Source organism: Molossus molossus, unplaced genomic scaffold (assembly GCF_014108415.1).
Source record: "Molossus molossus isolate mMolMol1 unplaced genomic scaffold, mMolMol1.p scaffold_m16_p_5, whole genome shotgun sequence".
Classification (NCBI taxonomy): Eukaryota; Metazoa; Chordata; class Mammalia; order Chiroptera; family Molossidae; genus Molossus; species Molossus molossus.
This window is the reverse complement of record NW_023425388.1, coordinates 76,432,893-76,721,250: the sequence shown is the minus strand read 5'-3', so window position 1 is coordinate 76,721,250 and position 288,358 is coordinate 76,432,893. Positions and strand designations below refer to the sequence as shown.

At 39.8% G+C, this 288,358-nt stretch overlaps 3 protein-coding genes and 1 pseudogene across 3 annotated transcripts in view; 1 reads left to right on the top strand and 3 right to left on the bottom strand.

The window, feature by feature from the left end:
* Positions 1 to 53,837: 53,837 nt before the first annotated feature.
* Positions 53,838 to 87,889, bottom strand: GUCA1C (guanylate cyclase activator 1C). Its single transcript, XM_036242517.1, has 4 exons — positions 87,574 to 87,889; positions 72,148 to 72,297; positions 67,608 to 67,695; positions 53,838 to 53,989 (listed from the first exon to the last, which is right to left on the bottom strand). The coding sequence occupies exons 1-4, from the start codon at positions 87,775 to 87,777 to the stop codon at positions 53,838 to 53,840; spliced, it is 594 nt and encodes a 197-aa protein (XP_036098410.1). The 5' UTR covers positions 87,778 to 87,889.
* Positions 87,890 to 91,969: 4,080 nt separating this feature from the next.
* Positions 91,970 to 232,913, bottom strand: MORC1 (MORC family CW-type zinc finger 1). The gene is made up of 27 exons (XM_036242516.1): positions 232,908 to 232,913; positions 232,578 to 232,761; positions 228,575 to 228,628; positions 216,946 to 217,014; positions 213,816 to 213,906; positions 212,814 to 212,922; positions 209,245 to 209,404; positions 207,315 to 207,420; positions 191,735 to 191,860; positions 184,258 to 184,337; positions 182,857 to 182,930; positions 180,551 to 180,615; positions 177,772 to 177,915; positions 175,342 to 175,496; positions 160,164 to 160,292; positions 157,803 to 157,908; positions 152,567 to 152,705; positions 139,831 to 139,896; positions 138,617 to 138,856; positions 134,303 to 134,407; positions 122,385 to 122,454; positions 120,288 to 120,351; positions 116,233 to 116,379; positions 108,190 to 108,277; positions 106,607 to 106,660; positions 95,900 to 96,094; positions 91,970 to 92,125 (listed from the first exon to the last, which is right to left on the bottom strand). Exons 1-27 carry the CDS (start codon positions 232,911 to 232,913, stop codon positions 91,970 to 91,972), a joined length of 2,982 nt encoding a protein of 993 aa, XP_036098409.1.
* Positions 168,173 to 169,500, bottom strand: LOC118617571 (annotated as a pseudogene).
* A 48,419-nt stretch (positions 232,914 to 281,332) lies between the features above and the next one.
* CUNH3orf85 (chromosome unknown C3orf85 homolog) overlaps positions 281,333 to 288,358 on the top strand; it is a 16,469-nt gene continuing 9,443 nt past the window's right edge. The window contains exon 1 of the mRNA XM_036242515.1: positions 281,333 to 281,381. Within this exon, the coding sequence (XP_036098408.1) occupies positions 281,333 to 281,381 (49 nt within the window). The remainder of the gene's footprint in view (positions 281,382 to 288,358) is intronic.

Here is a 288,358-nt window from a genome sequence, read left to right as displayed (position 1 = left end):
TTAGTGAGCCTCAATTAGCACTTCAATGGCCCACAGGGTACTCTCCTTACCTTTTGACAGCATTCCTCTAACGTAGTCCAGGTCTAGTTCTGAAAACTACTCAGAACATCATCAAAATCTTCCCTGAAATAGTATAAAATAATTTTTTAGAATACCTGGGACTATATGCAGACCTTCCTATGACACCAATGAGCATCCTGAATGAGTCTGTTAAACAGCTTCACTGGATGTCAACACTAGCATCTAAGCAGAGGTGGCTCAGTCACAAGTCCACTGAGGACAGAAGGACTGAGGGGTTCAGGCTGGCTGGGGCATCAGGAATGCAGAGCTGAAGGCACAGGCTGTACCCAAGAGAGCCCCTAAGAACCTGATCACTTTGGGGATGTGCTCTCAAATTGCTGCTCCTAATCCTTAAACAAACAAAAACCCCCAAAATATGGGGAATCCATGTTTTCATGTGGCATGTTCTATTTCTTAAACTTAATTTAAAAGTCCTTCTTTTCTTTATAAACACTGTGTGAACTATGAATCAAACAAACATGAGACAGGCCAGACTTGGTCAGGGGCTGCAAGATTACAAATGTTGTTGTAAGAATTCCTTTATTGATCACATTTCTCTCACTCCTCTGAACTGGAATTCAGTCTTTCGTTGCCAATCACTCAGTCTCCCTCTGCTACACAAACTGTTCCCGTTGTTCTATTTCTTCTGCCTTCCGATTTTACCTGCCCTCCACTGTTGAATGAATCAGTGAGACAATTTAGAGGAGAAGGCAGTTGGCAAAATAGACACCTGGGTTCTTTCGGAGTAACACATGTCTTCTTTCAAGTTACAGATAACAAGTTGCTGAAAATGGACATTCAGTAGGAGGAAGGACTAATGGACACCAAGGAGCCTTGCTGCAGAGATGTGGGCAAAACAAACAGCAGCAGCCCTGGAATCCTGTGGAGAGACTAACCACGAATGTCCATGAGTCTTGGCCCCTTCCCATTGGCTCCTTCTAAGTTGAGTTCAGGGCTTTCCTAACCAATCAACCTTATTCTTTTTCTCCTCTCCCCACCTTTTCTCTGATAACTGTCATTCCACTAGTTCTACACAGAGAGAATTTTGCATAAGGAGGAGCCAGTGACCTTTTACTCAGTACTGGGCATTGCTGTGCAGAAAGTTCCGGATGGCTGGTTAACTGACTACATCCACATTCACACTCTGTCATCTTCCTTCTTAGGCCATAGGTGGGGGCCAAATGCAAAATGTTGAAATCCATTTGTCAAACCTGTGGCAGGGAAATTGGGTCTCTCTACTGAGATCATTGATCTATTAACCACCTATTACCTCCTGGGTAGATTGCTTTCTGCAGTAAAGGTGAGTAAAATTGTCTATTATAGGAGTATACAAATATACAACAAATTCAGTGTCATATTCAAGTAGCTGAACAATGACTCACTCCCAAGACCCAAAATACTCTCAAGTGGGCCTTAAATTGTTAGAGAGGTGTCTTTAAACATCACTGCCTTTGTCAGAGACAGTATAATGGGTCTGGGGAGTTCTGAAGCCACAATGACAAAATGTGACTCTGGCTCTGCCAATATCAATTGTATGACCCTGAGTCATCTACCATCTCTGTGCATCATCGTCCACATCTGTAGAATTGGGATGATTACAACCACCTCAATGGACTGTTGTGAAGATGAAGGAGCTAATACCCTTCTATAAGGTGCACAGAACAGGGTCTGATATACAGTAGAAGGTCAACAACAATGATCTCTTTTCTCCTTAACTATGCCATTTGCTTAACTATGCAGACTTCAATAAATGCCCAAACCCAGGTAGAAATTCTTGAGACACAGCACATTTGATAGAAAACTCAAAAACATCCACATGTAGAAATAGACATCCATTACCTGCACAAGAGACAAACTGAATATTCTTCCTCTCACCTGGATAAATAATTTTTCTATATTACTTTGTTTTTATAGCCAGTCAATTCACAAAACATTGCAGGTTCACAGAAAATCAATTCTCAAAATACTGTACAAGGGGGAAAAGGACATTATCTTTGCATCTTTAAAGATAAAAATCCTGGATCTGTGTGAGGTTCCCACAACAATCATCCACTGATGAGGTCCACCTTGCATTGTCCAGCAATTCAGCCAGGGCTCCAAAAAAGGAAAGGGTGTGGCACTGAGGAATAAACAGAGGGAAAACCAAAAGTTAAACTAACTCTGCAATCAGTGCAAAAGGTTCAAGACGGTTGCAGAGAAATGTTCTCCAGGTCAAGCCAGATACTCCTTTAAGGAGTTCTTCTAGAAACAACTTTCTCAGCACCGTCAGGATTCGGCAGTAGATGTTCCACTGCAGAGCCAGGGCTGAGAGCATGAGACCACAGCATCCTGTCTACGCCCAATGGAACACGGCTTCACGGGTCTCACTGTACTCAGAGCAAATGCTGGCATTTTAAACTGCTTTGTAAGCATTTGGTCAAGATTTTTCATTAAAATTATATTTTTTAAGGCTGATTTATTTCTGAAAATTTCTGATCAAAACTCTGGCACACTAACAGGCCCATAGACAGACTCCTTACATAGGCACAGCCTCTAGCCGGGGACCCCTGTTTGCCCCACTGATCTATTTTTTTCTGTAGAAACTTTTCACCTCTGAAAAGTCTGCTCCTTAGATAACCTCATGAATTACCTGTGGTCGCCAGTCCTGTACCCACTCATGCCAGGCCCTGGACAACAGAACACACCAGACAGCCATCACCACTTACACCCTGAGGGCTGAATAGTTGTTTGTGGCCGAAATCTGGCTGCCTTCAGGGCTGTTCATTTTTTTCTTTTCATTTCTTGATGTGTGTATCTGATGAGCCACCATATCACAGAACTAAGAGAAGATTCAGTATGCAATTTTATTTTTATATTTAGTAAACAGGGAGCAAAAACAATAGACACCATTTATCAAAAACCCTGTGCTCATGTGTACAGGAGGAAGGACCATCTGCAGTGTCTCAGGGAGCCAATACCTCAGGCCACAGGACATGGTAGCTGAAAATTTATTTTAAAAAATATGTATACATATATCCATTTGGGGGGAATTTTGAACTTCAAACATATGCTGATGAGAGTTCTCCACTCAAGTCAGTTTTCAAGTTTGTAATTTCAAAAAAAAAAAAATACTAGATGATATTGTTGTAAAAGGGTGCTTTTCATCCAAAACAAAGCTAGTCTATAAAAATCTAAAAAAACAAAGGGGAAGTGTAGGTAACATTCTTTACAAAAGCAGTATTTTAACCACAAGCCTTTCTAGTGGATTTAAAACACAAGATTCAAAGTATAAAAATTCAAGAAATCCTTCAGGAAAGTAGTTGCAATCATTCTGACAAAAATAAAATATCATATGAGTTTCTGTACTATCTGACTCAAGAGATTGTAATGTCTGTCTTTCATGTGCCAGTGGGGAGGGACAGGGTCTTTACCTTTGGGAGCTCAAGCTAGTGGGGGTATGGAAAATACACAAGTCAGCAAACACATTAAGATGATGTGACATTGTGATTCGGAGCTATGAAGACAGGAGATGGGAAGAGGAACTGGTGAGGAGAGGGCATGGTGGTCAGGGAGAGACCCTCCTCATGGAAAGCATTTATTTCTAATTTTTTTTTAATCTTTATTGTTTAATGTATTACAGATGTTCCTCATTTTTCCCCCCATTGACCCCCTCCTCCCCACTCCTGCCCCCCTTCTGCCTTTCCCCACACTGTTGTCTGTGTCCATTGGTTATGCATATATGCATATAAGTTCTTTGGTTTATTTCTTCCCAAACCCCAAACCCCCTTTCCCTTTGAGGTTTGTCAGTCTAGCAACCAATCTGTACTTCTTAATCCCTTCACCTTTTTCACCCATTCCCCCAACCCACCTTCCATCTGGCAACCAACAAAATGTTCAATATATCTATGAGAATGTTTCTGTACTGCTTGTTCATTTTGTTTGTAGATTCAGTTGTCAATAGATATGTATTCATTGCCATTTTGTTAGTTCATATTTTTTATCTTTTTTTTTCAAGAAGACCCTTCAACATTTCATATAATAATGGTTTGGTGGTGATGAACTCTCTTAGCTTTTCCTTGTCTGGGAAACTCTTTATGTGGCCATCGATTCTAAATGACAGCTTTGCAGGATAGGGTAATCTTGGTTGTAGGTTCTTGCATTTCATCACCCTGAATATTTCTTGCCACTCCCTTCTGGCCTGCAAAGTTTCTTTTGAGAAATCAGCTGACAGTCTTATGGGAACTCCCTTGTAGGTAACCAACTGCTTTTCTCTTGCTGCTTTTAAGATTCTCTCTTTGTCTTGAACCTTTTGCATTTTGATGATGATGTGTCTATCATAGAAAGCATTTAAACAGAGCCCAGAAGGAGGAGGAGACCTCACTTCTTCTCTCAGCCAAACTGGAAACTCCCAGCAAGAGCAGGGATGCCAAGACCTTGGAGCAGAAAAGAGCCGAGGAGGCCGTCTGCTCTGGGTCTGGTGAAACGGGAGATGGTGTGGACAGTGGGATGGCTGGGTCAGGGTTAGGAGTTTCTCTGCAGTTTCCGTGCACCTGGACACCACTGTCATTTTTAAGAAGAGTGACATGTCTGGTTTATTTTTTTTAAAAGCTCACATTGACAGCTTTCAGGAATATAGACCATTTAGGGAGCAAGAATAGGAATCAGAGAACCCAGTGTAGAGGCTATGTGGAGGAGTCCTGAACAGAGACGGCAGTGGTGTGGATGAGTCAATGGTTGTGGAGATGGGGAGGAACAGATGAATTTGAGACCTAGGTAGAGACAGCGTAAGGGGACATGACAATGGACTGAATAGGGGGTGAATGAAAGAGGGAGAAATATGAAATCACCCCTGTGTCTACTGAGAGACGTCTCAAACAAATGACCTAGGGGAGCAAAGGAGAGGCCCATTTGTATCTGATTTTGTTTCTGCTGCTCAGCTGCTCTCACTTCTGTTACTCAGTTTCCAGACCATAAACTGATGATGGGGGTTTGGGAGGAAGAGGAGGAGGAGGAGGAAGAGGAGGAGGCTGGAGCAATACCTGCAGAAACTCTACAGAATTGAGGCTGAGGAAACTTCCCAAGATCAAGTTCACAATCCTTCCAGCACGCAGCTTATAATTTTTCTAAAATGCAGCTCACAATTGCCATTTCTTCATTTGTCTTCCACCTCTGTCAGCTTTTAATTAACTGTCTGATGGCTTCCAGTTTGAAATCATTATCCATGACAGAGAAATAAAAATTATATACCTGCTGAATATTGCCCATTTCGCTCGTATTTTCTGTAGAGATTGTAATTTCCCACACAGCAGGGCTGGCTTTCCCTGGTTTTCTTTACATTTTTCCATGGTTTCAAATGGGATGTATCCCTTTATCAGCGATTTCCCACTGGTGAGCCGCAGAATTCTTAAACATGCAATACCTGACTGTTTAGTCAGGGGCACGGACCACACTTCCCAGCCTGTCAAATTTAAAAATGACAAGAACTGATGCAACAATAGTGGTCCATTGGGAATGAATAAAAATTATACCTATTTTTTGGTCAGATCAGCAAAGAATAGAAAATATTTTTTGGTGTGCCGCAGGATTTTAGTAAATAGTTTATGTGTGCCATGAGATGAAACAGGGTAAAATCACTGCCTTATATCAATGAGCATGTTTAGTAAATCCAAAGCACAGAAAGACCCAGGAAACAACATACCATTGGGCATTGCACAGCACTCTGCCCTGCTTGGCTGTGCTGGCAGTGACGGTGGTCGGGAAACCGCCCTCACCTTCCTCTGCAATCAGAGTGCCTGAAATAACACCTAATCAGTAGCCAAGAGGCATCTGAGAAGTAAGACTGCCGTTGTAATAACTAAAAAGTGAGAATTTTACCCTCAGACAGGTTACATTTTTGGAAAGGCTCTAGAGGCCAAAGAGACTGGAATCAATAAATACAAATTATCCTCTGGAGGCAACTTAATCTTTAAAACGTCAGTATATTGAGCAGAGAAAGCACTAGAGATAGACAACCTTGGTGGAATGAAGGTTCTGCTGTCCTACAATTACGTAGTTTTGTTCAATGTTAAAATAAGGGCCATCCTGCCGCTTGGTGTTATTGGGAGAAAAAAGTTTGGTGGGAGGCGTTTGTCTGGCCTAGAATATACATCTTTATCGTTTTTCAAGCATAAACAACTTTAGACAAATAATAAAATTTCCACAAGTCAATGGTACCAAGTGCACGTATTTCTCTAGTAGATAGACCAAACTTTTCACTGTGAGACCCTCCCCCATTCAGGCTCTCCTGAATCACTCATGAGTGGGCGTGGATGAAATCCAGATGCAGTTGTGCCCGCCACAGAGCAGGAGACTTGTTGCCCGTGTCTTCCAAAGCCACCAGAGCGCCCCTAAAAGACCTGGATAGTAGCCCTATAGTGATTCCCTCACACCAATACCTCCATGCCCTGAAACCGCCTCCGCGAACACCCGCTCCCCCTGGAGGCCAGAGTGAGAAGTTCATGCTGGGCTGTTGGCTGGTGTCTAGCTAGGTAACTTGTTGCAGGTCTTGGATCCACAATTGTGCAAACTAGGCATCTGAGATTTATGTTGTTGTTCCTGCAATTCCCCGATTGGGTCATGGAGCCCAAGGTTGGGGTTAGAATTTGATCAGCAATGGTTACACACACACACACACACACACACACACACACACAGAATGTGACGAATAGGGTGTGTGGGAAATAGAAAAAAACCTCACAGATACAGAGAGCAAATTGATGGTACCAGATGGGAGAGGAGGTAGGGGGATGGCTCACACTGTCAGCATGGCTATCATCAATAAACGTACAAATGATAAGGGTGGACGGGGATGTAGAGAAAAGGAAACATTCATATATTGTTGGTGGGAATGCAGATTGGTACAGCCAGTATAAAAACATTATTAAGTTTTTACAAAAAAATTAAAAATGAAATTGTCTTATGACCCAGTGATCCTACTTCTAGGGATTTATTCAAAGAAACCCAAAACACTAACTCAAAAGAATATATGCTCCGCTATGTTCGTTGTAGTACTATTTATAATAACCAAGATATAGAAGCAACCCAAGTGCTCATCAGTAGATGGGTAAATAAAAAAGAGTGGTACATACATAAAATAAAATATTATTCAACCATACATAAGAATGAAATTTACCTTTCACAACATCATTGATGGACCTGGAGAATATTATCTTAAGTGAGATAAGCCAGTCAGAGAAAGACAGACATGACATGATTTTACTCACATGTGGAATCTCGAGAACAAAATAAATGAACAACAAAAGTGAAACAGACACAGAGAGCAGACGAGTGGTTACCAGAGAACCGTGGGGTTGGGGGCGTGAGTGAGAGTTGAGAGATTTAAGTACAAATTGGCAGCTACAAAAGAGTCATGGGCATGTAAGGTACAGCATAGGAAATATAGTAAAAAATATTGTAATCTATGTACAGTGCCAGTTGGGTACTGGAAATATCGAGGGAAACACTGTGTATAGTATATACACAAATGTAACTAACAAGTTGTACATCTGAAACCAATACAAAATAATATTGGAATTTAACTGTAATTGAAAAAGTAAGAAAATAAAAATAAAGAAAATGCATGTTTTGCTACATCTGATAAATCAGAAACTTGGGGAGGGAGGCTGAAAGCTTCTCTGAGTGTTTGGAATGCCTATCAGCACTGAAGACCAGACTCAAGCTTCTAGAAAGAGCAAAGTTGTCCTGCCTCTAACCTCTCCCAAAGGATGATGCAGAGAACAGAAGCTAATCTGAGACATGAGGAAGGTCCAGAGATAAGACTTCCTGCAAGTCTTTCAGTATCTAGACATGGACAGCAGATTGATGGAGGCAGGAACATGAGGTCCATTGAGCCTCCAGGGCTCTAAATACAGGCACCCATGGCCAGACTAACATTGTCCATAACAAGGGGTCACAAGTCCCAGAGGCCACTAGCTATTAGCTGCTTCTAGGCTAACTTGGTTTTAAGAGGAGAACTCTTAACAAGGTCTAAAAGGACTAAAAAAAAAAAAGTGCTCTGGACTCTCTCTGCCATTTCAGGCTTATTTCAAGTTCTCTACTTTCTGTTAGTGTCTCCAAAGTAGCAAACGCTTCATGTCTCTGAAATTCATATAGTCAAATTCGATCCCTTCATATGAAAATAAAATATCCTTTCTAACACACAGTTCTATCTATCCATCTGTGTATCTACATACCTATCTATCCATCTATCTATCAATCTACCCATGCAGCCATTGATTCATCTATTATCGAGGTTTGTACCTATCTATCATCTAACTTTCCATCATCTATCATCTATCATCTATCTATCTATCATCTATCAATCAATCATGTATGCATGTGTCTATGTATCTATCATATATCTGTCTATCTCTTTACCTATCTATCTCTGTATCATCCATCCATCCATCTCCAAAGCACCCTTAAAGCCCCTTTCAAACGAGCCCTTCAGAGAAGCCTTCCTTCCACGCCCTCTCCACAGTGGCCTCGGGGATTGGCCCCTCTTTTATTTCTCATCCCACTTCCTTGGCAGCACTGTCCAGATTCTTCTCTGACATAGTTATTGGTGGGACTCTGGGTTTAATTTCTGTCTCCCCCATTCAAATCTAGGTTTCAGAGAGTTGGGCTGGGATCATTCAATAAAAAATTTTAAATTCCTCTAACATTTAATGAGAATTAAATGATAAATCAGGTATAGACTCTTTCACTGAGGTCCTTAGAGTCTAGCGGGTAATAAAAGATATGTATACAAGAAACTACGTGCAGGAGCCTACAAGGGAAATGGCACATTGTTAGTGACATCAAGTTTCAGCCCTCCCTAGTGGTCAAGGGACGAGGTCCCTGAGAGAAGGGCTGTGACTCCTGAGGCAGCAGGATGGGAACCTTCCTGTCACATCGTGGCTGCTGGGCCCCTCACCTCTGTGCAGCCTCCTCATCCGCAAAATGGTCCGATGTCTGGTGGGAAGGGAACTCTCTTCACATGAAATGTGTTTAGCGAGTGCCATAGGTCCACTAACACTGAAGAAGATGGACACATGCAAATAAGCTCATGAAAAGACATCAGCAACATTAACATCAGGAAAATACAAATCACATCCACAATGAGGACTTACCACACAGCTACCAGAATAAATAAAATAAGAATGACAGCACCGAATGCCAGTGTGGATGTGAGAAAACTGAATCACTTAAGCAGTGCGGGTGAGACTGTGAAATGGTACAGCCGCCCTGGGAAACAATACTTAGACAGTTTCTTTAAAAAACAATACTTAGAACTACCACATGGCCTGGGAACTCCATGTGTGGGTGTTGAAGCCCACAGAAAGGAAGACGTACACTGACACAAAACCCCGTACACAGATGTTCATAGCACTCTGATCCCTAATAACCCCAGACTACACACAACCCAGAAGTCCCTCAACAGCTGGGTAAACAAACTGTGATACATCCCCTCACGGGCCTCCCATGTGATACAGAGTAAGGAACTATTCACTCCTGCACCAGTGCAGATGCATGTCCCATTATGCTGAGTGGAAAGTGTCAATATAAAAGGTTACAAACTGTATGAACCCATTTATACAACATTCGTGAAAGGGAACTATTATAGACAGAAAGAACAGATGAGTGGTTGCCAGGGGTGAGGGAGGTGGTTGACGGGGGAGGGACGTGTGTGTGGCAGTAGGGGGGACACAAAGGGCCCTGTGGGGATGGTAGTGACTCGACCAACATTAATATCACAGTTATGACGTGGCCTACAGCTGAGATGATGTTACCATTGGGAAAACTAGGTAAAGTGTGGATGGAATCTCTGTTTTATCTTTTACAACTGTGAGCTAGTTTAGAGTTTCCTCAGAATCACACAATTAATTAACAGTCAAGATGGAGGACAAAGCAGGGAAACTGTCCATCCACTGGTCAGTATGGTGTGAGCCTTAGAACCTTGACATCATAATGGCCAGTGGTCCAGACGACTATGGAACCCTCGGGCTTCCTGGCATTCTTGACAGTTTTCTGCCAAGTGCTGGAGACACACTTGTTTTTCTGTGCCAAAATTTGGAGAAAGAAGGATGTTGGTGTCAATTGGAAAGCATTTTGGGCTTCTAGATGGCATTTCAAGGCTTTGCTGTATAAGGTCGTCTTTGAATATCCTACTTGTGATCATAGAAATGGTCTGGGATTCATGGGAAGTGTTCTGTTTTGTTTCCTCTAAAACAAATTGGCTAATTCTTAACTTCAGCACTGGTTTCAGGAAAAGCTACTTTATTTAGTGCTGCTGAGCACAAGAGAGCAGGCTTTTCATTGTCGGGGAAGGGGCACATTCCTGACTCCAAGGAAGAGAATTTTCTGTAGTTCTATGAAAATATCTGTCCTATTATCAAAGAGTTTTCATGTTCCGTTCAATTGAGTTGCTTTACCCGTGATGACCAGAAAGTCCTGTTAGGCTTAGTCATCGCTCAACCGAATCATAGCTAAGCACTTGCTTGTGTTTAAAAACTCTTTGAAGTTTTCAGTATTATTTGCTGATTATTGAGACTTTTCCTCAATTTTTCATTATTGACTTAGATAAGATTGAGGTCAGTTATTCATAATCCTCAATTATCTAAATTTGTACATTCACATGAAACCAAATTGTAATATTATTCTATTTACACAACATTAGACCGTAAACTTTCCCATTTTGTTTTGGTTTTGCCTTCTTGTAATACTCTCTACCTCCGGCCTCTTGGTTCTTCCCTCACAACAGCTCTGATCTGATCCATTTTACTGCTTTCTCCTTTCCCACCTCTAATAACTGGCAGTGCCCAGCACAAGTCCTGGAAAGAGTTCTCCATCTACATCAGCGACCTACGTGACCTCCTCTCTCAATCACTGTCTATGATGCAGTGACTCCTGCATTTGGGTTATGGAGCTCTGGGTGGGGGTTTGAGACTCACTTTTAGTTTTGTGCCAACCTTGACCTTTAGCATAAAACTTTAGTGTATGTTTGTCCAGTGACTAGTTGATCTGTGGCATTTGTTATGATGCAGGAGAAGCCCTTCTGCTGAGGTAGATACCGATATCGAACAGTGTACAACATCTGAGGATGCCGAGATGGAGCCCTCTACAGGCTATGAGGATACCATCCTCGAATCCTCTTCCAGCTGAGGACACCAGATGCACTCTGCTGATGCACAGCCCAGTGGTGCTCAGAAGAGGCTGGAGGAGGAAGAGGCGGCACCTCTTCCTGTTTAGCGATTTGTTGCTTATATCGAATACCAAGTATGTCTACACTAAACACTCTCTTGATTACCACAGAATTGCATTTTCGCTAACCCTCACTGTAAAAAAATATTCATTTCATGAAAACCATTGGAGTTTTATCTGTAAATGTTCCCTGAATCAGGGGAGTCATAAGAACATTTGCACATGGCTTTCTTAGATCTCATTTTATTTTTGGTGTTTCCACAAGTGGTTTCTGAATAGCAGGGTGTTCCAGATGTGTGCCCATATTGCCTGAGCATCCTTCATAGGTTCATAGGGCTTGTGACTATTTAACCCAGGTTACCTGATCATCAGAGTTGGTCACCAAGATATGTGCTGATTTCCATGTCAGAGGTAAAAGGAAGATTAGTCAGAAATAGAAAGTGATTTCACTGTTGACAAAGTTTATCACTTTCTGGGTTTCCAGAGGTAACTGGGAAGTATGTCTATCAATTACATTTAATACCCCTTGGTCACTGTTCTGGGATGGATGGATGAATGTAAGAATGCATGGATTGATTTCTAAGTTGGGTTCTGACCTTAAAATAATAGTTTTGCAGGTTCAGTCACAATCTACGACAAAATGCTGTTAACAAAAATTTTAGAAAGGAATTTTATAACAACGTATGCCTTAAAAAGTAGAAAATATTTTTACAACTTAAGTTCAAAAGGTATTTGAAATCCCTCCAATCCAAGCATTTATTTTCAAGTTTTTCTCTCTTAAGAAAAAGGTTGAAGGAATATTTTATACATCATGTATCTTTGTTCAGCCTCTCAAATAATTTTGTAGTAAACACCACATGTATACATAATAAATTAATGATAATAAATATAAAGATAACATAATATATAATAAAGGATAAAATAAACAAAATTAATTAATTAATGGTTCTCTAAAAAAGGTCTAAAATATGAAGATGATCCATACCCAATACTCAACTTTCAGAAAAATAGCTATTTGTTGCCCTCAATGAAGTGAGCTCAGGGCCCCGCTGAGCCAGGCTTATCTCAGCACCTGTGGGCAACCCCACCCACCTCATCATTGGCTGTGCTGTGCACAGAGGGTGACGAGGTGGAGGACCCTGCTTCCCTGGAGCAGTGGGAACGGGCATCTTATGATGAGCACAGCTGTTCCCACAATATATAAGAAGGTAACAGAGGCCTTGTTTGGTTTCCTTTCTAGGTATAAGAAAATCTTTAAGACGAAAAATAAAATACCACTGAACACAATGTGGATTGCCGACTGCATGGACCAAATAGGGAAAGCCAACAAAGGTGCCCGGAGGTCCATTGCCTTGGGCTACTCTACGGGGAACTTTGTGGCCATATTTAGTTAAGGCCTACCCCTTAGTCCTGTATTTACCTAGGTTTAAAATGGAAACTATTTCTTGATTGTATATTCAGCCAGGGCCTTACTTTGTGCGGTCCCATAATGACATTTATATACCTTATACTTTCCCCAAAAAGTTGCTTATGTGCCAAAAATGTATGCAAGTGTACATGGTGGGAACTATTGATGTGATTCTCATTGGTTTGGATCAGTGGTTTTCAAAAAGGCTGTGAGTTCCACTTGGGGAGAGAGAACAAGGGCCTGGTGCCCCTCCTGGTGCCTCTCCTGGTGCCTCGTCCTGCCCTAGTCTCCGGGCAGTGTCTGTGTTTTTAAATTACTGGAATATCGTTCTTCATCAAGCACTATCAAGGGGTTCAGGTCCGTTTGAAACATTCCTTTTATACTCCCAAATTAATTCCCTTAAAATTACAAATGAAAGTCATCATGTCATCAAACTCTGGGTACCAGGTTGGCTGTATACACATCTTATTTGGTGTCTTTAGAGAGGTGACAATCTAAAACAAATGTATGACTCATGGAGTACAAGTTACTTTTCCAAGACATATTTTTAGGCTGCCATGAGGACGGGGATGTGGCCCCAGCTCTGGACCACAGAGCCTCATTCTTGTTTTATTTGTCAAGTGTTCATCACCTGCATTAAAGGCTCTTGTTTCTCCCTATCCCCGCCCCACTGGTGCAAAATCTCACCCTTCACCATAATGAGGAGACAACTAAAATGTTCCCAAGTTACTAATTTACTAAATTTTTTTATGCGACTGCTGATTTAAAAATTATTTCAAAGGTTATTAAGAAACTTGCATTTATGTCATCCTCTACATTCTCTACATGTCTGTTTCCCGTGACATATTTCTCTAAAGAGTATCAGTTTCACTTGCCTCATGTCGTCTTCATATTGCAGGGAAGAGGCACTCTCAATGGGGCACAGAGAAAGTCGTTGAAAAAGAGTTTCCAAAAAAAGGTTTTTGTCTAGTGAGGGGGAACTGTGGAAGCCAGGTTCATTGAAATATTTAGATTTCAAAACAACTTCTCTCATACTTAAGATCTACCTCCCATCAATGTGAAACTGCCCGAGAAAGAACAGGTTCCCTGGGAAGTCCTCATGAGGAGGGGACGACTTACACACACATCCACATTGCTAACTACTGCCTGCTGATATCATTATCTGGAATGACAGTCTTAACGTGATAATGTATGCATTTTATGGAGCTTAATGGTTTTCTCCCCTTTTAAAATTGCAATTCCTCAGAACTAAAGGATAAATGGCTCTTGCTCCTTCAAAGGTGCTTTGTCAGTGTACATATTTGACATCTTTAACCCCTAATAAAAGAATGTAAATCTCTGCAAAGCTGTGTCCCCCACCTATTCTCCCTGTTCTCAGAGAAATCCTCAGCCTGTTTGCACAGAACTGCCTGTTGAGACTGACCCTGCAGTCAAGTGCTCTCACTGACATGGGTGTTCGCTTTTCATGAGGAAGTTCATGTTTTTATTTCCTCTTCCCTTCTCTGCAACCCTATGGCAAGAGCTAACATTAGGCACAAAACATATATTAAACTTCCCTAAGGGCAGGTTACACTGCTGACTTGATTCTCCAGACAACTGCTGTTTTCTGCCCTGGAACCCAGGGGAGTTGGGCCCCCAATCTAGGCTGGAAAGCTTTGAGGACTGCATTTGCTGCCCAGATTCACATGACAGGGGCAACCTGTTATTTTGGGGCTAGGATTTATTTTCCTGTAATACTTTTGCATATTTTCTCTCCTTCAACCCATATATTTATTGCTGAGCTTATATGTGATTTAAAAAATTGTGAATTATAGTAAAAATACTAGCAACATAGACTAATTTGAAAGTAAGCTATGAGCTAATTCATCCTCCTCTCTTTTGGGTTAATTTTGCATTTGATTATGTACGTTGACCTAGCCAAAGAGAAGGACCAGCAGAAAAGCCTTCCTCTCAACATCTCCATGGAGAACATCAAGAACTGTGTACCAGTAGGCATTGTTAAGACCCAAAATTAAATCCAAGTTCCTGATTTAGGCAGAATGAAAGGGCAGGGGGGGGGGAGCAGGATGGAAAGGAAAAGAGAAGAGAGAGGAAGAGAGAACATTGAAAGAGAACTATGTGGGAAAATGTATTTTCTAAAGTACATGTATGTCTTTGTATATATAAAAAGTGAATCCAGGCGATAGGAACTAGGGGAATGCATGATAGCTACAATTCTTATTCTTGGAAAGAATATTACATAACATTTCTCTAAATTCTTCCAAGATAAACTTATAGTGGTTTGTAATAATATGATTTTCACAAGCAGATACTTCCTATGAGAATTAAACATTTTTTATAATAAATTAGGGAGTGCTTATTATTGTCTCAAAAGAAGACTTTTTTTTTTTAGAAAAAATTTTATGGGAGAGTTTTTAAATTTTGAAAAGAGAGGAGAGTGACCTGCAGATGGATGGACCTGCAGGGGTCACTGTCCAGCTCTGCTCCTTCTACAGACCCCTGACTCGCGGGAAAATGCCTTGCTGTTATGACCTGGGGTGATCATAAGATTTGTACGTAAGGTGTGTCTTACTCAATGGTATATAGGGACCCTTGAAAACCCAGTGCAACCAGAATTTAGCACAAGACCATCAATGACTGATGTGCTAGTGGAACTGAATATGCGTCAAAAATAACATAGAACTGAAATGCACTGAATAGACCACCTTCTGCATGGACTTTGGACCTACAGAATATACATGCCCTGAGTAACAACTAAACAGTGGAAGACAGAGAATGGTTTTGTGGATAAGATTAGGGAGATTGTGCTTTGGCCGGTTGGGCTCAGCGGTTAGAGTGTCGGCCCATAGACTAAAGAGTTTTGGGTTCAATTGAGGTCAAGGGCATATACCTTGATTGTGGTTCAGTCCCCTGCCCTGATTGGGGTAGTGCAGGAGGCAACCAGTCAAAGCGTCTCTGTCTCACTTCAATGTTTCTCTCTCTCTTTCTCTCTCTCTCTCTCTCTCTCTCTCTCTCTCTCTCTCTCTCTCTCTCTCTCTTTCCCCCTCCCTCCCACTCTGCCTGAAGATAAATGAAAAAAAAAAAAAAAATCCTTGAGTGAGGATAAAAAAAAGATTAGGAAGATTGGGTCATGATACAGCTCACTTCATTTCATATTTGTAACTCTCCTTTGCTTAAAGTGATCAATCTCAGCAGACGAGAATGTTCTGTTCAGTGAAGCACTGAGGTCACTAGGCTATATGTGTATGCAGATAACTGCTTCCAACACAGTGTTCCCAACCCTACCTTGAAAGAACAGCTTCTTATGAGCTCCCACTTCCTACTTGCAACACATTTTTTAGCCAACTTAGTTGTGTGTCTGTGTGATTGCTTCGGGGACCCTCCTTCCTAAAGACAAAGCCATGATATTTATCAGGAGCCAAGGCAAACAGAGTACCCAACACTAGCTCTAACTTTATTTCAAACCTTCTCTGCTTTGTCCTCTCCTAGAGGACTCGTTAAAATAACTCATCAGTCCTTATAATTGGACTTGTTTCAAATGAATTTCCTGTGTTACTAGGTCTCAGTTCTGCTGGGTTAAATGTTTTCTGCTCTGACCTATACTCTAGAGTCCAGTCCCTGTCCCTTCTCTCCCTAGAATGGGGCTCATCTGCACCAAGGGCAGTGGGCTGACCTCATTCTGCCATCATCTGTAGGCGTCTTGAGCATCTTTGACATGTTTCTCAGGGCTGCTGACTCATGATATTTTTCATGTTTGACTTTGTTCAGAAACAGTCAAAGGAGAGTGTGTTGCTCTCTGGACAACATGCTGTCTGGGCAGGGACATCAAAGAGAAAACCTAACCTTCTCCAAGGGGACAAGAGACAGCAGAAAGCAGAGCTCTTGAGACTGGACTTTTCTTCTTTCTCTGAGGACCATAACTATGATTTCATATGCCATGCGCCATCCACAAAGTGAGGGGCTGACTACACTGTGGTTCAGAGATCCCCAGCCTACCAAAGGGAAAAGGCAAGAATCAATCTGGAACGGTCTATCAGAGGCTGGGAAAAAAACAAGTGTTTACTAAACTCAACTCTGTTAACTCAAGAACGGTAGACAACCCCATGGACCAAATAGTATTTCCACTGTTCCCTTTTCTGCCTCTTTTTTGGAAACATTAAAATTCTGAGAAAATAAGTTCTTCAGGTATACCTACTGTGAATGATGGGTTGTGACATAGTTTTTTTGTCCCCAAGGTCCCTGGGAGAGATGACCAGCTGTGGATCAACTCTGGAAAGGCTGAGGCCCCATTCCCACTCATTGGTGAGTGTCAGGAAAAATATATGTTGAGTTGACTGGGTTCCAAATTATAACTCAAAAGTCTCAGAGTTGTAACTATTTGGTCCTGAGCTTAAATACTCTTAAAAGTGAAACTCTCATGCAATCTTTATCCAAACACTTAATAATCACCAAATACTTATTCTCTCCCAGACACTAAAAACTTCTTTCATTCAGCAGCTCATGGTCTAATTGGTAAATAAATATGAATTTGTCTTCTCTATTTTGTACTTGAGAAACAGAACTGTCTTGAAAATTGTTTCTGTTTCCCTGGCCGGTTTTGCTAAGTGGTTAGAGCATTGGCTGACAGACCAGAGAGTCCCAGGTTCAGTTCCCACTAAGGGCATGTACCTCCATTGCAGTTTGTTCCCGGCCCAGGTTGGGGTTGTGTGGGTGGCGGCAAGTTGATGTCTCTATCACATGTCAATGTTTCTCTCCTCTCTTCCTCCCTCTCTATCTGAAGATAAATGCAAAAATGTCCTTTGATGAGGATAAAAACAAAAAACAGACAAAAAAAAAAATGTCCTCAGGTGAAGATTAAAAAAAATGTCTCTGTCTGTCTGTATGTGTGAAAGTGACAAAGATTAGATTCTTTTCCCCATACTTTTGTTTTTCATAACCCGCTCTTGAATTCCTCTGTCTACTTTCCTAACTACTAAGTAGCCTCTGTTTGGTAAGAATCTTCTCATTTCTTTCCTGCCTCCAAATCCAAGTACAGATACTTATATAACACCTGCTCTGTGCCAAGAACTTTTCAGTGGCAGAGAGAAAACCAGCCCATCACCTACAGACTACTCAGGACATCACTGCCTGAACCACCTGTACTGGGCTATTTCCCAGACTGAGTTTTATGGCATGGTCTTGAGGTCATTCACAGATTACAGCTCTTCTAAAATAGTAATTGCTAGATTCCAAAATGGTGGCAGAGTGAATGGAAGCTACACAGACCATCTCCAAGGACTAAACTGGATTACAACTAAAATAAAGACAAATGGTCAGGAAAAAGCAACAGAAAAGCAGCTAGCAAGGACAATATAACCAGGGACACTGACTCTATCTTGGTAGGATTGTGGAGGTGCATTAGGGGGGCTGGGAGCCCACAGACAGCAGCAGCCTTAGCTGTGAGCAGTGACCTCGGGGTAAATTCCCAAGAGGCTCTACAGTGCAGAGCTAGTACACACACTAAAATAGCCACAGCCACTCACCTTGGGCTCTGGCAGAGGAAGGGCAGACTAGACTGGAACTGTGTGGGGACACTCGGGATTTGGAGGGCGCTCAGAGCTTTTGGTGAGTCGCAGCCACGCAGGACTGTGGCCATCTTAATCCTTCCCAGGGCTCTGGGGAGAGGGGGCAGCCCCTCCCTCAGAGATTCAACCCCACCAGCTGGGCCATTGAAATGCAAATTGAGGCTCATTAACAACCAGCATCTGCCTCACCCTCGGGAAATCCCATTACTCTGAACATCTGAGGGAGTTTTTCATTCAACTGAGAACCCAAGGCTCTTCAAGTAACCCAGACTAATAGCCTCCAGAAAAAAGGTAGAGGATAACTGAACCATTCCTGGACTTGCAACTCTGCCCAGGAAAGTAAGACTTGACAGTGGTGTTTAAGGTGGATCTTCCAACGCTCATCCAAACCCAGGAGAGGGAGACACAAATATCAGAATTCTAACACCAACAGGGAAAATGTGGCAGGCTCCAAAGCCCACTGAGATAGCCAAAATGGTGAAACAAAGAAAAAAATTCCAAAGGAAAGAACAAGAGATCTCTACCAAGGATGAGATAAATGAGGAGCAGTTAAATAAGTTAACAGAGCTACAATTCAGAGCCACGATCTTGAGGAAGCTCAACAGCATGAGTCAGGACATCAACACCATGAGTAAAGACATAGAAATGTTGAAAATCAACCAATTGGAAATTAAAAACCACCAAGAAGAAATGAAGAATGAGATATCAGAAATAAAGAACACATCGGAAGGTATAAACAGCAGAGTAGAGGAAGCTGAGGACTGGATCAGTGAATTAGAAGAAAGGGTAGAAAAAATCAACCAATCAGAAAACCAAAAGGAGAAATCCATTTAAAAAACAAGAAGACAGCTTAAGAGAACTGTGGGACAACTGGAAACACACTAATATTTGCATCATAGGAGTCCCAGAAGTAGAAGAAAATGACCAAGGGTTAGAGAATATATTTGAAGAAATAGTGACGGAAAACTTCCCTAATTTGCTGAAGAAAGAAGGCATTCAAGTTCAAGAAACACAGAGAGCCCCAAAAAAGAACCCAAACAGGCCCACACCAAGACACATAGTAATTAAAATGCTAAAAATTAAAGACAAAAAGAGAATACTAAAGGCAGAAAGAAATAAGCAACAGGTTACCTATAAAGGAACCCCCATAAGGCTCTCAACTGACTTCTCAACAGAAACACTACAGGCCAGAAAGGAATGGCACAAAGTAGTCAAGGTCATGAAAAACAAGGATCTAAATCCAAGACTACTCTACCCAGCAAGTCTATCATTCAAAATAGGAGGTCAAATAAGAGCTTCCCACACACACAAAAAAGGCTAAGGGAATATGTTAGCACCAAATCAGAACTGCAAGAAATGTTAAAAGGACTGCTGTATGCCCTGGCCAGTTTGGCTCAGCGGTTGACCATCGGCCTGTGGACCAGAGAGTCCCGGGTTCAGTTCCCGCTAGGGGCACATACCACAAAAATAAAAAAATAAAAATAAATAAAAAAATAAAATAAAATAAAGGACTGCTGTAATAAGTAGAAGAAATAGGAAGAAAAATATAACCACACTAACCAAAATTGGCAATAATTAAGTACATATCAATAATCACCTTAAATGTAAATGGACTGAATGCTCCCATAAAAAGACACAGAGTAGCTGATTTGATAAGAAAGCATGACTTGCCCTAACGCGTTAGGCTCAGTGGTTGAACGTCGGCCTGCGGACCAGAGAGTCCCAATTTGGTTCCCACTAGGGGCACATACCACAAAAAAAAAAAAAAAAAAAAGCATGACTTATCTATATGTTGTTTACAAGAGACCGACCTCACAACAAGACTCATATAGGTTGAAAGTGAAGGGATGGAAAAAATCTACCAAGCAAACAGAAAGGGGAAAAAAAGCTGGGTAGTAATACTTATATCTGATAAAATAGATTTTAAATGAAGGCCATAACTATAGACAAAGAAGGCCACTACATAATGTTGAAAGGATCTATCCAACAAGAAGATATAACCTTGATAAACATATATGCACCCAATATAGGAGCACCAAAATATATTAAAATCTTATGGAGAACTTCAAAGGAGAAATTGATAGCAATACAGTCATAGCAGGGTACTACAACACCCCACTGACATCCCTGGATAGATCCTCTAGACAAAAAATTAGCAAAGAAATACAAACTTTAAATGAAGCACTAGACAAAATGAATTTAACAGATATCTACAGAGAATTACACCCCAAAACTACAGAATTTACATTCTTCTCAAGTGCACATGGGACATTCTTAAAGATAGACCACATGTTAGGACACAAACTAAATCTCTACAAGTTCAAGAAGATTGAAATCATATCAAGCATCTTTTCAGATCACAATGGCATGAAACTAGAAATCAATTGCAACAAGAACATGCAAAGACATTTGAACACATGGAGGCTAAATAGCATGTTATTAAACAATGAATGGGTCACCGCGGAGATCAAGGAAGAAATTAAAAACTTCCTGGAAATCAATGAAAATGAACACACACCACCACAAAATCTATGGGATGCAGCAAAAGCAGCTCTGAGAGGGAAGTATATAGCACTACAGGCCTACCTGAAGAAAGAAGAAAAATGTCTAATAAACTATGTAACCATACAACTTAAAAAACTAGAAAATAAACAAAAAGAAAACCCCAGAGCAAGTAGAAGGAAAAAAATAGTAAAGATCAGAGCAGAAATAAATGACATAGAGACCAAAAAAACAATTTAAAGGATCAAGGAAACGAAGAGCTGGTTTCTCGAAATGATAAACAAAATTGATGGACACTTAGCTAGCTAGACTCACCAAGAAACAAAGAGATAGAACCCAAATACACAAAATCAGAAGTGAAAGAGGAGAAGTAACAACTGACACCAAAGAAATACACAGGATCGTTAACAAATACTATGAACAATTATGTGGCAACAAATCTGACAATCTAAGCGAAGTGGACAAATTTCTAAAAACACATAGTCTCCCAAAACTGGACCAGAAAGAGAGAAAATTTGGACAGACCAATAACAACCAAGGAAATAGAAGATGTAATCAAGATTCTCCCAGCAAACAAAAGCCCAGGCCTGGACGGCTTCATGGGGGAGTTTTACTGGACATTCAAAAAAGAACTAACACCCATTCTCCTCAAACTATTTCAAAAAATTCAAGATGAAGGAAGACTTCCAAACTCGTTTTATGAGGCCAGCATAAATCTAATTCCATAACCAGTAAAAGACACTACAAAGAAAGAAAACTACAGGCCAATATCCCTGATAAACATAGACGCCAAAATCCTGAACAAAATACTAGCAAATTGGATCCAGCAATACATCTAAAAAAATTATTCACTCCGGTGTGGCTCAGTGGTCAGAGCATTGGCCTGTGGTCCGGAGAGACCCAGATTCGGTTCCTGCTAAGGGCACGTACCTTGGTTGGGGTTTGTCCTGGGCCCTGGTTAGGTCATGCCGGTAGCAGCCACTCGATGTGTCCTTTTCACGTCAATGTTTCTCTCTCTTTCTCTCTTCCTCTCTCTCCCCCCTACTCTACCTGAACAAAAATGGAAAAAAGTCCTCGGGAGAGAATTAAAAAAAAATTATTCACCATGACCAAGTGAAATTCATCTCAGGGATGCAAGGCTGGTACAATATTCACAAATCAATAAACGTGATACACCACACAAACAAAACGAAGAATAAAAACCACATGATCATATCAATATAAGCTGAAAAAGCATTCCACAAAATCCATCATTCTTTTCTGATAAAAATGCTCAGCAATGTGAAAATAGAGGGATCATATCTCGACATAATAAAGGCCATATATGAAAGACCTATAGCCAACATCATACTCATTGGCAGAAACTAAAAGCATTTCCCTTAAGAACAGGAACAAGACAGGGATGCCCACTTTCGCCACTCTTATTTAAGATAGTACTGGAAGTCTTAGCCACAGCAATCAGACAGGAAGAAAATATAAAAGGGATCCAAATTGGAAAGGAGGAAGTGAAACTGTCATTATTTGCAGATAACATGATATTATACATAGAAAACCCTAAAGACTCCATGAAGAATCTACTAGACTTAATAAATGAATTTGGCAAAGTAGCAGGATACAAAATTAACGTCAAGAAATCGATGGCATTCTTATACACCAATGATGAACTCACAGAAAGAGAAACTGGAAAAACAATCCCATTTACCATCATGGCAAGAAAATTAAGACACCTAGGAATAAACTTAACCAAAGAAGTAAAAGACCTATTTCCAGAAAACTACAGGACATTAAAAAAAAGAAATGAAGAAAGATATAAAAAAGTGGAAGCATATACCTTGTTCATGGATTGGAAGAATTAACATCATTAAAATGTATATTACCCAAAGTAATCTATAGATTCAATGCAATCTCCATCAAAATACCAACAATGTACTTCACAGAACTAGAACAAAAACTTCAAAAGTTCATATGGAACCAAAAAAGACTCCAAATAGCCAAATAGCCACAGCAATCTTGAAAATGAAGAACAAAGTTAGAGGGTTCACAATACAAGATATCGGGTTATACTACAAAGCTACTGTAATCAAAACAGCCTGGTACTGGCACAAGAACAGGCATATAGAACGTGGAACAGAACAGAGAACCCAGAAATGGACCCAAGACATTATGCTCAATTAATATTTGACAAAGGAGGCAAGAGCATACAATGGAGTAAAGACAGCATCTTTAATAAATGGTGTTGGGAAAACTGGACAGTTACAAGCAAAAAAATGAAACTAGACCATCAACTTACACCATACACAATAATAAACTCAAGATGGTAAAAGACTTAAATGTGTCCCATGAATCCATAAAAATCCTAGAAGAAAATGTAGGCAACAATATTTTGGACATCATACGCAGCAGAATTTTCACTGATACATCACCTAAGGCAACAGAAACAAAGAAAAAAATGAATACATGGGACTACATTAAACTAAAAGGCTTCTGCACAGCAAAAGAAACAACCATAAAAATGGAAAGGCAACCCACTGGATGGGAGAGCATCATTGCCAAGGATACATCAGATAAGGGGTTAATTTCCAAAATATATAGAGTACTTATACAACTCAACAAAAGGAAGACAAAAAACCCAATTAAAAATGGGCAGAGGAGCTGAATAGACACCTCTCCAAACAGGACATACAAATGGCTAAGAGACATATGAACAAATGCTCATCATCACTAATCATCAGAGAAATGCAAATTAAAACAACAATGAGGTATCACCTCACGCCTGTCAGAATGGCCGCCATAAACAAATCATCAAACAACAACTGTTGGCGAGGGTGTGGAGAAAAGGGGACTCTAGTACACTGCTGGTGGGAATGCAAACTGGTGCAGCCACTATAGAAAACACTGTGGTGTTACCTGAAAAAATTAAAAATTGAATTGCCATTTGACCCAGTGATACCACTTCTAGGAATATACCCTAAGAAGTCTGAAACACCAATTAGAAAGAATATATGTACCCCCATGTTTGTAGCAGCACTATTTACAATAGTTAACATCTGGAAACAGCCCAAGTGTCCATCAGTAGACAAATGGATAAAAAAGCAGTGGTACATATACACAATGGAGTACTATGCAGCTGTAAGAAAAGAAAGATCTCTCATCCTTTCGGACGACATGGAAAGACCTGGAAAGTATTATGCTAAGCGAAACAAACCAAGCAGAGAAAGGCAAATACCACATGATCTCACTTATTTGTGGAATATAATGAACATAATAGTCTGAGGAATAGGGTAAATCCAGAGATATGAAAGTAGGGTACAGACTGACAACCCTTGGAAGAGGGGGTGGTGGGGGGAGGTAGGAGATAAACTATAGAACTTATATACATGTACGTATAGCCAATGGACATGGACAACAGAGCCGGGGATGGGGAGGAGGGTGTCAATGGGGTAAAAAAGGAGAAACATCTGTAACAAAAATAAAATAAAATAAATAATAAATAAATAAAATAGTAATTGGCACAATTTAGCTAAAAGATAATGCTAGATCTTGGATCAATAAGTCTGTTCGGTGTGGTTAAGGGAAACAGAGGATTAAAAGGGTATGGCTAGGATCTGTAGCAGACCCTGCACTGCAGTGATGGTGACGATGGTGGCTTCTGCGGGAAGTCTGAGAACATCCCCTCTGGCAGGCATTCTCTTTTTTATCCTTTAAACAATTTTGTGAGGCCATTATTCCTTTTCAAGTCATCTGGACATTCTGAATAACCAAATATTTACTATGAAATACACATTCCCTGTGTGAAATCAAAAGGAGTCACTAGGTACATACCTGAGGACAAAGTCCCTGCAGCACCTTTATGTTTTTTGTGTTTGCTTTTTATCAAAAAATGAAACAAACACTTAAACATATTTATATTAATAAAATGTGTTAGTATGGACACAAGAATGTAGATGACACCTGTTAGGTTAGGACAGCCTCCTGCAGCAAGGCAGGCTCTAAATCCTATCAACCCCTTAAGCCCCTGTTCTGAGTACATTTTCCAACTGCTCTCAATTCTCAATTGTGGATTAAATCCTGCCTTTCCTTGAGATTTTTTGTTATTTTATTGCTGACAAATCATTGCCTCCCAGGCAGTGCAATGTGACGCAACATTTTTCCTTTTTCCTTTTTAAACTTTAGTTCATGGACACTAGCTTTACAGGATGTCTTCAACAAAAGTGTCCATGATGCTCACTGCCTTCTTTATCCAGAAGCCCCAGGAGAACGGCACACCAGGGTGGTGCCCATGCTCATGGTAAACTATGTGTGATCACTCTCATCGCCATCAGTCTAAAGTTACAGCTTGATTTTCTCTGTCTAGGTCATGAACATCCCTATCACCTAAGAGACAGCCATCTTCTGGCCACTGATCTCCTGCCTGAGGGACCAAAGGAATCCATTTCTCCTTCTGTCCTGGGGTCCCCAAAGAAGCAAGACCAGTTCATCCTGAACCCAGTCGAGCACCAGCAGGAGAGAGGTGAGCCTTCCCTTCCTGCAGGTGTCTTCTCCTGGCTCAAGCCTCCATTCCTTAAACAATCTCATGCCATTCTCCATGTGCAGGTGGGTGGGTGGGGGGGACAGTACCGGTAGGGACCAGAACCCACTCAGAATCAAGCAGAGAGGAATCTCAAAGGTCTGAAATCAAGATCCACGTCTCTTCTAAAAAGAACTGACCATGAGCCTGATGAAGTCTCTGGATTCAAATACTGGTTTGTGGAATAAGGGGAAGAAAAATATCTAAGTGCCACAAGGATGCGATCAGCAAATTCAGAGTGTTGGAAATTCTACACAAAAATAACTCAGTTTCTCCTTTTTCTAGACTCCCAACAAAGAAGTTTAAATGAAAATGGGAGAAGTTAGGTTAAGATAATTAAACTACTACTGGTAATTATTTTACTTCTTCCTAGATGCAGGACAGAAGAGAGGTAACATGAGGTCACTCAAAACATCGTTGTGGGGGGACCCTGGCACTAGCCAGGACAACCATGTTGCAACACCACCATCCTCAAATCCAAAACAGCTCTTCAGAGCTTCTCTCAGAGAGCTGTGTGAGGGTGACGCCCTGCCTGGCCCCCTTCTGGTAGGTCTCATTTTGGTCTCTGTAGCTCTCTTGAATGTATGGGGGAGAACACGGAAAGATCATATTCTCACCAGAATCTATCCCCCAATAGTTGTCATCCACAGTCCTTGGCTTTGGCTGAGAAGCTTTGTAAACATGACTTCAAAGAATCAAATCTGACATAGGTGTCACTGAGTCCTAGGGCAGGTACAACAGAAAAAGACAATCTTGTCCATTCCATGGATTCAGCAAAGAGCCAGCACACAGAGTCAAATCAGAAGGAATGGGTCTGTGTGCAGGAATCTAGAAATGGCTCCTCCTTCACCTCTCCCTCCATCTCCTTCCTTCACTCCTCTTCTATCACCGTTAATTAATTCCATCTTCAGCTGAGTCTATTCAACCTTAAAACTCAGGTACCTCACATGGATTTGATGGTATTTCATGTGTTTATGCATGAAGTCCCATCCTCTGGCAAGTGATAATCTATTCATCCTAGCAGTGTGTGTCCAGAAAATGAGCCAGTGTTTGCCCATGTTGTCTCAAAGTGAATCTTTGGTGTTAACACCGATTGAGTCCAAGGTCCCTTGAAACCTGACACTAGATGAAGGGAATCTTTCTAGAGATGAAGAAGTGTGCTAGGTAGGTCCATTCTAGCTATGACCACATTCTGTATCTTTCTCAGCATCTTTAGGGGCAACTACAATTATCATCACCCCATCTCACAAATCTAAAGAGGAGCCTTGTGAAGAATGTACCATGTCCAAGGTCACAGAGAAAATGATTAACATAATAAGTTTCAAATCCATGGATTCCTGATTCCAACCCCCATGACCCTCACCACTGTGAGCAGAGGACAGGAACATGCAGCAAAGGACATGAGAGACTGATGGGAACGGAATGTAATCAGAGGAGGACAGGGATTGTACACGAAAAAGACCTCTGTACATGTTTCAGTCTGTGAAATAAGAATGGAATGTTGGGCCGAAAATATATTGAGACACTAAAGGACAAATCCAAATTTCCTTCAGACATGAACTCCAGCACTGTACCCTCACTTACCCAGGTCTGCCAGTTTGTGCTCTGGGCTTGTGGATACTAAGGGGCACATACTTTTCTTTCCTATGGGAAATGCTTTCTTGCATTAAGGAAAAAGGGCTGTTCACAGAAGGCATTTTTAGAAAGTCGGCCAATATGGATGTATGCAGAGTCCTCAAGGAAAAACTCAATTCTGGGCAAAAAGTCAGCCTGAACAGTGAATGCGTGCTTGTGGTTGCATGTGTCCTAAAGGTAAGGATCCTTCTAGAATTAGCCACAGACAGCATAACTCCGACACTACATGACTGGCTTCCTTCGCCATGGCTGCCTAAGAACCAAAACAGGCATCACAGAGCAAGAATCTGAAAACCTGAAAAACACTTCACCAAGTCAACATTTAAGGACTTCCCTTTGGGTATAAAAGGCCCATATGTAGGATTCACTTTCATTTATCACACACCACACTACCCCTTCACTCCTGAACACTCTCCTGAAGATAATAATAGTAACAATAATATTTATCATGATACTGATAAAATTTTCAAATTCACATACATACACAGAGTTTAGAATAACAAACATCCTGTTTTTGATGAAATCCTCATTATCACCCTGATCAAGGCAAAGTTTCCAAAGAAAATTCATATTAAATGTTTGAAAATACTTGTAGAAGTTTATCCGAGTCAGCAAGGATTTCCTTATGGTGAATCAAAACATACTGGACAACTTCCCCTCAGTCTGGAACAAACAAGTCATGCTTCATAAATGTTACGGACCTTCACTCTATGGTATTTGGACTTGTTCTTCAGCCACCTACAGTGACCAAGTGTCAAGGCCTCCATTTAGGAAGCTCACATTTGTGCTACTGTACCTCGGATATTCATAGATCTGAGCTGCCATTTACCTATATATATATATATTTTTTTTTTAAAATATTTTTTCTTTATTGATTTTAGAGAGAGGGGAATGGAGAGGGAGAGAGAGATAGAAACATCGATGAGAGAAAACGTCGATTGGCCACCTCCACTGAGACTGGGCCCACAATCTGGGCATGTGACCTGATTCGGATTCGAACCTGGGACTTAGTGGTGCATGGGTCAACGCTCAACCACTGAACCACACTGACCAGGCACATTTACCTATAATTTGATTAAGTTTCTTTTGGAAGAAGATATATCTGTTCCACTCAGGGGTTGCCAGGGGTAACAGGTCCTTACCCATGGGGGATTGGATAGAGATTCCACACTTGCTGCTGTCACGTCCGCAGAGATGAACTTTCATATGGGGAAACGTAAGGAAGAATGAAGCTATTCTCAGTCGTTTTCTCTCCAGAGGCACCTACACTTCAAGTCACAAGGCCCAGTTCTCTCTTCATATGTGTGCAAGAGCACTGGCTGTGTGGGCTTCGAACTCTCCTGCTGGGAAATAAGTGTGAGCACTGTGTTGACCTGCACATGCACAGGGGGACGTGTATTTCTTCCCCAGAAATGACTGGGTTGTTCTGTAGCAACTGGCTAACGTGCACGCAGAGAGGAAGAGCCAGACAATAGAATGGCTTCACCTTCATTCCCACCACCGTCACACTCTGATTTTTGAGCTACTCAGTTTAGTTGGAGATCTCCTAGCTTTTGCTTCTTGGTTGGGGCTTTAGCTAGGACCTGGACCTGCCATATTTCGGGGGTCACATTCAGGAGGTTTATGAAGAAAGTGGGAACTGAAACAAAGTTTTTCAACTGAATATTTTCACTTTAAAGTCTCCAAATACACATTTACTAAAACAATACTATTCCTTTTTACCTATGTAAGGATTTCCTTTGGAACATTCCAGGAAGTATATTTTCACAGAGTGCCTATGACCAATGGCTCGGTGTCATGAATGAAGGGACTGAGGAGGAGAAAATCACCTTGCCCTGGAGGTCAGGAGGCAGTGATGACTCCACTGGGTCACACTTCCCAACACAGCCCACATACCCTTAGGAAATGTAGCTCAGAGTTCACAGCCCTGTCACTGCAGTGATGACCAGTGTCTCAGCGTTCATTCGCTCACACCCGGGGAGGCCAGTTTAATCCCAGATGCATGTAATATCTAGAGCTGGTATTGAATTCTTGTTTTCCCCTAATCTGATTAATATGGAATCCCTGACAATCATATACCTTCTGCATACATGGAACTCATAGGAGATGAAATCCACTGGTCCAAGAGAGGTGCTAGAGGACCACTCTGTCAGTGGTAAACTCTTACCTCTGTCACTAACTGAACCAGAGAAGTTCTGATCTGGTCCAGGAACTGAGTTCACTGAAGCATGTTTACTTGCATTTATGCCGGGAGCTCTGCTAGTCTCCAAGATCATCAGCACTGCTCAGCTCTTACCATGAGATACCGCTAACTTAAAAATAACAGAGCTTTTACTATTTAATTACACTTTAACTTAATCAATATGCTCTTGTGCACTTTAGTTAAACACATTTTAAAATGTTTCACAGTAAAAATATTCTTATATTAAATGAGATATCAATAATTTTGGGGTTTGCTCCCCAAGAACACATTACAGTACTCTCAGGAAACTATTTCAGGCAGTATTGCAGGACACATATTTCTACATTATTTTGACTTTTCACTGAGTTTGTAAATAATATCCAGAGAAGGACCCTGTTTCCGTGTCTCTGTTATGACTTCCTGAGAGAAATGGCTGGTCTATGAAAGGTGTGTTCTGTCCTCAGGCTCCTGGAGCAGCTGCCCAGAGCCAACGCTGGGCTCCTGCGCCACCTGTTTGGGCTGCTACTCACCATCCAGCAGCACTGCTCCTCCAACCAGATGACAGCTCGCAGCCTGGGCTCGTGCCCCGCCCCCAGCATCTTCTGTCTGCCCAGTGCCTGCAGGTCAGACTTAGTGAGGGACTTGAGAACAAAGGTAATGAGAGCTCTCACTCTGATGCCCTAGGCAGGGTCCCCACTTGGAACCCCAAAGGTGGTACCTACTCTGAGGGACCAGTGTCTGGAAGTGGACACTTCAACCTCAGGCCTCTGGAGTGGCAGGGTCCTTTGGCCTACCCTGTGGGGTATGGGAAGGTGGGTGGTTTGTGGGCTAATGTAAAGCCCTTCAATCCTTACTCCAATCTCACCCAGGAGGCCAAACACCAGATGAGTAAAGGACAGGGGTAAGTTGGTGTGGCATCACAAAAAGCACCTTTGCTTTTGAGTCTGATAAGCAGGTTCCACTCTGGGCCCAATCACTGAGGGAGGTGTAACCTTGGGCAGAGTTTCCAGGAGTTGGTTCCATCATGACACAGTGACACCACCAGCCCCTTTGGTTTCAGTCTGGCACGACCTCAGTGTTGGGGAGACGTGAGCACCCATGGCCACATTCACATGGGCTTCCCGCCAGGGAGGCCCATTGAGAAAATTATTTGGCGACCCTTGACCTCTGCTATGGGTGAGGAAACCAGGGTAAGAGAACATGGCACCTCATGCAGCCACCACAGGCCTGTGAAGGTCCCAGCTCTTCCCCACCCGAGAGGCAGACAGTGCATGAGGACCGTGAGCAGTTAGACAAATGGACATGCTCCTCCCCACCTCCTGCTTCCTCTACAAGAACCACAGACCTCTCTGCATCCCATGCTTCAGACAGGTCTTCACTTAAGAAGTAATTTCACAAGTTTTGTCTATTGGATGCTTTACAAATGTTCATAAGAGGTTATATGTTACATAACTCAATAAAATTGGGAAAATTTTAAATTATAACAATAAACATAAATAGATATAACTTAAGAGAGTATATATTTTTACCCCCAAATTTTTATATAGGTTTCTTGAAAATTAACTCTTGAAAGTTATTTCTTTGAGTAAACCATTTTAAATATTTTTTATTCAACTCTGAAGTTATCTCAGAATTCTTTCCCATTTTCTTAGATCCAGGACTCATGTGTGCCATGTCATTTACATGTGATTAATGGGATTCTCACTTTGCTTTAGATGTTACAGTTTGATCTTGCACAGTTTCTTATTGAAAATGGCCTCAAGATCTTTGGAGAATACATTGCCTCCCTTTGCAGGGAAATCCTCATGTGAGAGGAAGAAGTAAAAGGTACTATGAATAATGGAATTGGCACTGGGGAGAAACAGACCCTAAGGCGACCTGGGGGTGGGAGATGCTTGGATGGCGCTGCAGAGCACATCACTCCATCTTCAGAGGGTTGGCACAAAGGTCAGGGAGGGTTCACACTGTCCTGAGAAGGAAGGGAACTGACATTGGGAGACCTCATGGTGAGATAAGACAGCACAGAGATCAGAGGCCCAGGGCTCTGCCCCTCCCCCCCCCTTCTAGGTTAGGACAATGGGGATGTGATCATCTGTTCCCTCTCTGCCCCCTTCCAAATTCCTGGGGTAAGAAACAGTTGAGACAAAAGCAAACTAGTCTCAGCCATATTTCTTCATCCCTAAAATGTGGACAAAAGTGATGGGGATTCTTGGCAAGATTATATAATATAATGGATGTAAATGTAAGGTGTGGAGAAGCAAACAGGGCTGGCAGAAGTCCCACTGAGCGAGAGCTCATGTCCTCTGAGCTGACTAAGCAGAGCACACCGGCCACAGTCCACTCTCTCAGGCTCCTAAGGGGAGAGCAGAATCTGGGTCATGGATCACAAGTCCCTTCATATTTTTGACATTTCTTGTTCGTTTGTTTTGTTTTGTATTTTGTTAATCCTCAACCCAGGATATTTTTCCATTGCTTTTTAGAGAGAGTGAAAAGGAGGGAGGGAGAGAGAAAGAGAGAGAAACATTGATGCAAGAAAGACACATTGATTGGTTGGTTGCCTCCAACATGACCCAGGCCAGAGATCAAACCTGCACCCAGGCACATGCCCTTGACCAAGAATCGAACCCATAACCCTTCCGTCCACACTGACACTCTAACTGCTGAGCCAAACTGGTTAGGGGAACATTTCTTGGTTTTATGTCATATACTTCAATGCTTAATGCCAGTTTTTAGGAAAATGCATTCCTTGACAAACTGAGATGAGTCTAGTGCCTGAGAATATGCTTATGCTACGACAACTGTATTCATTTCAGCAGTGACCACAAAGCAACCCCTGGACTCCAAGCCGGTGAGTGTAGTGCTGTGAGCAAAGGCAGCCTCCAGGATGTGCCTTGGCCCTGATGGGCCTTGCCCACCCAGCTGCCTGGAGACAGTTTTCCAAGACACTCAAGATGAGCATCTCCAGCCCTGGCCAGTTTGGCTCAGCGGTTAGAGCGTCGGCCTGCGGTCTGGAGAGACCCGGGTTCGGTTCCCGCTAAGGGCACGTACTTCGGTTGCAGTTTGTCCCCGGCCCTGGTTGGTCGTGCGGGTGGCAGCCACTCGATGTGTCCCTTCACGTCGATGTTTCTCTCTCTCTCTCTCCCTTCCTCTCTCTCCCTCCTACTCTATCTGTACAAAAAATGGAAAAATATCCTCGGGTGAGGATAAAAAAAAAAAAAAAAAAGATGAGCATCTCCAGAATCCCACTTGACCTTCTTTTCCTGCACTATCCCACTGAGAAACATTTTTCTAAATATTTTGAATTGGGATGAAATACTCTGGCTTTGCACATAAATAAGAGATTTTTCCTGCAGAAGAATGAACTCAACACCTGAACGTAAGATTGCCCCAAGATCATTTGTTTATAGTGGGAACTTTGCATAAAATGGGAGACTCTTTCATGGCCCCTGCTCATCCCAACTGATATATTTTTTTCTTTGATCCCATTTATCCATATTTGAGAAAATCTTCCCACACTATGTAGTTCTATCTTTCCCTTTCTACCATATTATATGATATATATATTTAAATTTTATTTTATTGTATATTTTTATATAGATGCAATAAAAGTCCTTCTATAACGTAGTGGCTGAGACACCTATTTTATCTGCTCACAATTCATATTCACACATTGGTGGAGGCTCCTTTGTGCAGTTCTGGTCTAAAATGAGGTCACTCGTGCACCTGAAGTCAGCTGGCAGCTCAACTGGGGTTCCCTTATGTGTCTGTCCGCTGGTGCTGGCTCTCGGTCGGTCCCCAGGTTTTCAACAAGCTGGCCCAGCCTCCTTTACATGGTGGAGGAAGAGTTCCAGCAGCAAGAGATTTTTTTAAGTCAGCGTGGAAGGGGACTGGGAAGGGACTCGCATATGAAGGAAGGCTGGGGAGCAAGGTCATTGCCCCCGTACCTCAGCCGGTCACGTGTAAGAAGGTGGGCTGTCCTCAGCAGGGCAGTCTGCATGCTCTCAGGCTGCTGTGCTCTCACCCTCCTGGACCCTGCTTCCTTCACACAAAGCCCCTCTGGAGCTGCAGGTGGACATCTGTCCATGTGCCCAAAGACTCCAGCAAAAGGGGATAGAGAGGATTCTGTGGACGAAAAAGGGGCCGCATCCTAAACCTGACAACCTCAGGGATGCTTGCCTGGCAGCCTTACAAACTCAGAGACCGAAAGTAATCACATAGGATGGTCTGAAATATAAACTTCCTAATTAAAATTGAGTCATGGAGGGTAGTCATGTCCCATGCTGGTATCTTTCTTGGCAAAGGTCAATCTTTACCTTAACTGAGACTGCCTATTGCCCTTTTGCATCTGTGATGACCTTGGAACTTCAAGAATAATCTTTTTTTTCCCCCCAGACCCCCAGGGCACAATCTCCCAGCAGAACATGTTACTATAGGACTGCTCATTGTTACCTGTCTCTTCGTATATTATCGCTATGTTCTAAAAATGTTCTTTGTTGACTATCCTACACCCACCAATGTAAAAGAAGTATTTGTCTCTTCATTTTACTCCTTATGCAGTCTCAGAGATTTGCCTGCTTCCCTTTCTTCTGCTTCCCTAATCTACCACCAATGAAATTCTTCTTATACCCCCTCCTTTTATTATGATGTATAAAATAAACTGCAACACTGCCATTCTCAGAAGTCTTTTCTCAATTTGTTGAGATTTCGCTTGTCAACACTTTGAGTTGAACTCATAAAAATTCATTACAGATTTAGACATTTCTTACATTGACAATAAAAAGGGTCTAAGTCCCTAACACATTGAACTTTCTTCCAACCTTGAACCAACTCTCTCCAGCTTTTTTAATGTAAATTAGAAATTTCTGTTCTAATTAAGCCATTATTATTTTGAGTTTTCGGCTACTTCCTGGGAGAGTTAATCTAGTTAATACATCCACAAATATAGTGGTTTTACTTACTAGTTCACTTTTCTTTAAGAGGTGTAATAAGGAGGGCTAATAAAATAGTGTCATTTACATCCCTCAGAAGAGGGAGTGGAAGAGGGGAGGGAACAGATAAACCACAGAACTTATATGCATGTACGCATGACCAATGGACATGGACAACAAAGCTGGGGACGGGGCCGGGGGAGGGGATGGAGAGGAGGGTGTCAATGGGGTAAAAAAGGAGAAACATCTGTACCAAAATAAATAAATAAATAAATAAATAAATAAATAAAATAGTGTCACTTAGGGTGAGGGGGTGTTGGCAGAGTGAGATCCGCTCACTTTCTGTTTCGGGACTGAATCTGCTCCGTGACTCTCATTCTTCTTAGAGATGAGGAAGCCAGTTTTGGAGAGGATAATATTGAAATTTCTCACAAATGCATAAACTTGTTTCCTCTCCATTAAAACTTAGACTATTTTATGGACTATGAAAATTAAATTTACATATAGTTATTGGTGATATTCACAAATACTGAGGAAATATAATCAAAAGACTAAACGTGGGCCTTGAGATCACTTAAAAGAAAATATTTGGTGAGATATTTTAAATAAATATTATACAACCTGTTTTTTAAAAGACTCTTGGTTATTTATACTTCATCCACTCTCTAAATCTTACCATCAAATTATTAAGGACAATAATACCTGCTACATTTTTAATTTCCAAGTTGCTGTCCCACCAAATTCGGTCAACCTGGCAGACCCTGGGAAATAAGGTTCCGGCAAAGATATAAATCAACTGGCCTGTTAGAGCTCAACTGATACAGGTTAGAGGAAAGGAGTAGAAAAGGGCAAAGGTCAGTTTCTATCCAGAAGGCAGGTCTGCAGACTCTTGTGGGGACTTTAGGAAGCAAGGAACCGGCTCCCCTGGCCAGGAGTACCTCAGTTTGCCCTGCTCTCCAAGTTTGAAACCTTTGAGTGCCCCTAAGAAAGGAATACCTTTGCCCTGGCCAGTTTAGCTCAGCGGCTAGAGCGTTGGCCCATGGACCAGTCCTGGGTTAGGTTCCTGCTAAGGGCATGTACCTTGGTTGCAGTTTGTCCCCAGCCCAGTTGGGGTTGTGTGTGTGGCAACCACTCGACGTGTCTCTCTCACATCAAAGTTTCTCTCTCTTTTCCTCCCTCTCTTCCTCCCACTCTATCTGAAAATAAATGCAAAAATGTCCTCAGGTGAGGATAAAAAAAAAAAAAGAAAGGAATACCTTTGTACCTTTGTCATTAGCTGTCTGTTGTCATCTTTTTGTCAATTCCACCATTCTTGAATTCTTTGCATTCAGTGAGGAATAATAGCACATTTCTCGTTTAGAAAATCAGAATGTGGAAGATTTATGCTACCTGCACCTTCTTTCACTGTTAATAAGTAAATCTGGTTCACTTCTTATTCCATTTCTGCAAATAAAAATAAGGTCTTTGGCCTGCTTTTATTTCTTTTTATGTTAGTAATAAAGTTAATAGATTCTCACCTTTAGAAAAAGTACAAGTCCTCACAATTAACATAAGCAATCTAAAGGAGATATCCTCTCTCTCTGAAGTTATAGAGATAGAGTTTCTGCATCATAAAACACGTTCAAACAGTTTTATTTGATAAGGTATTAAATTGAGAACATTCTCAAGATCAACCTTCTTACCTCTGTAACGGGATTTGTGTGAATATTCATAACTGTTACCAACTTGTACTGTTCTATTATTAACAATAATTTGTCCTTGGAAATATCATTCAAAGAAAAACATTCTTGTAAGACTCTAAAGAATTTGAAAATGTTACCAGGCCTGGTAACAATAAGAAAAAACAAATAAAACAAAACAAAAAACTTGCTATTTTGATTTGTTATCTTACTAGGCCTGGTAATATTATTATAACTGATAGGTCAGTGTTTTTAAAAAATATAAATACTTATAAGATTTGTAGGTCATATCAGAAAGAATAACTGGCATTTTCCTCTTCTCTGACAGGCATGATGAAAAAAAATTAAACCTGTGCCTGCAACTCTTCTTGTTTTAACAAGGGAGATTGAGTCAGGAATAATATTTCACAAATATTGTGAAAATGGAGGCATAGTCTACCCATATGCTGCCTACAAGTAATATATCTAAAACTTAAAGATACAAAAGTTGAAAATAAAAAGATAAAATATATAATAAGGGGACATTCATCTGGCAACGTCTGGAGACACTGTGACTGGAAACACAAACTGGGGTGGGACTGACTCTGTATGTAGTGGGCAGGGGCCAGGATGCTGCTCACATCCACAGTGCACAGCACAGCCCCGCCCAGAACCACGGGACTCACATTGACCCACATGTCAAGGCTGAGGAGCCCTGACGAGACGGATAAATAAAGAATTCTAGAGAAGCCATTAGGAAACAATATTAGGAACAAAAAGGCAGTCATGTCTACAAATACAGAAAGACATTAAGTACAGAATGTTAATGAGAACAAATAAATGCAAAAAAAATGTGTAAACATCTAGACAAAATGTATAAATCCCTACAATAGTACAAATGACCAGAACTAACTTGAGAAAAAAAAGAAAAACTACAAGGTTTTTTAACTGTTAAAATTAACAGACGCGAGGTTCAAGATGGTGACTCTTGCTGCCAACGCCTCCCAGCACAAATGGCAACTTACAGTTAAGTTGGGAAAGAATCTCCCTGAATTACTAACCCGAGACTCTAGGAAGAAGACTCCTCACCTAGGACTGCAGAAGCCACTGGGCCTGGCAGGAAGGGCGGAGTCGTGAAGGGGCTGGCCCTGCTCCCACAGGTGGCTGGCTGAGGTGACAGAGGGAGGGCTCAGTTGCAGGGGTCCCCCTGAGCAGCCTGAAGCACAGACCCCAGGCAAGGCTCCCCAGCCTGGAGGGCCAGAGCCGGAAACAGGTGCCCACACAGCACCCAGCTGTGCCAGGCAGCAGGGTTTCTGTCCCACAAGGAGAGGCAGAGCCTGCTGGAGTCAAAGCCACAGGTTTAAAGGGCCAACACACAGAAGTTTTGTTCAAACCCCTCACCCTGGGCTGGCACGGGGAGGGCAGTGAGGACTGGAGTCATGTGCGGAGCTCCTGAAGCGGCTGGCTTTGGGAGAGAGATGGGTAGCAGTCGCCAGATCCCTTGTGCTGTTATCCTCTGATACCACAGAAGCCATTTTCTGGGGAGAAACAATCCCCTCTGAGTAGCATCAGCCGGAGGAAAAGCAGTTACCCCACCCTCTGGGATTAAATTTGCCCCACCCTGCGTTTTAAGCCCCGCTGAAGAGTCAGCGGTACAGACTGGGCTGCGAAGGCTGGGCAGGCTCAGGGGGTGGCAGTGGCTGGCAGGGCCATTTTCCCCCCTCTCCAGGGAACCTTATGGGAGATCTAATAGAAGCCCCACCCCGACCCCCACCCCCCAATTTCTGTTAGACCCGACCATTGGGCTCAGTAGGCCCCAACTGCTTGACTACTAGGGGCTGTGCCCTGCCGAGGTCAGGGAAAAAAATCCAAATCAGACTCAGAGGTGTAGCTGAGGGGCAGGAAAACACACCCACTACCTTCCCTGAATTCTGAATGGTACCTCCCTTGCCTGGGAAATCTAGTAACCCCTTCCTCCTCACTCTTCCAGAGGCTCTATCGGGGACTAAGCCTTTTCACCCTGGCAGGAGTGGCCCAGTGGTTAAAGTGTCGACCCATGGACCAAAGGGTCACAGGTTGGATTCCCAGTGAAGGGCACATACCTGGTTGTAGGTTTCATCCCCAAGCTCAGTCGGGGTGCGTGTGGGAGACAACTGATATGTCTCTCTCACGTCAATGTTTCTTTCTCTCTCCCTCTTCCCACCCTCCCTTCTGCTCTCTCTAAAATAAAAACAAAAACAAATCAGTGGAAAAAACTGTCCTCTGGTGAGGATTAACAAAGACTAAGCCTTTACAGAAGTTAAGTTTAGCAGCAGGTCATCAAGTAGAGGCAGGCACGGATCCTGGGGTGCCTTGGGACATTTGCTGGCACACCCCTGAGCTCTGTGTTCGTAAAAGCCAGCCTCAGAGTGCAGCTTGGTCCTTCCCATGTGCAGCCACACACGATGGATCACTTGTAGCTTCAGACAGGTTGCCTAGGGCCAGGCGTGAACAGCATCTAACACTGACTTGCACCAGAGAACCTGCTGGGAGATCGGAACCTGCATACCAAGTGGCTGGTTTTGGACAGCATGGGGAAGAACGCACAAGCTTCACTTTTTTTTTTTTTCCGCTTTCTTTTTCCTTCTCTTTTTTCCCAGCATATTTCTTATTTGTCTCTGACAGCAAGTACACCAAACATTAACAAAGCAGGATAATAAAAGGTACTTTTCAATGCTGATATTGCTGTGTCCTGATTGTTTTATTTAGCTGCTGTTTATCAATATAAACTGCAGTAAAATGATACAAAGTTTGGTCTTGAAAATGTTATTGGCTTCATGTTCTATAGAAGATAATTAAACATGTAAGGATAATTGGGCAAATTATAGTTGAAAAAAGCATGGTAATCACTTGTCATTCTATGCTCATCAGCAGATAATTCATCTACCTCAGACATGCTACTATTTAATCTACCTCCTTTCAGTGTGGGTAGTGTCACACTCTGATCAGAGGAATTAAAAGCTTTCTCAGTTATAAAGGAAAATTGAGTAAGGTAGGAGAACAGAAAACAAAGCTGAGCAATCTGATTAATGACACCTGCTTCTGTGTCACCAACAAATGGCAAACTGTGGCTCTATTTTTCGAGGTGTTCAATGAAAAGTAAGTAAGTCCTTGCTTAATAATCAATACCTTGTATTCAGTAAGGGAAAGAAAATTATTCTGGAGGGAAAACAAAAGGCTCTCTTGAAATTGAAGTTGGTCTCATTTCTCCAAAATAAAATATACTCATATTAAATCATTCCACTGGTTATTTGAGCTTTGATCATTTTATCATGATTTAGTCATAATAGCTTCATTCTCTCACCTCACTTTTCTCACCTTTTTGTTATGTTTTGAAAGCTGCTTGTCATACACAGAACAGTTTGTATAAAATGTATTTAGCATGTTACATAAACAGTGAGAGATTACGCAATGAGCCTAATTATGCCATGTTGGAAACAGCTTTTTTTTGAGTAAGGCCAGAATAAAAATTTTCTACCAAAAACCCAAACTTCAACATCTACACTGATTCCAAACTGCTGTCTCTACCTGTCACGCTGGGACGCAGTCATTTCACGTCTCTCCTTTGTTTTTGTACCCTTCAGAGAGCTCTTCAGAAAGGACTGTGGAGGAGCCCCAAGATTGGAGGCAAAGGGCCCCTCCCACTCTCAAGAACTCTCAAAGGTGTTGCCAGGCCCTTCCAGGATATGCTATAAAGCAACGGATTTTGTCACTTTTCTGACAATGTGTAAACCCAACAGGAAAGTTTTTCTGCTTATTCTGTATTGAAATTCAATTTTATTTCAAAAATAAAAGTTGAGTGAAATCAAACGTTTTGCAGTTTATTGCATAGATTCTTCTTCAAGAAGATAAGTCCTCTGCTGGACAGAATATCAAAAAGTTCAGGGATCCCTTTGAAAAATACTGAGTCATGATTTTGTTTCTATTTGTCTAAAATGTGGGCAGAGTATCTTGTTTACAGATGTAACAGTCAAAAGTGGGATTTGAGAGGGTGGAGGCAGATGGTAAGTGGGCGGGACTGTCAAAGTGCCAAGGGGTGTTCTGGGGTGGGGCACATATTCTGTAGCTTGGCTATATCAACATCAATGTCTGGTTGTGATATATCACTATGGTTTTGAAATATGTCACCACCGGGTAAACCAGGTAAAGGGTACACAGAATCTCCCTGTATTTTTCTTACAACTGCATACAAATTTACAACTATCTCAAATTAAAAAGTATAAGAAAAAACAATATGGAAAAATCAATATGGGGGAAAAAAAAACCCTAAGGGGTGGTATCCAATCTGATTCCAAGGTTTGAGAAGTGGTGCCACACCCAACATTAGTAATTGTAATTAATTAAAAAATAAATAAAATGATGTTTCAAAAAAATGCTTAAATTTTTCCAGATAACAACAAATTACATAATTCCACCTACCTGTGCTTTTGCAGCAATTCAACCCCACATCCTTCACAGAAATAAATGAAGGTAATGCATATACCCTTTCCAAGATCTCTAAATGCATTCTGACAGTTGCCCATGTCCTTCATGGCCACTGAACTAGTCACCGAATTACCACTGTTTGTAAAATTCGGAACTGGCTTGGTCTTGCTCTCTTTCACAGTACGTGTCAAAATTTGCAATTTTATTCTTATAATACGAGTTATTTTGTTAATAACTCCAAGAGGGCGCGGTCCAGGTCTGGCTTTATTCACTTTGTCCCCTTAGTGTCTATCTCACAGAGTCTGGCAGATAATAGGTTCACAATAGATATTTTATAAATTAAAAAATAAATTAATGAATGACTCCGTGTCATCAATTCCACTATCTTAGCAGCACAGTGCCTACAATAGTTATCTTTCCGCCTAGATATTTCACAGGGCAGTGGGCTCAGGGAGCTGTGCTTATATAGATATAGGTGTAGATTTTCCACTTTATTTCAGTTCATAAATCGAAGGGGAATCCAGCTCTACCTGGGGTGGTGGCTGCTGCTACTGCCTCCTATTCCTGTCAGAAGTGGTTAAAAAATGAAACAAGCCCAGTCAGTGTGGCGAGAGGTCCTGGTTCGATTCCTGGCCAAGGCACATGCCTGGATTTCGGGCACACACCTCAGTAGGGGGCGTGCAGGAGGCAGCTGATAGATGTTTCTCTCTCACATCGATGTTTCTACCTATCCCTTCCTCTCTATCTAAAAAATAAATACAAACATATTTAAAAAATATAACAAAATTTAAAACTTGGTATCCACTCAGCTGAAAATCATACATTGTGCAAACTAACTTTGTACCCTAGTTCATATAATTTAGGTTTGGTTTGGAACTTCCTTTTTTTTGAGCTACTTCTTCAGTCCAAAGGTTAGCCTAATATATCACAGAGGAAATAATTGATTTTCTACTATAGTTCCTGCATTTTAATGTTTTATGATCCAAAACAAGTTACACATTTTATTTTTCTCACTTGATATGACCTTAAGCATTTAAAATTGCTATTCAGTCAGTATACAAGGTATACTAGCCATGGCCATACTAGGTTGGTTGAAATGCATTTCTGCCTAAAATACATATATATATATTATATATATATAATATATAATGTATATATATAATATATGTATAGTTGAAAATACTGAATAATTTTCGAAATAGGAAACAAGCAGAGAGTGTGTGTTCTAATGGACAATCTTGCCCTCTGTAGAAAAAATAATACATTTCCTAACTTTAATTGGAACAGAGGGCAGTGTAGAGAGCTACTTATTTTCACTTGTATAGACACAAATTATTTTACACAGTTACTCATTGAACAATATGTAATATGTTAATTATGTTGGGCAGTCACTTTCATTGCACAAATTTTACATTTTTTCCAAATAGGGAATTTGGAAAAAACAATAGCAATTTAGTATTTTTATATAAGAATTGATTGCATTTCTTACACAATTACCTTGATTATCAGTGTCCCCGCCAACCTTCCCCCTCTCCCATACCTACAAAACCCATTCTCCTATTTCTGGTCATAGCCTTGATCACCTATTCTAACCCATCTGATAATAAATTGGAGGATAGATATAAAAAAAAATAATGTGAACATTTAGGTCATCAAAATTCTTGGCTGAATCAGAAACTACCTTTGCAGATTGCTTCAGGAAAAACCCAAGTAACAGAAATAATATTTCAAAGTCAAACCACTTTGATTTCAACAGTATCCTTCTCAAATTATCACTGAACAAATTGCCATATATTCTTTTTTTAAAATTTTTATTGGTATGTGCCCATAGCAGGAACCGAACTTGGGACTCTTTGGTCTGCAGGCCAATGTTCCCACCACTGAGCCAAACCGGCCAGGGCTGCCCCATATATTCTTTTTTTTTTTTTTTTTTTTTATCCTCACCTGAGGACATTTTTCCATTCTTTGTTCAGGTAGAGTGGGAGGGAGAGAGAGGAACAGAGAGAGAGAGAGAAACATCGACGTGAAAGGAACACATCGAGTGGCTGCCACCCGCACAACCCACCAGGGCCGGGGACAAACTGCAACTGAGGTACGCGCCCTTAGCGGGAACCGAACCTGGGTCTCTCAGGACCGCAGGCCGACGCTCTAACCGCTGAGCCAAACAGGCCAGGGCTGCCATATATTCTTTATATAATGTTTCATATGTTTTTGGCTTAACAACATTTTCTACAAATAAACAGTATTAAAAAAAAAAAGATTATAGTGACCAATTCTTCAGATGGTGATTTTATACCTTTTTAATTCGTTGTTGTGTAATTAGAGTATTTACAATTTTCCATATCAATGTTTATATATGAATTTTTGGTAATATAGATTATGTATGTATAATTATGTATGTATAAATGCTTGCATCATAAAACATCTGCCTCATTTATTTTTTGTTAAGTTTCAAGTAAACTATTTTTTTTACTTTAAGTTATTGTCCTATAAATGTCCCGATTACTCCTTAGCTTCACCAGCTATAATTACCTTTATAGGGAATGAGGTGTGGATTACCATCATTTCTTAGGCTTCAAGTTTTTTTTTGGTTTGTTTTGTTGCCAATATACCAAGATTATTATTTAAAATTGTACCAACAGAATGTCTAATAATACCTTTCTAAAGAGGCAACTGGTGAGAATAAATATTCCTTGAATGTTAACTCTTGGTAGAGTTTTTTTTTTATCCTCACCCGAGGACACCCTTCCAGTTTTTATTCAGATAGAGTGGGAGGGAGAGAGAGAGAGAGAAACATCGATGTGAAAGGGACACATCGAGTGGCTGCCACCCGCACGACCGACCAGGGCCGGGGACAAACTGCAACCGAGGAACATGCCCTTAGCGGGAACTGAACCCGGGTCTCTCAGGACCACAGGCCAACGCTCTAACCACTGAGCAAAACTGGCCAGGGCTTGGTAGAGTTTTTAAATGTGTTGTTGAAAAGAAACTATACTGAGAAAACATCACTAATCATGAAAAATTAATCAACAACTTGTTTAAACCTGCCTTAGATAGTTAAATTAACATATCTGATTTCTATGAAAAATGAAGATATATTTCATTATTGTTTTATGTAGTCCAGAGGGCTAAATCTGAAGAGAAGTCGTAAGTCAAAGGATTTGTAAAAACATCTAATATGAAGATGTGTTACATTTTAGATAGAAAATATAAATAAGAGCAGAGTTATTATAAACTTTTTAAAGAATATCCTGCCATTTTCCCCATTGATTGGTGGAATTAATGACAATGTATACTATAAATATCATAAAGCATTATGAATAACATTTGAAAAAAATTGTTCCTGGTCGGGTTTTAGTTTGTGTTAATTTGTTTGTTTTGTCAGCCTCTTTTTGCAATTTTTGACTCAAATCCTGGGAAATAATATGCCCTGAAGATTCATGTTGCTCATTAAACAAGGCCTGGTGACTCCATAGGATAGTCACCACTACAGCCTGTAATTGGCCTTCAGGGCAAATAAAACTCACACATTTATCCATCTATTTTATTCTAGTGCTTGATTGAAGCAGGCATGAAAAATTGTAAGACTAATGAAGGTTAGATTTATTTCTGGCCATCTATCCCAGCCTCAGGGAGGACACGAAGAGAATGAGGCCAACTCATAGAGACAGCCAGAGATGAGAGAGCCAGAGAGCTGGTAACCTCCATTGAGCCTTGTATCCAGCTGTCCGAATGTTTGCTATGTGAGTGAGTAGAACTCCCTTTTCTACTTAAGCTCTTTTGAGCTAGGTTTCTGCTGTTGACTACTACATTAGAGTTGATCAGCATCCTCCACTCCTGAGCTGGTACAAGAAGAGTCATCAATTTATTCATGACACAGACACCTGCCAAAATGGAACTTAGTTTAGAAGACAGGAAAGTTGCCTGGCTGTTGTGGCTCAGTAGGTTGAGCAATGCCCCATGGACTGAGAGGTCCCAGTTTGATTCCCAGTCAGGACACATACCTGGGTTGCAGGCTTGATTCCCACTAGAGGTATGCAAAAGACAGCTGATTGATGTTTCTCTCTCACATGGATGTTTCGATCTCTCTCTCCCTAAAAATAATAAATAAAAAAGTAATTATTTTTAAAAGAAGAAGACAGGAAGGCAAACTTTATTTTCCACACCAGATTAAAATTTTATCAGAAATACTCCAAGTGGAAAAATAGGCTGTATACCCATTGGACCAGATAATACATCTGGGGAGATCCAAGCTCTAATCAGGCCCAGCTATACCTGATATTCAGGACCTGGGAGAGTAGCTCAGGGAGCATTAACAGAGACACACTCAGCATGTTGTTGTTACAGTGCCTACCTTTCACTGTTAATTTTCTCCAAACCAACCTATACATTCAGTGTAATTATATTGGGAAATGCCAGCAGAGATTTTTGTGGAAATTGACAAGCTGATCTTACATTTTATATTGAAAGCCAAGGGTCAAGAATAGCTGAGACAATTAATTGCAAAAAAGAAGAAAGCAGATGCCAGATATCAAGACTTATTATACCGCTACAGGGATTAAGAGAGTTTGAAATTGATGCAGGGATAGACAAATAGAGCAATGAACTAATTTTAGATTTACAGAAAAGATGAAGAAATGGTACAAAGAATTCCCTTATATCTATTACCCAATTATCCCTAATATTACCATCTTATAATTGACTTTTGAAAAAAACTTTAAATTTGATATGTAAAATTGTATTTCTTTTGTTTTAATTTGTGACGGGTTTTTTTCTCCTATTACCCATGGTCTTGAATACATTTATTTGTGTCTGCTAGTCAATTATCAGTTGTATTTTCTCCTTTGCAATTTTTTTATCCTGATAATTTTCCAATCTTCAGTCTTAGTGTTTTTCTTATAAATTTTTCTGAACTTTTATGTTTGTGATGTGTGTTTGTTGTCACACAGGTACAAATGGAGTAAACTTATTTGTCTTTTAATTTTTGATTCAATAGTTTAGAATTTTTTAATTTTTAAGTATTAGTTTTTTAAGTATTTAGAATCATATTTTGACAACTATTTTGCTCCCAATGGTGGCATATCATTCTGTTCTTTAAGAATATATTTTGAATTCTGAAAGGGGCCAGAAGTCATGTGTGGTCAAGCCAGGTAACCAGACTGCAGATAAACAAATAGCATTTTGGTAAGAAAACAGACAAACCAAAAAACAGAACCATCAGCCAGCTGTGATGATAATGTAATGATAACATTGTGATTTTCTTGTGTGATCAAGAAACAGCTTAAAAGCCTATTTCAAATGCTTTTTTTAAAATCCTCACCCCAGGATATTTTTCCATTTATCTTCAGATAGAGTGGGGGAGGGGGGAGAGAGAGAGAGAAAAAAAACATCAATATGAGAGAGACACATCAATTGGTTGCCTCTTGCACGACCCCGACCAGGGCCAGGGACCCACCGCAACCAAAGCACGTGCCCTTGACCAGAATCAAACCGGTGACTCTTTGGTCTGCAGGCCAACGCTCTAACCACTGAGCCAAACCAGCCAGGGCTCAAATGTATTTTTTAAATGGCAGCATCAGATGGATTATATGAGCTTCCATGGAAAGTAATTTGAAGGATAATAAAAAAAATTTTTCCCATTATTACTTTTGTGACAAAATAAAGGGTACATGAAATGAAAGAATTTGCAGTTAATAAAAGAACTATGTTACTATGAAGATGTGTGATCATTGGCAAGTTTTTGTCACTATTAAAATATAAAATTGTTGGCAAGTTATGTAATTCCTTTATTCATTCAATAAATATTTGTTGAGTGCTTACTATGCACCAGGCTCTGTTTTAAATATTGGAAATCCAAATATCTTTGCCCTGTGAAATTTGTGCTTTAATGGGGAAGAGGCAAAGAATAAAGAAAATAACCAATGACCTAATAGGTTAGAAGACAGCTAGTATTACGGAATAAACTTAAGCACAGGGAGTGTGGGGTGAAGGGAAAGGACGTTTGCAATTTTAAGTAGGTGGTCAGGGAAAGACTCACTGAACAGGTGACAATTAAGCAAAAGCTTGAAGGAGATGAGAGAAAAAGCCATATTGATGTTGCTGTCTGGAGAGAAGCATCCCTGGCGGAGGCAGAGGGAATAGCAGGGAGCCAGGAGGGACCCAGGAGGAGGGCTGCACCTGGTGTGTTTTTGAAAGAGCAAAGTGATGAAAGTGAAGTGAATGAGAGAGAGTAGCAGCAGACAGGGGAGAAAGATAAGGGGAGAGGTGAGGAGCAGAGATCTAAGGGCCTGAAGGCCACCCCCAGAGCATTGCTTTTATCTGGAGAGAGAATAGAAGCCATGTGAACCTTTGGAATGACATGATCTGCCATAGGCTTTGGTTTGATCACTTTGACTGCTCTGTTGAGAACAGACTGGGGAGGACAAGAGTGGAAGCAGGGAGATTATTTAGGGGTTCCTGTAGTCCAGGTGACAGATAATGGCAGCCAAGAGCAGGCTGGTAGTATGGGAGGTTGTAACTTGGTAAAGAAAGGGGTCAAGTTCTGGATATATTTTTACTTAATATTCTCACATATATTGATCTAAATAATATATATTAAATAATGATCATAATATCTGAATTATCTTAATGGATAATTTGATATTATATTTCTTAGTGTCCTCATTAAAAGTATAAAATGTTACCAAGGACATAAAATTTATGATCAGAAGGCGCGAACATGTGTGCTGGAGCAGAGACCGAGTGCGGTCTAATTATAAGACTTTTGCCTGAAAATCAGTGAGGACTCATTGTCATTTTAAGAGCATACAAAAGATCTTAAAGGTCTGTATAACTGACAGTTTGAGGGTCTGTTCCCTGTTGGCATTTTAAAAGTTTTGCCCATTCAGAGATAATAGTTTATAGATGATTGTATTCTCAGACCTCATTAGAAGGGCCAATTAAATGTGGCTTGAGAACCAAGAAATTCAAGAGTCTGGGACAAGTATATAGCCTTGCTCTAGGGCAGAATGGGAACAATTGCCTCAGAAATAGCTTTAGCTCCATATATCTGCCATTTTAAAAATTCTAAAAGTTAGAAGAACAAACATGTACTAAATAAATCATGTGCCAGGCGCGGCTCTAGGTGGTTGCAAATGTCATCTCATGTCATCTTCATAACAACTCCCTGAAGTACTTTTTACTTAATTTTTCAATTAAAGGTAACATACAACATTATATTAGTTTCAGGCGTACAAAACAGTGATTAGACATTTATATACCTTATGAAGTGATTATCCCGGTAAGTCTGGTATCCATCTGATAGCATATTTTTATAATATTATTGACTATATTTCCTATGCTGTACTTTACATCCCCAAGACTGTTTGTAGCTATCAATTTGTACTTTTTTTTTTTAATCCTCACCCAAGAAACTTTTTTCAATTTTTGTTCAGAAAGAGCGGAAGACAGAGAGAGAGAGAACCATAGACGTGAAAGGGACACATTGAGTGGCTGCCAACCGCACGACCCAACCAGGGCCGGGGACATGCCCCTAGTGGGAACCGAACCCGGGTCTTTCTGGACCGCAGGCCGACGCTCTAACTGCTGAGCCAAACCAGCCAGGGCTCAATTTGTACTTCTTAACCCTTCACCTCTTTCACTGCCCACACCCTGCCCCATACCCTCTCCAATCTGGAGACTATTAATTTGTTCTCTGTATCTATGAGTTTGTTTCTGTTTTGTTTATTTAATTTTTTAGATTCCACATGTAAGTGGAATCATATGGTATCTGTCCTTCTCTGGCTGACTTATTTTATTTTATTTTTGTTACAGATGTTTCTCCTTTTTTACCCCATTGACACCCTCCTCCCCATCTCCCCGCCCCGTCCTCAGCTTTGTTGTCCATGTCCATTGATTATGCATACATGCATAGAAGTTCTGTGGTTTATGACTTATTTTATTTAGCATTACACCTTCTGGATCCACCCATGTTGTCACAAATGGCATGATTTCATTCTTCTTAAGGAGTAATATTTCATTGTAGTATGTACTAGATCTTTTTTATCCAGTCCTATATTGATGGGCACATAGGTTTTTTCACATCCTAGCTATTGTAAACCATGGTGCAATTAACATAGGGATACATATATCTCTTTGAATTTGTGTTTTGGGTTATTTCAGATAAATAACCAGAGGTGAAATGCTGGGTCATATGGTAGTTCTGTTTTTAATTTTTTGAGAAATCTTTACACTGTTTTACTCTGAAGTATTTTTAATCTCATTTTTGGGGTGTTAAAATTCAGACTAAATGAGGTAAAATGATTTCTCAAGGGTAAAAGTGAGTTTTGGAGGCAGGATTTAAATTAGTCTGCATGCATGCAAATCTGTGACCTTTTTTTTTTTTTTTTTTAATCTTATAAATGGAGTTTGCAGGACTCCATGGCTCCAAGAAATGTAAAAGGTCAATGCTAGGAGACAGAGTGTGGATGGAATCTGGTCTTCTTCAGGACTACCAGGGGGAAGGATCCCTATGAATAGCTGTGATTTCTATGCTCAGCATGCATTAAGATCACATAGGCAACCTATCACTAACCTACCATTTGTACATGATGAAAAACAAATCAGAACAAATCAGAGGTAGGGACCAAAAGTAACAATGGAAGACATAGAGCCCTGAGGCAGGAACCTGAAACACACTGGCCACAATAGTCTAAAAAAATCTGGACTTCCTGCAATATGTATCACATACACTTTGTCTTAAATTCTTTTTTCAAGCAACTAACCTTTCTGAGGTACTGAGGTGTCATTGCCTGCACTGTGAAGGCCTCACAGAATCATGAACTACTAGCAGTGGAAGGAATCTCAGAGATTCCCCCTCCCTTGAGAGCTGGAGGACCAAGACTCAGAGGGGTGAAGTGGCTTGTCAAAGGTCACAAGAATCCAGATCTTTCACACACACACACAAAAGAATCCAGATCTGGGTCTTAATTCAGTGCTCTTTCAAGCAAATCTGCTTCCCTAAATATTTATTTCAGTTGTCAGCCATCTGATAAAACTTTCTATTCCCCGGGTTTGATTTGAATGCCCAGTTTTGCATACCTACAGCTGTCTTTAGACGCAAACACTGAGCCCTGAAAAAAGCTATTCTCTGTCCACACAATTTTAATGATTTAGATTTCTTCAGCAAGATCCTCGCTGGGTTTTAAATGTCAGGATTTCTCTGTATTTCATTTTCATTTTTAAAGGTTATTCTAACATAAACAGGGGGCAGGGTAGTGGGAGCAGGAAGCAGGCTCTCTGGAGCACTCATTGTTTCTTTAATGCACAAACCCTTCCTCAGTCCTCTTCATTGGCTCTCAACCATATTGTTAATTTCAAACAAATTATACTGTATTTCTCTTTTTTTCCCCATCATATTTATGCCAGCACATTTTGCAAAGAAAAATGAAAGATATATGTGCCCCTCCTAAACCATTCTCTGTCCCCACGGCCCAGTGTTCTGCTTTAGACATCAGTTCTATGTCAGTAGGTACTTCACTCGGTGGAAAGTTCTTTGTCTGGGTCAGAAAGAACCAAGGCTTCACTGAGGAGGCAGCTGATCACCTGCCACTGACTTGAGGAAAAAGAAGACAAATCGTGTTAGAACTTGTTCTCATCCTAGACCAGCTGCCACTCATCTCTTTCCTTGTTTTTCTTCTTTTCTTTCCTGATACCGTGGACCAAAGAATCAGGCCATCTTCCTAGGACATCTTTAACTCTTATAGAGAGATTTGAGTAATAGGATTTTTGTCTTTTTCAAGGGGTGGAGGTCATTTTTAAAAGGTAAAAATTATTATACCCTTTAATATCTTCCCGTTCACCTTTCTTTTTAAAAATAGTTTTTCCATCAAAGCATCAAGAAATTGTAAGGAGAAAAAAGGGAAATATGTTGGTGTATCTAGATTCTCATTAGATGGTTATAATTCTGGTTGGACACTGCCATTCGGTAAATGAGAATGACAGCCTCAGAAATTAAAGTTTTTGAGGTTCCTCACACACCAGACCCTACTTGTCATAAAATCCCTTACTTGAAATACTACTGTAAAACCATTAAGGGGAAACACATGAAATTCTGATTTAATACAAAAAAATGCAATTTTTTAAAATCACTGGGCTATAGGTAGGCTCTACTTAAAGCTTATCATCTGAAGGAAGAAGAAATTTTGTTAAATAAATATCCAGTTCGTGAAAGTAACATGACTTCATATGTAGACCAGGACTGTTGCCTTGGACTGGGCTCATGATGCTACGTTGCAGAGGAAAGCATGGAGAGGAAACTTGACTGCAAAGAGATATGACCCTGCCTGGCTGGTATGGCTCAGTGGGTGAGCGTCGACCCATGCACCAAGAAGTCGCTGGTTCAATTCCTGGTCAGGGCACATGCCCAGGTTGTGGGCCCAGTCCCCAGTGGAGGGCATGCAGAAGGTGGTCAATCAATGTTCTGTCTCATCAATATTTCTATCTCTCTCTCCCTCTCCCATCCTCTCTCTCTAAAATCAATAAAGAAAAAATATCTTTCAAAAAAGAGAGAAAGATGACCTTATGAGCTGGACACTTGAGGGAAACAATGCAGTTCTGTTCTTCCAGCCTCTTTTTTCCCCCTACTTTACCTAACCATTAATTAATCTAAATTTTTTGTACCTAAATTTCAGACTGATAATCTCCTTTTTAGCACCACCCTCAGCAAAACTATGAAGTAGAGGTTATTTTATGATGTTTTCTTATGACAAACAAGTAGTATCTTTATACTCTTTGTACCCAACAACCAATTATCCTAAAAGCTGACAAGGGTGTGCTATGTGGGCTTGCCTGCCCTTCTTCCAGGTAAGACAAAGCTCAGGGCAGGATCCACGAGCCCTAGGGTCAACTTGAGAGGAGGGTAGACATGGAGTGGGTGTGGGTATAGTATATGCAACAGAACTTAGAAATCTAAGAGGCAGCATCCAGGGAAAAACTAAAACCAAACCTAAGTAAACTAGACAAAGCATTATGATCCCAAAGTGGGTGGGGAGTGGAGGAGGATCTAGGTAAGAGGCAGCAGGGTGACTGGAGCCTGAGGAAACCAGTTGAGAACCACAGGGTTCAAAGCATGAAGTTGGAGGTGGGGCCTGGGGTAAAGCAGAGCTTGGATGCTCGTGATATGGGACCCATGGGTGGTGAGGTGTCCTTAAGGTGTCTACTTGACTCACCCCACCTATCCTAACTGTGCTAGCAATTAGGTTATAAATTCTCAGCTCCAAACCCATCTTCCATATTCCGCTTTGTGAAACCGGTATGACCACATGGCTGGCTCCTTTGCCAGCTGTTTTCTTGCTAGCTATTTCAGCCCAAAGGGGGTGCTAGAAGGGTATTACCAGGCATTAATTTTGGGAAAACAAAATCACTTGTTTGAGTCTCAGCTACCAGGCATAAAGTAGGAATAACAGCCACATTACCAGGCTATTATGATTAAACAATCCCACTCAGCCCAGTTTCCAAGTATTCAGTGCATGTAAATAAAGGAGGGTGTGGGGTTCCTCCTTCTAAATAGGGTTGACCCTTCAGTCAGTCAGGGTCCAATATTAGTCAGGCTCCAGTGAGGGAAACAAAAACCACACTAATTATTTTCACAGAGAAAATGTAGAATAAGAATCTGTTGACAAGACATCGGAGGACAGTGAACTAACACGGAAGTGGCAGCAAGCACTCTAGGCTGGGGGGACAATGGGAAGAGGTTGGGGTTATTAGAACATAGAAGCTTGGAAGGGGGAGCTGGGACCCAGTTTTCTGTGGAGGGGACACTAGGTACCTCAGAGGAATGTGGGGGAAAAGTGACATTGGTGGTCACTGCCAGAATGGGGTTGTTGCTGGGGTAATAATGTTTTTCTTTTCACTTCTTCTACTAGGAAGCTCAGAGTCCAATGGGAAGCCCACTTTTGGCAAATGAGAATTTGTGTTCTTAGGCTGCAATAATTTTTCTCACATTACTTTATTTGTGATCATTTAATTTTTTATTTTCACCTAAGGATATGTTTTCATTGATTTTATTTTTATTTTTTATTTAAAACATTGTTTTATTATTTTTTTTAGAGAGAGGATGGGAGAGGGAGAGAGAGATAGAAACATTGATGAGAGAGAACATCAGTTGGCTGCCTCCTGCATGTCCCCCACTGGGGATTGGGCCCAATAACTTAGGCATGGGTTGACATTCAAACAGTGAACCACACCAGCTGGGTTGTTTTCATTGAGTTTAGAGAGAGGGGAAGAAAGAAGGAGGGAGGGGGAGAGAGAGAGAGAGAGAGAGGGAGAAACATCAATGTGAGAGAGAAACGTCTATCAGTTGCCTTCTGTATGCGCCCAGAGACTGGGGATGGAACCACAACCTGGGTCTGTGCCCAGACCAGGTAGAACCTGAATCCCTTCCATGCACGGGACAATGCTCCAACCAACTGAGCCACACTATTCAGGGTTGTGATCATTTTATTTTAACATATTTTATATTTACTATGTACTTCTTTGTGAATGTCCTCAACATCTCTTGGAAACTCCTAGAATATTTCTACCTCCTTCTATACTGTTGTCCTCCATATCTTCATCTATGGATTTATCTATAATCTTTTCTTACCTCCACTTACACTATTTTACTGTCACATATGCCTCATTTACACCTCTGTCTGTACTTTTATCCATATCTGTAACTATGAGGGAGACAGAGACAGTATTGTTTCTGTCTTTATAGTTTCAATTTTGTGTTTTTCACCCAAATTTGAATCTGAAAGAATAATTAGGGAGCTTTTTACATAAAGACAGCTCACATCTGCTCTTCAACTTCCGCCGTGTTTCCGTAAGAAAGCCTTTGTGCTGAAAGATGTACTAATGGGCCTGTGATACAGAACCCCAAACTTAAAAAGTTCTACCCCATCAGGAAATCTCATTCATCATTTCATTTTTTGGAAAGGATATAGAAAATAAAATGTCAGAGCTATAATGTCAGGACCATTTAAAATGTCAAGTGCTGGTTGTTGCATAGCCTGACTGTCTGCTGTTCTGATCAAACCTCTGACCGGCATAATAATTACAGCTGGTGCATTTTCATGCACAACTGGACCTAGATTTACAACAAAGACAGAGACGTTCTCCTTGCCCTGCCCAAAATTTTCTCCTTTTGCTACATAACTTAAGACTTTGCCTTTGGAATAGAGAATTATTACGGATTCAAGATAGCATTCAGGGTCAGGAATGAGAAAGATGGGCATAAAAAACATTTCCCAATAGACCAGAACTCAGCCATTTATAATATACAGATGCAACAAGAGCCCGGATCGTCTAGTTCCACTTTAAGATGCAGATTGATTCGGGTGTGCAAGGAAACACACATGTGAACTCTACTTTGAACTGACAGATATGGAGACAATTCTTCAGTTTAATTGTCATATTCTGATCTGCTCAGAGAATACTAATGTCTAAACAGAAAAACAACAATGCTTCTGTCATGGATCTTTATGGAAGTCTCTGTGGGACTTTCGATGAGTGATGTACTCATGGACTGACACCAATTACAATAAAACCTTGAAATCAATATGTACACAGTGGGGGGTGATTTTATGTCTTCTTAACTGAGATCTGGGAAAGACATTCCCAAAGCCTCTCGCGCCTGCCATGGACCAGCCTTTTCAGATGGTCTGGAGGAAGCCTCCTGTGTCTGGCTGCTTCCCGGAACAGATAACTTTCAGGACATTGGAAAAGTCGAAGCTCTTGGAAACAATCTCCAGAAGATTCTGGTCTTTTTCTATGCCACTGATAAATTCTTCTAAAGTCAGTTCTCCTAGAAAATAATAGACAATTAACAAGAGGCTTTGTCCATACCAAACACTGGCATATATAATACAGTCACTGGTATAATTATTGATGTTCTTCTTTTGATATCTTTTTAACCGCAACCTGAATTCCTTGAATATCTTTAAATAGAAAAGCAAACAGCACAGATATTGTTGATGAAAACAAAGATGATGAATACACTCTATTTTTATTTTGAGTTGAGAATGTCAGATAAAGCACCTGTGAGCACATATACATTCACTTCTTTACACAGTATTGATTACTGGATCTTTACATTTGAATATTTAGCAAGTCATAGAAGTATGAAGATGGAAGATTTATAATATCAGAAGAGATGATTTTTTGCAATATTCTTCTCTCTGAGAAAAAATTCCAGACTATCAGCATCCAACAAGTGTTGGCTAGGGTGTGGAGAAAAGGGGACTCTAATATACTGCTGGTGGGAATACAGACTGGTGCAACCACTATGGAAAACACTGTGGTATTACCTCAAACAATTAAAAATTGAATTGCCATTTGACCTAGTGATTTCACTTCTAGGAATATACCCTAAGAAGCATGAAACACCAATCAGAAAAAATATATGTACCCCCATGTTCATAGCAGCACTATTTACAATAGCTAAGATCTAGAAACAGTGCAAGTGTCCATCAGTAGACGAATGGATAGAAAAGCAGTGGTACATATACACAACGGAGTACTATGCAGCTGTAAGAAAGAAAGATCTCTTATCCTTTGAGATGACATGGAGGGAACTGGATAGTATTATCCTAAGCAAAACAAGCCAAGCAGAGAAAAACAAGTATCATATGATCTCCCTTATTTGTGGAATATAATGCACATAACAGTCTGAGGAACAGGGTAGTCCCAGAGTACAGGCTGACAATCCTCAGAAGAGTGGGTGGTGGGGGAAGAGATAAACCATAGAACTTATATGCATGCTTGCATAACCAATAGACCTGGACAACAAAGCTGGGGACGGGGTGGGGAGGGATGGGGAGGGTGTCAATGGGGGAAAAAGGAGAAACATCTATAACAAAAATAAATTAATAAAAAAAAAATTCCAGACTATCCAAAGCTGTGAGGAAGGTTAAACATGTATTCATTCCACATATAGTTACGTATCAGTCAGTAGTTCTCCTCTTGTAGTCTGATGTTTGATTCCTAATTTTGTTACCTTGACTTAAGCCTTGGCCTACACTGGCCAGTGTGGTGCTATAAAAGCACCACAGACCCTGGGGTACTGGGTGCCAGGTTTTTCCACTACCCTCATCCCACAAGATGCCTTTTTAACATTTTTGGTGGAGATGGGGTGGGTTTCTCTGTTGACTTTTGTTACTTGTATTATAATTATGAGTTTATTCAAGTGGAGGGGTACAGATGCAATTTCTGATTTCAAAGAGATTGTGCCCAATAGAGTTTGTGGCTGGGCGGAAGGCCAGCCAAAGACAAGAGTCGAGTCCGTTCAGTACCAAGAGGACGTGCACTTGGGGTGGAAAGTCAGCAGGGACTGGAATCAGATGTTACCTTGTACCTGTACTTTTTAATGGATAAAGACAAATATCTAAAATACCACCATAGTTGTTTAAATATAAATAACCATGAATCGTCACATTTTCACACCACACGTTTTGCTTTCAGTAGCAAAATACCAAAATACATTCTTCAGAGGAAACTCTCACCTTTGCTCCTTCCGTTTTCCTTGTGCCAAGGAAGTCTGCGGAAAACCCCAGGTAACAGTGGGTGTCACACAGGGAATGTACGACTATGGAATAAACCAAAATGGAAGTAGGGAAAATTGAAAATAAAAAAAAGAGGGAAGTGTGTGGGTGCGGAGGGTCACATGGGTGCAGAGCTGGGGTAGGGGGACCACAAATAACAAAAGAATCACTGTCCTTTGCAAAGGAAAATCACAGCTGCTACATTCCCAACCCAAGAGATTTTTCAAATCTTTAAGAGTTCGGTGTAACCTGAAGAGAAGTGGGAGCTGAAGTAAATTTGACCACTCAGTTATCACTGTTTCCACTCCTGGCCATAAAAGAAGCTGTTTGCAGGGCTGGGTACAGTGGCTGCGCTGATTAAAAAGAATGGGGGTGACTGATGTGAAAAAGAGAACAAGAAATTCTTTTCCTTAATAATTTTTATTGTGATAGAATTATAATCTTGCTTTTCTTTTTTAAATTTTATTTTTCAGTTGCAGTTTACATTCGAACTTATTTTGTGGTAGTTTCAGGTGTACCGCTGTGGTAGTGGTTAGACAACCATATACCTTACAAAGTGTTTCCTCTGGTAGTTCCGGTAGCCATCTGGCACCAGACATAGTTCTTACAATGTTATTGACCATGCTGTACTTTACATCCTCAGGACTATTTTGTAGCTACCAGTCTGCCCTTCTCAATCCCTTCAGATTGCTTTGCACAGCTGGTCAGTGTTACGGGCGCTCTGCAATCACTCAGTACTGATTTCAGGAGTTTCACTGGTGACACAAAAACTACCCATGACCTTCTTTTTTAGTTCTGTTTTCACAGTCTGATTATCTTCATGATCTTCCTGAATCATGTATTTCTTCCCATTAACACCTTAAATATCTGTTTTAACAAATTAACCCCCCCACCCCAACAAAAGAAGCCAAGTTGTATTGCGTGTGCCCACATGATCGTATTTGCTCTAACGAGTCAGCCTGGTTTTAAAAGAAACCAGCCTATGTACAAAAAAGCATTTTTTCCAATTATTTCTAATTATTTTATAATAGAATATCAAGGGGGGGGGGGATAGTGCTGGAGCTGGGAAATGAGCCAAGATAGGAATGGGGCGTCTCAGGAGATGAGAGTGAGAGAGTCCGGAGAAGATTTCAACGGAACAGGTTTGTATTTGTTAGAAAGGTGGCACTAGGGGCTTCTTGCGCAGCATTTTATAGCAGAGTTGTTTTCTTTTATTTTTTTCAGTTCCAGTTTACGTTCAATATTATTTTGTGTTAGTTTCAGGTGTACAGCATGGTAGAAAGAGGGTGATACTTGAACAGACATTGAGGGTTAAAACACACACACACACAAACAAGGACAGAACATAAAGGAAGACATTGTGACTAACCAGAAAGGCATGTTTTAGACTGGAATATTCTGGAAAGCCACAAGGGTCACAGTGAAGCAAACTGGGAAACTGGGAACTACCAGGAGAACAGAGGAAATTGAAACTTCCTCATATAAGAGAGGAAACCACTGAACTTAAAATTCTGCTATAAAATCAGAGTTTTAAAACACAGTACAATCATAGAGGTTTTTTCCTATAACTTTACTTTTATTGTTGACACTATTGCAGATGTCCTCATCCCCACCCCCACCTTTGCCGACCTCCACCCAGCTTCCACCCCTTCCCTCTGGCCATCACCACACTGTTGCCTGTGTCCACGGGTAATACAATGTGTTCTTTGGCTGCATTTAAAACTCACAATGCAATCATAGCAGAGTTTTAAGTGCAGCAGTTTCCTGTCTTATACGAGGAAATTTCCATTTCCTCTGATCTCCCAGCTTCCCTGTTTGCTTCACTGTGACGCTTGCGGCTTTCCAGACGGTCCAGTCTAAAACACATCTTTCTGATTAGTGGCTCAGTGTCTTCCTTTTCATTCTGTTCTTTTTTTCTTTTATCCTAAATGTCTGCCCAGTAATCGCCCTCTTTTATTTTCCCTTGGGCTTCCTTCTGGCTCTTTTCACTTTCACTGTTTATTGTTATGAGCCACTGAAGTCTCCCCTGTCCCTGTGTCATTAGATGCTGTGTTGAACGTTTAATACTCAATGTTGCAAACAGCATCTTTAACTCTGCCTTTGTCAGGATCACTTCTAAGCAGCTCATGGTGGACTGTGGAGTGCTCTTCTCCTCGCAGGAAATGTTGCAGAATTCCACGCTCATTATTCCTGACTTGTCTCACTGTTCTCTCATTTTGTTCTTCAAGAATATTGAATGTTCAGGGAAAAATGGCAGCGGGGTGAATGGAGTTACACAGACCATCTCCCAGGACCAAACTGGATTTACAACAAAAATAAAGACAAATCATCAGGAAGGGGCAACCGAAAGGCAGCCTGGAGGACCACATAACCAGGGACACTGACTCAATCCTGGTAGGCTTGCGAGGACGCGAGAGGGGGCCGGGAGCCCACGGTTCGCAGTGGCCTGGGCTGAGACCAGGGGACTCCGCTGGGACCAGGGGACTCGGCTGGAAGCTGCTGCCGCCTCGGCTGCGTCCTCGACCAGCTGAGTCCTGCGAACTCGGCTGAGTGCTATGCCCTCGGCTGGTGCCAAAGACTCGGCCACCCTTAGCTGGGAGGAGCGCCCTCCGGTTAAAAGTCCCAGGCAGCTCCATGACGCAGAGTCTGGACAGAGGCTAAATTTGCAGCAGCCACTCACCTTGGGCTCCGGCAGAGGGGAGGCAGACTGGACTGGAACTGTGTGGGGACACTCGGGATTTGGAGGGCGCTCAGAGCTTTTGCCAAGTGCAGCCACGCAGGACTGTGGTCATCTAACGCCTTCCCAGGGCCCTGGGGAGAGGCGGCGGCCCCTCCCTCAGAGATTCAACCCCACCTGGTAACCATTGAAATGCTAATTGAGGCCCATTAACAACCAGCATCTGCCCACCCTTAGGAAATCCTCTTACACTGAGCACCTGAGGGAGTTTTGCAGGCAACTCAGAAAACAAGGTTCTTCAGGTGACCTCTACTAATAGCCTCCAGGCAAAAAAAGCTAGAGGAAAGTTAAGACTTGACAGTGGTGTTTAAAGAGGGTCCTCCCTGCCTCATCCAAACCCAGGAGAGGGAGCCACAAATAGCAGAACACCAACACCCACAGGGAAAATTTGGCAGACTCCAAAGCCCACTGTGATAGCCAAAATGGTGAAAAACAGAACCAAAAGCCAAATGACAGAACAAGAGACCTCTACCGAAGATGAGATAAATGAGGTGCAGTTAAGCAAGTTAACAGAACTAGAATTCAGATCCATGATCCTGAGGAAGCTCAACAGCACGTGTAAGGACATGAGCACCATGAGTAAAGACAGAGAAATGTTGAAAATCAACAAGTTGAAAATTTAAAATGACATATCAGAAATGAAAACCACATTGGAAGGTCTAAAAAGCAGAGCAGAGGAAGCTGAGGACCGGATCAGTGAATTAGAAGACAAGGTAGAAAAAATCAACCAATCAGAAAACCAAAAGGAGAAAAAGATTAAAAAACAGGAAGACAGCTTAAGAGAACTATGGGACAACTGGAAATGTAATAATATTCGCATCATAAGAGTCCCCGAAAATGAGCAAGGGTTAGAGTATATATTCAAAGAAATAATGAAAGAAAACTTTCCTAATTTGGTGAGGGAAGAAGGCATTCAAGTTCAAGAAGCACAGAGAGCCCCAAGTAAGAAGAACCCAAACAGGCCCACACCAAGACACATAGTAATCAAACTGCCAAAAATTAAAGACAAAGAGAGAATTCTAAAAGCAGCAAGAGATAAGCAACAGGTTACCTACAAAAGAAACCCCAAAAGGTTCTTAGCTGACTTCTCACAAGAAACACTACAGGCCAGAAGGGAATGGCATGAAGTATTCAAGGTCATGAAAAACAAGGATCTGAATCCAAGACTACTCTACCCAGCAAGGCTATCATTCAAAATGGAAGGTCAAATAAAGAGCTTCCCAGAAAAAAAAAGGCTAAGGGAATACATTAGCACCAAACCGGCACTGCAAGAAATGTTAAAAGGACTGCTGTAATTAGCAGGAGAAATGGGAAGAAAAATAGAACCCCACTAAACAAAAATGGCAATAAATAAGTACATATTAATAATCACCTTAAATGTAAATGGATTGAATACTCATAAAAAGACACAGAGTAGCTGATTGGATAAGAAAGAATGACTCATCTATATGTTGTTTATAAGAGACCCACCTCACAACAAAAGACTCACATAGATTGAGATTGAAGGGATGGAAAAAAATCTTCCAAACAAACAAAAAGGAAAAAAAAGCTGGGATAGCAATACTCATATCTGATAAAATAGATTTCAAAATGAAGGCCATAACTAGAGACAAAGAAGGCCACTACATAATATTGAAAGGATCTATCCAACAGGAAGATATAACCTTGATAAACATATATGCACCCAAGATAGGAGCACCAAAATATATTAAAAATCTTCTGGAGGACTTCAAAGGAGAAATCGATAGCAATACAATCATAGCAGGGGACTTCAACACCCCGTTGACAGCACTAGAAAAATCCTCTACACAAAAAATTAGCAAGGAAACAGAGACTCTAAATGAAGCACTACACCAAATGGATTTAATAGATATCTACAGAGAATTACACCCCAAAACTATAGAATTCACATTATCAAGTGCACATGGGACATTCTCAAAGATAGACCACATATTAGGGCACAAACTAAGTCTATACAAGGTCACGAAGATTGAAATCATATCAAGCATCTTCTCAGATCACAATGGCATGAAACTAGAAATCAATTGCAAGAAGAACATCCACAGATATTTGAACACATAGAAGCTAAATAGCATGTTATTAAACAATGAATGGGTCACCGAGGAGATCAAGGAAGAAATCAAAAACTTCATGAAAACCAATGAAAATGAAGACACAACAACACAAAATCTATGGGATGCAGTGAAAGCAGTTCTGAGACAGAAGTTCATAGCACTGCAGGCCTACCTCAAAAAACAAGAAAAATCTCTAATAGACTATCTAACCTCACAACTTAATGAACTAGAAAGCAAACAAAAAGAAAACCCCAGAGCAAGTAGAAGAAAGGAAATAGTAAAGATCAGAGCAGAAATAAATGACATAAAGACCAAAAAAAAAAAAAAAATTCAAAGGATCAATGAAACAAAGAGCTGGTTTTTCGAAAAGATAAACAAGATTGATGGACCCTTAGCTAGACTCCCCAAGAAACAAAGAGAGAAAACCCAAATACACAAAATCAGAAATGAAAGAGGAGAAGTAACAACTGACACCACAGAAATACAAAAGATTGTTAACAACTACTATGAAAAATTATATGGCAACAAATATAACAATCTAAGCAAAATAGACAAATTTCTAGAAACACATAGTCTCCCAAAACTGGACCAGGAAGAGATAGAAAACTTGAAGAGACCAATATCAACAGAAGAAATTAAAGATATTATCAAGTCTCTCTCAGCAAACAAAAGCCCAGGCCCGGGTGGCTTCTTGGGGGAGTTTTACCGAACATTCAAAGAAGAACTAACGCCCATCCTCCTCAAACTATTTCAAAAAATTCAAGAAGAAGGAAGACTTCCAAACTCGTTTTATGAAGCCAGCATAATTCTCATTCCAAAACCAGAAAAAGACACTACAAAGAAAGAAAACAACAGGCCAATATCCCTGATGAACACAGATGCCAAACTCCTGAACAAAATACTAGCAAATCAAATCCAGCAATACACCAAAAAAATTATCCACCATGACCAAGTGGGATTCATCCCAGGGATGCAAGGCTGGTACAATATTCACAAATCAATAAACGTGATACACCACATAAATAAAATGAAGAATAAAAACCACATGATCATATCAATAGATGCCAAAAAAGCCTTCGACAAAATCCAGCATCCATTTCTGATAAAAACGCTCAGCAATGTGGGAATAGAGGGACCATATCTAGACATAATAAAGGCCATATATGAAAAACCTACAGCCAACATCATACTCAATGGGCAAAAACTAAAAGTATTTCCCTTAAGAACAGGAAAAAGGCAAGGATGCCCACTTTCACCACTCTTATTTAACATAGTACTGGAAGTCTTAGCCCAGCAATCAGACAGGAAGAAAAAATAAAAGGGATCCAAATTGGAAAGGAGGAAGTGAAACTGTCATTATTTGCAGATGACATGATACTATACATAGAAAACCCCAAAGACTCCATCAAAAATTTACTACACTTAATAAATGAATTTGGCAAAGTAGCAGGATACAAAATTAACGTCAAGAAATAGACGGCATTCTTATACAACAAGGATAAACTCACAGAAAGAGAAACTAAGAAAACAATCCCATTTACCATTGTGACAAAAAAAATTAAGATACCTAGGAATAAACTTAACCAAAGAAATGAAGGAACTATTCGCAGAAAATTACAGGTCATTGAAAAAAGAAATAGAGGAAGATATAAAAAAGTGAAAGCACATACCCTGTTCATGGATTGGGAGAATTAACATCATTAAAATGTCCATACTACCCAAATCAATCTATAGATTCAATGCAATCCCCATCAAAATACCAACGGCATACTTCACAGAATTAGAACAAGTACTTCAAAAGTTCATATGGAACCAAAAAAAAGACCTCAAATAGCCAGAGCAATCTTGAAAAGGAAGAACAAAGTTGGAGGGATCACATTACCAGATTTCAGGTTATACCACAAAGCCACCGTAATCAAAACAGCCTGGTACTGGCACAAGAACAGGCATATAGACCAGTGGAACAGAACAGAGAACCCAGAAATGGACCCAAGGCAATATGCTCAATTAATATTTAACAAAGGTGGCAAGAGCATACAGTGGAGTAAGAATAGCCTCTTTAATAAATGGTGCTGGGAAAATTGGACAGCTACATGCAGAAAAATGAAACTAGACCATCAACTTACACCATACACAAGAATAAACTCAAAATGGATAAAAGACTTAAATGTGAGTCATGAATCCATAAAAATCCTAGAAGAAACTGTAGGCAACAAAATTTCACACATCATACGCAACAGAATTTTCACTGATATATCACCTAAGGCAATAGAAACAAAGGAGAAAATGAACACATGGGACTAAATCAAACTCAAAAGCTTCTGCACAGAGAAAGACACAATCATCAAAACGGAAAGGCTACCCACTGTGTGGAAGAGCATAATTGCCAATGATATATCAGATAAGGGGTTAATTTCCAATATATAGAGAGTGCTCATACAACTCCACAAAAGGAAGACAAAGAACCCAATTAAAAAATGGACAGAGGAACTAAATAGACACCTCTCCAAACAGGACATACAAATGGCTAAGAGACATATGAAGAAATGCTCAACATCACTAATCATCAGAGAGATGCAAATTAAAACAACAACGAGGTATCACCTCACACCTGTCAGAATGGCCACCGTCAACAAATCATCAAACAACAAGTGTTGGCGAGGGTGTGGAGAAAAGAGGACTCTAGTACACTGCTGGTGGGAATGCAGACTGGTGCAGCCACTATGGAAAACAATATAGTGTTACCTGAGAAAATTAAAAATTGAACTTCCATTTGACCTAGTGATCCCACTTCTAGGAATATACCCTAAGAAGCCTGAAATACCAATGAGAAAGAATATATGTACCCCCATGTTCATAGCAACACTCTTTACAATAGCTAAGATCTGGAAACAGCCCAAGTGTCCATCAGTAGACGAATGGATAAAAAAGCAGTGGTACATATACACAATGGAGTCCTACGCAGCTGTAAGAAAGAAAGATCTCTTATCCTTTGAGACTACATGGAGGGACCTGGAAAGTATCGTCCTAAGTGAAATAAGCCAAACAGAGAAAGTCAAGTATCATATGATCTCACTTATTTGTGGAATATAATGAACAGAACAGTCTGAGGAATGGGGTAGTGCCAGAGATGTGGATGTAGAGTACAGACTGACAATCCCCAGAAGAGGGGGTGGTGAGGGAGAGATATACCACAAAACTTATATGCATGTATGCATGAACAATGGACATGGACAACAAAGCTGGGGACAGGCTGGGGAGGGAAGGGGAGGGGGGAATCAGTGGGGGGAAAAGGAGAAACATCTGTAACAAAAATTAATTAATAAAAAATAAATGAATTAAAAAAAAAATATATTGAATGTTCAGCATAGCCTGTGTGGCTCAGTGGTTGAGTGTCGACCCATGCACCAAGAAGTCACCAGTTTGATTCCCAGTCAGGACACATACCCAGGATGTGGGCCAGATCCCCACTGGGGGACATATAGAAGGCGGCCTATCGAGGATCTCTTTCATCAGTGTTTCTATCTCTCTCTCCCTGTCCCTTCCTCTCTCTCTAAAATCAATAAAGAAAAAAATGTGTTTTTTTTTTAAAAAGAATATTGAATGTTTTGTCTTTGTGATTCTCACCAAGCTCTCCTTCCTGGATGCTATTGTGCATGGTATAAAAATAAGACTAACTTGTTGAATTATAATAACAATAGTACATGCTCATGGTACAATATATGAAGTTTGCAATGCATATATATATGTTAATTTTCAAAACAGTTCTCTATTAAAGTGGTCTTTCTTCCTACAGATAAGCATTGCATATTATGCTTGTTTCTTCTTTATTTCTTCCTTTGCTTTTCATATGACATCATATCAGACTCTCATTCATTTTGCAACTATTTCTAGAGTACCTACTATGTGCCAGGAAGTGTGAGAGCACAGGAAATATTAAAGTATATAAAATAAAATAGTTTTTGCCCTGGGTGGTTTGGCTCAGTTGGTTGGGCATCTTTCTGTGGACCAGGAAGTTGTGGCTTTGATTCCTGGTCAGGACGACTCCCAGTAGGGGTGTGCAGAAGGCAGCCAATCTATGTTGTGCTCTCACATCGCATTGATGTTTCTCCCTCCCTCTTCCTTCCTTTCTCTAAAAATCAATAACTATTATTTTTTAAAAAACGAAAACAGTTCTAGCCCTCATGGAACTTATAGCTCTTTATTTTTATTTTCTTAGCATTATTCCTACATATCTCTCTTGATTAATCTTCTAACTTTGATTTGCTATCACAGTATTTATGTATAGAATACTTCATAGTTGTGATGTATTTTTTTTGTACCCACAGAATTGATGTTGGTCATTCTTTTGCAAACAATTTACAGTCTAATTGGGGTTTGCACTTGTGTTCCTGAGGTTTTTCTGGTTGTATCTTGGTGTGTTGTGATTTTCTTTATTTTTGGTTTCAATAGTCATTGGATCATCAGGTACTAATGATGTGCTTGCTTTTATCTTGATACACACACACACACACACACACACACAGTTATCTTCATATATATATCTGGTTATCTTCATATATATATATATGTTGGCATATAGTCAGCACTATTCTGGTATACTTAATTGAACACTTCTATTTCTACCAACATTGATGTTTTGATAACAATAATAACAATAAAAATCACATTTGATTAGGCTTGTACAAATGTAGAGACAGTCTCCTTTGTGATACTAACTTCCCCTTTATGTGTGAGTAAAACTCTTTATTCTCCTCTGTCAAATACTGGCAAATCCTTTTATACTTCTGCAAATATCAACCTTCTGCATCTTTGTGAATTTCTCTTCCTTGTCCTCTGGTGCCCTGAGCTGTCTTTGTCCAGTAGAACAATTTTAGCATATTTTCTTTGATACATGGAATGACCCAGCTATCTCTTGATGAGATGATATAACAACCTCTACTAATTTCCATACAGAAATGAACTCTATCAGTTTTAGCTGTGGGTGCACATTTGCCAAGAAACAGTGGTTCACTGTTATTCCAAAGTGCAACTAGTTTATGCGATATCTTCATTTTGTAAAAGCCAATGATACATATTTTTTTCTTAACTACAAGTTTTTATCAGGGAAAATGATTCATGTAATTAGTTCCAGAAACCATAATGCATTCTCTCTCTTCTGACATATTCCTCCAGGTCAGAGAGCCCATTTTTCTAACTGCAGGTAACCTCAGTTAGTACCTAAGGACACCACCTTTACTCCCCAAGATCCACATCCTTTTGCAACTCAGATCTTTCTTTATCTAGGCCTCTTCCATACATATTCCCCATTTTACTGTTTCCTTATACTTTGTTCTTAAGAAATCTGCTTAGAAAGTATACAGAGTCCTGCATCATTTTCTTGTTTTCGGCAACATACTTTGTTCCTTTGAACTAATAGGATCTGAGCCTCTTCTTAGGGATACTGCAATTCTCCTATTTCTCCAGAGAAGGTCACCTTTTTTCTACCCCCTTCTCCCAGCACTAGAAACAGGATCTTTAGATATATTCAAACATTCTTGGCCTAATTTTTGAAATTCACTCTGTACAAGTCTTAAACATTGTGATGTTCCATCTACTTCCAGAGTTCTCATCCTTTGATCAACAATTTCAGCCCCCAGAAAGAAACAGTGTATCCTCTCTACTCCAATCTCTGCCATCCTGCAGGACCACAGAAATTAAAAATGGAAACAAAGTAGAACAAAACCTACAGCATTTCTCCTGTTTGGTGATCACTATTTTGGGTTGCATGTTCCAAATAAGGTTTCATTGGTCTCACAAGACCTTCCCCTCTCCATTTCTCTGGTCCTTCTCTAGCTTCACTTCACTTCCTGATCAACCCTGGGTAGTCTGCATTTGTTCCCTGCCAGCTTTCACATGAACTCACTTACTTTATTCTCAATCCGTAGAGACCCAAACATGAGTGATTACACCAACTCACTTTGATCTTGGTAAATGAGTAAGTAGCATTCTGATTTAAGATTGAGGTGAAGCTGATCTGGAACTATGTTCTTAAGAGGAGGATTGATGTTCTTGATTATTTGCTATGTTTTTCTTATATACTCTTGTCCAGTTGTTTGGCTCACTCATAATGACGATTTCATTTGAACTCCCTTTCAGCCTCCTCACCATTCCATCCTGCCAGACTAAGCTGCCACGTTTGACTCGTTCAAACTGCCACACTCAACATGGATCTCTACTGCCCTCTAATGTCCACTCTAAGAAGTGACCCACGTGGGCAGGTTGATTCTGTGAGAAAAGTGACTGTGGATTGATGCAACCATGGCTAAAGTCCTAAAGCCTCATATCCATACTTTAAAATATATATATATTTTACTAACATTATATTTTACACAATTCCAAAGTTGGTTTGTTTTCAAGGACCATTCCTCGATATGCTGCCTCAATCTCAAATTAATATGCTCACCTAGCCAATTGTATGAGCACACTCTCTCTTGGAATATCAGTGTCTTCCCTTTTCACTCTGCATCTGAAGACGTGAACCTTCTTTGATCTAAGGAGTAATCCATATTTTAGGGTAGAAAGAGCAGATGGAGAAATGAGCGCAAAGAGCAGAAATGGAGGCAAGTATGGACAATTTTTCCCAGAAATGTGTAGCCAAAGGGAAGACACAAAAATTGATAATAGAAGAAGATAGCATAAGTGAAGGGTTTCTTCAGTAAGGAAGACTAAAGTTTATTTGTAAGGTGATGAGAATCCTCTAGTAGAGAGGAAATAATGACTCAAATATGTCCCAGAGTCAACAGCAGAGGTTCCTTCATCATATAATCTCCTGCTTTTCTTTCCTGGTATCTCCCTTTAGTCTTCATCCTAGAGTCTCAAACACCATACATTGACTATAAATATGGTCAATAAATACTTGCTCACTTGAATTGTGACAACTGGAAAACATTAGACTGGTCAAATTCTGTGGCTCAACTGATATCACAACTAGGGATCTCTTAAAAGCGTTATGCTTTTGTCTAAATGGCTGCCACCACGATCTCCTGCTTTATAAGAAGACTGAGCCTGAGGAGAGAGTAGCTGTCTTACCATCGTGGTTTATATCAACCTTATGAAACACCAAGTCGGTGAATTCTTCAGGACTCGGAGTTTGCTGGCCATTGAGGGCTTGTACATTCTGCAAAGAGAAATTAAATCAGGGAGTTCAACTTTGCCGGAAGTGAACACATTATGTGACATTTCCACCCCAATGTGGCAGAATTGTATGTGTGCATGTCAGTTTTGCTACCCAACCTATTCTAATTGTGAAAAATGAAAAGACTGTATGTCAGTTCTGAGTAATGAGGCTTGGAAGTGAAATGAACTGAGTACAGTCTGAAGTTCAATTCCGTACATCACACAGGGATCCATTCAACATATTAGGTCACAGAAGATGCCAAGAGCCCATTGGAGAAAAACATTTGTGGTGGTCACTGTCATAACAATTACAGACCCAGAAAACAGATAACATTTTCCATTTCCGACCTGTTATCTTTGAGCTTGTGAATGAACATAAAAGGATGACCTATAAGTATCTAAGGCTTCCTTTCTGGCTTCTGACACTAGTACCTGTGATCCATTCTCCCCTTTTATAAAGTATTGGACTGGGGAGACAGACAGGTGTGCCTTGGCAGGACACTGGATTCCTCCAGCACACTGTGGCACCTTTTCATCGTGAAACTGTCGGCACTCAGGGAAAGTGACATTTCCAGCTTTCCTGGGGGAAGATTGCACCCCCACACCTCCACTCCCTGCCCCAGGGGATTAAATTAAATGACCCATGTTTGACATGGAAATTCATAATCCAATGAAAGAGAGAGACACACAAAATAAGTTATTCATCTGGAATTTGAACACAAGTATCTTGGTTGAACATCAAGGAAGTTTTAGAAAAATATTTTAATCAGAGGACACGGGCTTAAATATGACTCTCTCTTGTGCGCCATTGGTTCTGAATCCAGGACTGATCATAATCCACAGTGGCCAAGCACCACTCTGTGGCTTCAGCAAGTCGAGGCCTCACAGTTAAATACAAGGTCATACTTAGAGTCATGGTCACATCTATGGAACATCTTAGATGAAGTTTTTAGGGTATTTCCAAGTACCTTGGCAGAGACCCCCAAAGCCTAGAAAATGTGGCTAGGCCTCTAGTAGTCCCACATCCTCAGGTGATACTAGATCTCATGCATGAGTCATAATAAAAAATGATAAAATGTCTAGGATTTGTCCACCACCCATGCCCTGGCAACATGAGAGTGAAGCGTTGATTGGAAGGTGACAAAGCTTGAGGGGATAATATTGTGGAGGGAACTGTCAGTGTGCTGTGTCTTCCCTCTCCTTCCTGTAAGAGAAGCCGGGTGGTTTGTGTCCTTGCGTCCCTCCTCACGGGGCGTGTGCTCTCTCTCCTGCATTCTGCTAAGCATTTCTCTCACGGCTCTGAGTGGAAGCAGGAGGAGGCATGAGACAAATGCAAGCCGCAGAGCTCTGACCGGGTCCTGTGGTGATCACCCAGCTTCAGAGCCCTCTGGGTGGCGGATGTCTAAAGTCCACTCTTTCTCTGAGGAACCCCACCTCCTTTTTATCATTGAGACTCTCTCTTGCAATTCTCTAAACATAAAGCGTTTTGATTCCAGATGATCCTTTGAGCTAGCTCCTCGACAGCCTCCTGGTCTGGGTTTCTCAACTCTCATGAAATTGACACTTTGGACTAGACGATTCTTCCTTGTTCAGGATTCCCCCCTGCTTTGCATCATGTTGAACAGCAGCCCTGCTCTCCACACAATAAATGGCGGCAGCACCACACCCTCCCTAGCTTCCCAGTTGACAACCAAAAGACCCCGTGGCATTGCCAAATGTCTCCATGGGAGGAGGAGCCTGGCGTCGCTCCTGGTTGAGAACCATTTTCTAGATCAATATCCAGCTGCCTTCTTCTGAGATTCCCCCCACTTCTCCAAGGGGCTCAAGCTGGATGAGATGCAAGAAGCTCTATGACAGCGTGCCTCTCCCAGTGCCCATATCTGATCCCTGGAGAAACCCAGGTGTCCTTCACGACAACAAATTCTAGCAATGCAGGCATTTCCGAAACTTCACACCTCTAACTCTGCGTCATGTGCACCTTTTTGGATTTTTCAGGTATGGCTCAAACACTGAACACTGTGTTCTGAAACTGTAGGGGACATTCACATCACAGGGTCTCCTTCACATCCCCATGCTGTTGACTTGAGGACTCTTACCCAAGAAATCCTTTCCTATAATCCTTCTCACAAACCCTTCTCTTGACCATTTTATACCCTTAAAGTGAGATTAAGATGTAACTACTTCCTTTGTAAATTCTGACTATAATCTAGTACTTCCTTCAGACCTCTCAACGCCTGGGCTGAATTCCATTTTAACATCTTGATATCACGTGTTGAGAGAACTTATAGTATATGGTATGTATTATTCTTTACACTGCTGAGGGTTTTTGTCATAATATAGAAAGTATGTTTGTAGACCACAAATTTTTTTATACGTACACATTCCATTGCATTAAATTATTTAAAATATTTTCTCTTTTAGGTTGTTTTGTATTTTTACTATCTTAAATGGTTCTGTGATGTAAATAATAGAACTTCTATCTTTATGACATTAATGATTCTTTTTCCTGACCTAAAGTAAGTAATGTTGACTCCAAAATAAAAGTGTAGTGTCTTAATGCAGATTATCAAATTTCCAAGAATGTTTTATTCATCTACACTCCCCCTGCAGCGGGTAAGGGTATTCTTATAGTCTCCTTACCAGAAACACATCTTATTGTTATAATCTTTATTGAGTTAATTGAAGACAAATCATATCTGATTATTAAACTAATGTCTGCTCACTCTGGTCGGTTTGGCCCAGCAGTTAGAGTGTCAGCCTGCAGACCAAAGGGTCGCAGGTTTGATTCAAGTCAAGGGCACATACCTCAGTTGCAGTTCGGTCCCCAGCCCTGGTCAGGGTTGTGTGGGAGGCAACCGATTGATGTGTCTGCCTCACATGGATGTCTCTTTCTCTCTCTCTCTCTCTCTCTCTCTCTCTCTCTCTCTCTCTCTCCTTCTCCCCTTCCCATTCTATCTGAAGATAAATGGAAACATATCCTTGGGTGAGGATTTTAAAAAAAGAGTAATGTCTGGTCTTTGCTTTTATTATTTTACTTTCCCTTTCTTTTTGTCCTCTTTCTAAACATTTTCATGAAAAACTGAATTAGCTACTTAATATTTCTCTTTCCTTGACTAAGTTACAAATTTTAATTAATAAAAATCTATGTGCATCTTCTCATAAGATTTAGACAAAACTACTTTTATCTTTTTGTTTTTCCTAATTTTTTTTGAACTCTGATGACCCCTTCCCTCCCCCCGAAATGGACAACACACAGGCAAAATTCTGTCCTCAATTTCAAAGGCCTGAGTCCTTATGCACAGACCCTACCCCGCTCTGAGCACTGCGTCAGAGGCTTCCCGCACGTTTGCATGCTGTGTTAGGTGTTCAGCGCTTTTCAAATAAGTCTGAGTGTATATATTTAAGGAGATATTTTCAAATTCATGTGGGGTTTGGCACTCTTTATAGAACGTTTTGTTTTCTTCATTTTGTGTTGTGACCTGTAGCATGCATGCAGAATTTCTGAATTTAATGCTTACGAAGTTTGACTGCAGAGTGCTTTTTAATACTTTTTTGTGGATGATCTATGTGAGATTAAAGTGGAAGCAATATTAGTATTATCATACTTTTGAATTATTTCCGTATGTTAATTAGCTCTACATTTGCTAAAAGTTTTAATTTTAACAACTTTGTCTATTTGAGGTATTTCACTAAAATTGTAGTTCTACACATATTTTTTTTGCATTTTTACTGATACTTCAATTATCAATTATGTTTGCAACCCCATTCCCTCATTTATAAATGAAAGAATTTAGACCAGATTATTTATAAGACATTTGATTCTAACTAATTCTGTTATAAATTCAGTATCTTACCTTTATAATGTTTATTTTACTTTATATCTTCATTTAAGTGCAGTCTCTTACTTTTTCACCCTATATTCTGAAATCTATTTTATCTCATACAATGATAATGACTATCCCCACTCCATTGCTACAGGGGGTGAGATTTATAAAAAGACTTATTGAACTTTAGAGATGGAAAGGATTGGGGATTCTTGAACTCTATTAGAAATACTTTAGTCTGGCTCCCAGACAGATTAGTCTTCAGGTACTTTATTCTCAGTCCATGTCTCTTGTTATACAAGCCATCTTCTATTTCAGTTGCTTCTTGCAAGACTCTCTGCACCAAGGCAGAGAAAAAAAATAAGTTGTTTTAGAACATCATGTTTATTTCATTTTTTTATCTCAATACCCTGCTAACTTGTGAACTTCAGAGTGGACTACGTAGAAAAAAATGATTGGCAGTTGTACACTCAGTAACCAACAAGACATTGAAACATATTGTTTCACCAATTCCAAAAGTATATCCCAAGAAGAGCCAAGCGCTCAGAGACCTGTCACCAACTCCATAGGGAGGAAGACGGAATTAATTATATAACATCCTGCAAAGGGTATTTTACTACTTTGCTTACCATGAAGATGTTCAGTAGTTCCTTTTTGTCAATAGAACCATTTCCATCAGCATCATACAGCTTAAAATACCACTTTAATTTTTGCTCCACTTTTCCTCGTACAACTAGATTTACAGCAGCGATAAACTCTAAAAAGTCAATAAATCCATCCTAAGGAAAGCAAGGTGGAAAGATAAATAAATGATTGAGTACAATTATTTTTTACTTGGGAAATCATCGTTCATGAATGGGACCTTTAGTACAATTTAATACAACCCACAGGAATTTAGCATTAAACTTTTTCCTGGTGTTTTGTTTTTTAAAAAAATATATATATATCTATATACAGATATATATATAGATATAGATATAGATATAGATATAGATATAGATATAGATGAATATGTGTATAAAAATGAGTATAAAAAAAACACAAGTAACTTTAAATATATAGTTAAGTACCTCTTTGGAGAAAATCTCTACTTCTTATTCCTAAAAATGAATGGCTCTAAGAAGCCATGACGGAAGGCTGAATTCTCACCACGGAGCACCTGTGGTGTTCTCTTCTCACCATCTTCAGGTTTGCCGTCCACTCAGGGAGAAGACCAGGCACTAATTTTTAATAAAAGGAAAGCATCTCAAGTAGCTAAATTCTGCACTCTGTTTAAGAGAAACTGGTTGCTCTTTAGGGACTGCTAAACTTATGAGCTTCTTTATTCTATTAAGAGTTTGTCATATTAGTCAATCAGAAAAGATTAAGGGTTGAAATCTTAGTTTCTCTATCCTGTTTTAAACTGATAAAATATCCTCAGTTGAAAAAAAACACAAACGCACCGTTTGTGTCATTCTCAAGAACCATACACTTCAAACTTTGTTCAGCCAAATGTTCAACTATCTTAAGAGAGGTGGCCAGCTCTGGGTGTGTGAGTCACTCTGCTATTTTTCCGTGAGTTCAGATGCTGATGGCAGCATACCCAGTCCATACACGCTGTCAGCTGCATTCTCTTTGGAATATTTGGAATGTCAAGTCTTATTTACAAAGTGGGATGTGACATAAAGTACCCCTTTCCCTTGGAAATGAAGGGCTTTAGACTACTTATTGGACTGTAAAGTGATTTGTGTTTGCTTTGAGCCTACAACCTTTTGTGTCTAGCTCCACCAAGTCTCTAAGAAAAGCAACTGAGAAATCACCAGTAATTCTGGATGTAAAGCAGAGCCCGTTTGGTTGGTCAGTGGGTCTTTTTTAAAAAAAATACAATGACAGCATCTCTGATATCGGAAGTCAATGTGCTAATCACTATAACATTATCTTCTAAATGTATTACATTTTTTAATTTTCTTCACAATGTGAATGTTTTACCTCTGCAGTAAAAAATATATAAAAACAAAGAAGCAGCCCATCCAGTATAATTCAGTGGTTGAGCATCAACCCATGGACCAAGAAGTAGCCGATTCGATTCCTGGTCAGAGCACCTGCCTGTGTTGTGGGCTTGATCCCCAGTAGGGGGCATGCAGGAGGCAGCTGATTGATAGATGTTTTTCTCTCACATCAATGTTTCTACCTCTCTCGTCTCTCTCTCTCTAGCTCTCTCTCTCTCTCAAAAAAAAGTCAATAAAACATATGAAAAAAGAAGCAGCAAATATTTAAAAATCATTTCACTACATTGGGGTATTAGAGTTTTACATTTTACAATTTAGGCATCTTTACCCCATCAATAACTTTAACAGTTCTTAGGAGATAACTTCTGCTAAGAGATTGGAGCCTGGTTAAATGAGTCTCCTAAAGGAAGTTTGCTCAAGTATACAAAATGCAAAGTGGTTTTATCTTTTCTCCATCACCTTTCCTATTGCTTGTTACTACCATCTTATTAATCCCTAGCAGAGCTATGGCTGAGGCAGAAAAAAAAAAATGTTTTTATAGAGTTGAAATTTATTTACAATGACATTAAAAGATCTCATCTCCAGATTTGGCAGAACATGACCATTATTTTTGGAAACAGGACCTGCAGGTGCAGAGGATGTAACCTGGGTGGACAGTTTCCAGCTAGGGGCACATCTGCTCCCAGGTCTTCTTACTGTGTCTTTGGTGCTGACCAATCAACACAACTGTTTCCTGGGCAGTTACTGTGCAGGTTTACCGGAGGTCACAGAAGCAGCCTCCCTGTGCAGACTGAGCTGGCTTGTTATAAAAAGTTGATCCTCCAGTGTTCCCATAAAAGCCTGATATTTTATGATGGTTTGTTTCATTTTTCGAGTCCCGCATCATTGACCACCGTTTTCGGTGGCACCTGCATGATGGATGGCAACAGGCTAGATGGAGCAGTGTGACCTTTAGGACAGTTGATATTTTATCTTTAGACACAGAGGATGGGTGGCCCTAGCACCTTCTAATTCAGGCTCTGAAAGCTCAGGGGAAAACCTACCAGTAGATGAGCATAAATATTTCTATTGAATGGTTTTTAAATGGACAACCTGCTTAATCTACAGCCAAAGTTGATTATGAGTGAGGAAGCCTTTTTTTTTTTAGACAAGTGCAGCCTCTTCAAAAGTTCCTGAAAGTAAAACATTTCCTGGTTTCATTTCAGCATTTTGTTATGTAGTCAAGCAAACTGCTCCTTATGATCTGCAGCCAACTCTTCTTTCTAATTATCTTTCCATTAAGATTTTAAAGAAATTTGCATTAGTGACAGGACCCCAGTGAGTGTGATTTAATAGCTTGTGTTAGTGTTGGAGAGGGATTTAGGTAAATGTTTATTCTGTAAATCAGAAAAAGAAAAATTATTGTCTTCAGTTAAGCTACAGATGTCAAGGATGGGCATGAGGGCTGAGTTACAGAGAAGGTGAGATGTCCCTGCAAATGTGACTAGGAAGAAGGTAATAGAGAATGCCCCCAAACTTTCCTTCGGGGCTATCCAAAGAAACACTGTTAGTTCATAGTTCTGTAGTTGGGCTACAAGAGTCCCCAGGGTACACAAAACTGTCTGGAAATGTCAGAGTGGGATTCACAAACTGCCTGCATTAGAATCATGTCAGGACAATGGAATATGCAGATTCTTGACTTCCAACCCCAAACACTATCAAAACTCCTTGGGATGGGGTGTAGGACTGTATTTAAAATTTTTCTTTTTCTTTATTGATTTTAGAGAGAGAGGAAAGGAGAGGGAGAGAGAGATAGAAACATCGATGAGAGAGGACATCGATTGGTCACCTCCTGCATGCCCCCAACTGGGGATTTGGCCCACAACCTGGGTGTGTGCCCTGACCAGGAATCGAACTTGCGACCTCTTGGTGCCTGGGTCGATGCTCAACTACTGAGCTACACAGGCCAAGCAAGACTGTATTTTTAAATGCTCCCAGATAGGCCTAAGGTATCCCAAGACTCGGAAACCCTGGACCTAAGCTGTTTTCCCTACCCACGTCTTTTGCTGTAAGCAATGCAATCATCTAGCGATCTCTCCAAGTGGCTATTGTGTGACTCATCTTTACATGAATGTATGTAACCTCGTAAGACTAATTAGAAAAATTATCCCCCACATAGCTCAGAAAGCTGACCTCATCCTACAAATGCAGTCCAGCAGTCAAACATTAATTTCAAAATAACAAGTCTTTACTTTGATCTCTGGAACAAAGACGAGTTGCACAAAATGTATGGATTTCTTCACGACATCACCTTCCTCTTCCACCTGCTGTTCCACACAGACCTGCGGCTCAGTCTTCAGTACCCAGTTCCTTCGCTGCCAGCCTAGCACAAGAATAGTTCGCCCTCTTACTCCACCAATTCTTCCCAGAATTCTGCATCACAAAAGCCCCCCAAAATCATTGTGGCAATGGCAGGATTCTCTTTAGAGGATGAGGGAGGTTGCAGATCGGGCCACACAAAGCCATTCCAGTGAGCCTCAGGAAGGGAGAGTTGGGGGGATGCATACAACTGTCAGCTCGCATTACGTTCTGAGGATGGAGTGGTCTACAGGAAGAGCTGAAACAGGGGTCAAGATATGGAAGCATGATAGTTTCTCAGGCTCCTAAGGGAATTTGGCTCCATTAATATAAGTCATTTTGTAGAAAGAGTTTAAAACAAGAGAAAGGAAAACATATATACCTGAAAATTTCAAATTTAAGTCTTCTTGTGGTCTCTAAACCATGTGAAAATGCATGTTTTTACATCTATAAAGAAAGTATAAAATACATATAATGTTTTTTTCTTTCTACCATTAAGGAGATGAAACCTCAGAAGTCTAATATAACAAAAAGAAGGAAGCAAGGTCCTGCGGTGCCTCCGTCCAACAGAAAACCCACAGGCGAAGATGGGGCCTCCGGGCAATGTTCCTGCCCTGCCATGAAGCACCTTTATTTTCAGGTTATAATATGTTTGAAGTACAGGCAGAACAATTGACTTATAAAGCTTATATGCAAATGAAAATAATTTACAAAGCTTATATGCAAATGAAAATAATTACTGTATTAATAGTGACTTTAAGAGCTACTATTTATATTTTTAAAAGGGAATAAAGCTCATGTTCCGAGCATTGTGCTAGTCCCTTTCCATGCGTTATCTTTCCTCCTACCAGCTGCCTTCCAGGTAGCCTTATTCTTCTTATTTTAGAGAAGAGGAAACAGATTGTCAGGGAAGTTATATAAAAACTTGTTAAAGTAACAGAACTAGGGTGTGGGAAAATCCAGGATTTAAACCCAGCCAGCCTTACTCTAAGACGTTTGTTCTTTGTACCATCCAATATTGTCTCCAAAACTCACGACAACTGCATTTTCGTTCTGGAAGTCGTGTCCATAGACTTGAATAGACGGGGCATGTTCAGTGCAGCATGTTGTTCTGGATTCTGGCATGGGAACTACTTGGTAACAACACAGTTGCATCAAGTAAGAGAACTCAGAGCATCTGAGATGCTGCACCTTGGAGCTTGGCTGCCTGATGCCTGGTGCTGCCCAAGCAAAGCTGGCCTGTCTGTGCTAAGCTGCTTAGCCTCAGGGAGACTCATGAGCCCAGAGGACCCTTGGGGCTACTGCTTCCAGGCCCTCCCTCACGCTGCCCCCACAGCCATCTGGCTCAGCAGGACAAAAGTTGTTCTTTCTCCTCTTGCCCTCTCCTGCTCCCTGGTGTCTCTGGTGGCCATCTCCTCTGGACAACTTTGTAATCCTTAGCCCCTCTCCCACCCCACAGACAACCTCTCCCTGCCTACAGTTTTCCCAGGAAATTTACCCAGCTGCCTCCAGGATGCACAGGTTGTTCTTAGTCTTCACCCATGCTCTTGGCTAGAAATCTACAGCCTTCCTTCGCTGTGCAGCTGGTTCTTGCTTTGGCTCAGCATTGTCCCCTCCATTCCCCCCACCCTGTAAAATCCCTGGGTAAAATCTCACTGTGGGTATCATCCAATATATCCAATACGGTCCTGCCATCTCTCTCTCTCTCTCTCTCTCTCTCTCTCTCTGTTTGCCTGAGTGACCCCCAGAAACAGGCATCTGCTTTGGGGTTTTGTCCTAATGATGGAACCATGAATTTATAAACTGGGTCATGTTGTTAGGGCAGCTTGTCTTCATTTCAGGGATTCAAATCATAGAATTAAAACTCTGGAAACAGTCCTTCATTTTGCAGATGAGAAATGGACTGGACTGTTGATAATAACAATTAAAATCATCATCATGATGACAATGACAGTTGTTGGTGTTAATGTGATATTTGCTACACATATAGTCCCAGGCACTGTACTTGACACACATGAGCTCAGAGTCCTAACCAGACCTCACATAGTGCCGACCAAGAACCATGTTTCCTGGGCCTCGTAACACTACGACCATAGAAATAGAAACGATTGTTACAACAACTAGTGATAAAACCTGTTCTAGTGGACCCCCTTATTCAGGAAAACAAATCATTCAAATCTAACAAAAACCCACCAAACTGTAGCCCCAGATCAATACCACTTCCTCCTGTAGCATTAACTTTCTGCTACTTCTCCCAGAATCACTATCTGTGAAAAATTGATGAATTATCACAGCCCCTAACCTGAAGACATTTAGATGTTTTCTTTTTTTCACAAGTGACACTTTTCATTGACATTTTACCAGCTGTGGTGGGTCAGCAGCAATATAAGAAATGAAATGTATGTTTGAAAACGGTTACTCAGATGGTCAGAAGTAAGGGAATCCAGAGAGCCGGTATAAGCACATTATAGGATTGAGCAACAATTATCAGTGATATTTATTTGCATTTTAGGAACTGCAAAGAAAGTAGACAATATAAGGGCCGCCTCTATAATGACAAATACATGTGAATACTTTTTAAATACTTTTGTAAATTTTTAAAATTTTTAAGGGAAATGTTATGTTCAGCATATATGACCTAGCCCATTTTCACCTATAGGTAGTTCTATTAACAACAATATACATCAGCCATAGAATTGCTGGAATGTCCTGAGGAGAGACTCCCCTCTGTAAGATGAGAAATATACCTGGCTTGGTAAATTGGTTCTCTAATGTGATCTTTATGCAGATCAGACACTATTGTTCTTGACTTAACCATGACTGTACAAAATTGAGGATTCTGGGACATAAGGCGTCTCATCATATTTACCAAACAAGCTCTTGCTTATTAATAGGCTTCCTGGATATATCAGGAAGCCATGACCCCTAGAATCTGCCCCCAGGAGGCAGCCAGCTCAGCAGGTGACTGCCCCACTGCGAGTTAGAAGCCAGTCTCAAGTGCACTTGGGGAAGCAAGACAATTGTCCGAGCTTGATCACTTCTGAGTGAACGGAGCCTTTCGCAAGGAACTTCCTCAGGTAGCCAGTGTGAGTTTCCTCTTATAAACAGCTGTCTCCCTAAACTGACATGCTACAGATAAAATAAGATCCAGCCTCACCCAGATTCCATCTGCCTGTCTCCTAAGGGTATTGCATTTCCCATGAAAGAGCCTGGATCCTTGCTCTTTAAGGACTAGGAGAGGTGAAGAGAGGATATAGAAAACAGTGGAGTGGATGGTAGAGTATGTGTACCAGCAATACACCATGCATCACTTGCTTCCAGACCATGTTCCTTTAATATGACTGTGGATTTTTTTTTAAAAAGTCAAAGGAACAGCTCCTGGATTAGTAGTTTTGGACCCAAAGTCCCACTTTTGTATGTATCCTTGGTACACAGTTCTTTGGTGGCAGAAATGGGCTTAGAACCCAGTTTTCTGCCACTTTGACTGTGGTCTTTCTGGTCTAGCAGTGGTGCTCATATCTGAATGTGCATTCCAACTACCTGGCAGCTTAAAAACCAACAAAACAAAACATTGCTTTGATTCCCCTGGACTAAGGTGGAGACCCAGCCACTGGTATATTTAATAATACCCTCAGGTGCTTCTACTTACTATGTAGCCAGAATTGACAAGCACAGTTCCAACAGATTTTGAGTTACAACAACTAATGTTTAAATGTATGTCAGTAGGCACAGTTGATGTCTCTAACAGGTAAAATTCTGTGAAAGGCTCAGCCAAGCGTTAATAATTGATGATATATATAAAAATGTTCTGTAAACTATAAAGTGCTGAACAAGTACGAGGTGTTTTAATAATCACCAACAAATGTTTTCTGAGAGTGTCAGCCTTGCTGGTTGTGAAGTCAGTAGCCTTGGACGTTCCCTGAAGAGACTGCAGCCCAGTGGCTTACAGTCTAAGAGATGGTCACTTGTTTCCAGGAAACATGTCTGAAGAATAGCAGCACAAACTGTGGTCCCCTTGCAGGTCAGATAGTCTGACATAGAGTTACAGGCTGCAGAGCAGCCAGGGGTTAATGCCCAGAGCAACTACCACACGAGTGAAAATCCAGGTTGGCTGCTCCAATTACCCCCACTGCAAGAAATTTCTTCTAATTAAACCTTAAGAAATATCAAAGGATGAGAAACAGAATCGGTATTAGAGCTCTCAAAGGATGACAAGTTTGTTCATCTCAAGGCAACAGAAGTCAAAAAAGAAAACATACACAATTCAATCTGATGAACTCCTTTGTGGTGAAAAGCTAAAATACAGAAAGAGCACACTGGAAAAAGTATTCATGACAAATAGTGCAGAGGGTTACTACATACACAGCATAAAAACATCACATTAGTTAAGAAAAAAAAAATCCAATCCAAACCAGTAAAAGGCACACATGAATGGGTTTCTCTTACAATCACATACATCTTTTGCCTGCTCCGATTTTTAATGGCTCTCACACAAAGAGAAGTGAAGGGATCAGATAACCAAAGGTCATTTCTGAATTTCAAGGAGAGGTGGAACTCCCATGCAGCTATCCTAGTTAGATTACGGAAACAGTCAAACTCTAAAAACGATTCCCATTTAATTAATTCCATTCTGAGACGGGCAACCCTTGCAAGGGGCTTGTATTGCCTCCAACAGCACAAATGAATGTCTAAGGCACTCAGATCGATTATAGATGAGAAATGGCGGGAAAGCAACTCCTGCCCCTGCAGGCGATCTTTCATTTGGAAATAGAATTTGAACGTGATAAAAAGTAGAGTTAATCTTCACTGTTATGAAACCTGCAAGGGCCGAGGTCAGAGTTATCTTCATTTTACAGAGAAAGATATCATCCCTCTGTGGGCTGTATTGCATGTTGTTTTCCAAGTTTCCTCCTGCATTATTTCACGTGAGCTCAGGGACATGTAGGCAGGATAGGTCTTGCCTGAGTTTTAGAACTGAAGACGTTAACACGAAGGGGTTATGAGCCTTGTCCCAGGTTGCACACAGCAGTAGGGTCAGAGCTGGGACAGGAGCCCAGCCATACTACTCTTCCAGAGGTTCCGCAGCCACCGTCCCCATGATGATCAAGACATTCACCGAAGGCCTCATCTAAAAATAGCAAGGACTGCCCTGGCCAGTGTGGCTCAGTTGTCCTGTGCATCAAAAGGTTGCCAGTTCGATTGCCCATCAGGGCACATGCCCAGGTTGGGGCTCAGCCCCAGTAGGGGGCATGCAGGAGGAGGCCACTTGATGTTTCACTCTCACATCAATGTTTCTGTCTCCCCCTCTCCCTTCCTCTCTCTCTAAAAATCAACTTAAAATTTAAATAAAAACAGCACTTCTGATACGTTAAAGCTAAGATTTGATTTGTGAGGATATTCACTGGAAAACTATCACGTACATTATAGTAATCATGTATTAAATCCCACAGTTTACCACTTATCCTCACTTTTCTTTCTGTAACAGCTTAATTCACTCGCCATCCCCTCCCTCTTGATTCTCAGAAGTGGCCTGAGGCTGCTAACTTAAAGAATCTGGGAATTTGCCTTGGCTGTTTTGTTTTAGCCTAGTGTTTAGATGTATTAATTCTGACAACTGGTTTTCTGCCCTAAACCATCATTCCATTCCTGGGTTGAGCTCTAAACCCATAGATTCAGAGAAACCACTTTACCTCCCTTATCTTGGGGTCTTACAAGAGGCAGATCTATGGACAAGTGTTTTAGGTTTGTTTTTCCTCCAACCCCCCCACCCCACCCCCCTTCCTACTGCTCTGACAATCAGGCTTTTATTATCCCATTTCTGCTCATTAGAAAAGTCCTCATCCTTGCCCTCCTGCATGTACACACCTGGCAAATAATTATTCCTAGAGCACTTTTGATCCTAAGGGTTGACAGTGCCACTTTGTTTGGATAAAATCTAAATGCCTAGGTGTGGCCCTGAGGGCCATACATTTACCTTCACACCTAAATCAGGAGCAAGGACACAGATTAGGAGCCAGAAGGACCCAGGGCTGACTTTCTGCTCTGAGATTCTCCAAGCAAGTCACTCACTACTGGCATCTTGGTGCTCTGAGCACCTCATCTCTCTGCTATGATGTAAGAATAAATGCAGCCCCGACCATAGGCTGGTCATCTGCATAGAGCAAAAGATATAGGTGGAGCGTGTGGTCCTGGTATGTTCTAGCAGTAACCCTTGGCCTTAGTTAAGTCCCCCACTCCCTTCTTTATTCTATCTGGTACTTTAATTTGAGCTCGTCTCTTCACCTAAATCCTCAACTCCTTTGTCAAAGGTGAAATACCGCAACAATGTAGAGTTTAGCCCTTGGAGTCAGACCTCCAGCAATCCAATTCTGCTGTGTAGTTTTAGGCAAGTTAGATAATCTGTCAGTACCTCAGTGTCTTCATTTGTAAAATGATGATGATAAAAATGGTACCCACTCTTATATTATTGCTATGAGAATTCTGTGAGATAATAAACTTAATGTCCTTAAAACAGTGACCGATACAGAAATGTTCAGTGTGTTAGCTTTTATTAGTAATAATTCAAATTCCTCACTTCATTCAAGATTCCCAGCAGCTTCAATTTCTCCAGGAAGCCTTTACCTAACTAACTCTACAATGTAGTTGTCATGGCATTGTCTGATTTTAATAAACGTACCTTGAATTGAGTAGGCATGCTGCAGTGTGTTATGTTACACAGCCTTATGTTATTCTTTGGCATTTAATCTTGGTATAATGTTTATCCTCAAGTAACTTAAACTCTTTGGGAGCATAGAAAATAATGTTTCTACCTGCTTCCTCACCCTCATCCTCACACCCCTCCAAAATTTGAGTGTGATTTTTCTGCCGTTACCCACCCTGCTGGGTTGACACTGAAGACTTCCCCTGGCCCTTCCGTTCAGCCTGCCTGTCTAGGAAGAGGCTGGGCCATCAGTCACATTACTGAACAGGGTTTAAAGGCATGCCTGTAATACCTGAGACCCATTTGGAACTGGAAACTAGAGTTAGTATAATGCTTTGTTTGACCTCTCAATCTTTGATTATTTACTACCTTTTATTTATTGAGAAGGCATTTGTCACCCTTCTAGACTCTAAACTCCTTTGAGGAAAGGGGCTAATTTCTGTTCATCTTTGTGCCTCCTTCCTTCCGCCATGCCTCAGGTCCCCAATACATACCTGTAAGTGCTGTGGGACAGTCATATGGTGTAAGAGGGATGTGCCTACCCTTGCTCCTGGCAATCCTCTCTGTCACCCAGCCCTCCCACCTTCAGTAAAGACATCTTACCTTCACAGCAAAAAAAAAAAAAAAAAAAAAAAAAAAAGCAGAAATCAAATATTCATTCTTAGCTCTTGAGTTTCAATAGTTTAAGCCATCCAGGATTCAGAGCATAAAATCTATGCCATAAACAAAGAGTACATACATTAGAGTCAGTTTCCTAGTTTCTCCTGGCTCCCCCAAACTGATAAAGATTCCATAGGCTGGAGAGGGATGGAATAGGGAAGACAGAGTTACAAGACACTGGGGGGTGGGGAGGAGAAAGGGGAGGGTACTGCTTTGAAAGGCCCAGAACAGTTGGAGGGGGTGGGTGATAGGAATGCCAGGTGGGCCCTGGCCAGTTTGGCTCAGCAGTTGAGTGTCGGCCTGAGTCCTGGGTTCGGTTTCCGCTAGGGGCACGTACAACAACAACAACAAAAAGAAATGCCAGGTGGGGTTGACAGATGTAAAAGCAGAAACGTGTATGATTCACTGACTGGGTAGAAACTCACAAAGCTCCCCTGAACCTAATATAGTTTGGGAGGAAGGCTGTGAGGAGTGGCTGGTCAGACCATCCAGACCCAGTCTACAAGGCTTCTGTGCCTAAGAGTATAAAGTAACTGACAGAAATTTGGACCCAGGAGGCCTAGCTGTGCAAGATAGCAGCCTTCTAAGTGAAGTAGATGAGAAGTGATGCTGTCTCAGCAAATACCAGTGTGGACAGATGCTCCTCTGACCTCTATTAATACCTTGAGGTTTAGATGTACCCCTGGGGTTTATATGCAGCCCTGGAAAGTGGAGGGTAAAATGGGGACTAAACATATACATTAACTTCGTTATGGAAAACTACAGTTACATTTCTTCAATGCCTGAGTATGTGAGCTGAAATTCTCATTAAAAATAAACCTAAGATTGATGCAGCCACTGTGGAAAACAGTACTGAGTTTCCTCAAAAAATTAAAAATGTAACTGCCTTATGACCCAGTGTTTCCATTTTTGGGAATATATCTGAAGAAACCCAAAACATTAATTCAAAAGAATATATGTACCTCTGTGTCTATTGCAGCATTATTTACAAGAGCCAAGATTTGTAAGCAGCCCAAGTGCCCATCAGTAGATGAGTGGATAAAAAAGCTGTGGTACATTAACACAATGGAATACTACTTGGCTATAAAAAAGAAACAAATCTTACCTTTTGCAACAGCATAGCTGGACCTGGAAAGTATTATGCTAAGTGAAATAAGCCAGTCAGAGAAAGACAAATACCAGATGATTTTACTTATATGTGGAATCAAGTGAACAAGATAAACAAATTAATGAAATAGAAACAAACTCTTAGATACAGATAATAGGTTGGCAGCTGTCAGAGGGTAGGGAGCTGGGTGAAATAGGCAAAGGAATTAAGCAAAAAATAAACAAACAAAACAACTCATAGACACAGACAACAATATGGTGATTACCAGAGGGAGAGATGGGGAGGGGTAGGCAGACGAGGGTAAAGGGGGGATAAATGGTGACAGGAGACTTGACTTGGGGTGGTGAACACACAATATAGTATACAGATTATGTATTACAGAAGTGTACACCTAAAACCTATATAATTTTATTAACCAATGTCACCCTAATAAATTCAATAAAAATTTTAAAATAATAATAAATAAATAAAATTTAAAATCTCCCTTGAGATGATCACACCAACTAAGAATTTGAAAGACACAGTGGCCATCTCTGGTATAAACATGAGATAAAATGGAGAGGAAAGAGGAATGGGAAGGAAAAAGTGCTTATATAAAAGTGACGGTATTCAAGTTGTCACTTCCCCTCTTATTTTATTTAATTACCAACAATAGCACTTAATTTCAGGATTGTTAGCATTAGGAAACTTAGCCCCAGCAACTTCTATAGGCATGGGTACTTCGTGCTGTTTCCTAAGTGTAACAGCTGATGTTCATGAGAATGAGTGCTATCGAGAAAACGTTTCACCAGCACTTTGAGGAGGCAGGAAAGTACGAAATGCATCTTAGAATGACTTCTGCCCAGAAGAGTTAAAACTGTGGAGGAGCTCCTCAGAGAGTAAATCCTCCAGGATTCTGGGCAGCTGATAGTTTTATTGATCTAATTAAATCTATGGCTTTTTTGTTTTCCTTTGCATAATTGCATGTCATTTTTTACCATCACTTGATAATGAACAATCATTACCCTTCTCATTTTATGACTGGTCTTTATGCTGAGATCCCCACACCTTATGGCATTTGTCATCACTGTCTGGTGCACTTGCTTCCTAAGCGAACATAAAACCTCTATGATAAATCACGAATACCAGAAGACCTTCCAAGTCACTTATATTAAGCTCCTGAGATGGGCTTGGCCACCCCATGCCTGTCACGGAGAGGATTCTCACTCCAGTGGCACACGCCCCAGCTGCCTGTCTGGACGCTGTCTGCCCTGCTTCCCTGATGGCCGGCTTCATTTTGACAGCCCTGCCTTGTATCTGCCCAGCACTGTTTTCACGTCCCTGCTCGTGAAGGGGATCTGATGTTCGCAGCGCTTTTGAAAACATTGGGCTGACAACCAAATCGCTGTCCTGGGACATGACATTGACACCTTTGGAGAAAACTAAAGAATTTGATGGTAGCTCATCTTCCAACCTCTCAGGAGTACAGTCAGAGCCTGACACGCTGCTGTCTAGAACAACAGACTTCCTCTGTGGAACAGGCTGCTTAGACCAGGCACAGTGGGACAGCCGCAGCCACACCAAGAGTGAAACAGGGCGAGAGAGGGCAAGCATGCCCTGACAGATGCCCACATACACAGAGACACGGAGACAGCATGCAACCTGTGCATGGTCTCCTGTCTTAGTTCCGGCTGCTGTAACAAAATACCATAGACTGGGTAGTTTAAACAGCAGTTCTCTAAGCTGGGAAGTCCAAGATCCAGGCACAGGCAGAGTCTCTGTCTAGTGAGGGCCCACTTCCTTGGTCATTGATAACTGTCATCCACTGTGTCTTCACATGGGGAAAAGGGTGAGAAAACTCTCTCCGGGGGTCTCTTTATAAGGGCACTAATCCCATTCATGAAGGCTCTGCCCTCATGACCTAATCACCTCCCAAAGACCCCCACCTCTAAACACCATCTGGTGGGGTTTAGGTTTTAACATATGGATTTGGGGTGGCACAGTCTGTAGTACATCCAGAACATATTTCAGTGTTAACGACAAAAACAGAATCTTTCTCATTTCCCCACTGATGTGTAAGCTCCTTGGAGGCTGAGCTCTGCTTGCAACTACGCTAAGTACAATTTAGGAGGAAAACACAGTCATGCTACATGGGCAGTGCTTAATTCACGTCTGATAACAAAGAACAAAAGACAATGATGTCCTAAAAGAAATCTGTTGCCATCATTGCTACAAGGACTAAAATAGCATTCATTTTGCAAAAGTTTAATTTTCCCCAGTTCTCAGCTATTAACTTCTTTTAGGTCATCAGCTCTTTGGCTTTGGAAAGGGGCTCAGAGGGCTGTGCTGGATTCCATACATCCTAGTAGACAACCAGTTGTTTCCATGTAGTAAATTCATTATCCCTTCTTTCTCTCCTATTATAATGCACAGCCTTCCAGTGTCATCTGTTTTTCTATGAGTAGTGTTTCCCCTTTCTTTTTATTGTAGATGCATCAATAACATTTTGAAATATACAGATCTACAGGTAACATAACTGAAATGTCCCAGGCAAAGCAGGCAGGAAGAACTTTAGCCTAGTATTTCAGATTACTTTTGTTGTCTTATTTTTTCTATTCCGTATTTTCTTTTCTCGTCTTTACATTTTTTCTAAGATATGATATTAAATGTGCTGCAACTCCTCAGGAGTGAGTACATTCAGAACAAATAGCTGACAATCTTTAGAAACTAAAATTTATCTGAATTTAAAACGGTAAGGAAATAGTTTTGTTTTCCCCCCAAATTAAATGTGTCAGATATAGGGGGGGAAATGTATTATGAAGCATTCCAACTTTTGATTTGAGCACAAACAATATGTTGGCTAATTTGTATTGATTTTATCTGCCAATCTAGATGCAATCACACTTTAAAAAGCAGATTTCTGTAATTTGCTTTTCTATAAAATGTCACCATTGCACTAAACACTTTGAAAACAGTCTTTGTAAATCAATCTGCTGTTATTAGATTTGTTTAAACGATAGCATTAGCATTCCATGCCGAGATTTAATTTGGTTTTAAAATAACTCCCTACATGCAGAACATTTCCAAGGGCAGAGAGGCTAGTTCCCAATTATTTTCATGCTGCCAGTGCTAAATGTGTTTAATAACTCACTTACCCACAAGCTGGGGGTTCTCTGAAGACCTCCCCTTTCAGTGGGATGCACATGTTTTACCTCAGGCTAATTTATATTTTTAAAAAGGCAAAATGCAGAACCATATCCCAGTGAAAAGTGAAAGTTCTTACCTTGTTCATGTCAAAGGTATTATAGACTTGGTCAACGTGTTGATTGGCCTTTTGATTCAGACCTTGCAGACCCAAGAGTGTCTTAAATTCATGCAGTGTTTGCAGGCCGGAGGGGTATTCCGTCATAAATTTTCTGTACCACACGTGGGTCTCTTTAGCAGGAACTGCTGTCAGGCCATCAGCCAGACATTCGCTGTTTCCCATCGTGACTCAGTCTACAGCTTTTTCTCGGGTCGTTTTCAGGTAGGGTCTGTCTGTATTTAGTCCCTCAGTCTTCACTAAACTCGAGGCTAACACATGCCCTTAGAAAGCTACTTTAAACCTCTTACAGCTACAGGCTAAATAAGAACAGAAAGCCAGTGAGATTAACTCATCTGTGCAGTTTTAAGACTAGGCCATTTACCACTCACTGATGGGACTGTGCTAACTTGCTCCTCAGAGATACAGTTTTCTGGGATGGGCAGAAGCAGTGATTTCAAGCGGGTAATCCATGCTGTATTGTTAGCCATAAATCCTGCCTACATTACAGAGTCACATAGTGGGACCTAACACAAAGACTCTGAGTTGCAATCGGGAAGCCTGGGTTCTGGGCTTTGTTTGCCACTTAATAACCACACTGAAACATAACTTAAGTTCTCCAGTCTCAGTTTCCCTAACAGTAAAATAGTAACAAGACTAATTGCCTTTCCACACCTAAATATTGTGAAGATAAACTTAGATGAAGAACATTTTTTGTTTGTTTTTTTTATCCTCATCCGAGGACATTTTTCCATTTTTTTGTTCGGGTAGAGTGGGAGGGAGAGAGAGGAACAGAGAGAGAAAAACATCGATGGAAAGGGACACATCGAGTGGCTGCCACCCGCACGACTGACCAGGGCCAGAGACAAACTGCAACCGAGGTATGCGCCCTTAGCGGGAACCGAACCCGGGTCTCTCTGGACTGCTGGCCGACGCTCTAACCGCTGAGCCAAACTGGCCAGGGCTGAAGAACATTTTTTAAAACCATGGGGAAATTATACATTCAGAGTATTGTTAAATTGAAAGGAAGTCTATGTATAGGAGAGGGAAATGAGTAAGAGATAACCATATTGTTAGTAAAAGAAGCTGTAGGAGGTGGAAAAGTGTGGTTTGCAGACAAAGGAACATATTTCAAGGTGTCTTCTGGCATTGTTCTTGCCCCCCCCCCCCTTTTCTTTAGCTGTTTTGTCTTTTCTGCCTCTCCAGTCTGCATCTACCCATGCCCGCTGCCTGCTGGCTCTACCCCACCCCAGTTCCCAAGCTGATCCTGCCTGAGCCAACTGCAGTGGCCTTGAGAACAGAATGAATGGGCTTAAGAGCTGTATCTATGCCACAGTCACAGAAATGAATTGCTCATGTGGTCCTCAAGCCTTCTGGCCACCAGCCATACTCAGGAGTGAAAGAATTACATTACTTCCAGGTAGGGTCATGTGTTTCTAAGCATGCTTCTTCTCTCCTAACCTTACTCCACATTTCCCCCCAATTCCCATATTGACTCAGTTCATAAATCTGATCTCTGCCTTTGTCCCTATTTCTTCTTCTTGATTATCTGTATAAAACCCCCAGATTCCTCAAGAACTGGAGCCAAGGGGGCCTTAACTGAACTGTCTGGACAGGAAGTGATGATGGTCAGGGTGAATATGATTAGTTTTGTTTGAAACATACCATTATAGATCTTCAATAGCAAATTTTAATTTCATAATTAGAGTTATATAACAAGTGCTCAATAAGGTAATAGAAATCTGGAACACTCATTTGGTAGTATTACTTGAAACCATTAGAGTAGAGGAGCTATTAAGGACTCAGCCCTAGGGATTTATTCAGTCAGGAAAGATGAGGAATATCCTGTTAGAATCTTCAAAACCAATTCTCTAGAAAGTCCCTCTTCAGACTCTTTCTAAATGTCTGCCAGAAGGATGTTCAGAGGCTCGGACTTCTTATCACCATTAGCATTTATTAATCACCAATTTTTAGATTAAAGGCAGAACTGATAGTGATGATGACAAAGAAAGGTAATGAAAGTTTTCTAGGGACCAAGAAAATCTCTTGTGGAAGAAAAAGTTTGGGTAAGTCAAGAATTCAAGCACGTGAGATCCAGATCAAACTTAAAAAGAAAAAAAATCTGCATAATGATTACAGGGGAAAAACTATACAATTATTACAAATAGTATGAGAATTCTTATATTGGATACAACATTGACATCTACAAGTCAGGAGTCTTGCTATACAGAACACTAACCAGTTATAAGATAATGGCAGAAAAAAAAAAAAATGGGAAAAAGGCTTCATTTGTAACAGGTCAAAGCATAAATCTAATTAATTTCAATAAATATAACTAGAATGTGCTAGATGTAGTTGAAGAAATATTTTAAATGCTAATATGGGGCACCAATGAAGACTTGAACATATAAAAAGGCATATTTTCTTTGGTCTTGGGTAGAAAGACATGATATTAAGAAAAGGCAATTCTCTCTGTCTTAATAATATCACCACAAACCCAACAAAATACAGATAAAATCTGAGGGTGGGTGGTGACTAAAAATACTAAATCTAAGTTTGAATGAGAATTAAACATGCAAGCAGACACAGGAAAATTATGAGATACAAAATTACCGACCAGCCTACCCAAACAACATGGGTCTGACATAAGAAAAGATGGGACAATCAATGAAAAATGATAGAAATTTGCTTTTTAGAACTTGGCCCAAAGTAAATAGGAATTTAACATGCAATAAAGGTGGCTTGCAGATCAGTGGGGGAAAAGATTGATTATTTAATTAATAATTTTGGGATAACACTGTGATTCTCTGGAAACACACACAAGTTGGATTTTTAACTTACTCCTTACTCCAAAATAAATTCTAGCTGAATCAAAGATTTAACACTATAATTATTAAAACTGTTATAAGAAAACAAAGTAAAATTACTTTCTATGTTTAGCATTGGAAAGCCCTCTCTAAATATGACTATAAAGCCCAGAAGCCAAAAACAAAAGAAAATTAAACCAAAAATTTTTTAAATCCTATAGTATGACTAAAACTACCATACATTTTTTTAAATGAAAAACTATGAGCAAATGTTTGTAATATATATAATATAAAAAAGGTAATGTCCCTAATATGAAAATAGTTCCTATAAACCTGTAAGAAAGTGCCACCCAATCGAAAAAGAACAAAGGCTCAATTTAAAAATTCAAATGAATTTCAAACACTACAAGATTCTCAACCTTACTTATGATACAAAAAATATATGTGAAAGCTACAAGGATATACCACTTTATACCCTATTTGATCAGCTAGAAAGATTGATAATTCACTAGGTAGGTGAAGGTGTGAGGAAACAGGAAAAACACTCATACATTGATGTGGGCTGTATATTAATAAACTTTTTAGGGAGTGCTATTAGGCAATATTGGTTAATAATAAAATGTGCATGCCCTTTGACCTAGCAATTCATCTTCTGAGATTCATTTAACAGATACAATTGCACCTATGTGAAATGAACATATTTAAAAGAATATTCACTGTTGTGTGTGTGTAAATCCAAAAGAATGGGGAAATGTAAAGATCCATTGACAAGAGAATAACAAGAGAATCCATTGACTTGAATGGATTCAGGAGGATCTGGTATAAGCATGCCTCTTGAGGAGAGTAACTAAATCATTCAAGACAGGCAAGGGGTGAAGACTTAGCTTCTATTCCACATCACACGTTCTGGATTTCCTACTTTGTGCATGTATATACAATTAAAATTATACAATTCCACAAATAAATATTAAATGTTTATTGTTTTTGTCCAAAGGTACAGACAATTCTAAATAAACTCAAAAGAATCAGTTAACAAAGAAAATGTAAAAACACAACTCTTCCATTTGTGTACTGTCCACCTTATACTTAGAAGAAGATTTGCTCTTTTACAACAACTCAGTAAGAATATCATCATATATACTGCAACTCAAAGTCTTTTGAGGATTTGTGTTTTCTGCTTCCTGAGTGTTGGCCGTATTGGAGAAAAGGCACAATGTCTGTCTTTTTCAACACAAGTTTCAAGAAGAGGTAATTCTGTAGTCCTGTGTATACTGACTTTGAAAACCACGGTTTTCCAGTCTTTACAGTCTTTTAAATAAAATCAACAGTTAAGCCTAAATGACATTTCCAACTTCCTTAGTTGCTCATGTGGGAATTACAGAACTAAAGAGAGAGTTAGGGAATAGGACTGGGAAATCTGTCGACTGTAAATCACTCTCTATCTCCAAAGTATACAATTGTCTTAGTGTCAAACAGGACGACCTTCACAATAACAAGAGGAAATGCTTTTTGAAAAGAACTTCCCTTTTTCTTACTAGCTTTTTCTTTAAAGGAAATGTCTTTTCCGACTTTTAGTGTTGAGAAGTACTTGGACTGCTCTCCAAAGGGAAACTAGGTCCTGTGCCTGCAGCCCCTTTCTTCAAAATGCTCCCCAAGAGGAGATGATCTTCTTTCAGCAAAGCTTCTACATAACTGTCCATTTGCTCCAGGTCTCCTCCTGGACCTCCCTGGAAGAGAAAACCAACACTCGCAGCAGGGAAAGAAGTTACAGGGTTTATTCCTATCGTCTGGGGGGCCTCTGAACAGTCTTCTCTCTGTTTCCCGTAACAACACAAGCTGCCCTGCATTTGAAGAATGCTTTTAACCTTTCAAAATGTTTTCCCATTTCAGCTCATGTTATGCTTGCAAGCGATTCTAACAAAGATCTAACGTGAGATTCTAACGAAAGTTGGATCATTTTTTCTTCTTTAGTGGAGGTTAATGTAACTGGTGTTTTTTTTTTTCCTTCTACTTAATTACTTGTCATATTCCTATAGCCTCTCTTCCATCCTCATCTCATCTTTCTCTGTTATAGGCTCTCATCTTCCATTTTTAAAATTCAAGCCTCTTTAGCCTTACAGGAAAAACTGATGAGTAGGACATTTAAAATAATTTTTTTAAAAATTTTTTTTAGAGAGAGAAGTGAGGAGAGAGAGATAGAAACATCAATGAGACAGAACATAGATTGGCCTCCTCCTGCATGCTCCCCACTGGGGATCAGGCCCACAACCTGGGCATGTGCCCTGACTGGGAATTGGCGACATCTTGGTCCATGGGTCGAGCTCAACCACTGACCCTCACTGGCTGGACATTCCGACTCCTGTTTCTCTTCTTTCCTCCGCAGCATCATTTCCCAAAACCCTTGGCTTCTGTCTGCATCTGCTCCCATCTACTCCCTTTTCTCTCTCCCACCCCCACCCCCCGAGATTTCTGGGTTAATTTCATGCTCTCCCTTGGGCTTCCGAATCCATGAACAGCTGGACAAATGCTCCTTTTTACTGACCTCAGTCCTACTCCCCTCAGGCTCAACCACAGGATCAACCTACTCTCCAAATGAGCTGATGAAAAGGAGACATTGTAGGAAGGACCTTACTGAAACAATCCCAATTTTATTATGGTTCTCAGTAAGTATCTGGTTCCACCATCCTAGTTTCTCCATCCCTATCTGGTTCCATTAAAGGTGCTTCCACTTTGCTCCCTCTGCCCTAGATCTGCTCTGACCTCTCACAAGGCTGAATTGGGTTACACCCCAGCTGTGTGCCTGGGATCCTGTTCCTGACGACAGGTTTCCACAATACTGATATTCATCTAAATTTCTAAATACCATGGACCCTGAGGGATACCTGGTGTGACCCTTTCTGACAAGGACCACTCATGGCCTACTTGAACCAATTCCGTCCTTCAAATACAGCTCTCTACCTGGCAGACTAGACTTCCCCCTAGGACTTCAGGTGATTCCCAGCTTCTTCCTGGGCCTGCTGCACCTGTGTTGTTGTCTACCTACATCGAGTCTCTGCTCGAGTCCCCGGGGTCTACCTACATCCAGTCTCTGCTCGAGTCCCCTGGGTCTACCTACATCCAGTCTCTGCTCGAGTCCCCTGGGTCTACCTACATCCAGTCTCTGCTCGAGTCCCCTGGGTCTACCTACATCGAGTCTCTGCTCGAGTCTCCTGGGTCTACCTACATCCAGTCTCTGCTCGAGTCCCCTGGGTCTACCTACATCGAGTCTCTGCTCGAGTCTCCTGGGTCTACCTACATCGAGTCTCTGCTCGAGTCCCCTGGGTCTACCTACATCCAGTCTCTGCTCGAGTCCCCTGGGTCTACCTACATCCAGTCTCTGCTCGAGTCCCCTGGGTCTACCTACATCGAGTCTCTGCTCGAGTCTCCTGGGTCTACCTACATCGAGTCTCTGCTCGAGTCCCCTGGGTCTACCTACATCCAGTCTCTGCTCGAGTCCCCTGGGTCTACCTACATCGAGTCTCTGCTCGAGTCCCCTGGGTCTACCTACATCGAGTCTCTGCTCGAGTCTCCTGGGTCTACCTACATCGAGTCTCTGCTCGAGTCCCCGGGGTCTACCTACATCGAGTCTCTGCTCGAGTCCCCTGGGTCTACCTACATCGAGTCTCTGCTCGAGTCCCCTGGGTCTACCTGCATCCAGTCTCTGCTCGAGTCCCCTGGGTCTACCTACATCCAGTCTCTGCTCGAGTCCCCTGGGTCTACCTACATCCAGTCTCTGCTCAAGTCCCCGGGGTCTACCTACATCGAGTCTCTGCTCGAGTCCCCTGGGTCTACCTACATCGAGTCTCTGCTCGAGTCCCCTGGGTCTACCTACATCGAGTCTCTGCTCGAGTACCCTGCAATTGCTCTTGCAAGTGGACACAGTAAAAATAGAAATTTCAAGTGGGGGATGAGAGTAAACATATTTGGGCAGAGACCCTTTGAGTGCCTCTCCAGTGATACCAGATAGTGTTTCATACTCTGCTGAATAAAGACCTTCACCTCCTTACCAAACTTTGTGAATACAGCAAATTAAATTAGTATAATTACCTTGACTATTTTCAGGGAGAGCCCAGGGGCTTGGCATAGAAGAGCATATTATTACTCTTTCTTTCTTTTTTTTTTCCTAGCCAAACATGATTTGCTATTCTAAAAACAAACAGTTTTTATGAACTTTTCAGATAAAGTGTGCTATTCAATTTCTATGACATAGAATTTCTTTGGTCTCTCTAGTTTTTCTTGTTAGTGACACAACTGTTATCACTAAAACTTTACCATATGCCAGGCTTTGTATTAGGCCTTTTACACACAGAAACATTTCCCACCTTTTACAGCCACAAGAACCAAAAGGAACCCCACTCATATCCCACTCTTTCAGCAACAAGTAAACTTGAAGAGGCTTATTTAGTCTTGTCGAGAGAAGCACATAATTACCAGTATGTGAAAACAGGTTGTATTAATCTTTTATGTTTTAATAATGACACATTTTAACTGTTGTCTAGACCCCAAGGGGGAAGGGAGGTCTTCTCTTTTGGCTATATACTTCAATCAAGCAAAAATATATTCTGCATTTTATTTTGTAATGAATATAGAGGAATCCCAGAGACACCAAAATCTGTATAGTTTTTGAAGGAGGAATGGATTTTCAGCTTGAAGTGTTCCCAGCAGGACTGAAACCCAGGTAGTCTGGCTTCAAAGTCTGTATCTCTCCCCAAACCTGGGCATGGGCAAGACAAGCCTCCGACCCTCCCGTCAGAACTCTCTGTGGGGACAGCTCCCACCCTCTCATCTTGCGTGGCAGGAAGGCCCTGTCTCTGTCCCAGAGTAGGGTCTATCCTGAGCAAAATTTCATGAGCTTCCTAGGCTCACTGTTGATTTCTCAACTTATTTCTAGCATTTACAGAAAGAGTTTTCAACCTTGGCTATATATATATTTTATTTTATTTTTTACCGTATTTTCCTTAACACTTCTATGTGCTATAATAGCAGATGAGCTATAATCCTTACTAGCTCAACCTCATAGAAGACCTCTTCTTCATGCATTAAAGAAACACACACACAAACAAGATGGGAAATAACCATATTTACATGATGTTTCCTAGCCTACAAGATTGAAAGAGTCCATTTTTATCTATGTATTAAGATAAAAATAAATGAGCATAGTTTGCTGTCTGAAAAAAATTAGAAAAATTTCCCAACTAGAAACATGCTATTGAGGAGACTGAGGGGAATCAAACTATACCAACAGCAGAAGCCAAGACTCTGATTTTGTTGAGAGAGAGAATAACAGACTTTTTAAAATGTTCTAGCATATACTTTCAAAGTTCACTTACTTATGGTTTCAATATAATTACAGGGAGAGGCAGGGCGAGGTTAATGATTTGTCCAAGGTTAATAGGTGGATGAAGCTGTTAGGAGTCCCACAAAGTGTATTCCTACTACTCAACCAAAATCTTATCACTTACCAGATGAAGTTTCTGCAAAAATGCTGCGAGTTTTACACGGAGATTATTCAGTTTATCTTCAGCAACTTTTCTTTTTTGTTCACATTGCATCAAAGCTATTTCATTAATCACTCCTCTTCTATTAGCATCGTAGATAATAGACTGTGTTTTTCCCTTTAGTTTTTTCTCATATTGAGCCATGTAGACATTCTGGATCTGGGAATGTTTTTTAAAAAAAGTTTTAGCGTATTTTAAAATTTTACTTCCCCCCTAATATCAGAAAGAAATTTCACATTTCAATTATGCACATATATACCAAGTGTCAACTCAATATGTATATGAGTGGTCACATGTTCTCTAAACTTAAGGAACTTACATTTTAATAGAAGAGAGAAAGAAAGTAAGAAAATATACAATTGTCTTACAATAACATACGAATGAGCGAGGCGCACCAATACATTCCCTTGCTTTGAAATGAAGAAAGAATCTAGTACTGGTTGAATTTGTTCTCCCACCAGTGATACTGGATCATTCAAGGCACTCTCAACTGAACCAGTAACTCATAGACAACATGGAACCCTCTCTCCAAGAGAACCAGTAACTCACAGACAACATGGAACCCTCTCTCCAAGAGAACCAGTAACTCATAGACAACATGGAACCCTCTCTCCACAGAACCAATAACTCATAGACAACATGGAACTCTCTCTCCACAGAACCAGTAACTCATAGACAACATGGAACCCTCTCTCCACAGAACCAATAACTCATAGATAACATGGAACCCTCTGTCCACAGAACCAGTAACTCATAGACAACATGGAACCCTCTCTCCACAGAACCAGTAACTCATAGACAACTTAGAACCCTCTGTCCACAGAACCAGTAACTCAAAGACAACTTAGAACCCTCTCTCCACAGAACCAATAACTCATAGACAACTTAGAACCCTCTGTCCACAGAACCAGTAACTCATAGACAACATGGAACCCTCTCTCCAAGAGAACCAGTAACTCATAGACAACATGGAACCCTCTCTCCACAGAACCAATAACTCATAGACCACATGGAACTCTCTCTCCACAGAACCAGTAACTCATAGACAACATGGAACCCTCTCTCCACAGACCAATAACTCATAGATAACATGGAACCCTCTGTCCACAGAACCAGTAACTCATAGACAACATGGAACCCTCTCTCCACAGAACCAGTAACTCATAGACAACTTAGAACCCTCTGTCCACAGAACCAGTAACTCAGAGACAACTTAGAACCCTCTCTCCACAGAACCAATAACTCATAGACAACTTAGAACCCTCTGTCCACAGAACCAGTAACTCATAGACAACATGGAACTCTCTCTCCACAGAACCAGTAACTCATAGACAACTTAGAACCCTCTGTCCACAGAACCAATAACTCATAGACAACATGGCACCCTCTGTCCACAGAACCAGTAACTCATAGACAACATGGAACCCTCTGTCCACAGAACCAGTAACTCATAGACAACTTAGAACCCTCTCTTCACAGAACCAATAACTCATAGGCAACATAGAACTCTCTCTCCACAGAACCAATAACTCATAGACAACAGGAAACCCTCTGTCCACAGAACCAATAACTCATAGACAACTTAGAACTCTCTCTCCACAGAACCAATAACTCATAGACAACATGGAACTCTCTCTCCACAGAACCAGTAACTCATAGACAACATGGAACCCTCTCTCCACAGAACCCGTAACTCATAGACAACATGGAACCCTCTCTCCACAGAACCCGTAACTCATAGACAACATGGAACCCTCTCTCCACAGAACCAGTAACTCATAGACAACATGGAACCCTCTCTCCACAGAATCAGTAACTCATAGGCAACTTAGAACCCTCTCTTCACAGAACCAATAACTCATAGGCAACATAGAACTCTCTCTCCACAGAACCAATAACTCATAGATAACATGGAACCCTCTGTCCACAGAACCAGTAACTCATAGACAACAGGAAACCCTCTGTCCACAGAACCAATAACACATAGACAACATGGAACTCTCTCTCCAAGAGAACCAGTAACTCATAGACAACATGGAACCCTCTCTCCACAGAACCAGTAACGCATAGACAACATGAAACCCTCTCTCCACAGAACCCGTAACTCATAGACAACATGGAACCCTCTGTCCACAGAACCAGTAACTCATAGACAACAGGAAACCCTCTGTCCACAGAACCAATAACACATAGACAACATAGAACTCTCTCTCCACAGAACCCGTAACTCATAGACAACATGGAACCCTCTCTCCACAGAACCCGTAACTCATAGACAACAGGAAACCCTCTGTCCACAGAACCAGTAACTCATAGACAACATGGAACCCTCTCTCCACAGAACCCGTAACTCATAGACAACATGGAACCCTCTCTCCACAGAACCAGTAACTCATAGACAACATGGAACCCTCTCTCCACAGAACCAGTAACTCATAGACAACATGAAACCCTCTCTCCACAGAACCCGTAACTCATAGACAACATGGAACCCTCTCTCCACAGAACCAGTAACTCATAGACAACATGAAACCCTCTCTTCACAGAACCAATAACTCATAGGCAACATAGAACTCTCTCTCCACAGAACCCGTAACTCATAGACAACATGGAACCCTCTGTCTACAGAACCAGTAACTCATAGACAACTTAGAACCCTCTCTCCACAGAACTAATAACTCATAAGCAGCATGGAACCCTCTGTCCACAGAACCATTAACTCACAGACAATGACAGAAGGGCCAGACACTCAGGGTTCTATAATGGTTCAGATAATGCCCTATTACTTATAACTCAAGTCTGTAGCATCTGAAAAGTACAGAAGCTACAGTGAGAGGAATTCCTGTTCTGCCGCTCTGAGTTCCCTCTCCTAATGTAGGGTGCAGACATACACTAATGTATACGACCCTTGTTAATTCAACAGTCTCGGTTGTTTTCCAAGAGCTCATGTTGTGCTTGAGGCACTCACAGAGCAGACAAAGGTAATGTGGAGGCAAATGTTTCCATTTCAAAATGACATTAATTTCTATCAACATTTTGAAAGGGCCAGGGGATATTCTGAGAAAAGAGATACATGGCAAATCCTGTTTTGATAATCATTAGAATGTTTCTGTAATTAGATTTCTGTGCTTTAACATGACTGGGTTGCCAGGAAAATTGCAAAGTAGCCTTACTTGTCTTCTGGGTCTACCCTCCTCCTCCCCGCTCCTCTAACACACTCACTAATATGTGCAAGCCCTTCCCAGACATTGTCCACATGGTCCCCTTTACACACGTTGACCTCATCATGAGTGTCTCCTCTTTCTATAAAATCTTTTAAACAAACAAACAAAACCCCTGAAGTAGATTAAGTTCTGTTTAATAGACACTCACCAACTATTTCCTAAATTCAAGGCATCGCATTTAACTATAGGTGATACAAAGGTATATAAGTTTCAGTCTTTACCCTTGAGCAGTTCTAGTCTACAGGGTGAGATAATACAAGTAGTTCAAAAATTAAATCTTATGGGAGAAAGTGCAATTGTGCCCCCAAGTAAGACAAATATTATTAGAGTTGAGAGAAGGGTGTGGATTCTCCATTAAATTAAGAGCATTAAAATCCTTACTTAAAGCATTTACTTTAGATTTATGTCAGTAACTTATCCTCCAATTATTTATGCTTTTCATGTGCTATTAACTGAGAGGAGTATCTGTGAGTTGGGATCTAAATACCACTCCAACATGGCAAACACTGGCCCTACACACACACACACATACACACACACACACAAAATAGTCTGTTAAAGGTGAAACTTGCTTGTGATGTTTGTAGATTGCCACATAAACAAATTCTAGATATTTAGTCTTAAACTCCCTGGGAACTTGTGTGAGGTACCAAGAATTTGACTGTGAAAGCCTTGACCTAACTCTATTTTTACCTTATTTCCTGAGTTCTAGGATTCTGCCAGGAATACACCAAGCACATTCTTGCCTCGGGTCCTTCACCCCTGCTATTTTTCTCTTTGGTAAGTTTGACCCCAGACTTAGAGAACACTGCCTCTATGCCACGGGATGTACTGAGACATGGCTCAGGAATTCTGTGCTCATGGGGGGCAGCCTCCCCTCCCCCAACTTACATATCACTGTCTATCCCTGGTCCATCTCAGTCATTTTAAGGTACATCATGTTATATGTGTTTACTTATGTATGTGTTTAGTATCTATCACTATGTGACACTGCATTACATTTTATTTACATCTTTATGCCTTTTTCTAGAATGTAACCTCAATGTAAAAAAAAAAAATGGTTTTGTTCATGTCTGTATTTCCAATGCCTGCCATACAGTGAGCCCTAAATAGTGGGGAGTTAAGCCTGGCTGGTGCAACTCAGTGGATTGAGTGTCATCCCATGGACTGAGAGGTCCCGGTTCGATTCCTGGTCAGGGCACATGCCCAGGTTGCGGGCTCAACCTCCAGTAGGGGGTGTGCAGGAGGCAGCCTGATCCATTTCTCTCTCGCATAGATGTTTCTCTCTCTCTAAAAAATCTATAAAAACATATTTTTTAAAAATAGTGGGAGTTAGAAGAGCAGGTGTAGCATTCACAGCAAGGGGAATTCAGACACGTGGGCCAATCCTGCCTTGAAATCCAGGCCACATTTTGAGATCATGGAGGGGAATCTACTGTTGAACATCTTTGATTCAACCTATACGAAGCTGATAACTTACAACTAAGGCAACAACACCTCCTCCAGGAAGCTACATAGATGCTTCCTATGGAGGCTTCAGTCAAACTCAGGGAATGACAGTCCCATGGTCTGCAGGTGGAGGGGGGTAAATAATTCAGTTCAGCTGGAATAAGAACAAGGTCAGGTAGTTCAGATGTCACCAGACATTTACACTCTGTAGTTTTCAGAACTCCAGAATTTTACAACTGTTGCCATCCCGAACAAGAGCCACAAACACCTTTTTATATAAGCAACAACAATAAAACAAACCAGAACAAATAAAACATAAAATATATATAAAATATTAAAAACAACATTATTTAGAAAAACTGCAATATTGCTCATCAGCAACAGAAAGGAACACACTATTGACAAACTTGAATGGACATAAAGGGCAATATGCTGAGCAAGTCAAGCCAATCATAAAGTGACACATACTATGTATGACTATTTCTACAACATTCTTAAAATGACAAGATTATAGGGATGGAAAACGGGTTAGTGGTTGCTAGGAGTTAAGCGTATCTGTGTGTGGGAAGCAGGACTGTAAGGGAGATCTCTGTGGAAATGGGAGTTCTGTATCCTGGTTTCAGTGGTGGTTACACAAATCTGCACGTATGATAAAAATGCGACACATATTTTACCAATTTCCATTTCCTGGTTTTGATACTGTACTATAATTATATAAACATGTAGGATGTAAGCATTGGGTGGAGGGTACATGGAACCTCTACTATTTTGTAAATTTCTGTGTGTCTATGATTACTTTAAAATAAGAAAGTTCAAAAGACAACACTGTTAATGTGGTATGACATTAAGAATGTTTATATAGCATCCAGCCGGTATGGCTCAGTGGTTGAGCGTTGACCCATGCACCAAGAGGTCACCAGTTCGATTCTTGATCAGGGCATATGCCCAGGTTGTGGGCCAAATCCCCAGTGCAGGGCATGCAGGAGGCTACCAATAGATGTTCTCTCTTATCGATGTTTCTGTCTCTCCCTTCTTCTCTAAAAATCAATTTAAAAAAATGTTTATATAGCACATTACATTCAAAGCCATATTTAGTCTCTCAGAGCTCACTGTCTTGTAACCAGCAAACTCTATTTCCTTCAAATACTACCAGCCTGTTTCCTGATTTATTCCTCTGCCTTTCTCAGGCTAACACCTCCAGGAGGTTTCCATAAAAGGTAGTAATTTTGACAACTTTTAAAGCTCACTATAAAAGGACTTCTAGTTGTATTAACATTTTAATTAAGGTGAGTAGAGAACTGTAACAAGATGAGAGGCTTAGTTCTGCTGGATCAACTTCCACTTGTAGAGGTATTTGTGGCAGATCAAAAGTGGAATTCTTCCTAGACTACATTAATTCAGAACAGAATTAGGATTTGAAAGAAAGGATATTAAACCAAGATTTACATTTTATGCCTTGAATTTAAAAAGTCAGAACTCTGGAGTTCCAGAATCCTAACAAGTTTGCATAAAGTAAAACAGGTCTACAAGCCCTGGCGAGTGTGGGTCAGTGGTTAGAGCTTCAGCCCATGAACCAGAGGGTTGCAGGTTCAATTCCCCATCAAGAGCATGTACCTGGGTTGCAGGTTCAATGCCCAGCCCTGGTTGGGGCACATGCAGGAGGCAACCAATCAATGTATCTCTCTCACATCACAGTGATGTGTCTCTCTCTCTTTCTCTCCCCCTCCTCCCTCCCTTCTACTCTCTATAAAAAAAAAGAAAAAAATATTCAATGGAAAAAATATCCTCTGGTAAGAATTAAGAAAACAAACAGGCCTACAAGACTTATAGACTTGGTTCCTTACTCACAGGGATAAGCAGGTGAGTGTTCATGTGGGCAGGCTCTGCGGCAGAAACCATCAACATTGATTCAACACACAAACAGTAAGATCCAGATGCATTCAAAGTTACTGATGAATGAATGCCATCAGGATTGAGTTTGGTGCAAGAGGATTGTTAACTTTAAAGATTCTATAATCTAGTTTGGGGAAAAAATAAAATACCAGAAACTACTACAATACAAGGAAGAAAATTTAATTATTGCTAAAATCAAATTTTAAGGCTCCCTCAGAGCACAGAAAGTCGAGATGAATTTCCTCTGGAGAGACTGAGCAAGGCTGGATGTAGAAGGCAGCACTGACCAGGTTCTACATGGGGTAGGCAGAATGTTAAGAGGCCAACTGTGGACTGGGAGAGCAGATAAGAGTGTTCTAGGGAATGGCATGGGGAACGGCTCAGAGGCAGGCTAGCATAGTAGGCTGGAGCAATTCCAATTTGGATGGACCAGATGGCTTGTGAGAGGGAAAAATACAGAATGGTGGTTGGCTCAGGCTGTGGAGGACCGCCAATGCTGCCATGACTCACTGACTACTCCAACAGCAGTTATGAAAACCACTGATGTGGTCAGGGTGAGGGGACCAAAGAAGTCTGTGAGTTATCAAGGGTTCTCCTGTGCTTGGATGTGGCTGTCTTCATTAAAAGAACACACCTCAAAGCATGTTGCATGGATTTTCCTCTACAAAGATGTCAAGAAATACTTTGAAAAGACTTTATAACTACCACCTAAAGCTAACAATCAGTATTAAAGTCCTTAACAACAAGCCATTTCCCATTAGGGAAGGCATGATTCCAACTGCTCTGTGTTTTGCTTGCAAATATCTCAGTTTCAGCAGGAACTCATGGTCTCCTGACTATTTTGCTTTCGTTCTTTGAGTCCCACATGCCCTGAACATTAAGGGGATTCTACTCATCATCTCTGCTAGTACAGTTCACCCTGAATAAACACTTCTCTTACTCAGTCTGGCCTCCAGGACACAATAACCTGACTCCATTACAAAAAGTGTAGACACTAAAAAATAACCATTTAGAAACAGACATGAAGGACATAGTATATATGTGGGTAACCTGAAATGCATGACAATCTAAGTCTTAGCTTTTACAGTGTAACTATTTAGATCAGAGTTCCCTAACCAGCAGATGAAGATCTGTGGGAAGATCCAGGAGCCTTACCAGTAATTCTTCAAGCTGGCTGCCACTGACTTACAGTTGAGACATTTCTTGATGGGACACTAAACCTGCCTACCACATGCACATACACACCCTACTCCTGACATTTCATTGTCTGCATCTCCCCCATATACATCTCATCATATAACGTCAAGATGTCTAGCAAGTAAACAATCGTTATTTTATACCAACAGGCAGAAAAGATGTAGTATACCTTTTGCAAGTAATACATGCAAACTCTACCACAAGGCTAAAGTATTACCATCTGAATAAGAGTAAGATGAAGGACAGTGGTATAGTAAAAAGGGCTTTGAAGTGGGACAAATCTGGGTTCTAACCCTAAACTGGCTACTTGCACTGTGACACTGGAATATCATCTTCCTGACTCCATTTCCTCATTACTCACATGGAGATAGCAGCATCCACCTCCCGAAGTTGTGAGAGTTAAATGAGGCAACATATATAAAAGGCCTAATTCAGTGTCTGGCTCTAGTAGCTTTTTTTTTATCCTCACCTGAGGGCATTTTTCCATTTTTTGTTCAGGTAGAGTGGGAGGGAGAGAGAGGAAGAGAGAGAGAGAGAGAAACATCGACGTGAAAGGAACACATCGAGTGGCTGCCACCCGCACGACCGACCAGGGCCGGGGACAAACTGCAACCGAGCTACGTGCCCTTAGCGGGAACCGAACCCGGGTCTCTCTGACCGCAGGCTGACGCTCTAACCGCTGAGCCAAACCGGCCAGGGCTCTAGTAGCTTTTGATCAATCACAGTTTTATCTTCACGAATGATAATAATATTAGTGCTAAAATAGGGTCAAAAACATATTGAAAAAAACCTTAGTCTTTTATTCTATTCTAGTTTGGAAATGATGACAAGTCAGTCTTCAAGCTGAGAATCTTCAATGACTGCTTTTTCAACAAGACATTATTCAGGAGATAAACTCACTTTTCATTGGAACAATGATGAGAAACTAAGACCTACAATATGCCTTCACTGGTGCCATCACAGTATGCTCTCCATCAGGAACATTAGAGGCAAATATATCAACCGGGGTGTAAAATTTAGGCACACCCTAAACTTCAAATACAGCTAGGAAGAAATCTGGTTTAGGTTCTAATTTTCATTTCAAGTTTGCTAGTTATATGTCTCTGGGAACTTACTTCAGAATTTCATTTCATTTATAAAACCTGACTATCAGATATAGACTATTTCTTACTAAAGAGATGAGGCAATGCCTTCACTTAGAGTTAGTTGTGCTCTGCACAACTCCAGGGGGCACCATTCACCTCCTAGTCTTTATAGGTTTGCATGTTGTCAAGATAGTTTTCCAGAAGATGACTGCAAACATTGTTCAAAAAAATTTAACAGTAAACCTGAATATCTAATTGGCTTTATTAAGCAATTTATTAATTGGGCAGCATCCCATTAGCAACAACGCTCTCTGAGGGGTTGTACCAAATAGAAGGCTTTTATAGAAAAAAGGGGGGGGCGAGGGAGCTAGTAACAAAAGAAGAGAAAGGATTATTTTTAGACCAGGACATCTTTTGGGGGTGGGGGGAGACAAGAGTTTTTATGGTGCAGATTGCCTGTTCTTTCTATGGGGGATGAGGATGGCCCACAGGACAGATTACCTCATTGGTGTTGACTAGAAAATTCCAGATTGGTTGATTAAGAATACATTTCTAGGGAGAGGTTAAGACGGCAATTAGGTCAGGTATTAAATCTAGGTTTGGTATCATGGGCTTTAACACAAGTGATGCTATTTTGAGCCTGTGGTTTCTTCCTTAACAGCATAAGCATACGGAAGATGCCAGCACATGTGGTAATGATGGAGCTTGTGTACCTGTTGGAGCAAATGCATGTGAGTGAAGAGCTACCATCTCTCAGCACTGATCCTGGTGTCATGGAAAGTTCTGGACTGCTGTGGCCTCTGTGAGGAATCTGCGACCCTCTGGCTGTCCTGGCTCCAACACTAATTCCCTGTGTCAGCCCGGGGACCTAGCGTTGTAGTTCACATCTTGGCGTCTCAGTTCCCTTGAGTGTGAATGAAGGGAGCTGAGGGCATATGATTTTTTGAGACATTTGTCTAATAGAACTGAATGTCTCTATGGACTCCCCTCCCCCTGCTCCCCAGAAATCTTTAAGAACTAAATATACAGTATTATTCAAGACTGTAAAACACATCTGCAGAAAGAAAGAGAGAGAGAGGGATGAGGGAGAGATTATAATGAAATACATCAAAACAGTAATAGCAGTGATTTTGGAATTGTTTGGAGTTATGGATAATTTTTTAAATTTTTATTAGCATTAATTCTTTTTATAACTACTTTTATAATAAAAAAATCATAAACTTGAAAAACTGTTGATAGGATACTAAACAAACAAACAAACAAACACCACTAACAAAAAACAGGGAACTATGAACTTGTCCAGACTACAGCAGGTCCTCAAATAAGGTAGTTTCGTTCAACACAGTTTCATTATAGCGTTGATGAGATGCCACAGGAACTTAATTCTTGTTTACATCAACAGCCTACGGCAACATTGGTTTCATTACACAGTGTTTTGCTTAAAGTCAAGAAACTATCAACGATGTAAAAAGAGGATTTAACTGTAATTAAAACTTTAATCTACGAACAATTTCTGGTTTAGTCCAGTGTCTCGAGAATTCAGTGAATCTATTTCTTAAAGACTCAGAATGTCATGTTTCCAGTACAAACAACAGTCCTCCTCCAAGTGTTTCATGAGCTTTCCACTGTGGAAACATTTGCATTTTAAAATTGAAAAGGATGTTGCTTTGTGACATCTGATATGCTACACATTAATCTAAGTCTTAATAAGTGAAGGCCAATTTGATTTCCTTCCAAAAAGAACATTTGGAAATGTATATTATTTCTTCTTTGGAATACAGGATCATTTAGAATATAAACAACTACATTGAAAGGAAGCTTACCTGTTGGAAACATATTTTCAGCTTTCTGTTTGTCTGCTCTGGGCACTGCTCCAGCTGTTTTTGTAAATTGTAATAATAAAACAGGATATTAACTTCTGGAGAATCAGCTGTCTACAACAGTTATAACATGCAATATCCAGTATAAAAGAAGCATCAAAACATAGAACTGGCCAACACAGATACAGTGGGTCTTTTAAGCCTGGATCTAATTAAATTAATTCAATAAGGTTTACCTTACCTCATTCCAAAAAATTATTAAGGCAGTCCACATAATTAATACAGCATGGTTAAGAAATTGCAAAGAACGAAATCAAGGTTTAGGAAGAGTAAATGATAATAAAAATTGAAAGCAATGTCAAGAAGGTAGTTGCAATCTGGATTATTGGACGGTAACACCACGGAAATAGATGGGGGGGGGGTCACTGGCATATGGGGTGGGGTTTGAAGACTGGCTGAAGTCACCTAGAAGCACCATTCAATAGACAGAACAAAGCGTTCCAGAAACGAGTCCATGTTCCAGAAACATGCCAACATTTAGAAACCAAATAGAGAAGGAGCTGCCAGCAAACATAGGAGGGAACAAGAAAATGAGAAGAGTGTTATTATGGAAGCTACACAAAGAAAAAGTTAAAAGGAGAAAGTGGTCGACTGGGTTGAAGGTCTCTGAGAGGCCAGGTAAGTGACTGCCCACTGCCTCTGTCCACACAGTGGTCACGGGTGGCCTCACCATCCTGTCTCCACGAAGCAGTGAGGTCAGAGCCTGATGGGAGGTGAGAGTATAGGGTGAAGAAGCAGAAACAACGATGCAGATCAGAAAACTCAGGACTTTACCCAGGATCAGATTACAGCACATGGCACTCTGGCCCTTTTCAGTGACAGCCCTTCCACGTGTATCCATTCATTCTTTCCACGAGCCACACTGAACATGAGTGTGGGAGGGGCCCCCGCCCCCGGCACCACACAGGCTCTTCTGCACTCCTGGGAGCAGCTTGGGCTGCAGGCCTGCCTGCCTCACTCAGCTTTACCACGGCCTGTGGGGACCGGCAGCACGGGGACATCCGCTGTGAGACAGTGCGAGGCTCGCCCTGTGTACCCCAAGGAGCTGATCAAAGTTTCCCTTCCCTTCATATGTGGTACTGTTCCCTAGAAAAGGTTTCATAGACATAACTGTCTTTATCTTTCCATGTGATGTCTCAAAGATTCTAATAGAGACTAGTGCTCTGAGCACCTGACGTGCTGACCCACCCAATCCTCACCTCAGCTCCTCATAAAACGTAGTTGAGTTAGTGTACCTAAGAAATAGAAACTCTATTTTTGGTGCAAGGGAGGGAAGTCTCGAACTATGTCCCATTTCCTTTGGTCTCTGCAAAGGACTGGATTGTTCTCCGTCTGTACAATCTTCCCAAAGCTTACTGAACCCTTGGCCACAATGGTTTTCATTCTGAGTCATCCGTTTGGTATACAGATACTCATCTTCATTCACTTAGTTCCTCCTACTGGTAACACTTCACGTTTTTCTTCACTGGAGATTAAATTCAGGCTCTTTTGTCATTCCCTCAAGAGTTTCACAAAAGCCAGCTTACCTCCGACCTTGCCACAAATTCCTCCACAGATGAGTAGCCAAATTCTGATGGTAGCTGGTACTCAGGAAAAAAATACAGAATAATCTCCCTGGGGGAAAAAGCACAGCAGAGATGGGAATGTACCAGGAAAAAAGAGCACTCATCTGTCAGAACTGGCTCTGACTTCAGGGTGTTAAACGTCCTAGCAAAGAGGAACATTCATGCCCACCACACTGTTTTTACCACTGGCACCAAAGTGCTCTTCAAAAGCATACACTGGGGAGAGGAAGGAAGGTGTGGCTATGAAGGGCAACAGGAGGGATCCTGTGGTAATGGAACTGTGTCAATGCCAGTATCCCAAGTGTGCTCCTGTTCTCTTGTTCTGCAAGACTTTGCCATTGGGAGAAGCTGGGTAGTGGGGATCTCTCTTATTTCTTACCACTGCATGTGAATCCACACTTATCTTAAAACGTTTATGGAAGGAAGGAAGGAAGGAAGGAAGGAAGGAAGGAAGGAAGGAAGGAAGGAAGGAAGGAAGGAAGGAAAGGCTCACCACACCCACCCCTAGCCAAGCAGTCTAGGGAAGCCCAGCACCCTCGAGTGTTCTGGGCAGAGAACTCAGCATTGCAGAATTCCGGGAGGGAAACAGGCTGACTATGGGCTTACTGACTTTTTTCCTAAGAAAACCCAAAACCTTAACTTTCCAGATTAGGTCCTTTCATTGAGCCCTCCAGGACACTCTTAGAAATTACATGTGGACCTTGCTCTTTCCAAACAGTGGTGGCCATTGCTCTGACAGGTGCTACATTTTGCCCAAAGGCAGTAGCACCCTACCTTTCTCGCGATAGCTTTTCCAGGATTAAGCACCTGGATGACACGTTTCATTCCTGGGAGGACATCAAATTTAGAAATGTACAGTTACCTCACCTTAAGACTGTATAGTGAATTAGTGTTGAAGTGCTCCAAGAACCTCACATACATTAGCCAAGGGACTGACACTTTTCAACCATAAAATACTATGGTACCAGAAAGATAAAACAGTGGTTTCTTATATAATTGATATGCCTAGTATTTAAGTATATTATTTGTGTTAATATTTTTTATAGTTTTAAGGAGATTGGATCTGAAAAGTTAAAAATCCTCAGCACTGCAACATCAAATACAACACACACACATGCATAAGCACACCTACACACACACACTCTGCAGAATCATTGGTTTGGTTCATAAGATGAGGGGTTGGGGCAGAGTGATGAAGGGGTGTTTGAGGCGAGCAGAAATCAGATGGCAGATGGAAAGCTGCATCTGGAGTCCCTGGGAAAGGGACCTGTGGTCGCCTTCATAGCTGGTTTGGTCAGGGGTCTCTTACACAAACCACTGCTCCCTCTCCGCAAATCCAGCCTCTCTTCCTCCAACGGAGGGTGGAACCCTCTTCTGAGCACTGGTCCTTTTCATGGTGGGTGTACATTCTCTTGGGTTTAGAGCTTATCAGCAATCTTCTAAGGAAGTACTTTAGAAGAACATGTTAAGATGAGCATGAGAATGCAGCACCACAGGTACTGAGAGAAGGGACCCTAACACATATGTGGGGAGCCCCGAAGAAGAGGAGTTAGCCAGCTATGGGGAACAGGGGTGGGGGTACATGAGGGAAACATGCTAGATCAACTGCACTCTATGTAGGGGAATTGAGTATTTTCTGAAGATACTGAACCCCCAGTCAGATTCAACCACTTTTTCTAAAGTGCTAAAAATGTGCTAAGCATTGCTATCTGCTTTGTACATATAATTTCATGTAGTTTTTATGGAAAGTGACTGAAGAGTTATTCCTACTGTGAACCTCTCTGGTTTCCTGGTTCGTAAGGACCCCATTGTCCACCCCACCGTCAGGCTCAAGCAGGCTGTCTGTGCTCTCCGTCTCTGGCTCTCCCTCTAGGACCCCAGAGCCAGCCTTTTGCTCTCTCCTCCACAGAGCTGCTGCTAATAGCTTTTCCCTGGGGGTTTCTGGCCCATAAAGCAGACATGTTATCCAGCTCCTGGGGCCTCCAGGCACAAACACACAGACCTTTTCCTGAAAAATTAAATCAAGAAACTATTAGATACTGTTAAAAACAAAACAAAACTCTAAGATACCAAAAGTCACTTATGTAGGGTCTAAAAGTAGATGTTCAAGAATTCTGTTAAGATTCCTTCATTTCATGTCTTGAGTCCCTTTCTTTCATGGTATTCTTCAATGACACCTTTCTTTTGTTCCTGTGATATCTCCTATTAAACCTCTTTCCACCCTCAAAGTTCAGGTTTCCTTCAGGACAGACAGTGATCATCTAATCTGAAAAAGATCCTTCAAGCCCAGCCGGAGTGGCTCAGTGGTTGAGCGTCGACCCACGCACCAAGAGGTCACCGGTTCCATTCCTGGCCAGGACACATGCCCGGGTTGTGGGCCTGACCTCCATTGGGGGGCATGCAGGAGGTGGCTAACTGATGTTCTCTCTCATAAATGTTTCTATTTCTTTCTTCCTCTTCCTTCCTCTCTCTCTAAAATCAATAAAGAAAAAAAAAAATTTTTTTTTAAATAGTCCTTCATGGAGACCTTTGTAAAAAGGTCAGGAGATGCCCAGCATGAAACTACGGGCATAAACTGGTGTCTGCTTACTAATATCCATTCAATCAAGTGGATACTATGGATCTGGGGGACTCGAGAACCAAGTGCTGCCATTTCGGTGGGACTCTTGTCCCACCACCAACAGCCCTCTTCCCTCGGAGCATTTACTCACAATTATACTCCTAGACTTCATAATAAAATCAGGAATTGGTCTTTAACATTTGTCTCTTCCCAGGAATTCAAGAAAGAAATATTTCCCAGCGCTATTGCTTGCACCCAGGACCATAGCAGGTCCTGGGCTATGAGGCCCACCTCAGTTGAATTCCTATAGAATTTATATTTGCATCTGCAGGTTTGAATTGGAGGTTTTTATAGAGTTCAGCTAGGTGAGCTAGAGCACTACAGCAGCTCTGCCTCTTGTGTGATGGCCACGCTTCGACAAGTTCCAGGCGAGGGCCATTTCTGTTCCACCCCATGGTCACAGTCCCTTCTCGACAGAGTCATTTTTCCTTTAAAAAAAATCGTACTTGCATGAACACAACTCCACTCTTTGCAGACATGAGCAGGGATACAGAAAGGTACCTGGTCATCCAGCTATGCTTTTAAAACAGCAATCTAGTTCATAAACTGGGCCGTGGCTGAGGAGAAGGGCTCGCTTCCCACCTGAAGTGGACCGGAACGCTCGCCTTCGACCCAGGGAAAGAAAAAGATGAGGATGAAAGGGGTGGCCTGGCTCCACGTTCAACACCAGGAATCAGCTCATGGTTGTTGACAGACCTTAACTGCTAGTGTATTTATTTTTATGGACTTTCTTCTGCTTCAGTAACTGGCAGCAACCTGGAAAAATGAATCTCTTTTTTAGAACTTATTTTTGGTGTTTTTAAAATTTAAGGTAACACAAAGCATGTCTGTGCTTTTGTAGAGTTGAAATAAATGACGTCTGCCAAGTATATACACAACAAGCCAAAACAAGGCACAGAGGGTTTGCATTGAGAGCAAGGACTATGGGACTAGATGGCCAAGACTCAAATTCCAGTTCTACTTTCCAAGAGTTATGTACTGCCGAGCAAATTACTTAACCTCCACATACCTCAATTTTCTCATCTATAAAATGGAGACAATAAAAGTATCTATTCATATGGTTGTTATAAGGTTTAAATGAGTTAACATATACAAAGCCCTTAAGTGCCTAATAAATCTTATTGAAAGTGATTTGAGATTTGCTAGTACTCCACTATGTACGACCATCTGATAAAATGTAGTAGTCTGGATCTCAGTTTAGCTTATTTACCTCTAACACAACTCAGTCACAGCATTATTTGAAAATATTTTAATATCCAGCAATAAATACTATTCACTGCTTTTTACATTAATCCCTTTTTATTTAATTCAAAGCATTCTTTTTTTTTTTTTTTCTTTATTGATTTTTAGAGAGAGAGGAAGAGAGAAGGAGAGAGAGATAGAAATATCGATGAGAGAGAACATTGACTGGCTGACTCCTGCATGCCTCCCACTGGGGATTTAGTCCACAACCTGGGCATGTATCCTGACCGGGAATCAAACTGGTGACCTCTTGTTGCATGGGTCGATGCTCAACCACTCAGACAAACCAGCCAGGCAAATGCATTCTTTGAATACATATTAAAATATGCTGGATACAATGTGGAAAATCCAATCTGTTTTTAAAGAAGTTACTACTACATTTGGGATTAAATAAACTAATATATATAACACAAAAAAGTAACATAAGACAGGAAAATGCTAAATTGAGCACAATCAGGTAATAAACATGGACAATGAAAGATACTATTTTTCATTAACTTATTCCATTCACAGGAACTAAGCAGAGGTGTCCTGACTCTGCTTTGGCAATGTGGAAAGGCATAAGGACGAAGGCACGTCCAAAGGGAACCAACACACACTAGAAAGGGCTCTGTCTACTCTCTCTCTCTTTTTTTTTATCCTCACCTGAGGACATTTTTCCATTTTTTGTTCAGATAGAGTGGGAGAGAGAGAGAGGAAGAGAAAGAGAGAAACATCGACGTGAAAGGGACACATCGAGTGGCTGCCACTCGCACGACCAACCAGGGACAGGGACAAACTGCAACCAAGGTACGTGCCCTTAGCGGGAACTGAACCCGGGTCTCTCTGGACCGCAGGCTGATGCTTTAACTGCTGAGCCAAACCGGCCAGGGCTCTGCCTACTCTCTTAACCATGTCAGATCTGGCCAGCAATGGTGAGTCGTAAAGAACAGGGCCCTCTACATTGTACAGCAGCCACAATCTTCATGCTTTGAGGGATTTAAAGTCTGGTTAACACAAGGAATGACTCTGAACCAGATATAGAATAGAGTAGTAGAGGAGAAACAAAAAAAAAACAAAGAAGGTAAGGAATCTGCTTCCACCGGGGAAATGTGAGGAAACCTAGTACTGCTGCTTTAGGCAAAAGAGAACACTGGGAAACGAGGAACTCGTTTGGTTCCAGTTAAAGCCTTGTGTTCTGTGCAATTCTCTTTCTACTGAATATTTCGATAAAACCATTACCACTAAAATTCCAGCTGGTGCAGAGAAGAGTTGATGTGTTAATATATTCGGTTTTTGGAGTGTTCAGTTGATAACAGTACGATGATTACAAGTAGTACAGATCCTACATGCTCATTAGGGAGATGGTTTCTGGGAAATTTTAATTTTCTATTGATGCCTAACTATAGAAGTGGAGTACTTTAAAGTTTTAGTATACTCAATCAAATTATCTCCTTTTTGATCAACCATAACTTATTAAAATTAATAGTAATGATCCACTTAGATGCCGAACAAAAACTAGCTAAGGAAAAAAAGAAAGTGATGATACACAGTGGTACATCCAAACTCTGCTGCAACACAACCAGGCAGGTCTCACCAGGTCTCATAATACGAACACACATAAACATAAACACACACACACATAATTTCATATGTAAACATATGTATGTATTTCCATGTGTATGTATATATAAGTGTTGTAGGACAATTAAAATCTAGAGAAATTCTGGGACAAGTGGAATAGAGAAACTGAGGCAGAAAAATTAAACAAAGCCAAACCATTTTGCAGGCCGCTTACTTATAGAAGGACCTAATATTGAGAACATAGGGTTAAAAATCTCTCCTTCTCACACACACACACACACACACACAAAGTAGGAGGGCAGGGGGGAGGGAAGGGGAGATGAGGAGGAAGAATCCAAGACCACTTAGTGCAAATCATCCTGAAGCTGTTAGAATAGCAGTGAGGAGGGGAAAGGAAGAGAATAAACCACAACAACTAAAAAACCAGCAGTCAGGATTTAATTGCCAGGTACTTCCCATAAATTGTGGTAAAGTCATAACAAATAAAAGGGGAGCCTTTTAGAGTTAGTCTATACCAGGATATCTAGCAAAGAAATATTTTTTAAAAACTTATAGACAGAAGAGTATATAAGGCAGTAACTGTCCACCCCACCTGCCCTTTAGATTAGCTGAGAGCCCGTCTGTGCTTCCTAGGCTTGTTGTATAGGTCTGCTTGCTTTGCTTCATTAATAAATGTGCATGCTTTCATTTTTTAATAAATTCACTTGCATTAATATTTTAATAAATTCACTGAACAGGATGCAAATATTACCTAGAGTCTCTCATTTAAATTCATGTATATGAGAAGACAAAGATCAAGGTTAAGACAGCCCACTCCCTCTGATTCAGGGCTGCCCAATAACACTTCTCTGGTATCTGACAGAGGTCACAATCACTGGATATGTGGTCATATCCATACATTTTTAGTAATATGCACATACCTGTTCAGATACACAAAGGCACATACTTACATAATTTATTGCATACTACAATGTCACCAACTGACATGCCTAAATCTTAGAAATAGTAAGTGAAAAACCAGGAATCAAATGTATGGCTACCCAATTCGAAGCTGAGAATCTTATATATTACTTCTGATCAAATGCTAACAGAAGGTAAGACACTGGTTGGAGAATCCCATTCTTCAGGGACTGTACTACAGGCCATGGCCATCTGAGAGTGACACCCATCCAGATCACTGGAGAAGTGGTCTTTTTCAGCCTCGTAATACCTGTAGAACCCTGAGGTCTGGCCTTTCCCAGGGTGGTGTGAGCTTGCCAACCCAGGCACTATGGTATATTTGGTGGTCAGAACTTAGTGTCCAGAAATGTAGTATTCTAGCTTGATTTCTTGCTTAACAACTTGTCTCTGGATCCCTAGTAACATTAGAAAAATGTGTCCTGATGCAAGGTCCACAGTAGATCTACCTGCATATAAACAAGAGTGCTTCCTCCTTTCTCCTGCAGCTGGACAGATGTTAGGAGTGTGTTCCTAAACAACAGTAGGTGGGGCTCTCATACCCATATAAGCACCGCTCCACAGCCCTGGATGCTGCCACGGATTTTTCCATAAAGGTCCAGGGCAACTACAGAATTGAGTTCATGTCATTTATAGAAAAAGCCAACCTCTGCCTTTCTGTTTCTTCCTACCTGCTTCTATTCTTTGCTAAGTCTCTTCTCCAGGAAGATCCTATCAGTCACTTATCAGGAAAGTCAAAGTAACTGTCCTAAGGAAAAACACTCTTCCAGCTACGGCATGTTGTGTGGTCTCCCTAGATAAAAGCCTGTTACCACACAGTCTCCTCATAGTCTGTGAACCTCAACCAAACCAAATGGCTGCACTAATGCAGTGATGTTACCGCTCTTGCCCCCACCCTCCTGTATGACACTTACTTCCAAGCCCTCTTTTGTATACTAACTTCTTTGACTTGACTGCAAAGCCCCCTCTCATCATCGGTCCCTATTTGGAAAAACTCTGAATCCTGGACTTCATCTGCTCTGTGTCTCCACCCTTTGAGAACTGAGATCCAGAAGTCTAAGTTCCTCATTAACTATGGCCACAAATATAACATTCTGCACTGAGCCAAAAAGTAAAACTCAGTTTCCCTCAGGAAGTTTAGTATCTAAAGCTACAAAAAGAGATTTTTCAGAAGGCTATGCAAATGTCATGAGAAATAAGAAGAGGAAGGAAGGAAGGAAGGAAGGAAGGAAGGAAGGAAGGAAGGAAGGAAGGAAGGGAGGGAGGGAGGGAGGGAGGGAGGGAGGGAGGGAGGGAGGGAGGGAGGGAAGGAGGGAGGAAGAAAGAGAAGGAAGGAAATTAAGTTAGTAAGACAAATTCAGTAAGTACTTTTCATTGCACTGAGAGAGGACTTATATCTGCCGTGTTGCTGGACCATGCAACAATAGGCAGTTAGCAGCTGTAATTCTATTTCAGGGGACTGTTAACCCATGGCCTATCCGAATCAGTAGTTAGGAGGTAAGTCATAACATCATTCAACTGAATTTTCTCATTAACATTACCACTTAATAAGGAAACACATCAGGAGTTGTCACTGTTTAGAAAGTTCAATAAAGCATGTGGAAATATGTACATATCTTTACCATAAATTAGACATCAGTTTTCTGACTGTGTCCTTGACAGATGTGCCTGGAGAAGACTCTGTCATCGCAGAAGCCACCGTACAGTCACCACTCACAGCGATGCTGGCTTCACATCCAGCACTCGGATCTAGCTCTTCCACTGGTGCGCTGGACAAAAACAAGCTGGTGTGATTTCAAAGGAGGAATCACATTAGATACCAATAAATTCGGATACGTCAATATACAACGAATGAAATGTGAATACACACCAAATGAAAGTAAGGACATTAAGTGCAATGCTGAAAACTGTCATTCGTGTAGTTTTGTTGTAAGACAATGAAAAGCTAGGACAATTCTGGGACATGTGGAATAAGGAAACCAAGGCAGGAAAGTTAAAGCCAAAAAGCTTCACAGGACACTTGTAGCAGGGCCTTACCTTGAGAACAGAGTTAAAACCTCTTCTCACAGAAGAATACAGGGGAGAGGAGGGGGAGGAATCAGAGACCACTTTGTGCAAATCATCCTGAAGTTGTTAGAACAGCAGGGAGGAGGAGAAAAGAGGAGTATAAACAAAAAATCCAGGTACTTCCCATAAATTGTGGGAAAGCCATCAGAAAGGAAAGGGGAGACTTTTAGAGTTAATCTGTACCAGGACATCTAGCAGAGGAATTTAAAAAAAACAACAACTTATAGACAGGTGGGTATATAAAGCAGAAACCGCCCACCCCACTTGCTCCTCAGATTAGCTGAGAGCCTGTCTTTGTGTCATAAGCCAGGCATATAGGTTTGCTTGCTTTGCTTCATTAATAAAGGTGCATGCTTTCCTTTTTTACATAAATTCACTTGCCTTAATGTTTTAATAAATACACTTCACAACACAGTCAAGTCCTCTCTTATAAGTTCATTTACAGGAGAAGACAAGGATGGAGGTTAGGAACAGCCTGCTCCCCCTGATTCAGTGGGGATACCCAGTACACCTCCCTGGTGTTTGTGAGAGGTGCCTGTCAGTTATACAAAGTCAATTCTCAGGTAGAGGAATTAGTATTTATTCCCGACAAATCTTGTTCCAGGGTTTTTGGATGGTCACAATTAAATAAAATTGGTGGTGATTTATTCTTAACAACAGTAGTCATATACCATTTGTCTCTTACTTGGGGCAAGAGGTTTTTAAACTAAAGCGCTAGTTTAGCTCCGCAGGGGAGGTATGTGCAGAAATAAAACAAAAAGGGGGCCAAGTCAAGTGAAAGAAACATGTACTCAAATCTGGAGGAGGGATGCTGCAGGTGACGTGTCATGATCGTGGGACAGAAAGAGGGTGGGGCTGCTGGGAGAGCAGGAGGTCAGAGCTGCTGAGGCAGAGCACAGCAGAGGGAGTGTGGGGGTGGAGGGCAGCCCCACTCATGGCCGTGGGGCAGGAATGCAGTTTATCCCAAGTGGAGCAGGCATTGAAGGGTTTCTTGCAGGGGAGTAAGGTGATCTGAGACGAGTTTTAAAAGTATAACTGGCTGGCCCTGGCTGGTTTGCCCAGTGGTTAGAGCATCGGCCTGCAGACCAAGGAGTCATGGGTTCAATTCCAGTCAAGGGCACATACCTCAGTTGCGGTTTATCCCAGGCACTGGTCGGGTCATGCGGGAGGCAACCAGTCGGTGTGTCTCTCACACACCGATGTTTCTCTCCTCTCTCTCTCTCCCTCCTTCTCACACTATCTAATGATAAACAGAAAAATATCCTGAGGTGAGGACTTAAAAAAAAAAGTGTAACTAGCTAGAGCATGGAGAAAACTCACAATGAGGATGCACACAGTAGGGCTGGATGTGAACGAAACCCAAAGATCTCAGTGTGGCAGGGACTAGAAAGTCCAGGAGCAGTGCAATATGGGAAACAAAGCTGGGGGCAGATCACTCAGGGTTGTGTTTGTCGAGTAATGAGAGAGTCTTGTGATCCTTTCATAATTGAGACGACATAAATTAAAAAGATGCTCTAGAGAGTTTCATATTTCATACTGTACTGGCCTTTTAGAGACTGGATAATAGCTCATAGCAAATGAAATGTGCTTCTACCGCCAACAGTTCTTGGGCATTAATTATACTGTCTAACTTCAGCTAATATTCCACTTAAGATGAAGAACATTTTAATGCTTAATTGTCTGGTAAAGAATCTTTGCATAGCGTCTGAATGCCCATTAACAATAACTTCCTTTATGCTGGAATTTTATTAAAGAAATCCTTAAAAATTTTTATTTATTTATTTTTGGCAGGCTGAAAATGTACGCTGGTGCTAGGGGCGGAGGGTAAAATGCCCTACACCAGAGCAGAGAGGTTCCTCTCTGAGCCTCTGTTCCTTTTTCTGCCAAATAACAACAGTGCCTACCTCACTGTTTAAACAAGGTATACAAAGATTAAACAAGATATACAAAGAACTTCCCTCAATGCCTACTGTTATAAAATAATACACACACACACACAATGTGATTTAGTTTTGGGTGGATTTTAAATTTTAACTCAAATCTTAATAAATAACTCTAGGTTAAAGTATTGTCCATAAAATGGCCTCACAATAATACTGGGGGAAAATTACATTTATTCACTCAGTAAATATTATAGAGTGAACCCCGAGTCAGGTGCTATTCCGGACACGAAGGACACACAGCAGTGAGTCAGAAAGCCTCTGTTCTCGTGGAGTGAGTTAGCTTCAAGTGAAAAAAGTATAGAAAATAAGCAAGCTAGGATTTATAACATTAAAAGGAACTGATAACAATGAGATATTTTAAAACAGTAAGAAGTGCTCTCGAAAAAATAAAACAGGATGGTACGACTTGATAGTGTGCCTTGTCAGAAGTGGGGTGGGCTCTCTTAGGTGCAGTGGTCAGGGAAGACCTCTCAGAGGCCGGAGGCTTGGCGTTATGGAGAAGAAAAGATGGCCCCTGTCCTTAATAAAGGTCATAGGCAATGGAAGACATGTTCCGATAGATCATTCCACTTGACTGTGAAGCGCAGTTCCTTCACCACTGTGTGCGAGACCGTGACAGATAATGATTGAAGGGGAATGATGCAATATGATCGCGGCACAGAGGCGGTGTAAGTTCCTCAGTTACCTGGGAAACTCAGGGGGACTCCAAAGGACAGGACATTGGACTGGGAGTCAAATGAAAGGTCACCGACCGGTGTACACGTTTCAGAGGGCATTAAAACAAAGAAAGGAGTGTGGACAAAAAAATGGAGGTATGTCATAAAACAGAACAATAAGCAATTTAGAAACTCTGGGAAGCAAAGTGGGGGCCAAAGAGAGAGCCAGGAGGGAAGAGGCCTCCACGCTAAGGGTCTGTAATTTATCCGAACAGCGATGGGGCTGTGGCAGGCTTCCGGACAGCAGAGTGAAGTGGAGGGATGCGAACCTCAGAATGACTGCTGCGTCAGCAAGTGCGAGCAGAAAGCTCCTCTCTGTTTTTTCTTGCACTTAATTCAATGAGCTCCTGTGCCAAACAACCTGGGGCTTCGATTCAGAGACACTGGGTCTGAATGTCTGACAAGCAACTCAGACAGGTTTGTCGTAGAGTGAGGGTAAGAGTCTGCTTCCTTGAAAACATTCTTTTCATTCTATGAGGTACCCAAAATATTCAGCTGATTTTACTTCAAAAGTCACAAAAGTCTCATGTCAAGGAAATTCTAGCATGCACTCATTATTATAATTGCATACATGTATGACAACTAGATAATGATCCACACACAAAAATCAGTGCATGATTTCATAGTCATACCTTACGTTAGGGACATTTTCCATTCCTGGACTGCCATTACAGTAATTTGAATTAGTTGCTTGCTGTGAGTAGGAAGCTCAGCCGGTTCCATTTTATTATTCCCAAATTCTCACAGAAGAAAATGAAAAGGTTTTGGGGAGGAAGTAAGAAATTTAGTTGTACTCTATTCTTTCTTGTCTCCTTTGTAAAATTTGGTTCCATTCTTAATTGAATTTGCTTGTTGCTATTATTTCCTTCATCTTGTGTTTAAACACGGTTAATTACTTTTCAACAGTGTAATTTCACTCGCTTGGATTTTGTATCACTGCAGTACACTCACCTTTTCCACTTAGGTAATGAGTTTCCCTTTATTTCTGCAGCATCACTGCACAGCTCTTGTTTCTCTTCAAAAGAACAGAGACAAAACGAAGACAGTCATTTTTTGATGATCATACAGTAAAGTAAACTGAAAGAAGTGTTATCAGTTCATTAACTACTATTTGGCTTTGTAGTCAAACATCCCTTTGTAAAACGGCACCAATATGTCCTCAAGGCAATGTATAGTAACCTTTTAACAAAGTGTATATAGTATATATATTAACCCAAGAGCCTCTGTAGCATTTTTTTGTAATTGGTTTTAGTGATGCTTATTATCTGCTGTTGCTTTGCCTGAGGGACTTGACCAGGACTGCGCAGATTCCCTTCTCCCAGCAGCCTCTGCCCGACAACCACCTGACTTCCCTCTGGTATCCTTCCCGATTCCATTTTGGGTTCAGGCTGAAAGACATCCTGACAGATCCCAATCAGAAATGTGTCTCTGGCAGAGACTGTAACTTGAAAGCAGGAATGGACTTAGAGTCATCTAGTCGGTCATCTCACTCAGAGAACCTCAGAACTGCAAGTTCAGTGAAGTTAGTGATTTATTTCCAGTCCACAGAGGAGCAGAAATGCATTGACCCCTTGGAGTGCTGTTAACAGTGTTTGGGGACAGTATAAGCAGTAAGTTAATGTGTCCTTCTTCCATCTCTCTCTAGAATTCTTTGTAATATCTGTCCAAATAGCTTTTTACCAAGTAAACCCTTGCCGACGAGTTTGGACCACCAAAGGCCAAGTGGGACAGGACAGAACAAGGGAAGTTGTGGACGGTGGGTAAGTGCCTGAGACTCTGCCTGACTCCTTTAGGAAACATAAAAGAGAACAGAGAAAGGTTTTCTAAGCACACTGCAGGCACTGTTGGTCTTGCTCATTGACTTGCCTGCAAAGTAAAAATGTTTAACCCAACAGCCAACTAATCCATAATTACAGTCATTTGAAAATATTTCACAATTTGTGCTTTCTAAACCCAGGGTCACTGTTTGAAATTAAATATTAATTTTAGGATCAGAATTATAGTAACAGTTTTTCCATTATAATTTGGAAACCCAACAGGCACATACTTGAAGGTCGTTAATCGTTTAAAACTTCTGTAAAAGATTGGCTTTAAAAACTAAGAGATCCTTACAAAAGAAATCCTGATTGTGAAATTGAAATTATTCTAATTAAGCTAAAAAAAAGTGTGATTTCTTAGGGACCTCATTAATGAGTTCAAATATAAAGATGTGAATGAATGGATGGTTAGGTTACCTAAGCAACAAAGCATGAAGGAAGGGAGAGCCTACCACCGAAAGCGAACACGGATGATGGCACGGATCAATACAAAAAGGCTTTTGAATGATGGAGCCAAAATGAGCTGAGATTTGCTAATGAAATAATAAAACGTATTGCAGAATGAGAAGATGAAACAAAAATAATGGACTTACTACTTAGACCCTATGGTATGATATCAAAATAAAAGGAAGAATGGTGCAATACTAACAAAATACATAATACAACAATTATAGTAATAATAATGAATAGACAGTTAGAAAATAAAATTTTCTGAGTCCAGTTTGTTTCCAGCTTCTCTGTCTAGGGAAACTGTCTTTAAATTGAATACTATAAGATGGCAACTTTGTGTTTTTAAAAAAAATTTCACGTCTCTCGCCTGAGACAAATTAGATACCAAGGACACGAAGGCACAAATGCACGTGATCACTCCTAGTGATCTCAGAGGAGTCATGGAAAGTAGGGAAAGGATTAAGTGACTGAAAACAGGTGAATGTCATTATTATTTTCAAAATAGATTCTGCTATCAATCTCGTCAAATTACGAAACAGCATTCAGTGAGCGTTTCGGACAGTGTGGCAGTGCCCGGGCATCTCTCTGCCCTTTCTAAACACGCGTGGTTGGTGGCTCTCCCCCCAGCCCTCCTCCCACTTCAGGAATGACAAATTTAACTTTTTTAAATCCAAACTGTTCCAAACGTCTCATCTATGTCCCACATAAGTCACACAGTCATATTGAAAACAACTCCAACATTAGATCTAATATGTATAAGCTGAATTCTATTTTTTTTTACCTTTTTTCATAAGAGAATCTTCCTTTTTTTCTTGTTTCAATAAAACACTGTTGTCACTTTGATCTAAAATCTGAAAAACAAGCTCTTTACTTAAAGCTGTACAAAAACATTAGGCATAGTATCAGGTGCAAAAATGACCTTGAACATCGGTGCCCATGCCAGAGGAGAGACCACAGCGCTGCCCAAAGCACAGTTTTATGAGCATTTTATGAAGGGGGACAATCACGTATAGAAATTATATTGGCATGCATCACAAGGATGATTGCATTGTAACTGTTGTGTTTACTTCTATCATTCCTTTAAAGGGATGTTTGCATTGTACCAAGCTTTGTACAGATATTTTCAAAAATCCGTATCTTTCATAGGTGTAACAATGGCTCCAACAAATGAGCCCAGTATTTGATCACCAGGAGCAACAAGACGTCTCTGATGTTTTGAAGAGGCTTATCACACCTCCGGTTGCTACAAGGCAGAAAAAGGGTATGAGCTCAATAGCAGTGCAAACACTGGGGAGGTTGGAGCCTGGGGTTTGAGGCCCCAAAGCCTGATGGGGAAGAATATGGGCCTGGGGATGTGGCTGGGGGGCACACCTAGAATGTTGAGGGAAGACACACCTTGTCTTTTGACAGAATTCCAGGAAATCTGTCTAACAGGGATTATAGAGACTTAGGGTGCTCCGTGCAGGAGCCAGCAGTGTTGGTGGTGTGTGACATTGGGAGTGGGGGGCACAAGGAGGCTGGGAGAGTTGAGGGGGTGGCATTTAGAAGCCACGTCATCACTTTGGGAATCCTGTAAGACCCACTGAACAAGGCTCACACAAAGCAAACTTACATTTTGGGATTGTATTTCTTTAGAGGGGAGAGAGAGAGAGAGAGAGAGAGAGAGAGAGAGAGAGAGAGAGATAGGTAGGTAGATAGATATATAGACAGACAGACAGACGATAGATAGACAGACAATGTCCTTCAGGGAAATAGACCTAGAATACTCCCCATATTATGTATTTTGTAAATCTGTGAGAAGGTGGGGGAACACGCAGTAGAAAAGAAAAATGGTCAAGGCAGAGGTAAGGCAACGCTCCCATCTGCTCCTTGATCTGAAGACCCCTGAATGCAGAGACACAGCCATGCTCCCACCTCCGTCCCTGGTGGGAGGCGGGGAGCCGGCCATGCTCCGGAGCCTGCCCTCTGTGCATGTATTTCTATTTCACGCCCTCTCTACCTTGCTCTAGAAACGTGGGAGGGAGAAGCTGTCAGCCTTCCCCTTCTTCCTGCCCAGGAAATACAGGCGTGTATTTTACATGGCATTCTGGAAACTGTGCTCCGTCAGAAAGCAGGTTCAATGGGCACATATGTAGCCTAGCAACACAAGAACCGTGAGGCTGTCCAACATCGCTGTTTTCTAGTTTACCCAAATCGTGGGGACGTAAAGCCTTGTAGGCAGAGGAAAAGATATAAAACAGATTCTAAGCTACTTTTGTCTATTTCAAAATATTTCTGTAGTACTACTGTAAATAAATTCATGCTCTGGGAAGTAAATAAAGTGCACATAGTTTTAAAAGTTCATTTTGCAAAGGACCTTAAAATGCATCTTATTTATTTCTCCTGCATTGTAAAATTTAAATGTTTCTTTTGATGTGCTGATGCATAAGAAAAATCTACATACTTTATTGTTTCCAACTTTGAGCTAAATATTTTTTGACCAGTTTATATAAGCAGCATGGACTATTTCCCATAACAGTTAGCAGCAAGCACGAGATATGCTTACAAGAGGAACTATATAATGCCTTCAGTTACAATCACTCCGTTATCATCCGTGATGATACTGCTTAGGATGGGTTCATTTTCTTTGGTGAAAATCTTTCTTATGATGAAATACAGATAAGATGGAAGGAGCCGAGAAGAATAAAAATGACAGCGTGCCCAGCAGGAAACTTCTGTTGGTGGTGTTAACACAGTCTTATAAAATTATTTTTGCATTGTATTTAGTTCTCTGTTTCGAGCTCTGCCTCTTGAAGGCTGTTTTCATAAGGATCAGATAGGTCCTCTCTCCCCACAAAATGTTACTTATATAAAGCTTTACCACCTCTACTGCGAGAGTGACTTTCTTCTTTTCCTTTCCAATGTTTTCTTTCTTATTTGCCGTAGAGATGTTTAAGAGTTTGGATAAATAATTCACAGCCTACAGTCTTTCCCTCTAAATAACGCCATGTAACTATCTGAGTTCCTCGGACGCTCCTTCCTATGACAATGCACTTGGAGCTCTGAAGGTCTGAATTTTTCCAGCTGAGACAAGACAAGCAGTTGTCTTACTGACACTGTTTGCATATTTTGCAATTGCTTACAAAGCTCCTTCGCATATATGACTTCATTTCATTACAGGAAAGCTCTCCAGTCTTTTACGTTTAACTGAGTTTCATGCTCTGTGGTGTAGAGATACATTTTCCCAAGATTTTTACCTCAGTCATGAAACAGATAACACCTCCCACACAGTAAATGAGATCATCGTTATATCTGAACACGGGGCTTTCAATATGTTAATTAAAATCATGTTAACAAGGAGCAGAGCGGGGTGTGTCCGTTCCCAAGGGATGCAATGGATTGGCATCATACCACCGACGTAATTTTGTGAAGTGTTTCTGTTTAAGAGGATAAATACATCATAAAAAGGTTAGAGAAAAGAAAAAGAACATACCACAGTCCGCTGTGTAACCCTTAGCTGATTCCACTGTGGTTAAGGAGGATAAGCCTGACTGGTATCACTTTATCTGGTTTCTTTCCTCCGAGGCCTTTGTCCCTCAACCTCCACCCCAAGCATTTATCATCATCAAGGACCCGCAAAGGGTACTGGACCAGTACACGCCTTCCTGTTTTCACTCTTCCATAGTTAACATGATGTTCTAGCTCCTCCCTTTCACTCATTAATTTAGTCACTAAAGTTGGTTCCCAGTGTGGGTCAGACGCTTATGGTAAAGAGACAAAGTCCTGCTTTTTTGGAGCTTATTTTCTAGTGGGGGGAAGGGGAAGATATGAAATCAATAGAAAAAGATAGGTGTGTAATATAATGTCAGGTCAGGTGAATTCTGTGAAGAAAAACAGCAGAGAAAGGCGTGTCATAACTGCCCAGCCGCCCCTCCGGGCTGCACTGTTCTCGTCCTGCGCCCGCCAGGTCTCCTCTCGCTCTCCTCTCTCAAGCTCTCTGGCGTAGTTTTCATTTGTTTGTGCCCCTAATATTTTTCTAGTCTTTCCTCAAACTTCCCTCCAGTCAGGCCTTCCTTGCCCACTCTATATGCAATGGAAACTCACCTTCGTCACACCCAACACTGACACTTCCTATCTGCTTCCTCCACTTTATTTAGCTCCTCAGCTCTTACCACTGCCTGCCATGCAACATATTTATTTATCTTGTCCGTTGCCTGACTCCTCCAGAATGGAAGCACCAGGAGGCCGGGGAGAATCGTCTACTTTTTCATGCTGCAGCCTGACTGTCCAGGTCAGTAACTCACACTCACAGATATGATATTAAAAAAAAGGAGCTTCTGTTCTTTCCAGTGTTGCTCCATTATCACAACATTTTCATAACACAAAGAATAAACTTTTTAGATAAAATCTCAACAATTAAATATTCTTTCTCAAAAGCTTCCTCAAGCTCCTGACTGCTTTCTACCTCAAGTACAAATTCTTCTTTTTTTTTTTTAGGGGAAGGAAGAGAACGACGTCAATGTGAGAAACATTGATTGGTTTGGGGATCAAACCTGCAACCTTTTGGTGCACAGTGATGCTCCAACCAACTGAGCCACACAGGCCAGGCCTTAAGTACAAACTATTTGGTTTTCAAAGTTCTCAGTGTGATTCTAAGTTATCTAGACGTGATCCACCGCCACCCCGACATACACACAGGGTCCCTCTCTAGCGCTCCCTTTTCTTCCACAAGCAACTCCACTCTCTCAGTCTGCATTCCTTACTCCCATCTTCTGACCCAGCCAACTGAGGCTGAATCTACTGTCTTCAGAATTTCAGAAGGGGTTTTAAAAAATATTTCTCAAAATACACACACACAAAATCATTTCATTCTGTCACAAATCATTCTGCTCATTCTCATAATAACCTTGAGAGTAGGTATATTATTATTCCCATTTTACAGATAAGAAAACAGAAAATTGTGCAGCATAAGCAATACAGTCAGTAATATTGTAATAACTATGTATGATGCCAGGTGGGTACTGGAAATGTTGGGGGAAACACTTTGTAGACTATGTGATTATCTAACCACTATGCTGTACACCTGAAACTAATACAAAATAATATTGAATATATCAGTGACCCCATGGACTCGGGTGGGCTGATGCCTTTCCTGAGCCATTATCAGCCCCTTTTTTAAAAAGTCCAAGTAGCTAACGAGGTGCAATGGTAAAGGGCTTAGCTCAGTTCTGTGACAGGAAGAGGGTTCCATCCACTCATCCTTTCATTCACACATCTTTCTTGAACCCCAGAAAGTGCCACACTGTGGGTTAGACACTGGAAGTTACATCTTTCACAGGAAATATCAGACGTTCCACTGCCAAGCTCTTAAAATACATCTGTCAGTGCTAATCTGGTCACCAAGTTTTCAAAGATGTCTTCAGATTGGGAAAATGCAATACATTTATCTGCCAGTCTGCTCTCAAGGCCAAGTGCAAGCCAAAAAAAAAAAAAAAGAGAGAGACCTGAATGATCACAGATGACACAAGGGCTAACGTTAATCTGACTAAAAAGGCAGTATCCTGATCTAAAATACCCTAATCTTAAATAACCACACCACGGATAGTCTCTCACTGTCTTAGCAACCTGAATTTGCCACTGACAGTCACAGCAGTGACTGAGAGGTTATTATAAAATATGAAAATTTAAAAAAAAACAGCAATATATAGGAAAAAGATAAATGCTTCATAATTAAAGAAGATTTGAATAATGTCAATTTGGTGTGTGTGCTCCACCAAGATGAATAAAAGCATGAACATGTATAACAAAGAGTTAGTACTTTTATCCCTCTGACTTGAGTCTCAGAGTATGATTCCTACACAACTTCTCGAACTTACTGTTGGCACTGTTAATTTTATCCCCCTGCTAAAAATGTTCTTGAATTTTCAAGCTTTCTTCAAGTTAATCATTTGCTTTCTTGACCATCTGCTGTGGTCTGGCAGAAGTCACCTTTCAGAACAGATCCCCTAGGATACGTCCTCTGTAGTCAGTTCTCATAGCTCACCTGATGATACCACTTGAGCCTGCCTGCCTCCCTGTCCGGATGCTTGGCAATCTAGTACCACTGCCTCCTTTTTATTTTTCCTGCTTCTTAAGCATGGTGCAGTGACAGCTGATTAGGAAGCATCACTTTGAGGGGCGCTGGAGTGATGCAGAGCTTAGATGCCAAGTTTTGCCTGGAGTAAAGCCAAACTGCCAGTTGCTCACATGGCAATGCACCAGGGTTTTTCACAGAACTCTGACAAATCCTTAATTACAACAGTACCACAGGGCACTGCTCCAGTAAAACAGAACTGAAGCAGCTTTTCCCGAGGCGAATTCCCCTGACGAAGGCTGGTACACCTACAAGAGGTGCTCTAAAAGAATTTCTACTCCCTTCCCATTGGGGGTTAACAGAGACAAGTTTGAACTTTACATGTAGGTTTGGGAATGCTTAGGACAGAACTAGTTCAGAATATTCAGCATTTATTCAAGGAGAGAGCAGGATGTGTGTTTCGGGCATGGAAATAATAGGATTTTCTGGAGACCAATAAGTCAGGTGACAGCAGCTCCTAAGGGTTTGTGATAAGGTTATGGTCACAAACATACTCCTAGAGTGATTATCTTGGGCAAGGAGAAGGCTCTCCTTTCCAGGAATCATCCCTGAGGTGATGGTCCTGATGACTCTTCTGTGACCTAGTTGACTGGAAAGAGAACAGCCAGGTCTTGAGCAGAAAATAACTTCATTGTGTGGGTCAGATTTAGGGTGGATAAGGGGAGAAATGGGCCAAAGGGAAGGTAACTTAATCTGAGCAAGGAGGAGACTATGGATTGATTTTTTTTTAAATAAATTTTAAAATCCTGCCTGATGAACACCCATCTATAAAACTTTGCAAACCTGTCTAAGCCAAAATGTTGAATGTTAATCAATGCAGTATGTATTTGTACCTTGAAATGCTTATCCCTGAGCAAAGTGTACTCCAACCAACCTGTGTGGAATGGGCTGGTTGAATCAATGTTGGGGACAGAATATGAAGATGGACAATAAAGAGAAAAGTCATAATAAAAAGTGGCTAAGAAATTGGGAGCTGAAGTCAATAGCTAAGGTTCAACATAACCACTGCAGGCAGAGTGACCCTAAGCAAGTTTATTTTCCTCAACTGTAAACGGGGGATGAAAAGAGAACTTACTCCTTAGGTTATTAAAATCATTAGATTAGATAATGCATGTAAAATGTAGCACCTGAATTTCATTATAGCTGCATAAAAACAGGAACGGCTAACTCCACCAAAACTCACATGCGTGTGCACACACAGAATGTCAGAAAACACAGTTCTACAGAGTCAGAGATAATAAATCTGGATCACACTAGCTGCTGTGCAGGCTGATAGCCACACATATATCATCTCCAAAGGTCCGACTGGGAGGCTGTCCAGGGCATTTTGGTAAGGATTAAGATGTCCTTTACAAGCTCTTTTCATTGTTTTCATTAGTGTTTTTCATTGTCATTTTTATTGAATTTATTGGGGTAACACTGGTTAATAAAATTATATAGATTTCAGGTGTTCAATTCCAGAATACATCATCTGTATATTGTACTGTGTGTTCATCACCCAAAGTCAAGTCTTCTATCACCATTTATTCCTTTTATACCCTCTTCTACCTCCCTCAACTCCCCTTTCCCTCTGGTAATCACCATACTGTTGTCTGTGTCTATGAGAGTTTTTTTGTTATTGTTAATCCTCACTTAGGGATATTTTTCCTTTGACTTTTAGAAGAGTGGAAGAGAGGGAGAGAGAGAGAGAGAAGCATCATCAATTGGTTACCTCCCTCACAACCCTAACCAGGGCTGAGATCAAACCTGCAACCCAGGTATGTGCCCTTGACTGGGAATCGAACCCAAAACCCTTGGGTCCGCAGGTTCACGCTCTAACTGCTCAGCCAAATTTGCCAGGACTATCAGGTTTTTATTTTATTTTTTGCTTAATTCCTTCAACTTTTCACCCAGCCCCATAATCTCCCCACCCCTCTGACAGCTATCAGTCTGTTCTCTGTATCTATGAGTGGGCTGTTATTTTGTTTGTTGGTTTGTTTTGTTCATTAGATTCCACATATAAGTGAAATTGTCTTTTTCTGTATTTCACTTAGCTTATTCCACTTAGTATAATACTCTCCAGGTCCATCCATGCTGTCACAAAAGGTAAGATTTCCTTCCTTTTTTTTTTTTTATCCTCATCCAAAGACACTTTTGCATTTATTTTGAGATAGAGCAGGAGGGAGAAAGGGAGGAAGAAAGAGAGAGAGACATCTATGTGAGAGAGACACATTAAGTGGTTGCCACTCACACAATCCCAACCAGGGCTGGGGACAAAGTGCAACCAAGGTACATGCCCTTAGCGGGAACCAAACCCAGGCCTCTCTGGTCCGTGGGCCAATGCTCTAACTGCTAAGCCAAACCAGCCAGGGCAGATTTCCTTCCTTTTTATGGCTGAGTAGTACTCCATTGTGTAAATGTACCACAGCTTTTTGATCCACTCATCTACTGACACTTTGCTGCTTCCAAATCCTGGTTATTGTAAATAACGCTGCAGCATAAGGGTGCATATATTCTTGCATATTAGTTTTGTGTTTCTTTGGATAAATTCCCAGAAATGAAATCCCTGGGACATAAGGCAGCTCCATTTTTAATTTTTTGAGGAAACTCTCTACTGCTTTCCATAGTGGCTGCACCAATCTGCATTCCCACCAACAGTGTGGGAGGGTTCTCTTTTCTCCACATCCTCGCCAACACTTGTATGTTGATTTATTGATGATAGCAATTCTGACAGATGTGAGATATCTCATTATGATTTTAATTTGCATTTCTCTGACGATTAATGATGTTGAGCATCTTCTCATATGTCTATTGGCCATCTATATGTCCTCTTTGGAGAAGTGTCTATTCAAGTCCTTTGTCCACTTTAATTGGATTATTGTTTTGGGGGGGTGTTTTTAAATAAATTTGGTATATTAACCCATTATCAGACATATCATTGGTGAATATGCTCTCCCATTCAGTGGGTTATCATGACAGTTTTTTTAATCTCAAGGAAATGGCTGGAGTTTTAACGGCGTCCCTGATGGAGGCTTCAAGCTCCGAATCACCTGCATGTCTGATCAAGAACACTCAGTGCATGGACTTTGAGCATGAATGGCCTGTACTGGCTAAAAGAGCAAGTAAAAGTAATGTCAAAAAAGAAAAAAAATGCCACAGAAGTGACAACAACAAAGTGTGTGATCAAGCAATTGGACGCAAGGAAAACGAAGCCCAACACCACACGGATGACTTGGGAGCATGTTGAATGTGACACAAAGTGTTGAGCAAAGAGACAAACATTAAAAATGACTAGAAAGTAAGAATTATCCCACAGGGAAAAGAAAAAAACAAACGAATGTGATTTTTACAAATAGCTTCAATAGACTGTAGGCCTTGGAGAAAAGGAACACAAAGAGCATTCAATCAAGAGTTAGGGGTTGGGAGGGAGAGGCTTTAGGAAAACAGCCGAAAGTGTTGTAACCCGGAGCCACAGCGGATGAGATGATTTTGGAGAATGAATGAGAACATGGCTGAAATAATCAGCAGTGGTCAGATTCAACATAAATCTGAAAAGCAATCAGTATTCTTATCATTTCACTCAAAATTGCACAACTGTCAGTAAGAGGGCAAGGTGCACCTGAAACTTGGAAGAGAGGAATATGAAATACCCTAATATGGAAAAAATCCTTTCAGAAGGGAGATTGACATGTTATTAACACAGCAAAAGAAAAAACATGCTGATCAGAATGGACTCGTCTTCCATACAAGGTAAAAAAAAATACACTCATAGGAGCACCAGTAGACACAGGCAAGGGGGCTGGGCCCTCTTAGTGTTATAGTCGCATTGGTAACATAACCCCATGTCTTTTTTGGGGAGTGGACACAGCAGGCTGTTTTAGCTGGAAGCATTTTGAATATTCAGGTACACAGCTCACCGGCAACTGTCAGATTGCAATTGGCTAGCCCATGCAGATTGGCGTAAAGGGACAGGATGCACAGTGTAAAGACAGTCTAAGGCTTCCAATTGCATGGAGGCTGTATTCACCTTTTAAATGACTAAACTGCCATTATTATTTCATACAAAAGTCTCATGAGTTTGGATAATGGAAAATCATCCCTGTGAGATGAACTTTCTTTCCTGTGCTGAATATATATTTCTGAGCCCATTACACCTGAAAACAAGACCCTGGGTCCCAGTAAAGTTGTCAAAATAATAAAAACCACCTGCTTATGGGGAGGTGGTGGAGTGACCTGTGTGGAGCTAATTGTTCTTCCTTAAGTGATAACCTCTTGTAGCACTGGTAGCCCTGAGTGCCATCCTTCTTTAAATGTGACAGGTACTGGGTGGGAATTAAAGTACATGCGCGCGTGTGTGCGTACATACACACACACACACACACACACACACACACAGACAGTATAGAGGGTAACTGGGAAGAAGTCCAAGGGTTAAGAAGAAGAATTTTTAATTTCTGAGTTTAAGAAAGTACAGACAGACAAACACTCAGAATTATTTCCTACTGAAAATTACTGCAACTATAGTTAAATGGAGAAATTAATATGCAACTTTGGATAATCCTTACTTATCCAAATTAATTAGACACCATGAGTTTCAAAACAGACTTCCTACTAGGATCATAGGGACTCAGATGATACCACACACATACACACAAGTCACTTAAGAACTTGAGAAATATTACAAAAAAGACAACAATTTTAATATAAATGTCATATCTAATTTTGAAAAGCACTACCTAAAAGCTTGGAAAGGTGACAAAGCACCTTGGCTACATAAAAAAACATGCAAAGACTCTGAGAATTCTGCAAAGCAGGTGGTGACTAGCACTATTCATAGGTACAGCTGTACCATAGTTTGCTTCAAAGGGGTAAATAAAAGTGGCATTAGTTACAATAGGAGTTGCAGTTTTTCTCTTCCTTTTGAGCCTCTGATTAAAATTTTCCCCCTTTCCTTTAGAAAATACTTTGGTGTTCCCTTTCTTCACATTCTTAATTTAGTTGTCCCTTACTGTCAGTAAGGAGGTACTTTCCTGCTCCCTTTGACAAATCACTCCTACCTCTGTTCAACTTCCTTCGGATGGCTTCTTAAAACACTTACACTTTATGGATGAAGTGCTATGATGCCTGGGAGTAATGGGCAGTGGACACGAATGAAACAAGACTGGCCACGAGATGATCATTGTTGGAGATGAAACATGGGCACATAGAAGTTGATTGCACTATGTTTGAAATTTTTGAAATGAAACAATTTTTTTAAATAAAACCAATTATTATTAAACCATGTATTTTATGACAATAATTTTCTGCTGATAGGCACAGAAATTGAGCTTCAGCCAGGAGACTTTATTGGCTCATTTGTAACTGAAATCTAACCCACAATTCCAAATAGCATTCTGAGGTGCTATTTGAGACATGTACAATGAGGCCAGACTTTTCTAAACGCTCTCATTATGTTATCATTCAAAAACAGCAACCATCTAGGTGACTGCAGTCATTCTTATTTCAAGTGTAGCTATAAGCTTCGTGCAAATAAAGGTCAAAAGGGAATTATAGTAAGTAATAAAATTCATGTTCTCATAAAAAATATCAAATAGATTTTTCCCTGGCATTAAATTCTAATATCTTAATGAACTTTGTATTATAATACAAAGGACACTATACAACACAATGGACAATGTCTTTAACTTGGCTTCACAGATGAAGTGTTTCTTTTTTTTTTTTATCCTCACCCGAGGACATTTTTCCATTTTTTGTTCAGGTAGAGTGGGAGGGAGAGAGAGGAACAGAGAGAGAGAGAGAAAAACATTGATGTGAAAGGAACACATCGAGTGGCTGCCACCCACACGACCGACCAGGGCCGGGGACAAACTGCAACCGAGATACGTGCCCTTAGCGAGAACCGAACCCGGGTCTCTCAGGACCGCAGGCTGACGTTCTAACCGCTGAGCCAAACCGGCCAGGGCTGAAGTGTTTCTTATATGGTCAGTCCTGACTGACTTCTTCCTCAACATCAAGGTTTTTGCCCTGGGTTCAGTGAGGCAAAGCAGCTCTGTTGGGTCTACGGTAGAAGAGTCTAGATATATAGCTTTTTGATATCGACTACCAAGTTAGAGTCAGGTATACCAAATTAAAGGGAGTAAATGGAAAGTATGTCCACATTTTTTTAAATAGACTTCTCTTAGCAGGGCTTTTGAACAGTGGTCTAGATTAAGTCAATTTGTAATGTCACTTTCTAGTGACAATCATATTGTAAATTACAGAAAGGTTCATATGCTTTGCATTTGGGCATGCAGGTTTTGGGATGACCTTCAAGTTATATACATAACTGATGTGTATTTACATAATGTTAATGCTTTCAAACCCTAATAACTAAAATGAAAAGCATCATGAGCTAGCAGTCAGGATATAAGCTACAGTTTTATTTTTACTAGTTTGTGTAGCCTTGCACAAGTAACTAACTTTCCCAAATCTTGTTTCTTCCCCTAAAAACTAGGTCATTCAATTAAATGTTTCCGTTACTTTGAGGCGCGAATGTAAAATGCTTCTTGGGTTCATCTAATCCTGATGAATGTGAATAAATCTCAAGGTGTCAGTAAAGTTTATCTCACCGGGATTATATCTGGATCGCGGCTGCTGGTTTCAACTTCAATCAAAGGCTGACATTGCTGCACAAGGTTCTGACTCTGCTTCCTTTTCATTTCCCAAGAAGAGGCCTATAGCAAGGCATTAACAACAAATATACAGGGTTTAGTAGCAGTCAATGACTAATCGGTACACATTCAACTTCCTTCGTAAACCCTCTATTAACTTCTGTACAGAAGCAGACTTCTGTAGGATAATCAGAGGAAGTTCAATGTCTGATCATTGCTCTCAAGAAGTATATGATCTAGATAAGCTTATGTAAAGGTTAAATAATAAAAGACAACAACTAAAAAAGAATAGCACAAGAAAAATTAAGTATGAAATGAGTGGTGCAGACTATGGTGCTCAACAGTGAATCAAAGGGCTTGTAGTATTGTGCAAAGGATCTGCATGAATTACTGCCCATACACTGGATAAATGATATCTTATATAATATACACATTGTTCTTTAAATTTATGGAGGTGTTGCTGGAGGGAATAAGATATGCATTCATTTCAAAATACCTAGGGTAGCTTTCTCTTATTATGTAGTTCTTAATGGATACTAGACATGCCTAGTGTTACGTGATATATCTCCGGTCATTCTTTTGATATTAAAAGGACATCTTCATACATGAAAGGTGAGAAACCATTTGAATGAAACATTTATGATGCAGGGAAAGGTCTCTTTTAATTAGACTGGTTAAAGGTAGACTCTTAGCTTCTTGAGGGCAGGAAAGGTGTCAAACTCTGAATCCTCAGCACCTGCCTTAATATATTTGCTTGTTCAGTGAAATGAATTAACAAAGAACATAGAGGAAAAATAAAAAGAATTATAAGTTGCAGATGTAGGAAACAATAAGTATATTACTTTTCGTGGGAGCCCTTTTTTCAAGAAATGGGTGTAAAGTTGTTTGGGATAAAGGAAGTGGAATCTTCTGAGAAACACAAGGGCGTGATAAAAAAAAACAACTCTCTAGGAAGAATGGTTAATTAATTAATTACTTGTATTAGCAGAGCTGAACTGGGGTGCAAGTGAGCTAAATCATTTGCTAATCCCACAGCCATTTTTATCAAGCTTCTGGAGCACATGATAAGATTTACTCAGAGCACATCTGCCTTCCTAATCCCATGATTCGGGCTAATATTAAAGTTAATTACACTTCCTGCACCTCTTCTGGCACTGGTAATGCCTAGTGCTGTGTTTACTGGACAGAATATTAAAAATTTACTGCAAATAATCCTCAAGTAATTGGAAGTTGTTTCAACTGTAGTTTAAAACCTGATTGAATTCATTTTTCAACAGCTTATAAAGAATGACACAGTCTCCTGACCTATCTACCTCACTTCTAGATTTTCGTGAGTATAAAACATCTTATGAACTGAAATTATCTTACCTTTCCAAGAGGTGACATATAATCAGTCTCCCTTTCTTCACCCTCCACTTGCTAATCAATCCCTTCTAATCTTTTACCCTCTTCACGCCAACAAAAACAATAAAGTCCTGAGATCATCCCAACGACCTCTAAGTCATTAAGTCAATGGACATTTTTTAGAGGCCTTTGGCCTCTCAATAGAATTTAGCCTCTCTGACAAACTCACCTTGGACTGCCTTTTATTCCCTCCCTCCTGGCTTTCATAATAAAACAAATTCCTGATTTCTTCTCTTACTGCTCTGGCTATTCCCTCACCATCCCCCATGCCCACATCCTCAGGCTGCTAGTCATAAGATGCTAAAATCCCTCACGTGCAAGAGCCTGAGATCCCATAGCCATTCCTGACATTTCTCTCTGCTTCACCTTCTATACATCACCAAGATGGGTCAGCGTTCCCTCCTCAAGACAACACAGAAGGAGCAAGTGGGTGCACTTCTCCCCAGTGCCCCATCACCCTAGCCCACCCTACTGTTATTTCTCCACGCGGCCACTGTAATAGCCTAACTGCTCTGCCGGCATTTGCTCTGCTCTCTACTAACCCTTCTTCCATACTCAGCCAAAGCAATCGTTTCTAAAGGAAAATCCAGTCGCATCACTTCCCTACTGGAAACTCTTCAATGGTTGCCCATTGCTTTGAGAATAAATGCAAAACCTCTTATCACAGGTTATACACAGAACCTGCATGGTTCTGGCCACTCCACGCCCGTCTCACACCAGCCCCTGTCCATCTCTCTGCCTCATGATAACTTAGGGGTCTTCCTAAGGTCCTTTGTCCTCACCATGTTCCCTCTTGAGCAAATGCTGTTTGCATTGCTTGGAAATGCTCTTCCTCTCCTTGGACTGCTTTCATTGGAACTCAATCCTAAAAGTTCAGCCATCACTTTTCCAGGGAAGATTTCCCTGTCCTCCCAGATAAAGTCAAATTCCCTGTTATGAGTACTCATGCTACTAAGTCATAAAAACTGCCACAGTCGCAGTTCACATCCGTCTGTGTAATTACTGGATTGTCTGTCTCCATGTAAGGCCAATGGGGCAGGGATCAGGTATATATACATTAACTGAACATTTACATGATACACACACACACTCGGTGAATCTCTATATTTAAAGTCTAAAATGTCATATTCTAACACTTGGACACACTTCAACTTCTTAATCATTTGTGTGTTTTTGTATCATACTACCTGCCTATAAAATACACCAACAAATCCCAAATCCTGAAATCACAGTTAGTGAATGGAAGTCAAGGTTAAAGGATAAAACTTATTTTTAAACAGGGTATTACTAACATGCAGTATTTTGGACATAACAAGGATTGAATGAGAATCTGCAGAATATATGAACTTGTATATATATGATACATAATTTAAAGTAAAATTCTGATGATTGTAGAAAGATTCAGCTTGGCTTCTATTGTCTCAAAAAAGTACGTATGGCCAAAACTTCAAGGGAACTGGAATTGAAATATTTTAAGAGAATGAGCTGCCCAAAAATGAAATGAGAAAAGGCTACCTTAGGAGATAATGAGTCTCCATCACTAAAGATATTCAAGAAAAGTCTATACACCATCTGCCAAAAATATTACAAAGAGATGTGTAAGATATTTCTGTAAGGTAACTATTGTTCAGAATAACTGCTTCTGAAAGAACCATGCTGAATATACCTTGTTGGAGTATCTTACGCAGGGCAGAAGTTCAGCAGATACTTGCTGACTGAATCAGTTTCTGATCTGAGAGCCCATGGAAATTCATTTCAATATATTTTATGATGGCTGATATCAACCCTTGAAGGGTGAATTTAATTTTTGGAAACAGGAAAAAGACATTAGAAGTCAAGTTTGATGAACAAGGCAGATAAACTAGGCCATCAATTTTGGCTTATGAAAGCTTTAAAATGGTAGTGAGATAATGACATCTGTAATCATTTAGCACTAGTCTGGCACAGGGTAAATGCTCACTCAGTTGTGGGTATTATTATTATAAACTGAATCTGAGGGCTAATTCTCAAAAAGGACTTACATAAGAGTAACACTATAAGAGTGAAAATACAGTGATTTCTTTTAAAAGAAACAAACTCATCTTGGTCAGTGTGCACAGTGGTTGAGCATCGTCCCATGCACCAAGAAGTCATTGGTTAGAATCCTGGTCAGGGCATAAGCCCAGGTTGTGGGTCAAATCCCCAATGGGTACATGCAGGGGCAGCCAATCGATGTTCTCTCTCATTGATGTTTCTCTCTCTCTCCCGCTCCCTTCCTCTCTCTAAAATCAATAAAGAAAAAAAAAAAGAAAAGAAAAGAAACAAACTCTTTTGCATGCATGGACATTCTTGGGTAGTACACTTGTTAAAATCTTAACACTTAATTGTACTACTGAAATTATATCCCATTTTTCCATAACCTTGACTACAGGGGTAATGACCTATTATAGAATTTGGCTAAGCATTTTTGCTATAACGCATTGAATGCAAAATCCTCAAGTTTACAGGTTTATCCAAGATGAGTATCCTGCATGAATTTGTCTCTCTTAAATACAGAGAGACATAGCTCCCATCCAGGTGTTCTTTGGGGGCTCTCCATAGATAATGCTGATATACTGATATTGGCAATCTGACTCTTCCTCCAAAAGAGAAAACTGAGAAGAAAAAATAGAATTAAGACCTTGTCCAGGAAACTCAGATTACAATGTATATGCTTTAACTAGAGTGAAAAATGAAGTAAAACCTTTACCAAATGCTATTTCTAGGTATGAGTTACTACACATTTGGTGAATAAGAAAAGAAGAGAAAAGAAAAGAAAAGAAAAGAAAAGAAAAGAAAAGAAAAGAAAAGAAAAGAAAAGAAAAGAAAAGAAAAGAAAAAGAAAAACACCTGGGATCTGGCAGCTGGTGTGACACCTCCTGGCAGGGCTGCTGGATGTCTCTGCTGTGGTCCCACTTTCTTCCTTGCGGACCTCATCACTGTAGTCTCTGAAACGTACTCGACGTCCGAGTCTGTCCCTTCCAGGTTTCTCTTCCAGCCTCTGTGGCTGGCCCGAAGTTCACAGGATGCACAAGACTCATGCTTCAGGCCACTGCCTGAAGGCCTGATTCTCTGAGCTTTTGTATTTTCCTTAAACAACAAAGAACGTTTTTTATTTGTTGGTAGTCAGCTTTTTTATAATTAAGCACCACTTTCCTAAAAACCTTATAACATTAGGTAATATTTATTAGTAATCAAAATCTTAAAAAGCACAAACTTAGGGACCAACTTCGGCAAATGTATACCACAGAAATGGATCCCTCAGAAGCTGACTCAGCAGAGCTGGGCCGAGTCAGCAAATCCAATTTCGAGGATGCAGAAGACCCCAAATTGAGAACAGTGTGCTTCCTGACTTCCTCCCAACAGAGATTTACTTGCCTTTGGCTCCCTGGTGCATATGTATCAGTAATCTACTTATCTAAATGTTGGCTGGGGTTTATCAATCCCATCATCTGCCTGTTAAAAAATGTGAATAACTAAAATTATAGCTTTTCATATTTTTTTGTGTGATTGGTGTAAATGAAAGCTTTATCTAAAGATTGAAAAATCTCCCCTCTACACTTTAAATTTGAATTAACATCTGAGGAATATAATGTAATATGATACTTAACAAACAATGTAGGAATTACACATATAATGCATTTCTAGGCAAATACATATCCACAGACTAATAAATCTCTCTCTCTCTCTATTCTATATACATACACACACACACACACACACATACACACACACACACACACACACACACAAATACATGTATCATATATACCCATAGAAAATATTGGAAAGAAATATATTAAAATATTTAAAATGGTCATTAGCTCCAGGAAGTAAGACAATAGGTGATTTAAATCTTATCTATTTTTCATTTTCTAGGTTTTCCCTAATAAACGTGTATCACTCTAATAAGAAAAAAAATGGTGACAGTTTTTAGAAAATTCATTACTGCTTCACTTTCTGAATTTCACAAATCATGATGACATTTGCCCCTCGATAATAAGTCTTATCCTTTATATGAGAAACATCACACAAATGGCTCAATCCATTTGTTAATTACTCACCCTAGATGCTGAAGTTCGGCAGATGGTAGTGAACTCGGCGATCCTGCTTGTTGGTATAAACTGAGACTTTCACAGAAAAAGCCATTAGACAAATGTGAGTCAAAATAACTTCCAACTGGCATATTACAATAACTCAATATTCTTCATTTCTTAAAAAAGACATTACAAGATTGCATATCCTTGCCGATAATTTTTAAGGGGTCCCGTTCAGTTTAGATGTTCTGATTAGCGGGGACTGGATGGTACAAGAGAACCCAATGGTTGGTTGAAACCCTAAAGATCTAATGTCTTATGAGCAGTTCAGGGTGCCCCTGTATTAAACACCATCTCCACAGGCCTCATCGCCCCTTTAGGAAGATCTTTGGTTTCCTACTTTGAGTTCCCAGCACCTGAAATGAATTCTGATCTTCAGCAACAGCTCTGTCTAGTTCAGAGCTCTAGGCCTGCGTGTCAAAGGCCTTCTGAGAATAGAGTGGTTTGAACTGTGTCCCACTCGCTGGGTGCCGCCTTTCCCCATCACCCACTGCTGCCTTGTGCTCAGAGGCATGGCTAGAGAGAGAGGAAGCTTTGCTCTCCCTGAAAAAGCAGCAACCTTTAGGTTAAATTGGCCATGATAACTGTTACCCTAAAATGATGAGACATGAATGAAATACACAGAGAGAGGCTAAAGAACAACGCTGTCTCTGCACCCCAGGCCCAGCTTCGGTTCCTTGGGTTGAAACCCTGGTTGGGGATCCACGTACACCTCCCTGTCAGTGTACCCATTATCTTTGACTCTTCTACTGGGGTATCCAGCTCGGCCCAGATTTTCTAGGACGGAATATTTACCTTGCTCTTGTAAGTACCCTATCTCCCAAACTGGACTCTGACTCTAAGGGTTGGATTTGTTCTCGGCTGAAAAGTTTTCGGGTGTGGATGGCCTGCAAAGATTTTGAAATGGTGCCTTTTCCTCTATGCTCAGATCCAACTGCCTCTTGGTACATCTTAGAAACTGCAGGTACCTTCAAGGCAAACTTTCCCCAAGATTGAATCCATTATTTTGCTTCTATACCTGCACTCACCCCCAACCAGTACTTCCTAGTGCATTCTCTCTTTTAACTAATGGCATTACCACATACCCAGCCATCCAAGCTAGATATCTTTGGCTCATTATCACTCTCAATCCCTTCCACCTAATCAGTGGTCAAGCCTTGTGGATTTCTCTTACTTAAATATCTTTTTTTTTAATTCCTTACCCAAGGATATTTTTCTACTTATTATTGGATAGAGTGGGAGGGAGGGAGAGAGAGAGAGAGAGACGGAGAGAAACATCGATGTGATAGAGCCACATCGACTGGCTGCCAACCGCATGACCCCAGCAGGGTTGGGGACGAACTGCAACTGAGGTACGTGTCCTTGACCAGAACTGAACCTGCGACTCATTGGTCCATGAGCCAATGTTCTAACCACTGAGCAAAACCAGCCAGGGCCTTAAATATCTTTTAAATGCAAAACTTTGCACTAGCCTCAAATAACCACACTTTTTAAAGGCTTTATCATCTCTTGTTTCTATAATCTCATTTTCTTGCTTCTAGTTCAGAGACTTCTCCAGATGTATGTCACAACTACTTTCTACACTGTATTATTTCCTTCCTTAAAATGAGGAAGAGGAGAAAGAAGGGGAGGGGAGGGGGAGGTGGCATTCTCAAAATTAAATGCATGTGATTAGAATCACCTGGTAAGTCTTTTCTAAAAGACTACTGATGCCATGTCCTTACACCCTAAAATTCTCACTGAATTGTGTGGAGTGGGGGCCCGGTATCAGCATTTTTTAGAGCTCTCCAAGTAATTCTAATATGCAATAGGATTGAGAACCACTAGCCCAGAAGACAGTCTCGTTTCTGCAGCCCCTAGCACATGGAATGGGCCATACAGACATTCAAGTTTATTAAATGAAACCAAACGGTTCCTAGCATAACATCCAAGCATCTTTCAAATGGTTGCACCTAAACTTTCTAAATTTCTCTTCTGAGCCATTTCCCATTCCTCTGATGCCCCCTGTTGCCCTCACGGACTCAATGTCAATCCCTATTTTCTAGGTTCACTTTCACATTCTCATGCCTCTGTATGACCCATATCCTTTGCCTGTAATAATTTTTCCAATCTTCTCCACTTGTTAAATTTCACTCATCCTTCAAGTCTCAGTTCAAATCTTACACATTTTGAATGCATCCTCCAATTCCCCAAGGGAGAATTCATTGCTTTGTCTCCTATGCCACTGTAAGCTAGTTTCTTTCTAGATGTTTGTATAGAAAATATAGCGACATGGAATCACACACATTTTTAAAAGTCTATTTTTTTGTCTACTTACTAGTCCATTCTCCATCTGTCCAGTTCATATTCCACTAACAAGTAACCACTGATGCTACTTTTTATGTATCTTTGCAGAGATTGGTTGTGTACTGTACACAAGCGTATGTAAATAAGCTTTCCCCACTTTTTTGAGGTAGGGGAAAATGGTAGTATATTATACACATAGTCTGCATCTTGCTTATTATGTAAAGATATATCCTAGAGATCTTTCTCTGTTAGTACTTAAAACATTTCTTCAGCCCCTTTTCAGCTGCATTGTATTTTAATGTATTGTTGTATGACATTTTATATAACCAGACATGTTGACATTTAGGTCTTCTCAATATTTTACCATACAAAATATTTTGTAAAACAAGTAATTTTATAAATAGGTAATTTCATGTTTGTGTGAGTATATCTATATAATCAATATCTAAAAGTAAAATTTCCGGGTCAAAAGGTATATGCACTTGTCATTTTGACAGACATTGCTGAATTGTCTCCATCGGGCTTTTTGGTGACCTAGCATGCTGTCATTCCTGTGACTATTCCAAAAGCACATAAAACGTTCATTCTACATTTTGAGAGTACTGAGCTCTTTATATATCAATTTTATATTTATTATTATTATCATGTATTCCTAAATTGAGAGCAAACTGAAGTTTCTAATTACTAGTATGATTGTCTCTTTTTCCATGTATCATTTGTAGGTTTTGCTTTATAGAACTCAACACTATATAAGCTGATGTGAGAGATTTGTAATAGGTACATCTTCACTGTGAACAAGTGACTTTAGCCTAATTAAATGCCCTTCCTTGCACTGTTTAATCGTTTTTTCCTTGAATTTCAACTTGTCTAATTTTAGGCTGGACCCCTATTGTTTTGTTGTTGTGGTGGTTTTTTTTGTATATTTATCTGAATTCAGCTTTTCTGAATTATTATTTTAGATATGTCTTGTATACAGTGCAGGCTTGATCTCTGCTATGTGCTACAACCTGAAGTTCCTTATCCTTTATTAAGGTAAGCTTAGGCCATTTATATTTATTGAAATCATATATTTGTTTGGTATTAGCTGTCATATGATTTGTTTCTATAATTTCTCTTACGTTTTTTAATGATACACTCCATTTTTGTTTTGTTTTGTGCAGGTGCTTCTGATATTATGTAAGTTTTTTCCCTAGTGCAACCATTATAATGATAACTTTATATAACCCTCCTATTCTTGGTTCTTTCTATTTTATGTAGTATCTATAAGTCTCCTACTCTGAATAGTGACAGAATGTATTTTCTCTTCCCCTTTAATTCCATTCTCTGATATTTATGGATAGTATTATCTTTATTAGTGTTTCTATTCGTACCAAAAAGTATGTTTGAATTGCTTAAATTATCTATCTTCATCTCCTAGTACAGGTGAGGCAAACAACTTACCTATTGTTCTTGGCTTCCTATTTTTGTTAGCTGACTTATTACTACATTTCCATGACATTTCCACTCAGTTTGGTACCTAATGTCACATAAGTTTTAGTCTCATTTCTATAGTTAAATACAGTCAATGCTCATTTCCAGTTCTTTACTGTAAAACTTTCAGGCATTTCTTGGCTGGTTCAAATTTGATTTCTAGTTGTTTCCTCAAAAGAAATCATGAGAACAATATTTTCTGAGGTTTGTTTGGTTTTTTTCCTTCCTATTTTCAAAACTATCTGTAGGTTTTTTATTTGAAAAAGGTGTGGTGAGCCCTGGCCAGTTTTGCTCAGTGGTTAGAGTGTCGGCCTGTGGTCTGGAGAGACCCGGGTTTGGTTCCCACTAAGGGCATGTACCTTGGATGCAGTTTGTCCCCGGCCCTGTTTGGGTCATGTGGGTGGAAGCCACTTGATGTGTCCCTTTCATGTCGATGTTTCTCTCTCCCTCCCACTCTATCTGAACAAAATATTGAAAAATGTCCTCAGGTGAGGATAAAAAAAAAAAAAGAAAAGAAAAAGGTGTGGTGAATATGAGATTTCTGGTGTACAACTCCTTTCCTTCAGGATCTTCTAGTTCACTTCACTACCCCTGGAGCTGAGATTTCTGTAGAGGGTTTGAAACCAATCTAAATTTTTTTCTCCCTACAAGTGATTTGACCTTAATGCCTATTCACCAAAAGATTGTATCTTTTTCTTTACAGTTGAGTAACTTTACTAGAATATGCCTTCTTGTTGACTTTCTGGGACAGTTTCTCCTAGCCTGCAGTGCACTGTTTCAAATATGTAGTTACAAGTTTTATTTATTTTTCCTTCAAAACTAAAAATATTTTTCTGATTCATACCTTTAAAAATGTGTTCTTCCCTTATTTTTTGTTTGGGTATTCCAGTGATGCAAATATTGAATCTCCTTTATGAGGTGTATGTGGAACACCTATGACCTGTCTCCCACAGTCTCCGAGGGGAAAGAACTGTCCATCCTCTTCCCTAACTTCAACTCTCTCCCTGAGTCCCAGGAGCCCTTCCTTCCTGTCTCTGCTAGAAGTTTTCTACATTCATCAGGCCTCGTCTCTGCTGTGAAGTTTCTCCAACTTCACTGGCTCCTTTCTCTTAGTCCAGAAACACTGCCAACTCTCTCCCAGCCACAAATTGACTTCAACCCTAACTACCCCATTTGCTTCAACCCTATCTTCTCTGCCCCTTCAGTAAGCATTTCCTAAAATTGCTTACTATTCATTACTCTCATTTCTTTACTTTTTATTGACTCCTCAACACACCTGGCTTCTTCTCTGAAACGTATCTTGCTTATGTAAGAAATAGCCCTTAAGTAATAATAACCAGTGGGTCAAGACAATGCAGAGACAAGCCACACACTACGAGAAAATGTCTGCAAAAGAAACATCTGGTAAAAGACCAAAATATTATACAAAACATACAAAAAACTGTTAGAACTCAACAATAAAAAAAACAAACAATTAATTAAAAATGGGCCCATATGTATGTACCCTTATGCTCATTGTGGCTTATTTATAATAGCCAAGGCATGGAAACAACCCAAATGTCCTTCAGTGGATGACTGGACAAAAAAGATATGGTACATTTTTACAATAGAATACTACTCAGCCATAAAAAAGATGAAATACTGCCACCTATAACAACATGAATGGATCTTGAGAGCATTATGCTAAGTGAAGTAAGTCAGACAGAAAAGATATGAACTGTATGATTTCACTCATGTGACATATAATACAAAATGCAACAAACAAAACCCCAAACTTATAAATAAAGATAATAGAACGGTGGCGACCAGAAGGGAAGGGGATGGACAAAGAGGGTAAAGGGGTCAAATACTAAGTGACAGACTTTGGATGACGAGCACACAATTGAGGAGTCTCTGAATAGGGGAAGGATGATTCTAGTCCATTGTGAAGCAAAGGTCGCAGACAAACATCAGTTAGTCCTCTAGCACTGAATCAGAATACCCAGGTGTGTCAAGAGACTATCCTCCTCCCCTTTGAATTCAAAATCAGGATAATCTTGAAGTATAGTCCTTAAGCTGAATTTAACATGTAAAGTTGGGTCCTGAGGAAGAGGGGAGATTAGATCTCACAAGACGAGAAGCAGATTCCAGGTCAGAGAAGAGGTCTCAGGAATGCTGGGGCTCAAAGGCACAGGGTTTCCTTCGAAGGGACCGGTGAGCAGCCTGCTTTGGAAGGAAGTCAAACACCTCACCTGTACCTAACCCCGAGCAGACTCAGAAAACAGGACCTGAGGCGCATCCAGGATACCAGGCAGCCTCTGACTGGCCCAGATTAGCACATACACTAATTGAGATCTGGTTGTATACACAGTTCAGGTGCGAAGGAATTTTTGTAGGGCAGAGATCAAATAGGCATATTTGCATTGAAACCCAAATCAGTATTCCCTTCATTAACAATCATTTCAGGCAACACACCTGGACCTCTACTTATTCATTCCTCCATCTCTGTGGCCAGAACAGAAATGACTGACTGACATGTGGCGAGGCCGCCTGCCCGTCAGAGCTCCTCTGTCCCTCTCAGAGGAAGGCCACACTCCCTCGCGACCCGCATCCCTACGGGCCCTCTGCAGCAGCATCTGGTCACTCCTGTGAAACCCAGGAGCAAACAGCAGTGGGTGATATTCCCTGGTCTCAATCTCCAGGGCAGAATGAGCTGACATATGAAGCCAGGAGCAAGGACTACCCTGGGCCACCACAGCCCACTGCCCTGAAGCCAGTCTGTTCCCATATCCCTGGGACTGCTGGTGCTGTCCCGCTTGTACAGGAAACTGAGAATGCTGTCTCGGGCAGTATGGCGTCAATTCCTCAAGAAAGAATACAAAGGTAATCTGCATGAGTGATTCAAGTTAAGAAGTTGAACAGCCAGGGGTGACGGTGGGCTATGCAGAAGGAAAAGAACACAGACGCTGTCTTCAAGAGATGTCTCCACAGTTCGTCATGAGCAATTCGCTTAATGTCTCATTTGCTATGCTGTGAACACGGCGCTCACAAGTGTGAATATATTACGTATTATCCCTTTTGGAAAAGCAATGCATCACCATAGAGAAATGAGATCTTTGTAGCGAGAGTAATAAAGTAAAATATTTCAACTACAGTGAGCATAATAGCCTCTTGTTAGACAAAGGACTATAGGCGTCATAAATTTTAGATTATGGCAGTTTATGTAAGGAGGCTGAAAAGTACTCTTGATGAATAAATATATCTTTCTGAGACATCTGTCTACGCAGTTATACAGATTTGAAATCTCAGCATCCTACACAACAGTGACACATTAAAAAGATTAAATTGTAAATGGGAAAATGTGTTCACATTCTTCATTACAAAGCTGTACTCAGATACGCCATTTTAATGGGGAAACACAGCTAACCGTTCAGCATGTCTTCTTTGCTCCCCATTTACTGCTAAAACAACCAATGTGGGACTTGTCAGGTTAAACTATTTCCTTTTCTGTGTCCGCATGAGCACTACAAAAAATAGCATGCTGTCGCTGGAGTTCTTTTTCAACAGGCATGGAAGTTTACAAAGGCTACTCATTTGATGCAAAGACTAGAAATAAGACTAACAAAACCCAAATAAAGTCTCTGCAATCCCATCCAAATGCAACCCTTTATTTTGAGCACATGTAAGGACATTTTGGTTTCCAACAACATCTGAAAAAGGTTTTAAGTCTAACCTATGTAGAGTCAACCAATCCAATCAAATGAAAAATATTTATTTTTTTGTACCTATTTGTAAAGAATTCTACATAACATCAAATTCTTTCAATCCTCCACTCTTGTTGGGTAACACCTGTTATGTAAAAGATCCAGACCTAGCTTGTTGGGAATTCAATGATAAATAAAAAAGGTCCCTCCTTTCAAAGAGCTTACGGTCTAGTATAGGAGCCGTTATATACACGAGTAGCTATAATATCAGGTAGAAAGTAAAACATGCTTGAAGAGAAACACGACTCAAGGACAAAGGGAAATGAGAGATGACTTCATCCAGGAACAACATTAGTCTCAGACCCTGAAGGATAAGGGGGAGGGGCAGAAGCCACTTGAGATAAAACTTGGGGCAGGGAGAAAGGCCCTCAGCAGCATGGGAGTGGGGAACTCCTGAGAGGAGCCCGGAGCCACTCAGTGGAGAACCTAAGGAGGGAAGAAACTAATCCCAGAAACGTAACTAGTGTCAGATAAGAGAGAGCCTGGACCTATCGTAGGACAAGAAATTAATATTGATCAGAAAAGATGAACCCAGAAAGACCTAGAGAGTACATAACCAATATAGACCATTTACACAAATAAATTGATTATATAAACATACTACTAATTAACATTACTTATGTGCAAATAAGTAAATGTAGAGTAGGCTTCATTCAGGAAATTAAGTTTTACCTGTCTTATAATGATTGAAAGCACAAAGTGGATTTAAAATGATACCCCAGAACCCTGAATAAAATGTATCCCAGACTATATTTCTTGTGCCTGATCATGACACAGTCATCCTGGCCATAGAGTAGGTGGATGAGAATCCAAATTGTGAGTTAAAACTAAGAAAGGGGAAAAATTGAGGATGGGAAAGTCCTCAGCTTCAGAGAAACTGAGTCTGTAACTCTGCTTTATGGTTTTAAATTGTGGTCTGGGTTCAGTGAAAAACAGAATAACAATTATCCAGATGTTATGCCAACTAGTTAGCTGAGCAAGTCAGGAGACAGAGTGAAAATGAAAATTCTTCATCATTTGGCCAGCAGGTGGCACTTGTCACTCAGTATAGAAAACAGCAAGTGCTGAGTGAGCTGGAAACTTGTGGCTGGGGCCAGATTACTCCTTCACTGACTCAGAAAGAAGAAAGTGGAATGGACTGTTTCAGAAGCACAGGTTATAAACAGGGTCTTGGCGTGCTGACACAGCTTATCAATTACATCTTGAATCTGAGCTCTCCTTTTAGGTTTATTAAGGAAAACCTACGTATTTCCTTCAACAAATGTGATTCACAATACATCAGTCTGTTGTCTTAGTAAAGGTCCTTTTTGTCTGTATTTACCCTGTGAGGTTATGAGGTCAGTGCTAGAATGAAACAAAAAGAAAACAAATTCCAACTTCGCCAATTAAAGATGTATGACTTGCCCTGGCTGATGTGGCTCAGTGGTTCGATTCTGGTCAAGGGCATGTACCTGGGTTGCAGGTTCATCCTTGGCCCCAGTCGGGGTGTGTGCAGGAGGCAACCAATTGATATGTCTCTCTCATATCAATCGATGTTTCTCTCTTTCTCTCTCTCCCTTCGTCCCTTCCAAGTCACCCTAAAAATCAATGGAAAAAAATATCCTCAAATGAGGATTAATAAAAAAATAAAATAATTATGTGACTTGATTCAAGTTATTCAACTTCTTTGAACTTCATTTCCCTCTGTTGTTATAACTGATGTAACTAGCAAAATGAGTGGGGATTTTATTTTATTTTATCCTCACCCAAGGACATTGTTGCATTTATCTTCAGATAGAACGGGAGGGAAACATGGAGGGAGAGAGAGAGAGAAACATCAACGTGAGAAAGACACTTCGAGTGGTTGCCACGCACAAGACCCCAATTGGGGCAGGGACAAACTGCAACCGAGGTACATGCCCTTAGCGGGAACCAAACCAGGGACTCTCTGGTCTGTGGGCCAACGCCCTAACTGCTGAGTCAGACCGGCCAGGGCTGGGCAGGGATTTTATAAGATGCCATCCATTGAGATGACAGTTCTGGACCCAGAGACCTCATTTTCTTCTAGGGGAACAGATCCAATCATTGGATTGCCTCTTTTATCAGAATACTTTTCTACCTCACTATGAGTGTTCTCTAACTAGGGTGTCCTGTGGGTGGTACTCTTAGTAGACTTAGTCACTCTATACACCAGTGGGGTATGAGGGGTGGAAAAAAGGCTGCAGCTGCTGATTCCTGATATTATTACCATAATCTACCTTGCCATTAATCTATTCCTCCTGGCTGTTAGTGACAAAAGCCCAGAACCACAGAATCTAAGATCCAGAACAGTCTTTGATTTACCTAGCCAACTCTTCATTTTTTAAAATTGGGATGCCTGCCCTGGCCAGTTTGGCTCAGCAGTTAGAGCGTCGGCCTGCAGACCGGAGAGTCCTGGGTTCGGTTCCCGCTAAGGGCATGTACCTTGGTTGCGGTTTGTCCCTGGCCTAGGTTGGGGTCATGTGGGTGGCAGCCACTCAATGTGTCTCTCTCACATCGAGGTTTCTCTCTCTCTCTTCCTCCCTCTCTCCCTCCCGCTCTATCTGAAGATAAATGCAAGAATGTCCTCGGGTGAGGATAAAAAAAAAAAATCGGGATGCCTTCTGACATTGAAGTTGAAACATAAGACAGTAAGAAATGGGCTGTGCAAATTTAGGTCATTTTTACACTTGCTCCACAGGTCTGATCAATGCATAGTGCCACTGGCAGTGGGAAGCAGGACGAGAGAAGTGGAGGTGGGCAGACCATAACTGGGTGGCATGCGTCTGATATTGAGATGCTAGGCTTATTTTCACAGAAGAGGGCAAGGAGGATGGTGAGGAATCTATTTCCTTTGCCTTAGTGGAAGTAGGTTTCCATCTGAGTGCTGCTGAACTTGTCTGTTAATATTTGAAACAGACTGAATCTATAAACCTGGCTCAACTTTAATGAAAAAGTCAACTACCAAGAAAGAAAGAATAAACAGAATGGATGGCCCAAATCTGTTATTCCATCAGCAGCCATCAAAATCTCTACCTCACTAATGAATACAACATCCAATTCTAAACAAACATAAAAGTAATTAAGACTTCATGATGGGCACTAGTACTTCTAAGGGCCAGCTCTGGCCTTCATAGGGGAAAAAAAAATTCCAACAAACATAAAATCAACTCAGGGTATGCTGAATGCCTTTACAGAGTCCCCAGGAGTGGTAAACAAAATAAGAAACAGAACAAATTAAGACATTCCACATTGGAAAAATCCACTTCACCTAATTGTTTATGAAAATACCCACAGGCTGTGATACCTTTCTTTACTTCTGACCTGTTATCAAGCCACGACTAGAGGCTCTAAAACTGTAGAAAGCTGAGCCACTTGTAGAGAGATGGGGACTGCACAGGAGAATGTGTTCCCAAGGTGACTCTCAGTAGCTTCCCTATAGAAACCCAGAGATTCCACGCTAAAGGGGGGGACAAGGAGTTCTTTGGCTGTGAACCCAGTAGGTAGCTGATTTGCATGGCAGATCCCTAGCAAGGTGGGAGAGAAAAGAAAACAGAAACTGGGGTAGAAAAGGAAGTTTAAATTAAAACGACTATGAGATATCACCTCACACCTGCCAGAATGGCAGCCATCAACAAATCATCAAACAACAAGTGTTGTCGAGGGTGTGCAGAAAAGGGGACTCTAGTACACTGCTGGTGGGAATGCAGACTGGTGCAGCCACTACGGAAAACAATATGGTGTCACCTCAAAAAATTAAAAATTGAACTTCCATTTGACCCAGTGATCCCATGATCCCACTTCTAGGAATATACCCTAAGAAGCCTTAAACACCAGTCAGAAAGAATATATGTACCCCTATGTTCACAGCAGCACTATTTACAATAGCTAAGATGGGGAAACAGCCCAAATGTCCATCAGTAGATGAGTGGATTAAAAAGCTGTGGTACATATACACAATGGAATACTATGCAGCTATAAAAAAAAGAGAGATCCCTCACCCTTTGGGACAACATGGAGGGACCTGGAGAGTATTATGCTAAGCAAAATAAGTCAGCCAGAGAAAGACAAGTATCACATGATCTCACTTATTTGTGGAACATAATGAACAAAATAACCTGTGAACCAAAAGAGATCCAGAATCATAGAAGTAGGGAATAGACTGACAAACCTCAGAGGGACAGAGTGGGAGGGGAGGGAAAAGAAGAGATAAACCCAAGAACTTATGCATATATGTACAACCAATGAACATGGACACTAAGCTCTGGAAGGCAGGAGATAGAGTGGGGGCAGGAAGGAAGGGGTCATTGGGGAAAAAAAGGGGGACATCTGTAATACTTTCAATATTAAAAAAAAAAAGAAAATTTCTCTTCTAAGAGCCCAGGAATATACATTATAATAAGGCATCCAGTCTAAAGGGTCTTAAATCCCTTTCTGCAAAATTTTTCTCTTTGAATGAGAAATTTATGTCCTGACATCCAAAGGGGGTCACACATTTGACCTTCTCAAGTTCTATTTGAGAAAGTTGACATGCCATACTATTAAAAATTGTTGAATTTGGTTGCTAAATCCATAAAGGAAACAGAGATCTTATGACTTCATTAGAGCAGAGATTAAAACAGTATTTCTGCAAATTTTCCTTCACTTGAAATTGTCATGGTTACCTACATGTACAGATAGTCATATTTTATTCATTGAATTTTCTTAACAATTAAATATGATTCTGAGTTTCTGTATGAACAGGCTAATATTTCTTAAAAGAACAACTCTTTACCTAAAAAATCCGTCCTTAAGGAAGAAGCTTAATAAATTAAAAACAGCCTAACCTTTGGAGTTGTACGGACCCATGTCCCAGTGTGGACCACGTGATGATGGACATGCTGGCTGACCTCTCCGAGGCTCTGCGTGCATTCGTGGGATGGAAAGAAACGCCCCCATTCCTCACATGCACTGCAGTGTAGTTTGACTTAGCTCTCACATGTATAGAGTTTTTAAAGCACTCTTCTTCCTGTCTGGATCCCTGGAGCACTTGTGCTCACCTCTAAAACAGTCCTCAACCCCAAATTTAAAGGGGGTGACAAAAGAGAATGGGAAAAAGAGGCTGCACATTTTACCTGGGTAAATAGACCACAGCAGTCAATTTGCACACGTGAAACCAAACACTCGAGCGTCAGGGTAGATTTTGGAAAGAACTCGTAACTGCTTACCTGCGGCTGCCACTCTGCCAGCTGATTCTGATACCTTCGGACTGACTCCTGAAGTCGCTTCTCTTTCTCATTTTTTGATGGTGATACTGTGCTCATGGTGCCCAGGGGGATAGACGGTAAGTGTTCCGCCTGATGACAACTTTGCAATCAACAAGCCCAAGAGATAATAACATCAGGAGGAAGCATAAAACTGTTTCCTATCGGTAAAAGATTATTTACTTCTACAAGGACTTACTCTTTACGTCTTATATCTAAAATCTGAATATAAGGGAGGAGCATGGTGTTGATGACTTTAGATAATACATGACCTTAAATCTCCAATTTGCATGAAAAAGAGCTTAATGGAAAAAAAAAAGAGCTTAATGGAAAATGTGAAAGGTAGTATTTATTTACCAGAATGAGAGTGTTCATTACTTACTAATGCTTCATTTATCTCCCATTATCATAAAATGAGGCCTTTTGCAAAAGTGTTTTTAGATAATTAAAGCTTATCTTATTGCTGTTAAACATTTTCCCCCAAATCATTAGGGAGAGAAATTCATCTGTCTGTCCACAATACACCCAAAGAATTCTGCTTCTGAAGCACATGGGTCCTTCGTATGATGACTGTGAAGATGGGTAACTGCTGTGATGGGATGTACTCACTGATGTAGTAGAGCCCTTCATCAAATACCCCCCTCCCCCATGGCATTCCTTTGTTGAACATTCTTCTCTCCTGCTGTTGTCAGCGTATCTGCTTCTGGAAATCACTCTGCTTCCCAAGCTCTGTGATGTGCTGTCTCTAATCTCTGTGGGTTCACACGCATTATATCATCAAGCAGAATTGTGGGTAAGTGACAATAAACAGGCTGTGAGTGAGGGCTTCCCTTGTCATGCCTACAAAAAATACTAATGACTTTTGGGACACATAATTTGAAAGGTTTGAAGTCTTATTTCCCCTACTTTTGGTTTTGTGGCTATGTTCTGGGAGCTGAGTTAGCCAAACTGCTGAAAAATGGAGAGATTCTATTGTTCACCTTGGTATCAAGGCTCGGCAAGAATAAGAGGTTCAACTTCCACTGGGCATGGCTTTGATTCATGGCTGGGAATGTGTGGTTAAGGTCAATACTTAGAGCCTGCTTTTACACAGGGGTTTTTCTTTAGGTAGGGACCAAAAGGAGGTGGGAGGGACAAAATAAATGTGCATCAGACCCGGAGAGGGAGGGGGAGGTTGAGAATAGAGACAGGGCCTTCTCCCATCTGAAACAGTGTGAGGAAAATGAAGCAGATCAAACCCACAATTTCTCTGGGGAGATGCAGCTTCTAGTTTTCTTGCCCCCACCAACAGAGAAGAACCACAATCAAATTCAAGTGCTACTGTAAAAAATAAAAAATACAGCCCTGGCCGGTTTGGCTCAGAGGTTAGAGCGTCGGCCTGCGGACCGGAGAGACCCGGGTTCAGTTCCCGCTAAGGGCATGTACCTCGGTTGCAGTTTGTCCCCGGCCCTGGTCGGTCGTGCGGGTGGCAGCCACTCGATGTGTTCCTTTCACATCGATGTTTCTCTCTCTCTCTGTGTTCCTCTCTCTCCCTCCCACTCTACCTGAACAAAAAAATGGGAAAATGTCCTTGGGTGAGGATAAAAAATAAATAAATAAAATAAAAAATACACACAATTCCACCCACATATGGCATTTGTTGTTGCTCTCATTTTCAAGGAAAGGTGGTAGATAAACAAATCAGGGGACACCAACTATATATGTAGCCACCTGCGATGTGGAAGTGGAGACACCTGTGGGGCGGTACCTATACCTTTTCAATTTCATGGGAGAAAAGAACTTTGTGGCAGCATTACATTTTTATTCAGAAAAGAGAAACCACAAGTATTTTATTAAAGTGCAATCCACTCAATTGTCTTCAAAGAGTTTTGGAAACAAAATGAATTTAATACACAATTCAATCCATGGATATTTTTTAACATCCTTTTCAAAATTCAGACTTTTGGGTTCCGTCAAATGATAGTCATCATTTTTACTCTGCTGGTGATCCCTGTTTGCAATGCAGATAAGTACGCAGCACGAATGTATCTATTTCTTGGGTACTGTGACAAAAATGTCTCACCTGCCTCTGCACTTAAAGTGAGAACCAAAAGAGGCTTCAGTGGTCTGAAACAGTGGCTCCACTCTACCCTGCCTGAGCCACTACTCTGACGCTACCATTTGTAAAGTGATGTACTGTGTCACCATAACGTACGAGGCTGGGATTAGGCTTTCTCAAATGTGAAGGATGCCTTCAGAGAGAGGGCATGATCAGGAGGGAAGAATACAGGTTTTGCCTGAAAATGCTTGGCTTCAAGTCTCAGCTCTAGGGAGGCATCCTGGCACGTCACTGGACCTCTCCTAGCTTCACTGTTTTCTCTTCGGAGAGGCACAGAAAGTTCACGGGGTTGTTGTACAGATGAAATGAGATAACATGTGTTATTGCTTTGTAAACAAGAGCTGCTATTAGGTTTCCTCCTCAAGTTCTGGTCACACATTGTTTATTCAAATGCTGTTCACTGGCATTAATCCTGTTGCTCAGCAATTAACTACTGACAATAAACTATATTTTCTGTATATACAGACAACGCCACTTCTCTCCCCATTACACTGTCCTTCCATTCATCAAATGTTGCCTAATAAATAACTAGACTCCACTTCTCGTCACTTCAACACACCCACTTTATGTGGTTCTATCCAAATCAGTGGCCCACATATTAGGGTTTTGTCCAACAATAATCTATGACATGCATTCTCAAAGTCTGCACGGCCCATCCTACCACACTGAATCAGAGGACTGAGTGAGGTCGTCACATCAGTTTCTCTCCCCAGGAAATCACCATTTCTACTTGCTGTCAATGATCTCCCATACAAAAAGCGTCAACTCTTATGTAACTGCCTTTGAAATCAGAAATTCTTTCTTTACATCTCCTCTAAATCTCTTGCTGTCACTTTAAATTAAGCATATTTTTTTTCATAATCTTTTCAGTGAAAATAAAATACAGGTGGTCAAAATTATGTCCATATATTTAAAGAGTCAAGGACTTATGAAGAAATGATAAGTAAGAAAGGACTTTTTGCACTGTAGGCCTTTACGGTCCACCAGTTTTCTGTCAACAAGGCTACATGGCTCTTCCCTGTCTTCACAAGTGGCACTGCTTTGATGTGCAGGAGACAGAATAGATGCAGCTTTGGAACAGTGCTCTGTGGTGGGCGGTGTCACCACTTTTAAAAGAGAAATGTAGAGGACAGATTGGCAGTTCTATGGTTAGATCTGAGGACAGGAGCCAATATTCTCATGGCTTGTTATCAAGAGGTCCCCAGGGACCAGGGACATAGCAGGTTGACCTTACAAGGGGTTCAACTAGAACCAGAAAAGATGCAAAGCTACTGTTATTACACCCCATGCTAGGTGATGGGAAGCTGAGTTAAAAAGAGATTGGACACTGGTCCAAGGATGCACAGCTAAGGGAGCTAGGAGTCAAACCCAGACAGTCTGGTTCTAGAGTCTGAACACTAAAACACTATCCTATGCTCACAATAAGTGATCGACGTTATTAACTATTCCTTTTTTTTTTTTTGAGGGTTGGGGGCTTGGGCCAATTTTGTTTACATTTTCAAGCACAGGTCTTTCCACACAGACTGGAATTAAAAAACAACAACAAAAAAATCTTCTATTAAATACCATTTCGATAAAAATAATGACACTGAAAGTGAAAACACTCCATTATCAGACTGTTAATACTGAAACTAAGCCAACACTTCATTTCTATCTGGGAGATGCTGAAGTTCCAAGTTAGGGCTGAAATCAGGTTAGGAATCAAAAGACCTTGGCTAGTGGTTTCATGAGCAGGTTTCTTTTTATTTATTTATTTTTTTATCCTCACCTGAGGATATTTTTCCATTTTTTGTACAGATAGAGTGGGAGGGAAAGAGAGGAAGGGAGAGAGAGAGAGAAACATCGACGTGAAGGGACACATCGAGTGGCTGCCACCCGCACGACCAACCAGGGCCAGGGACAAACTGCAACCGAAGTACGTGCCCCTAGCGGGAACCAAACCCGGGTCTCTCCAGACCGCAGGCCGACGCTCCAACCGCTGAGCCAAACTGGCCAGGGCATGAGCAGGTTTCTTAGCCCCCATTTGGGGTTCATTTTTCACACCTCTAAAGTGAATAAGTTCGACTAGACCAGTGTTTTATAAACATGCTCCCTGGAGCCCCAGGCTGTCTGCAGAGAGTGGGGAACAGAAGCGTGAAGTGGATGGATACCTTTGGTCCCCAGATTCCCAACTTACAATTCAAATCAGGACAGCTCTGTATTTATCTGTTTCATATAGTTTGGGTCTGAAGCAGATTTTATTTGGGGTGGAGGGGAACAAAACAAGTTCCGCTGCAACCCAGAAAGGGAAACTGGTAAAACCCCTGGATCATGTCATCTCCGACATTCTTTCTTAGTTTCTAAATATGATTAACCTGGGGACTCCAGGTGGACAGGATTTTAGTGGCACTTTCTGAAGGTTTTCTTCTTTTAAATTTTTTTATTTGCTCCCCTTTTTTCAAGACTGGATAAAAATAATCCAACAAGAGCTATTACCCTATTGTCTGTATTAGCAATATTGATTGACTTAGCCAGGCAAAAGGACTTAGAGCAAACTCTATGGAACAGCAATGCTTGACTTAGGGGTGGCCTTTATTAAAGAGGTATACTAACGATTTCACCTCCCCCAAGAAAAAGAACATAAGTCTAAAATGGTTTGTAATAACACTGACATTCATCACTATTTAATTGGTCTTTTTCCTGTTTTAGTCTGAACTTCTTCCTCCAAGAGCACAAAGCAATGAAATCAATATAGAAAAAGCACATGATCCTAGAGTTAGTCCCTTGGAGACACCATCCGCATAAAACTCCTGTATGATAAGACGCTGTGTTGTGTGAAAAGGAACGGAAAGGCAGATCTCTTAAATACCGGTGGTAGTCTCCCGCCAGTGTAGGTGCAGAGCGGTATGCCCACTGTTTGCAAATCATTACGTCCAGGTCTCTTTCGTCTTGATGAAAAAGCACACTAGTGAAGTGTCTCTCCACAAGTGGCAAGGTGCTAAAAAGAGTTCTAGGGGATGACAGCTACTCAGCTAAAAGGTATCTGACATTTTCCAGTTTCATACATATGCATTTTAGGAATTAAAAATGGATAAAGAATTTTAGAAAATTACCAAAATCTACCTGTTTTCCGAGAGGTTAGAATTATTAGCACAAATCCAGATGTCCAGAAGTTCTTTTTCCTGATAATTAACAGAGGGAGGCAAGACTCTCCATTTAAGGCAAAGATCTGGTCATCAAAACAAAATCACACACAAGAAAGACCACAGTCAGAAGTAAATCCATCATCGTAAGATGTAAGGTATGAGGTATCTTTTGGGGCAAACGCAAGTGAATCATTGATTGTATATCATTATACTTGACGGCACAACTAGTCTAGGATTCTATGAGCTAACCTAGGATACTACCAATGGGGGGTGATGATGATGATGATGATTGTTTAAGATCTTCCAGTTGGTTTCTGCTGCTTTCAGCCAAAAAAATTTTAAGTAATAAATCTCTCTCTACCACATGAAGACTTGAATATTCCACTTTCTTGGACTTTGTTACCCGTTTCTCCCTTTCAGTCCCTCCTTGCTTTTAGGACCAAGGTCCTCCTCTCTCTCCAGGCTATTCTTAACTTTAATCCTGAATTCCTTCCAGACGCCCTGCTAATGGCACTCAGGTAAACACTTCTCTCTGTTCACCTTAGATGGAGGCAGTTTGCACAGTGGTTAAGAACCTGAAAAGCTCCACCACTTATTATTTCTATGGTCTTGGACAAATTATGTCCCTATGTTTCAGTATCATCATCTGTAATAAGAAATTACTATTAGTACTTACCTAAAAGGCTAGTGAGGGTTAACATACATGGTAATAATGACAAAAGCCAACATTGCTAGACATTATCTATAATGGTTAATTTTATGTCAATTTGACCGGGCTATGGAGTACCCAGATAGTTGGTCAAACATTATTCTGAGTGTCTGTGAGGGTGTTTTGAATGAGTTAACATTTGAATTGGTTGACTGAGTAAAGCAGATCATCCTCCCTAATGTGGGTGGGCTTCGCCCAATCAGTTGAAGGCCTAAATAAAACAGAAAAGACTGACCCTCTCGAGAGTAAAAAGGAACCTCTCCTTCTTGACTGTCTTGAGTTGGGACATTAGCATTTTCCTGCCTTCAGACTCAAATTAAAGCATTACTTCTTCCTGGGTATTGAGACTAGAACTATATCACTGAGTCTCTTGGTTCTCAGGCCTTCAGATTCAAGCTGGAATTAAACCAATGGCTCTCCTGGGTCTCCAGCTTTCTGACTGAAGATCTTAGGACTTGTTAACTTCCATAATCATGTGAACCATTTCTCTATAATTAATGTCTATCTATCTATCTATCTATCTATCTATCTATCTATCTATCATCTATCTATCTATCATCTATCTATCATCCATCCATTCTGTTGGTTCTGTTTCTCTGGAGAACCCTAATACACCATCCTAAGTACTTAGTAAACTTTACATGTGATAATATATTTTATTTGCAAAAAATTGTATGATGTAGTTATAAACACTAAACTGATGCTATAAATTAGGAAACTGAGGCTTAGAGAAATTAAGGTATTTACCCAATTTCATATAGCTCTGTCATACTGGAGATTAGATTCTGTCAATACCTTGTACACATCTGACCAGTCAGGTCCTCTTTGGACCACCCCAGGCTCAAGGTTAAGAAGGTGTTCGCTTGGCACTGTGTAAATAACTACAATGTTTTGCATACTATAGTGTGTTTTTTTATTTGTCTGGCTCTCTTGCTAAATAGCAGATTCCTTGCAGATAGAACACAGTATCTTTAATTCTCTAACCCTTCGAATAATGGCTAGAAGATGTATCAAATGAACACAATAAGTGCTCCATGCTTCAATGATGCCATTCTCCTACTGAATAATATCCAATGCCTCTCCATTGCTTATCAAAATAAAAACTCCTTATCCTACCATTCAAGGCCCTCTAACATGTTTATTCAACCTGATTCTTTAAATTATTTATTATTTATTTAGTAGTCAACTATGAAGTGCCAACTATATAGTTAACATAGTGCTAAGTATTACAAATAGAAAGATGACTACTTCTATTATTCCACCCTAAAATTTCAGTTGAATGTATACCTGATATTAACACATATCTCCTGCTATATCTCTACCAATCAAAATTCTGCTTTAAATATCATGGCAAAGGCTACCTCTGTCATAAAGCCTTGCCTCAACGTCCTCCTCTTTGCCTTTGAACCCTCAAAAAACTGTGTCTCTTTTACATCATTTATCTGAATTTTATCTCTATTATAATTAGTTTCATACTTATCTTAACCTCCCTCCTAGATCGTAACATCACTACAAGAATCAGGTTTTACCGATCACCTTTGTCTCCCTCACCCCATTTATTAACACAATGACTTGCATATTTAGAAACTCACTAAATAATTGCTAATTAGAATGGAATTCAACACTCACCACACTGAATGATGAATGGGATGGCCATAGCTTGTCGTCTTTGATACTGCATAGAATCTAAAGACCTCTCAGTGTCCTTGTTATTCTGGTATCCAAATTCATTCCAAAACAATGTTAGATTTCTATTACCTAAAAAAACAAAGCAGGCAAAGAGTAGTAAAAGAAAATCAACAAGATTAAACTGATCAGCAAAGGAAAGTTTAGTTATAAACACATGTATGTACAATATGATCTCAGCTATGTAAAACCAATAAACAGAAATAAGAGATTAAAGTATTAATGCTGGTTTTCTCTGAGTATGGGTGAAATTTTTTTTCTGCTTTACACTTTCTTATATTTTCCAACCTATATGTAATAAATATGCAATCTCTTTATAATAAAACTAAACATAACCACAGTTTTATATATAAAATACATTGACATTTAACACTTTCTTAAGTACTCCCAGGAGGGATGGTACTGAATAAACTTAAAGGCCACCCTTATGACTATTGATATAAATATTTATCATCTTGTCTCACAGCCAGAGCTTCTTTACCTTTATTTTATCTCTGGTTCCCTTTTCTACCAGTCTTGATTGTTTATGCCCTACCCTCAAACCAGATTCTCTGCTCCCCTCTTGCTTAGAAACCACCCAGCAATTGCACTGCTTGGAATCTTCCTTACAAACATGCAAAACAATGGAGAGGCACACGCACACACACACACACACACACACAATAGCACTATTTGAATAGCAAAAAAAAGGGGGCGGGGGGGGGGAGGGACAACGTAAACGCCTAGAATATGAAATGAATAGATTCCACTTCCAAACAAAGAAACCTTTAAAACAGGGAGTTAGAGCTAATTGTATTGCTGCATCAAGATATAAAAGACAGAATTTTAGTTTTTAAAAATGATGTAAAACAGAATACCTAGTATAATCAATTTTTGAGATTTATAAAAAGCATATACGTATATAATTTTGATGGGCATACTTTTTTTTTCCTGAAAGGAAACAAGAGTTTTAATAGTGAATACCACTGGAGAAAGAGAGAGAGGTCGAGAGAAAGATAGAAAAGACACTTTTACTTCTCGTTTTTTACTTGCTAAACATTGAATATTTTTATATCTTCATGTGTTTAAAAATACATTTAAAAAAAGTAAGAATTTATGTTTCCCATTCTGTCCAACATGGTAACCACTAGCCCCATGTGGCTACTGAGTACTTGAAATGTGGCGGATATAGAACATTTCATCAACATACAAAGTTCATAAAGTAAGGTTCTGAAATATAAATCTTGGAAATAAAACATACAAAATAGGCCCAGCTGGTGTAGCTCAAGGGAGTGAGCACTGTCCCAAGGAATGAGAGGTCCCCATTTGATTCCTGGTCAGGACACCTGCCCGGGTTGTGGGCTTGATCCCCAGTAGGGGGCGTGCAGGAGCTGGTCAACTGATGTCTCTCTCACATCAATGTTGCTCTCTCTTTTTCCCTTCTTCTCTCTCTCTAAGAAATCAATAAAAATGTATTTTAAAAATATATGAAATAGGACCAGCCATACATCAATCTTAACATATGACTGTGTAATTCATGCAAAATACAAATGAACATCCTTACACCTTACTAATCCTGTACAATTTAGAGTCAGAGTGTTATGTGCCTAGAAGACCAGCAGGGAAGGCACCAGCCTTCAAAAGAGACTTCACAAGGGGGCTGGGCTGAAGGCTGCCCTCGCAAATTCCCAGGTTTCCTACTCTGTCTCTTCACAAAATCTCTAACAGCCTTTGCCTCAAATTTCCCTTTGGGTCCTACTTCTTGGGTTTTTCTCAACTCAGACTTTCATATTTTTGCTCTTTGCTCAGCATTGGTCTTGGCCCAGCCCCAACTCTGTTCCTTCACTGCACTCCAAATCCTAATGTCCACCCTATGGTTTCTGGACAGGGCTCATGAAGATTTTGTCCCTGATTTTCACATGAGCTACGCAGTTGTTACTGAGTCAGGGGAGAGGAGCTGTAGATTAAAGTCAGGTGGCTTCCAATGCTGCCTCTGGCCTTATTCATAAAATGAGTATTTCCAATAACCTGCCCAACAGGTTTATCATAAAGAATAAATGTAAAGGCACATTAAAAACTGTAGAACTCTGCAGAAATTTTAGTTGCTTCTGCGTTGTATTTGTCCTCTCTCTAATTGTTACTTCCCCCAGAAAACTGTGCCTTTCCAAGGAGGAACTGTGCTTTATAACTCTGCATGCCCTCAACACACACAGCTCAGATCCTGTGCAAAAACTGCTGCTGCTACTCTTGACAAACTACCTCGTGAATGTGTTCTTTGGGATAAAATGAAGGTGAGATCGTGTCTCTCCCTGAAAACATTAACCAAAGCCAGTTAACTCAACACAGCTAATTTCTAAAACGAGTATCAACCGTGAACCACGACACAAACATTTTAAGAGTGGTAAAGCTACCAGGATGTTAGAAACATAAACACACACTCCTCGAGGGTGGAGTGATACATGCTCTGTGATCACACCACCTCAGTAGCCCTTACACATTACATTTTAGTTTACTTTGTGCCTATTTCCCCCTTTGGATAGTGAAATCCTTGAAGGCAGTGGTGACATTTAGGATTTTGTGTTCGGTAGCTGCCACACAGAGCTTAATGTTCACTTACAGGACTAAATAATACTAAAGAATTACTGGCTATCAAAGGCAGAGATTAGAACATCCACTACCACAAACACCTGCAGACCAGGCCCGATGGAAGATACTATGCTATTCAAGACAAGTATCAGGATAAAGGAGTAAAGTTTTTTACACGCGATCAGAAATGGGTTTTTCTAACTACCAATGAAACCTTGACTTTTTCTCTTTAGACAGAAGCTAGTGCAAGATGTACAACTTAAGTTGTGCTTATGGTGTTATTAAAACAAGTCTCCATGCAGTGGACACTGAAGACTAGGTGGATGCTCCAGCAAGCAGATAAGCAAGTCGGCCAAAGGGAAGGCACTGGGAGAAAAGATAGCGTGTCAGTTTCTGTTTCCTTTCATGTGCTACTCAGTCTGTAGAAAAATTCCTCCCATACATATCTCCCCCCACACACATAAGGCAATCATCAAATTTTTTTAGCAGAACTTTGCAGGTCAGGAGAGAGTTAGATGACATATCAAAGGGCTGAAAGAGAAAAAATGCCAACCAAACATACTTAATCTGGCAAAGCTGTCCTTCAGAAATGAAGGGAAAATAATTCTCCAAACAAGCAAAAGCTCAAGGAGTTCATTACCACTAGGTCAGACTTACAAGAAATGCTAACGCAAGTTCTCCAAAATGAAATGAAAGGACAATAATTAGTACCTGAAAACATAAAAATATGAAACTCACTGGTAAAGGTAAATATATAGTCAAATTCAGAATACTCTAATACTGTGATGGTGGTATATAAATTGCTTAACTCTAATATAAAGGTTTAAAGACAAAAATATTAAAATAAGATAGCTACAATAATTTCTTAATGGATACTCAATACAAAAACATGTAAACTCTGATATAAAAAAAACAGATGTGGCGAAAAGAGAGTAAAAAGGTAGAGTTTCTGTGTGCAAAGTTAAGTTGTTATACGCTTAAAAATAGATTGTCATGCCCTAGCCAGTTTGGCTCAGTGGTTAGAGCATTGGCCTTCAGACCAATGAGTCTAGGGTTTGATTCCGGCCAAGAACACATACCTCAGTTGTGGTTCATCCCCGGCCCTGGTCGGGGTCATGCAGGAGGCAACCAGTTGATGTGTCTCTCTCACATCAATGTTTTTCTCTCTCTCTTCCACTCTCCCTCCCTCCCACTCTATTTGAAGATAAATAGAAAAATATCCTCAGGTGAGAATTTAAGAAAAAAATAGACTGTTATAACTATAAGATATTTTATGTAAGCCTCATGGTAATCACAAAGCAAACTTAACATAGATATACAAAAGATAAAAAGAATAACATTCTGTAGTATTAAAACATAACACTACAGAAAATTATCATATCACAAAGAAATACATAAAAAGAGGAAGAAAGAAACTACAAAACTACAAAACTACAAATTAATAAGATGGTAACAGTAAGCCCTTATTTATCAAAAATTACTTTTATGTAAATGAATTAAATTCACCAATAAAAAGACATAGAACAACTGAGTGGATACAAACAAAACCCCATGATACGCTGTCCTCCAGAGATTCACTTCAGGGTTAAGTATACACATAAGCTCAAAGTAAAGGGATGGATAATGGAAACCAAGAGCTATAATTAGACAAAATATACTTTATGCCAAAAACTGTAACAGGAGACAAATAAGATTATTATATAATGACAAAAGGATCAATTATCAAAGGATATAATAATTGTAAATATATATGCACCCAACATCACAGCACCTAAAAATATTAAGCAAATATTAAAATATCTGTAGGCAAAAATAGACAGCAATGCAATAATAGTAAGGGACTTTGTTGTCTCACTTTCAACAACAAATATATCGTCCACAGAGAAAATCAAAGGAACATCTTTAGATCAAAAGAACCTAACAGACATACACACAGTGTTTCATCTAATAGCAGCAGAATATACATTCTTCTCAAATGCACATGGAACATTTTCCAGAACAGATCATAGGACTGGTCACTAAACAAGTCTCAAATTGACAAATATTGAAGTCATATCAAGTATCTTTTCTGACAATATGGTATAAAACTAGAAGTTAATAAAAGAAGAAAAGTTGGAAAATTCTTAAATATGTGCAGATTAAACAACATACTCTTGAACAACCAATGGATCCAAAAAGGAAATCAAAAAAGAGATTTAAAAATATATTGAGATAAATGAAAATGGAAACAGCATACCAAAACGTACCAGCTGCGACAAAAGCGGTTCTAAGAGGGAAGTTCATAGTGATAAACACTTACATAAAGAAGCAAGGAAGATCTGTTCTGGTTGGTGTTGCTCAGTGGTTCGATTCCCAGTGAAGGGCATGTACCTGGGTTGCAGGTTTGATCCCTAGCCCTGATCAGTGTCATTTGGGAGGCAAATAATCAATGTGTCTCTCTCATACTGGCATCCCTCCCTCACTCTCTCTCACCTCCTCACCGCCCCCCCTTCCACTCTCTCTAAAATATCAATAGAAAAAATATCCTCGGTGAGGATTAACAATAAATAAATAAATAAGTAGTAAATAAGTAAATAAAATAAAGAAACAAGGAAAATCTCAAATACACATTCAATGCAATCCCTATGAAAATTCATGGCATTTTTCAGAGAAGTACAAAAAAAATCCTAAAATTCATACATAAGTAGCCAAAGCTATCTTGAAAAAGAACAACAGAGCTAGACGCATCACACTGAGATTTCAAACTATATTATCAAACTATAATAATCAAAACAATATGATCTTTGAAAACACAAACAAACAACAACAACAAGATACACAGACCAATGGAACAGAATAGAAAGCCTAGAAATAAATCCACACATATATAGTCAACTAATCTTTGACAAGGATGCCAAGAACACCCAATATGAAAAGATAGTCTCTTCAATAAATGGTGTTGGGAAAATTAGATATCCACATGCAAATGAATGAAACCGGACACCATATCTTATGCCACTCATAAAAATGAACTTGAAATGGATAAAAGACTTAAATAAATGTAAAACCTGAAACCATAAAATTCGTAGAGGAAAGCATAAGAAAAATACTCCTTGACATTGGTCTGGTAATGTTTTTTGGATATAAAACCAAAAGACACAATTAACAAAAAAGAAAAAGAAAACAGAATGTGGGACTACATCAAACTAAACATTTCTGCAGAGCAAAAGAAACAATCAATAAAATGCAAAGACAACACACATAAAATAAGAAAATATTTGAAAACTATATATCTGATAAGAGGTTAATATCTAAAATATACAAGAAACTTATATAACTCTATAACAAAACAAAACAAAACTCTGATTAATAAATGGGTAAAGAACCTGAATAGGCAGTTTTCCAAAAATACATACAAATATCCATCAGTTACATGAAAAGTTGTTAAACATCATTAATTATCAGGAAATGCAAATCAAAACCACAATGAGATTTCACCTTACATCTGTTCAGGTGACTATTATAAAAAAGAGAAGAGGTGCCCTGGCCGGTTTGGCTCAGCGGTTAGAGCCTTGGCCTGCAGACCAGAGAGATCCAGGTTCGGTTCCCTCTAGGGGCGTGTACCTCGGTTGCAGTTTGTCCCCGGCCCTGGTTGGGTCATGCGGGAGGCAGCCACTCGATGTGTCCCTTTCATGTTTCTCTCTCTCTTTCTCTCTCTCCCTCCCATTCTATCTGAACAAAAAATGGAAAAGTGTCCTCAGGTGAGGATAAAATAAAAAGAGAAGAGGTAAGTGTTGGCAAGGATGCAGAGTAAAGTGACCTTGCACACTGTTGGTGGGAATGCAAATTGATACAACCATTATGGAACACAGTATGAAGGTTCGTCAAAAAATTAAAAATAGAACTACTATATAATCCAGAACACACAGTAGAATGTGGTTGTCAGCAGTTGTGGGGAAGGGGGGTTGGAGAGATCTTGGTCGATGGGCACAAACTTTCAGTTATAAGATGAGTAAGCTCTGGGAATCTAATGTGCATCATGACTAGTTAAAAAAACTAGTATTGTATATTTGGAATTTTCTAAGAAACTAGATCTTAAGCATTCTCACCCACACACACAAGTAGGTAAATATACTGATTAACTTGACTGTGGTAGACATTTCACAGTATATATCAAATTATCACATTGAACACTTCAAGCATATACAATATTTTTTGCTCAATTATACCCCAATAAAGCTAAAAAAAATTCTTGTCTATCCTAGTTTGGCAAGAAACAATAAAAGTAATAATAATAATTAATTATGTTAGGTTGGCCTTGACTAGTGGCGCCAACTACATACCTATAATTACGGATACTTTAAATATATGCTTTAATAACCCACACTTCTGTTAACGAATCTTCATGAGTGTTTTTAATTACCCTTTCATCCAGCAGTTAATTAAGAGCAACAAAAGTGAAATATCAAAACTTGAAAAAGTACTTAATTTTTTAAAATATATCTTCAATATTTACACCAACTATGAAGAGAGCTATGTAGATAACCCAAATTTTATTAATTCCAAAATTATTTCAATTTCCTCAAGGTATTCTGATTTAAAAATTTGTAAAAAGTAAATGCTGCAAGCACATGGGTAATATTTAAAATGACAAAAGTCTTGAGACTTTTGTTTGAATAACCAACAAGCTTGTTAAATTAATGGAATAATCAGGGATTAATGCACGCAGAATTAAAGTCCTAATTTCTAGAACAAGTATCTGAGAAAAACCGTGAAAATTTAATTTACTGCTAGCTATGTATGGAGTATTTAATTCAGAAGACTTCTAATGTTTAAATTTATTTGATTAATTTTAGGAGCCTCCTAAAACCAGGAAAAAAAATAATGTAAACTATTGCAATAACTTACTAAAAATTTGTCAACCCAATAACTAAAAGAACAGTTCACACAGATTTTGCCTCTGAAAAATAGGAGAGATGTAACACCCTCATAGATGTCAGTTTCATATCTGTTCATGGAATGTACAATGACATCCAGGAAATCAATCACCCAAAGCGACAAGTAATAAAATTCAGTAATAAACTACTTAAGCAAAGCTCTGATAGTTTCAATCGAAATAAGGTCACCTAAAACAGTTTATGAAATCCAAGCACCAGGAAAATGATAACCTAGAGAAGGTATTTAAATCAGGTTCCTGCCTTCAGGTAGTTTTACATCTAAATACATGATTATATTCTATTTTTCAAGATCTTCTAAGATTGATATTGCATATTCAGGGGACTGTAAATCCAGCCGCCCCCTCTGTTGAATATTGTCCTGTTTGTTACTGCCTCCTCTCTCTCTCTCTCTCTCTCTCTCTCTCTAAAACCAAGCTCTGGCCAGTTTTATTTAAGAAAACATTTGCATGACTATTTTTCACCAGTCTGTTCTGGCATGCTTCTAGTGATATCAGAATCACCTGCTTCAGTGAGAGCTGGTGTGCATCATGTGCCCAGTTCAATATTACTGCCATTGTAGTGATGGGCACCAGTCTTGGCCAACATAACATAGCACTCTATTTCATATTTCCTCAAGGCTAGACAGTTGTTGGTGAGGATGACCAGTTTCGCTTTGCCTTGTCTGATCATCTTCAGAGTTTGCTTGTACCCCAGCATGTACTTTCCACTTTTCACAAACTGGAACCCAGAGCGATCGACTCCAGCAACTTTTTTGTCTTCTCTGCAGCCACTGTCTTCCTGCCTTAGGTGAGGGACAGGCCCCAACCAACAGCAGCTGCCAAGATGGCCAGAGAGGGAAAAAGGAAGGACTACCTTCTCATTTTGAGAGATAAACCAGACATTCGATCCTTCCTAAGCTGATCCATGATGTGATCATTTATCATCTATATTCTCGACAGAATTTCTGGGTTAGAAATGCCGAACAGCTTCTCAGTGACATGCCAACTCCAATCAGTTGGTAGTGATGCCTGCACATACTTGAGAAGGATCATGAGACTAATCGCTGCTTTAAAGGAAGAACTGACATGATGGCTTAGACGCTAAACCTTAGAGCCTGTGGTGCATGTGAGATTAGAGAAGCCCTATATAAATAATCATTCCCCAAGTGCTCTATTTGAATGGAAGGAAAGCAAGGCGAGATGTCTTCAGTGGTGGTGACACTGCTTACAGCCCCATGTCTTCTTGTGGCTCCAGGGTGTGGCAGAGAGGGGTGGGCTGGTCTCATGTTATGGGCAGAAGTAAGTGGCAGCTGCAGTCAGAAAGTCTTCCCTTTTCCACTCTACTGTGAACACAGTAGGCTCTACAGCAAAATTCCAGGAATCTGCTGAGTTGCTCCAACTCGCTCTAGGCATCAACTTCATTACTTCACCTGGCAATGTAGCATCATTTTTCTCTTGTTCCATATCAGTGGTTTCCCATGAGGATCTCTTTAAGCTGCAAAATAATTTCAGAACCACCACCCTCTGACCTGAGAGTATGCATGATGACAAAAAAAAAACAACTATAAATTTTTAACACTTTTCGTGATTTTACATTTTACTACCCACAACTACATCTATACATGTTTGAAAAGCATGTGTATGTATGAGGTATAATGCCACTTTAGACAATAATTGGTAGATGGGGATTCAAGGATATCTAGCCATACTCTGAGGTTTCCTATGGTTTACTGGCTCCCAGTTCAGAATCATATTCTTCTGTGCACTGGAGACTGTAAGGGAAAGGGTCAGAGGCCTCATGATGACAAACCTTCAAAAACAAAACCAAGGATTCCTGGCCAGTGTGGCTCAGTTGGTTGAGCATCGTCCTGTGCACCAAAAGTTGCTGGTTGAATTCCCAGTCAGGGCACATGCCAGGGTTGCAGGCTCAAACATGTAGGGGACATGTAGGAAACAGCTGGTCAATCTTTCCCTCTCACATCGATGTTTCTCTCTCTCTAAAAATCAATAAAACTATTGAAAAACAAAACAAAACGAGGATAGTGAGGCTTCTGAGTCTTCCCTCGGGAAGAAATAACTTTTACTTTCCCTTTTTAGGTTGTACTTTTATTTAGTCATTGTCACTGCTGTCCTCTGGATACACTCCAATTTTTTTAACTCTCTCTACAATGTGGAAATCAAATTAAACATCAGAGTCTAATCTAAAGCATATTCACAGAGAGTTCTGTGTTATCATGGGCAATAGCCTCATCAGCTACCTCTGTCTCCCCAGTTCTTGGGTTAGCATAGTTTATCTTTCTACCAGGACTCTCCTTACTGTACTCAGACGTACACACTGTCCACTGACTGACAATGTTTCTGAGAGTCAAGTATTTTGTTGTTGTTGTTAATACAACTTATATTTAATCTTGATTGCATTGTTTTAATTTTGGAGTCACTAAATACAATTTACCTTCTTTACTAAGGTAGACATAAGCAGACTAATGAAGAGAGTTTTGAGGTCTTGCTTCTGGTATGGCAGGGAAAAATCAAACTCAAAGTGTGTTTAATTCCAGACCAAAAAAAGGGCACTAAGCTTTTTAGTATTTTATTTGCAAGATGAGTGAGATCCTCTGAGGTATTTTCGCAAGGAACTTCATTGTAGATATAAAACCGTCATTATCATGATAATAATACAAGTGCAGTCAGAAAGAAAAGGAAGCATAAGTGCTGTCAATGGTGATAATTTCAATTGCTAGGTGAAAGCAGTGTAAATGGATACAATCTAAGAACGTGATTTCTTTAAAAGAGAAGTCAATCCAGTGAACTCCTGAACCATCCTGCTGTTTGCAGGGAGCTGGCAGCATAAGCAACAATTTTAAACAGAGTAGATATTCATGTCATATAAATCAGTTAGGCAAAATGTCTACATCATTTTTAATATTATGTTTTTATCTCTAATTCTCACAGCAAGCTTTTATCCAACACAATCTGTTTCGCATATAGAGCTCTACTGTTGCTCTGTCAAAGAGCACAGTTACCAGCGGATGTGGGTAACAACATGGCAGATGAAAGGACGTTTGTCTTTATAGAAATATTAGAGTTAATAAGTGATGAAATATGATAGAAAGGATCTGAGCATTCGTCATTGGCTGTTAATATAATTATAAGAGAGATGATCAAACAATATATGCCTCTCCACGGAAGAACAGGCTACTACCTACGAAGCATTTGTTCAAGCTGCTGGACTCTACAAATTTATATAAAAATAAATAGAATGGAAGAATCTGTTAAACTACACCCCATAATACAATGTGCAAAATTTAGACTGTACAAAGTACAAGACAACAAACCCAGTTTCTCCTACAAATAAACTGCAAGGAAAAACAAGAGAGGGCAAGGGAACTACAGGGATGAGGGAGGAGAACTATGAAATATGTAAACAATAAACTAGTTTATCATATTAAATATTAATAATTTTCATGTGCAATACACCATGGTTATGTTTTTAAACAGTGTTCTTTCTTTTAGAAGTATATGCTAAAATACATACAGACATAATAATATAGTATCTGGAATTTCCTTATTAATCCAATTGTAGGGAAACGGGGGGATATGGATGAAACCAAGTGCCCAGGAATTGATAATTATTGAGGTTGGAAGATGGGTTTATGTGCTTCATTATAATGTTCTTTTGAATTCTGTCTAATTTTGCAATTTCACACATATATTAGTTTGCTAGGGCTGCATAACAAAATACCATAGACAGGGTGGCTTAAACAACATAAATTTATTTTTTCACAATGCTGAAGGCTGGAAGTTCAAGATCAAGGTGTCTGCAAGTTTGCTTTCTTGTGAGGCCTCTCACCTTGGCTTCCAGATGGCCACCTTTTTGCTTTGTCCTCACATGGTCTCTTCTCTGTACACAACTATTGCTGGTGTCTCTTTTTGTATCCAAATTCCCTCTTATAAGAACCCAGTCAAATTGCATTGGGCCCACCCTAATGGCCTCATGTAAACTTGATTACCTCTTTAAAGGTCCTATCTTCAATTTACATAAATTTAAAACATATAAATTCAGAGAAGACACAATTCAGTCCATAACACCATAACAGATCATTTTACATTTTTTTAAATATATTTTAAAAATAGACTGCATAAAATCCGTAACTAATAAAAAAGAGATATGAATTGTTTTATGGCCTATATCTTTATATAAACGTGTCTCATTGTCTCACCTTTTAATATTTTACATTCAACGTACACTCCTAGTGGAAATGTATCTCACTTTTTTTTTGTAGTGGCTTTCTAAGATCTTAGACACTAAAGTACAATCATAAGGTAAGCAACATTTTGTTGTGAGTAGCTAGCTACATCCAGCTGCTAGAGTGTTATGAACTGAATGTTTGTCCCCCTACCCTACCCCCTAAATTTGAAACCTAATTCTCAGTGTGACAGTATTTGGAGGTAGGGCCTTTTGGGAGGTAATTAGGCCCAGAGGGTGGAGCCCTCATGTATGGGATTAGTGCCTTATAAGGAGAGGCCAGGGAGCTAGCTCACTCTCTTTCTGCACTAGGAGGATATTACAAGGTATCAGCCATCTGTGAACCAAAAGAGAGCTCTCCCAGGACCCCACCATGCTGTCACCTGATCTTGGACTTCCAGTCTTCAGAACTGTGAGAAATAAATTTACGTTGTTCATAAACCACCAGTGTATGGTATTCTGTTATAGCAGCCCAAGCTAAGACATAAAGCATTATCTATTTTTTAAAGAAAACTATTCATCTATAAGTATTATCCCTCACTTTCAAAATTATACACAAACTGAGAAGTTGATATGAGTTGGGTGATAGCATAATTAGGAACATTTGTAATTGGTTAATTGTCCTCACCCAATGTCCTATTTCTACCTCAGTGCAGTTCATCAGAGCAAGGCTAAGTGCAAGGCTCAATTTCCCTGATTCTGAAACAGGATGTAAATAAAATCATAGAGAAAATAGTGGTCAAATTTAACATCTCTGGAAAACTAGCACATTAGTTAGAAGTCAACATTAAATTCCCCCAAAAGTCCTGACAACCAGAAAGGATGGACCTAATAAGGTGATAAAATTTAGTAGGAATAAATGAACCTAAACAAGGCTTCAAAAAACACTTACTAGAAAATATAAGAAAAGTATGGCTGAACAAGAATAGACATTAAATTTTTTATTGAGAATTTAAATTGGTGATAAAAACACTGAGGGTCAATAATACGCTTATTGACAGTTACTATATCAGGCTGTATCAACAGCGTTACAACTTCTTAGAAGAAAGAAATAATCATCCCATTTTATTCAAGGTTTTTCAGGTTTCATCTGGCATTTTTGTTTCTAGGTGATCCACTTTATATAGTATAATGTTAAAATGATGAATATATTTAATGCCACGCTAAATGGAAGAAGAGCAGTAAAATTTTAAAATGTGAGGATAAAACAAGGCTGGACAAAGACAAAATGCTTGTCTTCAAATATCTGGAGGGCTGTCATTTAAAAAGGCCTTTAGGCCAGTCATTCACTACCCCTCAGAGGAAGAATTAAGTTGGCCTGACTCCATCTCATCCTTTAGGAAATACCACTTCTTCCAGGAGGACTTCTCTGGCCTCTAGACTGTGAGCTCTGGATCCCTGGCTTCCTCAGCACTCATTCTTCTCTGTTGGACACCAATCCTTTTTCTAATTGTCAAACCATATGAGCTCTGCTGCATTGTAAATTTCAGAGAGGCTGGACCATGTCTGATGTGTTAGTCCTATAATACTCCATGCCTAGCACAGGTGAATGGATGAAAGAATACATGAGAAATAGATTTGACTTTAATATAAAAATGCATTTTTAATATAGTTGTGTAGATAGTCACAGGCTGCCTCAAGAGGTAGCAGTTTTTCTTTCATGAGAAGCCCTCACTCTGGCTGAGAATGGCAGTCCACCTGCCTGGGGCAGGGGTGGGTGAGACAGAGGGAATAAAGCATGGGGGAGGGGAGACTGGATTAAAGGATTCTTAGCGTCCTTGCCAACCTGAGGCCCTCTAATTTGAGTTCTGCTGGGAAAGGTTATGCTTATTATATCACATTTCATTTTAGTACCTCAGCCATATTCTGACCCATTTTGGAAAAGTTTAGTAATAAATACCTATGTAATTGCTTCTGTTCAAACTCAAATCTCGGTTGATGTTTCTATCTTTCCCTTCTTCTCTCCCTACTCCAAAAAGCTGATGATTAATATTTCCATTTTTACTGTAAGGATGCATAAAAGTTCAGAAAACACAGAAGCAGACAGTGAGGTGAGGTCAGATTCAGAGACAAGGGAAGTATTTGAGATTCTTAGCATCCACTGTGCCGAAAGGAAACGCAGATTTGATAAATGACAAAGTCATTACCTCTCCATTTCCCTTTCTGTCGATTCGATTTTTTACAAGGGCCCAATTTTCCACAGAAACAGGTCAGATTTACAGCAAATACAAATACTGAATCTTTTATTTATAAGGCAAAAAAACCTACCCAGCCTATTTTTCATTAAAATGCCATGTCCTGTAATACTGGCTTTCAGAGTATCAGGCAAACATTATATAACACGTTGGCTATTCCTGTGGGAGTTACTAAGCAAAGACCTTGAAGGTCAATCTCCTCAACTCAGTTCCTGGGACTACCAATTCTGACCTTGATTACTGGACTCAGTTCGATAATAAACTTTTGGGATGAAGTTGTGTGAGGTACGAACAAGCGCACACGCTCGCTATCCTTTCTCCACTCTGCCTCCCTATTAGAGGAACATCTTTTTGAGAGTACCTTGTAGCCCAAAATCAATTCACACAAATGAGTACAAAAGAAAAGAAAATATTCTAAAATTTCAACCTCAAGTGAAGCAATAATAAGATTTTAAGTTGTCTCAAGGGTAGAGACATAATTTTTGATATGTATGAATTATACATACTTCATGCAAATCATTGAACAAATACACAGAGGCTTCCTATTTCTTTCTATAAATGAAGCCCCATCTGCATAGCTTACAGGTCGTTTATTTAATTAATGCACAGTATACCACCTCATTGTTCAGGTATCTCTAGAGAGTGAGGTGATCTGGATAATTCAAATTTTCCAGATAACTGAATTTTATCTTTTTAAGTTTTCAAAGATATTTATTTTAGCGGTTTTTAACTAGAATCTTTCTGGAATTAAATATATTCAAGACTTGTTCGATATACAAAAAAATTTTAATGTATCTACAATTATCCAGGGTCAACAATGATTCTTTTATGGCATGCTACAGCAGTGCTGCAGGACCACTCAGGTCCCGATGGGCTGTGCGCTCTTCCACAGTGGAGTCTTAGAAGCCCTGAGGGGGTTTCTCAGCCTGTTTGGAGCAAACTGCTGCCTCCTTCCCCCAAGATCAGCTTGCCACTTCACACTGCTCTCTGCCTTCCAATTACACTTTTTAATCTGCTGCTTTATTTTTTGCATAATATTCTGGGAAAGACTCTGAGACTGGCTCCTTTCTCACTGCCCTCACGTTTTCAGTGCAGGAGTCCTCTGCCAGGGCACTGGGTTAGCAGTTATCTGAATCTGTGCAGTCGCTGCAGCGTAAGTTGATCCCCTTTAAGTACCTCTTACTGTGACTATCGGATACTCACTGATCCCGGTGTCCTTACAGTACTGGACCAAGAACTGTCCCATGACTTTTAGTAGATGATTATATTCTTGGACATTGAGAAATTCCTGCTTATTATGAGATGGTTCCATGATCTCCAAGGGTATGTTAACAATTCCAACCACTCCTGCACCAAGTCTGGGGGAATAAATACATATGTAAATTTTGTGACATTTAGCTAAGAAAAAAAAAAAGCAATTATACCCAATATTTTGAAATCAATTAAAAAAAATAAATTTGTTCACTTGGTCTGAACCATGTCAAAGTTAACAAGTTACTTTACGATTGTATTTTGTTCCATAAATCTATGGTGATCCCAGGTATATTTGGTCTCATAATACAAAATGGCTTCAGTACATCGTTAGTGAATTAACATGCCCCCTTTTCCAAACCTATCACCTTACATGGGGAGTCAGGGTGGGTGGGAAGAGGAAGACTCCTAGCATTAAACACCACTAACAGTGCCTTGCGGCAAGAAACTGGCATGATCCTCTTAGTGAAACTGGCCAGAGAGTCATTTTCTTCAACCTGATTTTATCTGTCAAGTTGGCTTTCTCCTCATCATTGCGAAGGTCCAAGGGATGCTCAATGAATTCTACTAAGGGAACATAGGGCTGGATTATTCCCGAGAGTAACAGGTATCTGCCTATTAGTCTGATTGATAAACTTGATTTTCCCCCCACATTTTTAGCAGCTCATGATGTATGTAACTAGGATCTTCTACTTAGTGACATAACCTGTTTTGGGAAAGGGTATCTGGACTCTTAACTCTTCAGGGCCAACCCAATGCCCTTGGAATGGCATACGAATCAAGCCTTCCCAATTGGGGGCCCATGCCTATCAAGTTTTTCAAAACTTTCCTCTCCCACCCATCCCTCCCTTCAATATTCATTCTGTAAATCTAAATTAGGGCATCATTTCTCCCAGGAAGCCTGACTAGTTTGGTTTATTGCCTCTCCTAAATGGTCTTTTTGCAACTGATGCTTAGCTCTAGTATTCATTCATTCATTCATTCATTCATTCATTCATTCATTCATTCATGCTGACCACCTAGCCCTATTCCAGGAAGTAAGAATACAGTAACAAACAGAAAAACAATGTCCCTGTTTATGAGGTTTCTCTTCTACTGAAGGGTGACAAGGCATGATGCTAGTAAGCAAATAAATGTACAAGATCATTTCAGATGGTGATAAGTGATATGAGGAAAATAAAGCAGGTGCTGTAATATGTAAAGAGTGATAGATAATGTGTGTGTGGGGGGTGGGGGAGGATGATGGCAGGGGCTAATTTTATTTAGACAGTCCAGAAAGACCTTCTTGTGAAGGGGACTTTAGAGCTGGGTCCTCAGTGACATCTGGGACCAGCAGTAAGACCTAAAGACAGAAGGGTCTAGGCAGGGGAAATGGCAAGTGCCAAGGCGTAAGGAGGAGCGAGCTTAGGATGCCTGAGGACCAGGAAGCCAGCTGGGGTGAGGGGAATACAGTGAGAGGGTGGGTATGGGTGGGGCAGGGGGGGTCAGAGAGCCAGGCAGAGACCAGATCACTTGAAGACCATGGTAACTAGTTCTATTCTACCTAGACTGGGGTTTTAAGCAAGATGGTAAACTACTTTATGTTTTAAATGATCATTCTTGTTGTTTCCATACAATATAAAAAATATGTATTTATATAGTCATCCCATTCACTGGACTAGAAGCTCCTGAGCAAGTGGTAGTAGGTCTTCACATCCTGTCTGCAGAGCTTAGTGCAACGCCTGGCATGCACGATACTGCAACATAAGTGCTTGTTACATGAACATATGAATGAGTTGCTAATTCCTTGTGAGGAAGCAAGATGAAAAAATTTCCCCTGAGCCATTCTACTGGTCACGGTTGTCTTGTCCGACTCTGTGCTTTCCTAGAGTCTCTCTTCAGGACTCGACATAATTCATTAAAGCAGCTTGTGGAGTTTCAGACCATTGGGAAAGTAGCAGACTGTACTACTGTGAATTCAAGCAGGCTAGAGAATGTTAAAAAGATACGCTCAAGCAGGTAACTGGCAAGAACTCATACATGAAGGGGCTACACAATATATTAACAAGGTTTTGTTGCTTTGTAAGACTATGGATTTTTTCTTTTCTAAAATTCCTTTAATATGCTTGCATCACTTTTTTAATTGGTAAAATACTAAAAACTTGAATAAATGGCGCAAAGAATGGTAAAATATCAAGTTGCTCAGAAAATGCATTGAAAATATATCCCAAAGTGAGCTTCTTCCTGAGAGCAGGCTTACAGATCTACTGGCATTATAAACCAGACAGATCAATGGCTGCACACTGATGGGAAGAGTGAACGGAGGATATGACACCTGCTCCCAATATGTTTAATCACCCTCCCCCATCCTGCCTGTGCTTCTGAAAACAAAAACATACTTACAAGGACTTCAGTTTCAACTGTGGGCCCACTTTCTCGTGCATCTTGATCAAGCGGTTATTACTGTAAATGAACATCCCAGCTTGGCTTCGGTTTTCTATGTTCACTCCAAAGAACAGGGAGAGTGTCCTTGCTGTTTTTAATTCTCTAGCATCATATTTTGAAAAGTGTAAAGTTTTTTATTAAATAAAAATATACAGTTTCCAAAAATGTTAATAAATTCAGAAGGCAAATATCAAAGACATTATATATAAAATATCCAGGGATTTGCCCTGGCTGGTATGGCTTAGCAGTTGGAGCATTGGCTCGCAGACTGAAGGGTCACGTGTTCAACTTCTGGTCAAGGACACAGGCCTGGGTTGCATGTTTGATTCCCGCCCCTTTTGGGAGGTGCGGGAGGCAACCAATTGATGTGTCTCTCTCATATCAATGTTTCTCTCTCTCTCTTCCCTACTTTTCACTCTCTTCTGAAGGATCAATAAAAAAATAAAATAAAATTTAAAAATTTTTAAAATTTAAAACAAGATATCCAGGTATTTTGCAAAACCTACTGTTTTCACTCAGTATCCCTGTATAGCCAAGTGTTCTGCATAAACATAATGGCCAATAATTGTACCAGTCAAACACAAGCATTCTTGGATTCAAAAACAAGTTTGCCAATTTAAATTTAAAAGAATGAGAAAATACCAAAAAAGTTGTAAAACGTTGACTGGTCTAATATGTACATTACAGCACTTTTGAAAAATGATAATTTGCTTTTTTAAAATTCAGATATGTCTTTTCTTTTCTTTTTTTAATCCTCACCTGCGGATATTTTTCTATTTATCTTCAGACAGAGTGGGAAGGAGGGAAAGAAAGGAAGAGATGGAGAAAGAGAGAGAAACATCCGATGTGAGAGAGACACATCGACTGGCTGCCTCCCACATGACCCCGACCAGGTCTGGGATGAACTACAACTGAGGTACGTGCCCTTGACTGGAATTGAACCCACGACTCATTGGTCCGCAGGCTGATGTTCTAACCACTGAGCCAATTGGCCAGGGCTAAAATTCAGGTATTTCTAACACTGGATGTGATTTCTAACTTCCAGCATGTTCTCAAACCTCTAAATATCCTACATAGATCAGAATGAGCCAAAACAGATTCTTCAGCTTTCTTTCTTTTCCCCAAATCAAAGGTAAATTAAAGTTAATATAGCAAGTTTAGACAGATTATGAGCTCCTGTTTTTCTAACTCTGTCCTGCAATACTGTGTTTTACGTGACTTTTCTCTTAAAAGTATAAGACAGAAGTTGAGACAAAGCAGAATGATAGAAACAACCATAGTGACAGGAGCCTCTTTGGAGCCATGAAAAGTGCCTGGATGTAAGAACTAGAAAGAAGAATCTGGCTTCAAACACAGCTTGTCTTTGTAATGACCATGTGACTGTGAATGAGTCACTCGACTTCCTGTCTTATCTAAAAAAATGGAGAAAACACCTATGTAGCCACATGGAATGCTGTGAAGACTAAGAGAGATAATATTAAACGATCTTAATGCTTAGCAAATGTTATTTTCTTTTCCCAAGAATAGTAGCAAATATAATTGTTCCCCTCCACCCATCCTGTAGCTCCTTTCATTCTACAAAAACAGCCTTTTCTTTTTAAATTTATGACCATGAGCTATTATTACAACTGACATAAATACTTAGTGGATGATTAGATGTATCTATCATTAAAGGACAATGATAAAGTTCTATCAGTTCTTCCATGTGGATATGACACAGAGTATATCAGACTTTCTGAGGAAGTTATTAACATGGGCTCATATTTATGTATTTTTAAATGCATATATTGTACATGTAGGATTAAATACATGTGAATCAAACTTTTTCTCAAAAATGTCTACTCAGTAATTAGATCCCCATTACTAAACAAAAACAAATACTATTAAGGAACCCCATAACAGGGTGTTACAAAATGTCTATCACTCTGTGATACTAAGTGCTATACTGATTGCTTTCAATTTTTTTTTTAAAGCATTTTGCTATAAAAGTCTCACATCAATTGGCATTATCATTAATAAAATATAGTTTGGTTACATTTCCTGCATATCACTGTGACTTCAAACAAGTCATCAACCAGCTTTTTTTTTTTCCTGAAGAATTTAGAGGCCTTTGCTTTTCCATGAAGATTTCCACGACATTTATTTAATTTTGGGGTAAAGTGATGATTATATAGCACTCACAAAAAATAATGCTGAAAACTAGTAATGCTTCCCTAAAAAGTTGCTTCTCAAAGACAATGCAGTTTTCAAAGTCTGACCTTACAAATGTAAATGGTGGTGTAATACAGGCCTGCTATTTTTATCTTAACTAAATATAAGTGATACATTTACTTGAAATATTTCTGTCTTACATTTTCATCAGTACTAGAAGAGGGAAGAAACTGGGATCAGCTTCCCAGAGTTTAAATGACCAGGGTACAGAGAAAGTAAAGCTGTTCGCTGATCCCTGGGAAGTTCACTTCTTCCTCTGACCAGACCCTGAACTGATTTTTCACTCGGTATTCAGAAGTTTTAACATTATGTAAACATACGTATACATGCAAATATACATTTTATAAATATTTCATATTGATTATGTTGGTTGGAGGATTTTGATCATATTATGCTTAGTATCATAAGATGTCACAGGGTGAGAAAGAGAATTTGTCACAAAAACCAACAAATATGCCTACTAAGAAATCAGTTTGTTTTAATATAGCCCAGAGGATTCTGGCAAAGCGAAAATCTTATGTCTTACCTCCGTTTCTCTTTAAGAATCTTATGCTTTGCTTCCACATCTTCCAAAGCATTCTGTAATATGTCCTGGGGAAGAACATTTGGTTAGGAGAGAACATTATGCCATTAAATTAATGAAAGCTGAGCTTATATTTATTATCCTATTATACAAATGTTTCACAAGGGTACCAGTGCTAGGTCACATTGCCTAATGCAATTTTACCACACTAGATACCCAATAAATACTTGATAAATGACTAAGTTCCAATAGCTAAGATGACAAACTAAATCCCAGCCTACAATTCTCTTCTTGCACAAACTCCCATGTCCTCTGTGCCTTTCAGAGAAGGCGCACCGCTCTCTGTAACCGCACAAACTTTCTGAAAGCTTGGGAAAGTCATTCAGCGTACCTAGACTCTGGTTTTCATCTGTGAGAATAGAAAATGCTGAATCACATGATCAATCACTAAGGCTTCTTTTAGAAAAAACATTACAATTAAAAACTTTTGTCAGTAGATAAAAGAAAATATCTTCTTTATAGAAAAAGTTCCCGATACCCTCTGGATATTCCCTTTAGAGGATATCCCATCTGTAGGCTTTCTGCCTTTCAGAGTGCCTCAATACCAGTTCCCTCTGTTTTCCTTCTCTTTTAATTTGACATGTTTGGGCCATTCCCTACCTTATCTCTAATACACTCCCTCTAATGAGACAGAAAAAAATGCAAATAAGAAGAGACTTTTAATGTGCTTCATCCACCTAATGTGAAAAATGGGCATCTCATTTGATGGGTATACCACTAACTGAACATTATTTTCACTGACTTAAGAAATAAATAAAGAAAGAAAGATAGCCCTGGCCAGTTTGGCTCAGCAGTTAGAGTGTCAGCCCACAGACTGAAGGGTCATGGATTTGATTCCCAGTCAAGGGCAGGTACCTGGGCTACAGGTTCAATTCCCTGCTTCGGTCAGGGTCATGTGAGAGGTAACCAATCAGTGTGTCTCTCTCACATCAATGCTTCTTTCTCTCTCTCTCTCTCTCCCCCTCCCTTGCACTTTATCTAATAAGAGGATTAACAACAATAAATAAATAAATAAATAAATAAATAAATAAATGTAAATGGTTGGTAAGAATTTCATTTCACTTCAAATTCAACCACTCAGCGGCTGAGTGGACTTCAAGAAGTCAAAAGCTGAGGTCATTCTGCTTTGCTCTCTTCTCTGAGTTACAAAAACCAGTGTGCATCAGAGCAACCAAGTGAGCTGGTTGCTGCCCTTCCTGTCTGCATTTAGAGCATAGGACAAAGAGGCAGCGACATTGATAGCAAAATAGGTTTAGCTTTAACTTTAAAAAAATAAGTGAAAAAAAGAGTAAGAGAATGTGGGGAGAGCTGTGGATAGCTTTGGGGCATTACCATGTGCTACTGTCTGATTTCATCCTCAATCATGACCTCTAGATATGAGAGCTCATCAGACACAGCCCAGGTCTTTAAAAGTTAGGGCAAGTCACAAAAGGAATTCACACAGTGAGTCCACAGAAGAGGATCAGGAAAGATGAAATAAAGCCTTTTTTCTCCAAATACCTTCTTATCCCTTTGTAAGCAAGTAAGTATGTTGGGTAATGATTCACCAGGGTAAAAAGCTTTGTACCCTATTTTTGATAAAAGTTAGCAAACTTATAATATGCAGAATGTCCTGCAGCAATATTCTTTTTCTCTTATTTGCCATGCATTATAATTAATAATAATAGTTCTTCATAACCTATTCTACTCATGGGTATACTGCAAGAATTACAGAGAATGTTTATGAACTGTGGGGAGCACCTCGTACGAAAAGAGCTGTGTGAGCTGGAAGCATTGTTATTAATATTCATAACTACAGCACATAATTCCCAGCACTAGAAAGGATTGCTTATTAGTCTTCTTCCTGCTCTGCCCATTTATTTAGATCCATAGGGAGCTATAATTTGAAAAGGTATTTTCAAGTAGACTGGATAAGCTAGTTTTTTTCTGCTTTTCATTTTTTTCTCTTTTTCTTAAATTCCTTTTCTTTTCATTAAAAAAAAAAAATAAGTTGTGATTCTCTTCCCCACTGTTCCAAATTCAGCCCACATTCTTTTCATCTTTGCTGTTTCAGCCTTCCCCCACTTGCTGAGTTTCATCTCTTTTCTCTGCATTCATCTATTCTGTTTACCTGTGTTAAAATCGGCTTAGTCATCTGAGCTGGCCTGCGTTTAAAAGTTTAGGCAGCAAATGATAAGAAACAACTGTGTACAGGAAGAAGCAAAGAACACTGTTTTTGCCATTTAAGAAGACTATTTGATATGTCATACCTTGGCGGGAGAAGACAAGGAAGTTCTGTCAGGCTGGTTTACCTTGATTTGCACATCTTTCAACCTGAGTTCAGCTAGAAGCAGAAACAAGGTAACTATAATACCATGAAATTCTTTCAAGAAATTTTAAGTGAGCATTGTACGTGCGCGCGCACATATGTGTGTGTACACACACACACAGAGTCAAACCTAGGTTCTTGAATGTCTCCCATTTCAAACACTTCAGTTCTCAAGCAAGTTGTTCACAGGGGAAAAATGTCTCATTGTGGACCAAAACTTGTTTTCCAACTGACAAGCTTTCATGCCCATACCTCTGCATGACAAAAAGTGTCTCTCAGGCTACAAACAAATGCTTTTGTTTCTGGTGAAATCCAGGATTAGCACAATTTTAAAACATAAAGAGGCCATCCAGAGTACTGGGGTTGGTAAGAGTGTGAAAGTGCTCACAAAACAACAATCACAGGCAATTGAAGAGGTAGAAAAACTGTTGTTGATTTGGATGCACAAAAAGCAGTTGGCCAGGGACAGCACTTTGGAGGCAGTGATATGTGAAAAGGAGTAGCTGCCCCCTGCTGACCTCCTGAAAACACCCCTGGAAGGAGGGCTGAAAGGGATTCCTTTAAGGCGAGTAGAGGGTTGTTCAATAAATTTAAGGATAGAAATGTTGGTTTACAGAGTAAACAGAACATTAGACATGTACTGTATATAAGAAAGGTTAAAACAGGGAAGCATTTGTGGGTCTGGAACAGATTAATTCAATTTACATTATTTCTAAGGGGAAAAAAAATGATTTTGTTTTCGAACAAAATGGCTTTTCGAACAGCCTTCCAGAATGACAAGCTTGAGAACCTAGCCACAACCAGGAGAAAGGTTTACAAATAATCATCTCAGAAAACCCTATATTCCTTCCATAGCTCTTACACAGTCTAAGTGTAGGTAGCCATACTGTACTTCCTCTTAGACATGACAAGTTAAAGGGCAAAAACATCTATGTACAAATTCGCAAGTCACAGCTGAATGTTTGGCTGACTGAAGACGATCTAACGCCGTGAAATACGGTGAAGAGCTGCTCCTCCCTGTGGCATCACTGGGAAGGAATGGCTCTGTCCTTCCTGTGAATGTGAAGAACATCCCTTCTTAAAGTGGATGCAACACTAGTCTCTGGAACGATCTAACTCAGCATCAGTGATCATACTTATAATAATAAATAACATAATAATTAAACAAAACCAGAAATGGGAAAAAAAAGTGTTATAAAATTCCTTGGAGGTAGAAACTACATTTGATTAATTGTAGTCGTTCCTACAATGCCTAGAGAAGTATACATATTAGAACATATGCATAATTAATGTCTGTAGAATGACTGAACAATAATGAGGTAGGCCATAGGTAATTACATACCAATCTTCACTGCTTCTTCTGCCTTTTTAACTTCATTTTTAAATGCTCCTTTGAAAGAAGATGTGACATATAGATACTTTCTGAAAAATAAAATAAAATTATCAAGTCAGATGATCATTTTCAAGTATAATGAAAGAATATTCTTTAAGAACAAACACTACATACTCCAGAGATAAACAATTATTTAAAAAAATTCACAGTGTAAGTTGCATCCAGCTAATAAATCAGAATATACCTAAGAAAGAAGTTGTTAACTTTTAATATTTGAAAAAAAATTTTATTGAATTTATTGGGGTGACATTGGTTAATAAAACTATATAGGTCCAGCTGGTGTGGCTCAGCAGTTGAGCGTCGACCCATGCACCAAGAGACTGCCAGTTCAATTCCTGGTCAGGACACATGCGCAGGTTGTGGGCCCGATTCCCAGTTGGGGGCAAGCAGGAGGCAGCCAATCGATGTTTTCTCTCATCCATGTTTCTATCTCTCTCTTTCCCTCTAAAAAAAAAAAAAAATCAATAAAGGGAAAAAAAATTAAACTATATATGTTTCAGGTATTTAATCCTACAATACATCATCTGTATATTGTACTGTGTTCACCACCCCAAGTCAAGTCTCCTTTCATCACCATTTATCCCCACTTTACCCTCTTCCACCTCCACGCCCCCCCCTTCCCCTCTGGTCATCACAATACTGTTGTCTGTGTCTATGAGTTCTTCCTTAATCCCTTCACCTTTTTCACTCAGCCCCATAACCCTGCCCCTCTGACAGCTGTGAGTCTGTTTCTATTTGGTTTGTTAATTTTGTTCATTAGATTTGACATATGAGTGGAATCATGTGGTATCTGTCTTCCTCTAACCAGATTATTTCCTTAGCATAATGTTCTCCAGTTCCATCCATGCTGTCTTAAACGGTAAGACTCCTTCCTTTTTTTCTTTTTTGTCTACAAATAAATTTTATTTAGTTTACTTTTATTTTATTTTTTCCAACACCACTTATCCCCTCTCTGTGCCCTCTTCCACAACCACGCTTCCCAGCTCCGTGCAATCAGCACACTGTTGTCCACATCCATGAGTTATTTTTTTTTGTCTTTTTTGCTCAATCCACTCCCCTCAACCCCCTCCCCAGCACTGTCTCCATGCTTTCTATCTGAGTTGGTCTCTATTTTGCTTGGTAGTTTAGTTCGTTCATTAGATTCCACATATGAGTGAAATCACAGGGTATTTGTCTTTCTCTGACTGGCTTATTTCACTTAGATGTTCTCCAGGTCCATCCATGCTGTCACAAAGGGTAACATGTTTCTCCCTTTTTATAGTCGAGTAGTATTCCATTGTGTAATGCACCACCACTTTTTGATCTACTTATCTACTGATGGGCACCAGGGCTGCTTCCAAATCTTGGTTATTGGAAATAACGCTGCAATGAATACAGGGGCGCATATCTTCTTTTGAATTAGTGTTTCGGGCTTCTTCAAATAAACTCCCAGAAGTAAAATCACTGGGTTGTAAGTTCCATTTTTAATATTTTGAAGTAACTCCATATTGCTTTCCATAGTGGCTGCACCAATCTGCATTCCCACCAACAGTGCATAAGGGTTCCCTTTTCTCCACATCCTTACCAACACTGTTGTTTGTTAATTTATTGATGATAGCCATTCTGACAGGTGTGAGATGACATGTCATTGTGGTTTTAATTTGCATTTCTCTGATGATTAGTGAAGTTGAGCATCTTTTCATGTCTATTGGCTGTCTGTAAATCCTCTTTTAAGAAGTGTGTATTAGATCCTTTGCCCTTTTTTTTTGATCCTTACCAGAGGACATTTTTGCATTTATCTTCAGATAGAGTGGGAGGGAGGAAGAGAGAGAGAGAAACATCGACGTGAGAGAGACACATTGAGTGGTTGCCACCCACACGACCCCAACCGGGACCAGGGACAAACTGCAACCAAGGCACATGCCCTTAGCAGGAACTGAACCCGGGACTCTCTGGTCCGTGGGCCGACGCTCTAACTGCTAAGCCAAACCAGCCAGGACTTCCCATTTTTTAATTGGTGTGGGTTTTTTTTGGTGTTGAGTTTTATAAGTTCTTTATAAATGCTGACTATTAATCCCTTATCAGATGTATCGGCAAATATATTCTCCCATTCAGTGTGTTGTCTTTTCCTTTTGTTGATGGTTTCCTTTGCTGTGTAAAAACATTTTAGTTTGCTGCAGTCCCATTTATTTATTTTTTCTTTTGTTTCCCTTGCCTGAGGAAATATATCAGAAAAAATATTGCTCTGAGTAATGGCCAAGATTTTACTGCCTATGTTTTCTAGGATTTTTATGGTTTTGAGTCTAACATTTAAGGCTTTAATCCATTTTGAGTTTATTCTTGTGTATGGTGTAGTTTTAGTTTTATTTTTGCATGTATCTGTCCAATATTCCAAACACTATTTATTGAAAAGATTCTATGTTTTTGCCTCATTTGTCAAATATTAATTTACTATAAAGGCATGGGTTTATTTCCAGGCTCTCTATTCTGTTCCATTGATCTATATGGCTGTTCTTATGCCAGTACCATGATGTTTTGATTACTATGGCCTTGTAGTATAGTTTGTTATCAGAGTAATTCCTCCAACTTTGTTCTTTTTTTCTCAAGATCACTGCTGCTATTCAGGGTCTTTTGTGGTTCCACATAAAATTTCAGATTATTTGTTCTAGTTCTATGAAATATGCCATTGGTATCTTGATAAAAATTGTGTTTAATCTATAGATTACTTTGGGTAGTATGGTCATTTTAATGATGTTACTTCTTCCTATCCATGGACACAGTATATGCTTCCACTTATTTGTATCTTCTTCAGTTTCTTTCTTCAGGGTCTTATAATTTTATGAATATAGGTCTTTTATATCCTTGGTTAAATTTATTCTATAGGCATTTTATTCTTATTAATTAATGTAAATGAGATTGTTTTCTTAGTTTCCTTTTCTGATACTTCATTATTGGTACATAAAAATGCAACCAATTTGTGGATATTTATTTTGTATCCTGCTACTTTACTGAAGTAATTGATTAAATCTAATAGTTTGTTGGTAGAATCATTAATGTTCTCTATATCACATCAAATAATGACAGTTTTACTTCTTCCTTACCAATTTGGATGCCTTTTATTTCTTCTTCTTGTCTGATTGCTGTGGCTAGGACTTCTAGTACTATGTTGAATAAGAATGGTGAATGCAGACATCCCTGTGTTGTTCCTAATCTTATGGGAAATGCTTGTAGTTTTTGCTCAGTGAGTATGATGTCGGTTATGGGTTTGTCATATATGACCTTTATTACACTGAGGTAAGTTCTCTCTGTCCCCACTTTGCTGAGAATTTTTATCATAAATGGGTGCTGTATTTTATCAAATGGTTTTTCTGCATCTTTGTTATGATCATGTGATTTTTATCCTTCATTTTATTTATGTAGTGTGTTGTGTTTATTGATTTGTAGATATTGTATCAACTTTGAATCCCCCAAATAAATCTCACTTGATCATGGTGTATGATCTTTTTACTGTATCACTGGATTCAGTTTGCAAATATTTTGTGGAGAATTTTAGCATCTATGTTCAACAGGGATATTGGCCTCTAATTTACTATCTTTGTGGTGTCTTTAGCTGGTTTTGGAATTATGATAATGCTGGCCTTGTAAAATGAGTTTGGGAGTCTTCCTTCCTCTTGTGTTTTTTGGACTATTTTGAGAAGGTTAGGTGTTCTTCTTTGAATGTTGGGTAACATTCGCCGTTGAAGGCATATGACCCAGGACTTCTGTTTGTGGGAGGTTTTTATTATTGTTGTTGTTGTTATTATTATTATTTTATTATTGTTTCAACTTCACTAATTGTATTCTGTCTACTCAAATTCTCTGATACTTCCTGATTCAGTTTTTGAAGGTTATATGATTCTAGGAATTTATCCTTTTTTTTCCAGATTGTTCAATTTGTTGGCATATAGTTGTTTGCAATATTTTCTTAAACCCTTTGCATTTCTGTGGTATTAGTTGTTACTTCTCTCTTTCATTTCTGATTTTATTTATTTGGGTTTCTTTTTTTTTTTTTAAATAAGTCTGGTTAAAGGTTTGTCAGTCTTTTCAAAGAACCATCTCTTGGTTTAATTGATCTTTTATAATGTTGTTGGTTTTTTTCTTTATTGATTTTAGAGAGAGAGATAGAAACATCAATGAGAGAGAACACTGATTGGCCACCTCCTACATGACCCCCACTGGGGATTTGGCCCACAACCTGGGCATGTGCCCTACCGGGAATTGAACTGGCGATTTCTTGGTGCATGAGTCAACACTCAACCATTGAGCCACACAGGCCAGGCTGTTGTGTGTGTATGTGTTTTTTAAAAACTCTATATCATTTATTTCTGCTCTGATCTTTATTATTTCCTTCTTTGTATTCACTTTTGGCTTTGTTTGTTGCTCTTTTGCAAGTTCTGTTAAATGTAAAGTTAGATGATTCATTTGAGATTCTTCTTACTTCTTGAGATGGGCCTATAATGCTGTGAATTTCCCTCTTTGGACTGCTTTTGCTATGCCCCACAGATTTTTGGTTGTAGTGTTCTCATGTCCATTTGTTTCAAGGTATCTTTTTATTTTTTCCTTGATAGTATCGTTAACCCATTTAATTGTATGGTAAGGTGTTATTTAACCTCCATGTTTGTGTGTGTTTTTCAGTTTTTTGTGTGTGTGTGATTTCTAGTTTGATATCATTATAGTCAGAGAAGATGCTTGAAATTATTTCAATCTTAAATTTATTGATATTTGTTTTGTGGCATCACATAAGGTTTAGTCCATAAAATATTGCACACACTTGAAAAGCATGTATATCCTGCTGCTTTGGGATGAAATGATCTATAGATATCTATTTAATCCATCTGAATCTGGTATATCATTTCAGGCCACTGTTTCCTTGTTGATTTCTATCTGGCAAATCTATTCATAGATGTCAATGTGGTGTTAAAATCCCCTACTATGACTGTATTACTATCAATCTCTCCCTATACGTTCATTAACATTTATTTTACCTATTTAGCAGCCCCTAAATTGGGTGCATAAATGTTTACAAGGATTATATCCTCTTGTTGGATTGCTCCCTTTATCATTTAACAAACTGTCCTTGTTTGTATGCCACTATAGCTTTGTTTGAAAGTCTATTTTGTCAGATATAAGTATTGCTACCCCAGCTTTTTTCCCTTTCCATTTGCATGAAATATCTTTTTTCATCCCTTTACTTTTAGTCTATGTGTATCTTTCATCCTGAAATGGGCCTTTTGTGGACAGCATAATATAGGTCTTATTTTCTTATCCATTCAGTTACCCTATGTCTTTTGATTAGAACATTTAAGCCATTTAAATTTAAATTGATTACTGATAGGTATGTATTTGTTGCCATTTTATTCTTTTAACTATGTTCCTCTACTTTTCTTCTTCTTCTTAAAGAAGACCCTTTAACATTTTTTATAATACTGTTTTGGTGGCAACAAACTCCTTTCACTTTCTCTTGTCTGGGAAGCTCTTTATTTCCCCTTTGATTCTATTTTATTTTATTAAAAATTTTTTTTTCTTCATTGGTTTTTAGAGAAAAAGGAAGAGGGAGAGAGAGATAGAAACATCAATGAGAGAGAAACATTGATTGGCTGCCTCTTGCATGTACCCCCCAACTGGGGATTGGGCCCATAACCTGGGTATGTGCCCTGACCGGAAATCAAACCAGTGACCTCCTGGTTCATGGGTCAACACTCAACCACTGAGCTATATCAGCCTGTCTCCCCTTCAATTGTAAATGATAGTCTTGCTGGGTAAAGTTGTCTTGGTTGTAGCTCCTTGCTTTTCATCACTTTGAATATTTCATGCCAATTCCTTCTACCCCAAAATTTCTGTTGGAAATCAGCTGAAAGTCTATGGGAGCTCCCTTATAGGTAACTAACTAACTTTCTTTTCCTGCATTTAAGATTCTCTCTTTGTCTTTAAGCTTTGCCATTTTAACTATGATGTGTCTTAGTGTGGACCTCTTTGGGTTCATCTTCTCTGAGACTCTCATCGCAGCCTGGACTTGTGTGTCTTTGTACTTAACCAGTTTAGGGATATTTTCAGTCATTTTTTTTCTTCAAATAGTTTCTCAATCCTTTGTTCTCCCTCTTCTCCTTCTGGTACACCTATGATGCAGATGTTGTTATGCTTTATATTGTCATAAAGGTCCCTTAAACTATTCTCATTTTATAAAATTCTTTTTTTCCCTATTCTGATGGGGTATTTTTTTCTACTTTGTCTTCTAAAACATTAATTTAATCCTCTCCTTCATTTAACCTACTGTTTATTCCTTCTAATATATTCTTCATTTCAGCTATTGTATTCTTCATTTATGACTGGTCCTTTTTTATGCTTGCATTTTCTTTGTTGAAGTTCTAAGTTCCTCAATCATCCTTATAATCACTTCTGAGTATATATTCAAGGAAACCTCACACATGTTTATGCTGTTACAAACTTTCAGTTATAAAATAAGTCATGGGGATGTAATATATAACATGTTAACTACAGTTAAATTGCATGTCTGAAAGTTGTAAGGTAGTAGATCTTAAAAGTTTTCATCACAAGAAAAAAAATTTGTAACCATGTATGGCAATAGATGTTAACTAGATCTATTGTGGTAATAAAAAAAAGTTTATGCTAAAATATAAAATATAAATGAAATATAAATGAACCAAATGTGTATTTATAAACATGTTCATTTTTACATAAAATATATACACATATAAAAGTAGGTGATTTAATCGTTCAAATATATTTAGTAAACAAAAATTATAAATGACTTGTGATTTTTTAAAAAAATGGGAACTATCACAAGCAAAGCATCTAAGAGTCATTAAAGTATAAAACAAATTCTGGCCAGTTTGGCTCAGTGGTTAGACTGTTGGCCTGTGGACCAGAGAGACCTGGGTTTGGTTCCCGCTAAGGGCACCTACCTTGGTTTCAGTTTGTCCCCAGCCCGTGTTGGGGTCGTGTGGGTGGCAACCAGTCGATGTGTCTCTCTGACATCGATGTTTCTCTCTCTCTCTTCCTCTCTTTCTCCCTCTTGCTCTATCTGAAGAAGAATGCAAGAATGTCCTCGGGTGAGGATTAAATAAATAAATAAACAAATAAACATAAAAATAAAAATAAAAAATAAAAATAAATCTTACTTGAGGTGATTATCTAACTTAAAGAGTTCAGTGCAGTGTTTTGCTATTATGGCCAAATATTTGTTACATATGATTACTCTTTGGTAAATATTCCAGAATGCAATTTAAATTTTATTTACAATAGCAAAAATCTTACCATCAAATTGTAAAATCTTGCCATTGAATTGTAAAAATCTTACTAATAAATCACTTTAATAATTTTGGGGAGGAGGGCATATTGATTTTATAAATAAAAACTGTATGAAGATAATTAAAGGAACTTGAGTTACCTGGGTCTGTAGAGGCAATGACATAGGTGTTTTGTTTTAACTTTTCTGGCCTGAATAAATATTCTCATCCAAGGGTCAAAATACAGAACAGAGGTATAGGCTCGGAATGACCATCTCTCTGGGAAACTGGAATAGAAAATAGCAAAGGCTATTAGAGGATGCAATAACGACACATCTTTTCAGAAAAAAATAAAATCACACTATCAGGTTATGATGGTTACTATTAGCAGCCTTAGGAACTTTTCTTCTAAACCTAATGACACAACAAACACCGAAAATCTTGCAACACATGCTTCATTAAGCCGGGCTTTTTACAAATAAGTAGTTGAATATGAATACTAGGTTTTATGTTTCTTCTTATATGTAATCATAAGACAACTAACTGATTAAAGTAAAAGTAATAATAAAAAAAAAACAGGCCTCCAAGGACAAGGGCCTAAGTGAATAACCTGTACTTTGATTAGAACTGAACTTTTGTTGGCAAGTAACTGATTCCAAGTAGACTTACATCAGAAATAGAAAACATACTTTCCATTAAAGCTGTTGGCCCAGAAGGACAAAACCAAGCCAAATAAAACAATACCCCTGCTCCAACATAACAAAAAAAATCTAGGCCTGCATAAATAAAAATAATTCCATGAAATTATTGCAGAGAAATACAATAAAAATATTTCATTTGTTTTGAAATTATAAATAAGAAACATAAAACTTCACTCTGTAAGTAAAACAAGTATTAAAATAAGCGTTTATGTCCAACAGAGGGGAGGAGTTTGACGATATGATAAGCGAAAAAGAAAAAAGAAAAATAAAGAATGGGAAGGCAATAAAATGGGAGCAGAAACAATGTAAAATAGCCTATGTTGAGAAACCACTATGTTGCTGCATAGTAACAACTGCAGGGAACTTCTATATTAAGTCCACTTATGAACTGTAAATCTCCTCCAATTAGACAAGAAATAAAGATCAAAAACAAGCCCAGCTATGCTTCAGAAGTAGTGTTCTTTATCTGCTGAGTCCCAGAAAAGGCTACAGTGAAGGGCTTACAAGGCCACGTGGAAATCAGGGAGCAGTAAACCCATCATTTTTACAATCCTACCTCAGTCCAGTGGGAGACAAAGATGATGGAAAGGAAATATAAAACCTGTCCAAGGGGGACTGTTCAGTGGGGTCACACCACTGCCAGTTACTCTGTAAGCAAGAACAGAGCTCTCCAAAGAATTTACAAAAATGAAGGTGAAGCCCAAGGATTTCCTGGTTGGTTCTAAGTTCCTTCAGGTGAGTTTCATTTAAAACCCAGGAATTTCTTTTAGTTGTTTAAAAAGAAATTATTTGTTAGTAAGCCTGAAGTAGAAGTTCCCAATCAATATAAATTATAAAAAAAGTATCTAGCCCATGGCTATACAACCAATAATAGTATTAGTATTACTAATACTCTGTACATACTAATGTATTTTTAATGTGACAAGAGAGGCTGTCTGCATTTGGGTGTAGGACTACAATAATGATGACTTTAGTATACCAGAAACTGCACAATCAACTAAATTCTCACTTGTTAAAAGAAAAAAAAAAAAAGTAGTTAGCTTGGGACACTATAAACATTTCAAGAACTTTTGCCATTATTCAAATGTTTTCTGGATCTCCTGATTTGAAATAGAGATAATACAGCTTTCTTTTGACTGTCCTTAAAACACATCTCTGTTACTTGAGGGTAAAAAAGCCAAAAGAAATTCAGAGTCAAGTTTGAGAATTTGAAAAGTACAGTGGGAGATCATAATGGGTATACAACTTTTGGTTAAAAAATCAAAACGAGGACACTAATACTTCTACCTCTTGATAGGTCAATTGTTTACTCAATAAATATTTATAGGTAAATATTCATAGCATGTGTGTTGGGGATCCTCAAGGCCTCCTCTCTGTTAGATTTGCTGGAAAGTCTCATGGACTTACCATATAATTGTACTCTCGACTAAGATTTATCAAAGTGATGCAGTAGAATATACAGTGAATCACAACGGGGAAAGATAGGTGGAGTCTGGAGGATTCCACGTGCAGCTTTCATATGGTCTCTCCTTCTCATGACAGGTCACACATAACGTACCCTTTTCCCAAATATGAAAGTGCACGACCCTATGTGAGATGTTTCTGCCCAACAAAGCCTATTACAGACTCAGCACCTAATGCTTTCATTGAGGGCTGGTCACATAAGCACCCTCTGCCCAGTGTATATCAAAACTCCAGAGTCCCAGAAAGAAAGTAGGTTTACTTAAGTATAAACAGTATTGTTTGCATAGTCTAAACACATTGTGCCACCCTTTTCTGTTAGGGAAAGGTTTACATCAGTGTAGGGAACTGTTTATCAGCCAAGTTCCCAAAAGCCAGCTGAAGACCAACCTTGCAAGCAAGCCTTACAATGAACAGAAGCCTTCTCTATTAACCCTTTTCTACGCACATGCCTACTTTTGAAAGTTCTTATTTATGTATGACAAACAAATGGCTACCTCTTATGCTATTATAATATCTATGATTTAAAAAAGTCAAATAGGGTGAAATATAAAATTTATATAGGAAAATGGCCACCCAATGTAACTTTCAAACTCCTTTATATGATGTGGAAGATTCTTCATGATCTTGCTCCCACTTAACTCTCCAGTGTTGTCTCTCACCAGTTTCTGTTTAGCCATTTAGGACCACTCATAGTACTTCAGACATGGGGTCATGCTTTCTTATCCCCAAACATAGGCACATTCAATCTTTTGGCCATTTTTGGTTGGCTCCTTTTCACCCATAAGAATGCAACACACAATCTCACTTCCTTTCAAAGCCTTCCCTCACTCCCCAAGATTGGGTAAATCATTCTCTTCTGGTACTCCCTTTCTTCTTTTTGCCTTCCCATCACAGCATTTGCCACTTGGTGATGTCATTTGCCTGTTTATTTATCTGTATCCCCATCAGGCTATAAATTTCATGAGTCTAGCATCCTCATCATTAAATATATGTTGAATAAATGATAATTATCCAGCACTCCCTTGGCTTAATTTAAAATGAGCACCATGGATCTCCTATGTAAGAAAGCCTTATAATGACTGATCATTTTCAATGATAATGCTATCAGTCTTAATAAATAAAGCCATTCACTTGGGAAGCTGGGATACAAATGTACTAAGTAACCAGGATATCTTCAGAAGATCCAGGAAAAATATACTCTTACTCTCTACCCATCAGGGACTGCTTCACATCTTTTTCAAAATGTGTTCTTTTCTCATTTCCTCCTTAATGTCTCTTTTCTGTCTTAAACTTTGCCAGAAGTATCCATATCTTTATCTTTATTTGTACCTTTCTTTCTTACTTTCTATTTAACTGGCTATAATAAAGTGAAGAACAAAAGAGAGAGCAAACCTACTAATACACATGCACGCATACCACCAGATGCACAGAGGCACATGACAGAGATGGGGAAAGAAGAGAGTAGTTTAAGGTAGAAACTGCCTTGATAGTCTGCAGAATCTAACAGGAGGAGACGCTTTCTGTCACCTGATCAGCAATGAGTATTCTTAAAGGGTCTTTACTTCACCTCCAGCTATGGCTGTGGCATCTCTGTGGCCTTCTTCTCCCACTCGATCCATGTTATTCTGCTACTGTTTAAATGTTGCTCCATAGTGGTATGTCATGTGTGGACTGGTGTGCTATAGTCAGCAAATGGTGTTAAGGACAGGAGAGGAGCCAGAAAGTGGCATCCTCGAGTGAGGATTAAAAAAAAAAAAAAAAAAAAAGCTGTGGTACATATACACAATAGAGTACTATGCAGCTCTAAGAAAGAAAGATCTCTTATCCTTTGAGACGACATGGAGGGACCTGGAGACTATTATCCTAAGCGAAACAATCCAAGCAGAGAAAGACAAATATCACATGATCTCACTTATTTGTGGAATATAATGAACATAACAGTCTGAGGAACAGGGAAGTCCCAGAGACATGGAAGTGGGGTACAGACTGACAATCCTCAGAAGAGGGAGTTGAGGGGGAGAGATAAACCATAGAACTTATATGCATGTATGCATGAACAACGGACATGGACAACAAAGCTGGGGACAGGGTGGGGAGGAAGGGGGGGGGTATCAGTGGGGGGGGGGAGAAACATCTGTAACAAAAATAAATTAATTAATTAATTAAAATAAAAGAAAAATGACTCTGAGCTTGAGGCACTAGACTAAATTAAATTCTTTTTTGGAATCTCTCTGAAGTGCCATATTTTTATCCATGAAAATACTGTACATTATTATAAAAACTGTTTTCTAAATTTATTGCTAAAGTCCCTACAAAGTTTCTGAAGATTTCTTGAAGTTGAAATTAACAAGTCCTGTATTATCTTGAATATAAAGACATGCATACAGACTTTTAACTAGTTTAAATTCTGAACTATAAAGGTGCTAACCAAATTTAATCTTAAGGTATATTATACCTAAGGGAAACTTCAACTCAAAGAGATAATTTAAAAGAAAAGTTATAAGCTTTGTAAAGTATTGAAAGTACTTCTGTCATAGCCACAGCATGACAAGCCGCACATTATAACAATTTGAAGTTGTAACTCTTGATGTGTTCCCAATCAGTTCAATTAAGACAGAAACTAGAAACATTATGGAATGCTGCCCAATGACTGCCAATTTAGAAACACACTGCCAATGTGGCACCTTATTTCAAAACATAGCACAAATTTTAAATTCTATTCCTCAATATTGTAGCATCACTCTCAGAGCTGTTTTGGGGATGGAGTTCTTCAGCCACCTGAGATCCTGAAGATTTCTTGAAGTTGAAATTAACAAGTCCTGTATTATCTTGAATATAAAGACATGCATAAAGACTTTTAACTAGTTTAAAATATGGCACTTCAGAGATATTCCAAAAAGGATCTAATTTAGTCTAGTGCCTCGAGCTCAGAGTTATTTTTCAACCATGGACCTCAGTAGTTGGGCTGAATGGGAGTTTGTTGCCTGTGTACCCAGGAGGATAAATGTAGAGGGTGTCCTAGATCATAATGGATTCCAGGAGCATGGCAAGCTCATTTAATGACAGCACATTCCACAACTTAGAGGAAGAATAGATGCTCTCAGTGAGAACTTAAAGAGATAGTAAGCATTAGAAAGGACACAGAATTATAAAAAAAGAACCAGTCAGATCCATGCTGTCACAAAAAAATAAGATGTCCTTCTTTTTTTCGACCAAGTAGTATTCTATTGTATAAATGTACCACAACCTTTTCATCCACTCATCTACTTATGAGCACTTGGGCTGCTTCCAAATCATGGCTATTGTAAATAACACTGCAATAAACATAGAGGTGCATATACTCTTTTGCATTAATGTTTTGGGTTTCCTTGAATATATACCTAGAAGTGGTTATAAGGATGATCAAGGAACTCAGTGAGAACTTCAACAAAAAACAAACACAAAAAAGGACATAGAAACCATAAAAACAGACCAGTCATAAATGAAGAATACAATATCTGAAATGAAAAATACACTAGAAGGAATCAATAGCAGATTAGATGAAGCAGATAATCAAATCAATGATTTAGAGGACAAGATCACAATAAGCACCCAAGCAGAGCATCAAAAGAAAAAAAGAATTTTTAAAAATGAGGATAGTTTAAGTCCTAATCAAGATTAACCCAAAGGAAAGAAACAACTATTATAATGGAAAGGCAACCCACTGTATGGGAGAGCACACATGCCAATGATACATCAGATAAAAGGTTAATTTCCAAAATATATAAAATACTCATACAACTCAACAAAGGGAAGACAAAGAACCTAATTAATAAATGGGCAAAGGAATTAAATAAACACCTCTCTGAACAGGACATACAAATGGCCAGGAGACATATGAAGAAATGCTCAACATCACTAATCATCAGAGAGATGCAAATTAAAACAACAATGAGGTATCACCTCACACCTGTCAGAACGGCCGCCATTAACAAATCATCAAACAAGTGTTGGTGAGGGTGTGGAGAAAAGGGGACTCTAGTACACTGCTGGTGGGAATGCAGACTAGTGCAACCACAATAGAAAACACTATGGTGTTGCCTCAAAAAATTAAAAATTGAATTGTCATTTGACCCAGTGATCTCAGTTCTAGGGATATACCCTAAGAAGCCTAAAATACCAATCAGAAAGAATATACATACCCCCATGTTCATAGCATCACTATGTACAATAGCTAAGATCTGGAAACAGCCCAAATGTCCATCAGTGGACGAATGGATAAAAAAGCTGTGGTACATATACATAATGGAGTACTATGCAGCTATAAGAAAGAAAGATCTCTTATCCTTTGAGACGACATGGAGGGACCTGGAGAGTATTATCCTAAGCAAAACAAGCCAAGCAGAGAAAGACAAGTATCACATGATCTCACTTATTTGTGGAATACAATGAACATAACAGTCTGAGGAACAGGGTAGACCCAGAGATGTGGAAGTAGGGTATAAACTGACAACCCTCAGAAGAGGGGGTGGGGAGTAGGGAAGAGATAAACCACAGAACTTATATGCATGTATGCATAACTGATGGACACAAACAACAAAGCTGGGGATGGGGTAGGGGGGAATGTCAATGGGGGAAAAAAGAAAAAACATCTGTAACAAAAATAAATTAATTAAAAAAAAAGATTAACCCAAAGAGGCCCACACCAAGACACATCATAATTAAAATGGCAAAGCTTAAAGACAAAGAGAGAATCTTAAAAGCAGTAAGAGTGAAACAGTTAGTTACCTACAAGGTAACTCCCATAAGGCTGTCTGCTGATTACTCAACAGAAACACTTCAGGTAGAAGGCACTAGCATGAAATATTCAAACTTTCAAACTGGTGAAAAGCAAAAACCTACAACCAAAACTACTTTCTCCGGCAAAGCTATCATTTAAAACTGAAGAAAAAATAAAATCTTTCGAATCAAAAAAAACTAAAGAAGTTCATTACCACTAACCCAGTATTGCAAGAAATGATAAAAAGTCTGCTCAAACAAGAAGAAATAGAGAGAGAGAAAATCTGGCATAAAGATTAAAATGGCAATAGATAAGTACCTATAAATAGTAATCTTAAATGTACACAAATTAAATGCTCCAATCAAAAGACATAGGGTAAAGAATATATGTACCCCCCCCCCAAAAAAAAAGACATAGGGTAGCTGCATGAATAAGAAAACATGACCCGCATATATGCTATCTACAAGAGACCTACCTTAGAATAAAAGATGCACACAAACCAAAAGTGAAGGGATAGGAAAGATATATTCCATGCAAATGAAAATAAAACAAACAACAAAAAAACTGGAGTAGCAATACTTATATCAGAAAATATAGACTTCAAAAGAAAGACCATAAAAGAGACAAAGAAGGTCATTACATAATATTAAAAGGATTAATCCAACAAGAAGATATGACCCTTGTAAACATATGTGCACCCAATGTAAGAGCACCAAAATGTATAAAGAATATCTTGGAGGGCTTTAAGGGAAAGACTGACAGCAATGCAGTCATAGTAGGGGATTTTAACACCCCACTGACAGCAATGGATAGATCTTCCAAACAAAAATATCAACAAGGATATAGCAACCTTAAACAATACATTGGAACAGATAAATTCTATTGATGAATATCTCAAGCCAAAGCATATATGCATATAAGTTCTTTGGCTTATCTCTTCCCTCACCTCTCATCCATGTTTTTATCTCTCTCCCTCTCCCTTCCTCTCTCGCTAAAAATTAACTAAAAAATAAATAAATGTAAAGGCACTCTAATGAAAGTATATAATGGAACAAATAATTTTTGACTACTGAAACATTTTTTTTAAATGAACCTTCCTCTTTGGGGAAAAAAAAAAAAATCCACTCAACCAACATCACAAAGAGGAAAAATGAAGCAGAGTAAAATAAACAAAAACCAAGTAAGTACAAATAGCAACCAAAGAAACAAAGTAAACATAAAACTTAAAATAAGAAGATAGAGTAAGTCCAACCATAGCAGATGTCACAATAAATGTGAACTAGGTAAATTACCTATTAAAAGACAGAAGCACTTAGACTGAGTAAAAAATCTAGTTATATGTCATTTATAAGAGGTAAACCAAAGCAAAATAGTACTGCTGAAAATAAAGCAGTGTTAAAATATAGAGAAAGAAAAGTTAACCAGAAGAAAGCAAACATTGGTTAGTATTAGATAAAAAATAGAAACAAAATTACTGGAAAGCATTACCTAGCCTAGAACATGGGGAATACTTTATTTTTATGTACTTTTTATAAATATTATACCTCTGTTTATTTATTTTTTTAATTTATATTGATTTTTAGAGAGAGAAAGGGTGAGAGAGAGAGAAAGAGAAAGAGAGAGATGAAAGAGAAACTGATTGGATGCCTCCCATACACGCCCCAACCAGGGATTGAATCTACAACCTGGGTATATGCCCTGACCAGGAATCAAACCCACCACCTTTTTGGTGTATAGGATGATGCTGCAACCAACTGAGCAACACCAGCCAAGGTGAATGATGGTTTATTTTAACAAAAAGCTCACCTGAACAGAATGATATATGTGTCCCAAATCTAACAACTAAGAATCACATACACCAAAAACTAGTAGAAATAAAAGGAACAGGGACATATCCATAGATACTGTAAGATGGGCTAACATACTTCTCTGAGAAACTGAAGATCAAGGAGGAATTTTAAAAAAATATGGGTGATCTGAAGAACTTAATTAAGAACTTGACATAACAGAATCTGTCATCAGAATTTTATTTCCAATGTTTAAAACACTAGGCAACAAGAACATTTCAACACATTTTCAAGAGCAGACACAACAGAGGCTATATTCTCTATTCCCCCAAAAACATAGTAAAAGATACAGAACAATAGTAAAAGTATATCTGAAAGCTCCCCTTTAAAAACCTATGTACTTGTAGACTTTTAAAATGTCTTTTAAAAGTAATTCTTGAGGTATAGAGAAAATCAAAATGGAATTTATAAACTATTCAAAAATTTTGAAACCTATACAATATAGCCATAATGCAGGGGATAAATAAGAGCCTTAATTTAGATTAGAAAATGAGTTTGAAAATAAACAAATAAAACATACACCTTAGGAAGTAGAATATAAAATTAATATCAACCCAGTTGACTTAATAAAAAGAATCCAAATTATTTTATTTTTAAAGATAGTTGGAAAAGAGATGGCATAAATACATGACATATAATTCAACATGATTCTTTCCCTACAGATGCAACCCACTTTCTGCATATCATCCTGGAATTTATGTGTAATTCCCTGGCACCCTTCAACATACTGCACTCACAGATTCAAATTGCAATTTAAAATATCACACACTAAATGCAAACTTCTGCCTCATCTGCATTCTGAAATTCTGAGATGTCTGTTATCTGTTAACACATTTTTAAAATTTAAGTGAAAACAGGTTGTCTTTGGACTGATATTGCCAAAGCCCATGCCACCACTGCCTGTGTGCTTGAATATCACTCTTGATGAAATTTTCATGAAGTTATTGTCATCTTGAAACAAGGCCAGGCCAATGGTCTGATTACTATGGTTAGAGCTTTATCCCAAAGAAGATAAAGTGTTTTGATTGCTAAGCTTAAAACTGATGCCAAATATTCTCAAGAACTATACAAAAGTTCAGACTCTTTGACTCAGTAGCTCCCATCCTGAGAATCTGTCTTAAAAAATAATTCAAAAGAATTTTAAAAATCCATCTGTTTGAATATGTTTATTTCAACATTATCCATAAATAATGTGAAACATTAGGACCAATACTAGCATCCAAAAATACAGAAATAGTTATGTAAATTATCATGAATCAATTCACAGGACTGTTATAAAGCCACTTATCAAGAAAGCATTATAAAACCAGACTTATTAAGACTACACAGCAGATGATGATACTGTATATAAAGAACCCTAAAATTCCACAAAGAAACTACTAGAACTAATTAAAAAATTCATTAAAGGAGCAGGACATAAAATAAATATCCAAAAATCGGTTGCATTTTTTTTAATCCTCACCGGAGGATATCTTTCCATTTATTTTCAGATAGAGTGGGAGGGAAGGGGAAGAGAGAGAGAGAGAGAGAGAGAGAGAGAGAGAGAGAGAGAGAAAGAAACACTAATGTGAGAGAGGCACATTGATTGGCTGCCTCTCGCATGACCTGACCAGGGGCGGGGAAGAACCGCAATCAAGATACGTGCCCTTGACCAGAATCAAACCCACAGCTCTTTTGGTCCGTGGGCTGATGCTCTAACCACTTAGCAACCTGCCAGGGCTTGGTTGCATTTTTACACACCAATAATAAACTATCAGAAAAGGAAACTAAGAAATCAATCCTATTTATAATTGCATTAAGAAAAAACAACAACCTAGGAATAAAAAAAAATAACCAAGGAGGCAAAAGACCTGTATAATTTCAGAAAATTATAAGATGCTGAAATTAGAAACTGAAGAAAATACAAATAAATGAAAGCATATACCATGTCCATGAATAGGAAAAATCAATATTGTATCCATACTACACAAAGCAATCTACAGATTTGGCACAATTTCTATAAAAATAGCAATGGTATATCTCACAGAACTAGAACAAATAACCAAAAATGTAGATGGAACCACAGGGACCTGAAAGGCACAGCAATTTTGAGAAAGAAGAACAAAGTTGGAGGAATCATGCTACCTGATATCAAACTATACTCCAAGACCATAGTAGTCAAAACAGCATGGACTGGGCATAAAAACAGACTTAAAATCAATGGAACAGAATAGAGAGCTCAGAAATAAATCCACATCTGTATGGTCAACTAATATTTGACAAAAGGGGCAAGAATATACAATGGGGTATGTTTAATAAAACACCATTTATTTAATAGATAGTGTTGAGAAAACTGGGCAGATAGATGCAAAAAATAAAACTAGACCACCATATACAAGAATAAACTCAAAATAAAGACTTAAATGTAAGACTCGATATCATAAAAATCCTAGAAGAAAACGTAGGCAGTAAAATCTCGAACATTTCTCTTGGTAGCATTTTTACTGGTATCTCTTCTTGGGCAACAAAAGAAAAAATTGGGATGACATCAACCTAAAAAGGTTTTGCATCGCAAAGGAAACCATCAACAAAATGAAAAAGAAAGAACTCATTGAATGGGAAAACACATTCACCAATAATACATCTAATAAGAAGTCAATATCCAAAATTTATAAAGACTTTAACACACACACACACACACACACACACACACACACACACACACAAAACAATTCGATTAATAAATGGTCAAAGGCCCTGGCCCGTGTGGCTCAGCTGGCTGAGTGTAATGCCATGCACTGAGAGGCCAATGGTTCAATTCCTGGTCAAAGGTACATGCCTGAGTTCCGGGCTAGATCCCAAGTAGATGGTGTGTAGGAGACGGCCAATGAATGTTGTGCTCTCATATCAATGTTTCTCTCTCCCTCTCCCTTTCTTTCTTTCTAAAATCAATAAAAATAAAATAAAACAAAACAAAGTAAAAATTTTAAAAATAAATAAAATAATAAAAATTAAATTAAAATTTAAAAATAAATAAAATAACTCAGAATTTTTTTTTAAAAATGGGCAAAGGAGTTAAATAGACACTCCTCCAAAGAGAACATACAGATGGCCAATACAAATATAAAAAGATGCTCAATATCACTAATCATCAGGGAAATGCAAATTAAAACCACAATGAGATATCACCTCACACCTGTCAGAATCACTATCATCAATAAGTCAACGAACAACGGATGTTGTATAGGATGTAGAGAAAAGAGAACCCTGGTGCACTGTTGGTATGAATGCAGATTGGTTTAGCCACTGTGGAAAGCAAGCAGTATGGAGTTTCCTCAAAAAAATGAAAAATGGAACTGCCTTTTGACCCAGAGATTCCACTTCTAAAAATACATCCAAAGAAACCTGAAACTCTAACTTGAAAGAATATACTCCTATGATCATTGCAGCATTATTTATAATAGCCAAGCTATGGAAACAACTCAGTGTCCATCAGTAGATAAGTGGATTAAACAGTGGTGGTACATATACAATGGAATATTACTCAACCAAAATAATAAATGAAATTTTACCATTTGAGGCAGCATGGATGAATCCAGACACATTATGCTAAATGAAATAAGTCACTCAGAGAGAGACAAATACCATATGATTTCACCTATCTGTGAAATCTAAAGAACAATATAAATGAACAAACAAAACAGAAACAGACTCACAAATACAGAGAACAGACTGATAGTTGCCAGACAGGATGGGGTCCGGGGGACGGGTAAAAAAGGTGAAGGAATTGAGAATATGGTTTGGTAGATACAAATTAGTCATGGGGATGTAAAGTACACCGTAGGAAATACAGTCAATAATACTATAATAAATATGTATGGTGCCAGCTGAATACTGGAAATATCAGAGAGAACACTTTTTAAAGTATATGATTGTCTAACAAATATGCTGTTTACCTAAAACCAATATAAAATAATACTGAATGTAAACTGTAATGGAAAAAAATTTAAATATAAAAATAAAAATGGAAAAAAAGAATACATGACTGAGAATGAATTTATAAAAAAATAGATATGAAAAATTACACTTAAACAGTAGAATGAAATAACACACATTAACAATCAATGATAACATGTAAATTCTTTTCCTAAAATATGTTTAAAATATCATTTCTCTCTTGATTTTACAATAAACAAAATTGGAAGAAAATCAACAATACCAGAAAACTTCTCCTCTGAGGCTAAATAAAAGCCCGAAAGATTCTATTTTCCTATTCCTATGTAGAAAATTAAATTCTTTTCAGAACCAGCAGGACCACACCATCTAAGACGGAAGGTGAAAATAACACAGTTCCAACACCTGAAACTTGTTTTGGACAGATATAGAACGATGCCCAGTTGGTTCAAGGGGATAAATAACCACAAAAAAAAGGTATGGTGAAGGAGTTAATACATTACAAAGCACTTCTAGAAACCAAGATAATGTAAACTATACTTGATTAGAAGTTTAAATATCAGAAGTTATAAAGGCAAGAAGTGTCAGAAAAAAATCCACCATGGCCCAGAGTATTCTGTTAGCCCCATGAATAAATTTTTTTCCAGTCTCTTAGTGAAGGGGAATGGGTGTTAAAATCAGAACCCATCAAACTGTATCAGAAGCCATGAAATGTGTAGCATCCTTATTACAGAAATTATGGCCTCTTGACATTAATCCTTCCTCATAAGACTACATTCTTGTCTTTAAAAGACTTTGTGATTAAACTATAAAAAATTCTGTTGAAAATAAAACAAAAAGAAATCCAATGTATTCAATGTTCCAAAGTGAAAGTGTACACGTCCTAAGTCTGATCCATTTGCTTTATTTTATAACTAACTGCTTAAATGGCTTAAGCAGCTTCTGGCTTTGCTAAACAATCTGGAAACAGTAAGAACTTTTCCCCAAAGAATGAGCTGTCAAATTATTCCTCTAATAATGTATTGTTTCCTGATGCTAGTGTTGAAATGCCATGGCTCTGGGACAGATAAGTGTTTGAAAATGTATGCTCAAGGCTTTTAAATAGCATGAGATACTGGTTTTAGAACCAGCTCTTAAGTGGAAAGACAGGGCCAGCGGGAAAAGGGGGATATAGTACTGGAGGTGCCAGTAACAATTCTGGGCCTCCTTTCTGATACTGGCATATTAATGTTGGCAAAAGGGTTCCCAACATTTGTCCAATAGTAATTAGGCTGGATTTTTTCCCAAAAGAAAACAACCTCCATTTCAGAATAAATTAAGAATTCCAGCCCTGACTGGCGTGGCTCTGTGGTCGGGGTGAGAGGGTCACGGGTTCGATTTCTGATCAAGGGCACGTACCTGGGTTGCAAGTTTGATCCCCAGCTCCAGGCAGGGTGCATGCAAGAGGCAACCAGTCAATGTGTCTCTATCACTTCAATGTCTCTCTCCACCCCCCCGCCTTCCACGCTCTAGAAATCAATGAAAAAAATATCCTCGGGTGAGGATTAACCAAAAAAAGAATTCCACATGTTGGAATAAAATAAAAATAAATAAAGTAGAAAAAATAATCTAAAAGTGTGTTGCCAAATTTTCTAACTGTGAAAGGGACTTTCTAAATTTTACCTCAAAGCCAATAAAAAAGTTATTCTTTAAGTTGATGTGTTTACTTGGGAGTTAGCATCTTAGTCTAAAACTGCACTGTCCACCCTGGCCAGTTTGGCTCAGCGGTTAGAGCGTCGGCCTGCAGTCCACAGAGACCCGGATTCGGTTCCCACTAAGGGCACGTACCTTGGCTGCAGTTTGTCCCCGGCCCTGGTTGGGTCGTGCGGGTGGCGGCCACTCGATGTGTCCCTTTCACATTGATGTTTCTCTCTCTCTCTTCCTCTCTCTCCCTCCCACTCTATCTGAATAAAAAGTGGAAAAATGTCCTTGGGTGAGGATTTAAAAAATAAAACTGCACTGTCCAATAGGCAGCTACTGGTCACACATGGCTACTGGGCACTATTTCCAATTGATATGTATTGTATGTGTAAAACACACTCTGGATTTCAAAAACTTAGTCTTCATATTTTTACATCAAAATTGAAATTGTAACACTTCATATATACCAGATTAAATTAAAACATTATTAAAATTCATTTCACTTGTTTCTTTTTACATTTATTAACGTGACTACCAGAAAACTCAGCAGTACATATAGGTTCATATTTGCGACTCTCATGTTTCTATTGGACAGCACTGATATATAAAATGACTTTACTGGATTCAATTCCCCTGAATTCCCTCTAGCTCTCTCAAGTTCTAACACTAAGAAATGGCATGTTCAGCTGACAAGTTTTAATTTCAAAGTTATTTTAGAGAAAACTGTGTTTAGTCACTATTTCATTATTTCTCCACACTTTTCACCCACACCCCCCAGTGCTTTCTCAATCTGTTTCTACGGATTCCTAATAGCCAAGAAAAATGACTCTGTCCATTTATTTATAAACTGCAAATATACAGTTCACAGGGCCATTCTCAACTGCCATTTGGTCATAGTCCTTTTTGCTTCGCACCATACTGATGCATTTCTAATGCTCTGCATGAATAACGAACTCTGGGTTTTTTTCCAGTTTTAATATTCATAAAACAGGAGGTTTGGAATTAGAGATTATTGGAGATTTTATATCCCAGTGGTCCCCAAACATGCTGGTACCTCTGAATCACCTGGGGAACATATGGAAAATATTCATTTGTAGGCTATTTGAGAGTTAGAGAGTCTGACTCAGTATGTCTGGGATGAGGCAGGATGAGATAAGATCCTGTACTTCTAAACTGCCCAGGTCACTCAGAAGCTCAGCGAGGTTCGGGAACCAGTGGTCTAGCCTAACTTACTTCATCTGTAACAAGGGCAAAATGAACTGTCCTAGTGCCCAGACCTGCAACCAGGATACAGGGCTGCTCACTACAGCTCTGTGCCATTCTGAGAGCCCTCCTGTCGAACACAAACACGACTTACTCCTCAGTAGCTCCAGCTATCAGTATATCTTCCTTGTCAGTTTTAACATCCAACTCTGGTTCTCCGTTAAGCAGAAGCTTCAAGTTATAAATAACCAGCAAAGTACCTAGTGGAAAATAGACGTTTGACTTGTCAATATTTTAACTACACTAAATATTAGTCACAGTGATGTTATCTCATTTTTTATGTAAGCCTGCTCTAGGCCAAATTTCCCTTTGTACTTCAGTAAATATGCCTGGATAAGCTCCAAGATACATGTCTTATTGCAAATTCCGCTATCTGCCAAAGAGTGTTGCGTTTCTACAGTATAGTGCTTCTTATTACTATTCAATGTACTGGGTCTTTCGATGTGGATTCTTAAACATGAGCACTTGCCATAATTTGCATTATAACAATTGTTAGGAGCCTTAGCCAAATTTGTATTACAGGTAAAGCTCTCATGGGTGGAACTACAATCAATATGCATAAACAAATGTGAGTTTTAAAATGTGTACAATTATGAAGTATTGCTTTTAGACCCATAACAAGTGTTGGCAATTTTTTTTTTTTTTTTTTGGTAAATGGCCAGGTAATAAACATTCCAGGCTTTGCAGGACACAGATTCTCTGTCACAACTACGCACAACTCAGCTCCACCATGGTGGCATGAAAGCTGCCACCGAGAACACATAAATGTATGAATGTGGCCATATTCCAATAAAACTTTATTTACAAGAACAGGTATGAAGCCAGATTTGACCTGTGGGCCATTGTTTGCAGACCCTGCTCTAAGGCATAGGAAACAAAAAAAGTTGTTTACAACATGAAGACAAATAGATTGTCAGAGAAATTAAAAGAACAACCAGTTGTACTTTTTTGGTAGTACTTAAATCCAAGGAAGTAGTGGCTCAGAATTGCCCTTGGGAGTCAAAATGCCCATGTCTAAATCCTGGATCAACCACTTACTAGTGCAATGATCTCAGATAAGTTTCCTAATCTCGCTGAATCTAATTTTTCTCATCTACACCATGGAGCTTATAAAGTACCTAAAATATATAGTTGTTTTGAGAACTAAATACTTTAATTTTTATAAACCATTTAGAAAAGTACTCAGGAAATAGTATACTCTTCATTAGTATTTGTAAGAGTACTTCACACCTGGAAGTCAGCTAAGAGATTATATTAACAGTCCTCAAAATATATCACATATATGTTAATAAAAAGAATACTATCATTGTCAATATTTTTTCTCTATGAGGAAGAGAAGAGGATGACACAAAACATCACTATTAAACAAAATGCCACAGGTTAGAGAAGAAACACATTCCTCAGAATTTTTCTATAAACATTACATAAATCAAGGAGTTGGAAAAATCAGAATGCACATAGCTTTCTTCAGAGTAGGCTTCTTTTGCTTCTAGATATGAAAAGTGGTAGTCACTGGACGATGTTATTAGACATAGTACGTTCTTCTTGTTGAATAGAAAGTTTAGGGAGGTTAAATGAATGCAAAAAAAGATCTATTACATTTGAAAAGAGTATCTACAAAGTTTTTGCTAAATGCCCCAGAAACTTGGATTCATTCCTCATAAGTTGCTAACTCTTATAAACCTGGGATCATCTCATCTGATGCACTGCAATAAGCATCTCCTAACTTTGGTATCTGGTGCAGGGACTGTGGAGATGCTGCGGTCATAGCTTGTATCATCCTCTTCTGTTCCATTTTCACCAAGTTCATGCAAGTACAAACCTTTTTCCCATTGTCAGGGACTTAGAGTTATATATATTTGAATTCTCTTAATACAAAACTTACATGGATACAATAAATGACTGTCCCCATGTGGGATGCCATGTGGTATTATAAAGAGAAAAATATGAACACATACATATAGTGCCTTTCATAAGACACTGAAAACACTTATATCAAAATTTCAAAGTTCTGATGATCTTACCACATTTCCCATAAATTATATCAAACTGCTGCATTAATTCAGCTTTGGTTTTAAATGGAGAGTACTTATAAATTATAGATAATTCTGTTGAGAATTTCTGAGGATCATCTGTGACAGATTCTCTGGTTCTTGTTAACCACGAAGGCATTGGAACCACAACCTATTAAAAAAAAAAAAACAATTTACTATAAAACCCACAAATAGAAACCATCATCCTTTTGTCTGACTTTACTTTAGTCCACTCTTCAGCCAAATTACAAAACCAAACAACAAAGTAAAAAGTTTATTTCTCTGTGTGTTCCAGTTTTATAAGGAAGAGACGCACAAATATGTATATTCGGGATTTTATTCTAAAATGCTCCTCTGTGAAATGTGGGGACAGATGGACTTGACTTCTGCTTTCTTTTAGCTATGGGTAGAATGGCAGAGGGAACAAGAGTAGCAGCATATAGAAACTGAAAAGCAAATGACAGCATATCAAAGAAAACCAGTCCGAAGCCCATGCCAGAAAAGGAAACCAGCCTGATTTATCATTCAGAATCAGAAATGGGTAACATGAATTAACTCTAGACATGGACAAAACGGGAAGAGAGTCAGACATGCATTCAGACCCCCATCTGGCAATGCTCCCCTCCCCCCACACACACAGGGACTAGATGCTCATTCTCTGGAAAGACTGGGACAAAGTATTTCAGAATTAGATGACATGACAAGCGTAGCTGTCAGAGGACTTACTGAGATGAGAGGGATTAAATGAAAGTGTACATATTGGATACCGAGAACCCCAGATTTCTTCTTCCATTTGGTTCCCAGAAAACTGTCAGGTAGGCCTTCAGACCCAAGACTGCAGGAGTCTTCCCTGAGAAATCTGACCAGCCCAGAAGGAAAAACATAAAGAAACTGAGTAAACAGCCAGCCACATCTTATTATTGTGAAGCTCAGAGCTGCCAAGCCCCACCCACACTGTCAGAACTTTCAATGGGCATCTTATTGGATCAATCTTTAAAGTACAACAGGCTCTAGCCCAGCTGCTATGGCTCAGTGGATGAGCATCAACCCATGCACCAAGAGGTCACCAGTTCGATTCCCGGTCAGGGCACATGCCCGGGTTGTGGGCCAAATCCCCAGAGGGGGGCATGCAGGAGGTGGCCAATCAATGTTGTGTTTCATAGATGTTTCTATCTCTCCCTTCCTCTCTCTCTAAAATCAATAAAGAAAAAAAAAATTAAGTACAACAGGCTCTCAAATGCTGTTTCCTTCTAGGTTGTTTTGCTACCATGTTGATAAAAAAAAAAATTCTCAGGTGAGGCCACTCACTGTCTGTGTGGAGTTTGCACATTCTCCCCATGTCTCTGTGGGTTTTCTCCAGGTATTCTAGTTTTCTCCCACATCCCAAAGAAGTGCACCTGCGGTAGACTGGGGTGTCTGAATTGTCCTCGTCTGAGTGTGGGTGTCTGTGAGTGGCCCTGCAATGGAAGGGCATCCTCTCCGGGGTAGGCTCCCACAGCAAGCCCTGAGCTGCTGGGACAGGCCACCCATGACCCTGTACTGGAATAGATGGGTGGAAAAGAACTTCTTAAATGTATGGATAGCTCACATTTATTTCAATGTTTAATACTGGAAGCATTTTGGGTCTTTCTTTATAAGTTTGGTGAAGTTTTGCAACCAAAAATATGCTGTAGGAACTTAACTCTTGTTTATATCAATCAGCCAACGGTAAAACTGGTTTTGGTATGCACTGCTTCACTTAAAAATCACAATTTCCAAGAATCTATCCAGGAAGTTAAGACAGGACATACTGAATTCGGGATTAATAACCATCTAAGTAAAGTCTCTACTATGATAAATAGAGACCAAATAAACAAACATAAACAAAGCAACTCAGGGGAAACAAAAAACATTTGAACATAAAACGTTCAGAGGGGGAAAAAAACCAATCATTGTTAGTATCTTCAGAGCTCTACGAGGAAGTTCTGTGTCCATGAAACAACAACTAGATATCTATTGAAAAGGAACATTGAGAGAAAATAAAAGACTTCTTGGAAATTAAGAATATGATTACAGAAAAAAAAACAATTTCTATGAAATAAATGGAAGCTAAATGTTATAAAATCTCTTAGAAAACAGAACAAAAATATAAAGGACAAAATATAGGAGAAGAAAGATAAGAAAATTAAAGAACTGGTCCTAGACATCCAAAAGCTAAGACACAGAACCTACAAAAAGATAAGGATGAAAGAAAACCATCAAATGTTATAGGGAAATACCCCAGAATTGAAGGACATGAGTTTCCAGATTGAAAATGTCCAACAAGCACCCACCCAGCTCAGTGGATGCAAACAGACCCACCCAAAGGCAAAACACTGAAATCGGAATAGTGGGAACAAAGAAAATTCTACTGACCTTTTAAAAAGTGTGTGGTGGGGGTGGGGTGGGGGGGATGGGTTACATACAAGACTGAGGAATTCAAATGCTGCTTAACAATGCTAGAAATTAGAAGATAATGGAGCAACGCCTTCAAAGGTTTGGAGTAAAATTTATCCCAACCTAGCACTAACACCAAACCAGACTGTCATTACATTTTCAAGCAAGATAAAAACATTTTCACGCATTTGAGATCTCAAAATATTCACCGCTTATGCGCACTTGCTGAAATGCTATGAGGATACGTTACACCAAAAAGAGGAGCAAGCTATGAAAGAAGACCTGAGATTTAGGATCTGAGCTTTAACACAGAAGAGAGAGGAAGAGACCGGCCTGGACACCGGCAGGTCGCAGAATGGCAGCTGAACACGCCCATGGGAAGCAGGAGTATGAGATGTAGCACATAAACAGTGGTGAAGACAGAAAACCAAGCAGATATTCAGCGGTAGTGATGAGTACACAGAACACTAAGCAGCCAATTACTGATTCCTGAGAAAATAAAAAGTTGTGCAGGAAAGAGAAAAAAAGAACAGTTTATGACATAGTATGACTATGAATGGTGTTTATATAGTCTCATAATGTAAACACTGAATATTATCATGATCATAATTATAATCAAGCTACGGAATAGGAGGATGTGTATGTGATAGAAGTAGAAGAAAAAAAAAGAGATAAATCCTCCTCTCTTATAGTGGGAGGTTAATAGATAATGCCTAAATCAAATCAAAAGTAACAATATCATTGCACAAAGGCATGGTTTATCTTGTGATTTCTTATAATGCCAAATTGCATGCTTGAAACACTCATAACAGTTTTGCAATTTAGTTAAGTACCTGTACAGTTTTGCTGCAAGGTTCATTTTTGTGAATTCATTGATTAAAAATCTCTCCTAGAGAAATCTGGGAGATTTAGGTACATAGACAATGTAAATAAGGTTCTGAAAACTGCCTAGAAGTTTAATACCCAAGAGAGGGTCAACAGGACAGGCCTCCAATGACCCCGGTCACCCTTTCTTCATTTCCCAAACACATTCCTAAATTTCTAAATCATAATCAGAAAGAACTCATTATAGATTTTTACTCCTGAGATAGGAAGTGAAAACAACACTGATACCAATGGAACAGAAGAAAAATCTCAACTCTTACCTCACTCAGACCTTCTCCTTCACAGAATGTCTGAGAGAAAAACACACAGGTCATTGTTTCTTCCTTCTTTGTAAAAAGAATCAAGTCTTTTCCAATCCTCATGGATCCACTATATTAAAAATCAAGAACATAACAGTTTATATCTCAAGCACTAAAAAGAAAAAACAGGCATGATACTGTGTGCTATAACAGGGTTTCTCTTCACAGAAATGACTCCACTGTTCTGCTGACCCATCACCAAGAGGGTACAATATGATTTTTTCCCCCAAAGTACAGCAGATAGATTTGAACTAATCCAGCCCCCCGCTCTTGCTTAAGACATGACTTCTGGAGATACGGTGCTGTCTGGGCTGAAGAGGAGAAAAAGCATCTGTCCCTGGCAGGTGCCACACTGGTGATGGTGGTCCGTGTCCTTGTCTTTCATTGAGACTTCTACTAAAATAGGCCATGGAAAAAGGTGAAGGGATTAAGAAGAATAAATTTGTTGTTAAAGAATACTCACGGGGATGTAAAATACAGCACAGCAAATATAGTCAATAATAGTCTAATAACTAGGCGTGGTGCTGGATGGGGAGGGATTTATAGGGGTGATCACTCATTAAGTTATATAATGTCTGGTCACTGAGGTGTACACCTGAAACTAATATAATGATGTGTGTCAACTGTAACTGAAAAATAAAAATGATTGAAAAGTAAAATAAGTCATGGACACAAATAACACCTATGTTAAACTATGCTTTGAGAAACAATAAACTACAGAGATGAAATTAAGCTCTAGAGTACAGCAATTCCTGAAAGAAGATTCATCATCGATTTGAAAATTAAAATTTAAAATCTTATAAAGATCCAAGACAGTATGGAGATTCCAAACCAAGGTAAGACTCCCAAGTTGATATTCTTTTTAAAGTTTAATAAACTTAGACCATTCTGTATAATATTGCCTTGAACTAAATATTATTCCGATATCAATAATATATGCCTTAAAGAAAAAAAAATGCTCACCTTTTAAGACCATTGCCATATTGTCCAATAAACTTCAAGGTTGATAACCGTTTCTTAGATGCTCCAAAGTAAATGATATCTGAGGCTTCCTCTGTAATCCACAAAAGCGTTTAAGGTGGTTAGGATTTATGAGTAGTTCACAGGGGCCAGACGTCCAGTCATTGGGACGTCACACGTATCTCAGGACATTAGGACAAATCCGTACCTCGTGGGTCAGCTCAGAAACAAGGCTCCTTGTCAGGCTCCATAATCTCTGACCAGGATCTTAACAGTCCTATTTTGAAGGAGGTCAGACAGACCTAGCCATGCGATTTGGGGTAAATAAGAGTTTAAAACTCTGAAGCTTAATTCCCTCATCTCTAAAAGAGAACTAATAATACTTGTAACACAGTTGTTGATAAAGATTTAAAAAATGAGTTAAATAAGATGGTGTATTTTTCAAACCCTAGACACAACACACAGAACTTGATAAATGCTAATACATTTTAAGTATTATGATTACTCGTAGCACTAGTAATTTTCTATAAATTTGGCCCTTATTCATTCCCATGTGGGACTAAATGAACAGAATGACTTCTGGTCTGATACCACCTGGGGAGAAAGAGCTACTTACTTCAGACTTTTACAGTGAGTCTCCTGTTCTCTTCAGGGCATTTTGGAATTCTAGAGAAAAATCCTCTGGACTTCAGAAAATACATACTTTCAGAAACAGAAATCTCCCAGGGAAACAAATAGAAATGGGCCTCCCAATTGGCCTACTTGACTACATGCTCTAGAATTGTTCTGAGGACCCTGTGTGAGTCCGGGAGCACCTGTTACGGGGTGTGTGAAAGCTACCAGACACTCTGCTTGTCAGAAGCTAACCTGACATTCAATCACATGTTCTCACACAGGGTTGGATATTAGGTGAGGGTATCCATATTGACAATATTAGCTACAATTTATTGATTGTTCAGTATGTGCTCCGCTCTATATTGCATACTTTACATGAACCATTTAATATTTACGACAAACCTAAAAGGAAGATATTATTATTTGCATGTTATAGTTGAGGAAATTTAAATTTAAGGAGTTTATGTAAACTTCCCAAAGTCACACAGCTGATCAATGCTATAGCCAGGATTACAACCCAGATCTGTCAAAGACCAGATCCCATGGTCTTCATTACACACCACACAGACTCCCATATACCGTGGCCAGAGTTCTGGACAGAGGGTGAGAACTCTGAGTAAGACAGACATGACCCTTGTCTTCAACAACTTTATGTCATGGAGGAGAACAGATGGAAAAAAATAGGCAAATAAAAAGATCATTTCTGAGAGTGTTAAGTGAAGGTAACAAAAGCAGGGTGGGTATGTGACGGAGAGTTGACAGGAGTGTGTCCTACAGACAGAATGGTCAGGGAAGGCCTTTTACAAGGTGACAACTGAGATGAGATTCAAATGATGAAGGGCCAGCCAGTGTGGCTGGACTGCTACAAGCAAGCGGGTGAGTGGGAGGAGAAAAGGTCAGGGGGCAAGTAACACAAGAAACTGGAAGTATCACTGCAGAGTATGAATTTTATTCAAAAGTAATGAAAAAAACAGTAAGAGTTCTAATCAGCAGAGTCATATGATATGGTTCACATTAAAAGAAAAAAAATCCACTCAGGGTTTCTGTAGGGAACGCATGTCACGGACAAGACGAGGTGAATGGGTTTGGAAACCACCGCAGTCCTTTCCTGTGGGTCCAGCCGGATCTGGTCAGTTTGGACAACAGGCAGAGTCTACTCTCAGTCATAGATAAACTCCTCCTTCCAGCTTATTACTCAATTTCTAATTCATGTCAATAAAGAATTGCTCTCTCAACACTAGTGGGCTTTTTAAAAATACTCTATATGTCAACTTCTGTTGTGTGTTTATATGTGTTTCTTCTGAAGATCTGAATATTTGTCCCTTTCCTGTGTTTTGTTCATGAAGCCCTATAAAATGAACTGCTTCTTCCTTTTTTTTTTTTCAGGAATTGCCTTAGAATGTATCACATATTCTGTTATTTATCTCTTAAGAATTCAGGAAAATGAATTTAACATTCAGCCTAGGAGTGAAAAATGAAACAGCTTTTTCAACATGGCTTTCTTACAAACTCTGCTCTCTTATTTAGTGTAGTTAAACACTAAAGAACCAACAATACTTTTTAATCAAACCTGGAAATACCAAAATTATCCAAACACAGTCAGAACAAGAACTGAGTTGGATATTAGAGCATTTCTAAATTTGTTCATATATTATTCTTTGGACTATTTAGACCAAGGGGGAACTTCCAAGACTCAGAAAAAGATAACTGCTTTTCTTCGTATTCTCAGTGCCTATCAGCACAAAGGAGCAGTCTTGCGTGTGGTGTGGAACTGACCAGAGCAGTCCCGTCTTGAACTTCCTTACAAGTTTTAACCCTAGTGGTCAAGAACCTTGGCTTGTGGCACATTCACAAATGTTATGAGAATTCAGGGTTAAGCCCGAACAACACAAAGCCCTCATCAGAGGAAATAAATATCATTTCAACTCCACAGCAAATAGGCATTGTGCACCTACTATGTGCTAGCTTTTTGCCAGCCTGAAGGATACAATTATAAAGCGTGCATGTATTGTGGAGGTGTTCATTATGCTGGGTACCTTCAAATGAAGCAACTGAACCTTTGAACGTGCCAAGAAAAATCACAAACTGCTAAAAACAAGGAGAGATGACCTCTATCTACCTCAAGGTTAAGCAGGAAATTTTAAGTAGATTAAAGGCATTGGAAACTGCCTCAGAGTTCTCACAATCAATACCTGAAAGATGGTCTAAGAACAATCTCAGAGTCCAACCAGTAACTCTTTATATTCCATTCATAGGTACCTTCTGCCTTTCATGTTTCTGGCGATACGCATTTACGTTAACTTTTTGTCTTGATTTTACGTGGTTGCAATGAATTTATTCTGTCAGCTGAAATATTTAAACCTAAAAAAAGTTCAACAAATTGGTAAGGCTGAGGTTTGTTTTCCCTAATAGCTCCATACCTGTGTTTGCACCGACAGCTCAATTTACTTTTATTTATTTTATGAGTTTTCCTCCTGTTTCCTCTAACAGACATTTAGGTATCTAGACAATTACTTACCAGGACTCATACCACATCCATCATCCAGGAAGCACAACATGAATCCACCCTGCAGTTTTTCATTATCCACTGTAAGAGAAAGCAGTTATTGCTAATAAATATTGGGCGTAATTTGTTCGTCACAAAGTCATGCTGCTCACGTAATTATTCGTCCTCTTCAAATGCAGCCACTGAGTGACAGAGTTATGGCACAAGGAGAGAGCTCAGAAAGGCATTTGGCTACAATTTCATAAGAAATTGCAGGGGGAAAACAAGCAACAAAAAGGCTTTGAATTAACATAAAGCATCTACACATTAATGAATTAATGACGTGCCCAGCCCTAAACTGGCCCTTTAGATTCCATGAATTTCCTCCCTGGGGAAGGGGAGAAAGGTAGATGGCGATGTGACCCCAGGATCCCTCTATCTAAACTCCAAACTGATCAACCTTTACTCCCTTCCACCAAAGGTCTAATTCTAAAGTCAGGCCAGGCCATTCTTATTAAATTCATTAAGCTCTCTTCCAGGTAGTTAAGTCCCATAAGAGCCATGTGAACATGCTTCTTTTATTATTGTTGTTGCAGGGTTTTTTTAGTTTATAGATTTTTGCTTATTTCAGTACCACAGTAGTAATGGGGTCAAAATCACATACACAAAAATGACCAGTCTTAGAAATTTTCAGAGCTCTGACAGTTAGTAAAACGGACTATTTCAGTAGTGTCTTTAATAAAAGATTTATCCAATTTGAGTATTTTACTATTTATACCAAACACTAGAAATGTCTACCAATTCTAAAGAAACCTTTCTCCTTTCCTAGGAACTGGTACAGATGGGAAAAGCAAAGAAAGATGCTTAAGAGCAAGTACTGAATACAATTGGAGCCAAGAGATAACTTGAGACAACCTTTGTTGTGTGTGCATTTCCATAACAAAACTGAAAATTCTTTACAAATTTTCATTCTTAACCTTGCGCTCACGGAGATCATTTGAAAGTATGCCGTTCCAACATAATTTCTCAGAGAGCTACCACTCGCTGTGGTAGTCTTATCCTTTGAAAGTTGGACACAGTATTTCATTCAAATTTCCAAGTATATATGTACATTTTTATTTTTTCTTTAGAGATTAATAGCTTTAAATTTGTCAGTCTCTGTTAGTTTTGGGTTTGTTTGTTTGTTTGTTTTTTAATCCTCATCTAAGAATATTTTTCCATTGATTTTTTAAATTAAATTTAATTTTTTTAGATAGAGCGGGAAGGTGAGAGGGAGGGAGGAACATCAGTGTGAGAGACACACATCGAGTGGTCGTCTCCTGCATGATCCAGACCGGAACCAGAGATCAAACCTGCAACTCAGCCCTGGCCGGTTTGGCTCAGCGGTTAGAGCGTTGACCTGAGGTCCTGAGAGACCCGGGTTCGGTTCCCGCTAAGGGCGCGTGCCTCGGTTGCAGTTTGTCCCCGGCCCTGGTCGGTCGTGTGGGTGGCGGCCACTCGATGTGTTCCTTTCACGTCGATGTTTCTCTCTCTCTCTCTGTTCCTCTCTCTCTCCCACTCTACCTGAACAAAAAAATGGGAAAATGTCCTCGGGTGAGGATAAAAAACAAAACAAAACAAAAAAAACCCTGCAACTCAGGTATGATGTGCCCTTGACCGGAATCAAACCCACAACTCTCCAGTCCGAGGGCCAGTGTTCTAACCACTGAGCCAAACTGGCCAGGGCCAAACTGGCCAGGGCAAGGGATGGTTAATTTATATGTCAACCTGGCTCAGTGATGGGGCCCAGTCATTTGGTCAAACATTAGACTAGAGGTTGCTATGAGATTATTTGTGGATATAATTAACTTTTACCATCAGCTGACTTTAAGTAAAGCAGATCACCCTCCATATTGTAGCTGGTCCTCATGCAATCATTTGAAGATCTTCAAAGCAAAGACTCAAGTGTTGAAATGAAGAAGCAATTTTCTGCCTCAAGACTACAAGATAGAAACCTTTACGTGAGTTTCCAGGTGCTGGCCTGCCCCAAAGATTTTGAACCCCGGACGGCAGCATCTGGATAACCAGTCTGCCAGCTGCCCTCCAAATCTCAGACTGCCGGCCCCCACAATTGTGTAAGCTAAATATATATATATATATATATATATATACACACACACTGTGTACTTTTAAGGAAATTGCCTCCTAGTGTAGTGGTCCATATGGTATGGTCCAAATATATATATCTCTATATAGTGAGAGAGAGAGATGGGGAGAAGGGGAGAGAGAGGAGGAAAGAGAGGTATTATCTCTCTCTCTCCCATCTCCTACTGGTTGTTTCTCTGAAGACCTCTGACTAATACACTCACAGCACAGCTCAGCCCTGCTCACCCCTCCCCCCCCACTGCAATCTTCTACTTCCCCACAAATAGTCCCTCGAACTAAATCACAACTCACACACTCTTGCAGCTCCATCAGTGCTCTAGGTTCTCTCCAGATTCAGGCCACCGCACGTACTCTTCTGCCCTTCCCATCCTTGATTCGCCAGTTCAGGGCCTAGTTAGCTCTTCAGCAGTTCATTTAAGATTTCCTGCAAGAAGCTCTCCTAATTCTTCCATGTCACCAGTGGCCACAATGAATGTATTCTTTATAAATTCTCTTTCCCACCTTCCACCTATATTTAAATACCTATTCCCATATTTACTTCTCTTTCAAACTAGTGGTTCTTACACTTTTTGGATCACAGTTGCCTCAGAGATATAATGAAAGCTATGACCATCTACCCATAAAAGTGCAGCTATGTACCCTATTTCCATGCTCCCCTACACCAGGATGCCAGTTCCTTAAAAGTACACAGTGTGTACTCAGCACTTGGCCCAGTGCCTGCTCTTGGTAAGCACTGAAAAAAAATGTATTGAATGCACACCCATGCTTACTAGAACTAATACACAGGCAGAGATAAAATACCCATGACTATACATATATTTAGTTTGAATTTTAAGCCCTCAAGTTACCTGAAAAAACCCTAAGACTGGAGAGTAATTCAGAGGACTCAGTAAATAACTTGAAAATGAGCCCAATAGCTTAGGTTAACTATGCATCCCCATAGCTCTTCTATCTATCGGTGCATAACTACTGGCCTTGGTTTTGTAAAAATGAACTTGCTAGGTTTATAACCACAGTATAGTTCACTGCAATAAAAAGAAAAGAAAACAAAACAAAACACCTTTAGCCCTGGTCGGTTTGGCTCACCAGTTAGAGCATCGGCCAACGGACCAAAGAGTCCCGGGTTCAATTGTAGCCAAGGGCACATACCGCAGTTGCGGTTCATCCCCGGCCCTGGTTGGGGCAGTGTGGGTGGCAACCAATCGATGTGTGTGTGTCTCTCTCTCCCCCTCTCACTCTGTCTGAAGAGAAATGTAAAAATATCCTCGGTTAAGGATTAAAAAACAACAACAAAAAACTTTTAACATGAATATGTAGTTTAAAACCAAAAACCACAAGTTCAGTGCCTCACAAAACACATACAACCTCAAGAAAGCAGTGCCGCAATACGCTCAATTAATATTTGACAAAGGTGGCAAGAGCATACAGTGGAGTAAAGACAGCCTCTTTAATAAATGGTGTTGGGAAAATTGGACAGCTACATGCAAAAAAATGAAACTCGACCATCAACTTACACCATACACAAAAATAAACTCAAAATGGATAAAAGACTTAAATGTGACCCGTGAATCCATAAAAATTCTAGAAGAAAATGTAGGCAACAAAATTTCGGACATCATACGGAGCAGAATTTTCACTGATACATCACCTAAGGCAACAGAAATAAAGGAGAAAATGAACACATGGGACTACATCAAACTAAAAAGCTTCTGCACAGCAAAAGAAACGATCATCAAAATGGAAAGGCAACCCACTGTATGGGAGAACATCATTGCCAATGATGTATCAGATAAGGGGTTAATTTCCAATATATACAGAGAGCTCACACAACTCCACAAAAGGAAGACAAAGAACCCAATTAAAAAATGGGCAGAGGAGCTGAATAGACACCTCTCCAAACAGGACATACAAATGGCCAAGAGACATATGAAGAAATGCTCAACATCACTAATCATCCGAGAGATGCAAATTAAAACAACAATGAGGTATCACCTCACACCTGTCAGAATGGCCGCCATCAACAAATCATCAAACAACAAGTGTTGGCGAGGGTGTGGAGAAAAGGGAACTCTAATACACTGCTGGTGGGAATGCAGACTGGTGCAGCCGCTATGGAAAACAATATGGTGCTACCTCAAAAAATTAAAAATTGAACTTCCATTTGACCCAGTGATCCCACTGCTGGGAATATACCCTAAGAAGCCTGAAACACCAATCAGGAAGAATATATGTACCCCCATGTTCATAGCAGCACTATTTACAATAGCTAAGATCTGGAAACAGCCCAAGTGTCCACCAGTAGACGAATGGATCAAAAAGCTGTGGTACATATACACAATGGAGTACTATGCAGCGGTAAGAAAGAAAGATCTCTTATCCTTTGAGACGACATGGAGGGACCTGGAAAGTATTATCCTAAGTGAAAGAAGCCAAGCAGAAAAAGACAAATACCACATGATCTCACTTATATACGGAATATAATGAACATAACAGTCTGAGGAATACAGTAGACTCAGACACATGGAAGTAGGGCACAGACTGACATCCCTCAGAAGAGGGGATGGGGGGTGGGGGGGTGGGAAGAGATAAACCACAGAACTTATATGCATGTATGCATGACCAATGGACATGGACAACTAAGCTGGGGACAGGGTGGAGGGGGTGGGGTGGGGGGTGCCAATGGGGTAAAAAGGTAAAATATCTGTAACAAAAAAATAAATAAAAATTCATAAAAAAAAAAAAAAAAAAAAAAAAAAAAAAGAAAGCAGTGCCGCTTCGAACACAAATCGTAAAGACTCTCTTGCATTTGTTATGACCATGACAAGTGAGGCAGATTCTGTCATGCCCTTCTTGGAGTCCTCCCACAAACACGAAAAACATGCTGTGTGAATTCTGACATTTGTTGTACTTTGTGGTTCCAGAGAACTCTTCTCAAGCCTTCATCAGTAACACGTGTGCTCTGAATAAAATGCAGCTTCGTTCTCTTCTCCCTTCTCCATTTCTAAGACCACAGCCTCGTTCAAACCCTCAGGAAATCTTACTTAGGACATCTCCATAGCCACCTCCAGCTGTCTCTTCTCTCACACTTCTACAGACCGGCCTGCATGCTATTGCTGGAGTACCTTTTAAAAAGGAAAAGACAGCCCAGCTGATGTGGCTCAGTGGACTGAGTATCATCCCATGGAGTGAGAGCTCCTGGTTCAATTCCCAGTCAGGACACATGCCCAGGTTTTGAACTTGATCCCCAGTAGGGGGCGTGCAGGAGGCAGCCGATTGATGTCTCTCTGTTACATCAATGTTTCTATCTCTTTCTCCCTCCCTCTCTTCAAAAAAAAAAATCAATACAAACATTTTTTTACAAAAGGGAAAGACAACATTACTAATTTGCCAAATGACACTGCTCAAAGTTATTCAATGGTCCGTTGTTTACAGAAGGAAAAAAAAACCCTTAGTGTGGTATTCAAAGTGCTCATCCATTTGGCTCTAACACTTAGCTCTGGCCAACCTAACCTAGTCATTGTTCCCTGGATGCTTCATCCCCAAGTGTTACATGGCTCCATGTCTCACGTCATCTAGGTCTAAGCTGGTAAATCACCTGTTTAGCTGATTTCCATTATCACCCCATAAAAAATAGCATATCTTGCCCATCAATCTCCGTTCTTTTCCTGCTTTATTTTTCTTCCCTTTCAGCACTTATCATTGCTGGTGTTTATGTATTTGTTCATTTCTTTATTGTCTCAACACTGGAAGGTGTGTTCCATGAGTACACAGACTTTAATCAAAGATTTTGCTCCATGCTCAACTCCCAGTGTTGTAGCTCACTGTCCTTAGAATCTAACTTGTCTTTAAGCTGCCCTAATTAACAACCTCAGAGACAGCAAGATGAACAATGGGGAATGTTATAGAGGGCTTTAGCCCCATAAAAATTAACCAGAGTTTGACCTTCACTGGGAATTTGAAAAGCAACGTCCTTCAAGAAAAGGGAGGACAGAAACGGCCCCAAGGCCAGAGTGTCCTGCATGCTCTGTAAAGAAACTGATAGGGAGAAACTGAAGCTCCCTTTACCCCATAAAACTGTAACTGTTCAACATGTGTGTATTGCACCTGACTGACTGCTGATATCCGTCTCGAATTTGTTAGTTTTTAAAACTTGGATAATGGAATGAATAGCAGGACAGATGTATGCTGACCCAGTTTACCCAGTTCCCTTTCGCCTCAGCTCCCTCCCCCCTCCGTTCCCTCCTGCTTATAGCTAACTGCCTCCGCTTCTGTACAAGCAGCTTGCTTGCTCTGCTAAACTCTTGAATGACCCCTGCCCTATATAAGCAACCCTCCCCCTGAGCTCGGGGCTGCAGTTCTCCTCTGTGTAGGTTGGCTGCAGTCCCTGCGCAGGTAATAAAACATCCCCAAAAACTGAAAAATGGAGTCTGAGTGTGGTCGATCTCCTGGGTTACAACACCAGCACCCAGAATAATTACTTGGTTCATTCATAATAGGCCCTCAGTAAACTCTTATTGAATACATGAATGAGCCTCCGAACTACTCTACCTCTATTCTTTTCCTCATGATAATTCCTCAGACACGAATATTCTTTTCTTCCTACACTGCCTGACAAAAATCACATCCATATTTCAGTTCCCAGCACTTTAGCATGATGTATTCTTTCTGTGTTCCCACCATATTTGATCCTCTCCTGGGCAAGAGATGCTTGTTCTATTTTACTCTATCAACTGGGTACATAAGGGAAGATGACCTCTCTCCACTACTGCTGTTCCCTGTGGAATGGAGTCCAATCACTATTAGTAAAGAGGCCCTCTCTGTCGCCTTGACTCACTTTCCCCGATGGCAGTGAGCTCACTCATCTGACCGGTGATTTGGGGAAATTCTGCTGAGACCTGGCATTTCTGTCTCAGAGTTGCCTGCAGAGAACAGAGGTCCCCTCCCCTTCCTCAGGGCAGACCAGCTCCGAGGGGAAGCCTGACTCCACTGGTGGGCAAGCCCCTGGTCCTGGGCTTTGATCAGCACGTGGGCTAGCTCTCGTACACTGAGCTCCATACTCCAACCTAGCACTTACCAGTAATAAAGAATGACTCTGGTTGTATCTCTCACTTCTCAGAATTTGGAGAATACAAAGGGAAGAATACTGTCATTTATGTTTCATCAGATCTCTCAAGATGTCTCTCTCTCTCCCTGGTGATCCATAAACACCCACTTGCACAGGATCTTAAACACCTAGAAAACTGGAATGAACTGAGCAGCTTTTAAAATACAGATATGGGTTGACACCATGGACTGTATTCTCTTGCCTGGGAGCAATACACAGTATTTACAGGAAACCTCACAGAGTTGGGAGTGGGATCACTTTTATCACCACAGGCCTTTTCCAGGTGGTGCTGACTACAGGAATGGATTACAGAACCTAACAACATTTGCATCATATTCTATGAAATGAACTAATAAGCGCAATAAATAAATAAACTGAAAATGATGTTGAAGAAGAAAATATATTTGGTGTGCATTTTTTTTATAGCACTCGAACATTCATACTGCATCTTCATTTATGCATTTTAAAACTGTGATACATTGAGAATGATGTATACATAATTATAAATATTTTTTTAGTTAACATTCTTTTAAAAATAAAACTGTTTCTCGTGGGAGACAAAGCAAATGTTCCAAATCACTCCGCTGCTTTCACAAAACCCTGAACGATATGACTTTGTAAAGAGGTTCCCTCAAAGTGAACAATGTCACTTCTGCAGTGTGCTTTTCTCAACCGGGCCCCCATGGAGACACTGTCGTCACAAAGCACTTACCTGCCCGGCTGGTGTGGCTCAGTGGTTGAGCATCGACCCCTGTACCAAGAGGTCACCGGTTTGATTCCTGGTCAGGGCACATGCCCAGGTTGTGGGCCAAATCCCCAGTGGGGGGCATGCAGGAGGCAGCCAATCAATGTTCTCTCTCATTGATGTTTCTCTCTCTCCCTTCCTCTCACTCTAAAAAACAATAAAGAAAAAAAACAAAAAAAAACAAAGCACTTACCTTACCTTACAGATCTATAGAATGTGTGGGATTTCATGGAATAAAACAAAAGCAAAACAACCATAGGCTTTTACATGAAGAAAAAAGCAAATCTGCTCACCTGAAAACACATCCAGCCTCGCAGCCCCCGCATCTCTGAAATCAATATAAAAATATCACTGCTTCAATGTGAAATTGTTTTTAAAAATTACATTAATCTGAACTGCTTACATGAGGCAGAGCCTATTATCAGGTAGCAAACAATAAAGAAATCCACTTAAACTGCCTCAGGAACATTAATTACTAAAATGTTTCACTCTGAAATTATATACTAAGACCTATGATCACTTACAATTTGAGAATGTTACAAAGCCTGAAAGTCAGAAATTAAAAGAAGAGGTGGCATTAATGGTAATTTTAAAAAAGGTTCAACAAAATAAATACAAATTTTGTTTAAAAAAAGCTTAGAGAATAATCTAGAAATCAAAGAAAGATTTTCATGATGTATTTAAGTTCTAATAAAAGGTGAAAAGCCTGGCTGGTGTGGCTCAGTGGATTGAGCGTTGTCCCATTGACCGAGAGGTCACCTGTTCGATTCCTAGTCAGGGCACATGTCTGCCCGGGGTTTCTGGCTTGATCCCCATGGGGCATGCAGGAGGCAGCTGGGACTTGATACCCAGTAGGGGATGTGTAGGAGGCAGACAATCAATATTTCTCTCTCACATAAATGTTTCTCTCCCCTCTCCCTTCCTCTAAAAAAATCAATAAAAACATTTTTTTTTTTTACAAAAAGTGAAAAGAAAAAGCAAATTACTGAGTATAACACACTGCATGAACACATTTTTAAGAACACATATAGTGTACAGGTGCATTTCTCTAATGAAAGAACTCAGGATGTTAACAATGGTTTTCTCTAGGTCAGAGGTTAGGTCTTCTGGTTCTATTTTTGAAAACTATGCAAAATCATCAAAATCTTGAATAAAAATATAAAATATTTTTTAGAATAACACGAGACTATATGCAGACTTTCCTCTGAGACCAATGATCATCTTGAATGAGTCTGTTAAACAGCTCAAATGGATATCAAACACTAGCATCTAAGCAGAGGTGGCACAGCCATGTGTCCACTGAGGACAGAGGGACTGAGGGGTTCAGGCTGTCTAGGGGCATCAGGAATGGCAGAGCTGAAGGCACAGGCTAGACTCAAGAAAGCACCTGCTACGCACCTGATCCCTTTGGGATGCAGCCTCAAGGTTGCTGCTCCTTATCTTTAAAACAACAACAACGATAAAAATGGGGGATCCAGCTTTTTTATGTGGTACCTCCTATTTCTTTAACTTAACAAACAAATCCTCCTTTTTTTTTTAAATTATTGATTTTAGAGAGAGGGAGAAAGAGAGAGAAACATTGATTGGCCACCTCCTGCATGCCCCCCATGGGGGATTGGGCCCACAGCTTGGGCATGTGCCCTGACTGGGAATCAAACCAGCGACCTCTTGGTGCATGGGTCTATGCTCAACCATTGAGCCACACCAGCTGGGCTCTTCCTTTTCTTTATAAACACAATGTGAACTTTCACTATAAATCAAACAAACGTGAGACAGGCAGGACTTGGTCAGGGGCTGCCAGTTACCAAAGTTGCTCTAAGAATTCCTTTATTGATTACAATTCTCTCACTCCCCTGAATCTGAACTCAATCTTTCTTTGCCAATCACTCAGTCTCCCTCTGCTACACAAACTATTCCCGTTGTTCTATTTCTTCTGCCTTCTGATTTTACCTGTCCTCACTATTGAATGAATGAGTGAAACAATTCAGAGGAGAAGGCAGTTGGCAAAATAGACACGTGTTCTTTCAGAGTAACAAATGTCTGCTTTCAAGTTACAGACATCAAGGTGCTGAAATGGACATTCAGTAGGAGGAAGGACTAATGGACACCAAGGAGCCTTGCTGCAGAGATGTGGGCAAAACAAACAGCAGCAGCCATGAAATCCTGTGGAGAGACTAACCACGAATGTCCATGAGTCTTGGCCCCTTCCCGGTTGGCTCCTTCTAAGTTGAGTTCAGGGCTCTCCTGACCAATTAACTTTATTTATTTATTTATTTATTTATTTATTTATTTATTTATTTTTAATCCTCACCGGAGGACATTTTTCCTTTTTTTGTTCAGGTAGAGTGGGAGGGAGAGAGAGGAACAGAAGGAGAGAGAGAAACATCGATGCGAAAGGAACACATCGAGTGGCTGCCACCCGCACGACCGACCAGGGCCGGGGACAAACTGCAACCGAGGTACACGCCCTTAGCGGGAACCGAACCCGGGTCTCTTAGGACCACAGGCCGACACTCTAACCGCTGAGCCAAACCGGCCAGGGCCTGACCAATTAACTTTATTCTTTTCTCCTCTCCACTACCTTTCTGTGATAACTGCGATTCCATTAGTTCTACGGAGAAAGGATTTCGTATAAGGAGGAGCTAGTAGCATTTTACTCAGTACTGGGCATTGCTGTGCAGAAAGTTCTGGAAGGCTGGTTAACTGACTACATCCTGCATTCACACTCTGTCATCTCCCTTCTTAGGCCATAAGTGGGGGACCAGATGCAAAAAGTTAAAATCCATTTATCAATCCATGGCAGGGAGTCTAGGTCTCTCTAGTGAGATCACTGATCTAACAATAGCCTACTACCTCCTGGGTAGACTGCTTTCTGCATAAAAGGTAAGTAAAATTGTCTGTTATAGGAAAATACAAATATAAAACAAATTCAGTGCCATATTCAAGTAGCTGACCACTGACTCACTCACAAGCCCTACAAACACACTTAAGTAGGCCCTTAAATTGTTAAAGAGGTGTCTTTAAACATCACTGCCTTTATCAGAGACCGTAAAATGGGGCTGGGGAGTTCTGTAGCCAGACTGACTAAATGTGAATTCTACCTCTGCCAATGTCAATTGTATGACCCTGATTAAGTCATCTAACCTCTCTGTGCATCAATGTCCACATCTGTAGAATTGAGACAATTACAACCACCTCAGCATACCTGTTGTGAAGATGAAAGAGTTAATACCTTTCTATCAGATACACAGAACAGGGTCTAATACAGAGGAAGAGATCAACAACAATGAGCTATTGTCTCCTTAAGTATGCAATTCTCTTAACTATGCAGACTTCAATAAATGCCCAAACTCAAAAATTCTCAAGACACAGTATATACATTGATCTATAACTCAAAATATCATCCACATGACTATCTGCTGTTACATGCTTATTAACACAGAAACAGACATCCAACTTACCGGCACTTCAAGTTTGTTCATAAAGACAAAGTGAATATTCCTCCTCTTACCTGTTCTTTTTCCTATAGTACTTTGTTTTTATAGCAAGTCAATTCACAAAATATTGCAGGTGGGGGGAAAATGACACTGTCTTTGCATCTTTAAATATAAAAAGCCTGGATCTGTATGAGGTTCCCGTAGTGACCTTTGTCCACCAATGAGCCTTACCTTGCATTGTCCAGCAATTCAGCCAGGGCTCCAAAAAGGAAACTGTGCGTGGTGCTGAGGAAGAAACAGAGGGAAACCCAAAAGTTAAACTACTCTGGAATCAGTGAAAAAGGTTCAAGAAGGTTGCAGAGACATGCTCTCCAGGTCTAGGCACATACTCCATTAAGGAGTTCTTCTAGAAACAACTTTCTCAGCACCGTCAGGATTCAGCAGTAGATGCTCCACTGCAGAGCCAGGGCTGAAAGCATGACGACCACAGCATCCTGTCTACGCCCAGTGGAACACGGCTTCACGAGCCTCACTGTACTCAGAGCAAATGCTGGCATTTTAAACTGCTTTGTAAGACTTCATTCAAGATTTTTCAAGCAATTTTTCATTAAAATTATATTTTTAAGGCCAAATTATTTCTAAAACATCCTGATCAAAACCCTGGCCCACACCAATCGGAAAGAATATATGCCGTTCATAGCAGTGCTATCTACAATAGCTAAGATCTAGCCCATCAGCAGATGAGTGGATAAAAAAGCCGTGATAGATGAAGGATCTCTTACCCTTTGAGACAGCATGGAGGGACCTAAAGACTATTATGTGAAGCAAAATAAGCCAATCAGAGAAAGACAAGTATCACATGATCTCTCGTGTGTAATCTACTGAACAAAATAAACTGACAAAGAAAATAGATTCACAGACATGGATGTAGGGAACAGACTGATGAACCTCAGAGGGAAGGAGGGATGGGGGACAGGAAAAGATAAACCAAAGAACTTATATGCATATATACATAACCCATGGATATAGAAAATAGTGCAGTGAAGGCGGGGTGTGTGTGTGTGCGTGTGTGTGTGCGCGCACACGTGTGTATATATTTTCATATATACATAGTTAAAACAAACAAAACAAAAACCTGGCCCACTGAAGGCCCTCAGACCCCATGTGCAGGCAACAGGCTCTAGCAGGGGACCGCCCCACTGATCTATATTTCTCTGTAGAACCTTTTCACATCTGAAAAGCCTGCTCCTTAAATAACATCACGAATTGCCTGCGGTTACTGTGTCCTATACACTCTTGTGCCAGGTCCTGGACAACAGAACACACCACACGGCCATCTCCACTTACCCTGAAGGATGGATAGTCATCTGTGGGTGAAATCAGACTGCTTCAGGGTCTCACACTTGCTTTTCATTTGCTGCTGTGTGTATTTCAATCAGCAAACTTATCCCAGCATTAAGGGAAGATTCAGTAGGCAATTATCTTTTTATATTTAGTAAACAGGGAGCAAAAGCAATAGACACCCTTTATCAAAAAACATGTGCTCATGTGTACAGGAGGAAGGACCATCTGCAGTGTCTCAGGGAGCCAATACCTCAGGCTACAGGACAACATGGTAGCTGGAAATTTATTTTTAAATATTATATACTTATATCCATTTTTTATTGAATTTTAAAGTTTATTTACATGCTGATGAGGGCACTCTTGATTCAAGTTAGTTTTCAAGTTAGTAATTAAAAAAACTAGTAAACACTATCGTTGCACACAGGTGTTCTTCATTCAAAAAAGTTAGTCTATAAAAATCTAAAAAAAAGCAAAGGGGATGTGTAGGTGATATGCTTTACAAAAGTAGCATTTAAACCAAAGCCTTTCTAGTGAATTTAAAACACAGGATTCAATATACAAAAACTCAAGCAATCCTTCAGGAAAGTCATTGCAATCACTCTGAAGCCCCCCCCCCCAAATGCAGTAGGAGTTGCTACAATGGGGCATAGTCTTTATCCTTTGGGAGCTCGAGCTAGTGGGGGGTATAGAAAATGCACAATTCAGCAAACACGTTAAGATGATGTGACATTGTGATTAAGAGCTAAGAAGGAAGGAAGACAGGAAAAAGAACTGGTGAGGAGAGGGCATGGTGGTTGGTGAGAGACCCTCCTCATGGAAAGCATTTAAACAGAGCCCTGAAGGAGGAGAACTCCCTCCTTCTCTCAGCCAAAGTAGGAACTCCCAGCAAGAGCAGGAGATGCCAAGACCTTGGAGCAGAAAAGAGCCGAGGAGGCCGTCTGCTCTGGCTCTGATCAAATGGGCGATGGTGTGGACAGTGGGATGGCTGGAGCTTCTTTGCAGTTTCCATGCACCTGGACACCACCGCCATGTTTTAAGAAGAGTGACGTGTCTGGTTTACTTTTTTAAAAAGCTCACACTGACAGCTTTCAGGAAAATGTACCATTTGGGGAGCAAGACTAGGAAGCAGGGAACCCAATTTAGAGGCTATGTGGAGGAGTTCAGAAGGGAGACGGCAGTGGTGTGGACAAGTCAATGGTTGTGGAGATGGGGAGGAACAGATGAATTTGAGACCTAGGTAGACAGCATGAAGGGGGCTTGGCGATGGATAGGGTAGGGGGTGAAGAAGCAAGGGAGAATTACAAAATCACCCATTTTCACTGAAGGAAGTCTCAAACAAATGACCTAGGGGACGAGATGCCCATTTATATCTGATTCTGCTCCTGCTGCCCGAGCTGCTCTCACTTCTGTTACTCAGTTTCCAGACCACAGATGATGACTGGGGGGCTGGGGAGGAGGAGGCCAGGAGCAACACCTGCAGAAACTACACAGAACTGAGGCTGAGGAAATTTCCCAAGATCAGGTTCGCAGTCCTTCCAGCACTCTGCTTATGATATTTTCTAAAACGCAACTCACAATCGCCATTTCCTCATTTGTCTTCCACCTCTGTCAGCTTTTAATTAACTGTCCCATGGCTTCCAGCTTGAAATCATTCTCCATGACAGAGAAATGAAAATTACATATCTGCTGAATACTGCCTGTTTTACCCGTATTTTCTGTAGAGATTGTAACTTCCCACAGAGCAAGGCTGGCTTTCCCTGGTTTTCTTTACACTTTTCTGTGGTTTCAAATCGGGTGCATCTTCGCATCGGCGATTTTCAACTGGTGAGCCACAGAATTCTTAAAGGTGCAATACCTGACGGTTTTCCTTAGACTGTCAAACTAAAAAATGACAACAGCCAACACAACAGTAGCCATCTGGTGTAGGTGTAAATCGCTGCTTTCTATCAATGAGCATGTTTAGTAAATCCAAAGCACGGAAAGACCCCAGGAAACAACATACCACCGTGCATTGCACAGCACTCTGCCCTGCTTGGCCGTGTTGGGAGTGACGGTGGACAGGAAACCTCGTCACCTTCCTCTGCAATCTGAGTGCCTGAAATAACACCTAATCAGTAGCCAAGAGGCATATGGGCCTGACAGAGAATGAGTGCCTTCGTAATAACTAAAATGTGAGAATTCTATCCACGGAGAGGTTACAAATTTGGAAAGGCTCTAGGGGACACAGAGGCTGGAATCAATAAATACAAATTAAACTCTGGAGGCAACTTAATCTTTAAAATGTCTGGATATTGGGCAGAAAATCACTACAGATAGGCAACCCTGGTGGAATGAGGGTTCTGCTGGTCTACAATCACACAGTTTTGTTAAATGTTAAATGTAGGGCCTCCTACCACTTGGTGTTCGTGAGGAAAAAAAAGGTTTAGTCTGGCCCAGAATATATATTTTTATTGTTCTTATTATTTTTCTTCTTAAAGCATAAATAACTTTATTAAAATCCTCACCTGAAGATTTTTTTCCATTAATTTTTTAAAGAGTATAAGGGGAGCGGAGAGAAATTTCGATGCCGCCTCCTGCAGGAGCCCTGAAGAGCCCACAGGCCGGGATCGAACCTGCAACCCAAGTACGTGCCCTAGACCGGGAATCGAACCCGTGACCCTTTGGTGCGCGGGCTCAGGCCACACTGGTCAGGGAAAAAGCATAAACAACTTCAGATAAATAAATAAAATTTCTGTAAGTCAAGGGCACCTCGTTCGTATTTCACTACGACAGACCAAACTCTTCCCTGAGACCCTCCCCCGCCGCCACCGCCACCGCCACCGCCACCGCCGCCCCCGCCGCCACCGCCCCACCGCCGCCGGCCCTCGTTCAGGCTCCCGGAGTCACTCACGAGTTGGCGTGGATGAAATCCAGATGCAGCTTCGCCCGCCGCAGAGTAGCATACTTGTCGCCCATGGCCTCCAACGCGACCCGCGCACCCTAGAAGACACGGACGCCCAGCCCTGCAGGGGTCCCTCGCCCGCGCCCTCGCGCCCACGCCCCCAGAAAACCTGCTGGGGGGGCGCGCGCTCCCCCTGGAGGCCAGAGTGCGAAGTTCACTCTGCGCTGTTGGCTGGTGTCTGGCAAAGTAAGTTGATGCTGGTCTTGGACACACCTTTTGAGCCAATAAGGCCTCTGATCTAGGCCCCTCTTCCTGAATTGAGATTTATGTTGTCGTTACTGTCATGCCCCAACTGGGAAGTGGAGCCCAAGGTTGGGGTTGGAATTTGATCGGAAATGATTACACACACACTTAAAGAATATGATGGATCAGGGTAGGTAGGGGAGCAGAAAAATGCTCACAGATACAGAGAACAAATTGATCGTTGCCAGATAGGAGAGAATGTAGGGGGGATAGATGAAAGAGCGGAAGAGATTAAGAAGTACAAATTGGCAGTTATTAAACTAGGCACAGGGTTGTATAGTACAGCATAGGGAAATAGTCAATAATATTGTGGTAACTTCGGTGTCAGATGGGTACTAGACTTATGGGAAGTTCACTTCATAAGTTATATAAATGTTGAATCACTATGTTGTACACCTGAAACTAATATTAAATTGATGTCAGCTATAATTGAATTTTTTTCAATGTTTAAAAGAATCAATGTGGCGAGGTTGGAGAGTGCGGGGAAGGAAAATGGGTAGTTCCCCTTTCCTTGCAGTTTGTCACAGTACCAGAGGTAAAGGTGTCTTGTGCTCTAACCCCAGCACTTACCTTCCTGTGCCTCCTGGGTTGATCATGTTTTCTCCATTTAAAGGAAAGACAGAAGAAAAAAGATCATCCAGAAAAAGAAAGGAAGGAAGAAGTAAAGGCAATTAGAACAAAATTTAAACTATGTGATAATGTGGACACTTGTGTTCTGTAAGAACATTTTTTAACCTGTCCACTGACACTCAACTATTTGATGTACAAGCCCAGCTCAAGGAATAAACATTCTGTATATTCCAAAAGATACAACTAGGCAAATAGAAGGTTGGGGGATGGGGATAAATATAAGAAAGGGCTTTGTACACCAGCTTTCCAAGTGGTGTTACTCACAAAGCACTGAGTACCAAGTCACTAAAACCCAAGCTGAAACAGGATTTGTCAAGGATGCTGTGTAGAAAGGTTCTGGTTGAGACGAGAAATTGATTGACCTGGATGACCTGTAAGAAGCATTCAAACTCATTCAATGTAGGGTTAAATGACTTATAAACTAAAGTAGTTCAATAGTACTCAGCAGAGATTTTACATGATAGTTTTAAAAGCAGAAATGAGTTTCTATTGAATTAAGAACTTGAACTAGATGTGCTTGTGATTTCTGGGAATCATACAAGCAATGAAGTTCTCAGGAAAGGAAAAAAAAGATGTCAGTTTTGGGATAATAATTCTACTTCTAAAGAAAGGAGTTTATCAGCTACTACATTTATAGGAATCAAGAGAGGAAGAGAAAATTTGAATGACAACCCAAAGGAACTTGATGCTCTAATTTGAAAACTGGAAGTAAACACGAACATTCCAAGTAATTTTCCTGATTGCATTTTTGTTTTAACTGTGGCTGATGTGTGGTGGTGTTTTGATTGCAAAATTCTCTTTACTAAGCAACTTGAGCTATCTTTTCCGTTTTTTCTTCCATAGAACTTCACAAATATAATATTTTATTTTCATTTAATGGGCGAGAAAAGTTTGATGAGCCTCTTCTGGATTTACTTTACTACCCCAGTTTCCAGCTGCTGTCTCAAAGCAGTTTACTATTGGGAGGGTGCTGGAGCCACTAGCCTGTAATTAGTAAAAATGGTAATATCTAATTTGTACCAGAGGGAAGGGTATGATTATTGCAGAAGCACTCCTTCTAATAATCCGAGCAGAGCCTTTGTATACTAAGTGGCCAGCCCCAAAGTCCTAGACGGTACTGGTTGGCCCGGATGACAGGCACACATGGGGATCTGTTAGATGGTACTAAAAATAGACCTGGGAGTCATTGCCTACAATGCATTCAAGGCATTTTCTCCTTCCCCATTTCAACTCCGTTTAGCCACTCTTCATTCATAAAGGAAAATCTGGCTCCTCTTCAAGGTTTGCTTTTGGGATTCCTTGTCTTAGCCACCTCTCTCAATCCTGCCTCAAGATTCATTTTAACATTATTTCGTGATTTAAAAAAAAATACTAGTGGAATAGCAGGGAGGATAAAATTTAAAATGAGAATGTCATCTGCTCATTTCATGGTTAATCGTGATTTTAACGATAGTCGATTTGGGATATGAGACAATACACTTACTGACATTTAGATTTTAATTTTGCGACATTCACGTAATTGTCACAAATGATGGCTCAAATCTTTCAAAGTACATACTCCCCCTTTTATTTCTTTTTATCCTTTTTATTGAATTTATTGGGGTGACACTAATTAACAAAATGATACAGGTCTAAGATGCACAATTACACAACATGTTCTGTACACTGCAGTGTGTGTTCACCACCCCAAGTCAGATCTCCTTCCACCACCGTTGATTCCTCATCCCCTCTCCATGTCCCACCACCACTCCCACCCCCAGCAATCACCACACTGTTGTTGTTGTTGTCGGTCTCCAGGAGAATTTTCTCTTTTTTTTTTTTTTTTTGTTCAATCCCTCCACCCACCCCCATCCATACCCCCAACCAACCACTCCCACAGCTGTAGCCTGCTGTCTATCAGTCTGTCTTCATTTTGCTTGTTAGTTCATTCTGTTCATTTGTTTTTCTCTGACTGGCTCATTTCACTTAGCATGATGCTCTCCAGCTCCATTCATGCTCTCCCAAAGGGTAAGATTTCTTTCTTTCTATGACTGACTTAGTATTTCATTCTGTAAATGTGTCTATCACAGCTTTTTTTTATCCACTAATCTACTGATGGACAATTGAACTGCTTCCAAATCTTGACTATTGTAAACAATGCTACAATGAACACAGGGGTGCATATATTCTTTCAAATTAGTGTGTCAGGTTTCTTTGGATATATTCTCAGAAGTGGAATCGAAGGGTCATAAGGCAGTTCACCTTTTAAGTTTTTGAGGAAACTTTATATTGTTTTTCATAGTGGCTGCACCAGTCTGCATCCCCACCAGCAGTGTACTAGAGTCCACTTTTCTCCACACCCTTGCCAACACTTGTTGTTTGATGATTTCTTGATGGCAACCATTCTGGAAGGTATGAGGTGATACCTCATAGTTGTTTTAATTTGCCTCTCTCTGATGATGAGTGACGTTGAGCATCTTTTCTTATGTCTATTGGCCATTTATATGTCCTCTTTGGAGAAGTATCTATTCAGGTCTTCAGTCCATTTTTTAACTGGATTGTTTGTTTTTTTATGTTGAGTTTTATGAATTTTGGATATTAACACCATATCAGAAGTACCAGCAAATGTGTTCTTGCATTCATGGGTTTTCTTTTCATTTTGTTGATAGTTTATCTTGCTGTGCAAAAACATTTTAGTTTGTTTACTTTTTAAAATCTCCCTTGCCCAAGGCAATACATCAAAAATAATATTGCTATGAGAAATATCTGAGATTTTTGCCTGGCTGGTGTGGCTCAGTGGTTAGAATGTTGGCCCATGGACCAAAGGGTCATGGGTTCGATTCTCAGTTAAGGGCATGTACCTGGGATGCAGGTTAAATCCCAGGCCCCGGTCAGGGCACATTCAGAAGGCAACCAATTGCTGTTTCTCTCTTTCTCTCTCTGCTCCCCTCCTTTCTCTTCCACTTTCTCAAAAAATCAATGAAAAAAATAAATCCTTGGGTGAGGATTAAAACAATTTTTTTAAACAAATGTTCAAGATTTTACTGCCTTTATGTTCATCTATGATTTTTATGGTTTTAAGTCTAACATTTAAGTCGTTAATCTATTTTGACATTATTCTTTAATGTAAGAAGGTGGTCTAGTTTCATTTTTTTTCGCCAATTTTCCCAACACCATTTATTGAATAGACTATCTTCACCCCATTGTATGTTTTGGCCTCCTTTGTCAAATATTAATAGACTATAAAGGCGTGGGTTTATTTCCGAGCTCTCTGTTACATTGGTTTATGTTTATTTGTATGTCAGTACCATGCTGTTTTGTTTACTATGGCCTTGTAGTATAGTTTTATATAAGGTATCATGATTCCTCCAAATTTGTTCTTCTTTCTTAAGATTGCTGTGGCTATTAGGGATCTTTTGTGGTTCCATATACATTTTTGGAATATTTGTTCTAGTTCTGTGAAATATGCCATTGATATCATGATAGCAATTATTTGAACTTATAGATTGCTTTGGGAAATATGGACATTTTAATGAGTTAATTTTTCCTACCCATGAACCTAGTATATGCTTTCACTTATTTGTATCTTCCTCAATTTCTTTCTTCAGTGTCTTGTAATTTTCCAGGTGCAGGTCTTTTACATCCTTACTTAAATTTATTCATAGGTATTTAATTTTTTTGAAGCAATTGTAAATGGGATTGTTTCCTTATTTTCCCTTTCTGATAGCTCATTATTGGTGTATAAAAATGCAGCTATGATTTCTGAATAATTATTTTGTATTCTGCTACTTTACTGAATTCATTTATCAGTTCTAGTAGTTTTATGGTGGAATCTTTAGGGTTCCACCATATACAGTATGATGTCATCTGCAAATAATGCCAGTTTTACTTCTTCTTTTCCAATTTGGATGACACTTATTTCTTCTTCTAGTCTGATTGCTATAGCTAGGACTTGTAGTACTATATTGAATAACAGTGGGGAAAGCGGATATCCTTGTCCTGTTCCACTTCTTAAGGGAAATGTTGTAATTTTTACCCATTGAGTATGATTTTGGCTGTGGGTTTATCCTATGGCCTTTATTACATTGAGGTATATTCTTTCTATTACCCCTTTGCTGAGAGTTTTTATCATAAATGGGTGCTGGATTTTATAAAATGCTTTTTCTGCATTTATTGAAATGATTAGGTGGTTTTTATCTTTCATTTTGTTTATGTGGTGCATCACATTTATTGATTTGCAAATATTGTCCCAACCTTGCATTCCTGAATTAAATCCCACTTGATCATGGTGTATGACCTTTTTAATGTATTGCTGGATTTGGTTGGCTAGTATTTTGTTGAGGATTTTAACATCTATGTTCACCATGGATATTGACCTATAACTTCCTTTCTTTGTCATGTTTTTATTGATATTATTAATTAATTAACTTTTGTTAGATGTTTTTCCTTTTTCCCCCCAGACACCCTCCTCCCGATCTGGCCTCTCCCTCCCCCCAGTTGTTTTCTATGTCCATTGGTTACACATAAATGCATGTAAGTTCTTTCATTTATCTCATCCAACACCCCCCCCCCCCACTCCCCTCCTCTGAGGTTTGTCAGTCTGAACCATACTCCTTCCCATGTCTCTGGGTCTATTTTGTTCATCAGCTTATTTTGTTCATTATATTCCACAAATAAGTGAGATCATGTGGTATTTGTATTTCTCTGATTGGTTTATTTCACATAGCATAATACTCTCCAGGTCTTGCCATGTCATCTCAAAGGATAAGAGATCTTTCTTTCTTAAAGCTGCAAAGTGATCCATTGTGTATATATACCACAACTTTTTTATCCATTTATCTATTGATGGACACTTGGGCTGTTTCCAGATCTTAGCAATTGTGAATAGTGCTTCTATGAACATAGGGGTACATATATTCTTTCTGATTGGTGTTTCAGGCTTCTTAGGATATATTTCTAGAAGTGGAATCAATTTTTAAGTTTTTTGAGGAAACTCCATATTTTTTTTCATACTGGCCGCACCAGTCTACATTCGCACCAGCAGTGTACTAGAGTCCACTTTTCTCCACACCCTTGCTAGCACTTGTTGTTTGATGATTTGTTAATGGCAGCCATTCTGGAAGGTGTGAGGTGATACCTCACAGCTGTTTTAATTTGCCTCTATCTGATGATTAGTGATGTTGAGCATTTTTTTATGTTTCCTGGCCATTTGTATGTCCTGTTTGGAGAAGTGTCTATTTGGGTCCTCTGCCCATTTTTTAATTGGGTTCTTTGTCTTCCTTTGGTTGATTTTTATGAGTACTTTATATATTTTGGAAATTAACCCCTTATCTGATGTATCATTGGCAATTGTATAATGATTGTGGATTCCCATGTAGTGGATTCCCTTTCCACTTTGATGCTTGTTTCTTTTGCTGTGCAGAAGCTTTTTAGTTTGATGTAGTCCTATGTACTGTTTTTTTCCGTTGTTTCTCTTGTCTTAGAGATTGTACCAGTAAAAATTCTGCTGTATGTGATGTCTGAAATTTTGTTGCCTACATTTTCTTCTAGGATTTTTATGGATTCATGAATCATGTTTAAGTCTTTTATCCACATGGAGTTTATTCTTGTGTATGTTATAAGTAGATGGTCCAGTTTCTGTTTTTTGCATGTAGCTGTCCAATTTTTCCACACCATTTATTAAACAGACTGTCTTTACTCCATTGTATGCTCTTGCCACCTTTGTCAATATTAGGTAAGCATAATGTCTTGGTTCACTTTCTGGGTTCTCTGTTCTGTTCCATTAATCTATATGCCTATTCTTGTGCCAGTACCTGGCTGTTTTGATTATAATGCCTTTGAAGTATAACCTGATATTCGGTATTGTGATCCCTCCTACTTTGTTCTTCTTTTTCAAAATTGCTTTGAATATTCGGGGTCTTTTTTGGTTTCATATAATCTTTTGAAGTATTTGTTCTAGTTCTGTGAAATATGTCATTGGTATTTAAATGGGGATTGCACTGAATCTATAGATCACTTTGGGTAGTATGGACATTTTAATGATGCTAATTCTTCCAATACATACGTCCACTTTTTCATATCTTCCTCTATTTCTTTTTTCAATGTCCTGTAGTTTTCTGCAAATAGGTCCTTTACTTCTTTGGTTAAGTTTATTACTAGGTATCTTAATTTGTTTTGCTACAATGGTAAATAGGATTTTTCTTTTTTTAGTTTGTCTTTCTATGAGCTCATTATTAGTGTATAAGAATGCCACCAATTTCTAGATGTTAATTTCATATCGTGCTACTTTGCCAAATTTGTTTATTAAATCTAGTAGATTTGTGATGGAGTCTTTAGGATTTTCTATGTACAATATCATGTCATCTGTGAAAAATGACAGTTTCACTTCCTCCTTTCCAATTGGGATCCCTTTTATTTTTTATTCATGCTTGATTGCTGTGGCTAAGACATCCAGTACTATGTTAAATAAGAGAGGCAAAAGTGGGTATTTCTTTTCCTGTTCCTGTTCTTAAAGGAAATGCTTGTACTTTTTTCCCATTGAGTATGATGTTGGCTGTAGGTTTTTTTATATTTGGCCTTTATGATGTTGAGATATGATCCTTCTATTCCCAGATTACTGAGCATTTTTATGAGAATTCAGTGCTGGATTTTGTTGAATGCTTTTTTAGCATCTACTGATATGAACATATGTTTTTAATCATTTATTTTGTTTATGTGGTGTACCACATTTATTGATTTGTGAATATAGTACCATCCTTGCATCACTGGGATGAATCCCACTTGGTCATAGTGAGCACTTTTTTAATTTTAATTTTTTTTATTTAATTAAATTTTTTTACAGATGTTTCTCCTTTTCTGCCCACTGATACCACCCTCCCCTCCCTCTTCGCCCTGTCCCCAGCTTTGTTGTCCATTTACATTGTTCATGCATATGAGTTCTGTGGTTTATCTCTTCCCGCAGACCCTCTTCTGGGGATTGTCAGTCTGTACCTCACTTCCACGTCCCTGGAACTACCCCGTTCCTCAGACTGTTATGTTCATTATATTCCACAAATAAGTGAGATCATGTGATATTTGTCTTTCTCTGCTTCCCTTGTTTCACTTAGGATAATTCTCTCTGTGTCCCTCCATGTTGTCTCAAAGGATAAGAGATCTTTCTTTCTTACAGGTGCATAGTACTCCATTGTGTATATGCACCACAATTTTTTTATCCATTGATCTACTGATGGATACTTGTGCTGTTTCCAGATCTTAGTGATTGTAAATAGTGCTGCTATGAACATAGGGGTACATATATTCTTTCTGATTGGTGTTTCAGGCTTCTTAGGGTATATTCCTAGAAGTGGGACCACTGGGTCAAATGGAAGTTCAATTATTAATTTTTTGAGGAAACTCTGTATTGTATTTCATAGTGGCCGCACCAGTCGGCATTCCCACCAGCAGTGTACTAGCGTCCTGTTTTCTCCACACCCTCGTCAACACTTGTTTAATGATTTGTTGATGGCGGCTATTCTGACAGGTATGAGGTGATACCTCATTGTTGTTTTAATTTGCATCTCTCTGATGGTTAGTAATGTTGAGCATTTCTTTATATGTCTCTTGGCCATTTGTATGTCCTATTTGGACAGGTGTCTATTCAGCTCCTCTACCTTATTTATTTATTTATTTATTTGTTTATTTATTTATTATTTTTCTCCTCACCTGAGGACATTTTTTCTTTTTTCTTTTTTTCAGATAGAGTGGGAGGGAGAGAGAGAGAGAAACATCGACATGAAAGGGACACATCGAGTGGTTGCCACGACACGACCCACCCAGGGCCAGAGATCTCTCTGGACTGCAGGCCGACGCTCTAACCGCTGAGCCAAACTGGCCAGGGCTCCTCTGCCCATTTTTAAATTGGGTTCTTTGTCTTCTGTTAGTTGAGTTGTATGAGTACTCTATATATTTTAAAAATTAGAGACTTCCGGTCAAATGGCAGCCTAGGTAAATGCGATATCGCGTCCTCCCACAACCACATCAAAGTTACAACTAAACTACAAACACCATCATTCAAAACCACCTGAAATCAAGCTGAGTGGAAGTCCTACAACTACAAAATTAAAGCAGCAGCCACATCCAGATTGGTAGGAGGGGAGGAGGCGCGAGGGGCTGGTCCCACACCCACCTGTGGCAGATAAAAATCAGGAGGATACCTCGGCTGGGAAGGTCCTCCCTGAGGACTGAATGGTTCCCGTCCCACACCAGGTGCCTAGCTCAGGGTTCCAGTGCCAGGAAGAGAAGTCCCCATAACTTCTGGCTGGATAAACCAGCGGGAACTGAGGCTCAGGGAAGCTGACGCGGCTGGAGCCCCAGGCAGGTCCTTAAAGGGCTCCCGCACAGACTTAATCGGACTCTCTCCCTCTAAGCTTGGAGGGGAGGCAGCTCGAGGGGCATCAGAGACATACAGAGAAGAACTGAGCTGTTTGGTACTGGAGCGAAGGCTGGAGAGGGGGCTTTCTCCGGGACAAACGTGCTGTCAGAGGCCTTTGTTCCTTTGGTGAGCCCTTCCCTGGGGCAGCAGACAGCCGCCATATCTGGGACTCCAGCAACCTTGCTCACACAGTTTGCCCCACCCTGGTGATTCCCTGAGGTCCTGCCGCACCCATATTTCAGGCCGACCCAAGCTGTTGCCACTTGCTTAACCATAGGATTGGCCTGTCTTGTATCCTGCTTCAGGTTTTTCCTGAATTCTTTCAAACAAGCAGCATCTGTTCTCAGATAGCCCCACACCTCTCATTGAGTAATACACAGAAGCAAACACAGGGAGGCAGCCAAAATGAGGAGACAAAGAAACAGGTCCCAAATGAAAGAACAGAACAAAACCCCAAGAAAAAAACTAAGCGAAATGGAGATAAGCAACCTAACAGATTCTGAGTTCAAAATACTGATTATAAGGATGCTCAATGAACTTTATGAGAACCTCAGCAAACTTAGTGAGGGCCTCAAGAGCATAAAAAAGGACTAGTCAGTAATGAAGGATGCACAGTCAGAAATGAAGGAGGCACGAACTGAAATAAAGAATAACTTACCCAGATTCAATAGTAAAGTAGGTAAAGCCATGAAGCAAACCATCGATTTGGAATATAAGGAAGCAAAAAACGCCCAAACAGAACAGCAAAAAGAGAAAAGAATCCAAAAAAATGAGGATAGTGTAAGGATCCTCTGGGACAACTTCAAGCGTGCCAACATTCGCATCTTGGGGGTGCCAGAAGGAGAAGAGACAGAACAAGAAATCGAAAACCTGTTTGAAACAATAATGGCAGAAGACTTCCCTAACTTGGTGAAGAAAACAGACATACAAGTCCAGGAAGCACAGACAGTCCCAAACAAGATGAAGCCCAAGAGTCCCACACCAAGACACATCATCATCAAAATGCAAAATGTTCAAGTCAGAGAGAGAATCTTAAAACAGCATTCCAAAATGGCGGCAGAGTGAACGGAAGCTATACCTACCGTCTCCCAGAACCAAACTGGAATTACAACCATAACACAGACAAATCAACAGGAAAATCCAACAGAAAAGCAGCTTACAAGGACCATATGACCAGGGACACTGACTCGATCCTGGGAGGCTTGCGAAGGCATGAGACGGGGGCTGGGAGGCCACAGTCAGCAGCTCGGCAGCAGCCTCAGCTGTGAGTAGTGCCATCGGGTTACACTCCCAAGCAGCTCCACAGCGCAGAGCTGGGACAGAGGCTAAACAAGCCACAGCCACTCACTTTGGGCTCCGGCAGAGGGAGGGCAGACTGGACTAGAACTGTGTGGGGACACTCGGGATTTGGAGGGCACTAAGAGCTTTTGCTGAGTGGCAGACACGCAGGACAGTGGCGATATTGCTCCTTCCCAGGGCTCTGGGGAGAGGCAGCAGCCCCTCCCTCGGAGATCCAACACCACCATATGAGCCATTGAAGTGCTAATTGAAGCTCATTAACAATCAGCATCTGCCCCACCCTCGTGAAATCCCCTTATGCTGAGCACCTCAGGGAGTTTTTCAATCAACTGTCAACCCAAAACTCATCAAGTAACCTCAACTGCTAGCCTCCAGGCAAAAAGCTAGAGGCTAACAGTACCTTTCCTGGGCTAGCAACTTTAACCAGGAAAGTAAGCCTGACAGTGGTGTTTAACATGGGTCCTCCCTCACTCATCAAAACCCAGGAGAGGGAGCAGCAAAAAGCAGAACACCAACATCCACAGGGAAAACTTGACAGGCTTCAAAGGCCACTGTGACAGCCAAAATGGTGAAACACGGAAACAGAAGCCAAATGAAAGAGCAAGAGACCTCCACCGAAGATGAGATCAATGTAGAGCATTTAGGCATGATAACAGAGCTAAAATTCAGAGCCATGATCTTGAGGAAGCTCAACAGCATGAGTAAGGACAGAGAGATGCTGAAAATAAGCAAATTGGAAATTAAGAAGGGATAAAAATGACATATCAGAAATGAAAAACACATTGGAAGGTTTAAAAAGCAGAGAAGAGGAAGCTGAGGACCGGATCACTGAATTAGAAGACAGGGTAGAAAAAATCAACTAATCAGAAAACCAAAAGGAAAAAGTGATTATAAAACAGGAAGACAGCTTAAGAGAACTGTGGGACAACTGAAAACGTAATAATATTCGCATCATAGGAGTCCCCGAAGAAGAAGAAAATGAGTAATGGATAGAGAATATATTCAAAGAAATAGTGACAGAAAACTTTCCTAATTTGGTGAAGGAAAAAGGCATTCAAGTTCAAGAAGCACAGAGAGTCCCAAAGAAGAAGAACCCAAACAGGCCCACACCAAGACACATAGTAATCAAACTGCCAAAAATTAAATACAAAGAGAGAATCCTAAAAGCAGCAAGAAATAAGCAACAGGTTACCTACAAAGGAAGCCCCATAAGGCTCTCAGCTCACTTCTCAACAGAAACACTACAGGCCAGAAGAGAATGGCATGAAGTAATCAAGGTCATGAAAAACAAGAATCTGAATCCAAGACTACTCTACCCAGCAAGGCTATCATTCAAATTAGAAGATCAAATAAAGAGCTTCCCAGACAAAACAAGGCTAAGGGACTACATTAGCACCAAACCAGCACTGCAAGAAATGTTAAAAGGACTGCTGTAATTAGCAGGAGAAATGGGAAGAAAAATAGAACCACAATAAACAAAAATGGCAATAAATAAGTACATATCAATAATCACCTTAAATGTAAATGGATTGAATGCTCCCATAAAAAGACACAGAGAAGCTGATTGGATAAGAAAGTATGACTCATCTATATGTTGTTTCCAAGAGACCCACCTCACAACAAAAGACTCACATAGATTGAAAGTGAAGGGATGGAAAGAAATCTTCCAAGCAAACAGAAAGGAAAAAGAAGCTGGGGTAGCAATACTCATATCTGATAAAATAGACTTCAAAATGAAGGCCATAACTACAGACAAAGAAGGCCACTACATAATATTGAAAGGAACTATCCAACAGGAAGATATAACCTTGATAAACATATATGCACCCAATATTGGAGCACCAAAATATATTAACAATCTTCTAGAGGACTTCCAAGGAGGAATCGACAGCAATACAATCATAGCAGGGGACTTCAACATCCTGCTGACATCACTGGATACATCCTCTAGACAAAAAATTAGCAAGGAAACAGTGACTCTAAATGAAGCACTAGACCAAATGGATTTAATAGATATCTACAGAGAATTACACCCCAAAATTACAGAATTCACATTCTTCTCAAGTGCACATGGGACATTCTCAAAGATAGACCACATGTTAGGGCACAAACAAAGTCTCTACAAGTTCAAGAAGACTGAAATTATATTAAGCATCTTCTCAGATCACAATGGCATGAAACTAGAGATCAAATGCAAGAAGAACATACAAAGTCATTTGAACACATGGAAGCTAAAGAGCATGTTATTAAACAATGAATGGGTCACCAAGGAGATCAAGGAAGAAATCAAAAACTTCATGGAAACCAATGAAAATGAAGACACAACAACACAAAATCTATGGGATGCAGCGAAAGCAGTTCCAAGAGGGAAGTTCATAGCACTACAGGCCTACCTCAAAAAACAAGAAAAATCTCTAATAGACTATCTAACCTCACAACTTAAAGAACTAGAAAGCAAACAAAAAGAAAACTCCAGAGCAAGTCGAAGGAAGGAAATAGTAAAGATCAGAGCAGAAATAAACGACATAGAGACCAAAAAAAAAAAAAAAACAACAATTCAAAGGATCAATGAAACAAAGAGCTGGTTTTTCAAAAAGATAAACAAGATTGATGGACCCTTAGCTAGACTCACCAAGAAACAAAGAGAGAGAACCCAAATACACAAAATCAGAAATGAAAGGAGTAGTAGCAACTGACACCACAGAAATACAAAAGATCGTTAACAACTACTATGAACAATTATATGGCAACAAATTTGACAATCTAAGTGAAATGGAAAAATTTCTAGAAACACGTAGTCTCCCAAAACTGGACCAGGAAGAGATAGAAAACTTGAACAGACCAATATCAACAGAAGAAATTGAAAATGTAATCAAGACTCTCCCAGCAAACAAAAGCCCAGGCCCGGATGGCTTCACGGGGAAGCTTTACCAAACATTCAAAGAAGAAATAATACCCATTCTCCTCAAACTATTTCAAAAAATTCAAGAAGAAGGAAGACTTCCAAACTCATTTTATGAAGCCAGCATAATTCTAATTCCAAAACCAGAAAAAGACACTACAAAGAAAGAAAACTACAGGCCAATATCCCTGATGAACATAGATGCCAAAATCCTGAACAAAGTACTAGCGAATCAGATCCAGCAATGCATCAAAAAAAATTATTCACCATGACCAAGTGGGATTTATTCCAGGGATGCAAAGCTGGTACAATATTCACAAATCAATAAATGTGATACACCACATAAAAAAAAAGAAGAAGAATAAAAACCACATGATCATATCAATAGATGCTGAAAAAGCACTCCACAAAATCCAAAATTCATTTCTGATAAAAACGCTCAGCAATGTGGGAATAGAGGGATCATATCTTGACATAATAAAGGCCATATATGAAAGACTTACAGCCAACATCATACTCAATAGGCAGAAACTAAAAACATTTCCATTAAGAACAGGAATAAGACAGGGATGTCCACTTTCGCCACTCTTATTTAACATAGTACTGGAAGTGTTAGCCACAGCATTCAGACATGAGGAAAAAAATAAAAGGGATCCAAATTGGAAAGGAGGACGTGAAACTTTCATTATTTGCAGATGACATGATATTATACATAGAAAACCCTAAAGACCCCATCAAAAATCTACTAGACTTTATTAATGAATTTGGCAAAGTAGCAGGATACAAAATTAATGTCAAGAAATTGACGGCATTCTTGTACACCGATGATGAACTTACAGAAAGAGAAACTGCAAAACAATCCCATTTACCATCGTGCCAAAAAAATTAAGATACCTAGGAATAACCTTAACTAAAGAGTAAAGAACCTATTTGCAGAAAACTACAGGACATTAAAAAAAGAAATAGAGGAAGATATAAAAAAGTGGAAGCACATAACCTGTTCATGGATTGGAAGAATTAATATCATTAAAATGTCATACTACTGAAAGCAATCTTAGATTCAATGCAATCCCCATCAAAATACCAACAACATATTTCACAGAACTAGAACAAATACTTCAAAAGTTCATATGGAACCAAAAAAGTCCCCGAATAGCCACAGCAATTTTGAAAAAGAAGGACAAAGTAGGTAGGATCACAATACCAGATATCAGGGTATACTACAAAGCGACTGTAATCAAAACAGGCTGGTACTGGCACAAAAATAGGCATATAGACCAGTGGAACAGAACCGAAAACCCAGATATGGACCCAAGGCAATATGCTCAATTAATATTTGACAAAGGTGGCAAGAGCATACAGTGGAGTAAAGACAGCCTCTTTAATAAATGGTGTTGGGAAAATTGGACAGCTACATGCAAAAAAATGAAACTAGACCATCAACTTACACCATACACAAAAATAAATTCAAAATGGATAAGAGACTTAAATGTGACCCGTGAATCCGTAAAAATTCTAGAAGAAAATGTAGGCAACAAAATTTTGGACATCATATGGAGCAGAATTTTCACTGATACATCTCCTAAGGCAACAGAAACAAAGGAGAAAATGAACACATGGGAGTACATTAAACTAAAAAGCTTCTGCACAGCAAAAGAAACAATCATCAAAATGGAAAGACAACCCACTGTATGGGAGAACATTATTGCCAATGATGTATAAGATAAGGGGTTAATTTCCAATATATATAGAGTGCTCATACAACTCCACAAAAGGAAGACAAAGAACCCAATTAAAAAATGGGCAGAGGAGCTGAATAGACACCTCTCCAAGCAGGACATACAAATGGCCAAAAGACATATGAAGAAATACTCAACATCACTAATCATCAGAGAGATGCAAATTAAAACAATGAGGTATCACCTCACACCTGTCAGAATGGCCGCCATCAACAAATCATCAAACAACAAGTGTTGGCGAGGGTGTGGAGAAAAGAGGACTCTAGTACACTGCTGGTGGAAATGCAGACTGGTGCAGCCACTATGGAAAACAATATGGTGTTACCTCAAAAAATTAAACATTGAACTTCCATTTGACCCAGTGATCTTGCTTCTAGAAATATACACTAAGAAGCCTGAAAACCCAATCAGGAAGAATATATGTACCCCCATGTTCATAGCAGCACTATTTACAATAGCTAAGATCTGGAAACAGCCCAAGTGTCCACCAGTAGACGAATGGATAAAAAAGTGTTGGTACATATACACAATGGAGTACTATGCAGCTGTAAGACAGAAAGATCTCTTATCCTTTGAGACAACATGGAGGGACCTGGAAAGTATTATCCTAAGTAAAGTAAGCCAAGCAGACAAAGACAAATACCATGTGATCTCACTTATATACGGAATATATTGAACATAACAGTCTGAGGAATACAGTAGACCCAGAAACATGGAAGTAGGGCACAGACTGACATCCCTCAGAAGAGGGGGTTTGGGGGTGGGAAGAGATAAACCACAGAACTTATATGCATGTGTGCATGACCAATGGACATGGACAACAAAGCCGGGGATGGGGCAGGGATGGGGTGGAGAGGGGGGTGCCAATGGGGTAAAAAAGGATAAATATCTGTAACAAAAAAATAAATAAAATATTTTTTTAAATAAATAAATAAATAAAGTAATTATTGATAAAAAGAAAAAAGCAGCAAGAGAAAAGCAGTTAGTTACCTATAAGAGAGTTCCCATAAAACTGTCAGCTGATTTCTCAAAAGAAACTTTGCAGGCCAGAAGGGAGTGGCAAGAAATATTCAGAGTGATGAAAAGCAACAACCTACAACCAAGATTACTCTATCCTGCAAAGCTAGCATTTAGAATCGATGGCCATATAAATAGTTTCCCAGACAAGGAAAAGTTAAAGGAGTTCATCACCACCAAACCATTATTATATGAAATCATGAAGGGTCTTTTTTTTTTTTTTTTTTTTATCCTCACCCGAGGATATTTTTTCCATTTTTTGTACAGATAGAGTGGGAGGGAGAGAGAGGAAGGGAGAGAGAGTGAGAAATATCAACGTGAAGGGACACATCGAGTGGCTGCCACCCGCACGACCAACCAGGGCCGGGGACAAACTGCAACCGAAGCACGTGCCCTTAGCGGGAACCGAACCCGGGTCTCTCCGGACCGCAGGCTGACGCTCTAATTGCTGAGCCAAACTGGCCAGGGCATGAAGGGTCTTTTTGAAGAAAAAGATAAAATATATGAACAAACAAAATGGCAATGAATACATATCTATTGACAATTGAATCGACAAACAAAATGAACAGGCAGAACAGAAACATTCTCATAGATACAGAGAACATTTTGTTGGTTGCCAGATGGGAGGGTGTTTGGGGGAATGGGTGAAAAAGATGAAGGGATTACGAAGTACAAATTCATTGTTAGACTGACACACCTCAAAGGGAAAGGGGTTGGGGGGTGGGAAGAAATAAACCAAAGAAGTTATATGCATAACCAATGAACACAGACAATAGTGTGGGAAAATGCGGGAGGGGGACAGGAGTGGGGAGGAGGAGGTCAATGGGGGAAAAATGAGGAACATCAGTAATACATTCTACATTCAACAATAAAGACTGAAAAAAAAAAATTAACCCCTTATCTGATGTATCATTGGCAATGATGCTCTCCCATACAGTTGGTTGCCTTTCCATTTTGATGGTTGTTTCTTGTTGCTGTGTAGAAGCTTTTGAGTTTGATGTAGTCCCATGTGTTCATTTTCTCCTTTGTTTCTGTTGCTTAGGTGATGTATCAGTGAAAATTCTGCTGTGTATGATGTCCAAAATTTTGTTGCCCACATTTTCTTCTAGGATTTTTATGAATTCACAGGTCACATTTAAGTCTTTTATCGCTTTTGAGTTTATTTTTGTGTATGGTGTAAGTTGATAGTCTAGTTTCAGTTTTTGTTTTTGTTTTTTGCATGTAGCTGTTTAAGTTTTCCAACACCATTTATTAAAGAGGCTGTCTTTGCTTCATTTTATGCTCATGTTGTTGAGCTTCCTCCAGATCATGGCTCTGAATTGTAGCTCTGTTAACTTGCTTAACTGCTCCTCATTTATCTCATCTTCGGTAGAGGTCTCTTGTTGTCATTTGGCATTTGTTTCTTTGTTTCACCATTTTGGCTATCTCAGTGGGCTTTGGGGCCTGCCAAATTTTTCCAGTGGGTGTTGAAATTCTGCTATTTGTGGCTCCCTCTCCTGGGTTTGTCCCACGTTAAACACCACTGTCAAGTCTTACTTTCCTGGGCAGAGTTGCAAGCCCAGGAATGGTTCAGTTTTCCTCCAGCTTTCTGCTTGGAGGCTATTAGTCATGGTTACTTGAAGATCCTTGGGTTCTCAGTTGAATGCAAAACTCCTTCAGGTGTTCAGGGTTTCCCGAGGATGAGGCAGATGCTCGTTGTTAATGAGCCTCAATTTGCATTTCAACGGCCCAGTGGTTGGGGTTGAATCTTCAAGGGAGGGGCCACCACCTCTCCCCAGAGCCCTGGGAAGGTGTAAGATGGCCACCATTTTGCATGGCTGCAACTCAGCAAAAGCTCTGAGTGCCCTCCAAATCCCAAGTGTCCCCACACAGTTCCAGTCCAGTCTGCCCTCCCTCTGCCGGCGTCCAAGGTGAGTGGCTTCAGTTATTTTACCATCTGTCCCAGCTCTGCGCTGTGGAGCCACTTGGGAGTTTAACCCCAAGGGCACTGCCCACAGCTAAGACTGCTGCCATTCTTGGGCTTTCAGCCCCCTTCTCGTGCCTCCACAATCCTATCAGGATTGAGTCAGTGTCCCTGGTTATATGGGTTCTCTCAAGCTGCTTTTCCTGATGATTTGTCTTTTTTAGTTGTAATTCCAGTTTGGTCCTGGGAGATGGTCTGTGTAGCTTCCATTCACTCTTCCACCACTTTGGAATCTTCCTTTGTCATGTCTTTATCAGGTTTTTTAATTAAGATAATGTTGGCCTCTAAAAATGAACTTGGGGATCTTCCCTCTTCTTGAATTTTTTCGAATATTTTGAGAAGGACAGGTGTTGGATCTTTTTTGAATATTTGGTAAAATTCACCTGTGAAGCCATCTGGTCCAGGACTTTTATTTCTTAAATTCTCTCAAACAAGCAGCATCTGGTCTCAGCGAGCCCCATACCTCTCATTAAGTGGCCCCAGGCCTGGCACTAAAAGCAGCCAGCCTTGGTTCACAACTTGGCTTATGAAACCAAGAGCTGGTTCTTTGAAAAGATGAACAAGATTGACAAACCTTTAACCAAACTAATCAAGAAAAAAAGAGAGAGGCTCCAAATAAATAAAATCAGAAATGAAGAAGAAGTAACAACTGACACTGATACCAAAGAAATACAAAGAAAATATTATAAACAACTATATGTCAACAAATAAGACGATCTGGAAGAAATGGATAAATATCTAGAGTTCAAAACACTGCTTATAAGTATGCTCAATTAATTTAGTGAGAACTTAAATGAACAACTATGAAATTAAAGAAGGAGCATCCATCTGCAGACCACTTTGTAACTTATGACTGGTGGACCTGGGTAGAACATAGGCAGTGGCTGACCTGGCCCCAAAACCAGAAAACCCAGTAAACAGCTTCAGAATACTGCAAAGCACCACCACCCAACCACTTCCACAAGTGACACACTCAAGAATGGACTCAGTGGGTACCAGAGCCTTGTTGAAACAGGTCTTTCTCTGTGTGGTAGGCCCCTGCACAGCTGATCATCCAAGTAATCAAGACTCAATTACAACAGAAGGGTGTAAAGTCCACATGAGGGGTGCACCTTGGGACCCAGGTGGGAGACCAGGGAGGCTGTGCCACTGGACCCTACAGGACACCTACTGCAATAGGCCACCCTAGGAAGCCCAGGAGACATAGAAACTCTACATAATACATAGAAGCAAACACAGGGAAGCAGCCAAAATGAGGAGACAAAGAAACATGCCCCAAATGAAGGAATAGAACAAAACTCCAGGAAAATAACTAAATGAAATAGAGATAAGCAATCTAATAGATGTAGAGTTCAAAACACTGCTTATAAGGATGCTCAATGAACTTAGTGAGAACCTCAATGAACTTAGTGAGGGCCTCAAGAGCATAAAAAAGGACCAGTCAAAAATGAAGAAGTAAAAAATAATTTTCAGAGCATCAATAGTAGAGTAGGTAAAGCCAAGAAGTAAACCATTGATTTGGAATATGAGGAAGCAAAAAATACCCAATCAGAACAGCAAAAAGAAAAAAATAATCCAAAAAAATAAGGATAGTATAAGGAGCCTCTGGGACAACTTCAAGTGTATCAACATTTACATCATGGAGGTGCTGAAGGAGAAGAGAGAGAACAAGAAATTGAAAACCTATTTGAAACAATGACAGAAAATTTTTCTAACTTGGTGAAGGAAACAGAAATACAAGTCCAGGAAGCACAGAGAGACCCAAACAAGGTGAACCCCAAGAGACCAACACCAAGACACATCATAATTAAAATGTAAAAAGTTAAAGACAAAATAAGAATCTTAAAAGAAGCAAGAGAGAAGCAGTTAGTTACCTGCAAGGGAGCTCCCATAAGACTGTCAGCTGATTTCTCAAAAGAAACTTTGCAGGCCAGAAGGGAGTGGCAAGAAATATTCAGAGTGATAAAAAGTAAGAACCTACAACCAAGATTACTCTATCTGCAAAGTTATCATTTAAAATCGAAGGACATATAAAGAATTTCCCAGACAAGAAAAAGTTAAAAGAGATCATCACCACCAAACCATTATTATATGAAATGTTGAAAAGTCTTCTTGAATAAAAAGAAGATAAACAACATGAACAAACAAAATGGAAATAAATACGTATCTATTAACAATTGAATCTACAAACAAAATGAACAAGCAGAACAGAAATATTTTCATAGATATAGAGAACATTTTTTGGTTGCCAGATGAGAAGGGGGTTGGGGAAATGTGTGAAAAGGGTGAAGGGATTAAGAAGTACAGATTGGTTGTTAAACTGACAAACCCCAAAGGGAAGGGGGTGGGGGTAGGAAGAAATAAACCAAAGAATTTATATGCATATATGCATAACCAATGGACACAAACAATAATGTGGGGAAAGGCAGGAGGGGAGCAGGAGTGGGGAGAAAGGGTCAATGGGGGGGGGGGGAGGAACATCTGTATAATACATTCAACCATAAAGATAAGTTTTTTTTAAAAAAAAAAAGAATGTACATCCTGATGCTTTGAGGTGAAATGCTCTGTAGATATCAATTGAATTTATCTGATCTGGTGCATCATCTAAGACCACCATTTCCTTGTTCATTTTCTTTCTGGAAGATCTATCCATTGTTGTCAATTGGATGTTAAAATTCCAAACTATGACTGTATTACTTTCAATCTCTCCCTTTATGTCCATCAAGATTTTTTTTTTTTTTTGGTGCTCCTATGTTGGGTGCATAAATGTTTACAAGTGTTATATCCTCTTGTTGGATTGTTCCTTTTTTCATTAAGTATTGTCCTTCTTTTTCTCTCACTATAGCCTTGATTTTATTTTTATTTTCTTTTTTGTTGTTAATCCCTACCTTAGGATATTTTTTCCCATTGATTTTTAGAAGGAATAGGAGGAAGGGAGAGAGGACGACAGAGAGAGAGAGAGAGAGAGAGAGAGAGAGAGAGAGAGAGAGAGAGAGAGAGAGAGAGAGAGAGAAACATCAATGTAGGAGAGACACATCAATTGGTTGCCTTCCGCACACACCCTGACCAGGGCCAGGGAATTGAACCTGCAACCCTAGGTATGTGCCCTTGGCTGGGAATGAAGCCCACAACTCTTCTGTACATGGGCTGATCTCTAACCATTTAGCCACAGCAGCCAGGGCTATAGCCTTGGTTTTAAAGACTATTTTGTTAGCTATAAATATTGCTACCCCAGCTTTTTTTTTCTTTTAATTTTCATAGAATATTCTTTTCCATTCCATTACTTTAAGTCCATGTGTCTTTCATTCTGAGGTGGGTAAATTGTAGAAAGCAAATGGTCCTGTTTTCTTATCCAGTCGACTACCATATGTCTTTTGATTGTAGCATTTAAGCCCTTTACAGTTAAAGTGATTATTGACAGTTTTATTTATTGCCATTTAATTCTTTAAATTATGTTCTTCTGTTTTCTCCTCTTCTTCCTCCCTTTTCTTCTTCTTTTATTACTCCTTCTCCTTCTTTTTCTTTTTAAAGCAAGCTCTTTCTGGTAACAGTGGTTTGGTGGTAACAAATTCCTTTATCTTTTTCTTGTCTGGAAGCTCTTTATTTGTCCTTCAATTTTATATGATAACTTTGCTGGGTAAAGTTGTCTTGGTTGTAGGTCCTTGCTTTTCATTATTTTGAATATTTCTTGCCTATCCCTTCTGGCATTAAATGTTTCTGTTGAGAAATCAACTGATAAGTCTTATGGGAGCTTCCTTGTAGGTAACTGTCTTTCCCTTGTGGCTTTTAAAATTCTTTGTCTTTGACCTTTGCTATTTTAATTATGATGTGTCTTGCTGTGGGACTCTTTGGGTTCATCTTGTTTTGGACTCTCTGCACTTCCTGGACCTTTGTGTTCTTTTCCTTCACCAGGTTAGGAAAGTTTTCAGTCATTACTTCTACAAATAGGTTCTCAATCCCTTACTCTCTCTCTTCTCCTTCTGGTACCCCTATGATGTGGATGTTGTTATCCTCATTTGTACCAAAGGTCCCTTCAACTATACTTTTTTTTTTTTTTTTTCTTTATTGATATTAGAGAGAGAGAGAGAGAGGAAGAGAGAGTGAGAGAGAGAGATAGGAACATTGATTGGCCACCTCCTGTATGTCCCCCACTGGAGATTTGGCCCCCAATCTGGGCATGTGTCCTGACTGGGAATCAAACTGACGACCTCTTGGTACATGGGTTGATGCTCAAACACTGAACCACACTGGTGAGGCAACTATCCTCTTTTTTTTTTTTTTTTTTAATTGTATTTTCTTTTTGGTGCTCTGATTGGGTTTTTTATTTCCTACCTTGTCTTCCAAATTGCCGATTTGATTCACTGCTTCATTGAGCTTACTGTATATTCTTCCAATGTATTCTTTATTTCAGATATGGCATTCTTAATTTCTGACTTGTCCTTTTTTAATGGTTTCTATATCTTTATTCATGCCCTTGAGCATCCTTACAATCATTACTCTGAACTGTATATCTAATAAATTGTTTATCTACATTACATTTAGATCTTCTGGAGAATTCTCCTGTTCTTTCATTAAGGGTCTGTTTCTTTGTCCATTTTGGCTGCCTCTTTGTGTTTGTTTCTATGTGTTAGGTAGATCTATTATGACTCTCTGTCTTGGTCAGGTGGCCTTCTGTAGCAGGTGACCTGTGGAACCCAGTGGCCCAGCCTCCCCAATCACCTGAGCTAGGTGCTCTTAGAATGTCCCTTGTGCACATGATGTGGGCCCTCCTATTGCAATTGAGTTCTGATTGCTATTGGCCTGTTCAGTGTGTAATCGACCCTGAGGTTGGCTGAAAGTGAGGCTTAATTCCCAACATACTGTGCAAGTGGCTGTGCAGGTACTGATCACAAAAAATGAAATTTGCCTCAGCAGGGTTAGGTGCCTGCCAAGATCTCCCTGTGAATATGCTTCTTGTGAAGCTTATTGGATCCTTCTCTGTTGTTTTCTGTAGCTGGCCACTGGGTATATGGTTTTGGGTCTCTTTAGAGGGAATTTGGTACAAGCCAACATCATACACTGTCTGTAACTGGCCCAGGGCAACCTGTTTGGATCTATCAGCCATCCACAACTTGTGGCTCCCTCTGCTGGGCCTGGGTACTTGTAGAAAGAACCAAGGTGTGCACCAAGGTCTGCTTTTATTAGCACCAGGAGCAGGTCAACAAAAGTCTCAAAGCACCTAGAGGTATGCTTCTGTCTGCAAGCTGTCTGTTAGGGTTTATCACTTAGAGAGCCTCCTACTGTACTCCTCAGCAGGGCATAAACTCCACATGGTGGGGTGAGAGGGATTCCAGTGGGTGGGCCTATTGCTTTCACCCAGGCTGATGCTTCCTGGAGGGGAGTACTCTGCCTGAGAGGAATGGCTTCTCCAATATAGGTGAATGACTCAGCACAGGAATCCTGGTAGCTGATCTCTCAGCTGTCTTCCCAGAGCCACCAACCCCAGACACTTCTCATGGAGCTCTAGTCTGCTCTGTCCTCAGAGTGAAGGGTTGTGAATGAAATTTTATGCATTGGCCCTTTCAAAGTGTGCCTGAATTACTAGCCTCCTTTTCCTAGTGAACAGAACCCTCGCTGCTTTTCACAATCAGATGTTATGTGGTTGTGAGGGGCAGAGCATCAAAAGTCCCAAGGCACAGCAAGATCTGTCTCCACCTGCCTTCATCTTCTGGCTGCCTTCTAAGTTCGGTGACTGAAAGAGCCTCTGCCAGTATTCAAGTTGCATGAGGTAGGTTTACAGTGAGTCACCACATAGGGTTGAGTGGTGGACACCAGGCCGATACAGGTTCAAACTCAGTGCCAGTGCTGGGTCTGAGGCCACTGGTATATCTGAGGATATACCAAGTCTAGTTACCACCTTCTGGGTGCTTGCACACCTTTGTAGTGGGGCAGGGTCTCAGGAAGTCCTCAGGGTGAAGCCAACAGAGTTTATCAGTCCCAAACAGACCAAAATTTGGCCACATGAAAGGAGGGCTCTGTTTTGGCAGGGCATGCAAGGAAAGAATGGCTCCTCTTCTAGAGCCACACAACTCCGTCTGTCTCAGATTCTGCTGGAAGGAGGCATAATTCAGCAGGGTGTGGCTGCCAGAAGTTGGGAAGATAGAGCTAATTGATCTCCTGTGAAGCGAAGGTGCCGGTCAGGCTTCAGGTAAAGTAAGGGGTGAGGACCCTTTCCCAGACCCACACCACTCATTCTGACCCAGATTTTTTCCTTGACCTCAACAGGACAGAGCCACTAGGAGTTAGGAATGTGAGGCCTTCGGAGATCAGAGAGTGGGTCTGCAGGAATCCCAGAGTGTGGTTGTAGGAGATCTCTTGTGAGGGGGAAGCACCAGTTAGGATCACAGTAAAGATGAGGAAATGCCTTTCCCACCACCAAAGCCACACAACTCAGTCACTAACACTCCCTGAGCCTGCCCAGACCTATACACCCTGGCCAAGACAGCTGACTCCTCAACAGGGCTCAAGCTCTGCAGAATGGGGCTACAGGGAGTCCTGAATGTGAGGCGATTGCATTCCCCTAGGTAGGCTGATGCTTCACCCAAGAAAGATGCTGTCTGTGGTGTGGAAGAATAACTCAGCACAGGGATCCTGGTGGCTCTCTCTCCAGAGCCACAAACCCCAAACTCTTCTCACACAACTCTAGTTCGCTCCACCCTCCCAATACTGGAGCCTAGGGTGAGTGGCTATGAATGAGATTTTGTGTGTTGGCCTTCTAAGAAGGTATCTGTGTCTCTAGTGAATATTGCCTCTCCCGGATGGAGAAAAACCTGCTGCTTTTTACAGCCAGATGTTATGTGGCTCTTTCTAGCTCTGGGCTGGGGAGCCTGACTTGGGGTTTAGACCCCACACTTTTCATGGGGAACCCTGCCCTACTGCAGCTGAGATATTCCTCTGGACCATCAGCTGCAGCCCGTGGAAGCAGGGCCAGCCCTTTTTGCACCGCCAACTTTCCTACCAGTCTCGATGTGGCTTCTTCTGTAAATCCTTAGTTATAAAACTTTTTTTCCGCTAGTCTTCAGTTGGTTATTCAGGACGGTTGTTCTATAATTTAGTTGGAATTCAAATTTGGTCCTGGGAGGAGGTGAGTAACATTCACCTGGCTATGTATGGTGCCAAGTGAGTACTGGCAATATCAGGGGGAGTAATTTATGAAGTATATGATTGTCTGAGCACTGTGCTGTGCACTTGAATCTAATGCAAAATAATATTGAACATAAAGTGTAATTTTTAAGAAATAAACTTTGAAAAATTTGATATGGGCACATTATAGTAAACAAAAAACAAATGTTATTAAGGTAATAATGTTGAAAGAGGCCAATGACCCTCAATTGATAGTGATGAACTATCTCTCAAAGCAACTTACACATTTCTTGTTTATTGCATTGCTTTTGTGCAAGATTAAACCTGGTTTGTGTGTTTTCATCTTTTATAATCTAGTTCATTTTAGACATTGGTGGGGCGTTCATTACATTGAGTCTCCATTGTCCATATAACTGGTAATCTACACTCCAGTACATAGCATGATGGTAGTACCTCTGGAGACCATGGAAAATATGAGGCCTAGAGCCTTCCCAAAAAATGATGTCATTGAATGAGTTAGATAATATGAGAGTCACTTTAGTTTGGCTAACCCCCTAGCCATTTTTCTAACTTTTCTCTTTCCACTCTCAACATCTTGAAAAAAGTTGCTGTCCTAGACTCCCCTGTAGCAAAGGGTGGCCAGTGGACTCAGTCCTCATAAATAAGGTAGAAGCAGATGTGTGCTGAGTGATTTCTAGGAAGGTTTTTGTTCTCCTGATAGAGCCAACCCTGCCTATGCCTTTTATCTCTCTTCTTTCTTGTTTCTGCCTTAAATACAGGTACAAAACCTGGATTTGGGTGTCACTTGCATCTATGAGGGAAAGACAAAGAGACTCACATGAAACTGTCCCAAACATTCTTTTTTTTAATCCTCACCTGAGGACATTCTTTCATTCATCTTCAGATAGAGCAAGAGGGAGAGAGGGAGGAAGAGAGAGAGCAAAACATTGATGTGAGAGAGACACATTGACTGGCTGCCACCCACATGACCCCATTTGGGCTGGGGACAAACTGCAACTGAGGTACATGCCCTTAGTGGGAACCAAACCCAGGTCTCTCAGACTACAGGCCAATGCTCTAACCGCTGAGCCAAACCTGCCAGGGCCCAAACATTCTTGAAGTACTAAACCAAATCCAGCAGTCACTCACCTCCAGATTGTTTGTTATAGAACAAAACTAAGCATGGCTGGTGTGGCTCAGTGGTTGAGCATTGACCTATGCACCAAGAGGTCACTGGTTTGATTCCTGGTCAGGGCATATGTCCAGGTTGTGGGCCAAATCCCCAGTGGGGAGCATGCAGGAGGCAGCCAATTGATGTTCTCTCGCATTGGTGTTTCTCTCTCTCTCTCCAAAGAATAAAGAAAAAAAAAATTTTTTAAAGAAACAAAAATTAAAATTAATCTTTATTAGTTTAACTATAATTGGGGTTTCTTTTACTTGTAGCCAAAACTATTCTTAACCAATAGAAAGAGACAAACCATAATGCTAGAAAGCACCTGAAGCACATTATCTTTCCATCATTGGACATCAGCAGATTATTTATTATGGACTATGATTTATAAGTCTTTTCTTGCCAGAGATGGTAAATGTGAATTGAGAGGAAGGAAGACTGTAGACAGGAGCAGCCATCAAAAAAAAGAGAGAGGGGAAGGAGCAAGATATATATGTGTACAGAATATTTAACTAGAATCACTAGGCTGAAGCACAGGAAGAGACAAGCTTGGCCAGATAAGGAAGGAGAGCATTAAGGAGGAGTTGAAGTGTCAGGATGAAGTTTGTGTTTACTGTGATATATAATTTGGAGCCATTATTGGCTCATCTAGTGAATCAGTCATTTATTTTGTGAGAGTCAGCTCTGTGGTAGGTTCCAAGAATATAAAAATAAAATATATTTTTTCTGCCTCCAAGTAGTTAGTTTAATAGAGACAAACTGTATCAGGTTTCAACATAAGAAATAGAAATCAGCCCTGGCCAGTTTGGCTCAGCGGTTAGAGCGTCGGCCTGCGGTCCGGAGAGACCCGGGTTCGGTTCCCGCTAAGGGCACGTACTTCGGTTGCAGTTTGTCCCCGGCCCTGGTTGGTCGTGCAGGTGGCAGCCACTCGATGTGTCCCTTCATGTCGATGTTTCTCTCTCTCTATCCCTTCCTCTCTCTCCCTCCCACTCTATCTGTACAAAAAAATGGAAAAATATCCTCGGGTGAGGATAAAAAAAAAAAAAAGAAAGAAATAGAAATCATTCCAGGTACATTAGACACAAAGGAATGTAATACAGCAAAATGGATGTTTCCAAGCCCTCTGGAAGGGTTAAAAGGTCAAAATCAGTGGCCTACACTGGACAATTGAATTCAGCCTCACACCATGAAGTTGCAGAGCAGAAGGCAACAGTCTGCTGATGCTTCCAGTTACCCACGAGAATGGCTGCCCACTGCCTCTACACACTCACAGCCCATGTCCTAGATGGTAACAGCAAAACAAAAATAAATAACTAAATCATCTTTTTTACATCCAGAGTCTTGGCCGCTAAGATGTCTAAGGATAGTTTCTAGTTTTCCAATCTCTCTAACTAAAGAGATTGAAGAGAAGGTTCATAAAGACAAAGAGAAACAATATGCAGATTCTATTACATAGATAGACTTTTAAGGTATCAGTCAGGGCAGTAAGGTGTTACAGGTCCTCAGAGAGAAGTTCAGACTCCGAGGAAGTGGGTAGGTTATAAAAGATTTCAAAGAAGTGATGACACTTGAACAGTGCTTTGAAAGGTAAGCTAGGTAGACAGAGTCCGGATAGTCATTCTAGGTAGAGTGCTCAGTTCAAAAAGGGAAAGTGTGAATGCTTGGACCTAAGCAAGTAGCTCATCATGTCTGACGTGTGGAGTGCAAAGTGAGGCAGAAAAGGAGTAAGTGCACATTTACAGAGGACTGGGAAGGAAGTGAGCGTCAGATCATGGTGAACCCTGAACACCGTGCTGCAGAATCCGGAGTGTATCCTGTAGGGAGTGGCAGAGTAAGCCATAAGTGGTGGAGTGCCATGAATAAACTTGTGCTTCATAAGGACCACTCTGGATGCATCTGAATAGTGGACTGGAGGAGTTCAAGACTAGAAGAAGGAAAGTCATTTAGAAGAGGGTTGCAATAAAAAGTTAGGAATAAACTCTTATGCTGGGGAGAATCTTGATATTAAGAGGAAAAAAGATTAACTGGGTGACCTGAGAGCTTCTTTAGCTGAAAAGGTCATCTCTAGACTTACAATAAAGTGGAGAGGAGACAATGGAGATGAGGATGATGAGAGTGGTGCCAGTGGAGAGGAAGAGATGAATATAAAAGTTCTTGATTAGGAAAACTTGGAAGCAGGCATTTCTAAATGTGATAAACAGGTAATAGTAAATATAATGGGGAAATGCAAGTTTGAGTAACTTAATTTAGTTCTTTGGCAGTTTGAGGGAAGCAGGAGGCAAAAGTTGCTCCACACTTTGTAGCTTGAAGTCCTGTGAAGACTACATTGCCACTGACAGTATAGGACAAGTCACACAAAATTACCAGTTTGAAAGACAGAAGAGAATAAGTTCACTGTTGTCATGTTACAGTTTAGCATTAAACAGCAAATCCAAGTAGAGAATTGTCAATGCTCTTCAAATAAATATATAGTTTTTCTGTCTTCAATGGAGTTAGCTAACAACAGGTTGGTATTTTTCAATAAAACATAATTTTGTGTTGTGAAAAACATTGGTGAAGTTGTCACCAGACGAGGTCCAAGCCCAGAGACAGTCTGCCTCGGACTGGCTTGTAGCATGTGAGTTCTTGACTTTGTGCAGGAAAGATTTCACAACACAAGTCCATGTGATTTTGAGCGTACGTTTATTAAAGTGAAAGTGAGACAAAGGAAGGACTTAAAGTAGGAGAAGCAACAGGAAAGAACCTATGTGGTGGTCTGCTTTGGCTCCCTAGAAATGTTATAAGAAAGAAGTGAGCCAAGGCCGGGCTGCTGTTAGCTTGCTGGGAAATGAAAGTCACGGTGACAGAAGTGAGCCAAGAAGGGCTGTTAGATCACTGGAAAGTCAGAGAAAAGGGGCCTTGGAGACAAGTTCAGGGGTTAGCCTGGAACAACCTGCCACTGCCTGCTGCTTCCCTGGTTGCAAATATTGTGGGACCCCTAGAGTTTAAGAGAGAAAAATAAAGATGGACACCTGAGAGGGAAGAAAGTTGTGGGCAGCTCCATAGAGAAAGCCCATGCTGGCATCCTTTATCTCTGCGGTTTTTATCTCTCTTCTGTGGGTGAGAATTCTAGGGGTCTTAACAGAATATCCATTAATTTTCTAGTTGTGTCATCAAAATGAGCATATAGTGGAGTCTGGGATCATTCTCTGGTCAGCTTCACTGCTCTGATTGGATTTTTGTTGTTTGGTCCCCTGACTTCATCTGTCCCTGGGTATGGTTGGTACAAATAGCACTAATTGGGTTTTTGTTACCTATCTGTTTGACCAGAATGATTTAAGCTATGTATTCTCTGGTTATGAAGGAGAGATATAAACCATCTACTCTCATGTGTCCTTGGAAGGGAAGATAAGGTCTTGTGATTCACTAGCTGGCTGTGGACTTGTCAAATTCTTTGGCCTTGTTTAATTATCTTGTCTTAGTTTCCCATTCCATGTGCCAAGGAATTTTCCTAGCTTCTTACTATCCTGCCTCAAAATTATTGAGCTTTGTATGCCTCTGAAATCAGAGATTGAGAAGATTATTGCAGCCCAGCTGGTGTGGCTCAGTGGCTGAGCATTGACCCAAGGACCAAGAGGTTGCCAGGTTGATTCCCGATCAGGGCGCATGCCCAGGTTTTAGGCCCGATCCCCAGTGGGGTGCATGCAGGAGGCGGCCAGTCAATGGTCTCTCTCATAGATGTTTCTATCTCTCTCTCCCTCTCCCTTCTTGTCTCTCTAAAATCAATAAAGAAGGACCGAAAAATGGCGGCGGAGTGAACGGAGCTACACAGACCGTCTCCCAGAACCAAACTGGAATTACAACTATAACACAGACAAATCGACGGGAAAAACCAACAGAAAAGCAGCTTGCGAGGACCATACAACGAGGGACACTGACTCCATCCCAGTAGGCTTGCGAAGGCGCGAGACGGGGCTGGGAGCGCACGGTCGGCAGCTCGGCAGCGGCCTTAGCTATAAGCGGCGCCCTCGGGTTACACTCCCAGGCGGCCCCACAGCGCAGCCGGGACAGAGGCTGAAACAGCCACAGCCACTCACCTTGGGCTCCGGCAGAGGGAGGGCAGACTGGACTGGAACTGTGTCGGGACACTCGGGGTTTGGAGGGCTCTCGGAGCTTTGGCTGAGTGCAGCCACTCAGGACGGTGGCCACATTGCTTCTTCCCAGGGCTCTGAGAGAGGCAGCAGCCCCTCCCTCGGAGATCCAACCCCACCCTGTGGGCCATTGAAGTGTTAATTGAGGCTCACTAAGGACCAGCATCTGCCCCACCCTCGTGAAAGCCCCTTGGCTGAGCACCAGAGGGAGTTTTTCAATCAACTGACAACCCAAAACTCATCAATTAACCTAGACTGCTAGCTTCCAGGCAAAAAGCTAGAAGATAACAGTACGTTTCCTGGGCTGGCAGCTTTAACCAGGAAAGTAAGACTTGACAGTGGTGTTCAACGCGGGTCCTCCCTCGCTCATCTAAACACAGGAGAGGGAGCCACAAACAGCAGAACACCAACACCCACAGGGAGAACTTGACAGGCTCCAAAGCCCAGAGTGATAGCTAAAATGGTGAAACACAGAAACAGAAGCCAAATGAAAGAGCAAACCACCTCCACCGAAGATGAGATCAATGTGGAGCAATTAGGCATGTTAACAGAGCTAGAATTCAGAGCCATGATCTTGAGGAAGCTGAACAGCATGAGTAAGGACATAGAGACACTGAAAATAAGCCAAATGGAAATTAAAAACCAACAAGAAGAGATAAAAAATGACATATCCGAAATGAAAAACACATTGGAAGGTTTAAAAAGCAGAGTAGGGGAAGCTGAGGACCGGATCAGCGAAATAGAAGACAGGGTAGAAAAAATCAACCAATCAGAAAAACAAAAGGAAAAAACTATTAAAAAACAGGAAGACAGCTTAAGAGAACTATGGGACAACTGGAAACGTAATAATATTCGCATCATAGGAGTCCCCGAAGAAGAAGAAAAGGAGCAAGGGATAGAGAATATATTCAAAAAAATAGTGAGAGAAAACTTCCCTAATTTGGTGAAGGAAGAAGGCATTCAAGTTCAAGAAGCACAGAGAGTCCCAAGTAAGAAGAACCCAAACAGGCCCACACCAAGACACATAGTAATTAAAATGCCACAAATTAAAGACAAAGAGAGAATCCTAAAAGCAGCAAGAGATAAGCAACAGGTTACCTACAAAGGGAACCCCATAAGGCTCTCAGCTGACTTCTCACAAGAAACACTACAGGCCAGAAGGGAATGGCATGAAGTAATCAAAGTCATGAAAAACAAGAATCTGAATCCAAGACTACTCTACCCAGCAAGGCTATCATTCAAAATAGAAGATCAAATAAAGAGCTTCCCAGACAAAAAAAAGCTAAGGGAATACATTAGCACCAAACCAGCACTGCAAGAAATGTTAAAAGGACTGCTGTAATTAGCAGTAGAAATGGGAACAAAAATAGAACCACACTAAACAAAAATGGCAATAAATAAGTACATATCAATAATCACCTTAAACGTAAATGGACTGAATGCTCCCATAAAGAGACACAGAGTAGCTGATTGGATAAGAAAGCATGACTCATCTATATGTTGTTTACAAGAGACCCATCTCTCAACAAAAGACTCACATAGGTTGAAAGTGAAGGGATGGAAAAAAATTTTCCAAGCAAATGGAAAGCAAAAAAAAGCTGGGGTAGCAATTCTCATATCTGATAAAATAGATTTCAAAATGAAGACCATAACTAGAGACAAAGACGGCCACTACATAATATTGAAAGGATCTATCCAACAGGAAGATATAACCTTGATAAACATATATGCACCCAATATAGGAGCACCAAAATATATTAAAAATCTTCTGGAGGACTTCCAAGGAGAAATCGACAACAATACAATCATAGCTGGGGACTTCAACACCCCGTTGACAGCACTGGATAGATCCTCTAGGCAAAAAATTAGCAAGGAAACAGAGACTCTAAATGAAGCACTAGACCAAATGGATTTAATAGATATCTACAGAGAATTACACCCCAAAACTACAGAATACACATTCTTCTCAAGTGCACATGGGACATTCTCAAAGATAGACCACATGATAGGACACAAACTAAATATCTACAAGTTCAAGAAGATTGAAATCATATCAAGCATCTTCTCAGATCACAATGGCATGAAACTAGAAATCAACTGCAACAAGAACATGCAAAGACATTTCAACACATGGAGGCTAAATAGCATGTTATTAAACAATGAATGGGTCACCGAGGAGATCAAGGAAGAAATCAAAAACTTCCTGGAAACCAATGAAAATGAACACACAACAACACAAAATCTATGGGATGCAGCGAAAGCAGTTCTGAGAGGGAAGTTCATAGCACTACAGGCCTACCTCAAAAAACAAGAAAAATTTCTAATTGACTGTCTAACCTCACAACTTAAAGAATTAGAAAGCAAACAAAAAGAAAACCCCAGAGCAAGTAGAAGGAAGGAAATAGTAAAGATCAGAGCAGAAATAAATGACATAGAGACCAAAAAAACAATTCAAAGGATCAATGAAACAAAGAGCTGGTTTTTCGAAAAGATAAACAAGATTGATGGACCCTTAGCTAGACTCACCAAGAAACAAAGAGAGAGAACCCAAATACACAAAATCAGAAATGAAAGAGGAGAAGTAACAACCAACACCACGGAAATACAAAAGATCGTTAACAACTACTATGAACAACTATATGGCAACAAATTCGACAATCTCAGCGAAATGGACAAATTTCTAGAAACACACAGTCTCCCAAAACTATTCCCGGAAGAGATAGAAAACTTGAACAGACCAATAACAACTAAGGAAATTGAAGAGGTAATCAAGACTCTCCCAGCAAACAAAAGCCCAGGCCCAGATGGTTTCACGGGGGAGTTTTACCGAACATTCAAAAAAGAACTAACACCCATTCTCCTCAAACTATTTCAAAAAATTCAAGAAGAAGGAAGACTTCCAAACACGTTCTATGAGGCCAGCATAATTCTAATTCCAAAACCAGAAAAAGACACTACGAAGAAAGAAAACTACAGGCCAATATCCCTGATGAACATAGATGCCAAAATCCTGAACAAAATACTAGCAAATCGGATCCAGAAATACATCAAAAAAATTATTCACCATGACCAAGTGGGATTCATTCCAGGGATGCAAGGCTGGTACAATATTCGCAAATCAATAAACGTGATACACCACATAAACAAAATGAAGAATAAAAACCACATGATCATATCAATAGATGCTGAAAAAGCATTCGACAAAATCCAGCATCCATTTCTGATAAAAACACTCAGCAATGTAGGAATAGAGGGATCATATCTCGACATAATAAAGGCCATATATGAAAGACCTACAGCCAACATCATACTCAATGGACAGAAACTAAAAACATTTCCATTAAGAACAGGAACAAGACAGGGATGTCCACTTTCGCCACTCTTGTTTAACATTGTACTGGAAGTCTTAGCCACAGCAATCAGACATGAAGAAAAAATAAAAGGGATCCAAATTGGAAAGGAGGAAGTGAAACTGTCATTATTTGCAGATGACATGATATTGTACATAGAAAACCCTAAAGACTCCATCAAAAATCTATTAGACTTAATAAATGAATTTGGCAAAGTAGCAGGATACAAAATTAACGTCAAGAAATCGACGGCATTCTTGTACATCAATGATGAACTCACAGAAAGAGAAACTGAAAAAACAATCCCATTTACCATCGCTCCAAAAAAATTACGATACCTAGGAATAAACTTAACCAAAGAAGTAAAGGACCTATTTGCAGAAAACTACAGGTCATTGAAAAAAGAAATAGAGGAAGATATAAAAAAGTGGAAGAACATACCCTGTTCATGGATTGGAAGAATTAACATAATTAAAATGTCCATACTACCCAAAGCAATCTATAGATTCAATGCAATCCCCATCAAAATACCAACGACATATTTCATAGAACTAGAACAAATACTTCAAAAGTTCATATGGAACCAAAAAAGACCCCGAATAGCCACAGCAATCTTGAAAAAGAAGAACAAAGTTGGAGGGATCACATTACCAGATATCAGGTTATACTACAAAGCGACTGTAACCAAAACAGCCTGGTACTGGCACAAGAACAGGCATATAGACCAGTGGAACAGAACTGAAAACCCAGAAATGGACCCAAGGCAATACGCTCAATTAATATTTGACAAAGGTGGCAAGAGCATACAGTGGAGTAAAGACAGCCTCTTTAATAAATGGTGTTGGGAAAATTGGACAGCTACATGCAAAAAAATGAAACTCGACCATCAACTTACACCATACACAAAAATAAACTCAAAATGGATAAAAGACTTAAATGTGACCCGTGAATCCATAAAAATTCTAGAAGAAAATGTAGGCAACAAAATTTCGGACATCATACGGAGCAGAATTTTCACTGATACATCACCTAAGGCAACAGAAATAAAGGAGAAAATGAACACATGGGACTACATCAAACTAAAAAGCTTCTGCACAGCAAAAGAAACGATCATCAAAATGGAAAGGCAACCCACTGTATGGGAGAACATCATTGCCAATGATGTATCAGATAAGGGGTTAATTTCCAATATATACAGAGAGCTCACACAACTCCACAAAAGGAAGACAAAGAACCCAATTAAAAAATGGGCAGAGGAGCTGAATAGACACCTCTCCAAACAGGACATACAAATGGCCAAGAGACATATGAAGAAATGCTCAACATCACTAATCATCCGAGAGATGCAAATTAAAACAACAATGAGGTATCACCTCACACCTGTCAGAATGGCCGCCATCAACAAATCATCAAACAACAAGTGTTGGCGAGGGTGTGGAGAAAAGGGAACTCTAATACACTGCTGGTGGGAATGCAGACTGGTGCAGCCGCTATGGAAAACAATATGGTGCTACCTCAAAAAATTAAAAATTGAACTTCCATTTGACCCAGTGATCCCTCTGCTGGGAATATACCCTAAGAAGCCTGAAACACCAATCAGGAAGAATATATGTACCCCCATGTTCATAGCAGCACTATTTACAATAGCTAAGATCTGGAAACAGCCCAAGTGTCCACCAGTAGACGAATGGATCAAAAAGCTGTGGTACATATACACAATGGAGTACTATGCAGCGGTAAGAAAGAAAGATCTCTTATCCTTTGAGACGACATGGAGGGACCTGGAAAGTATTATCCTAAGTGAAAGAAGCCAAGCAGAAAAAGACAAATATCACATGATCTCACTTATATACGGAATATAATGAACATAACAGTCTGAGGAATACAGTAGACCCAGACACATGGAAGTAGGGCACAGACTGACATCCCTCAGAAGAGGGGATGGGGGGTGGGGGGGTGGGAAGAGATAAACCACAGAACTTATATGCATGTATGCATGACCAATGGACATGGACAACTAAGCCGGGGACAGGGTGGAGGGGGGGGGGGTGCCAATGGGGTAAAAAGGTAAAATATCTGTAACAAAAAAATAAATAAAAATTCATAAAAATAAATAAATAAATAAATAAAAATCCTTGAAATGATAGGAAAAAAATAAAGTTGTAAAATAATTAAAAAAAATAAAATAAAATAAAATAAAATAAAATCAATAAAGAAAAAAATGTTTTTTTAAAAAAGAGAGATCATGGGAATGGGAGAAGTTAAAGATACCGGAGAGAAAAGAGACATACATAGGTAAATAAATAGAGAAATGCAAATTTTTTGGACATAAATTTCTGCACAGAACTCTTATTTACATACTTACGTTTAACTTCTGAATTGAGACTTATGTGAACTCAATAGACTGCCAAGTGTTAACACTAGCCTCGACCTAAAAAGACAAGGCAGCATTTTCTCTCATTGTATTTCTTGGAATTTTTTCATAGAAAATGAAGGGAAAACAATGTGTCCAGGTCCTTCTCAAACTTGTTTCATTATCTTTCAACCAAACCCTTTAAAAACCATTGCAAATAGTCAGATTTAGTGCATTATTAGAATGCAAATTGGTGAAACAGAACACATTGATCTTTGGGGCACTCTGTAACAAAAAATCTTCTTAAGAGTTCAAAGGTAGGAGAAAACCTCACACATGTAAGGAGGACTTGTACCCTGACCTTTGCACACAGCACTTACAGACATGCAGTGAGTCACTGGTAATTCAAAGGAAGAGGTGAACATATTTTCCTGCTGGGGCAAAAAGAGCACCTCTTAAGACTTTTTATCTAACTCAAATTGCTGGCCTTTGAAAATGAAACAAATTGTCCTGCCTGTTCCCCAACGAACAATTTTCAGACTGGGAATCTTTCTTACCCATAATTGTGTTATTTTCCCCTCTTATTATACCACAATAACATCCAGAAAATGCCTGGCATATTTTAGACACTCAAGTAGACATTTGTTTCTAATGTAAAATTTGCTATCTGATATATATTTTTTCTACTATCACATTTCTCTATATCACATTGCCAGGCTTTTTAATTTGAGATAAGGTCAAAAAGTGTTATAATTTAAAGATAAAATTAGAGCAAGCACAGTTTTGTCTGTAACCAAAGCTGCACAACAGTGTTTGAACAGTTTGGGTTTTATTAATTTTATTGCTGGATTTAAATTATTTATATTTCACCATAAATATGACAGTGAAGTAAGATAAAAATCCAACATATAGAAGAAATGAGCCTGTGATGTGATGTCAGGGATCTTTTACCATCAGCACAACATGCAACTGCCTTTTTTATTTGTAGTCTAAAATTTCTTCAACAAGACATAAAGCCTTTCATTTCACACATACTGCTGGGAGAAATAATAGGGATGGCAGAGGAGAATCACTGAATGTGGGCTGAATGTAGAAGTAGCTAGTTTCAAGTTGAAACACTGATGTTTTCCAGCTATTTGGCTCTCAGGCATCTGCTGAATACCCCTCCCTTGGATGGGGACTGCAGTAGTGTCCAGAAGGGGGAGCTTGCTCTTAGCCCTTTTCCTGGCGTTTTGGTTAACGATGGAGCTCTATCATTGTCTTCCTGGGTCTAGTGACGGATAATAGGTAATGCTACTGGGAAACATCTAATCAACAAAAACATGCCAACAAGCTTCTATATGAAGTATGCATATGGGAACTAAGAGTCCACAACATTTGTCAGCTTTTCAAATTCCACAACTTTCCACCCCATTCAGTTTTGGTGTGGCACAAGGAGGCTGAGGGTGGATACAGAAACATTTGTTTAGAGCCTGAGTCCTTTCCACTGTAGCTTCCTGACTTTTCATCAGTCTCTGTAACATGCTTCTCTCAGTCTCTCTTTCTTTGGGGGGAGGGGCTATCTCTTTTGCTTCAATTCCTCCTCTTGTCTCCCTCGATTGCTAGAAGAAGTGCTCTCTACCCTCTGATTACCAACCATCAAATTGGTAAATTGGGTCATTATTTCTATTCAGAGCATCACTCCCTGATGAAACTATTCACCCAATCATTTAAGGACCCCCATCCCAACACTAGGTAGTCTCTCACCAATTAAAAGTGATATTTGGAGTGAATATCACCACTCCCAAAGTGTTGTTTCCTATCTTCCTTTACCCAACTCTTAGAAAATTCCTATAATAGCAGAGATGATGGATATTTAGCATGATCACCTTCCCATTGGCAGGATTTTCCCACAGAAAGAGGCATGCCATCATATGAAAGAAGTCTACGAGGCTGGGTTCCTTAGACTATCTGGATTTATTAAATTTTGGCCCACATTATTCTGTCAACTTAGGGATTTAAAATTTTTTCCAAGACATGTAGGTGCATGATAGGTTTATAGTTGGTCATATACTTATCCCTTCTTCTGTCTTTTATCATCCCCTAGTGCACAAACAGATCCCCCATTTCTGTTAATGGGCTTGTTTTTGCACCTGTATCTTGATCAGACCATGCAATTCTTTGTTTATCTTAGATTGAATCCTAATGTTGCTTAAGGCTTTCTGGGTTTGTAGACTGCTTTCCTTTTTTTTCATCCTCCTTTTCAGGACTACCCCTCTATTCTTGTCTCCATCTAAAGTTCCCTTCTTTATAGCATCATCATTCTCATCTGGAGTAACTAAAGCATTATTATTAATCCTGAGCAGAAAATCTGTTGGTGACAGTAAAGAACATGATGTCCCACTGACATAGTGGGGACAAGGGTGTTGCCAGAGGCTGAGATTCTGTAACAAGTGTACCTCTGTTTCTTACAAGAATCCTCTGTATGGGTAATCCCAAAGACGTGGAAGTAGGGTACAGACTGACAATCCCCAGAAGAGGGGGTAGGGGGAAGATAAACAACAGAACGTATATGTAGGTATGCATAACCAATGGACATGGGCAACAAAGCTGGGGGCGGGGTGGGGAGGGAGGGAGAGGAGGGTGTCAATGGGGAAAGAAAGGAGAAATATCTGTAACAAAAATAAAAAATGCCAAAAAAAAAAAAATCCTCCAAATGAGCATAATTCCAACTTCAACAGCTTTGGAGCATGTACTAAATTTGATCTTCTAGTTCTAAAGGACAACATTCTCAGGTTTGTTGAGAAATATATTACAATGGATAATAAAGAAAAATGACTGTAATAATGCATTTAATGCCTATTTCTGATGAGGAAATAACCAAATAATCCAATTTTAGGGCTCATGTGAAGTTTATGAATTTAATCTGAATAGCCTCCTAAAAATAAAACCAACACTGCCATGGTATAGAAGGCCTTTTGCCACATTCCCTAATTCACTCTTGACTCTTTATAACTGCCCTGATACATCTTCCTTCCAAGAAAAATAAATGAATCCAGCAAGCTGTTAGTCAACTTCAGAGGGAATGGGAACTATAATTTTACAATAGCTTCAATACATGGACCCAGAGATACAAATCATTGAACAATCTTTGAATTCCTGGAATGGACACTGAATCAGGGGAGATGAAGAGGGAGGATTGCCTGAGAGCATTTCTTGTCTTTCTCAAACTCATCTATTTAAGAGAGAGGCAGACTCACCAAGGAAAAACATCCTCGGCTGACAAGTCCTCTCAGAGGCCCTTCCTCCCCTGTGATATTTTCTATCAACCTACTAAACTCCTCCGTGCCATCTGGACCATGTAGCTCAGTGGACTAAATGTCACCCCATGGACTGAGAGGTCCCAGTTTGATTCCTGGTCAGGGCACATGCCCAGGTTTCGGGCTCCATCCCCAGTAGGGGATGTGCAGGAAGCAGCCAATTGGTGTTCCTCTCTCATATCGATGTTTCTATATCTCCCTCCCAACCTCTCTCTCTAAAAAGAATCAGTAATTTTTAACTTTTTGAGGTAACACCATAGCATTTTTCACAGTGGCTGCACTAGTCTGTATTCCCACCGGCAGTGTACTGGAGTCCCCTTTTCTCCACACCCTTGCTAACACTTGTTGTTTGATGATTTGTTGATGGCGGCCATTCTGACAGGTGTAAGATGATACCTCATAGTTGTTTTAATTTGAATCTCTCTAATGATTAGTGGCGTTGAGCATTTTTTCATATGTCTCTTGGCCATTTGTATGCCCTTTTTGGAGAGGTATCTATTTAGGTCCTCTGCCTATTTTTTAGTTGGGTTCTTTGTCTTCCTTTTGTTGAGTTGTATGAGCACTCTATATATTTTGGAAATTAACCCCTTATCTGATGCATCATTGGCGATTATGGTTTCCCGTATAGTGGGATTCCTTTCCATTTTGATGCTTGTTTCTTTTGCTGTGCAGAAGCTTTTTAGTTTGATGTAGTCCCATGTGTTCATTTTCTCCTTTGTTTCTCTTGCCTTAGGTGTTGTATAGGTGAAATTTATGCTGCATATGATGTCTGAGATTTTGCTGCCTACATTTTCTTCTAGAATTTTTATGGATTCACGAGTTATATTTAAGTCTTTTATCCATTTTGAGTTTATTCTTGTGTATGGTGTAAGTTGGTGTTCTAGCTTCACTTTGTTTTTGTTTTTTTGGACCCAGTAATCCCACTTGTAGGAATATACCCTAAGAAACCTGAAACACCAATCAGAAAGAATATATGTACCCCTATGTTCATAGCAGCACTATTTACAATTGCTAAGATCTGGAAACAACCCAAGTTTCTATCAGTAGATGAGTGGATTAAAAAGCTGTGGTACATGTACACAATGGAATACTATGCAGCTGTAAGAAAGAAAGATCTCTTATCCTTTGAGATGGCATGGAAGGACCTGGAGAGTATTATGCTCAGCGAAACAAGCCAAGCAGAGAAAGAAAAATATCACATGATCTCACTTATTTTTGGAATATAATAAACTAAACAAACTGCTGAACAGAGACATAGAGGTGGGGTACAGACTTAAAAGCCTCAGAGGAGGAGGGATTTATGGGGGAAGGGATAAACCACAGAACTTACATGTATATATGCATGACCAATGAACATAGACAATAAAGCTGGGGATGGGGTTGGGGGAGGGGAAGAGGGTGTCAATGGGGGGAAAATGAGAAACATTTGTAACAAAAACAAATTAATAAAAATTAAAATAAATAAAATCAAAAAATATTTTAAATAAAAATAAAAACGTCCATGCCTTATGGAGGGATAGGAGTTGGGAAAAACAAACTGCCCACATTTCAAAGGTTTTCTCTTTGTTATTGGTATAGACTAAGTAATGTCCCTCGAAATGGTATAGGTTGAATCCTTAATGTCCAATACCTTAGAATGTGTTTATATTAGGCAATAATGCCTTTAAATAGGTAATTAAGTTAAAAGGGGGTTGTTTGGTGTATTTATGAGAGGATATTAGGACATACAGAGAGACAGCAGGGATGTGTGAGCACACAGAGGGACAGCCATGTAGAGAGTTGCTGAAAGGGCAGCCCAAAAAGACAGACCTCAGGAAACCACATGTGTCCACACCTTTATTTGGGACTTCTAGCCTCCAACTGTGAGAAATAAATTTCTACTGTTTATGCTACCCAGTCTGTGGGATTTATTATGGCAACTCTAGCAAATACAGCCATCCCAAAACAGTTCATGGGAGGCAGTTTTGTCATTCTTATCCAGCCACTGTGCCATCCTTGTGCTCTCCTGGTAACCTCTTGCTCCTTCCAACCCAAAACTCAAAATTCTCTTTTTACTTTCCCCAACTTCCCCCACCCATGGCTTTTCACTTCCATGTGCTCTCCTCTGTATCCCTCTCCTATATCTTATGTCTGCCATCTTTCCTGCAGGGAACCAGAAAATTCAAGCAAAACTTAGATCTTTTAAAGCTAAGCCTTTCCCTGAAGATTCCAACTGTTGTTTTTATATGCACCAAACTAAAACACATGTACTTACATCTGGATCCTGAGAAAGTCACACTGGTGAAGGCTCAATTACAGGTTGCAGCAGAAAAAGAAGCATCATAAAATGATAGAATAGCCTTGACTTCAAATCTATACTAGATTATCAAGTTCATCTTCTGAGATTACCAGAATCATGGGAACAGATTGCTTCCCCGTGGAGCTAATACCAATGCCCACCAAGCTACCTGCAGAGAAAATCTGGCTCTATTCACTTCTGCAGTGAATCTCCAGAAATTATTTCTTTGCTTTTAGTTTAGTGCAGCATGTAAGACTTAACAAATGATAGGCTGCATTTTGATAGTGAGCCAGTAGGGCAGGGTCCTTTGATAGTTCTAGCCTCTATAAACAAGCTAACACATTACTGATATTCAATAAATGTCACATATTGTCAACTCTCAGTTATTCAGTGTATAATGAGAAAAGTGCCTTGGCATGGATTGCCTCAAAGTTTAATCAAGAAGCTGTGTGAATCCAACACCTATTATATAATAGATAGACATTTTTACTTAAACTGCTGGACTGTATACATTTGTATTAATGACACATCTTTGAATGACTCCAATTTGTTTATAGTGACAACAGCAGAAACCACTAAAATTATTGACTATCAGTAACATGAAGACTTTTTTAAGGAGGCCAATACAATATTCACAAAAGTTATGGTGACAGCCCCAAATGATGGCTAACTAATGTGTCCTGTCCATTCAAGCCCTTTGATATTTTTGTTGTTGTTAATCCTCACCCAAGGACATTTTTTCTATTGGTTTTTAGATATAGTGGAAGGGAGGGAGGGGAGAGAGAGAAACATCAATATGACAGAGACACATTGATTGATTTCTCCTGCATGACCTCAACCAGGGCTGGGGATTGAACCTGCAACCCAGGTATGTGCCCTTGACTCAGAATCAAACCCACGACCCTTGATCTGCAGGCCGTCACTCTAACCAGGTAAGATCAGTTCAATCTTTCAAAGAATCTGAACTACCTACATCTGGTAAAAGAGAAGTCTCTTCCGTAATGTCAAATTACATTTCCAAACTACATTAAACCTAAGGCATCTCAAGCTATAGCAAGTTTTTATATCTGTAGCAGTTACACTAAAAGTTAATACAAAAACAGAAGACATTTTCTTAAGATTTTAGCGAATTTTCCTAATGAACCCAGCTCCTATCTTAATATATAATGGGTGTATGCCCCCATGTCTTGGTGAGAGCAACACTCGAGGCTCAACAGTCTTCAGAGAAAGAGGGAGTATAGTGTATGTACTTAGGAAGAGGAGAAAGGTTAAAGAGACTAGACCTTCTGTTTGCATTTAGCAAGGCTTTGTTCCATTCAAAAATTGAGAAAAAAAAATTTTAATCTCCAGTTTTCAAAGCAAAACAAAATTTATATAGAAATTCAAAAGTGGTTTCTGTATTATACGAATTAAGTCTGAATCTGACATTTTGTAGCATAAGACTTGACAGAAACCCTCAGTCATTCTTGGGATGGAGTTGCCATGCCATTCTTTGCCTAACGGTGAGCCAATAACTAGGTACAGTGAGATATTCTAGGAGGGAAGGGGCATCCCTCAGAGATTTGACCTGATAATGATGGCACATTATACTCTGGCTTATAATGATAACTAATCTATCTGCAGTCAAATCAGTTTAAAATTGAATCCTTTGCCAGGTGCTATGGTAAAACAATTTTTCTCATTTAGCAACTCTTGAAGAATCTCAAATGACTTATAAAAACAGGTGCTATCACCAGCTTGTTTTCAATAAGTTGGATGCAGTTGAAAGCTCAGTACAATGTTTATAAGGGTTAGTGTTCTCTCTTCCAACACGTTGGCTGGCCCTTCACCTTTTGCTGATGCTGATGATGTCATTCAATCATGCCAGGTTGCACCATGCCCTCTATCACTTCTTATCAGAATTTTATAAATGAGTCTTTGATTCTCCAAAGCTTTGTAGTTTACTGGGTCTTATTGCATTGGTGGCAAGACTCAGCAGAAACTAATTTCAGCCTCCTCCTTCATAGAATGTTTTTTTTTTCTTCCTAAAAAATTTTTCATATTAGATCTGATTTCACATATTTCCCTTCTAACATTTATACTTCATTGAATGGAAGAAATAATGAGAGCTTACCAGGTCTATCAGATCATATTAAAGTTATAATTTCTGCATATACAGCATCAACATTGTAAACAGACTCCACTGATGAGCATCATTAACTCATGCTGCTTGATCCTTCTATTTTTTAAAGATAGATATTCTAATTATATTCAAACAGTATTTCTCTGTCTTTATAATTAAGATTGCCAATTTTTATGGATCCAACTTTTTTATACAGATCATAAGAAGAAACAGGCTCTAGGGAATACTATTTATGTATTTTTTTTTTTTATTTATCCTCACCTGAGGGTACTTTCCCATTGATTTTTAGATAGAGTGGAAGGGAGAAAGGGGTGGGGAGAGAAAGAGAGAGAGAGACATCCATGTGAAAAAGACACATCAATTAGTCGCCTCCCACATGACCAGGGATCCAACCTGCAACCTTTGTACAGAAATCAAACCCAAGACCCGTTTTTCTGTGGGCCGACGCTCTAACCACTGAGCAAAATTGGCTGGAGTGGAAACACTATTTATTTATTTATTTATTTATTTATTTTATTTTCTTTTTTATAAAATTTTTTATTTATTTTTTTGTTACAGATATTTTACCTTTTTTACCCCATTGGCACCCCCCTCCCCACCCCCACCCCACCCCGTCCCTGGCTTAGTTGTCCAAGTCCATTGATCATGCATAAATGCATATAAGTTCTGTGGTTTATCTCTTCCCACCCCCCCCACCCCCTCTTCCGAGGGATGTCAGTCTGTGCCCTACTTCCATGTTTCTGGGTCTACTGTATTCCTCAGACTGTTCATTATATTCCGTATATAAGTGAGATCATGTGGTATTTGTCTTTTTCTGCCTGGCTTATTTCACTTAGGATAATACTTTCCAGTTCCCTCCATGTCATCTCAAAGGATAAGAGATCTTTCTTTCTTATCTCTGCATAGTACTCCATTGTGTTTATGTACCACAACTTTTTAATCCATTCGTCTACTGATAGACACTTGGGCTGTTTCCAGATCTTAGCTATTGTAAATAGTGCTGCTATGAACATGGGGGTACATATATTCTTCCTGATTGGTGTTTCAGGCTTCTTAGGGTATATTCCTAGAAGTGGGATCACTGGGTTAAATGGAATTTCAATTTTTAATTTTTTGAGGTAACACCATATTGTTTTCCACAGCGGCTGCACCAGTCTGCATTCCCACCAGCAGTGTATTAGAGTCCCCTTTGTTCCACACCCTCGCCAACACTTGTTGTTTGATGATTTGTTGATGGCGGCCATTCTGACAGGTGTGAGGTGATACCTCATTGTTGTTTTAATTTGCATCTCTCTGATGATTAGTGGTGTTGAGCATTTCATCATATGTCTCTTGGCCATTTGTATGTCCTGTTTGGAGAGGTGTCTATTCAGGTCCTCTGCTCATACAACTCAACAAATGGAGCCCTGGCCGGTTTGGCTCAGCGGTTAGAGCATCGGCCTGCTGTCCGGAGAGACCCGGGTTCGGTTCCCCCTAAGGGCATGTACTTCGGTTGCAGTTTGTCCCCGGCCCTGGTTGGTCGTGCGGGTGGCAGCCACTCGATGTGTCTCTTTCACGTCGATGTTTCTCTCTCCCTCCCACTCTATCTGTGCAAAAAATGGAAAAATGTCCTCAGGTGAGGATTAAAAAAAAAAAAAAAATGGAAACACTATTTAAAACCCAAATGTTGATTTAAAAACAAAACTGTTGCGTTATACTTGTCTTTTGTTGCCAGTAGGATGAAATTGCATACTGATAGACGAGTGCAGGAAAATACTGACTCAATTCAATGTGGTACAATTTAATCTGAATCTGTTGACTTCATTAAGGCTATATTACATGACAGGCACTGTGCTGGGCACCGCAGGCATATAGATAGCAGTAAGATGCAGCCCCTGACTGAAATGTACACACACGACCATTCTACAGGAGACGGGGCCTGAGTATTAACGGTATGCAGACGGAAGAGAGAGCAGGCAAATCTGATCTGTGGGATCAGAGAAGGTTTCATTCATCAGAAAAAACAACATTTTCTAGCCCATGAAGGATCTTTAATTAAACTTATATCTCTCCTGTGACACTGAGATGTTTAGGCCACATTCACCTGCAATCTAAATTGGGGTCACATTCACTTAATTCGTTTCCTTTCACTAGCTTGTGCTCCTAAGTACAAGGAGCCCACTCTACTTCCTGCTGCAGTTTCACCCTGCCATTTCTGAATGCTCCTTGGACAAGTTATAAAGCCTCTCTGAGACAAAGTTTATTCATCTGTAAAATCATAAGAATACTCACCATTGAACTGACCTGAGGATTAAATGAGACTATATATGTACATATATATGTGTATATATGTAATGTATGAAAGACCCATTATCTTATACTTGAATTGTGAATCTCACCTAAAATAACTGACTAATGACTCCCTTTGTGAGAGAAGTAAAGTAAAAGCAATAGTATGCAACCTTGCTCCCTCCCTCTTGCAGACAAGCCCCACTTTAGGTACATAAATTGAAGAATGATGGAAGAAAGAGGAGAAGAGAGGAAGATGATTTCTCCTCTAGCTCTGTGCACTTCAAGTAACAAAATATTTTGCATTTTATTTTCTAGAGATTCCTCTACTCTGTTATGTAGCTGTGTATTTATACCTTTCCGCTGAATAAAAAACAGAGGCGATAGCTGTTGCATCAACAAAACCTCTTATAAATGGACATATAGGATAAGCTGTCAAGCTTTTTCTGTGCTTATTCCAGGTATCTATCTTCCCAAACATTTCATCTGTGATTAGAGGAGTAACTCCCAGCTAGGTAAATCCAGGTTTCTAAACACTCTATTCAATTCAAAAATAGACAACAAGAAAGTTGTTGTTATAGATTGAGTAATCTTTATGAGACTGGTTGACATAACAAATGCATAGTTTGTTGTTAAGAATAAACTGTATAGCCTGGCCAGCATGGCTCAGTGGACTGAGTGTTGTCCCATGCACCAGGAGGTCGCTGGTTCAATTCCTGGTCAGGGCACATGCCTGGGTTATGGGCTCAATCCTCAGTAGGGGTGTGCAGGCAACAGCCAATCAATGTTTCTATCTCTCGCTGCCTTTCCTTTTCTCGCTCTGAAATCAATAAAAACATAAAAAAAGAGAATAAACTATGTGATAATGAATTCATTGGATTAACTGTTAATCATGCCATTGAAAAGCGTAATTGAAAAATCAAAATGAGAAAAGTTCTGGTTTTACTTATTATGTTCTCTTGCTGGAAACAAACAAATTTTACCATGTAGTTAAACATTCCTTCGTTTTTCAGCAAATTATTTTATTTTGAGATATCTAGAATTGCATGTACATTCTTAAACAATAATACAAACAGATGTTATGTGTACTTCTCCTGGTTTCCCCCTGGGTAACATTTTGCATAGCTATAGAGTGGTGTAATATCACAACCAGGATATTGATATTCGTAGAATCTTAAGATAATCCACTGGTCCTATTCAGATTTACCTAGTCTTTCATGTACTCGTGTGTGTGTGTGTGTGTGTGTGTGTGTGTGTGTATGAGAGAGAGACAGAGAGAGATGTGTATTTATTTCTGTGCAATTTGATCATGTTCATGCTCACATATTCACCATAGTCAATACAGAACAGCTCCATCATCACAAGGGTCCCTCATATTGCCCTTTTATAACCGCATCCACCTCCCCAACCTCCATGTTTAATTCCTAACCACTACCAAAATGTTCTCAATTTTTATAATTTTGTCACATCAAGAAGGTTATAGAAATGGACACATACATGTAAGTAACCCTTGAGATGCATCCAAGTTGTTATGTCTATCAGTAATTTTCATTATATTGTTATTGCTGAGTAGTAGTCCATAGTATAGATATACCTCAATCTGCTTAACATTCAGCTGCTGAAAGACATCTGGGTTGTTTCCAGTTTTTGCATATTACTAATCAAGCTGCTATGAACATTTTTACACAGGTTTTTGTATGAATATGTTTGCATTTCCCTGAGGTAATGCCCAATAGTGCAATTTCTGGGTTGTACGGTAATTGCGTGCTCAGATATATTTTTTTTCTTTTTTTTTTTTAATCATCACCCGAGGACATTTTTCCACCTTTTGTTCAGATAGAGTGGGAGGGAGAGAGAGAAAAAGAGAGAGAGAGAGGAACATCAACATAAAAGGGACACACAGAGCAGTTGCCACCAACACTACCCAACCAGGGCTGGGGACAAACTGCAACCGAGGTATGTGCCCTTAGTGGGGACTAAACCCAGGTCTCTCTGGACCGCAGGCCGATGCTCTAACCACTGAGCAAAACTGGCCAGGGCGCATGCTCAGATTTATAAGAAACTGCCAAACTGTTTTCCAAAGTGACTGTGCCATTTTATATTTCCACCAGCAATGTATGAGTGATCCAGTATTCTACTTTTTTTTTTTTTGACGTCACATTAGTCTGTGTGAATGACAAATTTAAGTAAATAAATCCATGACCCATATAAAAAGCAGCTTGTAAAATGTCAATCCAAAAAGTCCAAAGGTTAAAAAGGCAGGAGTTATATAAAAAAAGCTGTCTCAAGCAACGGCCTCTCTCTGACCTGCCTCAGCTCCTGACGCTCACCACAGGTGTGCTTCCTACTCCTGGAAAATCCCAACATGCCCTAAAGCTTCGCTTGGTGTGAATTAAAATAAATACATCTTTTCTTTTCAAAACAGGATCATGACCTATAAAATGCTTCAAGTGGCCCTGTGTTCAACATTGCTTATAGGTAAGAACCTGTTTTTTGTATATATCATGTCTTTTACAACTACTAGGTTGATAGATAACTCCTTTGGACTTTTGTGAAATGTGCATAATCCATAGACTGTTCTAAAGCACCGAGGAAACCAAACCACGTGTCATGCTGTGGTTTGGAACATGTTAGTGTTCATTGTGCATGTGTGATAATTTTATTCCTAATTATGTGTTAACATATTAACATGTTACTGTTGCTAAGAAGTCTATTTAACTGCTGCCACCAAAGAAGTGCTCTGGTGTCCTTGAGCAAAGAAGACACTTAAATGCCTTTTAGAAACTGTAATACTTACATAGTACAATTATGTGGAGACCTCAAGGTACTTTGAGAGTGGGAATTCATTAACCTTTAGGCCAGGGCAAGCAGTAGCTCAGAGAAGTGGTGTTTTAAAGACAGATCAAGGAAGGCACTGAAGACCAGATAATTTGCTGCCAAATTGGGCTGGTAATTTAGCGGCATCTATCTCAATTGAACTGAGAGGTCATTTGTTTTTCTTGTAACCAAAACTGAAAATACGCACAAAGGTATAAATTATTTTCACGGTTAAATCTCTACAATTTATAAATACTTCTGATGAAGAAGATGCTCAAATGAGAATAAATTTTTTTTTATGATAAGCTTGAGACCCATGTGAAAAAATTATGTACTTTGCTTGAGGTACACACACATATACATGCATACAAATAGATATATATCTATAGCTAGATTTTTTTAAATATTTCATTCATTTTGCATTGTTTTATTTATTTATTTTATTTAATTTTTCAATTACAGTTTATACTCAATATTATTCTATTATGTTTTCAGGTGTAGAGCATAGTGGTTAGACTATTATGTATTTTACAAAGTGACCCCCTGATATTTCAAGTACCCACCTGGCACCATATATAGTTATTACACTATTACTGACTATAACCTATGCTGTACTTTACTTCTTCATTACTATTTTGTAACTATCAGTTTGTACTTCTTTCTTTCTTTTTTTTTTAATCCTCATCTGAGGATATTTTTTCATTGCTTTATTTAGATAAAGTGGGGGAGAGAAAGAGAGAAAAACATAGATATGAGAGAGACACATTAATTGATTGCCTTCCAAATGACCCTGACCAGGGCTGGGGATCAAACCCACAACCAATGTATGTACCCTTGACTAGAAAACGAACATGCAGCTCTTTGGTCCATGGGCAGACGCTCTAACCGCTGAGCCAAACCAGCCAGGGCTGAGTTTGTACTTCTTTTTGTTTTAATTTTTTTTTTTTTATTGATATTAGGGAGAGAAGAAGGGAGAGGGAGAGAGAGATAGAAATATTGATGAGAGAGAACATTGACTGGCCGCCTCCTGCATGCCCTCCACTGGGGGTCAGGCCCACAACCTGGGCATGTGCCCTGACCAGGAATTGAACTGGCAACCTCTTGGTGCATGGGTTGATGCTCAACCACTGAGCCACCCGGCCAGGCGAGTCTGTACTTTTTAATCCCTTCATCTTTTCACCCAGTCTCATAACTCCCCTCCCCTGTGGCAACCATTACTCTATTCTCTGTATCTATGCGTCTGTTTCCTTTTTATTTGTTTATTTTGCTCTTACTTTATTTATTTTTGGTATTTGTCTTTCTCTTCCTGACTTATTTCACTTAGCCTAATACCCTATAGGTCCATCCATGCTGTCATAAATGATAAGATCTCATTCTTTTTTATGTCTGAGTAATATTCCATTTTATACGTGTACCACCACTTTCTTATCTACTTGTCTACTGATGGGCTCTTGGGTCCTTTTCATATCTTGGCTGTTGTAAATAACACTGCAAGGAACATAGGGGTGTATATATTCTTTGGAATTAGTGTTTTGAATTTCTTCAGATATATACTTTAGAAGTGAAATAGAAGTGAAATTCAGAAATATACTTTAGGGTCATAAGGCAGTTCCATTTGTAATTTTTTGGGGAAATATTTATACTGCTTTCCATAGTGGCTGCACCAATCTTTATTCCTACCCACAGTGCACTATATCTAGACTATTAATCTGCGTATATATGAAAATACATATATATATATATATGTTTGTGCATACATAATTAGCCTTTTATTCCTAAGCTTGTGAATAATTTTAATAAAGAGTTTTAATCATCAATATTGTACTTTGTATTTGGAAACTGTTTAAATACATTATTTAGAAACTTTTAGCCAAGTTATTATAAAGCACTTCTCATCACACCAAGTTACAGCCCATATCTTCAGATGAAAAAAGTGAGGCTGGCAAAGTTTCAGGGGGTGTCTGAGGAGCACACTGCAGATGGGAGTCATGGGCTGGTTATAATCCATCAGCATACAGCTTTGCCTTGACTGCTGATCCATGTAGTTGACTTCAGAGTGGGTGACAGTGGATGATCACAAAGCAAAAACCACCACATCTGGTTCACATTCATCCATGGACACTGCAGGGTCAAAAATATCTGGCAAAATGAAAATGATCTGGAAAAATGACTCCTATGGACTTGAGTTGGAATTAACTTTAACTCCAGCTGAGATACAAATGTGTCTACCTATAATGACAACCACTTTGACTGACTTCACTTAATAAGTGAATGGATGAATAAATGAATGACTGAATATATGTAATTGAAGTTCATGAAATTACTAGCTGAGATCAGAAACTAAGGACAGAAGATTGTTGACACTCTGGGTTAGCCCTTCCCAGGAAAGAAGACTTTATTGCTGCAGGCTGAAGAGACAGAAGTCTTTAGAACCCATTTCATTTGTTAAACTAATAACTAGTTTAACCGACATTTTCTGAATCATACAGCTCTAAAGTAGGAAGTAATAGAATAGCTTAAATCAAATTCCTTTACTTCTCCTCCCTCCCTTTTTCATATAAGAATGTAGCCTATTCATCTATTCTTCCCTGGAGCCCTTCTGCTTATCATAAGAAAACAAACATTTAAAATTTTTGTTTGTTTCTATTATTTTAAATTCTTTTCTCTGTTACAGATTAGTTGTCCAAAAATTATTTTTGCCTAGAACTTAATTTGAAGTAAATAGGGAAGAGATCTCATTATCTATTTTCCTAATGGGAATGCTGAAACCAAAAAAATGATAGAGTCTTGGACTCAAGTAATTAAATTTATGAGCAGAGTCCCCAAATTCTTTTATTTATTTTCTCAAAATAGTTACTTAGACACATTGGAGATAATTCCCTGGTCAGAGAATTAGAGCCCCAGTGTCATGATTTGATTACAAAACAAAGCAAAACAAAACAAAGTAACTCTGTTCAGCATTTAGGTTAAGAATTGTTCTCTTCTGTAATATTTTAGCAAATATTACACTACTCTTTTAAGTCTTTATTATGTGTCAGGGGTTGTCTCTGTGTTACCTTAGTTCAACTCTCAGAATCACTCTGCAAATAGGTGTTATGGTTCCCATTGCACAAAAACAGGCTTAGACGAGACAAATGACCAAACTACACTACACAGTCCATCAATAGTGGATGCCAATTCACACACAGATTCTACACCCAGGTCTTTTGACAACAAAACTCTTTTCTACAAACTACCCTTTCTGGTACTACAATGCTAGTTGTGGGATACAGTCGTCCCTCGATCATCGCGATGAATTCGTTCCAGACTCTAGCGGTTGCACCTGGCGTTGAAGGATTCCTGGGGTGCTTGAATATATAGGCCTACATAGGCCTACAATCCATATGTACAGTAATATTAATTTTAATTGTAATACAGGGGTGTATAATTGACTCAGACAATCGAGCACACACTGTATCATTTTCACTGTCTCGATCAACTTTTTAATGAATATATTTGAAAAAACTATGATAGAGTGAAGCCACAAAAGTCGAAGCGTGAGGTGGTGAGGGACTGTATGTGGAAATAGGAGAGGCAGCAAAGCATGCAGCAAGATCTCCTCCTGAAAAATAATGGAATCAGTAAATGGGATCAATAGCTTTGGGCCCACAAGGAAAGGCCAGGAGTTAGGGAGCTGGGTGACTTTATCTGAGGAAACAGAGCCAAACCAGACTATAACCGAAGATTTTCTATGACAGTTCTCAGTGGTACTGAAGGTAAAAAGAAGTCCTAAACTCAACATGTTCCATCTCAGTAGGGCACTTATTAAAATCAAACAGCTGCTTATCACATAAAGAGGAAATATGAAAAATACACATATTTGGAAAGTGTTTCACTGAGTAAGTAAACCAATTTTGGGGGTTGACTCATATATGAAACAATTGGGGGGAGGGTTATGCCCTTATTGTTGGCCTGTGATCAGAACTATCTATAAGTATAAGTATGTCTTCTGGTTTTAGACAGAGGAAAAATGAAAATGCTTTGGCCTGTTTCTCTAGCATAGTTTCAGCTCTTGGTTTTTTGTTTGCTTGTTTATTTGCTCAGCTCTTGTTTTTCAGTCCATGGTTAGTAATCAAGGTCAGTTTGTCTTGAAGTTGTTTGTTTGTTTGTTTTGACAAAAGCTGTTAAGCTCACATTTTCTTCCCCAAGACTCTGTCATACCTCAAAAGCCCTCCTTTTTGCCCTTTCTTCCATGGAAGGAATGGCCCTTTCAATCAGGTCTGCAGCCCTCTGATTTCTTGGGGACTCTGTATTCCCTGATACACTTTTGTTTTTTTTCATAAGATTTTCGTTCTTATCCCCAGAAGAGAGGGTGGTGGGGGAGAGATAAACCTCAGAACTTATATGCATGTATGCATGAACAATGGACATGGACAACAAAGCTGGGGACAGGGCAGGGAGGGAGGGGGAGGGGGGAATCAGTGGGGGGAAAAGGAGGAACATCTGTAACAAAAATAAATAAATAAATCACACACACACACACAAAGATTTTTGTTCTTAATTTTACATGGTCACTTTGGTTTAAGGTTGATCGATGCTCTAAAGAAAGTGGGTAGTAAGAATAAACTGGGAAATAATTTGGTTGGACAACAAATGTCATTGCCTGTGACTAGATTATTGAGCATGTTGTAGAAAAACGATCTATTTTCCTACCCACGTGGCATCATTTGTCATGCCCTTAGCATTGGGGCTCCCACCAATACACATAGGCAGTGACCCAGAAGGGGTCACTATTGGGCCATGTAAAAATACTGCTTTTCATGAGTTACAAATTTCTCTGTCTACAAGATTAAAAACCAATAAAATATCAGCTGGCTCCAAAATATATCCCAGGGAATTATGTGGTCACAAGAGTGAGCGTGACTGTGGCTGTATGTTTGTGTACTGAGAGCAGGTTAAAAGAGATTGAAGTTGAACTCAAGCGATACCAGTTTCTGTTTACATTTCAAAGTACTCAACACATCAGCAATTGTAACGTCAATAAAGTTGAAGCTCCTGAGTTAAAAGTTCAGCTGCAAAGCATCTTAGTAACAGATAGCTTCATATGATGCTGAGGATTTGAGAGCTGGTCCCACAGTCCAGGGCCTCCTTCTTTTTCCCGGTTCATGTCTGTCAATTATCTTTGCTGTCTCCTTTTTACTGCCCCTTCTTGTCCCGTTCCTTCTTACTGTGGCTTCTGACAGTGTGTAACCTCCCTCCTTTTTCTCTTCTTTTGATTTCTCTCTAATCCAGCGGTTCTCAACCTGTGGGTCACGACCCCTTTGGGGGTCGAATGCGCCTTTAACAGAGGTTGCCTAAGACATAACTAGCAAAATTACAGTTATGAAGTAGCAACAAAAATAATTTTATGGTTGGGGGTCACCACAACATGAGGAACTGTATTAAAGGGTCGCAGCATTAGAAAGGTTGAGAACCACTGCCTAATCCTTTCTTCTTGTTCTTTTTCACATTTTTTTCTCTCACAACACAAATTTCTTTTTTCTTATTCTCTGTCTCTGTCTCTCTCTCTCTCACTAATTTTTATATAAATTACAGCAAAGTGAGAGAATCCATTCTACTTAATACATTTTTTATTTCCCATCATGAATTGTTGGTCAGTGACTAAAGTGTAGAATGGAAAGAAAAAAATTAACTATTTTATTATTTGTGGAGAAAATTATTTACTTAACACAAATAATACAATATTTAAGTCTAAAAAATATTAACTTAAACATGAGTATTTTAATCTCTCACAAAATTAAAAAATGTCTCTCTCCCACATCTATAGAGGTCTTTGAAAATGTTACTGTATTGCCAAGATGTCTGTACATCCTTTTGTCCCCATCCTCTTCAGTACTTAATTTATGTGCATACATAATTGCCTGGTACTTATTTTATCTTTCTTTTTTAAGACATAAAGAATTTAAGGGTAGCCTGGCTGATGTGGCTCAGTGGATTGAGCATTGTCCCATGGAATGCTCAGGGCACATGCCCGGGTTGCAAGCTCAGTCCCCAATAGGGGGCGTGCAGGAGGCAGCTGATAGATTTTTCCCTCTGACATTGATGTTTCTCTCTCTAAAAAATTAATAAAAACATATTTTTAAAAATTAATAATTTAAGGGCAGTGACTGAGACTCAGTCCAATAAAAAAAAGAAGTAATAAATGTTATTTTCTCATTGCTTAGACGGAGTGCTAAGTGCTTTTCTTTCAGTATTCCATACCTAAGTATTTTAAACTTGTGACAGGACTATATCGCTTATTCTCCATCTCCAGCACCAGGGGTCAGTTAACACTACAAACATCAGTATCTCGGCCCCTAAGGAAAGGAGTTACTGGAGGCCCATCCTGTGAACCTGCCAGACATTCTGTGTCTTCTGCCCCCACTGAATCCCAACAGTTACTTTACAGACAGTGAAGGTTACACAAGGGAAGAAATTCATGGTGGTGGCTGTACAGGGATGATGAGCTCCTGCTGGTTGAGGGTCCTGGTCTGTGCCCTATTTTTGTCCTGTTTCTTAGTGAGACTCTGAGACAATAGACCTGCTAGGTTCTCTGAGCCACCTTCCTGCACATAGCATGCCCCTTCTTTGCTCTGGTTTTGATCAGGTTGAGAAATACA

Coding starts and splice junctions, on each gene's coding strand:
- GUCA1C (XM_036242517.1), bottom strand. CDS start 87,777: ATGGGAAACAGCGAATGTCTGGCTGATGGCCTGACAGCAGTTCCTGCT. Junction 72,298..87,573: donor ATACCTTTGACATGAACAAG/GTAAGAACTTTC, acceptor TGCTTTCCTTAG/GATGGATTTATTGACTTTTT. Junction 53,990..67,607: donor GGTTGATATAAACCACGATG/GTAAGACAGCTA, acceptor ATTATTTTCTAG/GAGAACTGACTTTAGAAGAA.
- MORC1 (XM_036242516.1), bottom strand. Junction 184,338..191,734: donor CATTGCCTCTACAGACCCAG/GTAACTCAAGTT, acceptor TTTATTTTTCAG/AAAGTATCTATATGTCACAT. Junction 177,916..180,550: donor ATTCTTAAAGAGAAACGGAG/GTAAGACATAAG, acceptor ATATGATGCTAG/AGAATTAAAAACAGCAAGGA.